The 288,358-nt window shown below is 39.8% G+C and overlaps 1 long non-coding RNA gene, 1 other non-coding gene and 1 pseudogene across 4 annotated transcripts; 1 reads left to right on the top strand and 2 right to left on the bottom strand.

The window, feature by feature from the left end:
- Positions 1-15,745: 15,745 nt before the first annotated feature.
- Gm24123 lies at positions 15,746-15,828 on the bottom strand. The gene has a single exon (XR_003953220.1). It is a non-coding gene; the product is annotated as a small nucleolar SNORD12/SNORD106 (small nucleolar RNA).
- Positions 15,829-23,856: 8,028 nt separating this feature from the next.
- Positions 23,857-24,509, bottom strand: 1700003E24Rik (RIKEN cDNA 1700003E24 gene; annotated as a pseudogene). The gene is made up of 2 exons (NR_103799.1): positions 24,347-24,509; positions 23,857-24,203 (listed from the first exon to the last, which is right to left on the bottom strand). The product of NR_103799.1 is annotated as an RIKEN cDNA 1700003E24 gene (long non-coding RNA).
- A 98,276-nt stretch (positions 24,510-122,785) lies between these two features.
- On the top strand, positions 122,786-245,794 carry Gm38657. 2 transcript variants are annotated; one of them, XR_878137.1, is made up of 8 exons: positions 122,786-122,891; positions 128,660-128,806; positions 131,247-131,382; positions 146,073-146,137; positions 149,628-149,816; positions 151,569-151,633; positions 159,978-160,103; positions 245,625-245,794. It is a non-coding gene; the product is annotated as a predicted gene, 38657 (long non-coding RNA). The 2 variants fall into 2 exon arrangements; XR_878136.1 differs by lacking the exons at positions 122,786-122,891; positions 128,660-128,806; positions 131,247-131,382 and adding exons at positions 141,464-142,837; positions 144,428-144,520.
- The last annotated feature ends 42,564 nt before the right edge of the window (positions 245,795-288,358 follow it).

Here is a 288,358-nt window from a genome sequence, read left to right as displayed (position 1 = left end):
GGGCTGGTGATTCTGAGTTCTATAAGAAAGCAGGCTGAGCAAGCCATGAGAATCAAGCAGCACCCCTCCATGGCCTCTGCATCAGTTCCTGCCTCCATGTTCATTCCCTGCTTGAGTTCCTGTCCTGAGTTCCTTCCAAGACAAATTACAATGTGAAAGTGTAAGCCAAATAAACCCTTTCCATCTCAAGTTGCTTTTGTCATGGTTACAGCAATAGTAACCCTAACTAAGACACATGGTTTTCCATTTATAGAAAGGGATTGGGAGGAACTGGCTTCTCACAGAGACTATACGTTGGCCTTATTTATTCTTAGACTCTGGCTAGACTATTACTAAAACTGACACTATTCTTTCTGTTTTATTTATTTTTCTTTTTTTCTTGATGAGTGCCACAGTTTATTTATTGGGCAAAGATATACATCTCAATACTCTTGATCCAATAACCTCTAGTTAGAGAACATCATTTGAAAAAAAAAATTGAATGTTCTGTTCCAACGGAGTAAAATATATTGTGAATATGATAGAGGTTTGAATTTTGTAGACCCCTCAGTCTGCTGTGTTCATAGTTGATTGATATATGTCCAGACTTAATCTTTTGGGTGTGCTTCTTATTTTATCTACATTTACAATTATTTACTCTATGTCATTTAATGAGTTTCTGTTAGTGAGATGCTTAATTTTGCCTTTGGCCATCTGTTAATCTCTGGAGTTAGTTGTTATAGTTGTCTCTGGCTGGAGCCTGTTCCTCCTGTGATTCTGTTAGCTTCTGTCAGCAGTCCTGGGAGTCCAGCTCTCTTTTGAGTCTCAGTGGTCAGGGTAATCTCTTCTGGCCAAGCTTTCCTCTTGCAGGGAAGGTGCACAGAGGTCTGGCGTTCAGACCTGCCTCCTGACTGAAGATGAAGGCCTGAAATAGGGCCTGTCCCAGAAGATGTGTTGCCTCTGCAGTCTGCAAGCTCACCTGCACAGACTTGTCTCGGAGGGACCCAGGACACAAGATGGCTTCCTCACCTGTTCCAGCAGTCAGAGCCTTCCCAGGTGCCCGGATGTTTGGAGCCCAAAATGGGGGTCTGTCCCAGAAGCTGTGTTGCTTCTGCCTGTCCCAGAAGATGGTTTGCTTCTGCTGTTCTCTAGCTCACCCTCCGCATTCTGCGAGCTGACCTGCACAGACTGGTCTCAGAGGGACCTGGGAGACAAGATGGCTCCATCACTTGCTCTGGCAGTCAGAGCCCTCCCGGGTGGTCACCTCGCCTCTGGTGGGGAAGTTGCCTGGATGTCAGCAGCCCAAAATAGGGCCTGTCCCAGAAGCTGTGTCTTTTCTGCCTGTCCCAGAAACTGTGTTGCTTCTTGGACCCAACTTTTTGCTGTTAACAGGAAACCCACCTCAGGGAAAAAAACAGACACTTCATCAGAGTAAAAGGCTAGTATAAACAATTTTCCAAGCTAATGGTCCGAAGAAACAAGCTGGAGTAGCCATTTCTAATATCAAATAAAATCGATTTCCAACCCAAAGTTATCAAAAAAGAAAAGGAGGGGTACTTCATACTCATCAAAGATAAAATCTTCAAAGATGAAACCTCAATTGTGAATATCTTTGCTCCAAATGCAAGGACATACACATTCTTTAAAGAAAGTTTAGTAAAACTTAAAAGGACACATTGCATCACACAGAATAATAGTGGGAGACTTCAACACCCACTCTTATCATTGGGCAGATTCTGGAAACAGAAACTAAACAAAGACACATGGAAACTAAATGAAGTTATGAACCAAATGGACTTAACAGATATCTACAGAACATTTTATTCTAAAACAAAAGGATATATGTGATGGTTTGTATATCCTTGGACCAGGGAGTGGCACCATCTGAAGGTGTGGCCTTGTTGGAATAGGTGTGACCTGGTTGGAATGGGTGTGTCACTGTGGGTGTGGGTATAAGATCCTCACCCTAGTTGCCTGGAAGTCAGTCTTCCACTAGTAGCCTTTTGATGAAGACATCGAACTCTCAGCTCCTCCTGCGCCATGCCTGCCTGGATACTGCCATGCTCCACCTTGATGATAATGAACTGAACCTCTGAACCTGTAAGCCAGCTCCAATTAAATGTTGTTTTTTGTAAGACTTGCCTTGGTCATGGTTTCTGTTCACAGCAGTAAAACCCTAACTAAGATAGAAGCTGGTACTAGGAGTGGCGTGTTGCTGTGATAGGCCTGACCATGCTTTTATTTGAAAGAATGTGGATTTTTGGACTTTGGATTTGGAACTCAGTGGAATGTTTTAAATGGGGCTTAATGGGTCATTCTAGTAGGAATATGGAAGACTTTGTTGCTGGGAGTAATTTGAACTGTGTTGACCTGGCCCAAGAGATTTCAAAGGAGAAGAATTTCAGTATGTAGCATAAAGACTGTTTTGAGGTATTTTGGTGAAGAATGTGGTTACTTTTTACCCTTGTCTGAAAAGTCTGCCTGAGGCTGAGGTGAAGAGACTTTGATTAATTGCATTAATTGCATTGACAAAGGAAGTTTCAAAAAAGCCCAGCAGAGACTTTATTCACTGGTTAAGTCTCAAAAAGAGAAGTTTGAACAAACATAGCGAGCTTAGAAAGGCAAAATATAAAATATATGGTTCGAGTATTAAAGGCATACCAGGAAGTAAAATGGAGCAAAATCCTGTGTTCTAGGAAATAACAGATTAAGGGAGTGGGACCTTGGGGCAAGACCCTACCCAGCTGAATTTAGAACCAGACATGGTGGTACATACCTTTAATCCCATGAGACAGGCATGCTGATCTCTGCATTCAAGGTCAATCTACAGAGCAAGAACCAGGATAGCCAAGCTTAGGCAGTGAAGAATTTAGAAAACATAAAGCTAGTGATAATGTAATAGTACAAGGGGATCATATTCTAGTCCCTGTAAGCAGCAGAACTCGGCAGCTTCAGCCATGTGGCTCTGGCTCTAGAGTTAAGAATGGAAGGAACTACTGGGAAAATTGATGCTGGTTAGCTGGAGCTAAGGAATTAGTGGTGAATAAGAAGAGACCAGCATCGTTGAGGTGAAATCTTCTGGAAATTGTTTTCTGGGAGCACAAAGAAGCTGTGTTCCAGAGATAACCAAGGTTGTACCTCATGCTATGGCTGGACTTGGTAATGTGTAAGAGTCACTCAGGTGGTACTGCTTGTGAAGGAATGAAGGGATCATGGAAAGAAGCTGAGGCTTAGCACTATGAGAGGCCAGGGAAGGCCATTGAAGAAGGTGAAGCCTCAGCAGTAGCTGATGGCCCAGGACTGAAGGGGTCATGCAAAGGATTTGAGGCTTGGCACCCTGAAGAGAGCCTATGAGAGGCTATTGGTGAAGCCTAGTTGGAGTGGAACACCCCAGTGCATGGGAGATGTCAGTACCATGGGATGATCACCAAGAACAGCAGCCTTAGTGGAGTGGATCAACCTGAGCTTAGAGTGCTACAGAGGGCAGAGCTGGAAAAGTGATGCCAGCCCTTAGGAGGAGTCCAAAAGATCAAATGGAATCACAGACACTGAAACAAGCTGTAACATTGAAATTGCCTTGGAGACTCTAAGATGTTAAAGATGCCAGAGCCATGGGATACATGCTGAGGAAAGCTGCTAACAGGGAGTGGAACCTGCCCAGGAGGAAGCAGTTTGTTGCAGTCAACAAAGATGAAAAAGGAGTGGAGATCTGAAGACCGCTTTGACATCAGCCATGGAGATGCAGAGTTTGGAGTTTGCCCAGCTGGTTTCCTGCCTTGCTTTGGGGATTACAGTTAATTAAGTTGAGTGAATCTTAGAAGAGACCTTGAACTTTGGACTTTTAACATTGTTGCGATTGCTATAGACTATGAGGACTTTGAAAGTTGGATTAATGCATTTTGCATTATGCTATGTTTAAGTATGGCCCCCATAGACTCATGTTTTTGAACAAGTCTATGGGGACCAGGGAGTGGAATGTGATGATTTGTATATCCTTGGACCAGGGAGTGGCACCATCTGAAGGTGTGGCCTTGTTGGAATAGGTGTGACCTGGTTGGAATGGGTGTGTCACTGTGGGTGTGGGTATAAGATCCTCACCCTAGTTGCCTGGAAGTCAGTCTTCCACTCACAGCCTTTGGATGAAAACATAGAACTCTCAGCTCCTCTTGCGCCATGCCTGCCTGGATACTGCCATGCTCCCACCTTGATGATAATGGACTGAACCTCTGAACCTGTAAGCCAGCCCTAATTAAATGTTGTTTTTTATAAAACTTGCCTTGGTCATGGTTTCTGTTCACAGCAGTAAAACCCTAACTAAGACAATATACATTCTTCTCAGCACCTCATGGCACCTTCTCCAAAACTGACACAATTGGTCACAAAACAGTCCTCAACAGAGACAAAAATAATAAAATTTTCCCACTCATCCTATTAGATCACCACGGACTAAGGCTGATCTTCAATAACAGCATAAATAATAGAAAGCCAACATTCATGTGGAAGCTGTAAAACACTCTACTCAATGATGACTTGGTCAAGGAAGAAACACAGAAAGAAATTAAAGACTTTTTAAAATTTACTGAAAATGAAGCCACAACATACCCAAACTTATGGGATGCAATAAAAGCGGTTCTAAGAGGAAAACTCATATATCTGAGTGCCACCAAAAAGAGAGAACATGCACTAGCAGCTTGATAGCATACCTAAAAGCTCTAGACAAAAGGAAGCAAATACACCCACGAGGAGTAGAAGGCAGGGAATAATCAAACTCAGGGCTAAAATCAACCAAGTGGAAACAAAAAAACTATTGAAAGACTCAACCAAACGAGGAGCTTTTTTTTTTTAGAAAATCAAGAAGATAAATAAACCCTTAGCCACACTAACTAGAGGGCACAGCGACAGTATCCTAATTAACAATATCAGAAATGAAAGAGAGACATAACAACAGAATTTGAGGAAATCCAAAGCATCATCAGATCCTACTACAAAAGGCTATACTCAACAAAACTGGAAAACCTTGACGAAATGGACAAATTTCTGGACAGATACCAGGTACCAAAGTTGAATCAGGATCAAGTTGACCATCTAAACAGTCCCATATCACCTAAAGAAATAGAAGCAGTTATTAATAGTCTCCCAACCAAAAAAAGCCCAGGACCAGATGGGTTTAGTGCAGAGTTCTATCAGACCTTCAAAGAAGATCTAATTCCAATTCTGCACAAACTATTTCACAAAATAGAAGTAGAAGGTACTCTACCCAACTCATTTTATGAAGCCACTATTACTCTGATACCTAAACCACAGAAAGATCCAACAAAGATAGAGAACTTCAGACCAATTTCTCTTATGAATATCGATGCAAAAATCCTCAATAAAATTCTCGCTAACCGAATCCAAGAACACATTAAAGCAATCATCCATCCTGACCAAGTAGGTTTTATTCCAGGGATGCAGGGATGGTTTAATATACGAAAATCCATCAATGTAATCCATTATATAAACAAACTCAAAGACAAAAACCACATGATCATCTCGTTAGATGCAGAAAAAGCATTTGACAAGATCCAACACCCATTCATGATAAAAGTTTTGGAAAGATCAGGAATTCAAGGCCCATACCTAAACATGATAAAAGCAATCTACAGCAAACCAGTAGCCAACATCAAAGTAAATGGAGAGAAGCTGGAAGCAATCCCACTAAAATCAGGGACTAGACAAGGCTGCCCACTTTCTCCCTACCTTTTCAACATAGTACTTGAAGTATTAGCCAGAGCAATTCGACAACAAAAGGAGATCAAGGGGATACAAATTGGAAAAGAGGAAGTCAAAATATCACTTTTTGCAGATGATATGATAGTATATATAAGTGACCCTAAAAATTCTACCAGAGAACTCCTAAACCTGATAAACAGCTTCGGTGAAGTAGCTGGATATAAAATAAACTCAAACAAGTCAATGGCCTTTCTCTACACAAAAAATTAACAGGCTGAGAAAGAAATTAGGGAAACAACACCCTTCTCAATAGTCACAAATAATATAAAATATCTTGGCGTGACTCTAACTAAGGAAGTGAAAGATCTGTATGATAAAAACTTCAAATCTCTGAAGAAAGAAATTAAAGATCTCAGAAGATGGAAAGATCTCCCATGCTCATGGATTGGCAGGATTAACATTGTAAAAATGGCTATCTTGCCAAAAGCAATCTACAGATTCAATGCAATCCCCATCAAAATTCCAACTCAATTCTTCAACGAATTAGAAGGAGCAATTTGCAAATTCATCTGGAATAACAAAAAACCTAGGATAGCAAAAACTCTTCTCAAGGATAAAAGAACCTCTGGTGGAATCACCATGCCTGACCTAAAGGTTTACTACAGAGCAATTGTGATAAAAACTGCATGGTACTGGTATAGAGACAGACCAGTAGACCAATGGAATAGAATTGAAGACCCAGAAATGAACCCACACACCTATGGTCACTTGATCTTCGACAAGGGAGCTAAAACCATCCAGTGGAAGAAAGACAGCATTTTCAACAATTGGTGCTGGCACAACTGGTTGTTATCGTGTAGAAGAATGCGAATCGATCCATACTTATCTCCTTGCACTAAGGTCAAATCTAAGTGGATCAAGGAACTTCACATAAAACAGGAGACACTAAAACTTATAGAGGAGAAAGTGGGGAAAAGCCTCGAAGATATGGGCACAGGGGAAAAATTCCTGAACAGAACAGCAATGGCTTGTGCTGTAAGATCGAGAATTGACAAATGGGACCTCATGAAACTCCAAAGTTTCTGCAAGGCAAAAGACACCGTCAATAAGACAAAAAGACCACCAACAGATTGGGAAAGGATCTTTACCTATCCTAAATCAGATAGGGGACTAATATCCAACATATATAAAGAACTCAAGAAGGTGGACTTCAGAAAATCAAATAACCCCATTAAAAAATGGGGCTCAGAACTGAACAAAGAATTCTCACCTGAGGAATACCGAATGGCAGAGAAGCACTTGAAAAAATGTTCAACATCCTTAATCATCAGGGAAATGCAAATCAAAACAACCCTGAGATTCCACCTCACACCAGTCAGAATGGCTAAGATCAAAAATCCAGGTGACAGCAGATGCTGGCGTAAATGTGGAGAAAGAGGAACACTCCTCCATTGTTGGTGGGATTGCAGGCTTGTACAACCACTCTGGAAATCAGTCTGGCGGTTCCTCAGAAAAATGGACATAGTACTACCGGAGGATCCAGCAATACCTCTCCTGGGCATATATCTAGAAGATGCCCCAACTGGTAAGAAGGACACATGCTCCACTATGTTCATAGCAGCCTTATTTATAATAGCCAGAAGCTAGAAAGAACCCAGATGGCCCTCAACAGAGGAATGGATACAGAAAATGTGGTACATCTACACAATGGAGTACTACTCAGCTATTAAAAAGAATGAATTTATGAAATTCCTAGCCAAATGGATGGACCTGGAGGGCATCATACTGAGTGAGGTAACACATTCACAAAGGAACTCACACAATATGTACTCACTGATAAGTGGATATTAGCCCCAAACCAGGATACCCAAGGTATAAGATACAATTTGCTAAACACATGAAACTCAAGAAGAATGAGGACTGAAGTGTGGTCACTATGCCCCTCCTTAGAATTGGGAACAAAACACCCATGGATGGAGTTAAAGAGACAAAGTTTGGAGCTGAGATGAAAGGATGGACCATCTAGAGACTGCCATATCCAGGGATCCACTCCATAATCAGCATCCAAACTCTGACACCATTGCATATACTAGCAAGATTTTATCGAAAGGACCTAGATGTAGCTGTCTCTTGTAAGACTATGCCGGGGCCTAGCAAACACAGAAGTGGATGCTCACAGTCATCTAATGGATGGATCACAGGGCTCCCAATGGAGGAGCTAGAGAAAGTACCCAAGGAGCTAAAGGGATCTGCAACCCTATAGGTGGAACAACATTATGAACTAACCAGTACCCCGGAGCTCTTGACTCTAGCTGCATATGTATCAAAAGATGGCCTAGTCGGCCATCACTGCAAAGAGAGGCCCATTGGACTTGCAAACTTTATATGCCCCAGTACAGGGGAACGCCAGGGCCAAAGAGGGGGAGTGGGTGGGTAGGGGAGTGGGGGTGGGTGGGTATGGGGGACTTTTGGTATAGCATTGGAAATGTAAATGAGCTAAATACCTAATAAAAATGGAAAAAAATTCAGGTGACAGCAGATGCTGGTGAGGATGTGGAGAAAGAGGAACACTCCTCCATTGTTGGTGGGATTGCAAGCTTGTACAACCACTCTGGAAATCAGTCTGACGGTTCCTCAGAAAATTGGACATTTTACTACAGGAGGATCCTGCAATACCTCTCCTGGGCATATATCCAGAAAATGTCCCAACCGGTAAGAAGGACACATGCTCCACTATGTTCATAGCAGCCTTATTTATAATAGCCAGAAGCTGGAAAGAACCCAGATGCCCCTCAACAGAGGAATGGATACAGAAAATGTGGTACATTTACACAATGGAGTACTACTCAGCTATTAAAAAGAATGAATTTATGAAATTCCTAGGCAAATGGATGGACCTGGAGGGGATCATCCTGAGTGAGGTAACACAATCACAAAGGAACTCACACAATATGTACTCACTGATAAGTGGATATTAGCCCAGAAACTTAGGATACAGAAGATATAAGATACAATTTGCTAAACACATGAAACTCAAGAAGAACGAAGACCAAAGTGTGGACACTTTGCCCCTTCTTAGAAATGGGAACATAACACCCATGGAAGGAGTTACAGAGACAAAGTTTGGAGCTGTGACGAAAGGATGGACCATCTAGAGACTACCATATCCACGGATCCATCCCTAAATTGCTTCCAAACACTGACACCATTGCACACACTAGCAAGATTTTGCTGAAAGGACCCAGATATAGCTGTCTCTTGTGAGACTATGCCGGGGCCTACCAAACACAGAAGTGGATGCTCACAGTCAGCTATTGGATGGGTCACACGCCCCCCAATGGAGGAGCTAGAGAAAGTACCCAAGGAGCTAAAGGGAGCTGCAACCCTATAGGTGGAACAACAATATGAACTATCCAGTACCCTGGAGCTCTTGTCTCTAGCTGCATATGTATCAAAAGATGGCCTAGTCGGCCATCACTGGAAACAGAGGCCCATTGGACTTGCAAACTTTATATGCCCCAGTACAGGGGAACGCCAGAGCCAAAAAGGGGAAGTGGGTGGGTAGGGGATTGGGGGTTGGGTATGGGGGACTTTTGGGATAGCTTTGGAAATGTAAACGAGGAAAATACCTAATTTAAAAAAAAGAAAGAAAAAAAAAGAAAATGTTAAAAAAAAAAGAAAATTGGGGTACAAAGCTCAATAAAAAATTCTCAACTGAGGAATACCAATGAGCTCAGAAGCATCTGAAAAAATGTTCAACATTCTTAATCATTAGGGAAATGCAAATCCAAACAACCCTGAGATTTCACCTCAGACCAGTCAGAATGGCTAAGATCAAAAATTCAGGTGATAGCAGCTTTTGGCGAGGATGTGAAGAAAGAGGAACACTCCTCCATTGCTGGTGGGATTGCAAGCTTGTACAACCACTCTGGAAATCAGTTTGGCTGTTCCTCAGAAAATTGGACATAGTACTACTGGAAGATCCAGCTAAACCTCTTCTGGGCATATACCCAGAAGATGTTCCAACCTCTAATAAGGACACATGCTCCACTATGTTCATAGCAGTCTTATTTATAATAGCCAGAAGCTGGAAAGAACCCAGATGCCCCTCAACAGAGGAATGGATACAGAAAATGTGGTACATTTACACAATGGAGTACTACTCAGATATTAACAACAATGACTTCCCTTCCGGTCCACGACAGCATTTGTGTTCTTTTAGGGTCTGAATACCATCTGTGCAGGATCTTCTGGTTTTCATAGTCTCTGGTAAGATGTCTGGAGTAAATCTGATAGGTCTGCCTTTATATATTACTTGATCTTTTTCCCTTACTGCTTTTAATATTCTATCTTTATTTAGTGCATTTGTTGTTCTGAGTATTATGTGTCGGGAGGAATTTCTTCTCTGGTCCAGTCTATTTGGAGGTCTGTAGGCTTCTTGTATGTTCATGGGCATCTTTTTCATTAGGTTTGGGAAGTTTTCTTCTATAATTTTGTTGAAGATATTAGCTGGCCCTTTAAGTTGAAAATCTTCATTCTCATCTAATCCTATTATCCATAGGTTTGGTCTTCTCATTGTGTCCTGGATTTCCTGGGTGTTTTGAGTTAGAATCTTTTTACATTTTGCATTTTCTTTGATTTTTGTGCCCATGTTCTCTATGGAATCTTCTGCACCTGAGATTCTCTCTTCCATCTCTTGTATTCTGTTGCTGATGCTCGCATCTATGGTTCCTGATTTCTTTCCTAGGGTTTCTATCTCTAGAGTTGTCTCACTTTTTGTTTTCTTTATAGTTTCTAATTTCCTTTTTAGGTCCTGGATGGTTTTGTTCAATTCCATCACCTGTTTGCTTGTATTTTCCTGTAATTCTTTAAGGGATTTTTGTCCTTCTTCTTTAATGACTTCTATCTGTTTAACAGTGTTCTCCTGTATTTCTTTAAGTGAGTTATTAATGACCTTCTTAAAGTCCTCTACCAGTATCATGGGATATGATTTTAAATCTGAGTCTTGCTTGTCGGGTGTGTTGAGGTATCCAGGACTGGCTGAGGTGGGAGTGCTGGGTTCTGATGATGGTGAGTGGTCTTGGTTTCTGTTAGCAAGATTCTTATGTTTGCCTTTTGCCATCTGGCAATCTCTGGAGTTAGTTGTTATAGTTGTCTCTGGCTAGAGCTTGTTCCTTCTGTGATTCTGTTAGCCTCTGTCAACAGTCCTGGGAGTCCAGCTCTCTCCTGAGTCTTAGTGGTCAGAGTACTCTCTGAAGGCAAGCTCTCCTCCTGCAGGGAAGGTGCACAGAGGTCTGGCATTCAGACCTGCCTCCTAGCTGAAGATGAAGGCATCAAGTAGGGCATGTCCCAGAAGACGTGTTGCCTCTGTAGTCTGTGTGCTCACCTGCACAGACTGGTTTCCAAGGAACCCAGGACACAAGATGGCTCCCTTACCTGCTCCAGCAGTCAGATTCCTCCCAGATGGACACCTCTTCTCTGCTGGGGAAGGTGCCCGGATGTCTGGACCCTGAAACAGGGTCTGTCCCAGAAGCTGAGTTGCTTCTGCCTGTTCCAAAAGCTGTGTCGCTCTGCAGTCCATACTCTCACCTGCGCAGACTGGTTTTTGAGTGTCCTGGGACACAAGATGGTTCCCTCACCTGCTCCAGCAGTCAGAGCCCTCCCAAGCTGATACCTCTCCTTTGGCATGGAATGTGCCCGGATGTCTGGAGCCTGAAATGGGTTCTGTCCCATAAGCTGTGTCTTCCTGTAATTTTTAAAGTGATCTTTGTGTTTCTTCTTTAAGGAGCTCTACCTGTTTAGCAGTGTTCTTTTGTATTTCTTTAAGTGAGTTATTAATGCCCTTCTTAAAATCCTCTACCAGTATTATGAGATATGATTTTAAATATGAATCTTGCTTTTTAGGTGTGTTGGTATTCAGGTCTTGCTGTGGTGGGCATACTGGATTGTGATGATTTCGAATGGTCTTGGTTTCTGTTAGTAAGATTCTTATGTTTGCCTTTTGCCATCTGGTAATCTCTGGTGTTAGATGTTCTAGCTGTCTCTGGCTGGAGCCTGTTCCTCCTGTGATTCTGTTAGCCTCTGTCAGCACTCCTGTAAGTCCAACTCTCTTCTCAGTGCCATTGGCCAGAACACTCTGTGCAGGCAAGCTCTCCTCTGGCAGGGAAGGTGCACAGAGGTCTGGAGTTCAGCTGGCTGAAGATGAAGGTCCAAAGGGCCCCTTTCCAAAAAGCTGTGTTGCTTCTGCAGCCAGTATGTTCTCCTGTGAGAACTGGTTTCTGAGAGACCAGGTATACAAGATGGAGCTCTCACCTGAGTCCTGGGGTCAGAGCCCTCCCTGGAGGCCTACTCTCTTCTGGCGGGGAAGGTGACCAGAGGTCTGGGTCTCAGCTCTGCCTCCTGGCTGAGGATGAAGGCCTGAAAGTATCCTGTCCAAGAAGCTCTGTTGTTTCTGCTGCCTGCATGCTCTCCTGCTTGGACTAGTCTCTGAGAGATCCAGGATACAAGATCTCTGTTTTATTTTCATTTAGTATATTTTATTTTATATTTACTTTTCTATCACCAGGTTTTATCCAATCAGTAGATCTTCTCATATATTTGAATTATAGCCTTTTTCAAAAAGTATAGAATAGAGTTTATTCAGGCCATGGGGAGGGGAGTTAAGAGGGTAGTAGAGGCATAGAAAGGCAGAGAGATTAGAAAAGTAGAAAAGTAGAGGAGTAGAGGCCAGCCATGAGCATGAGAGTTGGGGAGGGAATGGGAAGAGAGGGGGAAATGGGTGAGGGGACAGAGCAGGAGCAAGAAGACAAGAGAACAAGAGCAAAAGAAGAGCGAATTATAACCTATAAGGAGAAACTCCCTGGTTCTCTCTCTCTCTCTCTCTCTCTCTCTCTCTCTCTCTCTCTCTCTCTCTGTGATGCTTGCCATTATAAATAGTATTACAATGATAAATAATATCAGTATTTATCATTATAAATAGATTTGAATCATATGGGACTTAAGGAATACCTTTTTAAATTTTTGTGTTAAAATGTATGCCTGTGAAAGCTTATGTGCATGTGTGTGTAGGTCACTAAAGGATCTCCTGGAACTTGAGTTACAGGGGATTGTGAGCCACTTATGTGGATGCTGGTAATCAAATCCTGGGTTCCCTGCAAGGACAGTTTGTTGACTATTTGTGACAATTTGTTGGCAGAAGGGCCTTCCCTGCCCTAATCTCACTCTTTGTCAGTCATGTCCCTGGAGACCTCTTGCTGCCAAGTTCCTTTTAGACTACTTTGGTGGCAGGGACCCCTTCAAACCAGGCCTCACATCTTGAGGCACAGGAGCTTCCAGGGCCCTGCATGAGGAGCTTCACTGATCAGGCCCCACTCCCAGACTTTTCAAACTGCCATTACAGCCATTCACAGCCTCCACCCCCAGGCAGGAAAGTAAGCAGGCCCTACCCTACAGAAAACAACAACAACAACAAAAAAAAAAAACCCAAAAAAAAACCCAAAAACCCATCAGTCCCCAAGCTTGTCCCCAGATCAGGCCATCTGGCAAAGCCCTACCCAACTCCCACTCTCCAAGAAACCCTATATGTCTTAGTGTTTTACTGCAGTGAACAGACACCATGACCAAGGCAACTCTTTAATCTGGGCTGGCTTACATGTTCAGAAGTTCAGCCCATTATCATCAAGGCAGGAACATGGCAGCTTCCAGGCAGGCATGGTGCAGGAGGAACTGAGAGTTCTACATCTTCATCTAAAGGCTGCCAGGAGAAGACAGGCTCCCACGAGGTTAGGAGGAGGTTCTTAAGGCCATGCCCACAGTGACACACTTCCTCCAACAAGGCCACACCTCCAAATAGTGCCATTTCCTGTGCCAAGCATATTCAAACTACCACACTAAGCAAATACTTGAGCAACTGAATTACATCCTCATCCCTCTATTATGTATTTTGAATTGTCAATGATTTGCTGCTAACCATGTTTATTTTACTATGCTATGTTTCCTATCTCTAGCCCCTTTCCTTTTTTTATTTTTTATTAGATATTTTCTTTATTTACATTTCAAATGCTGTCCCGAAAGTTCCCTACACCTTCCCCCCGCCATGCTCCCCTACCCACACACTCCCACTTTTTGGCCCCGATGTTCCCCTGTACTGGAGCATATAAAGTTTGAAAGACCAAGGGGCCTCTCTTCCCAATGATGGCCGACTACTAGGCCATCTTCTGCTACATATGCAGCTAGAGACAAGAGCTCTGGGGTACTGGTTAGTTCATATTGTTGTTCCACCTATAGGATTGCAGACCCCTTCAGCTCCTTGGTTACTTTCTCTAGCTTCTCCTATAGATGACTGTGAGCATCCACTTCAATGGCATAGTCTCATATGAGACAGCTATATCAGGGTCCCTTCATCAAAATCTTTCTGGCATATGCAATAGTGTCTGAGTTTGGTGGCTGATTATGGGTTGGATTTCCGGGTTGGGGAGGGGTAGTCTCTGGATGATCCATCCTTTCGTCTTAGCTCCAAACTTTGTCTCTGTAACTCCTTGCATGGGTGTTTTGTTCCCTATTCTGAGGAATGAAGTATCCACATGTTGATCTTCCCTCTTCTTGATTTTCTTGTGTTTTTTTTAAAACTTTTTTTTTAAACTTTTTTTTTTTTTTGTTTGTTTTTGTTTTTCGAGACGGGGTTTCTCTGTATGTGTAGCTCTGGCTGTCCTGGAACTCCTGGAACTCACTCTATAGACCATGCTGGCCTCAAACTCAGAAATCCGCCTGCCTCTGCCTCCCGAATGCTGGGATTAAAGGCATGCACCACCATGCCTGGCTCGATTTTCTTGTGTTTTGCAAATTGTATCTTGGGTATTCGAAGTTTCTGCTAGCCCCTTTCCTATACCCATTATCCACTGTCTCTCCATTTGTCTTTCTCCAATGCTGCCATCTTTTTATTGAAATATACCATTTATATTTCAATGTACACAATCATTGAAATTCTGGTATGTTTTCCTAGCATGAACAAGCCTGTGTACTCAGGGCCCCAGATGTCCTTTGCAGTGCTGAGTTTCTATTTGTCTATTCTTTTCCTCCTAACACAGTAGAGCTGTCTTACTTTCTTTCTTTCTTTCTTTCCTTCTTTCTTTCTTTCTTTCTTTCTTTCTTTCTTTCTTTCTTTCTTTCTTTCTTTTTATTAGGTATTTTCTACGTTTACATTTTCAATGCTATACCAAAGGTCCCCCTTACCCACCCCCCAATCCCCTACCCACCCACTCCCCCTTTTTGGCCCTGGGGTTCCCCTGTACTGGGGCATATAAAGTTTGCAAGTCCAATGGGCCTCTGTTTCCAGTGATGGCCGACTAGGCCATCTTTTGATACATATGCAGCTAAAGACAAGAGCTCCAGGGTACTGGATAGTTCATATTGTTGTTCCACCTATAGGGTTGCAGTTCCCTTTAGCTCCTTGGGTAATTTCTCTAGCTCCTCCATTAGGGGCCGTGTGATCCATCCAATAGCTGACTGTGATCATCCACTTCTGTGTTTGCTAGGCCCCGGCATAGTCTCACAAGAGAGAGCTATAACTGGGTCCTTTCAGCAAAATCTTGCTAGTGTATGCAATGGTGTCAGCATTTGGAAGCTGATTATGGGATGGATCCCTGCATATGGCAATCACTAGATGGTCCATCCTTCCGTCACAGCTCCAAATTTTGTCTCTGTAACTCCTTCTATGGGTGTTTTGTTCCCATTTCTAAGAAAGGGTAAAGTGTCCACACTTTGGTCTTCGTTCTTCTTGAATTTCATGCGTTTGGCAAGTTGTATCTTATATCTTGTGTATCCTAAGTTTCTGGGCTAATATCCACTTATCAGTGAGTACATATTGTGTGAGTTCCTTTGTGATTAGGTTACCTCACTCAGGATGATGCCCTCCAGGTCCATCCATTTGCCTAGGAATTTCATAAATTCATTTTTTTAAATAGCTGAGTAGTACTCCATTGTGTAAATGTACCACATTTTCTGTATTCATTCCTCTGTTGAGGGGCAACTGGGTTCTTTCCAGCTTCTGGCTATTATAAACAAGATACTGGCTTAAAAGAATGTGATCAACATGGTTGATCTGATGGGGAAAAAAGTTGTGTCATCACACATGTGTACATACTTTCAAATTTCATTTACATGCAATTATGCACTAGCTGCTTTTCTTTTCTTTTAATTAAAAATGTTACATTTTTATTTGCTTTGTATGTGTATGTGTATATCTGTATGGATGTGCATGTGCCATGCATGTGTATAAATGTTAGAGGATCAACTTCCAAGAGTCAGTTTCCTCCTACACCATGTAAGCAGAATGTAAGAGTACCAGGAATCAAATTAGGTCTTGAGGCTTGGCAGCAGGCACCACTACTCAGTGGGCCATGTCATTGGTCTCTTAATTAATTTAGTTTTTCATAGATTTTTTTGAGACAAGATCTATATATTCCAGGCTAGTCTTAAACTTCCTGTGTAATGGATATTAGTCTTGAGCTTCTGCCCTTATTGATGCATAAGCTTTGTGATGGTTTGTATATCCTTGGACCAGGGAGTGGCACCATCTGAAGGTGTGGCCTTGTTGGAATAGGTGTGACCTGGTTGGAATGGGTGTGTCACTGTGGGTGTGGGTACAAGATCCTCACCCTAGTTGCCTGGAAGTCAGTCTTCCACTAGTAGCCTTTTGATGAAGACATCGAACTCTCAGCTCCTCCTGCGCCATGCCTGCCTGGATACTGCCATGCTCCACCTTGATGATAATGAACTGAACCTCTGAACCTGTAAGCCAGCTCCAATTAAATGTTGTTTTTTGTAAGACTTGCCTTGGTCATGGTTTCTGTTCACAGCAGTAAAACCCTAACTAAGATAGAAGCTGGTACTAGGAGTGGCGTGTTGCTGTGATAGGCCTGACCATGCTTTTATTTGAAAGAATGTGGATTTTTGGACTTTGGATTTGGAACTCAGTGGAATGTTTTAAATGGGGCTTAATGGGTCATCCTAGTAGAAATATGGAAGACTTTGTTGCTGGGAGTAATTTGAACTGTGTTGACCTGGCCCAAGAGATTTCAAAGGAGAAGAATTTCAGTATGTGGCATAAAGACTGTTTTTTGTGGTATTTTGGTGAACAATGTGGCTACTTTTTACCCTTGTCTGAAAAGTCTGCCTGAGGCTGAGGTGAAGAGACTTGGATTAATTGCATTAATTGCATTGACAAAGGAAGTTTCAAAAAAGCCCAGCAGAGACTGTTCTCTGGTTAAGTCTCACAAAGAGAAGTTTGAACAAGCATAGCAAGCTTAGAAAGGCAAAATATAAAATATATGGTTCGAGTATTAAAAGCATACCAGGAAGTGAAATGGGGCAAAATCCTGTGTTCTAGGAAATAACAGATTAAGGGAGTGGGACCTTGGGGCAAGACCCTACCCAGCTGAATTTAGAACCAGACATGGTGGTACACACCTTTAATCCCATGAGACAGGCATGCTGATCTCTGCATTCAAGGTCAATCTACAGAGCAAGAACCAGGATAGCCAAGCTTAGGCAGTGAAGAATTTAGAAAACATAAAGCTAGTGATAATGTAATAGTACAAGGGGATCATATTCTAGTCCCTGTAAGCAGCAGAACTCGGCAGCTTCAGCCATGTGGCTCTGGCTCTAGAGTTAAGAATGGAAGGAACTACTGGGAAAATTGATGCTGGTTAGCTGGAGCTAAGGAATTAGTGGTGAATAAGAAGAGACCAGCATCGTTGAGGTGAAATCTTCTGGAAATTGTTTTCTGGGAGCACAAAGAAGCTGTGTTCCAGAGATAACCAAGGTTGTACCTCATGCTATGGCTGGACTTGGTAATGTGTAAGAGTCACTCAGGTGATACTGCTTGTGAAGGAAGGAATGAATGGATCATGGAGAGAAGCTAAGGCTTAGCACTGTGAGAGGCCAGGGAAGGCCATTGGAGAAGGTGAAGCCTCAGCAGTAGCTGATGGCCCAGGACTGAAGGGGTCATGCAAAGGATTTGAGGCTTGGCACCCTGAAGAGAGCCTATGAGAGGCTATTGGTGAAGCCTAGTTGGAGTGGAACACCCCAGTGCATGGGAGATGTCAGTACCATGGGATGATCACCAAGAACAGCAGCCTTAGTGGAGTGGATCAACCTGAGCTTAGAGTGCTACAGAGGGCAGAGCTGGAAAAGTGATGCCAGCCCTTAGGAGGAGTCCAAAAGATCAAATGGAATCACAGACACTGAAACAAGCTGTAACATTGAAATTGCCTTGGAGACTCTAAGATGTTAAAGATGCCAGAGCCATGGGATACATGCTGAGGAAAGCTGCTAACAGGGAGTGGAACCTGCCCAGGAGGAAGCAGTTTGTTGCAGTCAACAAAGATGAAAAAGGAGTGGAGATCTGAAGACCGCTTTGACATCAGCCATGGAGATGCAGAGTTTGGAGTTTGCCCAGCTGGTTTCCTGCCTTGCTTTGGGGATTACAGTTAATTAAGTTGAGTGAATCTTAGAAGAGACCTTGAACTTTGGACTTTTAACATTGTTGCGATTGCTATAGACTATGAGGACTTTGAAAGTTGGACTAAATGCATTTTGCATTATGCTATGTTTAAGTATGACCCCCATAGACTCATGTTTTTGAACAAGTCTATGGGGACCAGGGCGTGGAATGTGATGATTTGTATATCCTTGGACCAGGGAGTGGCACCATCTGAAGGTGTGACCTGGTTGGAATGGGTGTGTCACTGTGGGTGTGGGTATAAGATCCTCACCCTAGTTGCCTGGAAGTCAGTCTTCCACTCACAGCCTTTGGATGAAGACATAGAACTCTCAGCTCCTCTTGCGCCATGCCTGCCTGGATACTGTCATGCTCCCACCTTGATGATAATGGACTGAACCTCTGAACCTGTAAGCCAGCCCCAATTAAATGTTGTTTTTTATAAGACTTGCCTTGGCCATGGTTTCTGTTCACAGCAGTAAAACCCTAACTAAGACAAGCTTCCATGCTGGATTTATGCAGTACTGGGGATGAAGCTCAAGGCTTGCTGCATGCTAAGTGAGTATTCTACTAGCTGAGCTACATCCCAAGTACATATTCTTTTGTGACTGAATTCTTTCTCTCAACACTTAGTCCATGAGACTGATTTATTTGTTTTGTGTGTTCAATGTTCATTTATTGTTTCCTAGCTAGTATCTCATTATCTGAGTATACTATAAGATTCTCATCCATTCTGCTGCTCATATACATTAGATTGATTACCTCTGTTTTTGGCTTTTATGAATAATGTTACTGTAAACATTCTGAAACATCCTTCTAGTAGATATTTGTGTACATGTTGATTATTTTTAAAGTAAAGCATGGAATCATGGCCCCAGGAAATGCTTATGTTCAACTTCAGTCGATACTGAGTTTTCAAAATTGTTTTAACCAATTCACCATTCTTCCTTCAATACAGTTCTAGTTGTTCCATATTCTTGTTGGCACTTGGTACTATTTGTAATTTTGATTCTAGCTCTTTTGTGGCTGCACAGTGGCAAGACATTGTAGTTTTAATTTGCATTTCTTTAATATAGAAATAGGCTCCTTCCCCCTTTTTTTTTTTACTCATTTGGATTTTCCCTTTTGTACACTGACTTATCAAGTCTTTTATCCATTTTTCTATTGAACTGTCTGCTTCTTTCACATAAGCTTTTCTCTTATGTACATCGTGGCATCTTGCTTTGAAAGATCTTAGGTGTACTTACATAATCTGATTTAAATTTTGTTTGCATAATTTTCCCAATAAGATTAGGCTGTTTAATTTATGCTGAAAGAATGAAGAGCCTTATTTTTATGCTCACTGTGTGTTGGTTCCAAAATGATGTTGTAAGTAACTTGGCAAGGAAAACAAGTATTTTGAAAAATTTCACCACTTCAACTATGCTGATGGCTTGTGCTCTGTTTTAACATGATAAAGCTTAGCAGCTAGAATGAGTTCAGCCACCATTTCACTCTGCTTTAGCAGGCATTGTGTGAGCATTTTAGGTACATCATTTTCATTTTATGTCCTGCAGATTGCTAGAAAAAGATTCATTTGATCCCAATATGCAATTTTTGTTCTTTCATCTTCAGCCCAATCATTCTTCTTACCCCTAATCGCTGAGTTTTTGTTTATAATGTCCTGCTTTTAATCTGTAATCCATTTCAGGCTTTACAGGTGATAATTTCAAACAATCTGAAAAATATGTAAAGTAAAATAGCTCAACAAGAGATTGCCAAATTCAGGCATGGTTCTACCTTTAGATTTTTAACTAGTTTAACTCATAGGAGGAAGGTCATGATATCAGCATCATTTTATAGATGGTGAAGCTGAAACCCAGAAAAAGTAATTTGGCAAAGTCATGAAGATGGTAAGTGGGGAATATAGAATTTGAGTCCTGGTGCCTATCCCTCAATATCTTTACCTGACATTATCAGATAAACATGGCAGACTTTCATTTCTAAAATGCTCATTGATCTCTCTCTCTCTCTTTCTCTCTCTCTTTCTCTCTCTCTTTCTCTCTCGATGATTATTGAATCTCACTGTGAAGTCCAAATTGCCCTTGATGCTCGGGGTAGCCTTAAAATTGCTATCCTCTTGCTTTGGCTTCCCAATTGCTGAGATTATAGGCATGTGCCACTACTTCAGGTCACACTTTACATATTTTCCCTCCATTGATATCATTATTGGAAACAATGAAACTCTAAATGGTCGACTTATGAAAACTGGCAAGGTTGGTCAGTATGTTTTATGCTTCTCAGTTGCTGGAGATAAGACATATGTACATGGCTCTGTGATCTTCCCTTTTCTCCATAAGCTCAGGCAGGCCATTTGGAGTCTTTTTCCTCTTCTGTGGAGCAGAACCTGGCCTTTGGGTAAATAGTAGCAGAAGCCAGGCCATATCCTTGTCTCTAGTCTCACATTTGGACTTGGGGCTTTATGGATCTTAAACCTCAGTGATGCTTTGTATCCTAGGAATGGATAAGAAGCCTCTATTTTGAATATGAACTCAATTGATGAAAAAGCTGCACTGCAATTCCCCATTTGCTGCTATCCCTAATGTAAATCTCAATGGGATAGCAAGCAATGTTTTGGCCCATACAAATGATGTTGGGGGTTATTAAATATGATTTTCATTTATAAAGAAGATCCCCTGGGTGGCTCTTATCTTTGTTTTGGGAAACAAATTGGCCCTTATCTAACATTCTGAATATTAAAATAGAATTGGATATGGAATTTTGCTTTGGACCTCATCCAAAAGATTCTAATTACCAAGGCATACTAAGAACTAGATATAAAGTAGTCTTGCGTAGAAAGTGGACCAGACCCCAAGCATACTGTTAGTGAAGATTTAGCTGTTCATTTGTGTTTTATACCTGTGAGTTCTTTTCTTAAAACAAATACTTTTTTCTTGTATAATAACATGACAAATGTTTAAAAATATCTCTTCAGATATGGAATGAAAAAAGTAAAACAGAAATGCTTTGGCTTTTTGTTTTTCAGCTGTGGCTCTGATGGTCCCATTTAGAATTCTGCAAATATGAGTATTTCTAGATTATAGTTAGTAGAAATTATTAAGTGGAGACCTTGAGAGTCAGACTTACTGTCTGGAATTTGCTCTCTAACCTTTAGCATTTTTATGAGCTGATTAGTCCTTCAGAATCCACTGGGAGATCACATTTTAAAAATGTGTATTTGGCAGAAGCTACTGTGTTTGGGCAACAAACAGAGGCCAATGTGGGTGGCTAATGTTATGAGACAGGAATCTAAACAATGAGAAGCAAGAGATTTAGCAAGAACTATTGGTTGTCTCTAGGTCTTATTTTTTTTCTCTGTTTTAACTTTTAGTCTTTCCACTTTTGCCAAATGTTTATCATTCTTGCACAGCAAAAATGAGATTAACAATGTGGTAGTCCAATAGCAACCCCCCACCAACTGGAAATATCTTTTCTTCTTGTCTGCTATGTCTTAATTCTGCCCCCTACTTTGCTAATAACTTTATAATTTATTTGGTAAGCAACATGTAAGTTTCTGCTAGGTATTACCATAACAAAACAGTATTTACTTGAGACATACAGTGCAATTTTATCAATTCTGTTAATGAGAGATTGTGTATGGTTTTATCTTTTGACTTTCTTTCATTTATATTTTATGGAGACAGGCTTTCACTACATATACCTGGCTGGCATGGAACTCTTTATGTAGACCAGGCTGATCTTGAAGTTATAGAGATCTGGCTGCCTCTACCTTCTGAGTGCTGAAATTAAAGGCATGTACCACTATATCTGGCCTACATTTTTTTATTGGATATTTTCTTTATTTACATTTTAAATGTTATTCCATTTCCTGGTTCCCCCCCTCCTGGAAACCCCATATACCATCCCCTCCCCCTGCTTCTATGAGGGTGTTTCTCCACTCACCCACCCACTCCCACCTCCCCACTCTCAATTTGCCTACACTGGGGCATCTATCATGCCTTCATAGGACCAAGGACCTCTCCTCCCATTGATGCATGACAAGGCCATCGTCTGCTACATATGCAGCTGGAGCCATGTGTACTCCTTGGTTGGTGGTTTAGTCCCTGGGTGTTCTGGGGGGTCTGGTTGGTTGATATCGTTGTTCTTCCTATGGGGTTGCAAACCCCTTTAACTCCTTCAGCCCCTTCTCTAACTCTTCTATTAGGTACCCTGTGCTCAGTCCAATGGTTGTGTGCTTATATTTGACTCTGTGTTTGTAAGGCTCTGGCAGGGTCTCTCAGGAGACAGCCATATCAGGCTCCTTTCAGCAAGCTCTTCTTGGCATGCACAATAGTGCCTGGGTTTGGTAACTTTATATGGGATGGATCTCCAGGTGAGACAGTCGCTAGGTGGCCTTTCCTTTAGTCTCTGCTCTACACTTTATCTCCATATTGGTTCCTGTGAGTGTTTTTGTACTCCTTCTAAGAAGGACCAAAGTGTCCACACTTTGGTCTTCCTTCTTCTTGAGCTTCATGTGGTCTATGAATTGTATCCAGGTTATTTGGAGCTTTTGGGTTAGTAAACACATATCAGTGACATTTGAAAGGGCAGGTATAATACTTTAAAGTTCCCCATAGAGTGTAGATCATGCTCCTTGATTTATTGAAAGGATTGCAGGCAGACCAATCCATAACCTAACTCCACCTCCAAAGTCCAAAGTTTGGAAGGGATTGGGCTCTCAGTGCCACTTTTTTTTGGCTTTAAACACTATAATTTTCCATGGGGGTGCTATTATGGACTTTATTTATTTTGACAGGTTCTCGTGTATACAGGCTGCCCTGGAACTTGCTTTGGTCCCACTGATTCTACTTTCCAAGTGTGTTTCTAGGATACTAGACATGCAACCAGTTTATACTGTGCTGGGGTTCAGGCCTAGGGTTTCAAGCATGCTAGGCAAGCTACATCACCAGCTTTTACTGATATGTTTTATTAGGGCGTTTGGCCATTCTGAAGGTCTTTTAGTTGCTTAGAATAAGGTAGGGTATAAGAAACACCTAGTCGGTAGGTGTCCTATGAGTGATGTGCTATTTGTTGGGGTGATACTGATGACCCCATTTCGTTATTTCTGTAAGTTCTACAGTCCATTTCCTGAAGCAGTATTCCTGCACCCTGCCAGAACAGGCATAGAAACACTCAACCCTGAGGGCTGGGAAAATGGCTCTACATTTGCTCTACACACATAAGGACCTGAATTTAAATCCCCAACACCCACAAGCAGATCTCAGTAATCTGGCATTGTGTTGTGGAGTCAGGTGAATCCCAGAGATTGCCTGGCTGAATTGGCTCTGACTTATTTATGAATTGACATGGGCATATGCACCTGCATATTCTCATAGATGCGACCTCCCCACCCAAGAAATGTCCCTTTTCATCCTTGGCCTGTGAGATAAAGCATCAGGAGAAAGCCTGTCTTCAGTACTCCATGCTAGCTCAATCATTAATCCCTCACTGTCTCCTGGACATTAGATTTTCTTGTCTGGCTCTCACCCCTGTAAGACCCAATACTTCCTGTTTCTTGTATACCCATGTTTCTTCCTTCTTCCCTCCCACCCCCTCCTTCTTTCCCAGCCCCTTTCCCTCCCATTCCTTCCTTCTTTGCTCCATCAGAGATTCTCAGAGACAGATAGTTTTCATATCAGATTGATTTTATTTTCACCAGAGTCAAAGCAGTGTGTAGTACTGATATTTTCAGACTACACAGTTTGGCATTGCTCAGCTACCAAGCCATTTCACAGATTTCCAGGTCTTTGGTTGGCATGCTGAGTCTACTTGCATTCTTAATCACTTGCTGCTATGTTCGAGCTTCTTCCTAGTACCTGTTGACAGCTCTTTCAACAAAGGGCGGTAGTGACCGAATAGTTCTTTCCCCTCGCCTTTATTGGTCCTTTGTTTTTGGTGGTGTAGTTTTCTTCGAAGTCTTTCTTTTAGGCATGCTTGGCAGTGTTTTCTTGCTCTTCTTCTTAGGCTCCTGCACCTGGAAGTTCAACAGAGTAAGGTGACAAGGGCACATCAGTCTTCGAAAAGCTGGAATACGTGAAGGGGATTGTAGGAGACGGGCTAAGAAAGGGTTAGGAGTGCTGGGGGAGGGTAAATCACCTGAGAAAGGACTATGCTTACCTTGGGGTTTCTTATCTTCTTGTTACATTTGGAACAGGGCTGACCATGGCAAATCTTCACTGTCTTGGGTTTGGATGCCGAAGTTGATGGCACAACATCCTGTGTCAGATAGTGTGTCTTCTTAGTTGCTTTCACCATCCTGATGCCTTGTGGTGGTCTGGTCCAGAGCTCTCAGAGGCACGGTCTTATGAACCCACCCTGAACAATGGGAGGCCACACCCCTGAATCCTGATTGGTCAGCAAGGTCCATCTCAGCTAATAGTGGCTGAGGAGCTGCTCTGACATCACAAAGCACCTTGCTGCCTGGTGGGAGCAGGCATTAGGGTGGAGATCACTCTGGTTGAGGGAGATGCTATGAAGGCAATAGTGGCTGGATACAGACTGGGAGGTTTTTTTTTTGTTTGTTTGTTTGTTTTTTTTTTTTTAACATCTCCAAGAGACTCATGCCACCCTTTTTTATATTCCCATCTTTAGTTGTGATGGAACATGTGACTGTGAGTTTGCCCCCGTGAACTCTTCCTGAAACTCCCCTACCCCATTCAATGGTTCATTCTGTCATGTCTCCTCCTTAGTTATTAACACTTAGCTAGATTTTGGCATATTAAACCTTCCAAATTTAATTCCACATTCTTCCATAATTACTTAAGTATCATTGTATATGTGAATCACCCCATAAATGAAAACAAAAAGAATATATTCATGAATGAATATCTTCCTATCTGGTGAATTTAGCATTCAAAACTGACATTTTTGGTTACATGTGGATGGCTAGTTTTTTAAAATTATTTTACTTATATCCCAAATGTTGTCTCCCCTTCCTGGTCTCCCTGTCGCAGAGTTCCTGACCCAATTCCCCCACCCCTTCTTCTCTGAGTTTGTGCCCCCCTTGGCCATCCCCCTTCTCTGTGGCATCAAGTCTTTACAGGATTAGGCACATCCTCTCCCACTGAGGCCAGACAAGGCAGTCTGTCCTCTGCTACATATGTGCCAGGGTCCTCAGACCAGCCAGTGTATGCCCTTTGGTTGGTGGCTTAGTCTCTGGGAGATACCAGGGTTCTGGGTTAGTGGAGACTGTTGGTTTGATGACAGAAGTCTTTAATCCCATCACTTCGTAGGTAGAAGTAGGCATTTCTCTATGAGTTCCATTCAGTCAAGGCTCCATGATGAGACACACTGTCTTGACCTGAGGCCTTGGTAGGATGCTTGTCTAATATACCCAATGTTGAACGTTTGATCTTTGGTACTACATTAAAAAAATCAAGCAGGGCGTGGTGGCGCATGCCTTTAATCCAAGCACTTGGGAGGTAGAGGCAGGTGGATTTTTGAGTTTGAGGCCAGCCTGGTCTACAGAGTGAGTTCCAGGACAGCCAGGACTACAGAAGAGAAATCCTGTCTCAACAAACAAACAAACAAACAAACAAACAAACAAAAAACCAAAACAAAAAACAAAAACAAAAACAACCTCATCCACATCTTCTAGAATCACCCTGTGAGAGAGAATATATGTCTGAGTAAATGTGCACTATTGCAGTGTTAACTATCTGCACATTGCGGTGCAACTGATTGCTAGACTCTTTTCTGCTTACAAAACAGGAACTCTATACCCATCCTTACAGGGCTTCCTTCCTTCCTTCCTTCCTTCCTTCCTTCCTTCCTTCCTTCCTTCCTTCCTTCCTTCCTCCCTCCCTCCCTCCCTCCCTCCCTCCCTCTCTCTCTCTCTCTCTCTCTCTCTCTCTCTCTCTCTCTTGAAACAGGCTTTGCCATGCTGTCCAGAATGGCCTGGAACTTGTTGTTTAGTCAAACATGGCCTTGGGACTCATGACCCTTTACCTCAATCTCTCTAGGGCTGGAATTACAAGTATGAGCTCTCTCATGCAGCTTGCCTAGCCTCTTCCTCTCCATTCTCTCTTTCCCTCTTTCCCTGTGATAGTGACCTAACCTAGGGCTTTGTATATAGCTAAGCATTCACTGGACCATGTATTTATGTGCACTGTACCACTACACTACACACCCTCAACCTGGTTAAGATTGTTTTGAATCTGTAGATCAATGTGGGGAAATTGTAATCTAATAATATAGAGACTTCCAATGCCTTCTGGGGTTTGCTTCAACCATGCCTAGGATTCTGTCATCTGTCACCAAGGCAGTACTCCCCACATCTCTAGACAACATTAAAGGCAATGTTCTTTTAGGCTGAGTCTAAGCCCAGTGTTCATATACGGGTACCCTGTTTTCTAGTCCAGGACCTAATTCAAAGCTGAGGGAGCCAGAATGACTTACATAAAGTCCATCTCTGCCCTGTAAACAACAAAACATTTTTGTGTTGATCTGTTGAGACAACTATGCGACCACTGATGGTTTGTTTGTTTTCAGTTTTCAAAACAAGGTTTCTCTGTGTAGCTCTGTCTATCCTGGAACTTACTCTATAGGCTGGCCTCAAACTCAGAAATCTGCTGCCCGCTTGTCTCCAGAGTGCTGGAATTACAGGTGTGCATCACCATGGCCTGGTTGGTTTTAAATTTGTTAATCATTTGTTTGTTTATTTGTTTATATTGTGTTTGTGTGTGTATACACATATATATGCCATAGTGTGTATCTGTGTGTGCAGGTCAGAAAATTGGCTCACTCCTACCATGTGGATTCTGGGAATTGAACTTAGGTGGTCAGATTTGGAAAGAGGCATCTTTACCCATTGAGCATCAAAAGGCCTACAGTCACTTCACTTTTTTTTTCATGGAATTTAGTTACAGCCAGGCATGGTAGTGCATACCTTTAATCCTAGCAGTGATAGGAGGATTTCTGTGAGTTCAAAGCCAGCTTGGTCTACATTATAAGTTCTGTGTCAGCCAAAACTATATAGTGAGATCCTGTCTTATAAAAACAAAACAAACAAAAAAAGAATGTCACTTCATCTGGGCATGGTGATACATGGCTGTAATTCCAGCACTTGGAACACTGATAACAAGAAGAGCACAGGTTCCAAGCCTGCACTGGCCACAGAGTGAGATGCTGTCTCAAAACTAAGGAAGAAAACATCTGGTGTGCTGGTTGGTACCCACTTGTATCCCAGCAACTGGGAGGTAGAAGCAAGATGGTCAGCAGTTCAAGACCATTCTTGGCTATATAGAGCAAGTTAAGGCCACCCTGGCCTACAGGATACTGTCTCAAAAAAAATATGGAAGGAGGTGATGATGGCTAAAGAGGTAGTTTAGTTGAGAGAACTTGTTGCAATGGATTGAACTAAAGAATATCATCCTGAGTGAGGTAACCCAAACCCAGAAAGACACTAACGGTATGGTATGTACTCATTGATAACTGGATATTAGCCATAAAGTATAGGATAACCATGCTACAACCCATAGACCCAAAGAAATTGGGTAATAAGGAGGGCCCAAGGGAACATATGAGAATCTTATTCAGAAGGGGAAACTAAATAGACATCAGAGGTGGATGGAGAGAGGGAACTGGATAGGGGAGGAAGTGTTGAGGCTTGGTCTGCCCCCAAGGTCTAGTTGCCTCACAGACTAGGGAACCCTCACATAACCAAGTGATGCTATGTGACCTTGCTCCTTAATTTAAAACTATTTGTTGAATAAAGATTCCTACAGCAGAAGAAAGTTAGGCAGAGTTTTGGTTTCTAGGCTTGGGGTCTGAGGCAGAACCACAGGAGGGAAGAGAGAGAAGGTGGAGAGAGAAGACTCCATGGGGTAGATGAATCATGAAAACATGGCCATGAGGGCTGCCAATTGTAATATGAGCAGCCCAGATGGAACATGGCAAGTCATAACTTGGGGTTATTGGCAGGGAAGTAGACATAATAGCCGAGAGGGTAGATATCTGCCAAACTCTACTGCTGTTAAGGCTTATTATGAAAATAAAAGTTTTGTGTCTTTTATCTGGGAAATAAATAATCAGAGGCAGGGTAGAAACTCCTGACTGAGATGAAATGATTACTACAACATTTGTAGAAGAAGGGACCAGGGACGGGGATCAGATGTGGCGAGAGGTGGGAGAGGGCTGGAAGTGAGAATGGAAATCAGTGAGGAGCATATCTGAGACTAGCTGGAGGCCTGAGATGGACGATGCTCCAGGGAGCCTATGGGGGTGACCCTAGCAGAGATTCCTACCAGTAGGGGATATGGAGACAGAAGTGTCCTCCTCTCACACCCAGGTGGGACTTCCAGTGGAGGGAGGAGGACACCAACCCACCAACAAAACTTTCAAGCCAAAATTTGTCCTGCCTACAAGATGCGCAGGCATAAAGACGGAGAAGAGACTGAAGGAATGGCTGACCAATGACTGCCCCAACTTGAGACCCACCCCATGTGACAGAGCCAACCCTTGACACTGGGCCTATGGGGGTTCACAGACACTAAACCACCAACCAAAGAGATTCCAGGTGCTGGACCTAGGCCCCCTCCACATTTATAGCAGATGTGTAGCTTAATCTTTATATGAGTCTCCTGACACTTGGAAAGGGAGCTGTCTGTGACTCTGATGTCTGTGACTGGATCCCCTTTTCCTACCTGGACTACCGGGTTGGGCCTTAGTGGGTGAGGAGGTGCTTAGTCCTGCTGGGACTAAATGTTCCAGGGTGGCATGGTAACTAAGGGGGCTTCCCTTTCTTTGATGAGAAGAAAAGGGGGTAATAGGGGGAAGGATTTGTAAGGGTGGGATTGGGAGGAGCGAACGGGGAGGTTATGATCAGGATGTAGAATGAATTTTTTAAAATATTGGGGAAAAAAGAGCACTTGCTGTTCTTTCAGATCATCAGAACCCACTTTGGGCAACCCAAAACCACCTGTATTTTCAGCTCTAGGGAATCCAATGCCCTCTTCTGGCCTCTGTGGACACATACACAGACATCACACACACACACACACACACACACACACACACACACAAAAGAGAGAATAAAATAATAATTTATTTTTTAATTTATGTGTGTGTGTACCTGCTTGTCTGTGCACCATATACATGCAATGCCATCAGAGGCCAGAAGAGGACGAAAGATTGCCAGGAACGGTAGTTACAGGAGGTTGTGAGCTGCCCAATGTGAGTGTTTGGAACTAGATTCAAGTCTTCTGCAAGAGCAATAAGTGTTCTTAAGCACTAAGCCATCTTTCCAGCCTCAATGAAAATAAATCTTTAACTTAAAAGGCAGAAGCTGGTCTCTAAATTCAAGGCTAACTTGTTAACATAGTGAATCCAGGCTAGCCAGAACTAGTGAGACCCTTTTTCAAAAGAATAAAAATGATTTTGTTTTAGGACCAATAAACAATGCAAGAACCTGCATTCAATCTCATTTGTGTGTGTGTGTGTGTGTGTGTGTGTGTGTGTGTGTGTGTGTGTATGTGTGTGTGTGTGTGTGTATATATATACATTTTTTTTTGTTTGTTTGTTTTTTGAGACAGGGTTTCTCTGTATATCCCTGGCTGTCCTGGAACTCACTTTGTAGACCAGGCTGGCCTTGAACTCAGAAATCTGCCTGCCTCTGCTGGGATTAAAGGTGTGCGCCATCACTGCCCGGCTCATTTGTATTTTTAACCAGTCCCTAAACTCTTACGTTTCAAAGAAATTACTGGAGCCTTTTTCACTACACTGTGCAACATTACATAGCAACTCTTCATTTCTACTTCTCAGCTCAACTCTGCGATTCTGTGTGTGTGTGAGAGTATGTGTGCGTGTGTGTATGCATGTGTGTGTGTGTGTGTGTTTCCACATCTGAAATGCAGTATTTGTAAGTACACGGCTTGTGTCAGATTTCTACAGTACAGGATGACTTTTCATTACTTCAGAAGCTGCATTAAAGCGGTAGTTAGTTCTTCTCAATATCTCTATTTACAAGGGGCATGTTGTGCATGCTGTCTTTCACAGTGGATACATTCCATTCAAATGGAAACATTTATTTTTTAAACTGATATTGGACTGATATTACAGCAGTTTTCTATCTTCTTGCTCATTGTGTACTCCCCTCCTCCTCGCTCTTATCTCAACTAGGTTCTGTGTCTCCTTGATGTTCCCTGTCTTCTCTAGAGGACTCTCCAAGGGTCCATTGTGTCCCATTTGTACGTAGCCCTCTGTTAATCTCCTAAAAATCTCTGGAATTTGGAGGCCTCCGAAGCACATTGTAATTCTCATTGATTCATAAAGAAACACACACAAAAATAAGAATTTATTTTAGAAGTCCATTCCTTTTGATTTGACTTTAAAATTTTTTATTTTTATTTTATTTATTCTCTCTCTCTCTCTCTCTCTCTCTCTCTCTCTCTCTCTCTGTGTGTGTGTGTGTGTGTGTGTGTGTGTGTGTGTGTGTGTACAACTTGCTGGAGTTTCTTTCTACCAAGTGGGCCCCAGGGAATGAATTCTGGTCATCAGGCTTAGTGGTAAGCACTTTTATCTGCTGAGCCATCTCTGTCGGAGATTTGGCGTTTGAGACCGGGTCACATGTAGCTCAGGCTAGCTTGAACTGGCTGTTTAGCTGAGGGTGACCTTGAATTCCGGATCCTTTTGCTTCTAACTCCCTAGGGCTCATAACTTCTAAATATTTCCATTAGTATAAGGAATTGTCTATGTTAATGTTTCAAAGTAAGAATATTTAGTTAACATAGCAATAGTCATTGCATTTTGTTTGTTTGTTTGTTTCTTCTTAGCAGAGTTTCTCTGTGTAGCCTTGGCTGTCCAAGAACTCATTCTGTAGACCAGGCTGGCCTCAAACTCATAGAGATCCAAGTGCCTCTGCTTCCGGAATGCTGGGATTAAAGGCGTGCACCGCCGACACCACCACCACCTGGCACATCTTTTGATAGTTGATGTTAAAAGATACTTATACTGTCTTTTTCAAAAGTTTGTCTTTTATGATCTTATTAGCATGTATATGTTTTGATGACTGTAAGCTTCTTGTGTGTATGCCTGTGGAGCTCAGAAAAGGTCATCAGATCCCCTGGAGCTGGAGTTACCAGCAGTTCTCAGTCATGTGAGCGCTGGAAATTGAACTAGTCCACGAGAAGATCAGTAAATGCTCTTAATCAATGAGCCATCTCTCAGCCCTAGTATCCCTGCCCCGCCCCTTTGAGACTAGATTTCCTGTAGTACAGACAAGCATTAAACTAACACTATCTACATGATGTGGTCTTTCTGCTTTCATCTCCCAAGTGCTGGCATTACAAGTGTGACTCCACCCTACGCTGTGCTCACCCTACCCAACCCCCCCATGTTCTAATACTGCATCCCAGTCTGGTCTTGAACTCAAGATGATCCTCCTGCCTCAGCATCCACTCAGGCTCTGAACTAACACACTTTTTTTCCCCTTTTTTACCCAGCTTGTAGCACACTGTGCTGTCTCATCTTTTCCATTTTATTTATTTATTATTGTGTGTTTATAATATGTGTGCATGTGTATGTGCACATGTGGAAGTCAGAGGGTAAGTTTATGGAGTTCCCTTCTACCTTTATATGGGTTCTGGAGATTGAATTCAAGTTGTCAGCTTTGCCTGGCAAACACCTTTACTTGTTGCGCCATCTCCTTGGCCCCAGCCTCATGTTTTAGACCAGTTCTTTGCATCTTCTTGGGCAGCTCTGTACCCTTGGCAGGTCCTTTGGCCCAGGCCTTGAATTTAGTCTTCACTCCCATCTAACCTGTTCCTCCAGAACTCTTGCAGATCTTGGAAAATGATAACCACATTCTTTCATTTGCATGGGCCCTCCTCAGGGTCATCCTTGGCTTTTCTTTCCTGTATCCTCCCTTCCTGGAAATGCCCTTGGTTCTCCTAATCACTCCTCCCATTTCTATGCTTGTCCATTTATTCTGTTCTGTATGCGGCGGCCTGAGTGCCACATCATTCCACCCCTCTTCTCAATATCTTCCAATGGTTTTCAGTATCTCAAAGGCCTCTGATCTTACAATGGCTTGCAGAGTTTTTAATATAATATGATCTCTCATCTCCACCATGTCAAGGCTATCTTCCTATCTTGGATCATCCCAGTTAAAATTGCAGTACTCTGATCCCTCCCCTAAGTCTTAGCATATTGTAACTGGCCACAGAAGATACATGCTAATAGCATGTGTCATGTAAACTTTAAGAAAAGGACTTTCGTGCTTTATATACTGAAAGGTCCGCAGTGTATAGGAGCAGTAGGCTTGTAGTAGGCCATCATAATTACTTATGGAATAAGTAAATCACTGTAAATTACGAGTTAAAGTTTGATGGCTGAGTAGGTGAAGATGCCTGCCATCTGGCCTTGACAATTTGTGTTTCATTTTTCAGATCTGCATGGTAAAAGGGTAAAATCAATTCTTGCAAATTGTCTTATTTATTATTTATTTATTTATTTATTTATTTATTTATTTATTTATTTATTTTGTTCTTATTTTTTAAGACAGGGTCTCACTCTGTAGCTCTGGCTGTCCTGGGACTCACTATGTAGACCAAAGTGGCCTTGACCTCACAGAGATCCACCTGTCTCTGCCTCCTGAGTACTGAGATTAAAGGCACAAATTCTCTTCTAATCCCCACGCAGTCACCCTAGCTCATGCACCTCCCACCCACCACATAAGGAAGTTAAAATGCAATCTAAAAAATCTCCCAGCCATAATCAGAGAAGCCTCCCTTTCCAGTTGTGCCAGCTATGCCTCCATAAAATGGGGCTGTGGGCAAGCCTGGAGACCATTTTCTTAATTAATGATTGATGTAGCAAGGCCCAGCCCATTTCTAATGGCGCCACCCTTGAGCTGCTGGTCCTGGATGCTATAAGAAAGCAGACTGAGCCGGGCGTGGTGGCGCACGTTTTTAATCCCAGCACTTGGGAGGCAGAGGCAGGCAGATTTCTCAGATCAAGGTCAGCCTGGTCTACAAAGTGAGTTCCAGGACAGCCAGGGCTACACAGAGAAACCCTGTCTCGAAAAACCCAAAAAAAAAAAAAAAAAAAAAAAAAAAAAAAAAAAAAAAAAAGAAAGCAGACTGAGTAAGGAGCAAGCCAGTAAGAAGTTTTCCTCTGTAGCTTCTGCTTCAGCTCCTGCATCCAGGTACCTGCGCTGTTTGAGTTCCTTCCCTGGCTTCCTTCGCTGATGAACTGTGATGTGGAAGTGTCAGCAAAAAACCTCTTTCTTCCCATGGTGTTTTAGCAATAGAACCCTTAACTAAGACAACAATGAATGGTGGTTGGTGAATGCAGAGATACGTGCATTTGCTCGAGGTGCTGAGAATAAGTGATAGCTGAGTGTGTGGCTCTCATCTAGACATTTAGATTAAGGCTCAGGGGCTAGGGAGAATGTAATGCTCGGAAGCTAAGGGAAGGGCCATGTAAGTAATACGGTCTTTTAGGTTCGACACAACCAGGGCAGTCTGGACCTCACTGCAGCTGTGCACAATGGGCCTAGATAAGATTAGACCAACCAACAGTCAATTATGGATTGGGTAGGGGCTCACAGATCCTTACCTCTTCCTGTTAAACTATTGGCCGTGGATGAACTCTGGGAGAGGGGCAGTCATTGTCTTCAGTTGTGTACCCATAGATAAGCCTATCAGGCTCCAGTGAAGAGTTTCAAGCCCACAGAACTATCCATAGCTGGTCCTGACAAAAATATTTCTCATAAAAAAAACCCGACAAAACAAAACATTAACAACAAAGCAATGAATTAACATGAAGACTTGTGGGGAGAGGGATGATAGAGGTTGGGGACATTGCCTAGTCTCTCCAACTTGGGTCAGTTTTTCTTTACTGAGCACTGAGAGTCCCCCATGTAGGCCCTACCCCTGGAGACCTCCAGCTGCCAGGATTTCCGCCCAGACTACTCTGGTGGCCAGGCCTGATCCCCACAGGGAGCACGAGTGGCCGAGTGGCCGGCCCCTGAGGAGCTTCAATGCCCAGGCCCTGCCCCCTAGATTTTGCTAAGGGTTGTAACCTTCCCAAAATTCCCAGACCCTCTAGGCAGGAGAGTGGCCAGGCCCTGCCCTACAGGAGAAAAAAAGCCCAATAGCAGAGACCCTATAATGACTGTCTTCTGCTCAGATCTCTGCTGCTTCCCTGAGCAGAGCCAAGCACCCTTCCTTCTGTGTTTTTTTTGTGTGAGCTTTGCTCTGTAGTATATAGTTCTTTCTGCCTTACAGTTGTAACACAGGGGAGATTAAAATAATTGGAATGCCTCTTATACATATATTAAATCGTCAAAAAAGTCAAGCTGAATAAATGGAGAGAGAGAGAGTGAGAGAGAGAGAGAGAGCACACAGGTTATGTTTATGGCCTTCTGTTCATTTCCCCTCTCCCATTCTTTTGGCCTACATTTCACTCTATTCAGTTATTAGCAGTTGCTGAAGAGCTCCTGCTTCTCCTGCTCTGGATGAAGCCTTGTGGGTGCCTTATTTACTCTCTCTCTCTCTCTCTCTCTCTCTCTCTCTCTCTCTCTCTCTCTCTCCTTTTGGACTGGTCTTACAGATCACCTGCTTTGAGAAGCCTTGCTCAATCCCGCGAATCCTGGGTTCCATGAGGACACTCCAATGTCACTTAAAACTGTTCTTCTGAGGCAACTCTGAATGTTTTTGAATCCTGATGGCTGTCTACAGGGGCTGTGTAGTTATTCTGAAACGTGCTAGATTATTAGCTTCCTAGAGTTTAAAGGATGGAAACGAGAGGGGTGGTTTATGTGACTCAGTGTTAGAGCCTTTACCTAGCAAGGGCCTGGGTTCATTCTCCAGCCACTTCCTATGCCCACTCCCCACCTCCCCTAAGCTAGGTTGTATTTTTTTAAGATTTATTTATTAGTATATCTAAGTACACTGTAGCTGTCTTAGATGCACCAGAAGAGGGCGTCAGATCTTATTACGGATGGTTTTGAGCCACCATGTGGTTGCTGGGATTTGAACTTAGGACCTTTGGAAGAGCAGTCCGTGCTCTTAACCACTGAGCCATCTCTCCAGGCCCGCTAGGGTGTATTTTAAGAGTAGAATTTAAAAGTGAATCATTCGTTTGATAATAGAATATGTCATGCTGAATTCTCTTTGTGATGTAAATTTATTAATTCATTTTCCTTGGATAGCTCCCTATACTTTTGAAATAATGTAATGTACATAGTTTAGGCACCCTGTTTCTTGGGGTGCACAGAAATCCTGCTAAGTCATTCTGGCCATGTAAAGTTAAGTCAAGTTACTGATTTATTTTCCTTGAGTAGCTCCTAGTGTTTTCGAACTAATACAATATACACACTCTTTGAGGGGTGGATTACATTGATCATGATGAGTCATTCTGGCTTTGCAACTATGAGTTACTAATCTGTTTTGTTGGTGGAAAATCTATATTCCTGAAAAACAGCAAGGTTCATACTCTAAGTGATAGGTTTCTCCAATTACAAAATGAACCAACTGAAGCTGAACCAGAAGTCTTAAAGTCAGTTTATTGAGAGGCATCTTTCTGGATGTGTTCACTGATCTCACAGGTGGAGGTCAGGGATGTCACCGGCCCAGGCTAAAGCAAGGGGATTTTATAGGTTTTAGAGGTGAATACTTTGAGCTAGGGGCTGGGATTATGCCTATATAAAGTAAAGAAGCTCTTGACTCTAGCTGCATATGTATCAAAAGATGGCCTAGTTGGCCATCACTGGAAAAAGAGGCCCATTGGACTTGCAAACTTTATATGCCCCAGTACAGGGGAACGCCAGGGCCAAAAAGTGGGAATGGGTGGGTAGGGGAGTGGGGGGGGGAGGGTATGGGGGACTTTTGGGATAGCATTGGAAATGTAATTGAGGAAAATACGTAATAAAAATATTTAAAAAAATTTAAAAAAAGAAATTAAACACACAAATTATTGTGGAAAAAAAAAAAAGTAAAGAAGCTGAGCCCCTGGGTGGGCACTCGTGGGCAGGTAGCTGGAAATGCAGAGAATGGAGAGAAATGTAGAGAAAACTTGTTAGTGAGTTTTCTTCCTGCATGCTGGGGAGTGGGGAAGAAGAGCAAATGAAGGTGTTTAGCTTGTACAGGGATGAGCAAGGGAATTTGAGTATTATATTGAATAGGTAGAGAGAGTGTGCAGCCTTGTCTAGTCCCTGATTTAGTTTGATGTTGGCTACTGGTTTGTTGTATATTGCTTTTATTATGTTTAGGTATGGGCCTTGAATTCCTGATCTTTCCAAGACTTTTATCATGAATGGGTGTTGGACTTTGTCAAATGCTTTCTCTGCATCTAACGAGATGATCATGTGGTTTTTGTCTTTGAGTTTGTTTATATAGTGGATTACGTTGATGGATTTCAGTATGTTGAGCTAACCTTGCATCCCTTGGATGAAGCCTACTTCATGATCATGATGAATGATCATTTTGATGTGTTCTTGGATTCAGTTAGTGAGAATTTTATTGAGTATTTTTGCACTGATATTCATAAGGGAAATTTGTCTGAAGTTCTCTTTCTTTTTTGGGTCTTTTTGTGGTTTAGGTATCAGAGTAATTGTAGCTTCATAGAATGAATTGGGTAGAGTACCTTCTATTTCTATTTTGTGGAATAGTTTGAGGAGAATTGGAATTAGGGCTTCTTTGAAGGTCTGATAGAACTCTGCACTAAACCCATCTGGTTCTGGACTTTCTTTGGTTGGGAGACTGTTAATGACTGCTTGTATTTCTTTAGGGGATATGGGACTGTTTAGGTCATTAATCTGATCCTGATTTAACTTTGGTACCTGGTATCTGTCTAGAAAATTGTCCATTTCATCCAGGTTTTCCAGTTTTGTTGAGTATAGCCCTTTGTAGTAGTAGGATCTGATGATGTTTTGGATTTTCTCAGGTTCTGTTGTTATGTCTCCCCTTTCATTTCTGATTTTATTAATTAGGGTACTGTCCCTGTGCCCTCTAGTTAGTCTGGCTAAGGGTTTATCTATCTTTTTTATTTTCTCGAAGAACCAGCTCCTGGTTTGGTTGATTCTTTGAATAGTTCTTTTTGTTTTTATTTGGTTGATTTCAGCCCTGAGTTTGATTATTTCCCACCATCTACTCCTCTTGAGTGTATTTGATTCTTTTTTTTTTGTTTTTGTTTTTTGTTTTTTTGTTTTTTGTTTTGTTTTGTTTTAGAGCATTCAGGTGTGCTGTCAAAATTCTAGCATAAACTCTCTCCAGTTTCTTTTTGAAGGCACTCAGAGCTATGAGTTTTCCTCTTACCACTGCTTTGGTTTGTGTCCCAAAGGTTTTGGTATGATGTGTCTTCATTTTCATTAAATTCTTAAAGTCTTTAATGTCTTTCTTTATTTCTTCCTTGACCAATTTATCATTGAGTAGAGTGTTCAGCTTCCACATATATGTGTGTCTTCTGTTGTTTTGTTGGAATTCAAGACTAGCCTTTGTCTGTGGTGATCTGATAGGGTGCATGGAATTATTTCAATCTTCTTGAGTCTGTTGAGGCCTGTTTTGTGACCAATTATATGGTCAGTTTTGAAGAAGGTACCATGAGGTGCTGTGAAGAAGGTATATTCTTTTGCTTTAGGATGAACTGTTCTATAAATATCTGTTGAATCCATTTGGTTCATAACTTCTGTTAGTTTCACTGTGTCTATGTTTAGTTTCTGTTTCCAGGATCTGTCCATTGCTGAGAGTGAGGTGTTGAAGTCTCCCACTATTATTGTGTGGCATGTGATGTGTTCTTTGAACTTTAATAAAGTTTCTTTTATGAATGTGGGTATCCTTGCATTTGGAGCATAGATATTCAGAACTGAGTGTTCATCTTGGTAGATTTTTCCTTTGACCAGTATGAAGTATCCTTCCTTATCCTTTTTTGATAACTTTTGGTTGAAAGTCGATTTTATTCAATATTAGAATGGCTACTCCAGCTTGTTTCTTGGGACCATTTGCTTGCAAAATTGTTTTCCAGTCTTTTACTCTGAGGTAGTCTCTGTCTTTGCCATCATGCCCACTGGCCCTTTAAGTTGGGAATCTTTGTTCTCTTCTATACCTATTATCCTTAGGTTTGGTCTTCACATTGTGTCCTGGCTTTCCTGAATGTTTTGGGTTAGGAGCTTTTTGCATTTTGCATTTTCTTTGATTATTGTGTCAATGTTTTCTATAGTATCTTCTGCTCCCGAGATTCTCTCTGTCTCTTGTATTCTGTTGGTGATGCTTGCATCTCTGACTCCTGATCTCTTTCCAACGTTTTCTAAGTCCAGGACTGGCTCCCTTTGTGATTTCTTTATTGATTCTTTTTCTATTATTAGATCTTGGATGATTTTGTTCATTTCCTTTGCCTGTTTGATTGTGTTTTTCTGTAATTCTTTAAGGGATTTTGTGTTTCCTCTTTAAGGGTTTCCAGTTGTTTACCTGTATTCCCCTGTATTTCTTTAAGAGAGGTAGTTATGTCCTTTTTAAAGTCCTCTATCACCATCATGAGAAGTGATTTTAGATCTGAATCTTGCTTTTCCATTTTGATTGTGTATCCAGGACTTGCTATGGTGGGAGAATTGGGTTGTAATGATGCCAAGTAACCTTGGTTTCTGTTGCTTTTGTTCTTACACTTGCTTCCTGCCATCTGAATATATCTAGTGCTACCTGCCCTGTCTATCTGATTGGAGCCTCCCCTTCCTGTAATCCCGGTTGTGCCAGAACTCTTCATAGTCCAGCTGTCTCTGTGATCCTGTGATTCCAGGATCCTGTGATCCTGAGATTCTGGGTGTGTCAGAGTTCCTTGGAGTCAAGCTGCTTCTGGGACCCTAAGATCCTAGTGTGACCAAGCTCCTGTGATCCTGGGCATGCTAGAATGCCCGGGAGTGGAGCCTCCTCTGGGTGCTGTGGGACTGATTACAGAGTTTGTGCCCAAGGTAAACCCATGCAGACTGGAAGGAATCCAAGCCACTGGTCCCTGGATCCTGCTGGTCCCAGTTACTCTCGGTGGTGTTGGAACAGATGCTGTGTCCTACTTACCCTTGATCCTAAGATCCTGGGCATGCTAGAGCACCTGGGAGTGGAGCCTCCTCTGGGTGCTGTGGGCTCTGACCAGAGTTTAAAAACTCATCAAAATGAGAAATTTTAGGAATATATTTTATATGTTCATATTCCTTTTGGTGTTATACAATTTATTGTATTGTGAATGTCTCTGGTTCCTTTTTACTTGTAAATATTGATGCTACCAACCTTCAGTATCTCTCCATGACCCACCCCTCCAGTACTGGGGATTCTACTGCAACTGAGAGAGGACCTTCACCAATGAACTCTTCTGGATTCCCATAGTACCATTTCCCTCCTAGATTCTCTTCATGATCCCTTCAAATACTGCAACTTCCATGAAACCAAAAAGAGTAACACATGGGAGACTCTGCTACATGCTTGAGATGCAACCTTGAACTCTCTGGACCACAACTTCTGTGTCTGTGAAATACTTCCAGACGATTTCACCTAGTCTCTTGTTAATTACAACTGATTTTTCAGCTCCAACTAACCAGTGCCAATTGATCCAGTAAAGTAATAGTCTCACTTCAGTGGTGCTGGTCTCTTGTTGTCACAGATGGTTCTTCAGCCCCAACTGACCAGAGACCACAGATTCCTTTTTTATGAGACAGGGTCTCACTATGTAGCCCTGGATTTTATGGAGCTCTCTATGTAGACCAGGCTGGCCTTGAATTCACATAGATTTGGCTGCATTTGTTTTCTAAGTCCTAGGATTAAAGGTATGAGACAACATGTCCAGCAAACCACAAATTCTTATAATGTACCACATGAATGGCCCCAATAGTCTTTGAGAAACTCTTAAACATTTTTCTGAAACTTCACAAGCCATGTCTCCATTATCTTCATTTTTCTTACCATTATCTTGCAAGCTCCCACAGAGAGGATCATTGAGCGATGAGCACCCATTAGCTTTTCCAGTCCAAACACCTCTTCACTTCTTCCAAAACCAACATGGTCAGATCTGTCAACTAATCTCATACCAATTTCTGGCTTAATTAGGTCAATTGCTGTCATAAAACATCACAACCAAAAGCAACTTGGAGAAGGAACAGTTTATTTCATATTGTATCTTATAGCCCACCATACAGGAAAGTCGGGCAAAAACTTGACATCAAGAGCTGATGCAGGATTGGCAGGATTAATATAGTAAAAATGGCTATCCTGCCGAAAGCAATCTACAGATTCAATGCAATCCCCATCAAAATTCCAACTCAATTCTTCACTGAGTTAGAAAGGGCAATTTGCAAATTCATCTGGAATAACAAAAAACCTAGGATAGCAAAAACTATTCTCAACAATAAAAGAACCTTTGGTGGAATCACCAAGCCTGACCTCAAGCTGTACTACAGAGCAATTGTGATAAAAACTGTATGTTACTGGTACAATGACAGACAGGTAGATCAATGGAACAGAATTGAAGACCCAGAAATGGACCCACATACCTATGGTCACATGATCTTTGACAAAGGAGCTAAAACCATCTACTAGAACGAATACAGCATCTTCCACAAATGGAGCTTGATCAATTGGTGGTTAGCATGTAGAAGAAAATGAATTGATCCATTCTTATCTCCTTGTACAAAGCTCAAGTCTAAGTGGATCAAGGAACTCCACATAAAACCAGAGACTCTGAAACTTATAGAGGAGAAAGTGGGGAAAAGCTTCGAAGATATGGGCACAGGGTAAATTTTTCTGAACAGAACAGCAATAGCTTGTGCTGCAAGATCAAGAATTGACAAATGGGACCTCATAAATTGCAAAGCTTCTTTAAGGCAAAAGACACTGTCAATAAGACAACAAGGCCACCAACAGATTGGGAAAGGATCTTTACCAATCCTAAATCAGATAGAGGAGTAATGTCCAATTTATATAAGGAACTCAAGAAGCTGGACTCCAGAAATTTAAATAACCCTATTAAAAATGGGGTACAGAGCTAAACAAAGAATTCTCAACTGAGGAATAGGGAAGGGCTGAGAAGCACTTGAAACAATGTTCAACATCCTTAATCATCAGGGAAATGCAAATCAAAACAACCCTGAGATTCCACCTCACACCAGCCACTACCAATGGCTAGGATCAAAAATTCAGGTGACATTAGATGCTGGCAAGGATGTGGAGAAAGAGGAACACTCCTTCATTGCTGGTGGGATTTCAAGCTGGTTCAACCACTCTGGAAATCAGTCTGGTGGTTCCTCAGAAAATTGGACATAGTACTACCGGAAGTTCCAGCAATACATCTCCTGGGCATATACCCAGAAGATGTTCCAACTGGTAATAAGGACACATGCTCCACTATGTTCATAGAAGCCTTATTTATAATAGTCAGAAGCTGTAAAGAACTCAGATGTCCCTCAACAGAGGAATGGATACAGAAAATGTGGTACATTTACACAATGGAGTACTACTCAGCAATTAAGAACAATGAATTTATGAAATTCTTGGACAAATGGATGTATCTGGAGGATATCATCCTGGGTGAGGTAATCAAATCACAAAAGGAGTCACTTGATATGCACTCACTGATAAGTGGATATTAGCCCAGAAACATAGAACACCCAAGATACAATTTGCAAAACACAAGAAAATCAAGAAGAAGGAAGACAAACACATGGATACTTTGTTCCTCCTTAGAATAGGCAACAAAATATCCATGAAAGGAGTTATAGAGACAAAGTTTGGAGCTAAGACGAAAGGGTGGATCATCCAGAGACATCCCCCACAACCCGGGGATCCATCCCATAATCAGCCACCAAACCCAGACACTATTGCATATGCCAGCAAGATTTTGATGAAGGGACCCTGGTATAACTGTCTCGTATGAGGCTATGCCAGTGCCTGGCAAATACAGAAGTGGACGCTCACAGTCATCTATAGGATGGAACACAGGGCCCCCAGTGGAGAAGCTAGAGAAAGTACCCAAGGAGCTATAGGGGTCTGCAACTCTATAGGTGGAACAACAATATGAACTAACCAGTACCCCCAGATCCCAACAATATGAACTAACCAGTACCCCCAGATCCTGTGTCTCTTGCTGCATATGTAGCAGAAGATGGCCTAGTCAGCCATCACTGAGAAGAGAAGCCCCTTGGTATTGCAAACTTTATATGCCTCAGTACAGAGGAATGCCAGGGCCAAGAAGCATGAGTGGATGGGTAGGGGAGCAGGGCAGGGGGAGGCTATAGGGAACTTTCAGAATAGCATTTGAAATTTGAAATGTATATAAAGAAAATATCTAAAAAATAAAACCAGACTTGGTCTGACACACAGTCCTTACTGCGACCAAACTAGTTAAGTGAGAAGCTCAGAATGGGGTGGGGTTCAGCTTTACCAGTTTCTTCAAGCTGTTTAGGAGACTTTTTAAAGATTAAATGTTCTTACAGCACAAGCCATTGCTGTTCTATTCAGGAATTTTTCCCCTGTACCCATATCTTCGAGACTTTTCCCTACTTTCTCCTCTATAAGTTTCAGTGTCTCTGGTTTTATGTGGAGTTCCTTAATCCACTTAGATTTGACCTTAGTACAAGGAGATAGGAATGGATCAATTTGCATTCTTCTACATGATAACCGCCAGTTGTGCCAGCACCATTTGTTGAAAATGCTGTCTTTTTTCCACTGGATGGTTTTAGCTCCCTTGTCAAAGATCAAGTGACCATAGGTGTGTGGGTTCATCTCTGGGTCTTCAATTCTGTTCCATTGGTCTACTTGTCTGTAAAGTTGCAAAGCTTCTGCAAGGCAAAAGACACCGTCAACAAGACAAAAAGACCACCAACAGATTGGGAAAGAATCTTTAGCTATCCTAAATCAGATAGGGGACTAATATCCAATATATATAATCCAATATATATAAAGAACTCAAGAAGGTCGGCTCCAGAAAATCAAATAACACCATTAAAAAATGGGGCTCAGAGCTAAACAAAGAATTCTCACCTGAGGAATACCGAATGGCAGAGAAGCACCTGAAAAAATGTTCAGCATCCTTAATCATCAGGGAAATGCAAATCAAAATAACCCTGAGATTCCACCTCACACCACTCAGAATGGCTAAGATCAAAAATTCAGGTGACAGCAGATGCTGGTGAGGATGTGGAGAAAGAGGAACACTTCTCCACTGTTGGTGGAATTGTAAGCTTGTACAACCACTCTGGAAATCAGTCTGGCGGTTCCTCAGAAAATTGGACATAGTACTACCGGAGGATCCCGCAATACCTCTCCTGGGCATATATCCAGAAGATGTCCCAACCGGTAAGAAGGACACATGCTCCACTATGTTCATAGCAGCCTTATTTATAATAGCCAGAGGCTGGAAAGAACCCAGATGCTCCTCAACAGAGGAATGGATACAGAAAATGTGGTACATCTACACAATGGAATACTACTCAGCTATTAAAAAGAATGAATTTATGAAATTCCTAGGCAAATGGATGGACCTGGAGGGCATCATCCTGAGTGAGGTAACCCAATCACAAAGGAACTCACACAATATGTACTCACTGATAAGTGGATATTAGCCCAGAAACTTAGGATACCCAGGATATAAGATACAATTTGTGATACTCACGAAACTCAAGAAGAACGAAGACCAAAGTGTGGACACTTTGCCCCTTCTTAGAATTGGGAACAAAACACCCATGGAAGGAGTTACAGAGACAAAGTTTGGAGCTGTGACAAAAGGATGGACCATCTAGAGACTGCCATATCTGGGGATCCATCCCATAATCAGCTTCCAAACGCTGACACCAATGTACACACTAGCAAGATTCTGCTGAAAGGACCCAGATAGAGCTGTCTCTTTTGAGACTATGCCGGGGCCTAGCAAACACAGAAGTGGATGCTCACAATCAGCTATTGGATGGGTCACACGGCCCCCAATGGAGGAGCTGAGAAAGTACCCAAGGAGCTAAAGGGATCTGCAACCCTATAGGTGGAACAACATTATGAACTAACCAGTACCCCTGAGCTCTTGACTCTAGCTGCATATGTATCAAAAGATGGCCTAGTCGGCCATCACTGGAAAGAGAGACCCATTGGACTTGCAAACTTTATATGCCCCAGTACAGGGGAATGCCAGGGCCAAAAAGTGGGAGTGGGTTGGTAGGGGAGTTGGGGGGAGGGTATGGGGGTCTTTTGGGATAGCATTGGAAATGTAAATGAGGAAAATACCTAATAAAAATATTAAAAAAAGATTAAATATTCTGTAAAAGTAGAGTTATAGGGAGTTGTGAGCCACCTGACATAAGTACTAAAAACCAAACTCAGATCCTCTTTCTAGCCTGTATGTACAGATACAGATACAGATAGATACAGATACAGATACAGATACAGATACATATACAGATACAGATACAGATGATACAGATACAGATGATACAGATACAGATACAAGTCTCAGTTTGTATCTTAGGCAAACTTCCAACCCACAGCAATCTTCCTGCTTCAATCTCCTCAATGCTGGAATTAGAGGATGTTCTGCTACACCCTGCTTTTTGTCCATGAGATATTTTAGCACACAGCAAGATACAGGGACTGACACAATCTCAACCTCTTTTCACTGTGGTAATAATATGAAGGCAGCATCACCTAAACTGTGATAGTCATGTTGAAAATACTTCCAGTGTGATGTTTGCTTCTTAACGGCACTGATTAAAGGACAGGCAAGTAGCAAAACAGTCACTGAAACAAAACAAAGAACAACTTGAACACTAATGCATTTCACCAAAGTATGCTTCATTCAAAGAAAGGCAGAGATAAAACAAAGGAAGACAATCAGGAGAACAGCAGCAGTGGCAGGCAGGCCAGCCAGGTTGACAGCTCAGAGAAGGAAGAAATTTAGAGCCAGAAACAGTGGCACATCTGGAATCCCCACTACGCAGGACACATAGACAGAAGAATCACTTGAGCACATCAGTTTAAAGCCAGTCTGAGCAGACAACAGAGAGATACCCTATCTAAAAAAAGGGGAGAGAAAGATTTTAAAAAGAGAGATGGAGTGGAGTGGAAGGAGGGAGGCACTGTCCCTGTGCCCTCTAGTTAATCTGGCTAAGGGTTTATGTATCTTGTTGATTTTCTCAAAGAACCAACTCCTGGTTTGGTTGATTCTGTGAATAGTTCATTTTGTTTCCACTTGGTTGATTTCAGCCCTGAGTTTGATTATTTTCTGCTTTCTACTCCTCTTGGGTGAATTTGCTTCCTTTAATTCTAGAGCTTCTAGGTGTGCTGTCAGACTGCTAGTGTATGCTCTCTCTACTTTCTTTTTGGAGGCACTCAGGGCTATGAGTTTTCCTCTTAGGACTGCCTTCATTGTATCCCATAACTTTGGGTATGTTGTGGCTTTTCATTAAACTCTAAAAAGTCTTTAATTTCTTTCTTTATTTCGTCCTTGACCAAAGAATCATTGAGTAGATTGTTGTTCAGTTTCCATGTGAATGTTGGCTTTCTATTATTCATGTTGTTATTGAATTTCAGCTTTAGTCTGTGGTGATCAGATAGAATGCATGGGATAATTTCAATATTTTTTTTTTCCTGTGGAGGCCTGTTTTGTGACCAATCATATGGTCAAATTTGGAGGAAGTACCATGTGGTGCTGAGAAGAAGGTATATCCTTTTGTTTTAGGATAAACTGTTCTCTAGATATCTATTAAATCCATTTGTTTCATCACTTCTGTTAGTTTCACTGTGTCCCTGTTTAGTTTCTGTTTCCACAATCTGTCCACTGATGAAAGTGGTGTGTTGAAGTCTCCCACTATTATTGTGTGAGGTGCAATGTGTGCTTTGAGCTTTACTAAAGTTTCTTTAATGAATGTGGCTGCCCTTGCATTTGGAGCATAGATATTCAGAATTGAGAGTTCATCTTGGTAGATTTTACCTTTGATGAGTATGAAGTGCCCCTCCTTGTCTTTTTTGATAACTTTGGGTTGAAAGTCAATTTTATTCAATATTAGAATGGCTACTACAGCTTGTTTCTTCGGATCATTTGCTTGGAAAATTGTTTTCCAGCCTTTCACTCTGATCTGTCCTTTTCCCTGAGGTGGGTTTCCTGTAAGCAACAAAATGTTGGGTCCTGTTTGTGTAGCCAGTCTGTTGGTCTATGTCTTTTTATTGGGGAATTGAGTCCATTGATGTTAAGAGAAATTAAAGAAAAGTAATTGTTGCTTCCTGTTATTTTTGTTGTTAAAGTTGGGATTCTGTTCTTGTGGCTGCCTTCTTTTAGGTTTGTTGAAGGATTATTTTCTTGCTTTTTCTAGGGTGTAGTTTCTGTCCCTGTGTTGGTGTTTTCCTTTTATTATCCTTTGAAGGGCTGGATTAGAGGAAACATATTTTGTGAATTTGGTTTTATTTTGTAATACTTTGGTTTCTCCATCTATGGTAATTGAGAGTTTTGCTGGGTATAGTAGCCTGGGCTGGCATTTGTGTTCTCTTAGGTTCTGCATAACATCTGTTCAGGATCTTCTAGCTTTCATAGTCTCTGTTGAGGAGTCTGGTGTAATTCTAATAGGTCTGTCTTTATATGTTACTTGACCTTTTCCCCTTACTGCTTTTAATACTCTATCTTTATTTAGTGCGTTTGTTTTTCTTCTTATTACGTGTCTTTTAGGAATTTCTTTTCTGGTCTAGTATATTTGGAGTTCTGTAGGCTTCTTGTATGTTCATGGGCATCTCTTTCTTTAGGTTTGGGAAGTTTTCTTCTATAATTTTGTTGAAGATATTTGCTGGCCCTTTAAGTTGAAATTTTCATTCTCATCTACTCCTACTATACGTAGGTTTGGTATTCTCATTGTTTCCTGGATTTCCTAGATGTTTTGAGTTAGGATCATTTTGTATTTTGCATTTTCTTTGATTGTTGTGCCCATGTTCTCTATGCAATCTTCTGCACCTGAGATTCTCTCTTCCATCTCTTGTATTCTGTTGCTGATGCTCGCATCTATGGTTCCAGATTTCTTTCCTAGGGTTTCTATCTCCAGAGTTGTCTCATTTTGGGTTTTCTTTATTGTTTCTACTTCCCTCTTTAGGTCTTTGATGGTTTTGTTCAATTCCATCACCTGTTTGGTTGTGTTTTCCTGTATTTCTTTAAGGACTCCTACCTCCTTAGCAGTGTTCTCCTGTATTACTTTAAGTGAGCTATTAAATCCCTTCTTGATGTCCTCTACCAGCATCATGAGATATGATTTTAAATCTGAGTCTTGCTTTTTGGGTATTTTGGGGTATCTAGGACTGGCTGAAGTGGGAGTGCTGGGTTCTGATGATGGTGAGTGGTTTTGGTTTCTGTTAGTAAGATTCTTACCTTTGCCTTTCGCCATCTCTTAATCTCTGGAGTTAGTTATTATAATTGTCTCTTGTTGGAGCTTGTTCCTCTTGTGATTCTGTTAGCCTCTGTCAGCAGCAGACCTGGGAATCTAGCTCTCTCCTGAGTCTCAGTGGTCAGAGTACTCTCTGCACGTAAGCTCTCCTCTTGCAGGGGAGGTGCACAGATATCTGGCATTCAGACCTGCCTCCTGGCTGAAGATGAAGGCCTGAAACAAGGCTGTCCCAGAGGATGTGTTTCCTCTGCAGTCTACACACTCACCTGCACAGACTGGTCTCCGAGGGACACTGGACTCTAGATGGATCTCTCACCTGCTCTGGTGGTTAGAGCCCTCCCAGGCAGACACCTCTCTTCTGGCGGGGAAGGTGCCTGGATGTCTGGCGCCTGAAATGTGGTCTCTCCCAGAAGCTATGTCACTTCTGCCTGTGCCAGAAGCTGTGTTGCTTCTGTTATCTGCACTCTCACCTGGGCAGACTAGTCTCTGAGGGATCCAGGACCCCTCCCCCCAGTCTGTTTTTTAATATACATTTTTACTTAGCATATATCAAACACAACAATAATGGATTTCATTATTGCATCTCTGCACATGCATGTAATATCCTTTGGTCATATTCACTTCCTCTGTTACCCTTTCTTATCCCTCGTTCTCCCTTCCCCTTCCCCATCTGAAATAATCAGACTAAGTCTTGATGCTAAAGTGGAACATTGGAGGCTACCCTGACCTTTGATCCCAGGGACCACTTAAACTGTCAGAAATCACCACACACATCCTTGGCTTAGCATTGCTTCCTGATGTGCTTTGTCAAAAAAAAAAAAAAAAGTGGGAACAACAAATAGCTGGTCTAGACTGAATCTGCTGGCATCCAATTTAGCATACTTAAAACCATTTCATAAATACATAAGTTTTCCAGCTTTCATTCTCATTATCTTATCTCGTCAGTTCTCTCTTATTTTCTATGGAGGAGAATATTCTCTGACAGCTCACAAGAATGGAATGAAGATGAGGTTAGCAGCATTCATATGCACAAGAATATGACATTTCCGGAGGATTTTTAGAGTTTAAATTAAGAACACACCTGCACAAATGTTAGTGATAGGCCCAAATACAATATAAATAGGTCACCAATACAGAGATGGTGGCTCTCCTCACATAAGAAATCTGTAGAGGTGGATGGGAGGTGTAGCTCAGTGGTAAAGTGAGTGTTTGCCTACCATGCACAAGGCCCTGGGTTCGATCTCCAGCATTGCATGTGAGTATGCAAACAGACAGAAAAAAAATCCTACTCACATCCTGGAGATTTGGATAGGACAATGTGAGGCTAATGTGATCAACATGCAAGGACAGAGGGAGCCTGAGATGTCCCCTGATGCAGCCGCTCAGTGGGTCTTCCCGATATGTACATGCACATGTTGACATGGCAAGAGAAAGCATCCCAGCATTAACTCAGATTGTGAGATAATTATGACTTATTCATAGCACTGCAGACTGATTACAATAATGACTGAATTTCTCTCACAGTTCCTCCCATCCTCCTTCCTGTCCCTGGGAAGCCTAAAGAACTTCACTCATTTATTTTCACCACACACCCATGGTTGAGTTAAATTTGTTTCTTTAAACCACAAAGGCATGAACCAAAGGAGTGTGCCGGAAGGTGGGGACAGCAAAATGGTAACTCAAATTCATGAAATAAGGCAGACTTAAAATGGACCTAAAATTATTTGCCTTTACCTGCTTAGATTTTTATAAGGTTATTGGAAAACTGTAAATATTCATCATAAGTTTATTTTAAGCTGATCAGAACCAAAGAGAAAGAGAACAAACAACAGAAAAATAGGGGAACATACAAGTTTGAGAAGTGGTCCAGCAGTATTTAGTACAGGTAAATAGGTTTCACATACCCCATGATTCAGGAATTCAACTCCTGAGTAGATGGCTAAGATGGCACATGTCTACTAAAAAATGAGCTGCAACGTTATTTTGACCATCATTATTCATAATATTCTCAAACTGGAGACAATTTAAATGCGTATTAATGTGAGAATGGGCAAGTAATTTGTAATATATGCATATAATGAAATAATCCTCAGTTCAAATTAAGAAAGTGAAGAGACAAAATATTGGTTCTCATAGGTAATTATGGAAGAGGCTAGACATAAACAGAAAATAAAGCAAAAAACAAAACAAAACAAAAACCACCAAAAGCACAAGCTGTATGGTTCATTACTAAGCTCCAGAATAGACAACCATGCTAGCTGTGGTGAACATGTCGGCTGTGGCAAGATAGTGAGGTTGAGATACCCTGGTCTATACAGTTAGACCTTGCCCTAAAAGCTAAGAAAAACAAGTTGCAGTGGTAGTAACAGTAGCAGCGGCAACAACAAAATGTAGCCAAAACCTAATATAGAGAATAATGGTTTTATTTGTTTGAAGTAGGGTCTCATGTAAGTCAATCTGGTCTTTAACGTAGTGCAAACAAGGGTGGCCTTGAGCTTTTGATCCTTTTGCCTATACATTCTAAGTCCTGGGATTGTAGGAAGGCAACATGACTCTTAGTCTATGAGATGTTTGGGGTCAAACCCAGATCTCAGTGAAACACCTTACTAACTGAGCTATGTTCATAGCTCTTGTAATTATTTCTTTTATTTAAATATTGACTCATATAAGACATTCCAGATCATGGAAAAATAGTCTAGATTATGATTTTATGGTGAAGAGTCAGGTGTGTATAAATATGTCAGAAATCATTGAACTGTACATATGAAATTAGGATACATTGTATACTGGACATCAACAAAGACAAAGACAAAGCTAGGAAGACTAGCGGGGAGGAGCATCAGCCAGTAGCAGTTAAGAAGCTGTGTATTATATAAAATAAAAGGGAAAGTTGGTTTTATCATTTGAACAGAACTTTTTTTATGTCAGTGGCTCAGTATTGTTTTCCTGTGCCTTCAAAATGACCACCTGGTAGGCAATTAGCAAAGTAAGGGCATATTTTTTCCTTCTCTCTATGAATAAGATAGCCATTTGATTTTGTATTTATTGTAAAGATAATCGTGGCAGACTTCTGGCTGACTACCTAGCAGCCATTTCAAATCTTTTATCTTTTATAGGTTTATTATTTTAGATGTTGGAAAAACTAGAGAGTCACTTTCTTAGCCCTTTTGGGTTGATTGTATAATGGATGGGAGTGCCCTCAAATAATTTATGAGCATGTTTTAGTATAGGCACATCCACAGGTGATACAAATTAGTATACACTTTTGGCTTTCAGCAACTCAACTAGAAGAAATAGGAAACCAGGCACAATTCTCCTAGGTTCTAACATGCCTCCAGTCTATTTTTGGTTCATTGATAGTTATAGGAGTCTATAAGCAAAAACAGTGGGGGAGGGCTGTGGCCAAGGCAAGTCGACTATGTCTGCCAGAGATTTTACCCTCCTCTTTTGTTGGGCCAGACACTAATGGGACAAACAAGAAATTCTATACAAAAAGGAATAATGGATAGTGCATTGAATTTTGAACAAAGAAAATCACATTTCTCTATGGAGAATTAATGCATTCTTGCAATCAAATAGCCTTAGAATTTACCTAATTTAAAGGGTAGATAAAATATAAATAACTTAGCTCTCTGAAATAATTGGATCATAACCATTGAGCTATTAAAAGAGAAGGGCCCACATTCCTTCTCTTATTTTCTTGGCATAAAACAATCCAGGGTGGCCCCATGGGTCTTATCACTTTGTGCATGAAGAAAGCTTTGAACACAAGCTCTGTTTTAAAGCAGGATGAGAAAAAAGGCATTCATTAGAACATCTAACAAGATTGAAGAATTCTTGGATTGTACATCAGTGGCTCAAAATTGTTTTTATGTGCTAGTAAATTACTAGCCTTCAAAATGGCCATCTGGCAGGCAAGTCACATCTTGAAATGAGAAAAGGAAACTGAAAAGTCTGGAAAGACAAGAACAATAATGAAGTATTTTTAATTACCTTGAAGATATATAGGATAGGGTCTCTCATATTTAACAGGTATACAGAATTTAAATGTTTATGACATTTGAGATTGAAGCAGCAAGTACAGGGCCTACAGCAGTAGGTATCAGGTCCTCTGCTTATATATTATACCTATTAGTATTTTCATGGGACTCTTGTGTATGTGAACAAGTATGTCTCTGACTCTTTTGCCTTTTCTCAGGATGCTCTTCTTCCTGTTGGGTTGTATGTCCAACTTTGATATGATAGTTTTTGCTTCATCCTATTATATCTTATTTTGTTATATTTGCTTGTTATCTCTGAGAAGCTTGTTCTTTTCTAATGAGAGACAGAAAGGTAGTGGATCTAGAGGGAAAGGGAGGGGAGATGGGGAGGAACTGGGAGGAGTATATGAAGGGGAAACTACCATCGAGATGTATTGTACAAGGAAAGTATTTTTGATAAAAGAAAAAAGCTTAAAAATCCTCCAAACTCAACTGGAAAAATATGACATTTGATTTTATGTTTTTATTGTTCTAATATTTTTATTCATGAAAAATTGTCCTGAGAATACCTCCATGCCCTCCCCTAGATTCTACAAGGAACACTTTGATGTGTTCTATCACCTACGTATCTGTTGTTGTATTCCTCAGTGCACCTTATTTTTCAGGTGCATTTTCAGATAGGCTGTGATGAGAGGCACCTTTCGAGTCTTCTGGTCATTTAATTTTTCATTTTTTAAAAAAAGATTTATTTATTTATTTATTTATTTATTTATTTATTTAATGTATGTGAGTACACTGTAGCTGTACAGATGATTGTGAGCCTTCATGTGGTTGTTGGGAACTGAATTTTTAGGACCTCTGCTCACTCCGATCAACTCCCCTCTTTCAGTTACACTGTAGCTGTCTTCAGACGCGCCAGAATAGGGTGTCAGATCTCATTATGGGTGGTTGCTGGGATTTGAACTCAGGACCTTTGGAAGAACAATCAATGCTCTTACCCACTGAGCCATCTCACCAGCCCCCAATTTTTCATTTTTTAATGAAATAGTTAATTTGGGCTGAACTAGGCACTCTCTCTCTCCTCTCTTATACTCACCTATTTGTCACTGAACTTGTGCTAATAATTAGCACATATTGGAAACATCTTAGATTCTAGGAATATACTTTTTTTTGCAATAATTCCCCAAGGCAGGTATTATCATTCTTAACTTGTAGGTGACAGAACTGAGATACAATGAGTTAAATATTTACCTGCCATTGCATCTCATGCAGTAGTGGAGCTGGGACTTTGAATTATGAGCCTAATTCCTGGCCCACCAATAAGAATGACCAGGCAGTAGATCTTATGCTCAGCTGGGAAGAGACACTTTAGGCTTTACCTAATTGGAAGGGTTGGCAGAAAATGTATGTATCTTGCTAATAAATATCATTCTTTCCATTTCTTGTACACAAAGAGAACTGTAATGTTTCAGGAAATATTTTTTCAAACAGAATCTAATTATACTTTCTATTTTTTTCTTTTTGTGTGTGTGTGTACCTGTATGTGTGTGTGTGCATGTGTATGTTTGTTTGGCAGGATGGAATTCTTTTCTTTTTGACCACTGTATAAGTACAGTGTACTTCTATCTACCACTGTAGGAAGCCGCCCTCACATTCGCCGTTGCAAGATGGCGCTGACATCCTGTGTTCTAAGTGGTAAACAAATAATCTGTGCATGTGCCAAGGGTAGTTCTCCACCCCATGTGCTCTGCCTTCCCCGTGACGACAACTCGGCCGATGGGCTGCAGCCAATCAGGGAGTAATACGTCCTAGGCAGAGAATAATTCACCTTAAAAAGGGACGGGGTTTCGCCATTTGCCCCTTTGCACTCTTGCTTTTGCTCTTGCACTCTTGCGCTCTGGCTCCTAAAGATGTAAGCAATAGAGCTCTTGCTCTGGCTCTTGCACTCTTGCTCCTGAAGATGTAAGCAATAAAGTTTTGCCGCAGAAGATTCTGGTTTGCTGCGTCTTTCCTGGCCGGTCGAGAACGCGTGTAAGATACCACCAAACTCTAGGGGTAGACATCAACAGGGATATTAGACTCTTACTTGCCCTGCAGTTTTAATTTGAAGACCCCCTTTCATTGAAATATGACATTCACACAAAAAGGTGCTCTCCTAACAAACCAATCACATTCTTGTATGACAGGAACAGAGAAAACGGGAGAATGTGACACATACACGTGCTCAGTCATGTAATATGGCACTTCTGTAAGCCATAAGAGCTACTTCTTTGCTGTGCTTACATTTTAAGTGGGGACCAAAGTAAACACGGGTTACACAATCACTAGGTCTATTTATTAAGTTTACAAATGGCATGCCAATAATATTTATAGATTAATATTACTCCAGATGAGACACATGCACCAGTCATAAGATATAAAAACCGAAACTCTCTAGGTAGAACTAAACCTGTGTTTTTATTCAGTTCCTATTTTTTCCTTTGTCCTCATTTTTTTTCTGTTCCTGATGTTCTCTGTGTTATGTAAAACTGTTTTTACTTTCTATATCTCGAAGAACGTTAATAAATAAAAGATGTGAAAACCAAATTGCTATTCAAATTCAATTGTTTCCAATTATACCAGCAACTAAACAGAACCCAGCAATTCACAGTTGCTGAGTGTGAAAACAGCTCAATGTCATTCAGTCTTCTGTAAAAAAAAAATATAGAGAGAGGGATAGGGGAGTAGGGGGAAATTCAGGCTGAAAAACAAGATAACAGCTTAATATTGAGGAGACATGGACTTCAGCAGGCTCTGGAATTCATTGTCAAGATTCAGCATTCTCAGCTCCATTCCGTGTCTTCTTTTGCGAGCTGCAGGCATTTCTTGCTTTCTATTCACCTTTTGTCTTTCTGTGATCAACTGGCAATGTGCACTATCCTACAATGCATGTTTATTTGAAGACGGATGACAACAGCTATAAATATTTCTCATGTACAGAGGGAGGTAATAAATGACAGGTGAGCTTCAGTGTGAAGAGATTCTGAGCCACCCCTCAAACTCCAGTTTGTTAAAAGTCTTCTTTCTATGGAGACTTTATTTATTTGATTATTTATTTCTTTTAGTCTGTGTACATGGGGAGGGCAGGTGTGTTATGGCAGAGGTCAGTGGACATCTTTGTGGAACTGGATCTCTCCTCCCACCTTTTCACAGACTCTGGGGATCAAACTCAGATGGTCAGATTTGTATTCCTGGCTAGCAAGAGCCTTTATCCTCTGAACCCTCTGCCAATGTTTTTGTTTTCTGTTTTTTGTTTTTGTTTTTGTTTTGTTTTTTAGAAATTTTCTTCATTTAAATTTCAAATGCTATCCCCTTTCCTAGTTTCCTCTCTGAAAGTCCCCTCTACCCTTCCCCCACCCTGCTCCCCAACCCAACCACTCCTGCTTCCTGGCCCTGGCATTCCCCTGTACTGGGGCATATAATCTTCGCAAGACCAAGGGCCTCCCCTCCCATTGATGGCTAACTAGACCATCCTTTGCTACATATGCAACTTGAGACACAAGATCTGGGGGTACTGGTTAGTTCATATTGTTGTCCCTCCTATAGGGTTGCAGACCCCTTCAGCTCCTTGGGTACTTTCTCTAGCTCCTCCATTGGGGGCCCTGTGTTCCATCCAATAAATGACTGTGAGCATCCACTTCCATGTTTGCCAGGCACTGCTCTGCCAGCGTTTTAAGGAGAAGAATTTAATCTAGTCATTCTGAAATGACTGTGAGACACAGTTTTATGCAGGGGATGAATGGGGTGTCATTTCTTAAAGGCAGTGATGTAGCATCAATATTTTGATAAGAATATTTTGTTTTATCATTCTGACGGGAAACAGATGGACAAGTGTCTTGTACTATTCCAAAGGTTTTGTTGCTTATGGATTGCAATCTGTTGGCCCAGGAGACTAGGAAGAAGTGTTAGCCATCTTTGCCTGCAATAATAAATGCCCTCCCTTCATATTTTAGGAGTTTATGAAAATTCTTCTTTGTCTTACTACTCAAATGTCCACCTATTAGCTTGCTTTTGTTGGGTTCAGGTGGGCTAGCTTAAGGCTCTGAATCTACTCTCTATCTGTGGGACTCAGGCTAAAGTGCAATAGTTTATCTGGGGCCTGTTTTTAATCTAGTAAAATAAGCTTTTCATGCCTCTTAAAAATAGCTGCTTGTATTGCCATCTCCATTAATATGTTCATGGTACATAGTGGAGATCAGAGGGCAGCTTCCAGGGGTTTGTTCGCTCCTTAAATCATGAGGTTCAGGGATTGAACTAAGGTTTTCAGTCTTGTGTGGCAAGCGCTTTTTCCTATTGAGCCATTCAGCTGGCCCTCTAGTCACATACTCTTGGTTGAAACAATTTAGAAGGTGAGGCATCTAGATAGCTAGCTTGTTGGGAAGATTTACTCTGCAAACTTTATTGCAGACAAATGGTGAAGGCTGTGAATTTATGACACGATCACAGGGAGGGAATAATGAGCTAGGAAGGATAACCCAGATGACCACTGGAGACCTGCACTAGGGAAAGGGTTTGTGCACTGTGATTGTTACCCTTTCCCCATTTTCAGGTGATCAAGGTGGGCTGCTCATAAGTTGCATTCAAAGCATACTTATGAAAACTAAGCTGTAGGGTATCTTTTCCATTTGCTTGTGGTCTTCAGATTTGAACTTAGATCCTCACACATGCTCGGCAAGTGCTTTCCCACTGAGTTGTATCTCCAGCCATCTTTTTACTTAAGTTTGAAAAAGGCTTTTGTTCAGTTTGGAAAGTGACTGAGTAGCTCAGGAAGCCCTTGAGCTTTCAGCCCTTCATCTCAGCCTGCCTGAGTATCTGAGATTATGAACCTAAGCTACTACACCTGCTTTGAATGAATAGAGTAAGTCATATAGTGGACGGTGTGAGTGAAACAACAAGATCTAGAGCATCTTTACTACTGGCCACTGTCTAGCTCAGTGTGAAGATACCAGGAGAAATGATGAGGAAGGGGCACAGTGCTTTCTTTTGTGCGCTGTTAGATCTGAGATTTAGGTCCTGATGAGGGCTGTGGAGGCCCTTTCCTCCTACACTGCCATCACACGTCATCTACTTATGTCTGCCATTTAAGATGATGACATAAAGGTGATTGTGAGGTGACTCATCCTTGTGTGGGCAGTGTCTGATCTCCAGCTCACACACACGCGGCAGAGAAGAGCTTAGTTTGGGCCCTCTCTTCCTTGCTTGTGTCAAAATATACAATGGGCTGCTCTCCTTGCTCTTTTGGAGAAAGGACCCTTGTCAAACGTTGTTCTCTGGGTATAACACGGCTCTTGCCTTCTTAAAATCCCAGAAGCTGTGATTATTCCCGTGAGAACTGTACAAGATTGAACAATTAATTTTCCGGCATAGAGGATGGGGCAATCATAACACCCTGACTCTCCCTCAGGATGTATAGGTAGTCAGCATTTGCTAGAGGTGGGGGAAGGCTCACAAGGTCCTGCATCCTTGCTGAGAGAATTTATAGGTGTTAACAGTAGTGGAGGGGGGAGCCCCAAGAGGTTCAAGAGGCTCTACTCCCAATGAAGATTTTTAGGTCATTAACAGTTGCTGGTGGGAAGGGCCTCAAGAGGCAAGAGGGATGCTCCACCCCCACTTAGCATTTTTAAGCTGTTGAAGGTTCCACCCTCCCGAGCATTAGTAAGTCGACAGTTGCTAGAGGGAATGGTCTCAAGAGAGATGTTCTGCCCCCTTAAGCATTTATAAGCTGTTGGCAATTGGGGCTGACATCTCTCCTTCTCTCCCTGAGCATGCACACATGGTTAGTGGGAAACACATGTTCTCTGTCTCTCTGTCTGTCTGTCTGTCTGTCTCTCTCTCTCTGTCTCTCTCCAATTAAAGACATATACAAAGTAGCCAATAAGTGGTCTTTTCATACAAAATATATTGTGGCTAATGAAATCTGTTTAACATTTTTGCTATGTTAATCAGACAAAATCTGTTTTTGTTGTGTCTTTCCTCTATCTCTTCCCCATCCCCTCTTCCTCTCTTGTATCCCCCCACCTTCAGACGCCCTCTTCTATTTTTATGTCTGTATACAACAAAAGGTACTAGCAACACTAGATAGTAACATTCAGAACAATGAATTTAAATTAGCATTTCTCATAATGTATAAAAACATTTCGAAGTGAATTCAAATTTAATTTAAAACCTGAAATGCTGAAATGGCTAGAGGGAGAGACATTTTTTTTCCCAGTGGTGGTAGGCACTCATAAGTTCCCATGATCCTGTAAATAACTTTTCACCCATACTCCTATAGGTAGCATTAATTAAACTCTGGCTCACCAAGGTAGACTTGGGTGGGCTAGTTTCTTTGTTCTATAGTGTCTGCCCTATCTGGGATAATAAATTCACTCATCTCTCCAGGAAATGTTCATATGAGTAACATCTTTTCCCCATTGTTATGAGTTTTCAAGCACAACTTAAGTTCTTCCCCCACGGTGAGTAATGACCATGGGCAGGAAGGAGCAGTGTCTAAGTGACAAGTGGGTCTTTCTGCAGTGAAATTGAAAAGCATGATCAAGCCATGAGCCTGCATAAGACTTGGAAATCTCCCTTGACTTCCTATTTGGAAAACACTCGGTTTGCCTAACGAATGCACTTAAAGAAAGGTATTCCTGCCAGGTTTTCAGAAGTGGATAAATGACCTAATTTCTGCTTGGATCAGAATCAGACTCCAATCTCTGTCAGTAGAAAAATGGGTCTAGAAGAGTCCTACAGCAGCCATCCATTCATACTTCGAGGCTGGTTGCTGGTGTATCAAGACTGTGGCTTCATCCTGCCCTTTCTGCTAGGCAGGCAGGCAGGCAGGCAGGCAGGCAGGCACTGCACAGCTTGGCCTGTAGCTGCTTCAAAATGGGTTTAGTGCCCCTCTCACAAAACTCAACTGTGCTTTGTGCAAAGCTATTATATGGATAAAGAAATAGGCTCTCTCTGGAGGCAGTGAGTTTTAGAGGCAGGAACAATAAACAGTACATAGATGGAGCATTCCCTGCTTTGATCTGTTATTCAGTTTGAACTGGGTTATTATGTTTTGTAGTATAGTGTTACTTTTAATTAGCATTTTAATCTTATTTGCTATCAAGGACTCCATGAAGACCAATAGAAGATATAATGCCCAGCTTCATGGTGCATGCCTTTAATTCTAGTACTAGGGAGGTAGGCGCAGACAGATTTCTGTGAATTTGAAGTCAGCATGGTCTACAGAGCAAGTTCCAGACATCCAAGGTTACACAGAGAAACGGTCTCCCCCCCCCCAAAAAAAAAAAGAAAGAAAAGAAAAAAAAAGATGTAAACGTTCCCCATGCAATACATGCGCACACACACACACGAGCACACACACACACACACACACACACACACACACACTTACACCTGCTTGTGCACTTCTGTCATTTCATTTTATGGGTCCACAAAGTGCCTGAAGCTAAGGTTGCAGATTAAGTGCCTACTTAAGATTCTTCTATTCAGCAGTCCCCCTTTTAGACTATTTAATGGATAGAAAGACATCACTTAGGGATAGGGAAAGGACAATGTGTGGCTGCTAAGATCCTATGGCTGATTCAGTTTTTTTAATTGGACCCAGGATCTTGATGAGCCCGAGTTTCTATGACGGTTTGAATGGGAATGGCCCCTATAATCTCGTGTTTGAATGCTTCACCCATAGGGAATGGCTTTATTAGGAGGTATTGGCCTTGTTGGAGTGGGTGTGGCCTTGGAGGAAGCATGTGATTGTGGAGGTAGGCTTTGAGGTTACCTTATGCTCAAGCTATGCCCAGTGTGCCTTAGAGTCTCCTTTTGCTGTCTGTGGATCAAGATGTAAAACTCTCAGTTCCTTCTCCAGTATCATGTCTGTCTGTATATCACCATGTTTCCTGCCATGAAAATAATGGACTAAACCTCTGAAACTGTAAGCCAGTCCCAATTAAATGTTTTTCTTTATAAGAGTTTGTATGGTCATGGTGTCTGTTCACAACAATAAAACCCAAACAAGACAGCTTCTTAATTTATAACTTGTGGAATATTGTAGCGCCATTTTAGGGCAATTGTTAGAATGAGATGAGGTCATTTCCCTGACTTTTGAGAAAGTAGGTATTGAAGAAATGGCAGGAATTGTTATGGATATTGCTAATATGATAGAAAACTGACAAATGTAAAGGACCCCTGAACATCTCACAGAAGAAGGTGGGATTAAATAATGTTTAATGGTTGTTGTCTTCTATTCAGGTATCTAGCACACATACAGATTTAAAAAAAATAAATTTGGTGTCCATGGCACATGCTAGACCCTCACTTCCAAACACTTATACCTAAGAATTTTGAAGAAAATTCAGGATCCACATTAAGTGCTAGATCAAAATTAACCCTTTTGATTATTAGTATTACTGCTGTTGTTACTATTATTCTTGCAGTTTCATAAGCCATTCTTCAATGAAGCTGTAGTTGCAGGAGAAAGAAATCCTTAACTGACATTTTTCAAGGAGAGGAGAATGTTGCAAAGCCATTGTGATAAAAGGCACAAAAATTAGTTTTTCTCTCACTTTCTTCAACATTTACTTTACTCAACATACATTGGAAGGCAGAGACTTAGCAGTTTCGTAGGGACAAATGAATGGTCTTGTTTCTGCAGTTGGTACTGGAAGCTCATGACAAAGCAAGGAAATATGTTGGCCAGATGTCCCTCACTGCTGGACTAGGCTAGCTCTAGGTTCTCCTAGCCAATATTACTGTGTATTAAAGGTCTTTCCCCCCTTCCCTCAGTGATGTTTGCTCCATGGGCCCTTATTTTTCTTGAAGGCGAAAATGACTAAACACATAAAAATGTGAGAACTCATTTCATTTCTACTTTCATTGGAATTAAAGTCCAGGGTTATACATTCATATGCCTAGCACCTGGAAAAACCTCAACAAAGAGGAATGAGGTAAAGGAGTTGAAGCCAGCTGAATATTTGTTTAAGGGAGAAGGAGTTTTGAGGGATGTAGAAAGCTTTTTTTTCTTTAAAAAAAAACTTTTTAAGCTCCCTTGAAATCTCACTGTTTTCCCTTGTCCTAGATATTCTGTCTGTGGACTTTGAATACAACTCCATTATTATAGAAATTTTGAACTTGGAATTCTATTCCCATGCCCACCCACTGTTTCTAGGGTAGTCCAGAGTCTTAGACTAGTAAACTTTTTTCCCAAGGTGTGAGAGAGTGTGATTGAAGACACCATTCTGGTTAGTTATTACTCCCAAACATGGCACCTTCAGTCAATAGCCATGAATGGTTTTGCTCAGGATTTTGTTATCTAGACGAGGGGCAGTTGGGCTGTCACTCTTCCAGCTTTCCAGTGTTTATATGTCTGGCTACATTCAGTTGGTGAGTTGGCTGAAGACTGGATTTAATTGGGAATATGGGATGCCAAGATTTTTCTTCTCTCTTTCTATATAGCCTCATATTCTCTTTCACTTATGTTGCCTCTGCATGTGGTCTTTGTAGCAGGGTAACTAGACTCTCACACCATGACTTGGGGTGTGTGTGTGTGTGTGTGTCACATGAACACATATGTGGAAGCTGCCAGGACATCTTAAGTCTTAGATTGGAATTGGCACAGCTATCGTTGCTTGTGCCTTTCATCAGTTATAGTAGGATATGAGAGCAGCTGAGATCTCTTTTCAAGATGAGTGGACTATACAAAGCAGCACATATAATGTGGAATGCTACACATGCTCCACTATGTTCACAGCAGCCTTATTTATAATAGCCATAAGCTGGAAAGAACCCAAATGTCCCTCAACAGAGGAATGGATACAGAAAATGTGGTACATTTACACAATGGAGTACTACCCAACTATTAAAAAGAATGAATTTATGAAATTCCTAGGTAAATGGATGGACCTGGAGGGCATCATCCTGAGTGAGGTAACCCAATCACAAAAGAACTCACATGATATGTATTCACTGATAAGTGGATATTAGCCCAGATACTTAGAATACCCAAGATATAAGATACAATTTGTGATACTCATGAAACTAAAGAAGAACGAAGACCGAAGTGTGGACACTTTGCCCCTTCTTAGAATTGGGAACAAAACACCCATGGAAGGAGTTACAGAGACAATGTTTGGAGCTGTGACAAAAGGATGGATCATCTAGAGACTGCCATATCCAGGGATCCATCCCATAATCAGCCTCCAAACGCTGACACCATTGCATACACTAGCAAGATTTTGCTGAAAGGACCCTGATACAGCTGTCTCTTGTGAGACTATGCCGGGGCCTAGCAAACACAGAAGTGGATGCTCACAATCAACTATTGGATGGATCACAGGGCCCCTAATGGAGGAGCTAGAGAAAGTACCCAAGGAGCTAAAGGGATCTGCAACCCTAGAGGTGGAACAACAGTATGAACTAACCAGTACCCCGGAGCTCTTGACTCTAGCTGCATATGTATCAAAAGAGGACCTAGTCGGCCATCACTGGAAAGAGAGGCCCATTGGACTTGCAAACTTTATATGCCCCAGTACAGGGGAACGCCAGGGCCAAAAAGTGGGAGTGGGTGGGTAGGGGAGTGGGGGGGAGGCTATGGGGGACTTTTGGAATAGCATTGGAAATGTAAATGAGGAAAATACCTAATAAAAATTTTTTAAAAAATCTAAAAAAAAGAATATGGTAACAAGATTAAAAAAAAAAGTAGAATCTTTCTCTAGAACTCTGGCTGGCCTGGTACTCATCACATGTTCCTATACATTTGTTTCAGTCTCTCTAGTGTTTGAACTATAGTTGTGAGCAACCATGCATGGTTAGCAAAAATATTAAAGAATTTATGTTATTTATATGCATGTATGCTATAGGTACATGGGTTTCCTCGGATATGAGAAAATTACATTAGATCCCCTGAAGTTAGAATTGTAGGTGGTTGTGAGCCACCTGACGTGGGTGCTTGGACTCTAACTCTGATCTTCTGAAAGAGCAGCAAGTACTCTGACCTGCTGAGGTATCTTTCCTGCCCCCGACTTATAAAAATTTAATGTGCAATATGACTTAACAGTGTGTCACATTCTATAATTAGATTATGGAACAGTTGATACCACATTCTATAATTAGATTATGGAATAGTTCATACATACCTGACTTACATCTCACCATCTGTGCCTTCTCCTCACCCCTACTGACCACTCATGATGGTTTGAATGATAATGGCTATCATACACACATACATTTGGGCTATCATATGCACATACATTTGAATACTTGGTCTGCAGCAGTTGATGGAACTTGTTGGAAGAATTAGGAGTTAAAGCCTCATTGGAAGAGATGTCTCACTGGGGGCCAGCTTTGAGGTTTCAGTAGATGTCTTGTGTTGGCTAGTTTTAGATTAACTGGACAGGATGGAGCCTCAATTGAGAAAATGACTCAATAAGATTAGGCTGTAGGTAAGCTTGTAGAACATTTTCTTAACTAGTGATTGATAGGGGACGTCTTCTACTGTGGGTGGGGCCACCCATATAGGTGGTCCTGGGTTCTTTAAGAAAGCAAGCAGAGCAAAACATGGGGAGCCAGTGTAGGGGAATGCCAGGAACACGAAGCTGGAGTGGGTGGGTTGGTGAGCAGGGGGAGGAGGGAGGAGATAGGGGTTTTTCAGAGTGGAAACCAGGAAAGGGGATGATAACATTTGAAATGTAAATAAAGAAGTATCTAATTTAAAAAAAAGAAGAAAAAAAGATGATGTGTTTGCAAGAAAAAAAAAAACATGGGGAGGCAAGCCACTAATCAGCACCCCTCCATGGCCTCTGCCATCAGCTCCTGCTTCCAGGTTCCTGCCCTGTTTGACTTCCTGTCCTGGCTTCCTTCAGTGATGGACTTCGATGTAGAAGTATAAGCCAAACTCTTTCCTCCACACTTGCATTTTGGCCATGGAGTTTCATCAAAGCTATTAGAACTCTATTTAAGACACTCCTGTCATTTAAATTATGGCCTCTTGCTTGCAGTTAAAATTGTGAGCTGCCATGTCTTCACTTCTTCATCATGGATTCTAGCCCTCTGGAAGCGTAAGCCCAATTAAATGCTTTCTTTTTATGAGTTGCCCTGGTCACGGTGTTTTATTACAGCAGTAGAAAAGTAACCAAGATACCACTGTTTTCTCTGGTTTAATGTGTTCGGCTTTTCAAAGATTCCAGGTAATAGTGAATCAACACACCATTTTCTCTCTTGTGTTTGACTTTTTTTTTCCTTTGTGATGTTTTGGGGACAGAGTCTTGTGAAATAGCCCAGTTTGTGTTAAACTTGCATATTCCTATCTCAGTCAGTGTCCTAAATGCTGGGACTACAAACATTTCCTGCCACACCAAGCCGTGTCTAATTTATTTCATGTATCATAGTTTTTTTTTTTTCAGGTCAATTCATCTTGACAACAAATGATAATATCCTATCATTGTTTGGTACTCAGGGACTGGATACTAGGCAAGTACTTTACCACAAAGCTATATCCCTAGCCCTCTTCTTAAAAAAGTTTATTGTTAAAATTTTATTTACATGTGTCTGTGTGTCTATGTGAATATATGTCATATGTGTAGGCGTGCATGGAAACTGGAAGAGTGTGCTGAGTTCCCTAGAACTGGAGTCACAGGTAGGTATGGGCCCTCTGTGCTGAGAGCCGAACTTGGGTCTTCTGGAAGGCCAGCAAGTGCTCTTCACTACTGAAAGATCTCTTCAGCTCCACCTACCCTTCCTTTTACTTTTTGTTTTGAGACAGGATCTCACTAATATGCTCAAGCGATCCTTGAACTCAGTCTGTAGCCCAGGGAGGCTGTGAAGTTTTGATTCTCCTGCCTTAATCTACAGCATAGCTGGGCTTATAGCCTGAGCCACCAGGCCCAGCTGGAGCTCCATGTTTTTAATGGCTGAGTAATATGTTAGCACATACATTTGTGTATAATGCTCTAATGAGTACAGACATAGAGGCATGTATAAAAAAGACGATGCTTAGTATGATTTCACTCTTCAACTTTTAAGTCTTTTGATATAACATGTGCTATATGCTAGATGTGGTTATGCATCCTAGTGAAGACTATACAATATACCCTTGGGTGAAAAGTTCTAAGGATATTATAAAATCCACTTGGCCTACATATTGTTCACATTTACTTTTTAAAAAAATATTTATAAATTGTGTCACAATCAAAGAATTCATTTTCTTTTGATATATAATATTAGTATATAGTTGTGTATGGAATGATAATTCAATACATGAATATAATTTATAATGACCAAGTTAGTATAGTCATCATTTATATCTCCTCAAACATTTATGATTTGTGTGTTTGGGGAACCCCACACTCTTCTTATTGTTTTGAAATACATTATGGATGGTTATAGACCTAATTCCTCCCATTTCCTCCTATCTGACTGTATTCAGGTGTCTGCTTATTTTCTCCATTACCTTCTCCTCCCCTTTCCAGTCTAGTGACCATTACTCAACTCTCTTCTATAAAAGTGACTTTTAAAGCTGTTGCAAATATGTAAGAACATATACCATTTGTCTTTTTGGGTTTGATTCAGTAGCACATGTCTCCCAGTTCCAGCCACATTGCTGTAAATGGCAGCATGCTACCTTCTTTATTACTAACTAGCATTCCATTGTGCCTACTACTGTAGAGTAAATGAATGACATGCGCTCCTTTTAGGGATGAGGAAGTTAAGAACTAAGCAAGTGGGTTTGAAAAAATGTTATTTTGATGTTCTAAGGCAAAACAAAAGCAATTATTTGAAATATACTCCAGTTCATAAATTTAATTTTCACATGATTATGTATTAACATTGTGGAACTACTTTATGCAAATACTGTGTTTGAACAAGAAGACAACAGATCATAGAGAATGAGAGGTAGCTTTCTCCTTGCCAGCATTGCCACAAGAAGAATAGGAAGTCTAAAATGATCAGTATAAACTAATACTCTCTTTTGGGGTGGGGGTTTGAGACAGGGTTTCTCTGTGTAGCCCTGGTTGTCCTGGAACTCACTCTGTAGACCAGCCTGGTCTCGGGGCTCACAGAGATTCATTTGCTTCTGACTCCTCAGTGCTGGGATTAAAGGCGTGCACCGCCACTGCCCAGCAAAACTAACATTCTTAATATAGATCACGTATATTTTTGGGTTGTGAATGCACAAGACAGTAGCAGACATGGCAATTAAATGAAATGACAATTGTAGATTACATCCTTCATCAGAAATGTGTCCTGAGCTAGGACACTAGTGGAGAAATAGGTGAAAACTGAAATCATGTCTGAAATCCAGTGTTAGAGCAATGTAGAGATGCCCTTTGTCCTTTTATGATGTTATATCTTAAACTCTTTGTAAATTGAAAATATTGTAAGCTCAAGATGAACTTATTATACAAACTGGACATCCAACTGCAAGACAGTATATTGTGGAGAATCTGGTATTCCCAGGCATGACTGCATGGCTCACTGCTGCAACTCAGGATCTGGAGAGAATATTTACTTATCACTAACTGGGCCAAAAGGTCAAATGTCAAAACTAAAGTATAGCTTATAGTGAATGCATACTGCTTTTTCACCATTGTGAAGCTGACAAGTCCCAAGTGAAAAAAAGTCCTAAGTTAGGGTTTCTCTATGTAATCCTTAGCTCTGGTAAATGAAATAAGGTTATGTAAGTACAATTATTACAGAGAAGTCCCTAGTTTCCTCTGGCCTAGATTTCAGCAGCAGTCTGAGCTCTTTGTGTTTCTGAAAGAGAAGAATCTAGATGGAACACAGTGGTAGATCACGAAGACTATTGTTGAATTAGAGCAAGTGAGGAAAGGATAGCCCACTCCATGGAAAAACATCAGACTGAGCTAACAAGCAATGTAGCCTCCACTCTGGCAGGCATGGGACTGGTACATCTCTTCTCCTTGCAGTTCCCATGCCTTGTGCCTCCTTGAAGGAGGGCACTTCTAGAAAACAGGCATGATTTTCACAGAAGCCCATTTGACCCAGAATTCAGCTTGTTATAAGTAAATGTATAGGATGGACAAATATGTATAGGTGCTTAAGTACACCTAAAGTTGAAATGTTTCCCCGGGGAAAGGGAGGCAGCACTTTCTGTATGTTCCCCTGGAGAGGAAGTCTTGAAGTTGCTTTAATGTGACCCAGTTAGTGTTGGTGACTATCAAACATTTCCTCTTCCATCTTTTTTTGGGAGAAGGGAGGGCTCAGTGGTGGTCCATGTGGAGTCGGCCATTGCCACTGCCTGTCTATCTTGATTAACAGTTGGCCACGACACTTATCCTTCATACCCTGTTTCAGAGCCTTCAGTGGGCCTATCCATTGCTCCTTACATCTTGTCTTTAGGGCCCTGTCATTGTCATTCTTTCCTGTAGTTAATTTACTGCCTACTATGAACATTAAGGACAACCAGGTGAAGGGTAGACAGCAATTCTGTGATCTTTTTGCAGTTATCATGTTTGTATAAATTCAAAATAAAATACTAAAATTGAAGGAACATATGGAGCATGAAGTGTATGCTTATGTATAGTGGTTCAAGGTATGAAATGAGACCCATTTGGAGTTTATTTCCAATCATGTCAGTGAAAAAAATGATGTTTGTTGCAGCACAGTATTTATAATTGAGGGATGAGCTACAACAACAAAAGTTGCTCTCTGCATATGGCATCTTTACATCAAATAATAGCAATGAAGGCTTGAGAGATGAGGCACCAGCAAGATGAGGACTGAGAGAATAGTGGCCTCATTGAAAGGCAAATCCCCAGGTACAATCTTTAATTCAGTTTTCATTCTTGATAACTGATTGATTTCCTTGCTCATATTAGACAGAGGACATAATAAATAACAAAGCATGAGCTGAGAAAACAATGCGTAGTCAAATAGAAAGGGGACTTTTCACCAATGATGGTATCACTGGCCTGCAGTTCTGAAATTATTTATTATATGACCTCTTACAGAAACAGTTTTCCAAATCCTAGATGAGGCATTTGAGAGATAAGACAGGTGCTGTGTTGCATATGAGTGTTATGTATACTGTCTAACATGCTATAGGACGACATGCACAATGAGAATGCTGACATAGAAAGCCCATTTGAATCCACCATTCACTTTTGAACAATCCCCATCTGAAATACCAGTCCACTGGCATCACTTTGTAATGTCTACCCTTATTCCCAGGATAATCTCCCTGTGGTAGAAGCAAGACATCTATCCCCACTGTTGAGCCTGTCACACTCTATTTATTTGCTCCTCATGCCTATTTTTGGCCCCCTTCTTATTTCTTTTCTATAAATTCCCCCCTCCTTTGTTCAGTCTTTGTCTTTCTCCCTTAGATACTCACCCGATTCTGACAGCGTGATTACTTAATGCTTACCTGCCAAATTAACTGACTTATTTTACCAACTGGGTGGATATACAATACCTTGACACTTGCTATTTGAGTATTTTAGTGAATTTTTTGTATGTCCATGATGAATAAATAATGATTTAAGTATTCAAATATTGGTAATTGGCCTGTTTTGTATTAAAATATGCACCACGGTATATTTTATCTTTCTCACTGTTTGACTTCAGTTCAGCGAAGATTAATAGGTTAATATTAAAATCAGCAATGCCTTCCATCCCTCTTTGCTTTCTCGCCCCCCTTTCTATTTCTTTAAGTTGGAGTGTTTACAGCAAAAGAGGAGAAGGCATTTGGTCAAATGAGCGATGTGTAGAACAGAATAGTTTTAGAAATTTATTTGAAAAGAGAATGTACTTTAGTGGTTTATAATCATTGAAGTTTTTTAATTTAATTTTTGGGTTTTTTTTTTTTTGGTAAGTATTTTGCCTGCATGGATGTCTGTGTACCACATGTGTAGCTGGTGCCTATGGAGGCCAGAAGATGGTGTCAGATCCCCTTCAACTAGAGTTACAAACAGTTGTGAGCCACCATGTAGATGCTGGAAATCTGAACCTGGGTCCTCTGCAAGAACAGCAAGAGATCCAACCCATCTCTCTAGCACAACACAGTGGTTTTGAAATGGCTCCGGCATGTATTGCACCAAGCAAATGTTAAAGCAGTCATTTGTTGGTATTCCTCGTTATCTAACAACAAGATTGGATTCTGTTTCCTGACATAAAACATACTGTCATCATTAAAATGCATACGATTCTACATTCTCTCTTTACTTTCCTCTTTCCTTATCTTTTACTTCTCTTTTATCACCACATACTCCTTACCCTTCCCTTTCCTTTACTGATAATGATTTTAATGTATGTAATGCATATCTTCAGATTTATATGTTGTCCTGTAGAAATCATAGTTGAGTGGCAGAGCCTTTCCCTAACACCACCGAGGCCTTGAGCTTAATTTCTGCCCAAATAATGTTTATATTAATGGCTTATTTCAAAGAACACACTCTCTGTTTAATTATTTTCACTTGGGGCAATGTCACTAATATGAATCCAAGTTGATGTATGTCCAGCTATGTCGTTGTTTAAACTTCTCTGTTGTGCATGTTAGATTTCACTTCCAGAGTCCTCCAGGGCAGATGGTTAGGTTGTTGCATGTTTTCTTAGTAAAAATAGTGCTCCTTTTCAGTGTCTCATTTGAGGCTGTATGACTGTATGCAGGATATATTCTGGGATATAGGCACACGTTAAGCTTCATAATGGCTGTGTGTGTGTGTGTGTGTGCATATGCATGTGTGTTTGAGTGTGTGTATGTGTACCTAACATAAAATATTATGTATTAGTTATTATTCGTGAAAGTCCACAGTCAAATTGACAATTGTTTGGGACAAATAAAAATATGGGAACACATTAGCTTTTCTTCTGGAATTTAATCTGTACTTTTGCGACTAACAAAAATAGCTACAATAGTGAGGGTGAGGTAGCTAAGCAGGTAAAGGCACCTGTCACAAAATTTGGCCGTCTGAGTTTGCTCCTCAGGATCTGTGTACTAGGAGAGGCCTGACACCTGCTTGCTGCCCTCTGATCTCCACACACGTGTGCATACAGTAAACATGCAAGTGTAATTTCAAAGATAGGTACAATAAAGTGACAGAGACTCTATTTCTCCCTCTCTCTCTCTCTCTCTCTCTCTTTCTCTCTCCCTCTCCCCCCACATACACCTCCTTGTGTGTGTGTGTGTCTCATTTGATTTGTTTCTTCTTCATAAAAATGCTTTAAAGAGGTTGTTAGCATAATAAATTCTGTTTCATGAGTGTGAAAACCTAGGTTGAGGTTTAGGGACTAGTACATTTAAAATGGGATGAGACTTGGGTCTGTCTTATGCAATCCCAACGCCATGACGCCTTCCCTGTTGTCCCTTTAGCTCAAAGGACCTTTTGAAATATTTGACACCCTCTTGCCATTTCTCTGTATACTGTAGGTGCTAGAGCATCAACTTAATGGTTTGAGGGTAAGGAGTACCCAGAGAAGACTGAGAGATGCTATAGGGTAGAAAAGGTCTCTGCTGCAGCCCCATGCTTCTGTGCACAATACATCATGAGTGACCATCTTTTCATTCTGTTTTAGCTCATTTACTTTAGGTGGCAATAGGACTAGATTAAATAATAATTAGAAACCTGGCAAATCACTGTTATGGGGCGTGCCTGAGAGGGTGTAGGAATTTGAATGTTGCTCTCAATATGAATTGATGACACACAAATGGAGGGAACAAAAACAGAAAAAATGTGAGTATGTCTATCTATCTTACTGTTTCTGACTACTGATATCTTAGAGAAACTACCTTTTTAAAAAATATTTTTATTAGGTATTTCCTCATTTACATTTCCAATGCTATCCCAAAAGTCCCCCATACCCCCCCCCACTCCCCTACCCACCCACTCCCACTTTTGGCCCTGGCGTTCCCCTGTACTGGGGCATATAAAGTTTGTGTGTCCAATGGGCCTCTCTTTCCAGTGATGGCCGACTAGGCCATCTTTTGATACATGTGCAGCTAGAGTCAAGAGCTCCGGGGTACTGGTTAGTTCATAATGTTGTTCCACATATAGGTTGCAGATCCCTTTAGCTCCTTGGGTACTTTCTCTAGCTCCTCCATTGGGAGCCCTGTGATCCATCCATTAGCTGACTGTGAGCATCCACTTCTGTGTTTGCTAGGCCCTGGCATAGTCTCACAAGAGACAGCTATATCTGGGTCCTTTCAGCAAAATCTTGCTAGTGTATGCAATGGTGTCAGAGGAGAAACTACTTCTTAATTTAAAATTTTCATTTCATTTTTATTTATGTGAATGTGTGTCTCTGTGTGGGCAGGTATGCTTGAGACCAGGTGCCCGTGGAGGTTAGAGACAGTTTCCAGTCACTCAAAGCTGGAGTTACAGGTGGTGTGAGCCATTCAGTGTGGATGCCAAAAACTGAACTCAGGTCCTCTACAGAAGAAGTGCAAGCTCTTAACCACTCTCCAGTCCTGGAACTATTTGTTAAATTTTTTTGATATGTGTGTGTGTGTGTGTGTGTGTGTGTGTGTGTGTGTGTGAAGTTGATTCTCTCCTTCCATCATTACATGGGTTTGGAGCTCAAACTCAGGCCATCAGGTTGGCAGCTTGCATATTTACCATCTGAGTTCTCTCTCTGATTTTTAGAGGAACTGCTCATCAAACTCTGATCTTAGCCCTTCATAGCATAGAGCAGCAACACTCAGTGGTAAATACTCCCTAATGCTACCTTTGGGGACTGTGATTTTTTTTCCATTTTTTATTAGGTATTTAGCTCATTTACATTTCCAATGCTATCCCAAAAGTCCCCCATACCCACCCCAATCCCCACTCCCCTACCCACCCACTCCCCCATTTTGGCCCTGGCGTTCCCCTGTACTGGGGCATATAAAGTTTGCAAGTCCAATGGGCCTCTCTTTGCAGTGATGGCCGACTAGGCCATCTTTTGATACATATGCAGCTAGAGACAAGAGCTCCAGGGTACTGCTTAGTTCATATTGTTGTTAGTTTCAGAGGTTACATATCTTCTGGAAATCAAGGGACAGGGCTGTGGATGTGACTCAGTGGCAGAGCATATGTCTCATAGGTGGAGACCTAGCATTCAATCTATATAACACTGAAGAAAAAAAGATCAAGCAATGACTTTGAACTGTTTCTCCAAAACATCCAATGTGCATAGATTTTTACATACATATTTTTACATACATATGTGGTTTTGGAGTTTAAAAAACCCATGTATAGATCTAGACCAATTCCAGTTCTACTTGATGGGACATAGGAATGTAAGAGATCTAAGTTATTCTAAGCCAGTGGTTCTCAATCTGTGGGTTGTGACCCCTTTGGGGTCTCATGTCAGATATTCTGCATACCAGATATTTACATTATAATTCTAACAGTAGCAAATTATAGTTATGAAGTAGCAATGAAAACAATTTTATGGTTGGGGGTCAGCACAACCTGAGGAACTGTGTTAATGCTCCCAGCATTAGGAAGGCTGAGAGCCACTGCTATAAACTCCACCACCAGCAGTTAGTTAGGTTACCTTAGCCAAACTAGTGAACTTCTGTATGCCTTTGTTTCCTTATCAGTCAGACAAGGGCTTGCAAGATATTACTCTTGGCAGTCCATTTCTGTATATTACTCTGACTCCTCTGTATATTTTTATGAAAAGGACTCTGAGTTTAATTTTAGAAGTAGCTTGAAAAAAATTTTTTTTATCTGAAAAGGGAAGCAACTGCAAGTGGATAGGTCTAAAGACATTATTTTCTCTTTTGTTAGCACAAACATGCTTTGGAGGGCCTATTATGTGCCCAGGCCTGTGCAAATCACTGGTGTTCAAAGACAAATAAGGCCCCATCCTTGTCTCCCAGACTGGGGGAGGTTTCAGTGCATTTACACATACATATTCTGTTTTGAGAAGTGAGGAAAAGGCCAAGTTATGTGAATTTCCCTGGCCCTGAATAAAAACCTGCTTAAATGGTCTCTATTCAGACTTTTCCTGGCAGCTATGCTTCTAATTCAGCTCCCTCCTTCAGGGGGAAAAGCTAATGTATGGAGAACCAGGCTTCTTTGCTATTCTGTAACTCTGTGCTTGCCAGAGACCAGATTTTAATTCTTAAAGGGACCGGGCCTTTCTTCTCAGAAACCTTCGAAAACACCTCTCAACAGCACAGTTCACAAGCAGTCGGGCTGTGGTTTCCTCACCCCACTTTGCTGTCCAGACTCCCAAGAGGGAGAAAAAAGTCCTGCGGGGTTGCATTGGTTTATGAAGGATACAATAGAGCATTGAGAAGCTCACATTTTTATTTACTTGTTTGATAATCTGCTACTTATTTTATTTTTCCTCCTTTGTTCAGTCTTTGTCTTTCTCCCTTAGATACTCACCCGATTCTGACAGCGTGATTACTTAATGCTTACCTGCCAAATTAACTGACTTATTTTACCAACTGGGTGGATATACAATACCTTGACACTTGCTATTTGAGTTATTTTACCGACTGTAAAAAAAAATGTCCCTGGTGATATCTTATCCAAAGGCAAAACCCCAGGGCTCCCCTTATTTAAAAAAAAAAAAAAAAACCTTCACATTTTTTGCTTTTGTATTTATAAGCCACATTTGGTTATAATACATATTCTGCTATAAGATGGAGTGAACTAGTATTCTCCTTCCAGTTACAAAGAGTAAAAGATACACACACACACACACACACACACACACACACTCACACACTCCAATTGAATTTTGTGGAAATTGCTCTGCCATCCCCCAAGATGAATATGGCTTTGTTCACAGACCTGGATTGGGCCAATTAAGCTATTTTTTGTTTGACATTTTTATTATATACAGTCAGCAATGAATAAATAAAATATTTCCCAAATACTAAATAACTGTCTTCTTTTGTGAGATGTAAGATTAGTGACATTTCTTCTTTTCTTGTCTTTCTAGAAATTAATACATTGCCCACCTCTAGCTCACAAATTTCTTCTAATAGATTAGTATAAAAGAGTAAAAAGAAAAGAATAAAATAAGAAATGAAAAGGGAAAAAGGTAAAATAAAAATGTTTATTTTGTTCAAAGAAACATTGAGTGTTGAAACAGTCTTTTATTCTGGCCTGTAGGAGAGTGGCATGCTTTCTATTATTTTTTCCTAGGATAGAATTACATATTCTAATTAACATTTGTAGCCTCCTCTGAGAAGATAGGGTTTGGGTCTCAGAAAAGACCAAATTATATGAATTTCCCTGGAACTATATGACATCTCTAAATGGCCTGATAAAACCTTCCTTGCCATATATGATACTGTCTTAGTTACTGTCCTATTGCTGTGAAGAGACACTGTGACCAAGGTAGCTTATAACAGAAAGTTTAATTGGGGGCTTGCTTAGAGTTTTAGAGGGTTAATTCATGATCATCATGGCAGGGAGCATGGCGGCAGACAGGCACGTGCTAAAGCAGTAACTGAGAGCTCACATCTTATCTACAAAATGGAGGTGGGTAGGGGGAAACAGACAGACAGACAGACAGACACAGAGAGACAGAGAAAGATGTAGCTTGTTGTAAGCTTTTAAAACCTCCAAGACCACCCACAATGATACATTTCCCATAGCAAGACCACACCTCTTAGTTCTTTCCAAATAGTCCACCAACTGAGAATCAAAAATTCAAAGATACTAGCCTCTCTCTTGGGAGGAGGCATTCACATTCAAACCACCACAAGATACCTTGTTGCCATTTGTGTTGGTGCTTCTACAAACAAAGAAGAGGAAAGAGATAAAAAGCACAAGCATAGAGTAATCTGACCAGAGTCTACAAGCCAGATTGGATGCTTTCTGTTTACTTAATAAGCACTGACTCTTGAGGTGCAATGAAGATGATGTTTGAATGGCGTTTGGTGAACCTGGGGCTGTCTTGCTTAGCTCCTTTGCCCTTGGATAGTATACGATTAACATGGGTTAAAACACATTACTTTCCATTTGATTCAAGCTTTGTATTGATTTTGATTATTATTATTTTTTTAAGAAACAATTTCGGTCTCTAAATTCATCTAACAGTGGTTCTCAAAGTGTGGTTCAGGGAACCCAGAGCTCACCAGATCATTTTAGGGGATATAAAACAATAAAGCTATTTTCATGCTAATACTATAGAATTATTTGCTTTGTAAAGTCTCTCTTAATTTCATCCTTCCCACACTGTATGTTTTTTTTTGTTGTTGTTGTTTCCTTTAAATGTACAAGATTGGGCTCATTAGTACTTCATCGTGGGGTATGGAAAGGTGTCCATGAACCCCCTTCCCTCTTGAGGCTTTCTATAGAAGGAGGTGAGTTGCTGGTGGAAGAGCTGACAAGCCCCACCCCTCCTAGAGGAGCTATTCGCAGCTGCTGGGAAAAGGAAAGACATTTTCTTCAGCGGTGTAGCCACTGGCAACTTGCCCATGTTCCCATAAATAACCTCTAATCCATGCTAAGCAACTACTGAAATTCACTGGGTCACCTCATCCCCATAAAAGACTTGAAAGTAGAAAAAAAAAGTATTTTGGAGGAGGAAGGAGATCAGCAAAAAGGGGAGTGGGACATAAAATGGCAATAAGGAATGAATATGATCAACTAACTGTGACATAATGGAAACCCTTATTATGCATAATAAACATACACTAATAAACCCTTGGAAGAAAACATAGTTGGTAAAGTATTTGTATCACAAGCATGATGAACCTAATCCTAAGAGCCCACATAAAACAATCCAGACATGATAGGTGTGTGCTTATAATGCCAGATCTGGGGAGGAAAAGAAAGGTGTATCCCTGAGACTTGCTGGTCACTCACTGTGGGTTTTGTGAGTTTGAGGACAGTGAGTTTTGAATCTGTGTCAAAAATGTGGTGGGACTGAGGAGATGCCTCAGTTGTTAAAGTGTTGTGCCTGCCTTGCAAACAAGAGGACTCACAGAAGAAGCTGGGGGTAAGAGGGCCTCCTGGAACTCAGCACTGAGGGAGGGAGATGTGGAGACAGGGAGAAGACTGAAGTCCACTGGCTAGGCAGCTTAGTTGAAGCGATGAACTTCGATTGAGAGACTCAAATATACATGTGAGGATTGACAGGAGACAGCCATATGCACATATACCCACAAACACACATGTATATGCCCACACTAATAAGCAAACATACCACATATATCTCATGTACACACAAAAATGCAATATGGTACCTGGAAATGAATAACCGTGTTGTCTGCTGACCTCCACACACACATACACATACATGGATCTGCATTTGCGGGCGCACGCACGCACACATAGACACACACACACACACACACACACACACACACACACAGAGAGAGAGAGAGAGAGAGAGAGAGAGAGAGAGAGAGGTATTAATAAAACAGTTTAAGCAGTTTGTGTCCTCTGGGCATCATGGTTGCTGTACACATGAACTCACAGTAGCAGTGGTGACTTATGCAACACCTGCACAAAATCAAACCAGTTAGAATTTCTAGGCTCTGAGGAGTCCTCCGATGCTTGAGGGTGGGGCATGCACTCACTCACAACAGGGCAGATTACCTACCACCTCTCCTGGGTGGCACAACAGTGGCCCTCGTCCAGCCAAACACATTGATGCAAGTGGGTCTCGGGTTGACTGTTTCAGGCTCCAAAAGTTAAAATATGGCAGGACACTATGAAAACAGGAGAGTCACTCTCTAAGAGGGAAGCCCAAGTGAAGGTATGTGAATGACAAATTGGTTAGAGGCAGATATAGGGGCAAGGGACAATTAGGGGCAGTTCCATGACAGGTCTCCTTTTTTGCTGTTGCTGTTGTGCCATTTGTTGCTGCGGTCATGCTCATACCTTCACCCCTCATTCTCAAATGAAATTCAGAGTTGGCACAAATTACAACAGCAGTGGAATAGTTAAAATTCTCATTCATATATTATTCCCAGGAGTACTTTCTCGTAGTCATTTGTTTTAAATGTTTGCACTTTGGTCAGAAAAAAAAATCTAGCATAGGAGGGGGAGGCCAAGGCCCCACCCCCATCTGAGGATCTATTGGCAGTTGATTGCTGGTGGGAGGGGGCAGTCAGAATAATTTTTCTTTTCCTTTTCAAAAAAAGTTTTTAAATGTGTATGGGTGGTTTGCTTATGTGTATGTCTGTATACAACACGAGATGCCTAGTACCCAGGGAGACTAGGAAAAGAAATCAGATCCTGTGGGATTGGATTACAAACAGTTGTGAGCTGTTGTATGGGTGCTAGACATTGCACCTGGTTCATCAGGACCTGTATCTAGTGCTCTTAATTATTGAGCCATCTCGCCAATCCTGAAAGTCACTTTTCTTTAGGGGTATGGCCACTGCTAACTTCCCTATGCCTCAGTAAATGACTCCGTGTTCATATCCATATGGGCAGCACTGACTGAACTCCAGGGATTAAAAAGATCAACAAATATTTAAAAATTACAAAAGGAGGACATTCAGTTGGGAGGAAGATGAGATGAGGGGTGAGGCCTGAGGGGGGAGAGATTACATAATGAGAGGAATGATCCAGACACAGTGAACACATGCATGAAGTATTCAAAGAAGAAAAAAGTAAAAATATAGCTGTTTTATGCTCAACATATTATTTATAGTATAATTATGCAAATGAATAGAAAAATTAAAAAAATTAAGCCCTGAGTTTGCATTTATAACAAGGTAAGTATCAATTATAACTATGTGAGTCAAAGGTTTTTCTAGTCCTTGGTAATATTTAAGAGAGCAAGAGGCTCAGAGAGCAAAAGGCTTGTAAACTGCTGTGCTGTTGCCATATCCACACTGACAAGGTGTAAAAAAAGGAGGAGACACAGAGTGCCAGTAGCTTAGAAAACTAGCTAATATTAAGCCTAAGGATTGCTTTCTTCCTAAGAATGGCAATCCCACAGCTAAATGTTAACACTGTTAAACTGCTGGTATGACATTAACTATTCTATGTCAAATGACTCTCTGCTTACATTTAGAACCTCGGGGGTAATTGTCATTGCTCTTTGTAATTTGACCATTGTTCTACAGATGACGCTTTCTTCATTTGTTGCTGAATTGGAATATTGAGCCATTGTTACCCAGCTGAAGTCAGTGGCATTTGCCATGTGTTCTGGGGTTTTTCTTTTTCTTTTGTATATTTTGTTGATTCTGAAAGATAAACAGTATTTGGTCAATTGTTTGGTGCAATTATCTGTGATCATCTGGATTCATAACTACTGTGTATTTGTTAATTAACTTAAAAAGGTGGTAGCTTCAGAAAATAACTGTTAATGGTGTTGATGGAACTGTAAAATTTTGACATTTGAGCTATCTCTCCCTAATTCTTTCTAATTATGTTTCTTTTATTCTAATCTTATATATTTTTGTTCTTCCTATTCTTCAGTGAGAACTGTGTCTGGTTCTGAATGATTTAAATAAGAGTAAGGAGCATTTAGAAGGAGATTTTTACAGAAGAAAAGTGTCAATTAATTGAGACTGTTTAGCTTGAAGAAGAGGACTTAACAGAAATCTCCAAGTATAGAGTGCCTTATTTTGCAAAGGACAGAAACCAGCTGTCCTTCAACTCAAGGGGACTAGGATAAGAGGACACAGACTTAAAGTGGAATCAGAGAAAATTAGTTAAGATGCACCAAATGTATTTCCACACAGCCAAGTCTAGTAGATCCTGGAGTGGTCTTCTAAAGGCAGCTGTGATGTTCTCTGGAGCCTTAGGAATTTGATATTGTTTTCATGTTGATCAGTTATAGGCAGAAATTAGGTGACAGCTTCGGACTGATTTAGATGTTGACACTTAAATATTTTCCAGTTTTCAATGCAACATATGAAAAGGGCAGATAGTCTTTTGTAGGAATATATCTGAATATGATCATGAAGAATGAAAGAAAGGAACAGACCCAAATGCATAGAATTCAGTCCTAGGAATGTTTTCTTCCCCCCTGCCACCCCCAGGAAAGTTTTCGACCTGTCTGTTTAATTTCTTTCTTTTCCCTACAGTTTATAGTGTACCCAGCAGGCTTATGGCACAGTCTATATATCTATGTATCTGTCTGCCTGCCTCTATCTATCTATCTATCTATCTATCTATCTATCTATCTATGAGAATTTCATATATGAATATGTTTTAACTGAATCCAATAATTTTTCCCTCTCCTCCAACTCCTCCTATACCCTTCCCCACCACTTTTCTCTTCCAAGTTTATGTACTCTGTTAAAGCCACCAAGTCCACTTAGAGCTGCAAGTGTGTGAGTGGATGTAGATAGAGTCATTTACTGGATAATGGACAGCCTATCTGGGGCTAGATTCTTGAAGAAAACTCCTTGTCCAGCATCCGAGTTGAGGAGCTAATTTATATAAAATCTATTACATCAAGTATATATTTTAGTTGTGGATATGTGTGTGAGTGTGTGTGGGTGTGCCAGTTTAATTAGGGCTGTTTGCAGGAACATGGATGAGGAGTTATTTGTAGGGTACCTTACCAGTAGTTACACCACTGAACAAAATGAATTTCTCTCCCTCCCAGCTACCATTAACTGCTTATAAATGTTTGAGAAGGGGTAAGGCCTCCTGCTTCCTTCCCCTAGCAACTGATAACTGCCAATAAAGTCCAGGGAGGGGTGGGACCTTATGAGCCCTTCCCCAATTCCATAAAATAATATTGACAGGCTCAGTCTTTGGTAGGTCTTGCACAGGGTAACCACAGCTGCTCTGTTTAAGAGTGCAAGGTCTAGGCTGAGGAGATGACTCAGTTGGTAAAAGTGCTTGTCCTTCAAACTTGATGACCCTAGTCTGACCCCTAGGACCCTAGAAGGAGAAAAATCACTCTATAAAGTTGTCTTCTGACCTCCACATGTGCACGATGGCACATAATAAAAAGAATGCAACTATCATACCATGCCCTGGACCACTATCCTTTCTTCTGGCTCTTACACTCTTTTATCTGCTTCTTCTGCTGGTTCCCTTCTCTGAGCCTTGGAAGGGGTGACATAGAAGTCCAATTTCATGTTGAGCACCCCATGGTCACTCATTCCCTGCACTTTCTCTTCAGTAACCCCCACCCACTGCACAAACGAGCTTCTCCGACTAAATCTGACAGCAGCACTAATCTATGACAATAAAATAAACACTTAGAAGGCACCTTGACAGGCATGGCATGCCCAGTTATGAAAATGACAACAGTAAGCTTGGCTCCCAGGACCCATGTCCTCCCCAGCCATAGGCTTTGCACCAGGCTTATGGTACCGGATGTGAATTCTTGCTTGTAGAGCAGGCCTCCAATCAGAGTGGAGCTGGTTGCTCCCTCAACAGCTGTGCTACTGTTTAACAGTGGACACATGTTCCCTGGAAGGTGGGCACTGCAGCATGTAGGGTGTACAGCTGGGTGAGATTGTTGTTGTTGACTCCCCCACCCCAACCCTGCTACCAACAGCCTACATAGCAACTCTTGGAACTGTTAAAACTTGTCAGCAAGGAGAAAGCTTGCAGATCAGTTCCAGTTTAATTTGTCCATGTCCTTCCATCAAAGTAAGTGGTGGATTAATAGTAACATAGCATCTGGTTCTGAGAGGGGGTCAACAGAAATGGCAATAAACTGTATTGCTTTGGGGTCTCAGGGGCTTTCTTGACTAATAACTCACAGGGAGGTAACCCGTGCTGGCACTTTTTCAGTGACTAATCTTATGGCTTCTAAGATCAGCTTTATCTACAGACTTAAGGCACCTCCTTTTAAACGTTTATTGTTTGATTAGCTTACCAAGTAGCATATTTCCTTATATTTTTTTTTAAATATAGTTTTAGTTTTGGTTGATCCTTTCCCCACCCCTTTGTCTTTAAGATAGAATCTTGCAAAGGACCTGGGGTCAGTTCCTAGCTCTTACATAGCAGTTCATACCCACGTGTAACTCCAATCCCAGGGGATCTGACACCTTCTTCTGGCCACCACAGGCACCAAGCATGTTCATGGTGCAGAGATATACATGCAAGCAGAACACATAGTAAGTCTTTTTTTTTTTAAGGAACCCACTTTAATTCCAAACTCCTCTGTATGCTTAATCACTGTACTGCATTACTTTGCCTTCATTTTTGTATCATCCAAAAGATTCCAAGTTCATTCTCATACCTGGCTTTTTCCTTTGCTGGACTGGTTCTCCCCAGAGTTTTCACAGCTTCTTTCTTTTCAGTGCTTTGTCAGCTCTGAAATGACCTATTAAGAGAGGCCTTCAGGCCTCTAAACAACTAAAGGTAAAGAGGCCTCCTCACAGTCTTCTTTCCCACGTGCTATTTCCTGTTTCTTTGTACCACGTAACAACCTCTTGGGATTATTTCTTCTTCCTTCAATATATATGTAGATTCCATACATGTGGCTCCAATTGTAGCTCTTTAGAGTCAGGGGCAGAAAGTATGAGGCCAGACTGAGCTATAGAGTGAGTTTGAGGATAGTCAGGCTGCACAGTGTCTAAAATGACATAGAGCATTTGCGCTTTTCACCCCTCCACTTTCATCTTCCTGCTTAAGTGATTGGCACTATGGCTGCAATGACTGTCTCTGAACTCGCTCTGCCCTACATGGTATTTTCATCATGCAGACGAATCTTAAAAACAGCAGTCAGGTCATATTAGTCTCCGTTTTTCTCCGGATATGTCCCATGGTGACCTTTTTAACTGTAGCTGAAGCTGTTCCTTCTTTTCAACCATTCTGTCTTTATAACGCTGGCCTTTTGACTACTTCTTAATTAAGTTGAACCCACTCTTGGTCCATTACTTTTGAACATTCTATAGCATTCATTTGCTCAGCTTTCTTCTTTACTGCTTCCTGATTATCTGTAGAACATTTGGCTATATTACTTACTATAAGGTATGATTTTCTATCTGTTTTATTCCCCGTAACACACACAACCCCAAGAACAATGTCTGCCATAGGGTAGATACATAAGAATTGAGTTGTATCTCCCCAAACTATATATTGAAGTCCTAATCTGTGAATACGGTCTTAGCTGTAAATAAGGGGCTTGTGTAATCAGATTAAGATGAGGTTATTACAGTAACCCTTAGTCTAATAGGGACCAGTGTCCTGATAAAGAACAATAGCATGTAATGACAGAGCAACACAGGCAATTTTATGCTGAAAACTATATTCATGTGATTTGCTTTGTATTTTATTGATATGGACCCAATTTAACAAAGAGCATCATTATCTCAGAACAATTCACGGTACTGCTTTTTCCTTGCCAGCACGCCTGGCCTATCATCATCATTATTATTATTATTACACTTGCAAGACAGGTGCCGTAAATAGGTGCCAATGAGATTATGGATCACACAAAAGTCTTGTCAACAGTAAAACAAAAGGAGAACGCAGCACCTGTCACTTCAGGCTGAAAGTACTTTCAGATCCAGCTGAAATATTAACTGAGCTGGTTAGTAATTGGTTAGTTACCGCTCGACTCATTCAGTCAAATCTCTTTTGTGTGTAGACACCATCTAGGAATCCCAGATTTCAATTTACCCTCCCACTGGCACTATTGTTATCCAAGGTTTTATGAGGAACACTTGTGAACGAGCAATAGGTTCTCATGTCACCAAGTCTAGGAGAGAGGAAAGGAACAATTAAATCAGATCCTATTAGGTCCAATTGCTTAGCCTACAACCGCCCCATGGTGTTGAGAATTATCAATAGCAAGAGGAGCTCTAAAGCCACTAATGATATGATCTTGGCCAAATAACCTGCATTCACTGTTGTTCAGAAAGGGTAGTGGAAGAAAGAGCTTTCCCCACTTTATATGGTTGTTCTTATCACAGAGGAAACAACATTTGTTCGAGTAATTTATAAGATGTAACATAATATGAAAAGCTAGTTATAATTATGACTTATGGTTATCATATGGACATAGTGCAGGAAAAGCATTTATAGTGGACTTCATGGTAGTTTAGGATAATCGAGTAATTTGAAATGAATATGCATCAGCAACCTTGTGACTTCATGGTGATTAGAACTCCAGGGTAATCTTGGATTTAATGGGGTGTTTAGAAAATTTATGGCACTTTTCATGGAGCAAATGTTCCCTCACTTCCTGATGAAGAAATACATACTGTGTCTTTTGCCATGACCAAACAGCTTGGGAATTTACCTAACTAGGGCAACAGGGAGTGAAGAAACATCAGACACACTCAGAGAAATGCTAGGCTTTGATGGGCTGTGCACTCTGATGGAGATGTGCTGACACTAACCCAGAGACTTGTCTCAGTTGTTTTGTACATCTGAACAGAGGAAGTAGACTTATTGTATACAGGTGAACAAAGAGATGGGTTTGCATAGTCTCTGTCTCCTATTTGTAGGAGATACATTGCAGGCTGTAAACATCTGGGAGGAGCAACTTCTATGGACATTTTCTTCACGAACTGCCCACATCCACACATAGATCAGAGAAGGCTTTGTCATTCTCATGGGTCTGGGGCATTAGCATGCCCACGTCAATACACATTCACTCAGGACTCCACCCACACACCATTCACTAAGGGCTTTCTCCAGTCCTTAAGTCTTTTGTCCTTTGTCTTTGCAGTTTCTCTCAGTGGACTAGATGGTGCACATTTCTCCTACTCATTGGTGTTGATTTGGCTATCTAACCTGTAAGACCCCATTACCCTTGAGATGCCTTGGATAATTTAGCTTGTTTTGCGCTTTTGTCTACAGAAATGCACATGTCCTTTAGTCGTGATCCAAAGAGAATAAGAAATGTGACATAGACTTGGATTCTGTCTATAGCTCAAGTAAAGCCCAGCCAGTTTTGCAGCTTTGGGGACACCCCAAAATATTTGGGGGTTACAAGGCCGTTGAAATAAGTTGAGTTGCTGATTACATATTATTAGTGCAGTAGAAACATGATTAATATATAGTGAAATTACTAATTTTTTTTACATAGACAAATCTATAAGAAATTGCCTCTTTGGCTTTATTTTTCAGCCAGTTGCTCTGAAATTTTCGCTTCTTTCTTTCCTTTCTTCCTTTCTTCCCTCCATAGTTATGAGAAAATGCCACCACCAGGATTAGTTTACTGATGACATATTCCTCAGTACTCAGTACATGGTCTTCTTTCCTTCTTGTTGCCTTGGGAGGGCTCATGCTCTTTCCAACTTCAGCTGGCTGTGTAGTCATCATGGCTAGATCCTATATAAGCATACTATCCTTACTTTACCATTTCTCAAAATAAATTTCTTCTGAATAGCCTCAGACACTGGTAATAATGAAACAGCAAAAGCTTTTGTTCTTATTTTATGTCCTATATGATTTTTTTAAAAAAATATATTTTCTTTATGTGTGTGGGTGTTTTTCTGCATGTAAATATGTATACCACATGCATTTCTGGTACCTGCAAATCCCAGAACAGCATGCCAGATCCACTGAAACTGGGGTTACAGATAATTTTGAGACTCCATGTGGCTGCTAGGAATTGAACCTGGGTTCTCTGGAAGAGCAATCAGTGTTCGTGACCCCTGAGCCATCTCTCCAACCTTATAGATAGTTTGAGCTACATAGGACAATACCCCTTGTCAAGTGTGGTTTTGGGATAAAGAGGAAAGAAACTCAAGGTAGAATTAAAATTACAACTCCATTAACTCAGTGCCAGAAAAACAGCATTATAATACAATTACATTGTATTGATATTTATTCTTGAGCAACACATGGCTTCAAAACTTAGTGGCTCAGAAGTTAAGGAAGGGGTCTTCTGAGCAGTTTCTTCCTGATCCCTGTGGCATTAGCAATAGTGGCTGTGGGGTGATGATTTCCCTCCATGGTGGTTGCTTCACTCCCATGTTCAGCACACTGGCAAGGACAGCTGTCGGCTGGAAGCTGAGCTGCTACTGTCAGCTGAAGTGCCTACAGATCATCCCTCCTAGTGACTTGATTTTCTAATACCATGGTGGTCGGATTCCCAGAGAAAGCATCCGAGGAGAGTATTCTTTTTTTTTCAATTTTTTATTAGATATTTTCTTCATTTACATTCCAAATGCTATCCCGAAAGTTCCCTATACCCTCCCCCCACCCCGCTCCCCTACCCACCCACTCCCACTTCTTGGCCCTGGTGTTACCCTGTACAGGGGCATATAAAGTTTGCTCTTCCCATTGATGGCCAACTAGGCCATCTTCTGCTACATATGCAGCTAGAGACACGAGCTCTTGGGGGTACTGGTTAGTTCATATTGTTGTTCCACCTATAGGGTTGCAGACCCCTTCAGCTCCTTGGGTAATTTCTCTAACTCCTCCATTGGGGGCCCTGTGTTCCATCCAATAGATGACTAGAGAGTATTCTAAGAGACAGAAAAAGCTGCCAGAGTCTCAGTGTGTGGACAGGAAATGGGTAACATGTTACCTCTGCTCTATTCTCTTGGTCAAAATAGTCCTCAAGCTTCTCCAAGTCAAGAGGAATAGATGCAGAAACTCCCACCATGAGGATAAGTAGCAAAGCATTTGAGGCATCTATTTTGAAAGAAAATGATTTTGTTCCCTTTTATGGAAAGTGGATTTTTATTTTTATATTTTACTTCTTTTTTGGGATGTCTCAAGGGGGCAGGCATGGAAGAACTAGGAAGGGACTGTGATTGGGGTGAATGATGTGAAACTCCCAGAAAATGTTATGTGAAATAAAAAGGATCCCCTTTTAAAGGCTGGATAGTATTCCATGGTACACACATACCATATTTTCTTTGTAAGTCTACTTCCTTTAAGATTATAATATTTTGTGTTCTTTTTCATTTTTTATTGGATATGTTCTTTATTTATATTTCAAATGTTATCCCCTTTCCTGGTTTCCCCTCTGAAAACCCTCTATTCCATACCCCTTCCCCCTGCTCACCAACCCACCCACTCCCACTTCCCTGTCCTGGCATTTTCCTACACTTCTTGTATTTCCTTAAAAATATTTTTAAGTTTTTAGGTTAAGTTTTAAAGATTTTTTTGGGATCATTATAATATAGTTATATTTTTCCCTTCCCTTTTCTCCCTCTAAACCCTCCAATATGCCCCTCCTGGATCTTCTTCAGCTTAAAGCGCCTCTTCTTTCATTGTTACTGCATGTATATATGTGTATCTATGTGATAGTTTGATTAAGGACCATCCTTATGGACCCATATTTGAATGCTTGGTCACCTGGGAGTGGCACTATTTTAAAAGATTAGGAGGTGTGGCCTTGGTAGAGGAAGTATGTTACTGGAGATAGGCTTTGAGTTTTCAATAACACCCATTTCAAGCCATGAGTCTCTCTCTTCCTGTTGTCTGCAGATCTAGATGCAGAGCTCTCAGCTATTTTCTTCAGACCCTTGTCAGCCTCCATGCCACCATGCTCCCTGCCATGATGACAATGGACTCAGAAACTGTAAGCCAGCCCCAATTAAATACTTCCTAAGAGTTGCAATGGTCACAGTGCCTCCTCATAGCAATAGAACATGGACTAAGACAATGTGTGTGTGTACACCAGCCTGTATAGTGATAATCGTTCCTATTTTTTCAGGGCTATTTTGTATTGGATAACCAATTGATGTGCTTTTCCCCAGAGAAGACTATTTCTCCCACTCTCAGCATCCCTTAACTTAGTTGCCTGTGGATTTTTGTGTAGTGTGGGCTTTCTCCATGTATTAGTCAGGGTTCTCTAGAGTCACAGAACTTATGGACAGTCTCTAGATAGTAAAGGAATTTATCAATGACTTACAGTCGGCAGCCCAATTCAGTCGCAGCTGTGAATGGAAGTCCAAGGATCTAGCAGTTACTCAGTCTCACGCAGCAAGCAGGTGAAGGAGCAAAAGCAAGAGCTAGACTCCCTTCTTCCAATGTCCTTATATTGTCTCCAGCAGAAGGTGTAGCCCAGATTAAAGGTGTGTTCCTTAAACTCGGAGATTCAATCTTCTGGAATCCATAGCCACTATGGCTCAAGATCTCCAAACCAAGATCCAGATAAGGATCTCCAAGCCTCAAGATAAGGGTCACTGGTGAGCCTTCCAATTCCGGATTGTAGTTCATTCCAAATATGGTCAAGTTGACAACCAGGAATAGCCACTACACTCCACTTTGGCATGCCTATTGCTTTTGTTCTTGCTGAGCTCATGTTTAGCTGTCAATAATCTAATTTTTGTGAATGATATGAAATAAAGATTGAGGTTCTTTTAAAACATATTTTTATTTATTGTTTGGGAGTACAAAAACAGTAAAATGGATGTTTTTCTCTCACATAATAAATCCTGACTATGGTTTCCCCCCTCTCTATTCTTCCCAGTTCCTTCCCACCTCTCCTCCCATCCAGATCCACTCCCTTTCAACCTTTCATTAGAAAACAAACAGGCTTCTAAGAGATAATAATAAAATAAAATATAAAAAAATTATAAGATAAAACAAAAACTAGCACATTGGACTTGGATAAGACAAAGAGAAGGAAAAGAGCCCAAGGAAAGGCACTCATTTACATACTCAGAAATCTCATAAAAACATTGAACTGGAAGCCTATATACATATACATATACATATACATATACATATACATATACATATACACATACATATACATATACGTCATATACATACACATACACATACACATACACATATACACACAATACATACATACATATACATACACATACACATACACATATACACACAATACATACATACATACATATATACATACATACATAACACATACATGCATACATACATAGGATCTGGTGCACACCAATGCAGGTGGACCTTTCAGTCTCTGTGAGTTCTTATATGCTTTGCTGATGTTGATTTAGATGGCCTTGTTTTCTTGGTTGTAGCCCCAGAACTGCTAAAGGAGGAAGAAGAGAAGGAAGAGAAAGAGGAAGAGGAAGAAGGCAGAAAAAAAGAAAAGATCTGTGTTGAGGGAGTCATTCCTCCTTTTTCTTTCTTTTTCTTTTTTCTTTTCTTTTTTTTTTTTTTTGTAATTCTGTCAAACAAAAGCTTGGTGTATTGATAGTGTATTCTAACCTTGTAAGATAAATTAAAGTTACATTCTACTAATTTCAATATTTACCAGTATTTTAAGGCATGAATAATAGCATGATGATAACAAGATAATATCTTCCTATGTACCCATATTCAGTCTAAGTATGTTTTGTGCATGCATTCATATGATCCTTAGAAAAATTCATGAGGGACACTCTTTTTCTAAACATGTTATTTGTTCATTTAAATTTAAAGGGCTAGCCATGATTTATAAGTGAGCATCAGTATAGCTCAGTATTATCACCTGCTAGTAACTAGTGCATAGAGTCGAACATTTTTTTCCATTTTTATTAGGTATTTAGCTCATTTACATTTCCAGTGCTATACCAAAAGTCCCCCATACCCACCCACCCCCACTCCCCTACCCACCCACTCCCCCTTTTTGGCCCTGGCGTTCCCCTGTACTGGGGCATATAAAGTTTGCGTGTCCAATGGGCCTCTCTTTCCAGTGATGGCCGACTAGGTCCTCTTTTGATACATATGCAGCTAGAGTCAAGAGCTCCGGGGTACTGGTTAGTTCATAATGTTGTCCCACCTATAGGGTTGCAGATCTCTTTAGCTCCTTGGGTACTTTCTCTAGCTCCTCCATTGGGAGCCCTGTGATCCATCCATTAGCTGACTGTGAGCATCCACTTCTGTGTTTGCTAGGCCCCGGCATAGTCTCACAAGAGACAGCTACATCTGGGCCCTTTCGATAAAATCTTGCTAGTGTATGCAATGGTGTCAGCGTTTGAATGCTGATTATGGGGTGGATCCCTGGATATGGCAGTCTCTACATGGTCCATCCTTTCATCTCAGCTCCAAACTTTGTCTCTGTAACTCCTTCCATGGGTGTTTTGTTCCCACTTCTAAGGAGGGGCATAGTGTCCACACTTCAGTCGAACATTTTTTTATTTTTCACTTTTTATTGTATATTGCCTTTTTTATTACTTTTATTTTTTCAGTCCAATTGTTAACCCCCTCCTGTCTGCCCCCCACCCCCACAGTTCCTCATCCCATTCCTCCTTCTCACTGCCTGTCTCCAAGAGGATGCCCCCTCCCCTTAACAGGCCTCTCCACTCCCTGGGGAGTCTCCTGAGGATTAGGAGGGATAGGCAAGTCTTCTCCCACTGAGGCCAGACCAGGAGGTCCTCTGCTGTACATGCATTGGGGGGCCTCATATCAGTTGGTGTATGCTGCCTGGTTGGTGGCTCAGTCTCTGAGAGATCTCAGGGGTCCAGGTTAGTTGAGACTTCTGGTCTTCCTATGAGGTCACCCTTCTCCTCAGCTTCTTCCAGACTTTTCCTAATTTAACCACAGGGCTCCCTGACTTCTGTCCTTTAGTTGGTATAAATATCTGCCCCTGACTCTTTAAGCTGCTTTTTAGGCCTCTCAGAGGGCAGCCATGCTAGGCCCCTGTTTGTAAGCACACCACAGCATCAGTAATAGTGTCAGGCCTTGGAGCCTTCCCTGGAGATGGATTCCAAGTTGGGCCGGTCACTAGACCTCCTTTCCCTCAGTCTCTTCTCCATTTTCGTCCTGGCAGTTCTTTTAGACAGGAACAATTATGGGTCAGAGATTTTGACTGTGGAATGGCAACCCCATCCCTCCACTTGATGTTCTGTCCTTCTACTGGAGATGGGCTCTACAAGTTCCCCCTCCTCACTATAGGGCATTTCATCTAAGGTCCCTCCCTTTGAGTTCTGAGAGTGTCTCACCTCCCAGGTCTCTGATACATTCTAGAGGGTCCCCCCATTTCCTACCTCCCAAGGTTGCATATATACATTCATTCTGCTGGCCCTCAGGGCTTTTCTCCTGTTCCCCCCATACCTTATCATGTTCCTATTTCCCCTTCCCCTACCTTTCCCACCCAGATCCTTCCCTCTCTCTGCCTCCCATGATTGCTTTCATCTCTCTCCTAAGTGGAATTGAAGCATCCTCACTTAGGCCTTATGCTTGTTAGGAGATTGTATCGTAGGTATTCTGTACTTTTTTTTTTGTGGCTAATATCCACTTATTAGTGAGTACATACCATGCATGTCCTTCTGGGTCTAAGTTACCTCACTCAGGATGATATTTTCTAGTTCCATTCATTTTCCTGCAAAACTTATAATGTCCTCGTTCTTTTCCTGTTAGATATTTTCTTCATTTACATTTCAAATGCTATCCCCAAAGTCCCCTATACCCTTCCCCCTTCCCTGCTCCACAACCCACCCACTCCCACTTCCTGGCCTTGGCATTCCCCTGTACTGGAGCATATGATCTTTGCAATACCAAGGGCCTCTCCTCCCATTGATGGCCGACTAGGCCATCCTCTGCTACATATGCAACTAGAGACACAGCTGTGGGGGGTACTGGTTAGTTCATATTGTTGTTCCTCCCATAGGGTTGCAGACCCCTTTAGCTCCTTGGGTACATTCTCTAGCTCCTTCATTAGGGGCCCTATGTTCCATCCAATAGATGACTGTAAGCATCCACTTCTGTATTTGCCAGGCATTGGCATAGCCTCACAAGAGAGAGCTATGTCAGGGTCCTGTCAGCAAAATCTTTCTGGCATATGCAATAGTGTCTGGGTTTAGTGGTAGTGTATGGGATGGATCCCTGGGTGGGGCAGTCTCTGGATGGTCTTTCCTTCTATCTAAGGAAATGTCTTCATTCTTAATAGCTGAGTAGTATTCCATTGTGTAAATGAGCCACATTTTCTGTGTCTATTCTTCTATTGTGGGACATCTGGATTGTTTCCAGCTTCTGACTGTCACAAATAATGCCATTATTAACATAGTGGAACATGAGCCCCTGTGGCATGGTGGAGCATCTTTTGGGTATATACCAAAGAGTGGTATAGCTGTGTCTTCAGGCAGATCTATTTCCAACTTTCTGAGGAATGTCCACATTGATTTCCTGAGTGGTTGTATTAGCTTGCAATCCCACCAGCAATGGAGGAGTGTTCCTCTTTCTCCACATCCTCGCCAGCATCTACTGTCACCTGAGTTTTTGATCTTAGCCTTTCTGATTAGTGTGAGGTGGAATCTCAGAGTTGTTTCGATTTGCATTTCTCTGATCACTAAGGACTTTGAGCATTTCTTTAGGTGCTTCTTGGTCCTTTGAGATTCCTTAGTTGAGAATTCTTTGTTTAATTCTATATAATTCTATATAATTGATTGGGTTGTTTAGTTTTTTTGGAGGTTAGCTTCTTTGAAGTCTTTCTATATTTTGGATATTAGCTTGAGAGACACTATTTAACTAAGTTTTTTTTTTGTATGAGAAAACTAAGGCATAGGGATGTCAACTTACTTGTCAAGGCCACACAACTAATACAGGACACTTACTAGGGCTTACATTGAAGCTGTCTGTTTCCTAAAAGGAAATTATCTGCTTGACATTCCCATTCCTCCTTTAACAGCAAGGAAAATGGACAAGGACAGGCATTGTGAATTTGCTGCTAATAAATACTAGATGTGCATAAATTATCTAAATATATTCTTATTAGAACCAGGACCTAGAAGTGGAAGCATAGAAACAAGCTCTTTTCTCCACAGGTGACTTTTAAAGATGCTGTTTCAGGAAAACACTTTGTTTTTGTCCCTCACCCCTGGCCAATTTGAGTAGTTTGGTCTAAATTAATAATAGATTTATTAACACCAATTCATTTTTATCTTTATCAATGCCATCTTTTGGTCAAGTGTAATTGTTAAGTATAAAAGATCGATGTGTATTTGTGTGTGTGTGTAAATTTGATTCTTAATGTGAAGAGTGTTTCAATAGGCAAATATAATACAACCCTTGTAAAACCACATTTCTGAATTGTTTTTGACTGATCTTTAATTTATGCACTGGCACAATTTGTGCAGTTCATATTTGTAACAATTCACACCGCAGTTTTCCTTCCCCTTGCTGTTAGGAAATTTTAGGATTTCAGGACAGCTGGCCACCTTTGCTGAGGCCCCAAAGTGCTTTTTTTTTGTGATTACAAAGAAAACTGGTGTGTGGCCAGAACGGCAACGACAGGTGGAAGGCTCAAAGGTCACTCTTTGTGCAGGTTCCCACCAGGAGTCCACACTCTCTACTTTTGTTATGTTAACCTCTTAATTACCCATAGTCAGCCCTGGGTAGTGAAGAAGGAAATTAACTAAATTGACTTAGAAGGTCCTAGTACAGCCATTTGGGACCTGTGGGCTGGATCTGTATAAATTTTTGGTTTGGGTATAAACCTGAAATAGACTTCAGAGGATTTTAGAAATTCTGAAATAACCCAAAGGTTTGGAAATCATTTCTTAGGGCACAGCTGTGTGAAACAATCATTAAATAGACAGGTTTGTGCAACTTTCCTAAATGATTAAAAATAATATTTGGATTTTTCTTGTTCTTAGGTAATGTATTGTTGACTAAAGAGTAGGAGAGTGCTACCAGGCATTGTGTGTGTGTGTGTGTGTGTGTGTGTGTGTGTGTGTGTGTGTAATGAGATTTTTTATTTAGCAAAGGATTAACCTAGCTAACCTTCAAGTATTAGCCTTAAGCCAATGTTCTGGTTATTAATGGCAATTTTTCTGGTTGTCTTAAAACTTTTGTTTTACATTTAAAACTTTTATCTATTTGTGTGTGTGTGTTTGTCTGTGAGTCTGTGTGTTTGTGTCTGTGCATACCATAGTATAACTGTAGAGTCCAGAAGACACCTTTGGGGTAATTTCTTTCCTTCCAGTCGAGGACCTGGGCACTTAAATAAGTCACCCAGGTTGACCACTGGTGTTTTTTGCTCACTGTTCTGTCTCAATACTCCTTATTTTTCTGGTACTCTGATATTCAATCCCATAATGATTATTCTTTGATAAGGTATTTGAGATTAATGACTTCTATGAAAGCAGAACGAATACATATACTACTACCTCATGTAGACATTTTCAGATGGCCAATTTTCTTAAATTAACAAGGATTTGTATTATTAGTTAGTATTGTGTTTAACTACATACAAAACTTTAAATATTATACAGTATTTATATGTAAGTCTAAGTTTCAGAAAAATCTTATTTGTGTTTATCTCTTAAATTTCAGCTATAATCAATATTTTATAATGTTTGGATAAGCTATAATCTATAGACAGTTTATATATGAATTTTTATACTCTAAAATTTCTTCAGCTGCATGTATTTCACACATCTCAATTGTAATTTTCAATTACATATAATATCTATATAGATTTCTCAAATTTGCTAGGTGTAGTAGCACATGCCTTTAATTCCAGTACTTAGGCGACAGAGGCAGGAGGATCTCTGTAAGTTCAAGGCCAGCCTGGTTTACATATCAAGTTGTTGGACAACCAGAGCTACACAGTGAGATCCTGTTACAAACAAACAAACAAACCTCTCAAATTAAAAAATTTGGGTGAGGTAGGTATTTGTTTTTGTTTTTATTTTTTCTCAACTGGATGTCTCTGTAAGAAGTATTAATACTTATAAGTTAGGAAAAATATAGTCAACAAGAAACTTTCAAATTTTGAAAATATTTACAATGTCAGATTTGTCTTCACAAATGAAGAAATTGAGGTACAGACAGATTTAGTAATATGTTCTGAGATTAGGGCTCCAGGAGATGGGCAGGAAACTTAACCTGTAAAAGAAGGCAGTTGGCAGAAAGACTTGAAACCTCTCGCTACCAGGGCTCTAAGTGAAGGACAGAATATATGGGTGAAAAGCCAAGGTCTCCACATGTGGGGAAAGGTAGGTGCATGCTATGTGTTATAAAAGTTGACCAGCAATGATAGATAAAGAAAGGAATTCGGTCAACTCACCTTCTAATAATTCCTTCTAGAAGAATCAAATTTATTAGGATAAAGGGTCTTTGAGGCCATTATGCTTCAAGGTAAGAGGGAAAGCGCTAGACACGAACAGTACAATATATGGAGTTCTAAACCTGATGGATCCTTAAAGGGAAGAAGTGGTTTGCCTTTAAAGTTTGGAGAGGAGCTTCATTGTGAAAAATGACAAGCCCCAAGTCAGGGGCAGACAGACCTGTGGACTGTCATACCACCCACAGACCTGCTTTCCAGTGCAAGACATGGGCAGGCCATGGTATGGCTTGCTGCCATACCTTGCAGTGCATGGAGGATGGTCCCCACCAGCCTTATGGCCAGCTTGCAGTGGGAGTCACCACACTGTGCAAGTATGTGGTGGAGAGAGGAGAGAGAAAGAGAAATGGAACAGCGTGAGGATTATGAAGAGAGATGAAACTGGAGACTCAAGGGTGGAGTGGAATAGCCTGTTGTGATTGGCCAGCCCTAACACCTGGGTGAGGTCCCAGCCTGAGCTGACTGAAGGCCATGTCTGTGTCTGTAGCTATGCAGTTATACAGTGGCAGGGGTCATTATTGATGGCCCTGGCTCATGTTACCAGTAGAGAACATGGGGATGTCCCTGGTTGGGGCAGCCACTGGGGACCACATGGATGTCCAGGGGCTGTGCAGAACTATCCCTACCCCTCACTGGCTGTGACACTCTAGAGAACTGGTCCCATCTCTCACCAGAGACAGCACTCAAGAGAGTGCACTCCATGCCTTTCCCAGGCAGTACACTGGCCCTGGCCCTGGTGGTGGGGGTATGGGTGAGCTGCTACAAAGTCACAAAAGCAGGAGAACTGTCTCTACCTCTTACAGGCTGCAGCATTGGGAAGACTGGGCCCAGCACTTTACCTGAGCAAGCACAGTAGAGCTGGCCTAGTGGGTGTCAGTGAGCCTGCTGGAAACAGACAGCTTAAGAGAACTGGCCCCACCACTCTGCCCTGAGGTGGCCTAGGGAGGGGATAGATGTCATCCATTCCCTTGCCCCTTGCCACCTGAGGCAGTCAGGAGAGCCAACTCCTTGGTCATGAGAACACATGAGCTGGCCCTGCCTCTCACAGGTTGCAGCATTCAGTAGAGCAGGCCCTTCACCTTGACTGGGAAGCAAGAAGAGCTGGCTTTGGAGGCATGGGTGAGGGCAAGCTGGCCCTGAGGGCATGAGAGCAGGAGAGATGACCCTGCCTCCTGCCAATGGCAGCATTGGATAGCCTTACCAGAAGCAGTATGGGAGAGCTTGCCTTGGTGAAGTGAATAAAGGAGAGCCAGTAGGCTGACTGGCTAAGCTTCCACCCAGGACCAGATCCAGGACTCTGAGCTGGCCCACCCCAAAATATATATCGTCTGCAAATGGCTGGGGCATGTGAAAGGGCCAGTCCTGCTGATACAAAGCTGCAGGATCTCCATGACACAGGGCAACAACAGGATAACTGGGAGGAGGTCTAATGAGGATCCAATATTATGGTGTCACAGAAGCCAGAGCAAAGAACATTTGCAAGTGAAGATGTGTGGCAGAAGGATATACTGTGACACACTACAGCTTCCACAATGAGAGATTTTTTATTCTTTGGGGGTTTTGTTGTTTGTGTGTTTTTTATTTTGGGAAGGTTGCAAGGGCAAAGGGCAGATATGAGGGAATGGAGAGATGTGGGGGACGGGTGCATAATTTGAAACTCACAAAAAATCGATAGAAAGTTTTCACAGAAAGAATAAAAATGAGAGGGAGAGACACACACACACACACGCACACACACACACATACATACACATGCACAGAGACAGAGATAGAGAGCTAGAGAGACCGGGCCTGGCATGGGGTTTTGAAACTTCAAAGCATACCCTCAGTGACTTATCTCCTATAACAAGGTCATACCTCCCAAATAGTCCCAATAACTGTGACCAAGCATTCAAACATGTGAGAGAGATGACAGGAGGTTAGTGGGGAGGCCACAAGAGTTTCAAGAAGGCAGCGTTCAAAGAAATCTTGGACCTTAATCCCTCAAAGGAAAGGTTCTAACTTTTTGTGACATTTGGGGGTTGGTGGGAAGTTTCATATCATGTAGTTGAGTCTAACAAAGCATACTTGACAAAAACCATGGAGGAGCCAGTTACCAACTAGGACCATAAATCAAGGTCTGCTGTTTGTTAGGTCACAGCGCAAACAACTTCTTAATTCTTCATTCCAGAGAGAACTGCAGAGAAGTATGGCTTGATTCTGACTATGGGATCTGCCCTAAAGGTTCAGGCTTATGTTCTCAGCTCTGAGAGTCTTGTGCTTACATGGGCTGAGCGCCACTTTGACCTTCTATCTTTCCCCAGCTCTATGGGCTGCTACGTTTCTCAGGAATATTAAGTGTTTTCATTACTAGCCATATGTCTCTGACCTGACACACCAACCTAGAAATCTCTCTTTTAAAATTTGATTTAATTTTTTACTTACTCATTTTACATCCCACTCACTGCCCCTTCCCAGTCACTCCCTCCCACAGTTCTTTCCCCCTCCCTCCCCTTCTTCTCTGAGTGAGTGGGTTATGCACCCCTCCCAGCACATAAATGGTGCTAAGCACATCCTCTCCTACTGAGGACAGACAAGGCAGCCCAGCTAGAAGAACATATCCCACAGACAGGCAACAGCCTTTGGGATAGCCCCCGCTCCAGTTGTTCAGGACCCACATGAAGGTCAAGTTGCACATCTGCTACATATGTGCAGGCTGGAGGGGGTGGGGCTAGGTCCAGACTGTGTATGCTCTTTGGTAAGTAGCAGGATTTATAACAGAGATTTTTGTTTTTTGTTTTTCTTTCATAGTAGTAGTTCTCAAACCTGCTGTCAGGACACATTTATAGTTGAAAAATTTGTTGAGAAGTCTTAGGAGCCTTTGTCTGTACAAATAACATTAATATTTGGCAATTTGTATACAGAATTTAAAAAAATGATTAATCTAAAAATAGCATACTCATTACTTCACAATAGCTAAGACAACTGTTGCTTAATGTAAAATATTAGTGAAAAGAATAGCATTTTCATTTCTACAAATCACTTTTAATGTGTGTCTTAACAAAAGACAACTGGATTATTTTATCTACTTTTATGTACAATCACTTGCAATGCACTATCTCTGCTGAGATAAATAAGAATAATCTCATCTGATAAATATGTGGAATTGGTAAAGAAAGAAAAGATCTTGTAGATCCTTGAAAGTGCTTTGGAGACCCCTATCCCTGGTAGGAATTCTTGCACTGTGCTTTGAGACCCTCTAGTTTACAGTTGGGGGCAGATTTGAATTTGTTTACTAATTGAACATAAAAATTACAGTGAGACAGAGAATTAAAATTCAGAGAAGTATAACTGTATTACTGTTAAAATATATAAATGTAGATAGAGGGGGTCCACCTTCTTCATAATAGAGGTGGGTTGGATAGAATTATAAATGTGGGTACTTATAGAGTGATGTAAATGATTTTCCCCTCCCTTGCTGTGTTTGTTTGGTTTTTGAGGCAGGGTATCATGTATTCAAGGCTGGCCTCAAATTTTCTATGCAGCCAAGGAGAGCCTTGAACTTCTGATGCTCTTGCTTTTACCTCCTGAGAGTTTAGATAGCAGGCATGTACTACTTTATGTAGAATTGAGAATTATACTCAGGGCTTTGTGTATGCTAGGCAGGTCCTCTACCAACCATGCAACATCTACAACCCTTATAGATTTTGTAACCTGTAGGCACACTGCAAGATGAGATGCACTGTGGAAATGTGTAAATGTTCCTGCATCTCTCATGGAATGTAAGGCTGCATGTTGACCTAGGAGCCTTCTCTGGCACACTTCTGTCAAAATGAGTCAAGTTAAAATAAATATCAAGACTACTCTTGGTTGGAGAATTGTAAGAATGTCCTGATCCTGAGATCATAGGTATAATACTCTCTCTCTCTCTCTCTCTCTCTCTCTCTCTCTCTCTCTCTCTCTCTCTCTCTCTGTGTGTGTGTGTGTGTGTGTATTATATACATGTGCACATGCTATGGTATGCATGTGGAAGCCAGAGAAGAACAACTTGGTGGAGTTAGTTTTCTCTTTCCATTATGTAGGGCTGATCAAATTTAGGTCATCAGGTTTGGTGACAGGCAACTTTACCTGCTCAGCCATTTTACCAGCCCTTATTTTAATAGTGAACAAGTTAACTAGTTATGTGTACATATGAACCATGTGCTTGAACCTTTAGTATCTGTTGCACTAATTTATGATACCATTAAAGGAGATGTCCTCCAATCCAATGTGTGTATATGGTGGACTCTTTCTGTCTATGTCGATACTGTAGTAGATTTTACACATTTAGATTAGGGGATCTTAAAGATACATTCATATGTATTGGTTCATGAAACGTAGACTCCCTATTTGTTTAGCAACACTTTATTTTAAGTGTCTCTGGTGTTCACATATTTCTAAAAAATACTCCTAAGAAATATAGAAGCAGAAAGGAAAAGTGAGCCTGTAGTATCATAGCTGCAGAAGAAAATATAGCATGAGAATTTGAGTATAAATAATAGTTTATACAGATATTTTTGACTATGTGGTTACAACAAATTTAGCTTATTTAATCAAAGCTATTTTTGATGTGTGATATAAAAATGTGCTTAGTTTCAAGACAGGTTCTCTCTGTATAGCTCTATCTGTCCTTGGAAATCACTGTGTAGACCAGGATGGCCTCTAATTTAGCAATCTGCCTACCTCTGCCTCCTAAGTGTTGAGATCAAAGGCATGCACCACCACTGCCTAGCCCCTTTATATATTTGATCTTGTTGACTTGGGTACTTTGAAGGAACTGATTCATCTTTTCCAAGGTTTTGAATTTATGAACTGAAGCATTTCTAGTACTGTCAGAATCTCTTTCATGGCTCAGACTCTCTCTTGGTGCCCTGTTTCATTCCCGATACTGGAGTTTTGTCTTCTCTCTTTCTGAGTGTCATGCTAATGTTTAATAAGAGCTAGCCTTTTTCTTTCATAGTTTTCTTTATGCTTTAAAAAAATCCCACTACTTTCTTCCCCAAACTTCTATTTGGTTTGTGTTTGTCTTCTTTTTCTGCTTTCTTGGGTAGAATTATTGACTTAAAATGTCTCATCTAATATAAATTATTAATTGGTATTATACATTTACCTTGTAGCATTACTTGAGCTGTAACACACATACAGAAACACACACACACACACACACACACACACACACACAGAGTCCTGGGAATAAAGACTATGGTCTCCAATGTACTAGACAAGAGTTCTACCACAAAATTAAACCCTTAGCCCCTATTTTTGTTTTTTGTTTGTATTATTTTTTGTTTTCATTTATTCTTTCTTTTGAATGTCTCTCTGGACCATTTATTTAGAAGTATTTTTGCTGGTTTCTAACTTTTCAAAGATTTCCTTTCTGTCTTTTTATTCATTTCAAGTTTTGACTCCATTATGTTCAGAGAGCATACCCTTCATTCCAGTGTTTCAGATTTGGTGATGTTTGTTTTCAGGTTTAAGATACAGTCTATCTTGATTAATGTCCCATGGGAACTTGGAAAATTATATGTATTCTGTTGCTGTTTGGTGAAATGTTCTAACTATGGACATGGTATGCATATGGAGGACAGAGAATAACAACTTGGAGGAGTTAAATTTTCTCTTTCCATTATGCAGAGATGATCAAATTTAGGCCACCAGGCTTGGTGACAGGCAACTTTACCTTCTCAGCCATTTTGCCAGCCTGTGTTATAGATTGTGTTAGGTGTTCTATATCCTTAAGGATTTTACATCTTGAAATTGTTTATCAGGTGCTGACAGAAGGGGTGGTATTGAAATCTTACAACTGTAACCTTGTGTAATCATTTAAGCTCTATTACTTTTTGCTTCAAGTATTGTGAGTTGGTGTTCTTTAATATGTACACACTTGTAACTATTATTTATTATTGGTGGATTAATCTTCAAAAATTTATATGTTGAAGGCAGGGTCCAAAATGAAGCACTATTGGACATAATTGGATCATGAAGGATCTGACCATTTGTGGATTTGTAACTCCATGAGCAGCGGGGGGAAGTTTCAGGAGATGGGTGGGGTCTAGTGTGTAATACTATGCTTAGGGAGACATGTACAAGTATCTACTCACCCTAGAGAACCAACAGTATATCAAAGTACAACTTGGTGAATCAATGAGTTTATTGGTATTACTTGTTAGACTATGGGTGAAGAGTAACTTACAGGAGCAAAAATGATACCAAGGTAGCAGTATCTCTAAATATCCACCCCAGCATGGAGGATAGATCATAAAAGCTGAAAACCTGGAACTCACAGCACAATTTTCAGGCAGCTCAACATGTTGGAGAAGGTCTCTTCCAGATATCTCAGTTGATCTGAGCTGATCTCCAGGCAGCTTATCTGGTCTGATCCTTCTCGGGAAGCTGTGGTTGTCTGGATGTGTCTTTCAGCAGTCTTTACTACTTGGGGGAAGAGGTTTAGTGAATCTTATTAGTTTCAGGGACTTCCTGAAGTTGTGGAGTTGTGTATGTCTCAAGTTTAAGAGCTTCCTGAGATGTTTCATCATTTTAGAACGTCCTATGTCTTCATGAGCTTTCTTTCAATGGAGAATGTTTTATCTTAAAAGAAATTGCTACACAACACCAATTAAAAAAAAAAGTTATAGGAAGCATGTCCCTGAAAAATATATTTTATCCCTAGCCTTTTGAAGACCTCTCTTTCTTCAATTCCTGGCTACAGGAGATGAACAATTTTGTTCTATCATGTATTCCTTTGTCCAATGTTGTGCTTCATTGCAGGCCCAGAAAAAAAATGGAATTAAGTAACAATGGACAGAAAATCTGAAAACTATGAGCCAAAATAAAAATTTCCTCCTTGTAAGTTGTTTTTCTCAGATATTTTACCACAATGATAGTTAACGCATTTCCTTTAGTTTTGCTTTACTTATTTGTGATTTTGTATATGGTTTTTTATATGACTGTATACAAAGTTTTTCACTCTGGCACTTCCATCCTATAAATTTTAATAGTTTTAGACCAATTTATTTTTAATGTATATCTCAGGCTACATGTCTTCCATTTATTCCTGTAGTCTTTCTGTTCATATTCTTCTATTTTTCTTTTTTTTTCCTTTTGTGGGATTATATGAAAAAAACTTGGGATGACAAGAATATTTTGTTGTATTTTCCCATATTTTTGCCCCTTTTCACAATTTTTTTTCTTTTCTTTGTGTAATTTTACTTTCATATGTTCCTCTGGCCATTCATTTTTATTTTATTTTTTTTATTACGTATTTTCCTCAATTACATTTCCAATGCTATCCCAAAAGTCCCCCACACCCTCCCCCCCCACTCCCCTAACCACCCATTCCCATTTTTTGGCCCTGGCATTCCCCTGTACTGAGGCATATAAAGTTTGCATGTCCAATGGGCCTCTCTTTCCAGTGATGGCCGACTAGGCCATCTTTTGATACATATGCAGCTAGAGTCAAGAGCTCCGGGGTACTGGTTAGTTCATAATGTTGTTCTACCTATAGGGTTGCAGATCCCTTTAGCTCCTTGGATACTTTCTCTAGCTCCTACATTGTCCTCTGGCCATTTTTAAGTGTAGTTTTGCTACTGACAAATTGTTTTTTTGAGAATACCTTTATTTCACCATCATTCTTCATAGTTCATATTAGCTTGGAATTCATAGTGAACATTGATTTTTTTCTTTTGGTCAAAAATTTTAAAAATAATGCACCATGTTAGTTTGTCCTCCCTGGATTCAGATGAGAAATTTCTACCTTTTGAATTGATTTTTCACAACATGACAGTTCTCTTGAGTAGCATTTGCCATCAGATATTAGAAAGTGAATTATTATGTTCCTTAGCATAAATCCATTTGGGATTAAGTTTTTCCCAAGTCTTGAAAATGTAGTTTTTTTTCTCCAAATTTGGTAAGTTTTCATGTTATATCTTTAATACTCTTTCAGTTCTATGGTTTAGAGTCTTCTCTCCCCCTCCTCCTTTTCTTCCCTCTATGTCTTTTTTTTCTCTATATAACGCAAATTGAGTGAGCTACATTGTTATGTCTTTAGGTCCACTGATTATTTCCTCTCTCTTCTCCATTCTGCTGTCAAGCTCATTATCTATATTTAAAGACTTTGATACTATTATTACATTGCATTGCTGGGTCTCAAACCCAGAACTCCCACATAATAGGCTGTAATTTTTGGCTCTGCACTTTCATTTGGTTCCATTTTATACCTTCAATTTATTTACTGCTATTTTCTACCTTTTTAATTTTCCCAGAATTTTTAGCAGCTTGTTGAGCAATTCTTATTAAAACTGCTTTAAAATTGTCATGAGATGACTCTAACCTTTGATTCATTCTGCTATTGGCATCAGTTGATTGTCTTGCTTGACCCAAACTGTGAGTTCTTGGTTTTCCATATGATGAGTAATTTTGAATGTATCATGGGCATTTTGGCTATTGTGTTAGGAGACTGTTTGTCTTATTAACAATTTATATACACAGTCTCCCCTTTTACATATATTGTGAATATTCTTCACTGTTGTAGGATTTAAAAATGCCAGCACTTGGGAGGCAGAGGCAAGCAGATTTCTGAGTTCGAGGCCAGCCTGGTCTACAGAGTGAGTTCCAGGACAGCCAGGGCTACACAGAGAAACCCTGTCTCGAAAAAACAAAAATAAAAATAAAAATGCTACATATATAACTGGAATAAATCAATTCAAAATGTAGATAAAAATTGATAAATTAAAAATCCAAATTACCAAAACAATTTTAAAAAAAAATTACTTCAGCTCTCAAGTGGTGCACGCCTTTAATCCCAGCACTTGGGAGGCAGAGGCAGGTGGATTTCTGAGTTCGAGGCCAGCCTGGTCTACAAAGTGAGTTCCAGTACAGCCAGGGCTATACAGAGAAACCCTGTCTTGAAAAAACAAACAAACAAACAAACAAACAAACAAACAAAAATTACTTATTTTATTTTCTTACACTCTAGATTTTATTCCCCTCTCCGTCCATCCTCTGACTGTTCCATATCCCATACCTCCTTCCCAGCCCCCTGTCTCCACATGGATGTCCCCACCTCTATCCCACCTGACCTCTAAATTCCCTGGGGCCTCCAGTCTTTTGAGGGTTAGGTACATCATCTCTGAATGGACACAAACCTGGAAGTCCTCTACTGTATGTATGTTGGGGGCCTCATATCAGCTGGTGTATGCTGTCTATTTGGTGGCCCAGTGTCTGAGAGATCTCAGTGGTCCAGATTAATTGAGACTGCTGGTTCTCCTGCAGGGTCACCCTTCTCCTCAACTTCTTTCAGCCTTTCCCTAATTCAGCAACAGGGGTCAGCTGCTTCTTTCTGTCCATTGGTTGGGTGCAAATATCTGCATCTGACTCTTTCAGCTGCTTGTTGGATCTTCTGGAGTGCAGTCATGCAGGTCTCTTTTTGTGAGCACTCCATAGACTCAGTAATAGTGTCAGGTCTTTAGGCCTCCCCTTGAGCTAGATTCCACTTTGGGCCTGTCACTGGACCTTCTTTTCCTCAGGCTCCTGTCCATTTCCATCCCTGTAATTCTTTCAGACAGGAACAATTATGGATCAGAGTTGTGACTATGGAATGGCCCCCTCCCTCATTTGATGTCCTGTCTTCCTGCTGGAGGTGGGCTCTATAAGTTCCCTCTCCCTATTGTTGGGCATTTCATCTAAGGTCCCTCCCTTTGAGTCCTAAGAGTCTCTTACCTCCCAGGTCTCTGGTACATTCTTGAGGGTCCCCACAACCTCCTTCCAAGCCAGAGGGGCATGTGTTCCACTATGTACATAGGGGCCTTATTTGTGATAGCCAGAAGCTTGAAACAAACTAGATGTCCCACAACAGAAGAATGGATACAGAAAATGTGGTTCATTTACACAATAGAATGCTACTCAGCTATTAAGAATGAAGACATGGGGCTCAGAGCTAAACAAAGAATTCTCACCTGAGGAATACCTAATGGCTGAGAAGCACCTGAAAAAATGTTCAGCATCCTTAATCATCAGAGAAATGCAAATCAAAACAACCCTGAGATTCCATCTCACACCAGTCAGAATGGCTAAGATCAAAAATTCAGGTGACAGCAGATGCTGGAGAGGATGTGGAGAAAGAGGAACACTCCTCCATTGTTGGTGGGATTGCAAGCTTGTACAACCACTCTGGAAATCAGTCTGGCGGTTCCTCAGAAAATTGGACATAGTACTACTGGAGGATCCTGCAATACCTCTCCTGGGCTTATATCCAGAAGATGTTCCAACTGGTAAGAAAGAAACATGCTCCACTATGTTCATAGCAGGCTGGTTTATAATAGCCAGAAGCTGGAAAGAACCCAGATGCCCCTCAACAGAGGAATGGATACAAAAAATGTGGTACATTTACACAATGGAGTACTACTCAGCTATTAAAAAAGAATGAATTTATGAAATTCCTAGGCAAATGGATGGACCTGGAGGGCATCATCCTGAGTGAGGTAACACAATCACAAAAGAACTCAAATGATATGTATTCACTAATAGGTGGATATTAGCCCAGAAACTTAGTATACCCAAGATATACAATACAATTTGCAAAACACATGAAACTGAAGAAGAACGAAGACCAAAGTGTGGATACTTTGCCCCTTCTTAGAATTGGGAACAAAACACCCATGGAAGGAGTTACAGAGACAAAGTTTGGAGTTGAGACAAAAGGATGGACCATCTAGAGACTGCCATATCCAGGGATCCATCCCATAATCAGCCTCCAAATGAGGACACCATTGCATATACTAGCAAGAGTTTGCTGAAAGGACCCTGATATAGCTGTCTCTTGTGAGACTATGCCAGGACCTAGCAAACACTTAAGTGGATGCTCACAGTCAGCTATTGGATGGATCTCAGGGCCCCCAATGGAGGAGCTAGAGAAAGTACCCAAGGAGCTAAAGGGATCTGCAACCCTAGAGGTGGAACAACAATATGAACTAACCAGTACCCCGGAGCTCTGGACTCTAGCTGCATATGTAGCAGAAGATGGCCTAGTCGGCCATCACTGGAAAAGAGAGGCCCATTGGACTTGCAAACTTTATATGCTCCAGTACAGGGGAATGCCAGGGCCAAAAAATGGGAATGGGTGGGTAGGGGAGTGTGTGGGGGGAGGGTATGGGGGACTTTTGGGATAGCATTGGAAATGTAACTGAGGAAAATACCTAATAAAAAAATATATATTTCTTGGAAGAAGAGGGGGAGAGAGACCTGGATGGGAAATGGGAGGAGGAGAGAAAACTGGAAGCAGCATCAGGTATAGGGGGAGACAGGAGAGAAGCCCAGAAGTCCAGGAGGATGAGTAGAAATATGCAGTAGTGTCAGGTGGGAGACCAGGGGAAACCACTCTAAAGTACCAGACACCAGGGATGTGAAAGGCTCCCAGGTCCCAATTGGGATGACATTAGGCAAAGTATTCAATGGTAGGGAGATGGAAATTAAAGAGAATCACCTCCATTTGAGCTATGGGGCCACCCTCTCAAAATTTTTGATCCATAATTGTTTCTGTCTAAAGGAAATGCAGGTCCATAAAAGAGCAGAGAGCAGAGGAAAGGCCATCCAGAGACTTCCCCAACTTAGGATCCAACCCATGTGCAGACACCAAACCACTATACTATTGCTGATATATGCTTGCAAACAGGAGCCTCTGACAGACTCCGCCATCATCTTACTGAGACAGATGCAGACACTTACAGATAACTATTGCACTGATCCCAGGAACTCCTATGGAAGAGCTAAGGGAAGGATTGAAGGAGCTGAAGAGGATTGCATCCTTATAGGAATAAAATCAGTAGCAACTAACAGGAACTCTCAGAGCTCCCAGGGACCAAACTACCCACAAAAGAGCATACATGGGCTGCTCTGTGGCTCCTGCTACATACACAGCAGCAGACTGCCTTGTCTGGCCTCAGTGGCAGTGGATGCTCTTGGTCTTGTGAAGGTTTGATGACTCAGAGAAAAGGGATGCTTCCGGGGTGAGGTGGCAGTGGGTGGGTTGGTGGAAGCACCCCCTTAGACACAAAAGGTAGAGACAATGGGGTGGGGTTTTCATGGAAAGAGAAACACAAATGGGGACAACATTTGAAATGTGAATAAATAAAATAATAAGATAAATAAATAAATAAAATATTTCTCACTCAAAAAAAAAGACATCCTGAGTTTTGCAGGCAAATGGATGGAACTAGAAAATATCATCATGAGTGAGGTAACTCAGACCCAAAAGGACATGCATGGTATGTACTCACTAATAAGTGGATATTTGCCAAAAAAAGTACAGAATACCCAAGATACAGTCTACAGAACTCAAAAAGTTCAACAAGCTGAAGTGCCCAAGTGAGAACGCCTCAGTCCCACTTGGGAGGGAGAAGAAAGCAATCACAAGTAGGGAGGGAGGGAGGGACCTGGGAGGGAAAGTGAACAGGGTTGAGGGGGGAGAGGAGAGAGGAGAGAGGAACCTGATCTGGTATTGGGTAAGGGAAAAGGACTGGAGCCCTGAGGGCCAGCAGAAAAGAATGGAGACAGACAACCTCAGGAAATAGGAGGTTGGGGGAATCCTCCAAAACCGATTCTTAAGGAACTTCCAAACATGAAAGCTCATATTTAAAGAAATTGACTTGGTTCAGTTCCCAAATCTAGACCATTACTCTGGTTGATCAGTCCTGGGATGTATGCTCAATAAACTATCCTGATCTGATGGAGATTGGTGTTTGTGTGGTTTGTATGGTGATTCCTGGGTCCCCAAAATGTATAAAGATTTTCTTTCTCCTGTTGAGTTCTCTTAATTTTACTTGACAGTTAAAGAACAAAAGTATGTAAAATCTTTTATGTGATTCTTAATGTATTAAAGGAAACATTTCAGGTAATTATATCATGAATAAGGCATAATAAAGGGACTTAAAGGGGGTAAAGTTTCTATATTTTGTTTCAACTGATAAAATTTCAAATGTAATCAACTAATAAGTTATGAATGTAGTATTTAGAGCATGTAGCACCTAGAGAACTGCCAAAAATTTCTTCATTCTATAGCTTCATAGAGTATTATTGTAAGTAAAAGTCATGTGTTGTATGATTCCATATATATAACCTTGTTAGAGATTTTATTATTATTATGCACACACACAGACACACACAATGTGTGTGTGTGTCTGTGTGTGTGTGTGTATGTGTGTGTGTGTGTGTGTGTGTGTGTGTGAGAGAGAGAGAGAGAGAGAGAGAGAGAGAGAGAGAGAGAGAGAGGTGTCTATACCTGTGGAGATGTGGAGAAAGAGGAAAATATTGGAGTTCTGGAGGTGAAGTTACAGGTGGGAAAGTTATAGATGCTGGGGACTGAGCCTGTGTCCTTTGAAAGAGTAGGAAATACTCTCAACCAGCACTCTTATACAACATTCTTAAAATGACACTGAATAATAGCAATGAAAAAAAAGGCCTTGAATTTGAGAGGGACTGGGGGGAGCTTGAAAAGAATTGGAGGGGGGGGAAAGAGAGGTGGGGGATAGTTTCTGTGATATAATTATATTTTAATTAAAAATAAGGTGACACACTGAAGTTAATGGAGAAAAAAGTAGTGATGCCAAGGGTTGGGAGTAGTGAATGGATAGGATTCTAAAAGGGAACACTGTGGAGATCATTCTAGTGATGAACAGATTTGAGTCTTGATTTCAGTATGTTTACATGAATTGATAGATGTAATACCATTGCACAAAGCTCTAGAGCAGTGGTTCTCAACCTTCCTAATGCTATTACCCTTGAATACAGTTCATCATGTTGTGGTGGCCCCAACCATAAAATTATTTCTGTTTCTACTTCACAACTGTAATTTTGCTACTGTTATGAATCATAATGTAAATATCTGTGCTTTCCAATAGTCATAGGCAACTCCTGTGAAAGGGTCATTGGACTCCCAAAGGGGTCGCAACTACAGGTTGAGAAAAACTGCTATAGATGTGTGTTCAGCCATTTTTTTCTCCCTTTCATATTATTATAGTTATGTAGGAAGTAACCATTTAGAAAAATTGAATGTGCCTGTCTTTGAACCTCTTGGCAACTTCCTAGAAATCTTTTATTATTTTAAAATTAAAGGAACACTAATTCAAAGATTAAAAAAACTTTAATAGTGTTTTACAAAATGGAACATACCACTTTGTTTCACCCCATTGCAGAATTTGAGTGTCACATAGAGATATTGGTTGATGGGAGCAAATTCAAAGAAGATGATTTTTTTTCTTTCTTCAATGTGATTTTGCCATTTGACTCACCATGGTTGAGATGGTAAACCAGTATTTGACAGCACAGAAGGATCTAACTGTCCCCTCCCTAATTTGCTGCAGCTGGACTACTTGTGCTCTGTGATTTTAGTTTTCAGTAAGAATACTAGAAGCAGTCAACCTCTTTGCTGTGCCTGTCTTACCCAGTGTCCTAAGTTTATGAGATTAGTGGCTGTAGTGAGAGGTGTATCAGCAGTTGTAGAATGGAATTCTCCCTGCATGAAGCTGTAACCTTGACTAACAGAACTTGGATTAACTACAAGGTTTTTTTTTTTTTTTCTTTTTTTCTGGTGACTATCATGTTTTCTTGTAATTAATCAAAATTTCCGGAAGCTCTAGCTGTACAACTAACTAGACTAGATCTCTTTGCAGATGTGGAAATTGAAATTGCTCTGGGAATCTTGATTGTGTTAGTGATTTGCATAGTGCTAATGATTTTTATGTTAATGGGACTGGGAGGCCAAAGGACTGTATGTCAGTGGAATTTGTCTCCTGTTTCCAGTTCTGCAAACGTTGATGGTCAACTTCAGCTTCTGTTTGGGGGACTTTTCTTTCATTCTTTAGGTTTGTATTTTGGTTATGGCCAGAATTTAATTTTAGCTATTGTTTATTTGAAGAGTTATTTTGACCTCTTTGCTGCTATTGAGGTATTCCTATTACCCCAAATGACAATTCTTTAACTAAATAGTATTTCAGTATTCTATTATGATAGAACTACATTAAATGCCAAAGTAGAATAACAAAATGGAAGAAGGCTGTCAAATGTATTGTGTAGGGCACACTGGACACTTACTTTGACACAATAGAATTACTAAATATATTTTATGTGACTTGATGTCATCTTAATGCATATAATGGAGGAAATTTGGGGATCATCATCAAACTGACATTTAAAAAGAACATTGTGCTATTTGCTTTCTTTATATCCTCAATGCTCATCTCGAGGAAATTTCTAGGTATTGCTGATGTAAGAATATAAGTGGAATGAGTTTTAGTATATCTCTATGTACCCCCTAGGCTAAGTGACAACAAAGCCACTACTGGTCATCATGATAAAGCAAACACACTGAGAAATGATTTCTACTTTATGCTATCCATGGCATTGGATAATCTCCTACCCTTGAAATATAGTCTAGGCTTGTTCACTTGGTTACAGAACAGGGCAGAAGCAATGAGATCCTAATGTCCAGTGCTAAGCTATAGAAAGATTATGGCTTTCTGTCTCAGGCACACCCTCATGTGCTGTTCATCTTGAGGTATATTCAGCAGCTTAGGTTGCTTTAAGAAAATACTACAGACGAGGCAGGTTAATCCACAGAAATCCATTTTCTCATAATTTTGGAGACTGGAAATTCCAGGTCAAGGAAACAGCCAGTTTGTTTTCTGGTGGTTGTGGGTGACTGCCATCCTGTATGTGCTCATAGGACCATTTTTGGTATGTTCTCTAAGGGGGAAGAAGGAAGGGAGCAGATAGGAAGGGAGAGAGAGAAGAGAAGGGGAAGGAGAGGTAAAGGGGGGAGAGAGAGAGAAGGAGAGAGAAAGAGACAGAGAGAGACAGAGAGGTTGAGAATCAGTATGTTTTCTTATCTGGGTTCCACCATGTAACCCCACTTAGAAGCCTTCACACCAAATACAGTCATACTGGGGGTTAGGGACTTAACATAGGAGGTGTGGACACAAAGATTCAATCCACAGCATATGAGGTAACCATGCAGAGAAGCTCCAGCTAGTGAGCTTAGAAACAGATCTTTTGTGGCTTAACCATCGGCTATGTGAATAATCTTTGAAGTACATTTGCCAGTCATTGGGGCCTTGAAACCTCTGGCCAACCCTTTGATTGCAGCCTTACAAGCGACTGAAACACTGCCACCAGCTTAGCTGCTCCTGGATTGAACCTGGTTGATTATAGAAACCGGAAGGTAATAACTGTTGTTTTCAGCTGCTACACTCAGCAGAATGTATTATCTAACAACAGATAATGCATATACATAGTATCATTTAATATTTGACTCTTCAATTCCTGTTTCACAAGCTTTAGAAGTAGTACATGTTATTAGGAGATTAATTATTAGCAAGGAGAAGAATAGGACATGTGAGAAAGCAGTAACAACTTTCCTTTTGTATACAATCTTTATTTCAGAAATAATTCTTGTGTTCTGTTCCTATCCTGATATGTATAATGCTTTTCTTTGACTCAGGAAATTGGGTGCTCTATGGAAGCTACCTATAAGCCTTACGATTCAGTATATGCATTCTGAATAGACACTATGTAAATATTTGTTTCTACAAGATTTTGCATATGAAAATTCCTTGTTAGTACAGGATTTTGAGGATTCAACTGTCACTGATTGTATGTATATGAATGTGCATTAAAAAAAAAAACAAAAACATCACCCCATGATCTATCGGGATGGGCATTTGATAGTCAGCAAGAGGTAGAGGTTGGCAAAGGAACCATCTACATTTACTGTGCCATCAACCAGCCTCAAATGTATGTCTATCATAAGGATCTTTTGCCTCTAGCCTCTTCAGGCCCAGCTCCATTGGCATTCGGGAGTAGTTACATTCGTAGCCAATTAGCAGGGTGGCACACACTCCGCCAAGAAGCTCTAGTCTCTATAGAGCCGGTATAGAGAGTGAAATTAGCTGAGACAAATACCTGTTAATCCCCGGTTCTTGGCTGGCATGGAATGCCTACTGTGCAGTGCTAATAGTTCTGGGAAATCCCAATTCCCAGTGTCAAGAGTTGAACAGACTAAGTCTGTTAAATGAAGAAATTTACAGCACATTAGCTTTGATCAAGAAATTCTAGGTGCAAGTCTCTTAAACAAATGAAGGCTGCTTGGGAATACAGGTCACTCTTTCTGGGAAGCTGTCCTTTGAGGGAGTGTATCTCCACTTTTTTTCCCATGCCAGAGCAGGGGGCAGAAGAGTGGCAGTTTGAGTGACCGAAGGGGCTGTAGACATAGTCTTATTTAATCATGAGGCGAGAACTATGTGACAATACTAGAGTTTTGTTAAAGGGAGCTTGGACGTGGTTTACTCGAAAAACGCAAAATCTGTAACAAAAACCGCAGGAGCTCCTTACAGCTTCGAGGGACGGTTTGTTTATACTTACATGTGTAAGCCGCGCCCTCTGCTGGCTATATTAAGCCATGTCTCTGTGCTCTTCCTCTCTTTCTGTGAAAATCATGTTGTATTTTCCCATCTGAATTATGTTTTTAGTTGCATTCTATCAGCCCGTTGCTGTCTATGCAAAGAATGAGGCAAGCAGAATTTAAATCGTGGCTTGTGCCATACTGCCTGTCACTCAAAGCTCCACAGAGCGGTCCTGAGAGAAAGGCAAAGAATTTGGCAGTTCCTGGAGACACAACATGAATGTTCAGATTCTGCTCCTTTGGCTGAGTCCAGGTTCCTTTTTCTTTTTCTTTTTTTTTTCTTTTTGGTATATCTTTTAATATTTGTTCCACTGTGGAATGCATAAAAATATCCTTTTAGTACCAAGTGATTCTTTGAACTCAGACAAGCTTTCAATTCTTACTTTCAAAATATAAAAGAGTTTGGCTGTTGCCTTCAAGCTCCAGGGCTCTGGGGGTGGTGGAGAGAGAGAGAGAGAGAGAGAGAGAGAGAGAGAGAGAGAGAGAGAGAGAGAGAGAGAGAGAGAGAGAGAGAGAGAAGAGAGAGAGAGAGAGAGAGAGAGAGAGAGAACGAATCACAGTGAAAGAGGAGGGAGAGTGGGCTGGTGAGGCCCGTGAAGGGGAGGGCAGTTGATTGTATGCTCCAGGGTCACGCTGCCTTGCCTGTAGAAGGAAAGATGATTTACATTTTCATGTGTCTCAGAAAAGAAACCAGAAGTCCCACAATCTGTTAAGAGCCTCTCGGTAGAAGGCACTTCCAATTTCTTTCTTCCAAACAATGAAGAAAGAAGCATCCATTTCAGGCAAGGCAGAGGAACAAAATGTAGCCCTGTGTGCTGGGCTGAGTTAAGCGAGCTGTGAGGAGCGGAGGTGGTAGATGGTGCTGTAGAATTCCATTTCCGGAAAGGAATATTCAAAATGACCAGAGTGAAAATGAAACTATATCATTCTAATCCCTGTAGATACTGACATACAAAGTTTTACCTTCTCCTGCTGCCTCACGGCACAGAGGTCCTTATTGTCTGGTATAGTTGGCAGGAACAAGACGAATGACAAGTAACACAGGTGCTTTTATAAATTGGGATTAAGTCACAATTAGCAGAGTCATACAGCTGGTCTGTTTTGAGAACTCTTTTTCTCCTTCAGTCAGCTTTAGTTGATTAAAGCATTCCCTAATAAGGATGGTCACTGTATGCTCATTCTGTTAATCCCAATTCATAAAAGTCTAATCTACAGCAGAGAAGTTTCTATTGATGTTAGGCTATAGAAAACTCGCTTTCAGGTCGAGGCCATGCCATGCGTGGGGGATGTTAAGCTTTTGCAACAATGGATTCCAGCTACTCATGTTTACCAAGGGCTAGGGATCAGGACCTGTGCTGTTATTCTACAATAAAATATTATGGTGATTGCATGGGGACGCTCCTCAACCAAGTTAAATCTGCAATTTGTATGCCATATAATATTGCTGAAACCTTTTAGCTGCTGTGAGCCCTGAGTAATAAAAACTTAAGTGTTTTTCTTGCCATTTTGATTTTAAAGACTGTATTTTGGAATCCCCCCCCCTCAGATATGTGCAATATATTCAGGTTAGTGATTGTATGGTAATCTAAACCTCATAATCTAAGAATTGTTCCTTTTATACCAAAGTGTTTACCAATAAGTTACTATGGCAACAGTCAAAAGCATGAGTTGTGGAGTCAAACAGTTCTGAATTTGACATTAATAGAAGTGTGGTGATCTTAGTTAAGTTACTTATGTCTCTGGATTTTAGTTACTTTAATTATAAAATGAGTATGATGACAGAATGTATTATAGGGTTGTAAAAATATACTTATGTATAAAAAATTTAGCCCAATTCTTGACCCATGTAATTTCCACAAATGTGTACATCGAATAGACCATTGAATAGACTAGAATCTTGGGATGAAATCAGAAGGCATCACTGGTTTTGTTTTTTTTTTTTTTTGCCTCCCATTGTTTCTTTGAATTTTTAACTGGAAAACATCTTTTTCAAGTATGCAAAAAACTTCAGTTAAGTCCCTCAAATTCTTGGCTTCCCATAGGGGGAAAAAACCAAAACCAAACAAGTTTTAAGGTGACTGTAATTCACAAACCAATTGATAATATTGTTAGGTCATAGATATTTCAAACCTGAGTTAGAGTTAAATTTCTTTCCCCTACTTATAGTTCTTTGCCAGCCCTTTGCTTAGGATTCTGATCCCCTTGGATTTGAAACATAGAAAGAGAGAAAGGGAAAGAGGGTCTGTTTTAGGATGATTTTGTTACTACTGGTCAAACGCTAAACATGATGATCACAGAGCGCTTTTGTGGATTCTGTGCCCCATTCTTTGGTTTGAGCAGCATCTCTATCCCTTTTCCTTCTCTGTCTGGGTGACACACACAGTCTCTCAGTCCTGGAAGGCTCTGCAGGCGGCAGGCTGCCCTTGCGGGCAGTGTCGACATATGGTCGCTGGGATTTACACACATTTGAACTGTCACTGGAGGGGAGTGTATTTACTTCCTAGACACAGCCTTTTAATCTGATGTGTCCAGCTACATTGACTTTCTAAAGTGTGTCAACTCCAGTTCAGTGTGTACCATCTGCCACTGAGCACACATTAAGCTCTTCAAGTGGTGCCTGTGAGGCCATGTCACCTGGGTGAGGAGAGGAGTCAAATCTCCCTATCACCTGTCCCCTTAGAGATCACAAGTGTGAGATTAGGAGCTTAGCCTTCTTTAGAAGGTAAAAAATGTATCTTTTTGCCTATTCTTATATTTTCTAACGCCTACTCTCTCTTTATGTGTGTTCATGCATGTGATATATATTATGTGAGTGCATATACATATTTGCATGTGTTGGGGGGAAGTGCATGCAGAGTTCAGGGGTTGATATTGGGTGTCTGCCTTACATTATTCTCTACTTTATACACTGAGATAAAGTTTCTTACTTAAACCCAGAGCTTGCTGACTGAGGCTAGTCTAGCTAGCCAGCTTGCTATATACTGGGATTACAGTCAGGACAGGCCTCTGTTTGAATGCTGGGAATCTAAACTCCGGGCCTTCCACTTGTACAGCTGAGCCATCTCTGGAGTCCCCTAAACTCTTCTTTTATAAACTTGACACGGTTGAAATATTGAACTGAATTTATTCTCTTACTACAAACTCTTTCTATAGCAGTCTATCTCACATGTTCCTTTGAATTTGAAGACCTGGGTTCTCAGGTTAAACACCTTGGTTAATCATCTTCTAGTAGTTGTGATGTTTGAATTGCTTATGCTGACCATGTAGAATCAGAATCACTTCCATTCTGAGAAACTTAAGTTCTAATTAGTGAATCTAAAAATTTCTCCTAGCACTATTGATTGTAAAGTTTAATGTTAGTCTCAGGGAAAATTATGTCTAGGATATCATTAATATATTCTATTTTCTAGGAGTTTTATAAAACTTGAGGGTCTTAAAAATATAGAAGCATAAGAATGTCTTAAAAGGTGTTCCTTATAGTGTTACTGATAATAATGAAGCATGAAGACAATATCAATGTCTAAATGTAGTACTTCTGAATTGAATAATGAAGTATTAAGCCATTCTTAAAATGATAGTGTAGAAGAATATTTAATGGTTTGAAAAGACTCTCATTGTTTATAACACATTATTACTAAAAATGAAAATATGGGAAATAAGAAATATTTATGTATGACCTTGTTTTGGTAAAAATGCATAGCTATATTTACAAGAGACCATATGTATATTCACCAAAATGTTAGTGGTGCTTTTTTGTGGTAAACTATTCCGTGTGATCACTATATTTCAATAAGAAGTTTAAAATGTAGCCATGTATCTCATATATTAGTAAAGAGATGATAGGTAATTGTTTGTTTTCTTTATTCCTGTGCATGTTACTATATAAAAACACTACTTAGGTCCTTTCATGATGACCTGTACATAGTTTCCAGGCAAAAAGTGCAAAGAGGTAGCATTATAAAGGTGTTGATTTTGCTGGGGTTTCCTCTGGGTATGTACATAGTCTTCAACATCAAGATGTTAGATCTGGTTCTATGTTCCACCACCTTTGTTTTTTGAGACAGGGTCTACCTATGTAATTATGGCTGTCCTAGAACCCACTTTGGAGACCAGGCTGGCCTCCAACTCAGAGATCTATCTGCCTCTACCTCCAGAGTTTTGGTATTAAAGGTATATATCACTGCCTGGTTTAGGATAGAACTGTCTAAATGCTAGTGTGTGATCTTGATTATAGTTGTTTGTTGGGTTTTCCTAGATGTATATAGGAAACAGAAGCTCCTCTCAGCATGTGTGTACTTCATGAGTCAATTCCTGATCCTTGATTTTTTAGCCCAAATGAAGCAGAGCTTGAGAATTTAGTCAATTCTTTTATCATTTGCCCAAGCTTAGTTCTGTAGCTTATGGAAATTTAACCTACCATAATTCTCTGCCAGCTGTCTCCAGCATCTAAGCTCTAGAGTATCTAAGGGAGATGAGAGGTTTGTGGTAAAAAGATGCTAACATGTAACAAGTCTTTCTGTCTATATTAATGTTACATGGATCATTTGAGTTCCAAAGCTCTTTGAGTTCATTCAGGGAAGAGCTCAATACTAGTGACTACAGGGTATCTGGGACTGGGGATTTGTAGACTTACAGAACGTCAGGGATTTTAACTGGGGAACAGCACAACCATGTTTGTTTTTTCTGTTGGTCATTTGGGGTTGAAGACAAAGATGAAGTCATGAAGATCTGCTAGGAGGTTGTGGTAAGTCCACGGCCTGGATTTAAGTGGTGGGAGGGAGTGTATATCGGAGGCAGAGGGATAGAGGGAAGGAATTTGGGGCATAGGATTGATGAGACCTGGCTGTGGCCTGTGGATTCTGAACATAGGTTATGGATATAGGAAGACTTCACGGTGAATTATGTGAAAAGAAACATGTTAACTTGGGTAAATGTAAATTATAGTGTGGGTTTCATTCAATCTTTTGAAAATATGGAGTGACTGCCACTTAGCTGGCATTGGGTAAATATTGGTTGACTCTCTGAATGAATTTTAGCCTAATAAAGGAATGTAGCTGAGCTGTTCATATAAATAAGTTGCACAGCATAATTGTAACTTAGCTATAAAACCAAAAGGGCTATTTTTAAAAAAACCAATCTCCTTTTCATCACAGTGGGTTTATATACTGCCTTAGCTGGTCCACGTAGGAGGGTCCCTTGAAGTTGAGGTAGTGATAACCGTGGGTGGATGACAGGGAAACACAGTAAAACGGGCTTGTTGAAGTGACCACATTCTTGGCTCACATTTAGTCTCATCCTTTTGTAGTCCTATTTTGCTAGCAGGTCTCTGGGAAAATATAATCAACTTTCTGAAACTGGCTTTGTGTGTGTGTGTGTGTGTGTGTGTGTGTGTCTTGGAGGGGCTGTGGAATAGGGAAATAGAAAAATTTGTGGGATGCCATTTCAACCAAGTAAACCAACACTTCTGCCCACTGACCTAGAATTTAAAGAAGGTTCTTTCCTTCTTTCTATAGAGTTTCATGGGAATTAGAGTTTGCAAGAGTATGGGTTAATATGTCATATCTCCAAGTGGGAATTCATGGTCATTGTCACTGGGTATCTAAGTTGAAGCCAAAATGTTGTATCTTGCCTATATACATTTATCAGACTAACCAGGTAACTCTCAAATGGACAGGAATGTTGACCTTTTCTATGTACACACAGTGTCTGTGTGTCAGCCTGAAGGAATATGTCTACTTTTAAGCATTTGACAGAGGATTTATTTACAGCAGCTGGAGAACAGTAATGAGTTCAGCATTTGGATGACTACTGACTTTTTACAAGGAGATACAAATACAAATGGTGCTCAATTAAAACATTAATCCAGCTGTAAGCTCTTTTATTGAATATAAAAAGAAACAAATTGACAAGGTGGCTTGTTTTTGAACAAAGCAACTGGCCCATGATGATATTATTTTGATGTATCTGGAATTATCATAATAGCAAAGTCCAACAATAAATAGAAAAGTGAATGGCAGAGAGAATCCAACAGAGACCGTTTCTCTAAGAATAGGAGTCAGAACATGCACCATTGTATTCATGATATCATTAAAATATGAATAAACAGCAGCAACTTTTTATTATACACTGAAAGAGCCTCCTACAGGGCACTGAAAATTGAGTGGTGTGTGTTTAATAAATTAAAACCAACACGAAATGGCCATTTACCAGGATGCAGGAGGACTCAGACAATAATGGAAGTTTAGCCAGGGATGTAAATGGAACTCATTTATTATTAGGTGGGATTTTAAAGGTTTAAATTTTTTAATTATATGGCAAAAGTTGGGAGGGGAGGAGAGGGAACAGCTAGAGAGGAGATTGCAGAGTTTAGCTGGCATTAATTATGAAGAGCTGCTTTATAGTATGTTAAGATATTTGGGCTTTATCTTGAGGAAATTTACTATGGGATTCTAAACAAGAGAGAAAATGATTTTTTTGTTTTACTATACAACATAACAGCTGAAATCAATAGCCTTTTACTATTTATCATGAGTATGTGAAGAATTTAGGCTATTCTTTGGTCTAGTCCAGTTCAACTGGGACTGGCTGGTCTAGGAGGGCTTCGTATACTCAGAATATCAGGTGACATAGCTGGCATCTCTCTCCACATTTGCCTTGGCTTCCCTTATAGAAAATCAGGCTTGTTCCCATGATGACTGAAGGATCACAGGCAATAACAGAGGATAAGTCTCTCGTAGAATCTTTGCCTGTGTGGGCCCTGATTATTAATTTTCCATTAGTCAAAGCAAGTCACAATTAGCTAAGCTCACATTCAAAGACTAGAGAAATGAACTCTACCACACAATGAAAGGAATTAAAAATAATGTGGTCATTGGTTGTTTTTTTTTTTTTTTGACCCTTACAATTAGTTTACCATTGTGGAAAATGGACTACAATACAGCAGATCCTTAGGAAGAAGAGGCAGTTGTAGTAAGAATGCATAAAAGCAGTAGAGATAGGGAGGTATTGAAGGCTCAATAACTATTTCACTGATAGAATTAAAAGACCCCATTGTGGATGGGAGGGCCTGGGTGCAGATTATACTTGGAATCAAGTTTGATATTCATGCTTTGGGCTTTGGGTTCTGAGTATTAGAATTTCAGTAGTCATGTAGAGATTTTTTTATTGATGCATTTATCCATTTGTAGCTGAGTTAAGAGTAGACTAGTTAATCTTTGCTTGATTCAGATTAGAGATCCAGAACATACTAAAGAAGATGCACCCCACTCTCACTTATTCAAACACAATGATCTCCCTAGTAATTATTAAAAGTTCTCTGGATATTGGGTGGGTATTTTCTGTGGATGGAGGGGATATCTATAGATAACTGGCGCAGGTAGTCAACTTTTAATTGAATTCCCTTTATACTTAGGTTATAGACTAAGTAATTGGGATAATTTGAAGAGACATAAACCTTTGCATCGGTCCCATTCATGGTTGAGAGTTAGCACGATTTACAGCACCTAGAAGATTTGTCACCGTGAATCTATGGGAGTGACAGTAAAGTCTTCAGAAGGCTTTGGGGAAGAAACAGGATCCAGACTACTACTTATTTCATTAGAACTGGAGATGTCGAATGCATACTCTGAAAAGTGAACTTGCTTTAAGTTTGTTTGCTTTTTCTTAGAAAAAGCTGATATGCTTGGGTTGATGTTCACAAGTGAGTCATGAAAGAAGAGCTTCATATAAGTTTCTTTTCATATAAAGATGGTTTACTATGACCTTTTCTGCATCTACTGAAATCCTATATAAAAACATACTTAACTATCTTAAAATGTCTTTTCCTTATAGTACTTGTTTGTTTTAGTGAAAATAAAGCTGCTCCCTCTTTTAATATAAATTATACAAAATGATGTGGAGGACTATAGTACCTTTATGGATAATTCAGCTTTTCACAACTCAGGTTTTCAAACATAGCTAAAATTTTATAACTAAGGCACACATATATGTATGTGTACATGTTTATATATAATATGTAAATATAAATAAATACATTTCTCATTTGCCTTTTCTAGATAGTTTTTAAGGTCTGCATTGGGTTCAAGCTTTTTTTTTTTAATTACGTGTTTTCCTCAATTACATTTCCAATGCTATCCCAAAAGTCCCCCATACCCCCCCCCCAATCCCCTACCCACCCACTACCACTTTTTGGCCCTGGCGTTCCCCTGTACTGGGGCATATAAAGTTTGTGTGTCCAATGGGCCTCTCTTTCCAGTGATGGCCTACTAGGCCATCTTTTGATACATATGCAGCTAAAGGTTCAAGCTTTCATTTTGGGACTATAGAGTTGGCTTAGTGGTTCAGAGCACTTGTTCTTTCAGAAGTCTTAGGTTCGATTCCCAGAAGCTACATGATGGCTTACAATGTAACTTTAGTATCAGAGAAGCTGATGCCCACTTCTGACTTCCTCAGGCACAAGGCAGACACATGGTTCACAGAAACACATGCAGGCAAACACACACACACACACACACACACACACACACACACACACACACACACAAAACCCTTTCAATGTGACTTTGGTTTTCTCTCCTAAATTTTGCTTTGCATTTATATAGATACTTTCCATAGTGAAAAGAAGTGAAAGAGCAAAAGTGAAATTGCCTTGATACTTATATTTAATGATCAAGGTGCCTTTGTTTCACTTCCTAGAGAGAAACATTAATTTGACCATTCCTGCAACTGCTGATGGTGATGATGGAAAATAAAATAATAGCAAATGCTTTTCATGTATTTCTCAGTTCTCTTTTCATACAACTGTATCATGCTGTCACTAGCTTAATCACCATTTTGTAGAAAATGTAACTAAGTTGGAGAGATGATCTAGCTGTAAAGAATGGGTATTACTCTTACAGAGGAGTAAAGTTCTGGTCACAGAACCCACACTGAATGGCTCAAAACTGCTAGAAAGTCCAGTTCCAGGGTTATTCAGTGATGTGTTTGTGTGTAACAAGGAGTAGGTTTGTGATAGCTAATCGTGGTTGTCAGGTTGATATAGCTAGGAAGAGAGAAACCTCAACTGCAGAATAGCCTTGATCAAGCTGGCCTATAACCATGTTTGTGAGGCATTTTTTTCATTTTGTTTTATTCTTATCTCATGTATTATATTCTCACCGAAGTTTCCCACTCCTTCTTTTCTCCCAGACCCTCCTCTAATCCCCTCTCCCAAAGATCTACTCCTATGAGACATTTTAAAAAAATTATTGATTGATGTAGGAGGACCCAGTCCACTGTTGGTAATGCCATCTGTGGGCAGGTAGGCCTGGGCCAAATAAGAATTGTGGCTCACCACGATCCTGGGAGTAAGCCAGTAACCAGTGTTCCTCCATGGTCTCTGTTCAGTTTTTGCCTCTAGGTTCCTCCTTTGCATTCCTACTTTGGCTTCCCCAATGGTGGACTGTAACCTCGAAGCCAAATAAAACCTTTCCTTCCCAAGTGGCTATTAGTTAAGGTGTTTATCATAGCATCAGAAGCCAAACTAGGACAGACACCCTCTTGTGGCTATCACAGGCAGCTGTGCTCATTCTCTTCTACCCCCATATGTGTGTGTGTGTGTGTGTGTGTGTGTGTGTGTGTGTGTGTTTTGTTTAATCCTCTGGGAAGAAAGTGTAACAAAGGAACAGTATTTGAAACACTTGACCAAAGCTACATAAACAGTAAATTTAAGAATGGGGTCCATGGAAGGCTAGATTATTGTTTAAAATGTTTACCTTCATTGGGTGGTGGTGATACATACCTTTAATTCCAGCACCTGGGAGGCAGAGGCAGGGGAATTTCTGAGTTGCAGGCCAGCCTTGTCTACAGAGTGAGTTCCAGGACAGCCAGGGCTATTCAGAGAAACCTTGTCTTGAAACAACAACAAACACAAGACAACAGCAACAACAACAACAACAAAACTTCTCTATTAATACTTTCAGCGAAGTATATTTGGTCACCCCATTGGTGCTAGTCTTGGCTATGTGATTCAATTTAATCTCATAGTGGGTGGCTTAAACGTGATTTTTCATTCTTGTTCAGCTTGATCATATACTTGAGTTGACAAGTGTGATATTAGCAGAAATGATTTAAGCCCAGATGTGAAATCTGCTCGTATGATTCACCATAAACTCATACATTTCTACCATTGTCATAAGGACATGTTATAGTTAACCTACTGACTCAAAGAAGATTTGGGCCTAATCAGTAACTTGATGACTAGCTGACTCACAGATGACTATGAAAAAGGGTTGCTGTTTTAAATTACTAAATTTGATACACTCGGTTATATAGTAAGAACTAACTGATATTCAAAGCAGTAAAATCCACGAACTTACTAGATTTAATGGGTTCTATTAGTTATTATCAGTACTTCTATCACATTTAGAATTAATCCCGAGCTTACATATCTAAAACAATGAAATCAAGAAGTGCTAGTTCAAGGTCTGCACATGGGTGCAATAGTAGCAGAAATATATGGCAACCAACCACTTTCTGATTGGATTTAAGGCATTCGCTATAGGAGAAAATACATGATTCATACTGTAAATCTGGCCAAGAACAAATAGCTGGGTAGTTCACATGTCCCAGGAGTAAATCTACTACATTTATGCTGCTAAATGGACATAGCATCAAACATCCCTCTAAATTCACACTGCTATACACATAGGTTAATGCAGCTCTCAGACATTATCAGAAAAGTTCCTTTGTGCAGTGCACCGGGGTTGTTAATGCAGAAACTCACCACTGGTCAAAGTGCAGAGAGTAATTGTTAGTGGAGTGCTCAGCTACAAGTAGAATATCTTTATCACACCTTTTCTCCAAGGCTCAGGGTGAGACCAGAAGAGAAGAGAAGCAGGGGAGAGACCAGAAATTTTGCTAAAGCAAGGTCATAGAGACAGCATTTAATAGTGTCTTTTGGATACACTAGGGCAGTTGCCCTCATGAACACACAAGGGCTGTGGTTACTTGCACAAGGGCTACATAAGATCAACCTGGTCAATGTCTTAGCATAGAGTTGGAGGGGGTTTATGAGCCCCCACCCCCAAGTTGAGGAGCTATTGACAGTTGCTCAGCTCCATTCCAGTGGATGATGCCATACCAGGAAAATATGGGCAATGAAATTGCAGTCAATAGATTAACTTTTAAAAAGAGGATATGAAGTTAGGGAGCTAGAGAGGTGGGGTAGATCTGGAAGGAGTTGGAGTAGGAACAGAAATGATCACAATGTATTACATGGAATTCTCAAAGAATTAATAAAAAAGTGCTTGCCATCTGAAAAGATTAGCTCTGTAGCAGTATTTGTTAAAATTCTAGAACTATTCTCCTTAGAAGTTATACTGAAAGACTCCGAGAGGAGCCCCTCGCTCAGGCCTCAGGACAATAGCAGACACCCAAGAACTCACGACAGACTGAGCTTGTTGCAAACCACATGAGGCTTTATTCGGGGAAAGCCAGAGCTCTGGGGATGACTCATATCCCACGCAGGGGTAGAGGAGTCGTCCTCAAGGGGAAAGAGTTCCCAGTTTTTATAGGCCCTCAGGGGGGAAAGGAGAAGGGGGAGATTAGGGGATTTCCAGATCTAAACAATGTCTATTCTCAAGAAATGGGTATGGGAGGGGTACAAGCAAAGAGTCTAATGAAGGTGCAGCAATGGGCACACACCTGGTCAGAACATTGGCAGACACACAGGTTCAAGGAGTGGCCAGAGCATTGTGCACCTCTATTTTTCTAAATCAGTGAAGCTAGTTCTGCTAACACTGACGTCTATCTTGCCAATTTCAGGGCTTCTGTGTCCTTTTACATTCTGCCAGGATCTTTCAATACATTTTTGTATTATTTCTCTCACATATTTAAAAAATCAGAACTATAGGTAGTTTTGTTCAATGTCAAGTTCACATAGCTTACATGTTCATTTCTTGCCCCTCAACTTCCAGATGTAATCCACTTAAGAGTTTGGGAACAAGTCTGCCACTCTGAAGCAATATCTGAGATGGAGAGGTGAACATATTTTGAATGACACAAATGGTTCCCATCCACGGAAAGCAATGACAGGTAAGGAAATGGAAAACTGGATATTTGCAATAAAAATAACTAACAACACGAAGAGGTTTGTTCCGCACCGATGGTCCAGAGATGTAAAATTTAGATAGAGATGTGGACAACAGCTACCTGAGTAATGACAGACTTTGTTTTCCCCCTTTTAAGGCGTGTTGATCTTCTGCATTTACAATAAGACTGGGAAATGTGGAAAGCAGGTCAAGGTCTTGGTTTGAACTTGCCTGTGTTTCTGTCTTGAAGCTCCAGGGCATAAAGTGCATGGGAGATTGCATAGCTTAGACACCTCGAGTGATTGTCTAGCTTCCTTCTGTGTACCCTACATTTATTTCACATGGCATTTTCTAAAATATATATTCTATGGTTTTATGATTTTATGAGTATATATATAGGTTTTGCAAATGCATGGTCACTCATAAATTTATTTGATTGCAAGAATTCTCACGGTCATTTATGCAGGAAGCTGCCTTATAAAGTCTTCCAGAGAGTGGTGGAACAAACAGCATTTCTTAGAATATCTGTCTACATATACTATCCAAGGGGTAACTCCCAGTGCCAAAGTGATACAGAACATATGTTGAACATTTTTTTTCCTCTAACATGTTTCTCTAATGAGGTCTTGTTGCTTTCAGGGGGCCCTATTTTTACAACATTCAGTGAGATAAGTAGGAAATATGCTTTATTGACCAGATTCCTCTTGACAGAGAAGGGGAAACTGCCTGCATAAATCTCCACATTAGTGAGCAAGATATAAGCTCTGCTATCTAAGTTGTTGAAATAAAATTCTAGCTTTATTACTTGTAAATGGTATGAGTTTGGGTGTCTGTGCTACACAACCCAACCTTACAAGTTTGTTGTGAGAATTTAATGATATAATAATTAGAAGACACAGTACAATTCCTGACACCTGATAGATTCTCAATACTTATTATCTTAAGTTATAATTATTATATATTTTAATAAGGAGCTTGAATTCTGGATATATAAATAAAATGGAACTCAATTTTAAAAGAGAACCTAGCCCATTTCTTTTAAAAAGAACAAAAGTTCTGAATAACAAAAAGAGATATATAAATGACTTAAAAACACATGAAAAAATGTTCAACATTGTTAGTCACCAGAGAAATAAAGGACCACAATGAGGTAATATTTTATTCCCACTAGGAGCTTTACAGGAAAAGGGGGGGTGATGAAGAGATGGATTAGTGGTTAAAAGCACTGGCTGCTCTTCCAGAGGTGGCAGGTTTGATTCCTAGAACCCACATAGCAGCTTAACAGTTCTACTTCTAGCTTCTGCAGGTACCAGGCACACAGCACACATATGGTGTATATACATCTATGCAGGGAAAGCACACAGATATATAAGATTAAAAAGCTTCCAAACGCTGACACCATTGCATACAAGCAAGATTTTGCTGAAAGGACCCTGATATAGCTGTCTCTTGTGAGACTATGCCGGGGCCTAGCAAACACAGAAGTGGATGCTCACAATCAGCTATTGGATGGGTCACACGGCCCCCAATGGATGAGCTAGAGAAAGTATCCAAGGAGCTTAAGGGATCTGCAACCCTATAGGTGGAAGAACATTATGAACTAACCAGTACCCTGGAGCTCTTGATTCTAGTCGGCCATCACTGGAAAGAGAGGCCCATTGGACTTGCAAACTTTATATGCCCCAGTACAGGGGAACGCCAGGGCCAAAAAGTGGGAGTGGGTGGGTAGGGGATTGGGGGGGTATGGGGGACTTTTGGGATAGCATTGGAAATGTAAACGAGGAAATACCTAATTAAAAAAAAAAGAAAAGAAAGAAAGCAGGCTGAGCAAGCCAGGGGAAGCAAACCAGTAAGCAGCACCCTCCATGGCTTCTGCATCAGCTCCTGCCTCTAAGTTCCTGCTCTGTGGGAGTTCCTGTCTTGACTTCCTTTGGAGATGAACAGCAGTGTAGAACTATAAGCTGAATAAACCCTTTCCTCCTCAAAAAAAAAAAAAGATTAAAAAGCAAAACACACACACACACACACACACACACACACACACACACACCTTGTAATAAGTATTGAAAAGGGTGTAGAGACTTCAGGAGCTTTATATACTGATATAAGAATGAACTCATGAATGAATAAAGAAATAATGGTATAGCCATACAATGAACATTTCAGCAATCAAAAAGACATGAGACACTGGTATATGCTATAACGAATGAATTTGGAAAATAGTATCACAACTGAAAGAAGCTAGTCATAGCAGTCCCCATTGGTATATAGTTCCATATGTATTGAATCTCCAGAATATGCAAATTGTTATGTAAAACTGGCAGAAGAAAGACCCTCTGAGAAGGATTGGGGAATGCCTTCTAAAATATACAAGAGAGGTAAAAATGTCCTTAAGTTGTGGCAACATCTGTACAATCCTGTAAATGTACTAAAAAGCTTTGAGTTCTATTCTGTTTTTGTGGTGTGCTGGGATCAAACCTAGTGTCTCATGAATACTATGCAGGACTATACAGCTTAAATGAGTAAATTGTGAGATATGTGAATTATATTTCTGTAAGCCTGTTAAAACTGTATTCAGCGTTATTAAGCAGGATTGCTAGTACTAGGTCTTGGGAATTCTTTCCAATTTATGGAATTCTTGGTAACAGTTGGATGCTTCTCATAGCTGCTAATTATGTTGTGGATTAAGACATTTCCAGGGGAGCCTCACAAATGAGTTAGAACTGGAAAATTGCTTTCTCCCTCTATAACTATGGTAGAGCTCTGTGTTGAGGCTTGTTTCATTACAGTCTTGGCTTCTGATTGCAAAATGGGCTACAGTAAGATGTAGACAATGCCAAAGTCAAAGTCCATTGAGATGATCCTGACCGGTTGTCTTTTCTTCCTACTGGCTAGAGAATTCCTTCTTATTTGCAGATTGGCTTTGGGGAATTTATCTTCTAGAGTCATATTTTAGCTGGAAAGTGATGATTTCATTCAGTTTGTCTGATAAGGTCCTCTGTTTATCATTGGAAGTGAGCTCATTATTTTTGCTCCAGAAAACAGAATGTAAAATCACTTCCTTTCAACAAGCTCACAACATACCTTGCAATGTGTAGTCTTAGAGTCCACATTCAGGCTTATAATCAATCTCTCTCCTGCCTCTTTCCCTACCTTTCCCCCTTTCCCCTTATGTCATTATGTATAGTTTGTATAGTTTTGCATAGTTTGAGGGATTATTGCAGATGACATGAAATTTCACCCCTCATTCTATCACCCTAGGAACAAAGACATTCTACTACACAACCACAATATAACCACTCCTTCCAGGAAACAGCATTTGTTAAAATCTGTTATTTAATATGTATAGACTATCTGTAGATATACTTAGTTTTCTTCCATTTTTGTTTTGCTAACCTTTCTGGAAACTCCATGTCTTATTTAGGTGGGCTTATGTCTCGAGGCTAATCTAATCTAGACATTCTAGCTCCCGTGAAGTTAACAACCAAGCTTAGTCATCACACATACCTTTTTGTTTATCATGAAGTCCCATTCTTTCCACCACTCTACTGGGCTCAGTTTACATCTTTGCTTAGTTGAGTCGTTAGTACAATTTTTCCTGCAGTTCATATTGTTCCATAGTATGATGTTGATAGCAGATGTTCAATAAATGTTTGAGGAGTTAGATTGGGCTGCATATGACAGTGTGAGGTCTGTGTAGTGATGCCCAGGAAGGAGGAGGAGGGTCATCAAAGACTGAAAGGTTGAAGAGATTCTTAGGGCCATAGGCAGTAAGACATACTTTATTCAGTCCAGATGAGAAGTGCTAGGCTGCTAGCAGGTACCCAGGCACATGCCAATACATATAGACCACACATAAGCAGGCACAGGCACACATGTAGAGCAGCACACAGGCTTACAGGAAGGCTGGCTGGTGAAAATAATGGTTCAGGCCTCTGACCTAAAGGGTGCATTCATACATAATCACACAAAAGTGGCACTCTGCCAAAACCAGTTAAAAAAAGATTGTATCACTGTTTACTTTGGGGTCCCTAGATATCCAGCCATGTTTTAGGTTACCTATAATCAGTGCCACACTGTCTAAACATAAACTGGTTCTTATGGCCTTCTGTCCCCAACAGCCAGTCATGGTCCATGTTGCAGACATAAATATTGATTTTCCTGGTTGTCTACTTTCAAATCTCAGTGTGAGTTTCCAAAGAACATCTTTTTTTTTTTCCCTTTACATTTTTTGGCACTGCTATTTGTATTACTCTCTCTCTCTCTCTCTCTCTCTCTCTCTGTGTGTGTGTGTGTGTGTGTGTGTCTTTTACTATACTTACATTAGCACAGGTCTATTTATTGTCAATAAAAAGAAAAGGCAAGTCTGTAAGAACTAGCAAACTAGCTCTGTTCCTTAAATTTGTTAGAGCTCTGAAATTTTTATTTTTGCCAATGCTGTAGACGTATTCTCCTGAGCTAGGTTCCAAACGTTGCTGCAGTGCAATGATGCTAATTGTTACTGACTCTTTATATGTATATGTTTCTTGTATTATGTAAGTCTTCTAAAATTCAAAGCTACACAGAACACTTTATCAAGCTTGTTTGTATTCACCAAACCAAAATTGTTAATGATGTCTTTCTGCATGAATTTTATAATTAGTTTGTAAAGTTTCAGAAAAAATCCTGGTGATATTTTAAAGAATATAATTAGTGTGTGTGTGTGTGTGTGTGTGTGTGTGTGTGTGTGTGTGTGTGTGTATGCCTGCTAGCATCTTTACTATTGAATCATCTCACTGGCCTCTGGTGATGGTTTTAATGGAATGATATTCAATTTATAAATTGAAGTAGAGGAAACGAATGTATTTATCATTTCTAACTGGAACCATGCATCATCACTCTATTAATTTTTCACATTTTTCTTTTAACTGCTCTTATTTGTATATAAGATTATTGATTTTTAGGTTAATTTATAGTGCTCTACATCATTAAACTATTCCATTTCTTTGTAGTAGTTTTCCCACTGAGCATTTGGATTTTGCAAATATACTGTAATACCATCTCCAAATGAAAAGAGTGTTACTTTTTTTCTTTTAAATATTTTTATGTCTTCAATTGATTTTTCTTGTATTGCATTAATTAGTGGCTACAACCTGATTTCAATAGTAATAGAAAGAGTGGGTGTCCATGTCTTGTACCTCACTTCTGCAGGAAAGCCTCTAGCATGTATGTTTTCTGTAAACTCTACATTGGTTTTTGTATGTATACTTACAAAACTGAGAAAGCATTAAATTCCCATTTTATCTCTTTTGCTTGTCTTTTACTTGCACAGCTAACTAAGATTTGTTGAATACTTTCAATATTCAGTAAATAAATGTATGACCATCTTTTTTTTGGCATTTTACAAAACTCTAAATTAGTCCACTTTTGTGTTCCTGGCAAAATTTCTGATTGTGATAGACTATTTTAAAAGCATGTACTATTTGATTCTTTATGTTAATAATTAATTTGTAATTTTTGAGACAGAATCATACCATATGGCCCAGGCTGACCTTGAACTCATGATCCTCTTCCATGGCATATGCTACATGCTTGGCTGTCTGCTCTTATTCTTTTAAATATTATTTTTAGCTACTTGGTTGTTTAACTTGTTTTCCTTTTCTTTTCTTTTTTTTTTCTCTTTTTTGTTTTGTTTTCCAAGACAGAGTTTCTCCGTTTTTTCTTTTTTTCACACAGATGTTTAATGTTATCAAGTTTTCATTTTACTTATTTATTTATTATTTTTTGAGACAGGGTCTTATTATATATCTCTGGCTGTCTCGGATTCACTGATGTAGAGCCTGAACTCACAGAGATCCACCTGCATTTGCCTTCCAAGTTGTGGGATTAAGGGCATATTCCACTACTGATTGGATAATATGCTTTTTACATTTCCATTTGGTAAGGTCTTTCATTTTTGTGATTAATTTCTATTTTTATTACAGCATTGCTTCAGAATATTGCATGTATTAATTATATTATTTTGAAGTTAAAATTGTTATAACTTAGGTATACTAAATGTTTATGAATACCCAGATATGTTTTGCTTTTTGTTTGTTTTTGAGATAGAACTTCACTAAGTAGTCCTGCATATCCTGGAACTTATTCTGTAGACCAGGCTGGCTCTGAATTCACAGGTCTTGACTCTTACCTCCCAAATGTTGGGATTAAAGCCATATGTCACCACACCCAAGCAAAATATGGTTTAGAAAGAGCATTTACTCTCTGTTACTATGGTTTAGCATTAAGTATAAACATATGTAACATACACAAACTATGATATATAATATATATAACATATTACCACACTGATTTTGCTTTTTAGGTTTTTATCTTTATTAACTTGCTCATTATTCTTTTCTAAAATGCAGTCCTAGAAATAAGAGAGAATATGACTATTCTATGAGAGAAGTTTGTACATGATGTTTCTTTCATTTAGGATGTACAGATTCCATTTTATAAACATATTCCTTATTGCTCAGGGTAAACCTATATGCACTATGGGGCCAGAAGCTTGTTAGAACATTTAAAATGCAGTTATAGAAATGAGGAGGAGTGTGGTGTGTTCTTCCATTCCATGTGAGATGCTCACACACAACTTTTACCTCTAGCCTAATTAGCTTCTCCTTTTTAAAAAGTGCACATTTTCTGTGGCTCAGAATGGGCCTGTCTGTACTGTGGACTAAGAAACCTTGAACTTGGCCATTTGATTGATTTTTGTATTGACAAAAGTGTAATATAATTATCTGATAGAAATGTCAAAGAAGATGGAATTTGTCTAAAAGTCAGGCTTAAATTGAAAAAAGAATATCTATAAATGTTAAAAGGGAGCATAGAATACTAGAGGAATGAGTAAATTTATAAGTTGGGATTAGGGTATATACTTGAAATCACTATTCAATAAGTGCTTAGTGCTTACACTATAGGCAAAAGACTAAGAGTATAAATGTACAAAGTGCCAACTCTTCATCATGAGCTAGGATATAATCCTTATAGATAGATCATGCTTCTTTATCTTTTCAATTTTGCTCTTGATGACTTTTAACCCCAGCTGTGTTCAGCTCAGGTTTTGGGACCAAAGCTAACCCAAAGTAAGGACGTTTAAAAAATGAATTGAAGCTTACTAGCTATGGCCAAACCTTAGTATTTTGAATGGACTCTCCTGAATTTCTGCTTAAAGGGTCCAAATTGCCATATTGTAGAATTCTAGATTGTATGTTTGGCAGCCCTTAGAATTCTGGATTATACAACCTTTGTCGTTCAATATGACAGCTATCTACCCTCTTTTTTTCTTCAAAGAAGTCTACACTATAGTGTTTTTATTTCAAGAAATAAAATTTTAAAAGGACCAACACTTTGCAGTATTTCTGATAATTCATCATTCTTGGAGGGATTCTTTGTGATCTACAGGGCACAGACTATATCTGAATTTCTTAAAAATGCCTTAATGTTTGATGAAATGAACCTAGAATAAGAAATGAATCATTTCACATCTGTTTGTATTGTTTCAACTCAAGTCTGAAGTTCAGTTTTACCTTTTGGCCCCAAATTCAACAGTGGCAAGAGTACATGTCAGGTTATGTACCAAAAGATTCTAGAAATTTCTACTTTGGTTTGTTTGGATCTATAGCCTAAGCTTAGTCCACATTGATGATCATTGCAAACTCAGCCATGTTCAGAAAGTTAAAGTGTAAAAAATAGATATATTATTCTATACAAGTTTTTCATAGTGGTAGGATAGTGAGACTTAATTTGAGCTGTAATGATTCTGCCAGTGTTTTGGCCCAGTGATCAACTGTATGTTTGGCTAGGCCCTGTGTGTTATTTCCAACTGTAATAAAAATGCCACATAAAAGTCATCTAGTCCATGGAAACTTCCTGCAAGTGAGAAGAGCTTAATCTTAATGCTCAACCCAGGTCGTATAGCGTTGTTAGGCATTACTGTGTATTTCCCCAGTAACCCAGGCCTTTTAATGTGTATGTACAGGCCAGTATGTTTTCTGTGTAAACCCACCTGTTTGTCCTATCTTCCTGTTTAGGCATTAATTTTTGGAACTTAGGAACTTCGTCTTTATGTTTGGCTATATGGGAGAAATATTAAATCCATACTAGGCATACAAGAAATATTAGAGACATTTTGAATGTTTAAAACAGCATCTTCATTTGCCTTCTGGTCATAAAATAAAGATGCTGAGCTAGTGAATTTGCTTGGACTTGATGTGTATCTGATGGTCAGAGCAGTAGCAAATCTGCTGACAGGCCTGGACTGGGGTGGGGGTGGGGGTGAGTTGGGGGTAGTGGTGGAGCGAACCACATTGAAATGTTTGTAATGCTGTTTCAGGGAAATGATATTTTTAAAGAAGTGAAGCACATTATTTAGAGACTATGGATGTAATCCAGGCCTTTGAAGTAGGAAGAAGATCTTAATTGGTAAAAAAGGGAAGATTGAATGTGTCCTGGAGAACCAACTTGAAGAGGTATGCTTATCATAGATGCAGATGATATATATTGCATACTGGCTGCAGTGCTGCTTTGACAGTACAGAAGCCTTTAAAGTTGTGGAGCACATCTGTCCACAAGTTTGCTCAGCATCTAATGAGCAGGCATTAATCACATCCAACTTGGAGGCAGTTCATAAAGGGACAATGAAGATGATTTAAAGCTTGGAAAATAAAGCCTCTAAGGAGAGGTTCAAACAAATCACATTATTAGCTTGGCAACAAGGGTTTGAGGAGTGAGGACTTGCAGTCAGTCCATGCAAGGTTGTTTTTGTTGGGTTGGCATGCTTAATGAGAAACTTTTTGCAGGAATTCTAAAATTTTGTTTTCTTGGTCTTATTATAAAGACATACTCATATAAAAACTCAGGAAATATGGATGAAGAAGGAGAATATCTCTTTTTAATTTAATTTTTATTGAGTCTTTATGACTTTCATGTCTCCCCATTGTCCCCCCATACCCACCTTCTGCCCTTGCAGCCTCCTCCACCCAAAAAGAGAAGGAAAACAAATCTTATTATGAAAGCTATAGTGTGTCATGTTGTGTCCCACAATATACCCTTTTGTCCACATATCTTTATTTGCAAATATTCATTACAATGAGTCATTGGTCTGATTTAAGGCTTATGGCTTCTGCTACACTATCAGTACTGAATCCTCATAGGGACTCCTCTCAGATAGCCTGTTATGATTACCCTGTGTCATGGAGATCCTGTAGCTTTGGATTAAAAGGACCAGCACCTTTATGTACTCCCAGCAGTTCATAGATGGAGTTAATTCAAAGCCCTGGATTTGGGTCTGGGTAGTAGCTGAGTTAGTCGGCCCACCAGCTCTTTCAAGGAGAACATCTTTTAACTTTCTCATCCAGAAAGGCTGTTCAAAGCTGGTGTGGAAGGCAGAGTACAAAGGCTGGGGCCAGTCTTTGGTTAGATGGGAATGGCTTTTTAGCATTTTTTTTTCTGCTAAAAACAAGTATCTTCTGGAGTTTATTTGTGCAAAAAGATTTTTTTGTACTGCTAAGCACTGTGTTTTTTTATTTTTATATTTTTATTAGGTATTTTCCTCATTTACATTTCCAATGCTATCCCAAAAGTCCCCCAAACCCTCCCCCCAACTCCCCTACCCACCCACTCCCACTTTTTGGCCCTGGTGTTCCCCTGTACTGGGGCATATAAAGTTTGCAAGTCCAATGGGCCTCTCTTTCCAGTGATGGCCGAATAGGCCATCTTTTGGTACATATGCAGCTAGACACAAGAGCTCCGGGGTACTGGTTAGTTCATAATGTTGTTCTACCTATAGGGTTGCAGATCCCTTTAGCTCCTTGGGTACTTTCTCTAGCTCCTCCATTGGGGGCCCTGTGATCCATCCATTAGCTGACTGTGAGCATCCACTTCTGTGTTTGCTAGGCCCCGGCATAGTCTCACAAGAGACAGCTCTATCTGGGTCCTTTCAGCAAAATCTTGCTAGTGTATGCAATAGTGTCAGCGTTTGGAAGCTGATTATGGGATGGATCTCCGGATATGGCAGTCTCTAGATGGTCCATCCTTTCGTCACAGCTCCAAACTTTGTCTCTGTAACTCCTTCCATGGGTGTTTTGTTCCCAATTCTAAGAAGGGGCAAAGTGTCCACACTTTGGTCTTCGTTCTTCTTGACAGATGGCATGCACACACTTACTTCTCTGCTGTATCTTCCTGACTAGACAAGTTTCATAGGGCTGGGAATTATGTTTCTCATCTCACTACTGTGCTCTCAAAAACCTAACATAATGCTTAGGACATTAGACATACTTAATACATACAATATCATATAATGCCTCACACTTGTAATCCCACTACCAGGGAAGCTGAAGCAGGAACATTATTGTGACCATGAAGCTAGTCTGAGCTACATAGTAAGTTTGAGGTCAGCCTGAGCTAAAACTTCAGACCTTGTATCAGAAAAACGAAAGACGGCACAAAGTTTCACTATGCATTTGAAGTCTAGACACATATACTATCCATATGAGAAAGACCACTGTGTATATGCTATTTTTATACTTTTTGCAAAGTGTGACAATATTTTAATGTTATTAACATTCAAAATTATTACTTGAATAGTAGCAAGTTGCCCTGCTATGTGGTTGTAGCCTAAGATATTTAACTAAGATGTTTCTAGTTTTTTGTTTCTACTAATACAGAAATAATTGTGATTATAACTAAATCCCACTTCATTGGAATTTTTCAAAGGGGGATTTTTTTTCTTTCCATTTTTATTAGGTATTTAGCTCATTTACATTTCCAATGCTATACCAAAAGTCCCCCATACCCACCCACCCCCACTCCCCTACCCGCCCACTCCCCCTTTTTGGCCCTGGCGTTCCCCTGTTCTGGGGCATATAAAGTTTGCGTGTCCAATGGGCCTCTCTTTCCAGTGATGGCTGACTAGGCCATCTTTTGATACATATGCAGCTAGAGTCAAGAGCTCCGGGGTACTGGTTAGTTCATAATGTTGATCCACCTATAGGGTTGCAGATCCCTTTAGCTCCTTGGGTACTTTCTCTAGCTCCTCCATTGGGAGCCCTGTGATCCATCCATTAGCTGACTGTGAGCATCCATTTCTGTGTTTGCTAGGCCCCGGCATAGTCTCACAAGAGACAGCTACATCTGGGTCCTTTCGATAAAATCTTGCTAGTGTATGCAATGGTGTCAGCGTTTGGATGCTGATTATGGGGTGGATCCCTGGATATGGCAGTCTCTACATGGTCCATCCTTTCATCTCAGCTCCAAACTTTGTCTCTGTAACTCCTTCCAAGGGTGTTTTGTTCTCAAAGGGGGATTTTTACAAGAGACAGTGAGGTATTACTCACTGAAAGTCTTGATTTAGCCAGTGTTGCATGGAGTTGGTGACCTCAGGATCAAATTGCATTTGAACCTTTAATCTGTACATATGTCAAAATCCAAGCTACTCATATCTGCATCTGACATAGCAGAATAGAGACTTTGTAAAAATTATGGAAGAAGGAAATAAGTTCTCTGGAGATAGGAGAGGAAATATAATATTTTAAAGCAGGAATCATGGTGTTAATCTTCCTTTGTCATGTATTATTTATCAGCATCAGAATGGCTGGTAAACTGAATGACAGTATAGAGGAAAATGGCTTAGGCTGAGCATTATTTTAATACTAGAAAACTAAAATCATTGTCTTATTCATGGTTACTATTGCTAGGATCAAAGGCCATGGCCAAAAGCAACTTGAGAAGGAGATAATTTATTTTATTGTAGAATTTCTAGGTTATACTCCATCACTGAAGGAAGTCAGGGCAGCAACCCGAAGGCAGAATCTGTAACAGGTCACAGAGGAGTGCTGCTTACTCCCTTGCTCCTCATGGCTTGCTCAGCCTGCTTTCTTATACAGCCCAGGTGCCCAGAATTGGTACTACCCATAGTGGGCTGGTCCTCTCCTCCTTCCCTCCCTCTTTTCTTTCCTTCTTTGCTTTTTCCTTCCTTTCTGTGGTATTTGTGATTGAACCTAAAACCTTGTGTGTACGTAATAGGTAGGTTTTCTACTACTGAGTTACATTCTCAACCTTTTATAAACTTTCTATTTTGCACAAGGGTCTTATTAAGTGTCCCAGATTAGCCTTGAACTTGTTATTCTCCTGTTTTAGCATTCCAAATAGCTAGGATTACAGGCTTGCATAACCTAACCTAGCTGATCTAGGTTTCATGAAATTAATTACTTCTAACAGATGATCCATAAGAGAGATGTCTGTCTATCAAATTCTAACAATTTATTCATCAAATTGGGAGATGTGTTCTGGAAAACTGTTTTGGAAATTCACTCATACATGGCTTTTAGAATGCCAGAGAACATTTTCCTTGTTGTACATGTTCTTTTACTAACAAGGTTGTCCCATTATTTTGCCATTGTGAGCATGTCTACCTTTCATGTGGTTTGTTGTGGACTTATTGCAAAAGCTCTGAGGCTGAACATTCCAATTTGAAAATTATGACTGTATTCTCTAAATTTTCTTTTTCTATTTTCTCTTATCAGATTTACTATTTGGGCTGTTGCTTTTGAATACTGTTTATTTTTTATCCTTATTCTTTACAATGTTTCTTCTGGGCACTGTGTATGATTCTTGGACTGTTTGCCTCAAATTATGAATTAAATAGATTTCATGTCTCCTTTAAATTTCCATGATAGCCTCTGGGGGCAGGAGATGCTCTCCTTGGCCCCTATACACTCTGAGATCTTGCTGCATGAGGTGGTACTATTGTAAAAGTTAGGCTTTGGCAGAACAAGTGGAGCAAAGTAAGTCAACTCACATTACTACGATGAAAGGAGACTCAGAGCCTTGCCTGGACACACACTTGCAATTTCTTCTGCCTGCTATAAATGTCTCTCATTTATTCCCATGGTCTTTCAAAACCTTCAGGGGATTCTTACCTTATCTTGCCTGGGGTTAATCTGCCACAAATCATGGCTTCTTGAAGGTCTGAGATATTTGGGTAGGAGACAATGGACTTTATTATTCATGATAACAACATTGTTTGGAGCATCACAATTTTCTTTGACTGATTCTTTGAGTCTCATTTCCCACAAGGAGATACAGAGAGGGCCATGTGACACCAGTATATCTAGTGGGTTATCTAACTGGAGAGGAGACCTGAAGTTAGGAAACATGGGTTGCTCAGAACGACAAATGTCTATGGCTTCCCTTTCTTACAGAAGGGTGCATTAATCTTTATTATTTATTCATTGAATAGTCTGCTCTTCACTTTGGAGGGAGATATTATCTCTACTGTGTGTGGACATTTGCTTTATACAGGTCCTTGGGAAGCTATCCAGAACAAAGGTAGTCAGGGCCTCTACTTCCAAATTGTGCAAAATTGCAGGGCACCTATGGAGAATCATTTCTGACCTTGGACTTGCTTCCTCACTCCCTTTGGGTCTTTGTTTAAATGTTACCTTATTACTGGAGTAGATATGAGCACCTTATAGCAAATAACTACATATGGACACATGTGTCAAAGAATGCCTTGTCATCACTGAAATGCTAAACTGTGCGTATTGTAGTCTTTGTCATTGTCATCTTCTGTATTTGTTCTTCTGTGTACTTGTTATCTGACTATTCTTGCTTTGTTGGTTGTTTAAGCTCTTGGTTGGCTGTGACTTTGTTTTTGTCAGTGTTGTACCAACAGGGCCTAGTACAGTTTCTGGCACATAGCCCCTATTCAGTAAATATTTGATGACCAAATGAATGAATCATTGCATCTCCACTAGATGAGGAGATTATACAAAAACCTATCTTTACTTTCCAAATATAAAATTGTATGCATTAAATGCTTTGTCTCATAAAAAGTCTGTCAGTACCATTTCTGGCTGTAAGCACTATTTTAAGTATCCAGTTCTGTCTTGACTACCTAATTTCCAGCCTTTTCCTCAGACTGGGCTTCCTTTCTGGATACATTGCTTCCTGTACTCTTCTTCACATTCAGATTCGAGCTCCTTGTCTGACACTGCTTATGCCCTAATGCAGATATGGTAACCAACCAACCAACCAACAAACAAACAAACAAACAAACAAACAAATAAACACAGAAAGCTAGGACTGTCAAATTTATTTGCAGAGTGAGAGTGACATATAGTAATTGTTCATTTTCATTGTAAAACTACTTTCATCATTGTTGTCTTTAAGATATCAAGTGCATAGATGGCTCAGTGATTGAGAGTGCTTGCTGCTGTCAGAGTAGACTAGAGCTCTCTTCCCAACTTCCACATTGAGTACTTTATAACTGCCCTCCAGCACCAGAGGACCAGGCTCCCTCTTCTGGCCTCCTTGGATACCAGCACATCTATTCTCTCTCTCTCTCTCTCTCTCTCTCTCTCTCTCTCTCTCTCTCTCTCTCTCTCTCTCTCTCCCCCTCTCTCTCTCACACACACACACATATACATACACACAATAATAAAAAGAATTATTTAATAAAGATATTGAGTGGTTTGAAAATTCCTGGATATTTAATAATGGGGTCTCATGAGCTGGTAAGGATTGGTTCCAGCACCTCATCCTTTTAATAATATGCAGATATCATAATAAAATGACATATTGTCACAAGAAAAACGGGAAGAAATAACTTAAATAATAGCAAGTTTATATTTTTACCTAGTAGAATAGCATATTTGTTTTCCCTTGGTCTAGTAACATAAAGGCTTAAAGAAAACATATTTGTTAGTCAAGAGAACCCTGTACTGTGAACTTGTGTTTTTGCAATTTATTCGTTATTCTCACATCATCTGGTAGGATGCTGCTCACATTGTAGCACACATCAGAATCCCCAGGAGGACTTCCTAAAACAGATGGCTAGTGCATTTCCCCTCCCTGAGCTTCTGAGACAGTATCTGGGTGGGGCCTATGAATCTGCATGTCTAACAAGTCCACCCAGTGATGTCGCTGCTGTGAGTGCAGAGACCACCCCTGAGAGCTGGTACCCTTTGCCAAAAGTTCTGCTCCCACATGCTGTTCAGAAGAGGTAATTTTTAAAAATAAACAGTGTACATGGACCAACAGGAGGAAGGAAAAGCCACAAAATCAAAGAAACAGGAAGCCGTGCTATAAAGGAAGGAACAGCAACTAAAGCTGATCACTACAAGTCTCAAAGAGAAGGTGAATTTAGATATTCGAGGGGGGGGGGCACATAATCTCTTGGTTTATAACCCTGTTGTATGCTGGCTTCCTAAAGCAGGAGACCTGGCTGGAAATAGTTTTGATGAGGGCACGAATCTTGAAGCTTTCTGGGTAACCTCTCCTTTAGATGAAATGGAGCAAAGATCACTTATTTAAGGGCCTGCATTTCAAACAACCTTGAAAAAAATGATTTACCCATTACCATGTGGTACTCATGCAAATAAGAGGGCTTGGGCAAAGAGGGAACACTTACCCTTGATTAGATGGGACATATTAGCTTCCTGAAATTTTCTCACCTGTTTAAGCAGCTCTCAATCACAAAGCCTGACAGGATAGACACTCATGGTGGGAAGGTTTAACAGGGCTCAGTTAAACCCAAGGGGTGTCACATTTATCCTAGATCTCCAAGGCAATCTATGATTTTCTCTGTCCTTCCAAAATCCTATTTGTGTAGGTGCTGGACAGTAGCCTTTCCCTTTGCAAGTTCTCCAGGGGGCTGGTGGTGTAGGCATACTACTCAGCCTGGAAATTTTTGCAATTGATTTAACACCAGGGATGGTTAATTCACAGAAGGCAGGGCAAAATAAGATAGGAATGTGATTTGACACAGGGAATACTAGTGGAATAGGGTGGCAGTAAAACTCTGAATTTCCTAAGTTGAGCTATTTTGTCATTTGTTGGGGACCTAAACCTGACCTCAGCACTTATGCACAGCTTGTTTTGATAAGCTCTCTTTGAAATCAGCAGAGAAGAAAGATAGTTGCAAGTTCATTATCAGAAATCTTCTAGACATAGTAGCTTGGAGGGATAAAGAGGTTGAACCTCTCTATCTTACTGGGCTTTCTGTGCTCTGCTTAGAAAACATGTGTGCATTGCTCTAGGCCTAGGGGTTTCTGTGTGATAACTGGGATGCAAACAAGCTTGTTTTCCTCCTTGCTGTTTTGCTGGCTTTTGCATAGTTCCCTGGGTATCTTTATCCTTCCTGGAGGGAATGAATATCAGGGTGTTGGAGGATGGTGGGTCCCTAGGAGAAAGCTTGTGTCTATGGATCTGTAGTCTTCATTATGGCTAGACAGATGACTCTTTAGATTGAAGGATCTTGAAGGATCTCTTGACCAATCCAATTGCAATCCCCTTTTAGAGAACTGTTAGCAATGATAGTAGGGTGGAGCTAGCAATGTTTGCTCTGGTGCTCTGCAAAGTATATCCTGGGATCAGTAACATCAGTACTAGCATCAGTATCCCTGAGACATGAAATGCCTGCTGTTGGCCCCATCCATTGGCTGGCACAGGGCTTCCTCCAGGGGATCCTGGTACATGCCAAAGTTTGAGGTCTACAGGGCTACATGGACATTATCTTCTGCAGGCCTTCTGTGGAAGCAGACAGAGAGCAGCAGTTTGAGGCATGTGGGATGAGCTGTTTCTTGGCAGCCATCCCTGTCGCTCTGTTCAAAATTTCAAAAGTGCACATTTCTTCCCTGGTGTCACTGCTTAATGATAAAGTGGCATTTTGGCTGTTTAAAAGGTAAGTAAAGCTGCTTTTTAGGTAAGTAGATTTATAAAGGAAGGTGCATAAAGGGTGCTCTTTACTTTTGGATCCATCTTTTACCTACTGTGAACATTCATTCTAACTTATCTCTCTTCTCTGGACCAGATCATTTCAGGTCTATCATCATACACATTGTAAATTGTTTTGGCATCTCAGTCTCTGCTTCACAGAATGCTTTATGATCGTAGCTGGGTAGCCGGATCTTGTTCCTGATACATTCCTTGGACTTAGGTGGACTTATTGACCATATGGTAGGAATATAGGCTATTAGAGTGAGGGGCTCACCACCATCCATGTGGCAGTATTTTATTAAAGGTCATACCATTGTTCACCTCGTGAACTGTAATGCACTCTGATGAAATGAAGGTCTTCACTTCAGGTTAAGCCAGCCTGGCATTTAGGATTCATACATACCACTTTTCTTCCCCATCAAGGACACATAACAGACCAGTTCTGTAATTAATGAAAAGACTGAAGTAAAATTTTCATGAGCTGGAAAATGGACAAGATTACTAAGCCAAATGTAGGTTTTGAGCAGCTTGCTTTAAACTTTAATTTACTTATGTGAGAAGTGGGTATAATATAGGGCTCTATACCTTTAAGTTATTGTGAAAGCTAACTGACTTGTACGTGCAAAGTCCTCAGCAGGGTATGCAGCTCTGTATGTGATCAGAGCTCAAGACCATTTAAGATGTTATGTATGTGGATGTGGCTATGCAGATATGCATGCAAGGATGCACTCATAATTCATAATATATACTCTTGTGTGCATACAAACACACAATGCATGGCTGAATAATAGGCTACTACATGAGTTGGAATGACCAGAACAAGGTATACCTAGAATTGTTCCATTCTTGTCCTGATATCATATATTCTTCCCTAGCATTGCCGTATTTTCAGTAAGTCAGTTATCTCCAGAAAAACACTCATGTGGCTAAGATCCATCACTGGCTGCCCTTCTAAGCTTTACTGTGATTTGGGATGGGCTAGTAGAATGGGCTATTCAGAAGGCCCAGAAGCTATAGGAAAAAAATTGAGAATGGGAATGGGCTATAGATGTAGGCTCTTGCTTCCCTCACAGTGTGCTCAGGATATCACAGAGTGAAGCAGAAGCCACTTTCTTTTTTTGTGGTATGTGCAGACTCTTAGTGCTGTTTTTTCTCTGAGTTTTAGAATCAAAGTCGTCTTTGGACACTTGCTATCAGTCATCCCAGGGGTGTGTCCGTGACGAGTGCATGTGGATGACCACACAGGGCCTCTGACTGACTGCAGTCTTGGCAAGCTCCACTCTCCCCTTTGGTTTCTGTGCTTCTGCATCATAGATCTATTGCAAATTCTCTAACCCTAGGGTCCTTGACTCTCTCTCTCTCTCTCTCTCTCTCTCTCTCTCTCTCTCTCTGTCTCTCTCTGCCTGTGTGTGTGTGTGTGTGTGTGTGTGTGTGTGTGTGTGTGTGTGTGTGGTATGTAGCCCTGGCTTGCCCAGAACTCTTTATGCAAACCAAGCTTGTCTTAGACCAACAGAGATCCTCCTGTTTCTTCCTCCTAAGTGCTGGGATCAAAGGTGTGTGCCACTCTGTGTAGCCATGCTTTTTCCTTTTGGAATGTTCTTTCTTCACTCTTGGCTTAGTGAGTATATCACTTTTGACTTAGGCATTATTTTAAATACTACTTCTTTACGGAGATCTCCCAGACTTGTGTTTCAACTTTGTGACCCATTTTCCAAACTCTTATGGTCTGAGAACATAACACAGTGCTTACTACATGGAACATATATTACTAGTCACTGATAGTCAAGCATGTGAATTTTATGTGCATTCTGAGAGGAGAGAGAGAGAGAGGGGGAGAGAGAGAGAGAGAGGGAGAGAGAGGACTAATATGGGTTCCTTTACCTCTTTTCTGTCTTGACTGAAGTTTACTCTTGAACCTTGAAGATAGAAGCTGTTTAAGCACAGGAAAGTGCTACAGTTAGAACAATGAAAAAATGTATTTCACAGTTCATATGAATTTCTTTACCTTCTGTCAAATCTATGGCATGACAAGAAATTTATTCTATCATCTGGTGGCTCAATTGTTAGCTTGTGACTCTGACTCTGAGATGCACCTTCCCTATGAGCTCAGTTGCAAAATGTCTACTTTATAATCGTAGAAATAAACACGTGCTTTACCTTTTCTCTCTTTGTAGGTGGGAACATCAAGAATTTCTGGGAATTTGAACATTTCTTTCACAACACTGTGCAGAAAGTGGCTTATCATTTTACTTTGAGTTGATGTTCATGGCAACAACATTCACATACCTAGGATAGAGAGAGGCAATTGTTTAGCTGTCACCCCCAAACTTAGTCATACCATTGATCTGACATCAGAAAGTGCTCATCCTATTGATCTAATGTCAGATGGGTGGTATAAAAGTAATAATGGGCTATGATTGACAGCTTGAGTTGACAGATTATCAAATCACTGTTTCCTACAGCCAAGCTGCTGGCAGATTCAGAACATTACCTTGCTGACACAGATCCACTTGACCTTTAACTTTGTATTACATGTGCTAAATCTAGTCCTTATATGATGGCATTGTAAATGCTTCCAATTCAGTTTATTTAAAACACATAGCTGGAGAACCAAGAATTATCTAAACTTAGAGGGGAGCACTAAGAGTGAGGTAAATAAGAAATATTATTGATTTTCAGGCATGGTGATGCATGCCTGAAATTCCAAGTCTGCAGAGTCAGAGGCAGAAAGATGGAGAGTTTGAGGCTTGCCTGGGTTACAGGGTAAAACATTATCCTAATAACAAACAAATAAAAAACCCAAACAGCAACAAATAAAGAAATGTTGAGTGCTTGAATATGTGAATTTATATCTAAGGCTAGTACTTAGGAAGGTGGTTACAGATGATGAGAGATGCTTTCTCAGGCATCTAGAGATAGATTGTCACAACAGTCCCCATCTATATCACTGGTGGCAGATGCTTCTGTTTCTGGGACACTGAACAGAAAAAGGATGGTAGACAAGCTGTTATGTAGCTTGAAAATAGAGGTACCTGCAAGAATCCACACCATTAGCTGTTTAGCTTTGTAGTTCTAGGACTTCCCCCAGGTGGTATGCTTCTGGACCAGTATCAGCAGCATCCCCAGGGGGCTGTGAGAGATGACAACAACTTTCTGCTTCTACTGAGACCTAAGGAATGAAGATCTGCAGTTTAACAAGATCCCCAGGTGATTCTCATTAAACTGTGAGCAGCATTTGTTTAAGAGTTTCATCCTCTTCAGATGCAAATGTCTTAAATCAAAATCTTTCCTAGGACTGCAGGAGGTTAAACTCTAGGTTTTAGGTTCTTAACCTCTACAATTTAATCTTTGGAAGGTCAGAGCTCTGAGCTTTAAGCAATAGAAGAAGTATGTTTGGGTTGAGCTAAAGGACTTACTAGAAAGTATTGCATGGTTCTCAGAATGACCCAGAAGAATCAGGAATAAAGCTGATAAACAGGGGTGCTAGTTTGCTGGGACTTAGCTAAAAGTGCACCAGATAATAATTTTGATGAGTTCATTGCTACTACTATCACCAAGGCCACTGCTGCTACAACAAGGCAGCTTGTACCAGCTTGTGAGGGCCAATTGCCTGCCTCTCTTCTCAGCATTCACTGAGGGTTTGTCCATTTGAATGCTTGAAATCAGCTCTATAGAGAGCTTTCCTACTGTAAAACTCAGCAAGTGCTACAAATCAGGGCTCTTTTTGAGAGTCGATTTACCAGAATACTACTGCATTAAGTCCATTAATGGGACCACTAGGCCTGCTTCCCTTGGAGATCAGATGCTATAGACATAGCAGATGTCAACATGAATATTTACTTGCACTTTATTTGTTTTTTTCTTTTTATTATTAGCCTGAAAGAAGTGTCATCAGAACCTTAAGTAAGCAGTTCCTACTTTTGGCTATACACTGGAATTACCTGGAAAACTTAAAAAAGAAAACTAATGCTGAAATTTGAAAAAGAGCAAGGAAGGCAAATGGGAGGGACTGGCAGGAAAAAAGAGAAGGGGAAATGGTGTAATTATAGTACAATTTCAAAAACAAAAGAAATAATTTAAAAAATGTAAGAAAGAGCCTGATGGTAGACATTGGAAAAAGTGGTATTGTGAAGACCTCATGATTATTTTAAAATTAACAACGTAAGGGCTGCAGAGATTACTCAGTGGTTTGGAGCACAAACCTCTCTTGCAAAGGACTCAAGTTCAATGCCCAGCATTAGCATTAGGCCGCTCACAACTGCTTGAAACTCCCATTCCAGAGGGTCTCATGGCCCATTCTGGACTCGTTGGGCACTGCATTTACATGCCCATATCCCCTCCTCTGCTGCATATACGTATAGTCTAAAACTCTTAAAATGAACAGCATAGCTCTAATTTCAAAAGCTTTGTGTGTGGGAACCCTGGATGGTTTTTGTTGGGTGTCATTCATTTAGTTTTTTGAGACAAGGGGAAGTCAAGCTGTTGAGGAAACTGTTTATGCTCTTAAATAGTAAGTAGCCTTGAGAAATAGATGTAGAATTTGTTTGTTTCAGATAAGTTTTAGGGCTGGGGAGGAAGTTTGGTGGTAGAGCAAATTGCCCAGCATGTATGAGACCCAGCACATGTTTCAAGTTCCAACTCCAGCAAACAAAACAAAGCAAAGCAAAGCAAAGCAAAGCAAAGCAAAGCAAAGCAAAACAAAAGGCAAATCTTAACTCTGTAGTTTGCTGTCTGTGATTTTTTTTCTGATTGAAAGAAAACTTCAGAAGTTTTTTGTTGTTGTCATTTTGTTTTTAGTAGCAACCATGTTGGTGGAATCACACTACAGGGAAGAAGAGAGGCAAAAGAAAGACTCCAAAGATGAGCCAGTCGATCTTGCAACAAAAAGAGGTGCCCCCCCCAAAGTAGTTTTAGCAGTGGTTGGGAAAGAAACATGCTGACAGCTGAGGAAAGACTTCTGGGTATAGTTTAAATTGCTAATTGGCTCCTGGTTCCCGGTGGTACAAAGTTCAGTGTGACTTAGATTTACTGTGGCTGGGGGAAGGAATTATGCCTAATTTAAGCAGTGACTGGTCACAACTTACAGGCCTGGGAACAGGGAGAGATGTGGAAAACTTGAACAGTTTTGTGTGACAAACAGCTTTCTCTGTGAGTAAAGACAAGTATGATTTTTATTTTATCAAGAGAAATCTGAGACATAAGAATGTTCTGGAATCAGAGTTGACATTTCCTGATGCTCATACCATGTACCTAAATCTAGGTGGGCATTTGTAAACAGTTGTATCTTCTCAGTTATAAGGTATACATTTCTTTAGTATTCATTGATACTAGAGCAGCTTTGTTTTTATGCTTATTGATTTAAATAAGCATCTATTGATGCCTGCGTAGCAGCTCAGAGAGTTTGACTTAGTTACTGTGTGGTATGGCTGGTGATTTGGGATTTTTTTTTTAAAATAAAAGGTGATCTTGATGTGCAATAAGATGAGAACTGTACTAGAAAATTCTGTCTCTTGCTGTGCTATCTTGCCCTTGCCCACTTTGGGGACATTTTTGAGAACATGGTGCTATAAACAAGTCAACTCATTAATCTGTCAGGTTAACAGTGGGCCTGGGAATAACCTGGCCAACACATGCTTATAAATGGGAAACATACATCTTACATTCAGTCAGATTTGGAGAATAGCTTCATCTTTCGAGTATTCAGAGACCTTCCCAAGTCTCTTACGACCAAGGAGTAAATGCTGTGACACTTGATATGCAGGCCTGATAAATACAGTAGGAAAATTGTTCTTGAATTTCTGAGTATATGTTTGTGTTTCAGGTCTAATATTTATAAACTTGAGGATGACAGAGCCAACCTTCTAGTGTTAGGGCTAGATCTTATATGTTTGTGCACAGCACCTAGAACCATCCTTGGTTCTTATGCTGCAGGTATTGTAGTCTCCTAGGTTTGTCTACCTTGTTGGATTTAGAAGCTCAACTAAAGTATTTAGGAGCTAAAATACTAGATAAATTAGAAGCTCCAGCACTCCAGAGTCTGATGCTAGAGGATTATAAATTCAAGGCCATCCTAGGCTATGCACTGAGACTTTGTTTCAAAATGTAAAACCCAAATCTAAATCTAAGCAAAACAACAAGAAGCAAATACACATACCATAAGTGTGTACTTTTCAAAAATGGCAAAATCAGTGCTCCAATTTAACATATATGCAAAATTTCTTCAGCCCAGTAGAGATAACAAATAATTTTGTTGGACTGAAATGACTTTACCCAGAGTTAAGTTCACCATAACATCAATACAAATTCTACTAAAAGTTTATATATTGTTTTATTATAAGAGTTTAATTATTTCAGGATAGAATTAGTAGTGTAATTGAGCCACACGGACATAAAATGAGACGCCTAGAGTGTTTGCATTAACCTTTATCTCTTTCCTTCACAGGATTTTGTCCTTTTCCTTGAATCTCTGTTTATCACAGTCACATGATAGTAGTCACTCTCCTTTAGGTACGTTGTTATTATTATTTTTAAAGTGTGCCTTTATCTTGGTAAAATCTGCTTTGGATGTGCAAGGAAAATAGAGTTTCCATCCCTTAAATAAGGAAGAGCAAAGAGAAATCTAGAAACATTTCATTTCGACTTGTTGGCTTTAATTTTGAGACCTTGTGGCAGTAAATAAAGAATATTGGAAGAAGAGGAAACAACAACAACAACAACAACAACAACAACCAAAATCCCCCTGCACCACAGCAACATGTTTTGTCCCGTGCTGCTTGCCCCTACACCTGATTTCAAATGTAAATTGCACAGCATTTAGCACTAATGAAAATACTCTAGTGAAGGAAATTGTTAAGATTTTCTGGTGCTCCCCTAGGGGTAATATTAAACACCCCGGTTACTAACATCTCACTCCAAGGAGACAAAAATGTGCACTGAGAATACAAAAGCCCTGTTGGCATCTAAATGTGGGCCAATTAATTTGCTGTTATCGACATGTGGCTTTGCAAGGAGACATGAAAGTAGGGCCCAGGAAAGCTATTGAGATTGCTATATTGCAGGGCTCCTTGACCCTGGAGTTTTCAATGCTTGCTTAATCATGACATTCTGCTTTCTATTTATTTATACAGTTGCTTCAATGAACAAATTAATAATTATACAGCACATTGACAAACATGCCGGGTAATATTTGCCAGATTTTAAATTAATTTAATTCAAGGGCCACTTCATTTCCAGGATTCATCCGCACATCAGGCATCCGCCTTACCTCGTTGCTATTCACGCCACACCAAGATTTGTCATCATTTCCCCCTTCTTTTCTTCTTTTCAGACAAAGACAGCACAACTTGCCATGCCAAATAAAGAGACACTAACAGGCAGGTGGAAGACAGATAGATGACAGACAAATAGGAATATAGATAAATGCACAGACAACATAAATTTAGAAAGAAGGATAATAGCTGTTCCAATGATATGTGAAAAACAATTAGAATCCACTAAGATCTCTTTATTTTCTCTTTAGCTCCAATTTGCAATTTATCTTCTCTTGTTTCATATCCCCAAGCCTTCTTTACAATTTACAGACTGGAAATTCAAACAAATAGCACATAGTTTGAGAAATGATTACTTTTCTTGGAAACAATGACAGAAAAAAAATCGTATAAAAATGTAGTTTCTTGGGTTTGGGAAGAAGCCAGGCGAGATTTCAGGTTGCTTTGCATATCAGTAAGGCTTGAGCCAAAGTTAATGAGGTTGGATTGTATAGAAGAAGGGTCAGTTGATTTTAGAGACATTACAATTGAATTACCAACCATAATTGCATTTGTATTACTAAAAAGGAAAAAAAGGTTTTAGTTGAATTGCAGTGTATTATTATATATGTAGTTACAGGTACAGATGAAACCTTGACCCTTAAGAAAAACTAATACCAAAACCAACCAACCAACCAAACCTAATGAGCAAGATTTCAAGACTATGCCTTTATTACTGATGCCAATATGAAAAAATATTGACTGAGCTAGGGTTTCTGCCATTAAAAGTAGGTCTGGACATCAAATACATTATCCTATGCTCATGGACAATAATGAAATAAATTTAATGAAATATTAAGTAGTTACCTCGAACAAGAGAACCATAAAATAGATTCGAAGCAGTGACCTAGTAAGTTGTTTCTTATGTGGCTAGCATTCTAGGATTTGGGACATTAATAGAGCCTTCTTTGTCCACAGCCTTTCTGATAACATGTAAATCAGTTGTCAGTTCACGTTTAGGGAGAACTAAGCTATTTCTATAAATCTTGCTCTTATATGTTTGTTTATCCTGTGTGTGGATCAATAGCTATCTGAAGATTATGCTAAGATTGGCAACAATTTTGAGCAAAATCATCACAGGATATTGTGACTGTGGTGATATAATATTTACTACTGAAAATACAGATGCAGATTAGTGTGTGCATGTATGTGTTTGTATGTGTGTGTTTGTGTGTGTTGTAATAGTAAGAGATATTGAACTTTTCTCTGGAATGTGTTTCTTCATTATACTTGGTTTAGGTTTTCCATGTTGGGATGGGAGTGGGGAAACCACAGGATAGTGTTGCTAAAGATAAATCTTTTCTCTTGGGGGAGAGAAATACAATTTATAAACTATTTTGCCAATGTGCATAGTTGTTTGTCTGTCCAGGAGAAAATATTCTTATAATGCTATATTTTCATTTCCTAAGCCCAGAAAGCTATTTAGCTACTATGCTACAAGGTGGCTCTTTTTTATATATATAAAAAAAATTGGAGCAGCAACCATTTAGAGAAAATCAGGCAAAGTCTAGGCTGATAATTTTAGTGCAAGCAGGCTTTTGCTTCAGTACCCGAGATAATTGTCTCAATCTCCTTTTTACTCTGCAGGGTCACAGATGTCAAAAGGCATTCCCACATGCAAGTGGAAATTGTACAATACATAGCCCAGAAATTATGTGTCTTTTACTTAAAAAAAATCAGGTAGACCTATATGCCACAATAATTATAAAAATTATACTAGCATTTATTTGGTTATATTAATATGCTATTTGTATTAACTAGTTTTACTAATTACCTAATTACTGCCCGCTAGGGTAATTACTCATCTTGATTAAATGAATGTTGAAAGGTGAACTCACAGGCATGAATTTGGTAATCATTTTCCTATCTAGAATAAAAATGCTGAGGGCAGATGCTCAATCCATTTAGTATTCTCATTGATTGTGGAGCTCGAAGGAGTTTGTAAGGTGTAGTTCATAAAACAAGTGTGACTAAATAGAAGATTGAAGAAAATAGGTGTAAATTAGAAGCACTTAGTGATGTTTCCTTTGATAAGAATGGAACATTAAAATGAGTGATTTTAAAGTCACTTAAAAAATGCATAGTGAGCAAGGCAAAGACACTTGACCAGATGGACTTGGGATTGAACCTTAGCCTTATATGGGTTGGGAAAGCAACATTGTTGCAGTTAGTCTCATTTTCTTATTCTGTCCAATTTGAATATTGTATTCCATATTAGCTTCTAGTGCTGTCGGGATGAGTGAGTCAAACAATGATTTTAAAATGGTCTCCAACTAAGGAAGGAAGCATCTTTAAAATCTGTGTGCGCTTCTCTAAGATTCAGATTTTATAAGCTTGACATACTATTAATAATAAGTCATCTTTGAGGTGGAAGTTATTACAGTAACAGTGTGAGGAAGAGACATTTCCAGAACAAGTGTGTCACAACAACTGAACTCCAGTGTCATCAGTCTTAGGATGTCCTGGTTATGTGAGACAGGTATGCATTTCAACATACAAGCCGCCCATATAAATATATGCATCCTGAAGGCAGAGACTTGGTCCCTTTTGTTTAATTCTGTGTTTTAGGGATTTATAAAAAGCTTGATAAAGTCTGCTTACAAAGTACGGTTAAAAAATTAAGGTATTAATGAATGATTATGTAATATTTGTATAATAGATTATTTCTTTTGTGTTCCCCATGATTCTAGGTTCTGAAGGTCACTTTGGGGAGCACATTGGTGTTTCAAAAACTGTAAGATGTTATCACTGTGCTGAGCTTTTGCATGTGTTAGCTAGCAGCTGCTGTGGACTGTTATGGATTATACTGCCCAGCTATTATCACACAATATCCAAAGTGACAAGGAACAATATATCCTGCTTCCCTCCTCTTACCACAGGTATGTGGTTTATTTCATTTTGAAGCTTCCTCTGCTCCCAGAGTGCTTCTCTGGGCCATCATGACTAATGTTGAAAGTAGGCCAGAAATAGGGACACACCCATTCCATAAAGGAGTTCACAAGGGTCTTTCCTAGTTGTTGGAAGGGCAGTCTCAGATCATATTAAAATGCTACCATTGGTGATTCAGAAAAAAAAAACAACAAATTCATTTCCTAAAGGAGTCCAGTGGACAGGACAACTGGCCACCTAACTGACTTCAACAGTGCAATAAATGCTCCCGAGTAGAATGTTCAAATGCAGAAGACCTGCTCAGTACTTCCTGAGGTCATCTGTTAGGAGGCATGCCAGCTACCCTTGAATGTCCCGTAACATGGATGTAGTAGAGGGAAGGGTTTATCTAGCATGCATACTTGAAAGAGTCAGCACCATGTAAAACCCTCCCTGCTAGTTTTCCTCAGGATATTCCATAAATGTTAGCCTTAGTGCTTGTCTTAGTCAGGGTTTCTATACCTGCACAAACATCATGACCAGGAAGCAAGTTGGGGAGGAAAGGGTTTATTCAGCTTACACTTCCATACTGCTGTTCATCACCAAAGAAGTCAGAACTGGAACTCAAGCAGGTCAGGAAGCAGGAGCTGATGCAGAGGCCTTACTGGCTTGCTTCCCCTGGCCTGCTCAGCTTGCTCTCTTATAGAACCAAGACTACCAGCCCAGAGATAGCACCACCCACAAGGGGACCTCCCCCCTTGATTACTAATTAATAAAATGCCTTGCAGCTGGATCTCATGGAGGCATTTCCTCAACTGAGGCTCCTTTCTCTGTGATAACTCTAGCCTGTGTTAAGTTGACACAAAACTAGCCAGTACAGTGCTCTTAATAAGATTAAAGGTGATGATGTAAGTTAACTATGACCACCACCATCAAAAGGATTAGTATATTAGTGGTTGCAAATAAACCATTTACCCTGATGAACAAAACTTTAGAATAAAATCAAGTTGGAGTATGATTTGGATAATACTTCATGAATGATCTTCCTTTTATAAAGCAACTATTTTTAATAAGATCTTCTTTAGTGCATTTGGTGGGGACAGGATTGCATGAGATATTTTAATTACATGCTGGGACTCTAAAAGAGGTGCAACTATACATTTCCTTTTTTGCCATGGGGCATTGACATGTTAATTTTCACTTAATTTCTGGATATTAATTTATGACTTAGTCTACTGAACTCTATTTGGTCTTTGGATCCATCTTTCACACAAGCAGACAAAACATGATCTTATATTTTTGTGTAACTTAAGCAGAAGATGAAGAGTTATTTTATTATTTTTAAGAATGTTGAAGTAGGCTTTCAGTTGTTCTAAATACCATTTAAAAGACCTTTTAAAATGATCTGCTTTTACTAATGTTTATCAGTCTATGTTTGAGTACCATATGTGTGCAAGTGCATACAGAGGCCAGAAGAGGCCACTAGAGCTAGAGCTACAGTTTAGAGGAAAAACAGACAATAGAGAAACCAAAAGGAGTTTAACAAGGTTTATTTGAGACCATATGAGAGGGAGGGAGAGAGAGAGAAAGAGAGAGGAAGGGAGGGAGGGAGAGGGAGAGGGAGAGGGAGAGGGAGAGGGAGAGGGAGAGGGAGAGGGAGAGGGAGAGGGAGAGGGAGAGAGAGAACAACATGTTGGTGCTAGGAATTGAACTTGGGGCCTCTGGAAGAGAAGTATGCTCCCTTAACCAATAAATCCCTAAAGGCCTTTAAAGGACACCCTTCTCTCCAGATAATTGACAACCAAGATAGCACCATGGAGAAAAGGAGGTGAGTATGTGTTTCTCTTTGCCCATTTTTATTAAGTCTATCCCCTCAGTACTTGGTCTCTTCTATTCTCACTAGAATTGACTATTTTTCTCTGTCTATATCTCATCTATTATCTATATATACATCTAATTATCTAGCAATCATCTATTTATCAACTATCTATCTTTCTATCATCTATCTATCTATCTATCTATCTATCTATCTATCTATCTATCTATCTATCCATCCATCCATCTATTGCTGTTCCTTATTCCAGTATGCTTTAATTTTAAAAGAATTGGGAAAAAAAGTCCACAGCTGCCATCTCTACATTCCAGCCTCCTAGTGTCCTCTGGTACTGTATCATTAGAAGTGTTTCTGTTGCGATCAGAGTAGGTTGTTTATTTGTTTGCCCTCAAATCCATTTTGTACATTCTTCTTTTCAACTTTATTTTGTAGTGAACAACTGCCACTGATTTCTGATTTCTAGGCAGGGGTGCACTAGCAGATGATTGCAGAGTGGAAGAGAGAGCCAAGAAACAGTTTCTCTTGCTCCCTCTCTCTCTCCCTCTCTCCCTCTCTCTTTCTCTCCCCCTCTGTCTCTCCCTCTCTCTGTCTCTTCTCTACCCCACTTCCCTTTCACTGCTGCAAACTGTTTCCAATAGTTGAACTCTCCCATAACCCCTGTTAAATATTAAACTCTCTTTGCATGTGACTTTTATTTGGCCCTCTCTCTTGTATTCACTACCTGCCAGCTCATTCTTTCATAGTTTTCCTCAGGCTACTCTCCATCTGCCCTGTCTTAAATGTTCTCCAGGTTTTAACCTTTTCATTTCATTTCATCCAATATTTCATTCAGTATTCTTCTTGGGCAACCTCATCAGATTGCATGATGCTAACCAAGTGATTCTCAAATCTCACTTTCAGTTTGGGTCTTTTCTTTCTTTTTTTTTTTTGAGTGGTAATTATTTATTTCCTTCTCTTCCTCCTCCTCCTTTTCTTCCTCCTCCTCCTCCTTTCCTCCTCCTCCTTTTCTTCCTCCTCCTTTTCTTCTTCTTCCTTCTCCTTTTCCCCCTCTTCTTTCTCCTCCTCTTCTTTCTTCTCCTCCTCCTTCATCTCCTTCTTCTCCTTCAGCACCACCACCACCAACTACCGTTATTATTATCTTTTAGCAAAACCTCGGAAATCCAAAGCAACAGAGGCTGTACAGTTTGGGTCTTTTTTTCTCTTACTGTTAGACCTATATGTGTTCTATGGTACTCTGGGAATCAACCTGTGTGACATATTAAAGATTTTCAAAATGATCACTAATCTGTCATACAGATCTTCACTATTTGTGCTTCATTTCCTACAAATGAAATTTTACCAAGCTCGGAATTAAAATATTGCATGTTGCTCTCAAATCCCCTGTGCACCTACTCATGTTCTGGTGGGTCTTCTTTTTCTCTCTCTTTTTTATTAGGTATTTTCCTCGTTTACATTTCCAATGCTATCCCAAAAGTCCCCTATACCCTCCCCTCCAATCCCCTACCCACCCACTCCCCCTTTTTGGCCCTGGCGTTCCCCTGTACTGGGGCATATAAAGTTTGCAAGTCCAAAGGGCCTCTCTTTCCACTGATGGCCAACTAGGCCATCTTCTGATACATACGCAGCTAGAGACAAGAGCTCCGGGGTACTGGTTAGTTCATAATGTTGTTCCACCTATAGGGTTGCAGTTCCCTTTAGCTCCTTGGGTACTTTCTCTAGCTCCTCCATTGGGGGCCCTGTGATCCATCCAATAGCTGACTATGAGCATCCACTTCTGTGTTTGCTAGGCCCTGGCATAGTCTCACAAGAGACAGCTATATCTGGGTCCTTTCAGCAAAATCTTGCTAGTGTATGCAATGGTGTCAGCGTTTGGAAGCTGATTATGGGATGGATCCCTGGATATGGCAATCACTAGATGGTCCATCCTTTCGTCACACTTCCAAATTTTGTCTCTGTAACTCCTTCCATGGGTGTTTTGTTCCCATTTCTAAGAAGGGGCAAAGTGTCCACACTTTGGTCTTCATTCTTCTTGAGTTTCATGCGTTTAGCAAATTGTATCTTATATCTTGGGTATCCTAAGTTTCTGGGCTAATATCCACTTATCAGTGAGTACATATTGTGTGAGTTCTTTGTGATTGGGTTACCTCACTCAGGATGATGCCCTCCAGGTCCATCCATTTGCCTAGGAATTTCATAAATTCATTCTTTTTAAAGGCTGAGTAGTACTCCATTGTGTAAATGTACCCCATTTTCTGTATCCATTCCTCTGTTGAGGGGCATCTGGGTTCTTTCCAGCTTCTGGCTATTATAAATAAGACTGCTATGAACATAGTGGAGCAAGTGTCCTTCTTACCGGTTGGGACATCTTCTGGATATATGCCCAGGAGAGGTATTGCTGGATCCTCCGGTAGAACTATGTCCAATTTTCTGAGGAACTGCCAGACTGATTTCCAGAGTGGTTGTACAAGCTTGCAATCCCACCAAAAATGGAGGAGTGTTCCTCTTTCTCCACATCCACGCCAGCATCTGCTGTCACCTGAATTTTTGATCTTAGCCATTCTGACTGGTGTGAGGTGGATCTCAGGGTTGTTTTGATTTGCATTTCCCGATGATTAAGGATGTTGAACATTTTTTTCAGGTGCTTCTCTGCCATTTGGTATTCCTTAGGTGAGAATTCTTTGTTCAGCTCTGAGCCCCATTTTTTAATGGGGTTATTCGATTTTCTGGAGCCCACCTTCTTGAGTTCTTTATATATATTGGATATTAGTCCCCTATCCTATTTGGGATACGTAAATATCCTTTCCCAATCTGTTGGTGGTCTTTTTGTCTTATTGATGGTGTCTTTTGCCTTGCAGAAGCTTTGCAATTTTATGAGGTCCCATTTATCGATTCTCGATCTTACAACACACGCCATTGCTGTTCTATTCAGGAATTTTTCCCCTGTACCCATATCTTCGAGGCTTTTCCCTACTTTCTCCTCTATAAGTTTCAGTGTCTCTGGTTTTATGTGGAGTTCCTTAATCAACTTAGATTTGACCTTAGTACAAGGAGATAGGAATGGATCAATTCGCATTCTTCTACATGATAACAACCAGTTGTGCCAGCACCATTTGTTGAAAATGCTGTCTTTTTTCCACTGGATGGTTTTAGCTCCCTTGTCAAAGATCAAGTGACCATAGGTGTGTGGGTTCATCTCTGGGTCTTCAATTCTGTTCCATTGGTCTACTTGTCTGTCACTATACCAGTACCATGCAGTTTTTATCACAATTGCTCTGTAGTAAAGCTTTAGGTCAGGCATGGTGATTCCACCAGAGGTTCTTTTATCCTTGAGAAGAGTTTTTGCTATCCTCGGTTTTTTGTTATTCCAGATGAATCTGACGATTGCCCTTTCTAATTAGTTGAAGAATTGTGTTGGAATTTTGATGGGGATTGAATTGAATCTGTAGATTGCTTTTGGCAAGATAGCCATTTTCACTATATTGATCCTGCCAATCCATGATCATGGGAGATCTTTCCATCTTCTGAGATCTTCTTTAATTTCTTTCTTCAGAGACATGAAGTTTTTATCATACAGATCTTTCACTTCCTTAGTTAAAGTCACGCCAAGGTATTTTATATTATTTGTGACTATTGAGAAGGGTGTTGTTTTCCTAATTTCTTTCTCAGCCTGTTTATCGTTGGTGTAGAGAAAGGCCATTGACTTGTTTGAGTTAATTTTATATCCAGCTCTTGATTGAAGCTGTTTATCAGGCTTAGGAGTTCTCTGGTGGAATTTTTAGGGTCACTTATATATACTATCACATCATCTGCAAAAGTGATATTTTGATTTCTTCCTTTCCAATTTGTATCCCCTTGATCTCCTTTTGTTGTCGAATTGCTCTGGCTAGGACTTCAAGTACAATGTTGAATAGGTAGGGAGAGAGTGGACAGCCTTGTCTAGTCCCTGATTTTAGTGGGATTGCTTCCAGTTTCTCACCATTTACTTTGATGTTTGCTACTGGTTTGCTGTAGATTGCTTTTATCATGTTTAGGTATGGGCCTTGAATTCCTGATCTTTCCAAGACTTTTATCATGAATGGGTGTTGGATTTTGTCAAATGCTTTTTCAGCATCTAACGAGATGATCATGTGGTTTTTGTCTTTGAGTTTATTTATATACTGGATTACATTGATGGATTTCTGTATATTGAACCATCCCTGCATCCCTGGGATGAAACCTCCTTGGTCAGGATGGATGATTGTTTTGATGTGTTCTTGGATTCGGTTAGCAAGAACTTTATTGAGGAATTTTGCATCGATATTCATAAGGGAAATTGGTCTGAAGTTCTCTATCTTTGTTGGGTCTTTTTGTGGTTTAGGCATAAGAGTAATTGTGGCTTCATAGAATGAGTTGGGTAGAGGACCTTCTGTTTCTATTTTGTGGAATAGTTTGTGAAGAACTGGGATTAGATCTTCTTTGAAGGTCTGATAGAACCCTGCACTAAACCCATCTGGTCCTGGGCTTTTTTTGGTTGGGAGACTATTAATGAATGCTTCTATTTCTATAGGGGATATGGGTCTGTTTAGATTATTAACCTGATCTTGATTTAACTTTGGTACCTGGTATTTGTCTAGAAACTTGTCCATTTCATCCTGGTTTTCCAGTTTTGTTGAGTATAGCCTTTTGTAGAAGGATCTGATGGTGTTATGGATTTCTTCAGGATCTGTTGTTATGTTTCCCTTTTCATTTCTGATTTTGTTAATTAGGATGCTTTCCCTGTGTCCTCTAGTGAGTCTGGCTAAGGGTTTATCTATCTTGTTGATTTTTTCAAAGAACCAGCTCCTCGATTGGTTGATTCTTTGAATATTCTTCTTGTTTCCACTTGGTTGATTTCACCCCTGAGTTTGATTATTTCCTGCCTTCTACTCCTCTTGGGTGAATTTGCTTCCTTTTGTTCTAGAGCTTTTAGGTGTGTTGTCAGGCTGCTAATGTGTGCTCTCTCTAGTTTCTTTTTTGAGGCACTCAGAGCTATGAGTTTTCCTCTTAGAAATGCTTTCATTGTGTCCCATAAGTTTGGGTATGTTGTGGCTTCATTTTCATTAAATTCCAAAAAGTCCTTAATTTCTTTCTTTATTCCTTCCTTGACCAAGGTATCATTGAGAAGAGTGTTGTTCAGTTTCCATGTGAATGTTGGCTTTCTATTATTTATTTTGTTATTGAAGTTCAGCCTTAGTCCATGGTGATCTGATAGGATGCATGGGACAATTTCAACATTTTTGTATATGTTGAGGCTTGTTTTGTGACCAATTATGTGGTCAATTTTTGAGAAGGTACCATGAGGTGCTGAGAAGAAGGTATATCCTTTTGTTTTAGGATAAAATGTTTTGTAGATATCTGTTAAGTCCATTTGTTTCATCACTTCTGTTAGTTTCACTGTGTCCCTGTTTAGTTTCTGTTTCCATGATCTGTCCATTGGTGAAAGTGGTGTGTTGAAGTCTCCCACTATTATTGTGTGAGGTGCAATGTATGCTTTGAGCTTTACTGAAGTTTCTTTAATGAATGTGGCTGCCCTTGTATTTGGAGCATAGATATTCAGAATTGACAGTTCCTCTTGGGAGATTTTACCTTTGATGAGTATGAAGTGCCCCTCCTTGTCTTTTTTGATTACTTTGGGTTGGAAGTCGATTTTGTTAGATATTAGAATGGCTACTCCCTCTTGTTTCTTCAGACCATTTGCTTGGAAAATTGTTTTCCAGCCTTTTACTCTGAGGTAGTGTCTGTCTTTTTCCCTGAGATGAGTTTCCTGTAGGCAGCAAAATGTTGGGTCTTGTTTGTGTAGCCAGTTTGTTAGTCTATATCTTTTTATTGGGGAGTTGAGTCCATTGATATTCAGAGATATTAACGAAAAGTAATTGTTGCTTCCTATTATTTTTGTTGTTAGAGTTGGCATTCTGTTCTTGTGGCTGTCTTCTTTTAGGTTTGTTGAAGGATTATCTTCTTGCTTTTTTTAGGGCGTGGTTCCCGTCCTTGTACTGTTTTTTTTTTTTTCTGTCATTATCCTTTGAAGGGCTGGATTCATGGAAAGATCATGTGTGTATTTGGTTTTGTCGTGGAATACTTTGGTTTCTCCATCTATGGTAATTGAGAGTTTGGCTGGGTATAGTAGCCTGGGCTGGAATTTGTGTTCTCTTAGTGTCTGTATAACATCTGTCCAGGCTCTTCTGGCCTTCATAGTCTCTGGTGAAAAATCTGGTGTAATTCTGATAGGCTTGCCTTTATATGTACTTGACATTTTTCCCTTACTGCTTTTAGTATTCTATCTTTATTTTGTGCATTTGTTGTTCTGATTATTAGGTGTTGGGAGGAATTTCTTTTCTGGTCCAGTCTATTTCGGGTTCTGTAGGCTTCTTGTATGTTCATGGGCATCTCTTTCTTTAGATTTGGGAAGTTTTCTTCAATAATTTTGTTGAAGATATTTGCTGGTCGTTTGAGTTGAAAATCTTCATTCTCATCCACTCCTATTATTTGTAGGTTTGGTCTTCTCATTGTGTTCTGGATTTCCTGGATGTTTTGAGTTCGGATCTTTTTGCATTTTCCATTTTCTTTGATTGTTGTGCCGATGTTCTCTATGGAATCTTCTGCACCTGAGATTCTCTCTTCCATCTCTTGTATTCTGTTGCTGATGCTCGCGTTTATGGTTCCAGATTTCTTTCCTAGCTTTTCTATCTCCAGCGTTGCCTCACTTTGGGTTTTCTTTATTGTGTCTACTTCCCTTTTTAGGTCTAGTATGGTTTTGTTCATTTCCATCACCTGTTTGGATTTGTTTTCCTGTTTTTCTATAAGGACTTCTACCTGTTTGGTTGTTTTTCCTGTTTTTCCTTAAGGACTTGTAACTCTTTAGCAGTGTTCTCCTGTATTTCTTTAAGTGAGTTATTAAATTCCTTCTTGATGTCCTCTACCATCATCATTAGATATGCTTTTAAATCCGGGTCTAGCTTTTCAGGTGTGTTGAGGTTCCCTGGACTGGGTGAAGTGGGAGTGCTGGGTTCTGATGATGGTGAGTGGTCCTGGTTTCTGTTAGTAAGATTCTTACATTTACCTTTCACCATCTGGTAATCTCTGGCGTTAGTTGTTATAGTTGTCTCTGTTTAGAGATTGTTCCTCTGGTGATTTTGTTACCCTCTATCAGCAGACCTGTGAGACTAGTTCTCTCCTCTGAGTTTCAGTGGTCAGAGCAGTCTCTGCAGGCATGCTCTCCTCTTTCAGGGAAGGTGCACAGTTATCTGGTGTTTGGACCTCCTCATGGCCGAAGATGAAGGCCCAAAACAGGATCTTTCCGAGAAGCTGTGTAGCTTTGGCCTGTCACAGAAGCCATTGTTTCAGTAGTCCACACTCTCACCTGTGTAGACTACTTTCCTCGGAGTCCTGAAACCAAGATGGCTCCCCCGGATCCTGAGGCAAAAGCCTCCCAGGCTGGGTGGACACCTGTCCTCTGGCCAGGAAGGTGGCCGGTTGTCTGGAGCCGAAAATGGCGTGTCCTCAGGAGCTCTGTGGCTCTCGTCTGTCCCTCCCGCGGAACCTGAGGCAGGAGCCTCCCAGGCCGGGCGGACACCTGTCCTCTGGCCCTGAAGGTGGCCGGTTGTCTGGAGCCAAAAATGGCGCAGCCTCAGAAGCTCTGTGGCTCTTGCCTCTGGTGGGACTTTTAATAGTGCCACCTGAACCCTGATATAGCTGTCTCTTGTGAGCCTATGCCAGTGCCTGGCAAACACAGAAGTCAGCTATTGGATGGAACACAGGGTCACCAATGGAGGGGTTAGAGAAAGTACCCCAGTCGGCCATCATTGGGAAGAGAGTCCCCTTGGTCTTGCAAACTTTATATGCCTCAGTAAAGGGGAACACCAGGGCCAAGAAGTGGGAGTGGGTGGGTAGGGGAGCAGGCTGGTGGGATTGTATAGGGGACTTTCGGGATAGCATTTGAAATGTAAATGCAGTAAATACCTAAATAAAAAATTGGAAAAAAAGAAATTAAAAAAATAGTGCCATCTGAGTATTTTTCTTGTTCTGTGTTCCCATTGCTAATGATCAAATTCAAACACGAATCCTTCTTGCCTTTACTTGCAGGTCTAACTTTTGTTTTGTTATCTCTGCTTCTGTTCTTATCCCATCCCTCAATCAATATTTCAAATCACCACCCAAGTCCAATTGCTTAAGTAAACAAATGGTTATTTATTTCTTTGAACAAAACCATTCAAAGGTTACTCATTATCTACTAATTAAATGGTGAGCAACAAAGTTTTGCACTGTCACTATTGTTTGATTATTGGAATTATAACTATCTTCCAACATCTCCAACAACTAGGACTGGAGGATGCTCTGTCTACAGATCCAGGGACCTTGGCTTCTACATTTTTCTGGTTCTACTAGTTCCTTGGAGTCTTTTTCATTTGGACAGATGATGGATGGTGAAAGAGAATAAATATTGGAGGTGAGAATTTTTTCTTTTCTAGACTTGGAAGTGGTGCACATCACTGATGCTTACATGCAGAACTAACATGTGGCAACATTTTACTGTAATCTGTAGGAGAGACTTAAAAACTTCATGGGGCCATATTCCTTCAAAGAATAGGGGTGATAGTGGTCTTGGCCACAATGACCAAAAGGAAAACATTATTCACTTTATCATTCTTTACAAACTAGTTTAGGAGTCCTGCATCCTAACTTTTCCAGGTCCAACTGGTTATACTATCCTTTGCCACCCCACTGGGCATTATTTCTCTTAATTGTTGTACTTACTGCTGTATTTCATTTATTTCATGAGTGTAGTAAGGGATTTGGGTAAGTGACTTGTAGACTACAAAAATGCCCTACTGACAATAGTGCCCAAATCATAGTTTATATTTGTAAAAAATTGCTTGAGTTGACTATCAAATGCACTGTAGCTTTTCAAAAAAATAGTTTTAGTATTCTTCAACAGTAGGTATCTGCCTAAATCAATATATTTTGCCAATTCCATCAAGATAAAAATGTTGATTTTGTTTTCATATTAAGTTCTCCTTTGGGGCCTCAGAGCCCATCGAGATAAAATGATGTCTCCTGCTTTAGATTGCTTAATAATTAGGTTTCAGGGATAAAGGGCAAATACAAACACATTTTATCACTCATGCAAGAAAAAGGGCAGTAATAAAGGCAGCTGTTGTCACTTGAGCAATGCATGAGCTGGGTTTAAAGGAGGCTTAAGCTCTGTTCTGAATGGAGATCATTGGATGGATTAGGTCTTATCTGTGTACTTTGCATGGCCTGCAGCAGGCCATCATATAGTCAGTGGGAACAGAAGCTGGGGAAACAATCAGTGAGGTTGTTCAGGCCAGAACACTCCAGGTACTTTGTAAGAGCAATTCATCTAGTGCTCTTCAAAGCACCCTCTTTGGTATTCTGCACCAGAGGCACATGGCTTAATGTAAAGAATTGAATTGTTCTCTAATTACTTAGTGAGATTAAGCTTCTCTACGCCAAGAGGTTGGAAGTATGTCTATAAAGCATCTTTGCAAAAATATTTTCATTTTAAAAACTTGGTCTGTTTAGACACTCAGGATACAAAGGATACTGGAAATCAGTTTTTCCCATCAACTGCTGGCCCAGATGCAGTGGAGATGGCTTAGGAGACTTGGATGGTGGGGAACTGAGTGTTAGGATGGTAGTGATAGATGTGTCTGGCCTTTCTACCTTTAGATTGGGTTGGTACATTTAGGTTTTTGGAACTTTCTGAAATTAAAAATCTATCCATGTTAAAAATAAATATGTGAAAACCCAACAGATTTTGTTGCCTCTTGCTTTAGTCATAAGAAAACAAAGTGAGCCAAGCAGTGGTGGCACATACCTTTAGTCCTAGCACTTGGAAGGCAGAGGCAGTAATCTCTGATTTCAAGGCCAGCCTGGTCTACAGAGTGAGTTCCAGGAGAGCCAAGGGTACATAGAGAATCCCTGACTAGGAAAATAAAAAGCAAGCAAGCAAGCAGCAAGAAAGAGTTAAAATCATACATTTAGTTGGTGATGACTGTGGTAGGTAGAAAGCCATATTTTTTACTTCCCCAGACTAGTGCCTTTTTACAGAAGCATAATCATTCCGTTTCAGAAGCTAATGAATTTATTTTAGGATGACCATATTACACATTCGTACACAATATAATCTTAATTCAGACCATGAGCAAATAACTCATGGCTATTCTAGAATTTGCGTCACTAGGAGCTACAAGACGGAAATTGAATTTGCTTCTAAACACCCCTGGGAGCTTGCATTGAACATCCTAAGCTGTTGCAACTCGAAAAAGGTGGTGGCTGTGGAACTTTCCAAAGCTGAGCTGGTTGCCTACCTAGAATTATGGAGAGTGGAGCTCTGCTCAGTCAATGCTCAATCACTGTGCTCAGAAATAAATTTAGAATAAGAAGCAAGTTTGCAGATGCCAGGGGCTGGAGGTCATTTTGCCTTTGTCCCTATAGCAATTAGCCACAAGGTGGCCACAGTTCACCCCTCCACCTGCATAGACTGTCTCCACTGTGTGCCCCTCGACCCCCTATGAAAAGAATTTTAAGTACATTAGGCAGTGTTTTTAGGAGACAAGAATATGTATGATTTCATCTTTAATCAGTGAATTTATGTTTTTTTTATGAAAGCGCTGAATGAAAGGCAACATAATACTTTCAGCTGAAAACGGATATAGCAAGATTTTTTTTTTTTGGTTAAAAAAAAAAAACAACCCAGTGCATAGGCAGTTTTATTGGCCATTTTTTTAAATCCTGAAATGAGGAAAGATGATGCTGATATCTTGATTATATACATTATAACTTTTTTGGTAAGTAGATGTTTCACTATGGTGAAAGAAGTCAAATTCACTTCTAATCATGTAATGTGTTTCTCTAGTGGCCACTTTGGCATTGTGTGTCTCTATAGAAATATTTATGAGTCCTGGAGGAGAGTAGCTCTCTTCTTCTCTGATGCTTGGTGGAAACCAAAGAGGAGAGTCCAGGTCTTCACAGAAACAAAGCTCATAGGGTTTTCCTTCTCCACTGTTCATGGGGGATGCATTTCATAAAAGTAGAATTTCACTATCCTGCCACTAATACCATGGTGCTGAATGGTCCTTTGTTGTGGGGACATCCTGTGCACTGTCCCACTAGATACTATTAGCACCCTTCTCCACCAAAATGCCTCTAAACGTTCTCAAATGTCCCATGGTCAGCAAAAATCACAACCCCAAACCACTGTCACCGTGAGAACTGGTTTAATTAGTTTTGGGAAAAAAACAAAAACAAACCAAAACCAAAAAACAATAAACAAGACATAACTTGAGGCTCTACCTGCAGTAGCATGTCTTTTACCAGCCCAACATCCATTCCTTGGCTGCCCTTGGGCACTTTCACTGAAGTAACATGCTTATAGTTTTTGAAATGTTTGTTTCAGCTTTTTTACATATTCATTTATTTTTGAGAAAAAGTCTGTGTGGCCCTCAATAGCCTAGAACATGCCACATTGCCCTCAAACTCAGAGATCTGCTTGCCTCTACCACTAGAGTGCTGGTATTAAAGGTGTGGGCCACCGTGCCAGGCTTTAAAAGTGTAGCCCAGGCTGACCTTGAACTCATGATCTTCCTGCCTCTGCTTTTTTTTTTTTTTTGGCAAATCCTACCAGTGTGTGCCATCATAACAATCTCCAGTCTTTTCTTGTTGTTGCTTTTTGTTTTTGTTTTTGTTTTTCAGACAGAGTCTCTCTGTGTAGTCCTGGCTGTCTTGGAACTTGCTTTATAGACTAGGTTGTCCTTGAACTCAGAGATCCACTTCCTTCTGCCTCCCAAGTGCTGAGATCCAAGGTGTTTACCACCACCACCAGGCTCATCGTGAGCTTTTTAAAATCTGAAATTTCCAGTGGAAAGTCTTGTTGCCATCAACCTTGTCATCCATGACATACTACATTTTGAGCCTCTGGGATAAAACGTTATTGTTTGTTCCTAGTTGTTGTTCATGTTTTGTGAACCTATCCAATGATGTCACCATTGTTATCAGATAGTGGTGGAGCTATTGCTATCAGGTATGCTTTTGAAAGCCTTATGTGTATATGTGTATATACAGAACTTGTAAGTTACACAGAGCACTGCAATCTGAGCTATATGGACTTGAGCTTTCCCATTACTCTTTACCCACTAATCCAAGCAAACAAGTTAAAAGATTATCTGTGAGCTCTGGAAGGAAACAGTGGTGATTTCCCAAACAGTCGAAAGCTGCCTTTATTTAAAGTCTCCCCCAGCTGGACTTGGTGCAGTGTTTCCTTTCTAAGATCTCAGATAGCAATGGAGTATCTCAAAGCTGTTGGAGGGATGCGTAGACAGCTTAGATCATCTGCCTGTGTGTGCTAGGCCCTAAGGGAGGTTTGGAGGTCAAACATGACAAGGACCCTGAGGTTACTGGTGCCACTGTAAGTACAAGAAACTGCAGCTTTTCTTTCTCAAAGTCTCTCAGGAGCACCGCACAGCCTGAGGTCAGGGAAGGAGAGCTTTGCTGCTGTGTACAGCCAGCTCCCATGGTGAGCAGGGACTGTGAAAGGGGCCAGCTGTTGCTGCTGCTGCTGCTGTTGTTGTTGTTGCTGCTGCTTTTTTTCTGTACTGCTGAAATAAAAGCAATTTCCTTGCCTTGTGCAAAATCGTAACAGTGTTGACAGCTGAGAATATATGTGTGAATACTTTGGAGGCAGCAGAACACCATTGCAGGAGGAGTCAAGTGTTTTTATTTTTTGTTTTGTTTTTGTTGTTGTTTAGAGGTCATTTATATAGCAATCTTGAGTGATGTCCTCTAAAAGAACAAAAAACACTCCCCCCCCAAATGCCAACTCACTTTTTATATCATGGGCCCCATGCTCTGGAGAACTAGTAAATAATTTGGCTGTCCAGTGCCTATTTCCTGTGAACTAGATTGGAATGTCTGAGGATAGGCCCACCTGAGCGGTAAAAGGGTTAAAGTGAAGGATTTTAATGTGTAGCATTCAAACCATTCGCTGTCCTTTTTTTCATCCACTCCCATAAGACTGCTTCATTTGTCTACCAATGTCTATGAACTTGGTTCTTGATATCTATTGCTAGGCTTCTCCCCAGAATTTCTGATTCACTCTGGGGTAGTGAATTTGCATCTCCAACAAATATTCTAGGTGCTGCTGCTGTCATTGCAGGTCCCAGAGCCACAGAACCACTGTTCTGTGGCTGCATTAACTCTTCTGGATTCTCTTTTTTGTTTGTTTGTTTGTTTTGAGACAGGGTTTCTCTGTATAGCCTTGGCTGTCCCGGAACTCAAACTGTAGACCAGGCTGGTCTCGAACTCAGAAATCTGCCTGCCTCTGCCTCCCAAGTGCTGGGATTAAAGGCGTGTACCACCACCTCCTGGCTATCTCTTCTGGATTCTTGCATTAAGATTTTGTGTCATTGTCTCTCATTTTTCCTTTGCATACCAAGTACACAGACCTCACACTTATCACTCCTTTTGCAATGATAAGCTCTTTCCTTTTGATTCCATGTATTCACCCATGCAAAATACACAGGCAAATCCCAGCTACTGGATGTTGGGAACAGACATCTTATTTTTGTTTTCTTTCATTAAACTTTCATATAGCTGTGGGCACTGCGGTGGTTTGAATGGGAATGACCCCGTGGCTCATAGATTTCAATGCATTGTTTCAGATTGGTGGACTGTTGGGAAGAACCAGGAGGTGTGGTCTTGTTGAAGGAAGTGTGTCATTGGCTTTGAGGTTTCAAAAGCCCACACTAGGTCTAGTCTCTCCCTCTCCCCCACCCTCCCTTCTTTCCTCTTTCCCCCTCTCACATAGTTGTCTACTGAGATTATGATTTTACCTGTTTGGGAGCAGTTGCTTCCTTCCAATCTTTGCACCTAAGGATTAGACTGTACATGTGCCTGTTTTTCTTTTTGCAAAGGCAAAAGGGGGAGCTTGGATATGGGGCTCATTTGTTAGAGTGCTTGCTCAGTATACACAAAGCTCTGACTTGGATCCCTGGCACCGAGTGCCTGTCATCTATTACAGGGACATCCCAGGACAGGGAAGGGGTAGACAACATGATCAGAAAATGAAAGTCATCTCAGCTACATAGTGAGTTTACACGAGATAGTATAGTATCTTTAAACTGTTATAGAATGGTGGTTTATTGTCAGTGAGCAATTCTGGGTGGGGAAAACCATTCTGAAATAAATGTTAGGGTTCCATTCTAGAGCTTTTGCTTTTAGACCTGGAAAAGAACACTTGCTTTAACTTGTGTTAACTTTTGGTTTTGTCACCTCCATTGATCTCATGGGTTAGGATTCCCCATTGTTAATTCTTCATAGCTATCTTTGTTTTCTGTTGCTGCATAATACTCTTAAAACAAAAGCCACGCATTGTAGTGCAGTTTCTGTTAATCAGTTTTCATACAGGTTAGTTGAGGTTTTTGTTCTGGGTCCTGTAAGTCTGAAATTAAAGTGTTATCTCAGCTGATTTCTCATCTTAAGAACTCAATAGAGAAAGATATATTCATCCTAAGATCACATGTTTATTAGCAGAATCTATTTAAAAGAGAATGGAAGCTTACTTCTTCAAAGTCAGCAAAAGACAGATGTTGACATTTCTGCTTGGGTAGAAAGGTATCCTGGGACTCAGAAGCTCAGGAACCACACAGTTCTGAGGTGAGACAGTGTCCTAAGGGAAGGGCACCCTGAGACATGGGAGCCCAGGAACCACATAGCTCTGAGAGGAAGCCTCCTCAGTAGAGGCATTGCAGCTCCTGGGGGCCTTAGCCCCACTCCTTCTCTTCACTTCTTCCCTTCTTCTCTTCATTGCTTCCTGTCTTCTTCCAATGAATCATACCAGCTAGCAAATCTCATAAAAGAGATTGGAGAGTCCAGGGAGATGAAGGACGAATCTAGGAGTGGCTGGCTATGCTCCTGGAAGGAGCAGACAACAGGGAGTTGGACAAAGCACAGTGTTTATATAGGAGTTCTTGGGGGTGGAGCTTTCTAGGGTGAAGTTTTCTAAGGTGAGGAGTGGTGGGATTTCAAGTCCTGAGCTTGGGGAAGCTCAGGGATTGGTGGGTTTTCCTGTTCAGGGATTGGTGGGTTTTCCTATTCAGGGATTGGTGGCTTTTCTTCAGACTTTTTCACCTAAAGTTAGCATAAACTGGGAAGGGTCCTGTTGAGGGGCTGGAAATGACCTCTGTGACAGTTATGGCAGTTAGGGCAGTCTGGGGGATGGACCTGGCTGCTGGAGCTCTTCAGGCGGGGGCCTGGCCACTTTCCTGCCTTGAGCAGGTACAGAGTTTATAAAGTATATACAGTTTACAAAGTTGACAAAGTTTACAAAGGGGACCCACTGCAGGGAAAGACTTTCCTGCCATTTGAGGGGCATGAATATCCAACAAGAGTCTCCATTTCTTTGATTCTCCATCTAGATAAACATCTAACTAGGTCAGGCACACTTAGGGTACCCTCCCCACGTTTTCAGATAGGAGCTTGCCTATGCAGCCCTGGTGGGCTTCTAAATCATTATCTTCCTGCATTATCAGGAATTAGTGTGACACCACACCAAGATGTAATCTTCCTTTGCAACAATGAATTCAGCTGATTAGGAACCTTTGTTACATCTGGAAAATACCTCCACCTTATTGTATTCCATTGGTTAGATGGAATTTATAGGACCTACTTCTCAGTCAAGAAGCAGGGTTTATAAAAGAATGTGAGTTATTTTGTCTACCACTGTGGCTAGGATGGAGATTCTTGATTACAGTGTGGGAGACAGTGTTTGTTCCCTGAGAAACAGCACTATCATCCATGGAAAGTAATTTATTTGGCAAGAGCATCCTTTTTGTGCCTTCCACAACAAAATTCATTCTTGATTTATTCTTCTATGGTGTAGTCCAGTTTTTATTTCCAGTATTTTTTTTATAAATAAACCAATTATAAGTTATATTCATGTCACTGAAGACAAAACAGTGAACTAACCTTTATCCATTTAACCCAAAACAAATGGAGGTCCTTAATCAGAAATAACTAAGCTAGCCAGACTAAAACCCTTCATAAATCATACCCCTTTGGGTATGTGTAACCTACAGAATGAGCTCAAAACTTGTCTATAGTTTGCGGTCAAGGTGAAGTGCAAAGGCAACCTTTCTTAACCCAGCCACAGAAGCATCAGTAGTCTTGGAGATCTGCTATCTTATGGTAGTTTAGGAATCCTCTTCCCTGTTCTAGACCTAATGATATGAAGTATAATGGGCTTTCATGCTGCTGACATTGAGCTTTCCTTAGCTTATTGGGGGAATATCCTTGGGAAGTTAGAGTGAGCATCAAATGTGGATGTAGAGAATAGATGAGAAGGAGACAAGCCACATAGTGTAAAGGATGTGGTGGGAGAGTTGTGGTGACACTCCTGGAATAGGTAGGGCTAATATGTTCCATCCTTTGCTCTAGCTCTTAAGTAACATTCTTGAAATTTCCAGGCAGTCTGCTTTTCAAAAGACACTGCTAAAATGAGCAGCCTGAGCATCTTCTGTCGCAAGGAGACCAAGCAATGGGCTAGTCCTTTTCAAATCACCTCTCTTCTGTATTTAATGGCATCACATTTTTATTTCATAATTGCTGATACAGGCATTAGAGCTATGTTTAGTAGTGCTTCCTGTAAGTGTCTGTACAAAACGACCTTCTGAATGCTATTTAAAAAGGGGAATATCAGTAAAGCAGGATGGCCTAAAACACACATAAAATAGGGTTAGACATTTAATTACAGTAAAGTTATACCGGTCTGCTTTATTCCAAAGCACCTTGGTGAGCTTCTGATCTAATGATTATTTATAAATTTTGCCGAAGTATCCTTTGTTGTTCAAAAGGATTCACTCAAGGGTTGCTTTAGATAGTGCCTTTAAATGTTTGTTTATAAACTATTAACTACTTGACAGAGAAGCAGGGAAACTTAAACTGTTGGGAGCCACTGCCAGTTGAAGATTAATCCGAAATGTAGATAAAGCCACTCTCTGATTATAATGTAAGTCAATGAGAAAATATAATTAAATTTATAAAAATTTAATCACCACAGAACTCTTCAGGAGCAGATCTTTTGCAAGGAAGGAGGTACACCTGTGGTCGGTTGGTCTCTTTGACTCCCTCTCCCTGTCTATGTCTTTGCCTCTCTATCCCCCCTCCCCTATCCTGCAAAAGTCTTCCAAAAGTCATTGTCTCACAAATCTCTACTCAGCCCACACAGTTCTCACGAGCCTTGTGCACATGTGCCAAGATTTCCCTGCTTTGCATGTTGCTTCCTTCATTGTGCCTGGCAGACAGCCTGGATCACAACAAGACTCCCTGGTAGGTATTTGTTGATTTGACATGAGACATTCCTTCAAAAGTAGGCCAAGAAATGGACATCTCACATATGGCTTGTATTGGGTTGTAGTGAGTCCTGCTATGACTTCCAAAGTCACTTTTGAAGCAGTGATGAGGATTTACACCTCTGGGCTGAAGGGACATAAACATCGACCTGAACTCTATAAATCCATACTCCTCTTCTCAAGGACAGTTCTCCTGGAACTCAAACCTCAGAGAAGTAGAAAGGAAGACAAATTCTTCTGTTTATTTATTATGTTTTCATTTACTGATGTGTTTTCACTGAAAAAACATAGACATTGAGCAGGAGATAAGGCAATCAGAAAGCATAATTAATGATTATGAGCATTCTTTTAAATGCCACCCAAGTCTAGAAGTAGAATCTTGTCAGTCACCCAAGAAGCCCCAAGGCCAGCCAAGTGTCCCATATCAACTTCAACCATGGTCTCCTCCCTATTTGACTTTTACAGTAATTACTCTTTCCTATATGTTTATAGTTTTATTACATAGTGGTACATCTTTAAATCCTATAACTTAGGGTTTCTTTTTTGTTAAAATATGTTCTCTAAGCATATCTTCATCCAAGGCATCCTTTTCATTTCTTCATTTTATCCCAGAAATTTATTCATCAAAGTATATTCGTCAAATGCTGTGTATCATTTGATCCACGCAGATTCTCACAGTGCATTTTGGTGATTGGATCCATGTGGCTTAATTTATCACACCCGTCTGTCCTGTTTCTCTTATGGAATGATAGTTGCATATGGGCCAGTGGTTAAGTAGGACTGATTTGCACAATTTTATGTTCCATGAGAGACATTAGGAGTGTTTGGGAGGAATATTTAATTTTTACAATGGAGTTAAGTAGTATTATTAATATCTCATTTAATATGTAGAGGCTAGTGATAGTGGTATCCACCCTATGATATGCAGAATAACTCCAGTAATCCACCTTAAAGAATTTTATCCAGCTTCAAATCTCATTAGTGCTAAGCTTGAGAATTCCTAGTTTAGCAGTTTGTTCAGATTCAGGTATACTATGTATACATGTACATATGTATGTATATGCATATGTATTTATGTATTTGGTCAAACTGTTGGTAGTATGATATTTATCAACAGTCACAAAGTATAAATATAATTTAGAAGTCTATGATATTCAAGTGCTTGTATTAATAATTGTGAACGAGTTTTCTAAATGACTAATTTCTATTTTATTTATAAGTTGAAAAACTGCAGAAAAGAACTTTCCCTTCAAACTTCATTTGGCTTTTCACTGGTACAGTTCACATAAAGTTACATAAACTTGGTTCTTCTAGATTCTCAGATAAAAGAAAGACTTTGAAAGTGTGTGTATCAGTCATCTATAAGATGGAACATAGGGCCCCCAATGGAGAAGCTAGAGAAAGCACCCAAGGAGCTGAAGGGGTCTGCAACTCTATAGGTGGAACAACAATATGAACTAACCAGTACCCCCAGAGCTCATATCTCTAGCTGCATATGTAGCAGAAGATGGCCTAGTCGGCCATCATGGGGAAGAGTGGCCCCTTGGTATTGCAAACTTTATATGCCCCAATACAGGGGAATGCCAGGGCCAAGAAGTGGGAGTGGGTGGGTAGGGGAGCAGGGCAGAGGGAGGGTATAGGGAACTTTCGGGATAGCATTTTAAATGTATATAAAGAAAATATCTAATAATAAATAAATAAATAAATAAATAAATTTAAAAAAAGAAAGTGTGTGTATGTTTAAATCTTGGTTTCCATATTCCCTAGATGTGATTGTGAGCAAATTATTTAAACCATTTAAATATTACTTTCTGAATCAATAAAACAAATATAATACTTGAAGTAGAATAGTTGAAGACAAAGTGAGATTATTTGATTATTACTTTAAAAAGAATTAAAATAACCTATTTAGGGAAGATTTTATTGGGAAGATGACATTTGAGTCAAGGTCTTGGAAGAAAGAATGGACAGAGTATATCTGGGTAAAGAGAATTCCAGGAAGAGGGGATAGCAAATGAAAAGGCTTTGAGGTAGAAGTATAAAGGTTGTATTTAAAGAAAAGGAGACTGGGCATGGTAGTGGCTCATATCTTTTAATCCCAGCACCCAGAGGCAGTGGAAAGCAGATCACTGTAAGAGGCCAACCTGGTTTATATCCAGGTTTATATCCTGGTTTAAGCTCCAGGCCAGCAAAGGCTACATTGTGAGACTTTGTCTCAAGAAAAAAAAGGAAGATTAAAGGAAGGAAGAAGGAAAGAAATAAAGGAAGAAAGAAAGAAAAGAAAGCTAATGTGATTCAACTGGAGGTACAAGAGGAATATAAAAAGAGCTGAAGTTAGTATTAAAGAGACATGGGAAGACTTTAATTTTTACTTTAAATGAGATAGGAAGCCACTAGAGGAGTGGTTCTCAACCTCCCTAATACTGTGACCCTTTAATATAGCTCCTCATGTTGTGGTGGCCCACAATCATAAAATTATGTTCATTTCTCCTTCATAACTGTAATTTTGCTACTGTCATGAATTCTAATGTAAATATCTGTGTATTCCAATGGTCTTAGGCGACCCTGTGAAAGGGTCATCTACCTCAAAGGTGTTGCAACCCATAGGTTGAGAACCATTGCAGTAGAGGTTCTCAAGCAGAGGAATGACATTTTCAAAAGGATATCCCTGGCCTCTGTGTCAAAAGAATAGTATGATGGAGCTAAGGTTAGATTAAAAAAATCTGATAAGAGGTAAGGGCATCTGGGACTGTGGATTGATAATGAGTAGTCATTTTTGTAGTGGCTGGATTTAGATGTAAAGTGAAGAGGATTTATTGGTGGATTGGGAGTGAAAGGATAGAGAGTAAAAGATTCAAAGAATCTTTATTTTTATTTTTAATGAGGAATTATATTTATAGAGGCTGCTACTTACTGAGATAGAGAATAGTATGGGGTACTTGGGATTTGGAGCAACATGAGGAATTTAGTTTTGGACCTGAAAAGTTTGAGATACATGTTTGAAAACATTGCAAGTGGACTTACAATTGAATATAGTTGTCTGAATACTAGTGGGGATGATTTAGTAGAAAGAGACAATTGGAGATAAGAGAGAGAACATGATTTCTAGGGCATTGTCTTTGATTAATGAAGAAAGAACTTGACTTTTGACAACAGAGTGAACAAACTATCCCTTGTATCATAAACAAAGGTAGAACATACAGAAAGTGATGAAAGTGGTGGGCCAGGTGGCAGGGTGGCATAAAAGTAGATGGAGGGACATAAACTGGAATGAATTCCTTTCTGGTTGTTTCTGTATATCTTATTAATCAGGACCATCAGTGGAGAGGAAGTAAGGGAGAAGAAATATGGAGACTTGAAGACAGAAGAAGGAATGAGAGAAATGCCTATTGGAAGACTAAGTAGATAAAGGAAATATAGAAGGGTTGCCAACCTTTCTAAATACTTGATTGAGATAATCACTTGTGAATATGAGTCATCAGTTTTAAGGTCATGTTTATATTGCATGGATACATGCCTGGGGTGAACAGAGAACTGGATTTATAATTGCTAGGCAATTGTGATGAATAAAGAAAGGAACAATGGAACTGACAGTGGACATAAGGAAGTGATTGACAGGTCAGTGGCAAGACAGTAGGAGAGATGCCATGGTATAGAGATGACAGACAGTGGAAAGACTCAATGGCTTGGGTATATTAATGAAGAGATAGGTTACTGGAAGAATGGACATTTGGTGGAGTAAGCAAAAGTGTATGATATGGTATGGTGGCTAGAGAGTTAAACGAGTGAAATTAAGATAACAGAGGGACAGTATTATAATAATGTTAAAAGTCTTTGATAGGGCCATGGAAGCATATGGGTAAGGTAATGCTAATATATTTAGTGCTTGTCATATAGTAAGCTAATAAAAACATTCAGCTTCTTTTCTATTCCTTTACTCATATTCAACTGTAGCTCCACACATCTAGCTTACTTCCTACCAATGAATTTTCTACTGAAATGAGGCAGTCAATCAAGTGACACCTTTGAAGTTCATGACTCATATTTAGATTGCAGCCTTGAATTCCACCTTTAAGAAATTATAGCTGTTGATGTAAATTTTTGGTACTAATAGTTCCTCTTTCACACACATTGTTGATCTTGCTGATTGGTCTGAACATATTTTCTCTTGGATATGGCCTTAGAATCTTTCCCAATACAGCATCTCTATTACCAACCAGCTGGAGTTGGGGTATATGATTAAACCTATTTGTCATCCTTGAGCTACTGATAAGGTCACTTGGAAATTGTATGAGTTTATTGATTTTGTGAAACTCAATTATTTTTAAGTAAAGGTCTTGAACCATATTTAATTTTTCAGCATGAGAATAAATGCTTTTGTAGGTGAGAAAGGAAAGTGGCTTTCAATTTTGAGTAATGATTTTTCAGGTCCATGTTTTCTACAGTGTTGTGCATTTTTCAGGACAGCTCCATGGATGCTCTTTTTTTTTTCAGATTAGCTTAATAAAAAGAAAATGGTAGCAAATTAGTTTCTCCAGGATACTTTTATACCAGATCATTATTATTAGTTAGAGTTTGTCCCAAAGAGTGGCACTAATTTGAAATGTTAGGTTTTGAGCATGCATTTTAAATCTTTAAATTATAACCATTCAGATAATTGTATTGGATTATTTTAGTTTTATCAGAGAAAGCAAAATGAGTAATGCTTTAAAAAATATTCATGTTTCAGAGTAACTTTGGATTCAAAGTGACTAAAAACATGAGCTGTTTCTGAGTCACTTGGCTTTAACTATATTTTGGGGGTTGCTTGATTTATTTGATTGCTTTCAGCAGAACACATTTGTGCGCTAGTGATGGCTCACTCTCCCCCTGCTTTCACGGGGGTGGAACACTTTGGAGATGCAAAGTGATTATTTTGGGTTTCATCAGTCAAAAGGAATAGAATGAGATAAAAAGCATTAACATCTCTTTTCTTAACTTAAATTTCCAGCAATCTCAAAAGATGACTACTGCTTAGCAAAGGATGTTTGGTAGAGTTCATTTGATTGCAAAATTATTGGAATAGTTGTTTTGAAAGTTATCTCTTTGTTGAAGTTCCAATTAAATCTTATATAATGAGTAGGGAATAGTGGTAAGTATTGTGGGGATTACAGAGAATTATTATTTACAGTACTGTATACAATGTTTTGTAGTCTAGTTGGGAAGACATGTTGTGTACCAAAATGCAACAAACATGAAAAATTGTAAGAGTTCAATATTAAAGATGCATAGATGATGGAATTGTAGGACTTCAGAGGACAGAATAAGTGTAGCTGTATGTATAGTGATAAAGGCCTGAGACTAGCTCACAGGAGCATATCATTGGTCTTCTTCCTTAGAACTCCAAGAGCTACTCAGCCTCACTTTCTCTGTTCTGTTCAAATGGCCCAGTAGAAGTACTTATCCTATAAGGCAAATGTAAGGGTTTAGAGTCAAGTCAAATAGCTTAGATTGTGCGTTTACTCATTTATTAGTAACGGACATATGGAAAACAGTAAATCTTAATTGTTGGGGAACGCAATTTTATAGAATCATTCTTTGACATATTAACTTCATTTAAAAATAGAAAACTTAGCAGTTTATACTTCAGTAAATTTGAGGAAACCATGGCTAACTATTCTCCATTTCTTTTCTTTCTTTTTTATTACTATATTTTATGGATATTTCTTCTTCAAAAATTTGCCTTTTTCATTGGATTTGGTCTCTGGTTCTATATGACCTTTTCTGATATTCTTCCTGCACTTTTATTTTTAATATTTTGTAAGAATTCAGCTGTGATGGTTTGAATGAGAATGAATCTCACAGTCTCATATATATGAATACTCAGTCTCCAACTGATGGAACTGCTTGGGAAGGATTAGGAGGGTTAGCTTTTTTGGAGAAGGTATGTTATTGGGAGTGGGCTTGAGGCTTCAAAAGCTGTGGCCATTTCTTGGTTATCTCTCTTTCTCTCTGCCTCATGCCTATGGATGCTTCAATACCATGTCGTCCTGCTTATTGCTATGCTTCCTGCCATGGTTGTCTTGGACTCCAATTCTATAGAAACATGAGCCCTCAAACTAAATGCATTTTTTATAAGTTGCCTTGGTCATGGTGTCGCATGATAGTAATAGGAAAAAGTAACTAAAATAGTTGGTACCAGGGAGTGGGCTATGGCTGTGACATGCATGAACATGTTGTTTTGTAGAAGAATGTCGATGACTTTGGGACTTTGGATTAGGAAAGTGGGTGAACATTGTAAGGCTTGATGGGACATTCTAGGAGGAGCTTGGAAGACTGTAGCACTGAGACCCATGTGGGTTATGAAGGCCCAGCTGAAGAAGTTTCAGAGGTAAATAATATTAGCAGCTGGGCTAGAGACCATTCTTACAATATTTTCACAAAGAATGTGGCTTTTTGCTCTTCTAAGAATCTGCCTGAAGCTTAATTGAAGAGTTTTGTGCTAATTTCATTGACAGAGGAGATTTTAAGACAGCCTACTGTGCCATGTGGTAATTAGTGGTCACTCGTAATGCAGAGAGCTACAATGAAAAGGGGCAAGTCAGACACCCCCCCTGCTTCCCCCTAAAAATTTACAAAATGTACTGTTTGAGGAGAAGAGCAACAGGAAATTTAATGTCAGAGCCTTGGTTTGCACTGTAAGCAAAAAGGAAAAATGGAATAAAAGGAGTGGTACCCTCAGAGCAATGCCCCACCCACCTAATCCTTCCAGAAGCAAAGGTCTAACTCATTATCTGCTCCTAAAAAGTTCAAAAACATTGAACTTATACAAATTTAATTTAAGGGGAGGGTAAAGTGTCCACTCAAGTGAGCAACAGAACTTGGCAGCCTTGGTCATGTGATTTTAGAGCCATGAAGGATACAGGGATGAAGGAATTGTGGAATCATCCTCTAAGATTGAGGAGAACCACTGATACCAAGCATGTGTCAGGGGAGTCCATGCACAGAGGCCCGAGAAGTCATTGGGTGAAGCTGTAAATGTGAAGCCTGGATTGCATTGTAGATTCCAGGATGTTGGAGATGGACAGAGCTATGGAATATCTGCCAAGGAAAGCTTGAAAGAGCGAGTGGAACCAACCCAAGATAGAGAAGTATGTTGCCGTTAACAAAACTAGATTAACAGCCATCTAAGCCCTTTGGCATCAGATGTAGAGCTATAGGATTTGGGGTTTGTCCTGCTGACTTTCAGTCTTGATTTAGTCTGGTATTTGTTTACTATGCCCCCTTTCTTCTCTTTTGGAATACTAATGTATATATTCTGTACCATTGTATGTAATGAAGTTCTTAACAATACTGAAGTCCAATAAACATATTCTTTTAAAATTTCTAAAAATTAACTTTCAAAATGCATATGAATATTTTGCCTGCATTTATATCTGTGTACTACATGAAGGCCTTGTGCCCACTGAGGCCAGAAGAGTGTGTTAGATAGCCTGGAATTGATATTACAGGAGGTTGTGAGACCCCACATGATGCCGGGAACCGAAACTGGGTCTCCTACAAGAGCAGCAAGTATTCTTAACTGCTCAGCCAACTCTTTAGCTCCTGTATAACATAGTTTCAGAGGCGTAGACAATTAACAGAATTCAAGTACATCTTTTCCCTGTAATCTGATGTTTTGGATTCTTACATGTTGAGCTGTTTATTTTACTCTGACACTTACAAGTAGATTCTTTATGGAACAGGCTTTAATGGAAGGTGTAGGATGGAGAGCCTTCTTATCATGTTAAGATAGATGAGAGCTCTTAGTCAGCTCCCCGTTTCCATGTAAAATCTTCTAGTCATGTGTGAAGGACCTGAAAAGAGATGATTTCCCGCATCCTCATGGGATGATTCACCTCTTTTAGGCTCATCCCACATTTCCTCAACCTTTGTATCCTTAGGCTGAAAACTGCAGTTTAAACATGGCATCCCAATGAGTCAGGAAATGACTTCATTTCTTACTGAACTGCTTTCGCACTAATGGGAAGCCCTGAAATAGATGTGCCTCACATCCCTGCTGCAAGCCTTTGCTGTCATTTAGAGGAGCTATTGCTCTATCAGAATTCACACTGAAGCCTATTATTCCAGGGAGACAATTTTGTTATAAAGAAGTGATTTGTTATTTTAAGACTTGGCAAACAAGCATACGGGGTGGGGTGGGGGGACTTTATTTGGAGAGATGGCAATAACTCTCAGCGAGGTGTGCTTTTCCCATACTTTGTTCTGTTTTATAGAAAGGGCCAGAATTTGGCACAAGCTAAAATTCTATAAAAGTAATTTATCAGGCTCTGCCAGTGCCTGCTCATTGCCCTTGAAAATAAACTGCCTTTACTTTTATACACCTACGTGTGGTACTCCTTCTGTTGCCTAAGTCGGACACAGTTAGGAGATATATTCAACAAAGCAGTGCAAATGCCTAGTGATCATAATCAGGAATTGGTGAAATTGACACATGACAAAATAATTTGTACTAAGTTTTCCAAAGCCTTGCTATGTGTCCACCAGTGATTGCCCGTGCTGACTTATCATTTATTCAAAGTCTCATTGGAAGCAATTACAGACATTTTAGAATAGGCAGTCAAAATAACAAGTCATTTAGACCAGCAATTATGCATTATATGCAGTTGTCCTTTCTATTAGAAGATGACACTATTGATGCCACAACCTCCTCATGTTTAAAAAAATGTCGCTGAAAGATTGAAGTGTGACTGTCAGATTCTTCCCCTTGGATCACACATGCTGCTTTTCATTTTGCTGTGAACTCAAGTGGCAGCCTGCAGGCATCCTGGCTTTTCTTTCCCACCTCTTAGCCTCATGGTCAGGGCCTAATTAGGCGTTACGAGCAGGCAAAGAACATACTTACAGTGTCAGCTCATGTGGGAGATGGTTTAGAGGCCTCTGTGAGGGTTAGGGCTCCTGGGTGATTCTTGTGCTTTGACCCACTGGAGAAGCAGTCTGTAGCAGCCTGCTTGGCAGGCATTTCCCTTATGCTGTTAAAACAGAGATGCTTTTTTTCCGCCAAGCCGGGTGTCCTTCAGACCTTCACATTGTTCGTTGTTTTAGTGGAGGCTGGGAAGAAAGAGGATTTATTTGTCAAATTTGTATTTATGGAATGTTGCAATCTCACCGTGTTTAATGTTTTTGGTTGATTTGCAAAATGGGCTGTATCCTTAAAAAAAAAAAGTCAAGTTGTAAAAGACCGTATCTTTTACAGAGAAGCTGAGTTAATAAGGAACAGCTGGGGCCGAGTGATGTCATGTGCCACCTGCTTGAAAGGCCGCCCAGAGGCTCACACCAAAAGAGAGTGCTTCAGACAAGTGGGTTTCAAACCCATTATTATTTTTTGTATTTTTTTTTGCAGAACAACATTTTCCTTATTGAGATCATATCTAATCCACCCCCCTGCCACCTCAAATACATCAGAAAGATGCAGTCTGACTTGCTATGAATGATGTTACAGTGGAAAGTCTGGGATGCATTCAACTTTCCTAGCCCAAGCAACAGTCCTTAAAAGTTCCTCTTTGGAGTTCCAGGGAGCAGAAATATAGAAAGCAAGAGCATTTTCAGTAGTGGGATGTGCATACCCCAGCGGTGACTCATTTGGGTGTTGGAAGAGTTACTGATGCTATTTATATTTATTTTCCTCTTATCTTTAAAAATATTGTTTCTTGTTTTCATTTTTTTCTTGAGAGAGATAGAAAGAGCATGAAGTTGGCTGGGTACCGAGGTAGGGAAGATCTCAGAGAAGTTCTGGGAGAGGAAAGAGTATGACCAAAATATTTTGTATGAAACATTTAATTAAGAAAAAACTTCTTATTTTTGAATACACAACACTGTAACAATGCAGTGACACATTGCAGGATGAACATACTGCATTTGAGAATGAAGGACATTAACACTGAGGATATGTGGAGCCTGCTGCTCTGCTGCTGGTGTAGAAATCCAAAACAATGGTTTATGGGTGTATTGTAGGTGATTCATAGATACACTGCAAGGATATGGCTATTGTTGGCATGGTATGCAACAGGACAGTGCCACTGGGCATGGGTGGATATATATTTGGATACTGTGGTGGTACTGAATAGTAGCCCTAAAGATACCAGCCTCTAACTCCCTGGTCATATTAGGAAAAAGTTTTAAATGTGAGGTAACGCAGGCTCTAAAAGACAAATACTATATGGTCTCTCTCATATGTGGATCATACCTTTAATTCTTAATATATTTGTACTTAATGTAGGTATATGTATTGTGGCAGGAAACTAGGAATGGACCAGTGATATAAAGAAGAGGCCTTAAAGACAGAGGAATGGTAATACAGGGAGGGTAATAGAACACATATGATTTGACAGTGGAAGGACTAGTACTGGGGGTAGAAGGGTTTAAACAGCAATGGCCAGTAGAGAGAGAGGAGAGAAGATGCAGTGAGGGTCAGTTTTGGCGAGGGTCAGCTAAAACTAAGTGTGCATAGAAATGTCTGTGGAGTTTCATGTGTTTAGCAAATTGTATCTTATATCTTGGGTATCCTAGGTTTTGGGCTAATATCCACTTATCAGTGAGTACATATCGTGTGAGTTCCTTTGTGAATGTGTTACCTCACTCTGGATGATGCCCTCCAGGTCCATCCATTTGGCTAGGAATTTCATAAATTCATTCTTTTTAATAGCTGAGTAGTACTCCATTGTGTAGATGTACCACATTTTCTGTATCCATTCCTCTGTTGAGGGGCATCTGGGTTCTTTCCAGCTTCTGGCTATTATAAATAAGGCTGCTATGAACATAGTGGAGCATGTGTCCTTCTTACCAGTTGGGGCATCTTCTCGATATATGCCCACCAGGGATCCACCCCATAATCAGCATCCAAACGCTGACACCATTGCATACACTAGCAAGATTTTCTCGAAAGGACCCAGATGTAGCTGTCTCTTGTGAGACTATGCCGGGGCCTAGCAAACACAGAAGTGGATGCTCACAGTCAGCTATTGGATGGATCACAGGGCTCCCAATGGAGGAGCTAGAGAAAGTACCCAAGGAGCTAAAGGGATCTGCAACCCTATAGGTGGAACAACATTATGAACTAACCAGTACCCCGGAGCTCTTGACTCTAGCTGCATATGTATCAAAAGATGGCCTAGTCAGCCATCACTGGAAAGAGAAGCCCATTGGACACGCAAACTTTATATGCCCCAGTACAGGGGAACGCCAGGGCCAAAAAGGGGGGAGTGGGTGGGTAGGGGAGTGGGGGGTGGGTGGGTATGGGGGACTTTTGGTATAGCATTGGAAATGTAAATGAGCTAAATACCTAATAAAAAATGGAAAAAAAAAAGAAATGCCTGTGGAAGCCTGCTACTTTGTAAAATAATGGGAAAAAAGTAAGTCAAAAGAAAAAGGAGTCACCCAAAACTACCTGGATAATCACTGAATGCCACTGTAAGTTTCATTGGAGGGGACATAGGGAGATTTGACACACACAGAGGAGATAATAAAATGAAGATATAGACAGTTATTGTGCAGTACATCCATAAACGAGAGAATGATGGTGTACTGGCTAGTTTTGTGTCAACTTGACACAGCTGGGGTTATCACAGAGAAAGGAGCTTCAGTTGAGGAAATGCCTCCATGAGATCCAACTCTAAGGCATTTTCTCAATTAGTGATCAAGGGGGAAAGGCCCCTTGTGGGTGGGACCATCTCTGGGCTGTAGTCTTGGGTTCTATAAGAGAGTAGGCTGAGCAAGCCAGGGGAGGAAAGCCAGTTAAGAACATCCCTCCATGGCCTCTGCATTGGCTCCTGCTTTCTGACCTGCTTGAGTTCCAGTCCTGACTTCCTTGGTGATGAACAGCAGTATGGAAGTGTAAGCCTAATAAACCCTTTCCTCCCCAACTTGCTTCTTGGTCATGATGTTTGTGCAGGAATAGAAACCCTGACTAAGACAGATGGTGACTACCAAAGCCTGAAAGAGGCAATGAATAGATTGTTCCTTAGAACAGAAACCCTGTTCTGTAGGTTTTTTTTAATTAGATATTTTCTTTATTTACATTTCAAATGCTATCCCGAAAGTTCCCTATACCACCCCCCCCCCGCTCCCCTACCCACCCACTCCCACTTCTAGGCCCTGGCATTCTCCTGTATTGAGGCATATAAAGTTTGCAATACCACGGGGCCTCTCTTCCCAGTGACAGCCAACTAGGCCATCTTCTCCTACATATGCAGCTAGTGATACGAGCTCTGGGGTACTGGTTAGTTCATATTGTTATTCCACTTATAGGGTTGCAGACCCCTTCAGCTCCTTGGATACTTTCTCTAACTTCTCCATTGGGTGCCCTGTGTTCCATTCTATAGATCACTGTGATTATATATTGCTGGCATATGCAATAGTGTCTGGGTTTGGTGGCTGATTATGAGATGGATCTCCGGGTGGGGTAGTCTCTGGATAGTCCACCCCTTCATCTTAGCTTCAAACTTTGTCTCTGTAACTCCTCCCATGGGTGTTTTGTTCCCTATTCTAAGGAGGAATAAAGTATCCACACTTTGGTCTTCGTTCTTCTTGATTTTCTTGTGTTTTGCCAATTGTATCTTGGGTATTCTAAGTTTCTGGGCTAATATCCACTTATCAGTGAGTGCATATCCAGTGACTTCTTTTGTGATTGAGTTACCTCACTCAGGATGATATCCTCCAGATACATCCATTTGCCCAAGAATTTCATAAATTCCTTGTTTTTAATACCTGAGTAGTACTCCATTGTGTAAATGTACCACATTTTCTGTATCCATTCTTCTGTTGTGGGACATCTGTGTTCTTTCCAGGTTCTGGCTATTATAAATAGGACTGGTATGAACGTAGTGGAGCATATGTCCTTATTACCAGTTGGAACATCTTCTGGGTATATGCCCAGGAGAGGTATTGCTGGATCTTCCGGTAGTACTATGTCCAATTTTCTGAGGAACCTCCAGACTGACTTCCAGAGTGGTTGTATAAGCTTGCAATCCCACTAGCAATGGAGGAGTGTTCCTCTTTTTCCACATCCTCGCCACAAGCTGCTGTCACCTTAATTTTTGATCTTAGGCATTCTGACTGGAGTGAGGTGGAATCTCAAGGTTGTTTTGATTTGCATTTCCCTGATGATTAAGGATGTTGAACATTTTTTCAGGTGCTTCCCAGCCCTCACTTGAGAATTCTTTGTTTAGCTCTGTACCCCATTTTTAATGCGGTTATTTGAATTTCTCGAGTCCAGCCTCTTGAGCTCTTTGTATATATTGGATATTAGTCCCCTATCAGATTTAGGATTGGTAAAAATCCTTTTCCAATCTGTTGGTGGCCTTTTTGTCTTATTGACATTGTCTTTTGCCTTACAGAAGCTTTGCAATTTCATGAGGTCTTATTTGTCAATTCTTGATCTTACAGCACAAGCCATTGCTGTTCTGTTTAGGAATTTTTCCCCAGTGCCCATATCTTCGAGGTTTTTCTCCACTTTCTTCTCTATAAATTTAGATGTCTATGTTTTATGTGGTATTCTTTGATCCACTTAGACTTGAGCTTTGTACAAGGAGATAAGAATGGATCAATTCACATTCTTCTACATGATAACCGACAGTTGTGCCAGCACCATTTGTTGAAAATGCTGTCTTTTTTTCCACTGGATGGTTTTAGCTCCCTTGTCAAAGATCAAGTGACCATAGGTGTGTGGATTCATTTTTGGGTCTTCAATTCTATTCCATTGATCTACCTGTCTGTTGCTGTACCAGTACCATGCAGGTTGGGTTTTTTTTTTGTTTGTTTGTTTTTGTTTTTGTTTTTGTTTTTAATCACAATTGCCCTGTAGTACAGCTTGAGGTCAGGCACGGTGATTCCACCAGAGGTTCTTTTATTGTTGAGAATAGTTTTTGCTATCCTAGGTTTTTTGTTATTCCAGATGAATTTGCAAATTGCCCTTTCTAACTCAGTGTAGCATTGAGTTGGAATTTTGATGGGGATTGCATTGAATCTGTAGATTGCTTTCTGCAAGATAACCATTTTTACTATATTAATCCTGCCGAATGGGGGTCTGTCCCAGAAGCTGTGTTGCTTTTGCCTGTTCCAGAAGTGGTGTCACTTCTGCAGCCCGCTTGCTCACCCTCTGCAGTCTTGGAGCTGATCTGTGCAGACTGGTCTCTGAGGGACCCGGGAGACAAGATGGCTCCCTCGCCTGCTCTGGGGGTCAGAGCCCTCCTGGGTGGCCACCTCTCCTCTGGTGGGGAAGGTGCCGGATGTCAGCAGTCCAAAATAGGGCCTGTCCCAGAAGCTGTGTCACTTCTGCAGTCCACTCGCCCACCCTCCGTTCTGTATGTTTTTATAATTAAATTTCCTAACCTAGTCTTCCAATCACAAGGACAACCCACAAATTTAAAAACAAAGTGGATCTCATTATGCGTTATGCCTTTTTTATATTCCAAATAGGTTATAGGCAGATTTTCAGACATCCTAGATCAGAAATGTCAAACTCTGGAAAATATTTTGTATTAGGTTATGTGTACCTATTGGTACTTAAAGGAGTTGATGCCCAGTCCTTAGCCAACTTGTTTTAAAGCAAGAAGTTAACAATTGTAAGAACAACAAATGGCAAGGGCTTCTTGTTGGAGATAAAGATAAAAGAGCAGTAATAAGGAGAAGTACCAAGCATGAAGTTTCTAGCCCACCAGGGGTCACATCCATTCTGTTTAGAAGCATTCTTTTAGACTTCATACTAATATTCTTAATTTTAAATGATTAAGTTTTGCCAGCAAGTGGGAACTTTGTAATGTTGAAGAGCATCTTAGAGAAATCATGTACAGTTTATACATTTCCAGTTATATTTTTATGTCTATATTTTATAAAGCATATACCTATGTTAATTGCCATCCCTACAAAGAAAAGCATTAATTGTATTTCAGAAGCTCCCCAAATGTCCTTTCCCATTAATAACTGCATCCCCCTAACAGATATACATACTATCCTGCTTTTTCATAGTTATCATATTCTTTATTATTGATTATTTTAGTGTTTTTCATATTAATTTTTTTTTGCAGTCACGGAAAATGAACATAGCTTTGATGCATCCTAAGCCAATGGTATATCATTGAGTATACCTCCATCCCTCTTTGTAGTTCTATTAACTGTGTTTGAATCTCTAAAGAGTGGTAGTTTTGACTGCTCAGAACTTTATTTTAATAATAAAATTATACTGTCTGTATTGGTTGTACTTTCTCTGTTCCACAATATATTTCTATGACTCATTTATAGTCTGTTTAGCTCTAATTCAGAAGTTTTTATTGGCATATAACATTTCATTGGCTGATAATATCACAGTTTATTTTTCCTATTCTTGAGATTATTTCTAGTTTTGGGCAATTATAATCAATGAACTTTTTTTATGTCTGCACATGTATATCTATTAGTGTGTATGTGTGTGTGTCTATGTGTGTATTTCTGATTAAAGAAATATATTTCTGCATGTTAGCAGATTATGCTGCACTGTTTCCCCAAATGGTGGTTAAGTCAGTTTACTTCATCATCAGTGTTTGAAAGTTCAATAATAATAAAAAAGACACTGAAGTCCATAATCAGTTCACAATTTTTCCTTTAAAAGTTGTTACTTAAGCCCAGTTTATATTGTTTTGTTTATCTTCTCCTTATTGATCTGTGAGAGTTCCTTTTCTGTATGGCACAATAATATTTGCAGATTGCCCCCCCCCCCTTTTACTGTTGAAATTGTATCTCAGATGATCAGAAGGTCTTCATTTTAATGCAGTCAAGTAATCTTATATTATTTTTTCCTGGTTACCAAAGTATTACAGGAATTTTAGAAACACAGAATAAATAGCACAAGATTCAACTACCCCCAGGATTACCATGGTTACCATATCATATGAACGTTCTTTAATGCTATTTATCACCTGATCTTTCCTTTATATTTACTGATGCAGAGTTGCACACATGTGCCATTAGGAGGCATATAGAGCTGGGTGAGTCAGAAACAGACAAAATTATAAGTATGTCTGGTACTCTGCTATATGGATTCTGATAAATGAATGTGCAGATTACCATAGAAGCCAAGGAGGAGTGCTTGCTTCTAACGGGATGGGCTAGGAAGGATACTATCCAGGAGATTCTATAAGTCAAGCAGTTGCGAAGAAGTAAGAGTATACAACCAATGGCTCTTATGACATGATAAAATCTCACATGGTATGATGTGGTTAGCATATGACTACTGGAAGCTTGGAGGTGAGAACAAAAAGAGAAGAGATGATACTGAGATACTACACAACAGTTGGAGACTATTCTATCTTCCTTAACTGTTTTCTCTGCTTTCCTCCAGTCACTTTTGGTTTGATGGCATCCTCTCATAACAATGCCAACAGTCAGGGCATTGGAAAGAACAAACAAAACCTAACACTTTGAAAGCATTCCTTCCTTAGAAGACAATGAGTTATTTTGTTTCCTTAACACTTGGCTGAAATTGTCTCCTGATTGCCTTTAAGGTTTGATCAAGAAGAAATTACAGGACCTAGCAAGAGAAATAGATTGTGATGAGCTGTTGGGTGAAGCTTTGGAGTATGTAAGGTAGGGCTATGTCTCTGATATCTAGAATAGCATGGATGGCAAAAGCTAGACTTCAGAGGCAAACCAATGTACAAATCTGTATTGAATCTTACCTCTGTCATTCCCTAGTCATGTCATCTTTCTGAGTCTTAGTTTCCTTCTTTGTAGCAGAGAATGACAAATTAACTTAAGTTATTGTCATGCTTCTGTGTAATACTTACATATACAACTTGGAAGAATATCCAGTATTTATATCATACATCTTTTCTGCTACTATTGCCTACCTAAAACACAGGACAGAAGGCAAAAAAAAAAGTGGAATGCTCTCCAATCCTAGAATTCACCATTTTCTGAATATATTTTATGTAATGTTCTCCATTCTTTTTTAAACAAAATTTTTATTAGATATTTTCTTCATTTACATTTCAAATGCTATCCTGAAAGTCCCCTATACCCTCCCCCCGCCCTGCTCCCCAACCCACCCACTCCCACTTCCTGGCCCTGGCATTCCCCTGTACTGGGGCATATAAGAAACTAAGTTGAAATGGAGTTTGGCTAGTTTTTTTCTTCCAAATTATTTTCAAAATATATTTTAAAAAATTGTTTGTATTATATGTGTGATTATGTTGCTTGTCTGTATTTCTGTGCACAGCTGGCATTCCTGGTGCCCACTAAGGCCAGAAGAGGACATTGTATCCTCTAGAACTGGAATTATAGATGATTGTGGGCCACCATGTGGGTGCTGGGAAGCAAACCAAGGATCTTTGCAAAAACAGGCATTGCTCTTAACTGTTGAACCATCTCTCCAGCCCCTCAGATAAAATTTTTGTTTTCAACATAATACACTCACATAGTTTATAAAAAATATTAAAAGTTTATAGTGGAAAACATAACATACTCTATCTAGGTCTGTTGTCCATAGACAATCATGTTCAACAATCACAGCTATTTCTGATGGCCTGTATTTATAACATACTTAAAAAGATTTTCCTGGGAAAATGAGTCAGTTTTCTTTAAGACTATGACCCCTTGTACGTTGACCACACTTCAGAGGGTAGCCCCATATCCAAAAGTATTTGGGCAACACAAATTATACTCCATATAATAATAAAAAAAAATCAAAAGACCTGAATTCAGGTGGTTAAGGAGGGTGAGGATTGGACTAGGAGGCATTTGGAGATGGAGGTAAATATGATCAAAAATTCACTCTGAAATTCTCAAAGAATTATTAAATACTATTAAAAACAATTAATTAATTGTAATTAAAATGCAATTTCTGAAACAAAGAGATTTTTAAAAAAATGTTGCTTTTTATGTGTCTGTTGATTTCTTGCTATGGTAAATGAGAATTTTGCCTTATCATTCACATCAACTTAGACATGCATATACTCTATATACTTGACCTTACTTCATTTGCATATATTTTGCAACTAGTAAGTTTTATAACCCAGGAGTGTTTATATTATTATGATTATTTCAATATTGTTTACAACTAGCCAAAGTGTGTCTGTCATTGTCTTTCCTTATACGGCTGGTTGTTTCTCTTGAAGTTACAATTGATCTGTTTTGTCACCTTTAAACTACTTTTGTATGCTCTATTAGATCTGTTATATACCTGTTAAGATTATATTTTAAACAGAAACATTGGCTATTGATATCCCTGCTGTGGATATTCCTTCTGAAGACCATCATCTTGTTCTATTGGTGAAGTTTTATGCCCCTTGCATATATGTATATATATGAATGAAATTTGGGCAGCACAAATTGTACTCCATAGGATAAAAAAGAAACACCTAAATTCAAGTGGTTAGGGAGTATGAGGATGGATTAGGAGGAGTTTAGAGAGATGGAGGTGAACTAGAGTGTAAAGTGTGCGTGTGTGTGTGTTTGTGTGTGTGTGTGTGTGTGTGTGTGTGTGTGTGTGTGTGTGTGTGTATTTTTCCCCCTGTAACTTTCCAAGAAAAAGAACATAAGAAATAAGTGACTGAAATGACTTAATTCTAAATACACAGTTGACTTTTAATTTGGCTGTATTTATGCTCTTTTGTGCTGTTAATTGAAAAATAATTCCCCCCTTGCTTTTTGAAGTCACTGCTTCATCATCTTCCAGAATCCCTTGTTTTAAAAGGTTATGCTATTCTAATCCCAATCCTTTTAGAATCTTGTCTTTTCCTGTTGTTCTGAATTTTCATATAATGCTGCCTACACTTGACTGACCCTAGGTCTACATATCTGTCTCTTCTGAACCAAAGTCTAAGTGTATAGAGTGATTTGAGCAAATGTACTTTGGGCAGAAATAGCTTCACACTACATTTCCATTTTACTCTCTGGATAGTCTCTCATTCACACTTTAGTCTTTGAGTTTAGCTATTTGATGCTTTTAAGGTGATTAAAACAATTTTATTTAGTTGTAAAAATTCTTTTTCTAAATGGTGCCGTGATCTGCATCACTGGAAATGAATATTTGTATTATCTTTGAGCATAGCATATTGGTTATTATACTCAGTAAATATATATTTAATTTTCAAGACAATACTATATATCATTCTTTAAACCTTGGTAAGTTTTATTAATTTAATTTCTTCTCAGTTCCCTTTTCCACATGTTCAAAGAAACTCTTGTCTATTAGGCACATTAACTTTACTGAATTTTGTCAACATCCTCTTCTACTACTATCTTCCAGCCATTATTCCAGCTTGCAATTCTACCAGCAATGGAGGAGTGTTCCCCTCTTTACACATCCTTCCCAGCATGTGCTGTCAACTTAACACAAATTAATTTATTTGATGGATAACTTTATGTGGATAATTTTTTGAGAGAGGTAAGGGATGTCCAGATAGCTGGCAAAACACTATAGGTTAGTGTGTCTACGAAGGTGCATCCACGACAGACTAGCACTTGAATCAGTAGATCCAGTAAAGAATGGGATTGCAAGCTTGTACAACCACTCTGGAAATCAGTCTGGCGGTTCCTCAGAAAATTGGACATAGTACTACTGGAGGATCCTGCAATACCTCTCCGGGCATATATCCAGAAGATGTTCCAACCGGTAAGAAGGACACATGCTCTACTATGTTCATAGCAGCCTTATTTATAATAGCCAGAAGCTGGAAAGGACCAAGATGCCCCTCAACAGAGGAATGGATACAGAAAATGTGGTACATTTACACAATGGAGTACTACTCAGCTATTGAAAAGAATGAATTTGTGAAATTTCCAGGCAAATAAATGGACCTGGAGGGCATTATCCTGAGTGAGGTAATCCAATCACAAAAGAACTCACATGATATGTACTCACTGATAAGTGGATATTAGCCCAGAAACTTAGAATACCCAAGATATAAGATACAATTTGCAAAACACATGAAACTCAAGAAGAACAAAGACCAAAGTGTGGACACTTTGCCCCTTAGAATTGGGAACAAAACATCCATGGAAGGAGTTACAGAGACAAAGTTTGGAGCTGAGACAAAAGGATGGACCATCTAGAGACTGCCATACCTGGGGTCCATCCCATAATCAGCCTCCAAACGCTGACACCATTGCATACACTAGCAAGATTTTGCTGAAAGGACCCTGATATAGCTGTCTCTTGTGAGACTATGCCGGGGCCTAGCAAACACGTAAGTGGATGCTCACAGTCATCTATTGGATGGATCACAGGGCCCCCAATGGAGGAGCTAGAGAAAGTACCCAAGTTGCTAAAGGAGTCTGCAACCCTATAGGTGGAACAACAATATGAACTAACCAGCACCCGCCCAGCTCGTGTCTCTAGCAGCATATGTATCAGAAGATGGCCTAGTTGGCCATCATTGGGAAGAGATGCCCCTTCGTCTTGCAATCTTTATATGATGACTCAGTACAGGGGAATGCCAGGGCCAAGAAGTGGGAGTAAGTGGGTAGGGGGAGGGTATGGAGGACTTTTGGGATAGCATTGGAAATGTAAATGAAATGTAATTAGGTATTTACCTAATTAACATAAAAAAGATCTAGTGTGTATTGGCAGTATCCAATTTGAGGGTCCAAATAGAAGAACAAGACAGTGGGATGAAAAATTGTCTTTTTCTTCTTATAGTGGAACATTTGTGTTGCTCTACTTTTGGATATTAAAGTCTGTGGTCCTCATTGTTTCAGACTGTAGTACTTCCACCACCATTCCTCCTCTCTCTCTTATTTCTAAGACAGGATGGGATTCTATCACCAGTGCTTCTTGTTATTCAGCATACAGATGGTATAGCATGGGACTGCTTGAACTCCAAAAACACAAAGCAATTCCTATGTTTTACCTTAGATATTTACATGCATACTATTGGTGCTATTTCTCTGTGGATGCCCAATACAATTATTTGATTGCTTGGTGGTGTGACAGGCAATAGTGAGCCTGTTCTTAAGGAGAAGAAATAACATATAAACCAGGTTGTATTTATTTTGTATTTATTTTAATTAATTAAAATCCCAAATGTTGACCCCCTCCTGCTTGCCCCTCACAGATTCCCTTCTCCTATCCCCCTCCCATTTTCCTCTGAGAGGGTGGGGTTTCTCCAGGGTATCCCTCCACACTGATGCATCAAGTCTCTGCCAGATTAGACACATCCTCCTCCATTGAGGTTAGACAATGCAGCCCTGTTGGGGAATCGATACCATAGTCAGGCTACAACTTTAGGGAGAACCTCTTCTCTAGTTGCTGGGGGACCCAGATAGAAACTGAGCTGTACTTCTGCTGCATATGTGTCAGGGGCCTTGGTCTAGCCACTGTATACTCTTTGGTTGGTGGATCAGCCTCTGAGAGCTCCCAGGGATCCAGGTTAGTTGAATCTCTTGGTCTTCCTGTGATGTTCCCATCCCTTTCAGTTCTTACAATTTTTCCCCCAACTCTTCCATAAGAGTCCCCAACCTCTATCCAATGTTTGGCTGTGGGTATCTGCATCTGTTTCAGTCAGCTGCTGGGTAGAGTCTCTCAGAGGACAGTTATGCTAAGGTTCCTGTTTGCAAACATAACAGAGTATCATTAATATTGATAGAGATTAATGCTTGTCCATTGGATGACTTTCAAATTGGGCTGGTTATTGGTTGGCTATTCCTTTAGTCTCTGCTCTGACTGTTAGGCATCTTGGCTAAGATCACATGCATTAGCTCCTGGGAGCCTCTTCCATTCCAGGTTTCTGGGACTTCCTAGAGATTCCTCCCACATCCCAGCTCCATCAATTATAGACTTCCATTCATTCTCCTGGCAATCTGGATTTCTCCTCTGAATCTCTCTACACCTGACTCTGCCCTCCCATTCCCTTACACTTCCCATCCCTTACTCAGTTCCCTCCCTTCCTCTGTATCCTATAACTATTTTGTTCCCTCTTCTAAGTGTGATTCAAGTATCCTTGCTTTGAAACTTAGTTCTTGTTTAACTTCTTTGGGTCTATGGAGTAAATTATGGGTATCCTAGTATTTTATGGCTAATATCCATTTATCAGTGAGTACATACAATGCATGCCCTTTTGTGTCTCTGTACCTCACCCAGGATGATATTCTCAAGATCCATCCATTTGCAGGCAAATTTTATGATGTCCTTGTTTTTAATAGCTGACTAGTATTCCATTGTGTAAATGAACCACATTTTCTGCATCCATTCTTCAGTTGAGGGACATCTGTGTTGTTTTACAGTTTCTGGCTGTTATGAACAAGGCTGCTATGAACATAGTGGAACATGTGTCTTTGTTGTATGGTGGAGAATCTTTTGGGTATGTTCTCAGGAGCAGTATAGCTGGGTCTTCAGGTAGAACTATTTCCAGTTTTCTGAGGATCTACTAGATTGATTTCCAGAGTGGCTGTACCAGCTTGCAATCCTACCAGCAATGGAGGAGTGTTCCCCTCTGTACTGGCTAGTTTTGTGTCAACTTGACACAGCTGGAGTTATCACAGAGAAAGGAGCTTCAGTTGAGGAAATGCCTCCATGAGATCCAACTGTAAGGCATTTTCTCAATTAGTGATCAAGGGGAAAAGGCCCCTTGTGGGTGGGACCATCTCTGGGCTGGTAGTCTTGGGTTTTATAAGAGAGCAGGCTGAGCAAGCCAGGTGAGGCAAGCCAGTAAAGAACATCCCTCCATGGCCTCTGCATCAGCTCCTGCTTCCTGACCTGCTTGAGTTCCAGTCCTGACTTCCTTGGTGATGAACAGCAGTATGGAAGTGTAAGCCGAATAAACCCTTTCCTCCCCAACTTGCTTCTTGGTCATGATGCTTGTGCAGGAATAGAAACCCTGAGTAAGACACCCTCTTTACACATCCTACCCAGCATGTGCTATCACTTGAGTTTTTGATCTTAGTTATTCTGGTTGGTGTAAGGTGGAATCTCAGGGTCATTTTGATTTGCATTTCCATGATGACTAAAATGTTGAACATTTTTCAAAGTGCTTCTTGGCCATTCTAGATTCCTCAATTGAGAATTCTCTGTTTTGCTTTGTGCCCCATTTTTAATTGGGTTATTTTGTTTGTTGGAGTCTAACTTCTTTTTTAAAATATGTTTTTAAAGACTTATTTATTTTATGTATATGAGTACACTGTAGCTGTACAGATGGTTATAAGACAGGACCTCTACTCACTCTGGCCCTGCTCACTCTGGCCCAAAGATTTATTTATTATTATACATAAGTACACTGTAGCTGTCTTCAGACACACCAGAAGAGGGCGTCAGATCTCATTACAGATGGTTGTGAGCCACCATGTGGTTGCTGGGCTTTGGACTCAGGACCTTTGGAAGGGCAGTCAGTGTTCTTATCCATGTTACTAGCCAGAAGTCTAACTTAAGTTCTTTATATTTTTGTGGTATTAGCCCTCTGTCAGATGTAGGGTTAGTGAAGATCTTTTCTCAACCTGTAGGCTGCCATTTTTGTCCTATTGACAGTGTCCTTTGCCTTTTAGGTTTTCAGTTTCTTGAGTTTCTAATATCAATTGTTGGCCTAAGAGCCTGTGAGCCACTGTTTTTTTTTGTTTTTTGTTTTGTTTTTTTTTTTTTTTACATTGTCTCTTGTGCCAGTGCCTTCAAAGGTATTTCCCACTTTCTCTTCTATGAGATTTAGTGTATCCAGTTTTATGTTGAGGTCCTTGATCCACCTGGACTTGAGTTTTCTATACTGTGATTAATATGGATCTATTTGAATTCTTCTATACACGCAGACATCAAGTTAGATCAGCATTTGTTGAAGATGCTTTCCTTCTTCCCTTGTATAGTTTTGGCTTCTTTGTCAAAAATCAAGTGTCCATAGATGTGTGGGTTTATTTCTGGGTCTTCAGTTCTGTTCCATTGATCTACCTGCCTGTCTCTGTACCAATATCATGTTTTTTTGTCTGTTTGTTTGTTTTGGTTTTTTTGTTTTGTTTTGTTTTTATCACTATTGCTCTGTAGTACAGCTTGAGGTCAGGGATGGTGATTCCTTACAGAGGATCTTTTATTGTTTAGGATTGTTTTGGCTATCCCATTTTTTGTTGCCATTGTTGTTTGGTTTTTTTGTTTTTGTGTTCTTGCCATATGAAGTTGAGAATTGTTCTTTTGAGGTCTCTAAAAATTGTGTTGTAATTTTGCTGGGGGATTGGATTGAATTGGTAGATTGTTTTTGCTAAGATGGCCATTTTTACTGTGTAAATCCTACTTACCCATGACCTGGGAGATCTTTCTGTCTTCTGATATCTTCTTTAATTTCTTTCTTCAGGGACCTGAAGTTCTTGTCATACAGGTTTTTCACTTGCTTGCTTAGCATTACACCAAGATATTTTATATTATATATTATTTTATATATATCTATTGTGAAGGGTGCTATTTCCCTAATTTCTTTCTCAGCACATTTGTCATTTGTATAAGGAGGGCTACTGATTTCATTGAGTAAATTTTATATCCAGCCACTTTGCTCAAAGTATTTATCAGCTGCAGGAATTCTCTAGTAGAACTTTGGGGATTACTTATGCATACTACCATATCATATACAAAGAGTGATACCTTGACTTCTTCCTTTCTAATTTGTACCACTTATCTCCTTTTATTGTCTAATTGTTCTAGCTAGAATTTCAAGTACTATATTGAATATATAGGGAGAGAGTTGGCAGCCTTGTCTTGTCCCTTGCCCATTTGACCCTTGGGTTTTTTGGTTGGGAGACTTTTAATGACTGATTCTATTTCCTTAAGGGTTATAGGACTGTTTAGATAGTTTACCTAATCTTGATTTAACTTTGGTAAGTGGTATCTGTCTAGAAAATTGTTCATTTTGTTTAGATTTTTCAGTTTTGTTGAGTATAGGCTTTTGAAGTAAGGCCTAATGGTATTTTGAATTTTTTTCAGTTTCTGTTGTTATGTCTCCTTTTTAATTTCTGATTTTGGTAATTTGGATACTGACTCTGTGCCTTTTATTTAGTTTAGCTAACACTTAGTCTATCTTGTTGACTTTTTCAAAGAACCTGCTTATTTATTTATTTATTTATTATAATGCATTTTTTACTCTCCATATTCCATTTTCTGCCCCTCCCCATCCACCCTCCAACTGCTCCACATCCCACACCTCCTCCCCATGCCCCTGTCTCCACGTGGATGTCCCCACCCCATCCCCTACCCCACCTGACTTCTAAGCTCCCTGGGGCCTCCAGTCTCTTGAGGATTAGGTGCATCATCTCTGAATGAGCACAGACCCGGCAGTCCTCTACTGTATGGTGTTGGGGGCCTTATATCAGCTGGTGTATGCTGTCTGTTTGGTGGTAGAGTGTTTGAGAGATCTTGGGGGAGGGTCCATATTAATTGAGACTGCTGGTCCTCCTGCAGGGTCGCCCTTCTCCTCAGATGCATTCAGCCTTCCCTAATTCAACAACAGGGGTCAGCTGCTTCTGTCCATTGATTGGGTGTAAATAACTGCATCTGACTCTTTCAGCTGCTTATTGAGTCTTTTGAAGGGCAGACATCACTTTTTGTGAGTGTTCCATAGCCTCAATAATAGTGTCAGGCCTTGGGACCTCCCTTTGAGCTGGATCCCACTTTGGGCCTGTCGCTGGACCTTCTTTTCCTCAGGCTCCTCTCCATTTCTCTCCCTGCAGTTCTTTCAGACAGGAACAATTATGGGTCAGAGATGTGACTGTGAGATGACCCTCCCTCTCTCATTTGATGTCCTGTCTTCCTGCTGGAGACGGGCTCTATAAGTTCTCTCTCCTTATTTTTGGGCGTTTCATCTAAGGTACCTCCCTGTGAGTCCTGGGAGTTTCTCACCTCCCAGGTCTCTGGTGCATTCTAGGGGGTCCCCCCAACCTCCTATTTCCCCGAGGTTGTCTTTTTCCATTATTTCTGCTGGCCCTCAGGGCTTCATTCCTTTTACCTCAACCAATACCAGATCAGGTTCCCCTCTTCCCCCAGTCCCCCTTACCCTGTCCACTTTCCCTCCCAGGTCCCTCCCTCCCTCCCTCCCTCCCTCCCTCCCTCCCTCCCTCCCTCCCTCCCTACTTGTGATTTCTTCTTCTCTCTCCCAAGTGGGACTAAGGCATTCTCACTTGGGCACTTCAGCTTGTTGAACTTTTTGAGTTATGTGAACTGTATCTTGTGTATTCTGTATGTTTTTTTTTTTGTTTTTTTTTTTTTTTGTTTTTTTTTTTTTGTTTTTTTTTTGGCTAGTATCCACTTATTAGTGAGTACATACCATGCATCCATGCATGTCCAGCTCTTAGCTTTGTTGATTCTTTGTATAGTTACCATTGTTTCTAATTGATTGATTCCACCCCTAAATTTGATTATGTCCTGATGTCTACTCCTCTTGGGTGTGTTTGCTTCTTTTTGTTCTAGAGCTTTCAGATGTGCTGTTAAGTTTCTAGTATAGGATCTCTCCAATTTCTTTATGAGGACACTTAGTGCTATGAACTTTCTTCTTAACACTGTTTTCATTGTGTTCAGTATGTTTGGGTATGCTGTTCCTTCATTTTCATTGAATTGTAGAAACTCTTTAATTTCTTTATTTCTTCCATGGTCAAGTTATTGAGTAGAGAGTTGTTCAATTTCCATGAATGTGTGGGCTTTCTGTTCTGCTTTTGTTCGAGTCCAGCTTTAATCCAAGGTAATATGATGGAATGCATGAGGTTATTTCAAGTTTCTTGTATATGTTGAGGCTTGCTTTGTGCTGATTGTATGATCAGTTTTGGAGAGGGCTCCTTGCGGGGTACACACACACACACACAGACACAGTTTGGGGATGAAAGGTTCTATAGATATCTATTCAATCCATTTGGTTCATACCATCTGTTGGCTTCATTGTTTAGTTTCTGTCTAATTTCTGTTTCAATAATTTTTCACTAGTGAGAATGGGTATTGAAATCTCCGACTATTATTGTGTGGGGTTCAATGTGTGTTTTGAACTTTAGTAAAGTTTCTTTTATGAGTGTGAGTGCTGTTGCATTTGTGGCACAGATATTCATAAGTGAGATGTCATCTTGGTGGATTTTTCCTTTGATGAGTATGAAGTATTCTTCCCCATCTCTATTGGTAACTTTTGGTTGCAAGTCTATTTTATTGGATATTAGAATGGCTACTCCAGCTTGTTTCTTGGGCCTATTTGCTTTGAAAACCCTTTTCTAATCCTTTACTCTGAGGTAGTGTCTATGTTTGTTTTTGAGGCATGTTTCTTATATGTAGCAGAATGATGGGTCCTGTTTATATATTCAGTCTGTTAGCTTGTGTCTTTGTAATTGATGAATCAAGTCCATTGTTGTTGAGAGATATTAATGACCCATGATTGTTAGTTCCTGTTATTTTGATGGTGGAGGTGTTTGGGTGTAGTTACCCTCCTTGTGTTGGAGTTTCCCTTCTAGAAACCTCTGTAGGGCTGTATTAGTAGAAAGATATTGTATAAATTTGGTTTTGTTATAGAATATCTTGGTTTCTCCATCTATGGTGATTGAGAGTTTTGCTGGGTATAGTAGTTTGGGCTGGCATCTGTGGTATCTTAGGGTTTGCCAGACTACTGTCCAGGATCTTCTGGCTTAATTTAGAGTTTCTGTTGAGATGTCAGGTGTAGTTCTGATAGGTCTGTCTTTATATGTCACTTGGGCATTTTTCCTTGCAGCTTTTAATATTCTTTGCTCTGTATATTTAGTGTTTTTATTACTATGTGGTGGGAAGATTTTATCTGGTCCAATTTGTTTGGTGTTCTGTAAGCTTCTTGTAAATTTATAGACATCCATTTCTTTTAAAAAATTATTTATTTGCTTCCTAAATGTTGCTCCCTCTCTCACAGAGTTCTCCTATCCCTCTCCTCTTTGCATCTGAGAGGGCTGTGTCTCCCCATCCTCCCACCCTGGTGCACCAGTTTTCTTCAGGATTACGTTCATCCTCTCCCACCTAGGTCAGATGTAGCAGCCCTCTGCTACACACACACACACACACACACACACACAGAGCCTAGGCCCAGCCAGCGTATGCCTTTTGGTTAGTGGCTCAGTCTCTGGAAGGTCCCAGGGGTTCACGATAGTTGACACTGTTGGCACTCTCTTTCTTTAGGTTAGGGAAATTTTCTTGTATGGTTTTGTTGAAGATGTTTTTTGGTCCTTTGTATTGGGAATCTTCACCCTATTCTATTCCTATTATTCTTAGGTTTGGTTCTTTCACAGTGTCTCAAATTTCCTGGATGTTTTGGGTTAGGAACTTTTATATTTGGCATTTTCTTTGACTGCTGTATCAATTTCTTCTGCTATATCTTCTATGCCTGAGATTCTCTCTTTCATCTCTTGTATTCTGTTGGTGATATAGTTCCTGTTCTCTTTCCTAGGTTTTCAAACTCCAGGATTGTCTCCATTTGTGTTTTCTTTATTGCTTCTATTTCCATTTTAAGGTCTTGGGCCATTTTATTCATTTCCTTCACCTGTTTGATTGTGTTTTCCTGTATTTCTTTAAGGGAATTATTTATATCCTCTTTAAAGGCTTTTATCATCTTCATGAAATAGGATTTAAGGTCACAGTCTTGCTCTTCAGGTGTGTTAAGGTATCCAGGGATTGCTGTAGTAGGAGAGACGGGTTCTGATGGGTCCATATTGTATGGGCTTCCGATGATTATGTTCTTGTGCTTGCCTTTCACCATATGGTTGTCTCTGGCATTGGCTGGCCTGAGTTTTCTGGATTGGAACATGCTACAGCAGGCCTCTTGGGAGGCAGGCTAAGCTGTGGCATTGGGGGCAGAGTGCAGCACACTAATCTCCCACTGCAGTTGTAGGTGCATACACGAAGGAAGATGAAGCTCAGATAGGGAAGGGCAGAGCCCACTGCTACAGGGCTCAATGAGGTCAAAGCAGGCAGGGGGGATGGGAGGGTTGGGACTAGGGTTTCACCTGTGTGTCTTTGGGTAGAGTTGCCTTTCTGGGAGGCAGACAAAGCCGTGGAGTGGGATGCAGTAGGCTAATCTGAGATTCACCAGGTTGGATTTAAATGACACATGAAAGCAAGATTGTGAGAAAAACCACCACACTGAGAAAGTGGTGGTTTTGACAGTAGGCCCTTGTAGGTAGCGTAGCAAAAAAGGGCTAGATGTTCACAGCTCGATTAGATGTTAGGCTTAGGAAGAAGACAACAAAAGGTACCCATGAATATAATTAGTGTTAATATGGTATTTGGTAGGTGGCACCCCAATGCTATAGTTACTACATAGACTATTATTTTTAAAAATGAGGCTCTAGAGGGATAGAAAACTGAAGACATTAATGGAATTTTTAAAATTAATTTATTCTCTCATATCCTGACCATAGTTTCCCTTCTCTCCCTCTGCTTTCCCTTCTCCATCTCCCCTCCTCCTGCCCCATCTACTCCTTATCCATTTCTTTTCGGAAAAGGGCAGGCCTCCTAAGGATATCAACCAAACATGGAATATGAAGTTGCAATAAGATTAGGCATCTCCCCTTATTTTAAGGCTGGACAAGGCAAATCAGTAGAAAGACAAGGGTTCCCAAAGCAGGCAAAAGCATCATCCCTGATCCTACCATTAGGAGTTGCACAAGAAGACCAAGCTACAAAAGTATAACATATATACAGAGGGCCTAGATCAGACCTATACAGGCTTCTTGATTGTCTGTTCAGTCTCTCTGGGCCCCTATGAGCCCAGGTTAGTTGATTCTGTGGGTTTTCTTGTGATATAAAGATACCAATATTAAACTATTTATTAATTTTATATTTCTGGCGATAGCTAAGCTTCTTTAACGGTTAAGCCTAAAAGTATTTTCAATGGCTAGGGTCAAGGGGAAGTCATATGCAAAATTGCTACATCTGACATTTGGTGATAACAGTCACATCTCAATTCATAAATGGAGCAAAGAAGAATTCAAGAAATAACCTCTATTAAATATGTCTTGGAGCTTATTAAATACCAGAATGTATTCATAGTTTTGGCCACTGAATAACCTCTACAAAGCCTTATAAAATTGTTGAAATGCCAAATGTGAGCAGTGGGGAGACTTGGATCATCATCTGATTGGATAATTATCACCCATACCATTTTCAGTTTGTAGGATTCATTTTCAGTGTGACAAAAGGAGAAGTTTAGGGTCTACAGGCCATTTTCTCTTGGAATCACTGTGGCAGTCAGTACCTGTAAATGTAACTTAATGTTCTGGCACCATACAGGATTTGCACCACAGAGTCTGAGAGAAAGAAATGACAAATGCAGAACTAAGTATTTGTTAGTTCAATCTGCCTTTTTAGCAAATTCTTGGCTCTCAAAGGCTAAAGACTTCAGCTGTTACAGCACTGGTTGGAGGTAAAAAGCTGGCTCTCAGGAGAATACTTGCTGGAAACAACAGGACTGTCTGGCTTTGCCTCTTTAAAAAACACTACAGATAAACCTTGGGCTGCACTGCCTCCTTGCTATTTTTGTTCATTGGCAATTTCCCCTTGAAATGCTATCATCTAATTCTCCCCCATGCTTTGCTTAACCATGTGTTGAACTGCTAAATACTGCTTCAGCTAATGCCATCATTCAACACAGAATGATCTCTATGCAGTCTCTAGAGATGAGAAAAACTCAACTTCACTCTAACTTGTGAAGCAAACAGCCTCAATGATTTTGCTTATGACAGTTTTAGGTAAAACCAGAAATCACATGGCGAACTTTCAGAAACCCATTGTTGGCACATATTTTGTCTTGCCAGAACTCTTTTCCCTTCCATGGGACATTACTTAGATTTGTGCTCCAATTTTTAGCATCAGGACACATAATTCTTGGAGCCTCATATACATCCATTTTAAAGTATAGCACCCTGTGAAGGAAGCAATAAGCCCTTCATTTTATGGGAAGAACTTATGACATAGACATTTTTAATTGCTATCAGTTATCATACCACTAACCAAATTCAATTTGGCTTCAGGCTCCATGCATTCCCAACTTTGCCTTGAAACTTTGGTGTTCATTTGAAACAATTTCCCTCCCAAGAATATTGCAGGCTGAGATCATTATTGAAATAATTGACTCTCTTGGGAGTTTTCTTATGGGGGAACTAATTGTTCTTGCAGTTCATGATTGGGGAACTGGCAAAGGAGTGTATTTTCCTGTTACAATGTTTCCTTTGAGGAAGACAAAAATAAATCCATGTTTATCAGTTGTGGTTCAAAGGAGGAATTGAATACATAACAAAAATGTAGTCAAATTAAGAGCATTCTTAACTATTTGACTCTTGCTTGGAGATTGATTTCATTATTTGGAAAAATAATGACTTAATGCCTGTTATATGTGAGGTATACTATACCCTTAGTGATATAGTGGTGAGCAAAACAGATAACATTCTCACCTGCATAATGCTTCCATTCTAACAGGAACAAAGGAGAAATATACGATACACAAAAAGAAGTGAAAATATGTGGCATATTACATGGGTCTAAATAAGGCTGTGGTAGCATTTAGCTTCTGCTTTAATGCTTGCTTCAAGTTGACATTGTCTTTGCCCTTTGGTACTCGTAAATAGCCAAATACTCATTACAGTGTCATTTCTGGAACTTTCACCTATATGATTAATTGTGTTACCATTAAATATAATGAAGTAAAATCCAAGAGGCACACTATTTGGACTTACTATTTGGGCTTACTATTTGGACTATTTTGGACTACTTACAGAAAAGCTAAAAAATTATTTAGCTTTTCTGGTAACTTATAAAATAAAATTTGTTCCTTAAATTAAATGAAGTATCAGTGTCCTGGTGTTTCTTTAGCAACAGCCCAAATACTGGATGGCCCAAATCAGCAGAAATATATTGTCTCACAGTGGTGTAAGTTAGAAGTCCAAATTTAAGTTATCAGAGCTGACTTTTTTCTAAGTGCTATGAGGAAGAACTGGTCTTATGCTCTTTTCTATCAACATCTACTATAGATCAATTTTAACACCTCCCCTCCAAAAAGATGTCAAAATCATAAATCACATTATATATCATTAATTATATATCATCATTTGAAAATTAAATATGTATTTAATATCTGGAGTAAAATGGCCAGAGATTCTTCCTTCTGCAGCAAATGGGAAGACCCATAGCCAGACACCTTATGCAGAGTGAGAGACCTTAGAATACACAGCTCTAAATGAGATGTCTCCATAAAATCCCTCCCTTCAGAGCTCAGGGAACCCCTCGAACCCCTCAGAAGAGGAGAAAGAAAGAGTGTAATAGTCAGAGGGCATGGAGGACACCAGGAGAACAAGGCCCCCTGAATCAACTGAGCAAAGGTCATATGAACCCACAGAGACTGAAGGAGCAATCACAGGGCAGGCATTGGTCTGCAGCAGTCCTCTGTGTATATATTATAGTTTAGTTTAGTTTTTATGAGACTCCTGAGTGTGTGAACAAGTGGGTCTCTGATTCTTATGACTTCTCGGGGGTTTTCCCTCTAATGGTTTGCCTTGTCCAACGTCAAGGTGATGGTTTTGTTTTTATTTTGTCATGTTTTATTTTTTCCTGTTTGGTTGTTATCTCTTAGAAGCCTGTTCTTTTCCACTGAGAGACAGAAAGGGAGTGGATCTGGATGGGAGGGATGGTGGTGAAGAACTGGGAGGAGTAGAGGGAGAGGAAACTGTAATCTGTGTATATTGTATGAGAAAAGAATCTATTTTTAATAAAGGGGGAAAAGAAAAATAAAGCAAAACAAAAAGAGTAAGAGGCTACAGTAATTACTGATAAATTTAAGTGTCGCTATTTTGTAAAGCCAGTTATTAAAATCCTTCAGCCATACTACTTCTGATTACAAACCCAAAGGATCCTAATTTCTACTACAGAGATCTATGTTCTTAGCTTCTCTATTCATGATAGCTAGTGGAACAAGAGCTTAGGAGTCATCAAATGACAAGTACATAATCAAAATATGATATCTATACATGCTGGAGTTTTATTCAACTGTAAAGAAACATTAAATTATGAAACTTGTAGATAAATAGACGGAACTGGACAACATTATTCTGAGTGAAGTAACTCAGACCAAAAAAACCCAAAACAAAACAAAAACAACAACAACAACAACAACAACAACAACAAACCCAAGTCTTATGTAGCCACTCATATGCATATCCCTGTGTCAAACACTGAAATTTGTGAGTAACTGTTGATGCCAGGCAACTAGAAAGGGGCCATTGTTAGGGAAGAGGAAGAAAGATCTGGAGAGGTGATATGAAGGTAAAAGGGGGAATATTGGGGAGAAGAATTGAAGTAGAGAGAGTGATGGGAGGGTAGGGTGAAGAACAGGATCTTGATAACTTACACTAAAGATGTTTTGAAAAGCTATATAGAAACCTACTATTCTATGCTCACGTGTACAATGGTGGCACGAATGCTATAGGGGAAGTTTACCACTTTGCTGAATAGATTTATGGCCCACTCATTGGGAGGAAACACATGCCTGGTACCACACATCTGACCATGAACCCACAATGGGGGACCTGACAGGTCCCAGGAATGAGCCTACTAAATGGACAAACTGCCCTTTACATTCACCAAATCTATATTCATAGGTTAGCGCTATTCTCAGCCCTTATCAGTTTTTTCTAAGATCCATGACTTTATTAGCCCCAGCTGGTTAGCTAGGTTTCTCTTACTAGGCATAATTTCCCCCTGTTGAGTGGCGCCTTAAATCCAATTAGACAACTGTTGGTTACTACTATTAACATGTGAGTGTCTCTATTGCACCATTAGGGATATCTTGCCATGCTGGTCATGGTTGTGGCTCACAGGCATCACAACTAGATAGAACTACTGAGTGATTCCCCCACATAGCAACTTGCATATTACTTTCTGGTACTATGGAAACTAGACCACAGGAAGAAGGCTTTCAGGATACACCTGGCTCTAATCATTGAGTTCTGTGTCCTAAGTGTGTGGTTCGTATCTTCAGTAATAGGAATTTACCTTCAACCTTTGAAAGGTAACCAAGTGAAAAAGCAGTTTAGGAGTCACTTGGACTACTCTGTTCAACAATTCAAATGGAGATTTCTCACATCTGGTACTGGGTAAAGAACCTTCTCTTTATAGCTTCTCTTTTCATTATAGAAAACCACAACTGGACATATTGTAGAAATCAATGGATTATAGGCAGCTGGCCTGTAAGCTACAACTCAACTCCTATACCCAAGCTTGAGGAACTTCAAGAAAGGCTGGAAGGATTGTGAGAGTCAGAGTACTACTGATGTGAGACTGTGTTTCCTAGAAATGGCCACCTAAAGAAGGCTTGAAAATGACAGTATCAATATACATACTAATGTGGAAGGGGGACACTTCTCATGGGATCTCACCCCCTAGACAAAAAAAAAAAAAACCAAACAAACAATAACAAAAAACACAAACAGACAAACAAACTACTGGCAACTACTGACAGCTAAGAGAGGGAAAATTAGCCTTTCCCAGAGATTAGCTTCCTTATTGGCTATTAAATATAAAATGTCCAGCACTGAAATTATATATACACAAGTGACAAAAATGGACTTGGTGGGTCGCATTTATTTATTTGTGTATACACACACACACACACACACACACACATATATATATATATGAATACTAATCAATCAAAAAGAGGGTATAAATTTGAGAGTTGGGGGCATTGGAGGGTTCAAAATGAGTAGACATAGGAAGAACTGGAGGGGGATAGAAGGGAGAAGTGATTCATTATATTTTCATTAAAAATAGAAAAAATTCTCAAAAATAAAGCATATTATAAAGATTTCAAATAGGAAGGGATATTGATAGATAATTGGAAACTAAAAGTATATTGATAATTTTAGGAAGATCATTAAATATTCTTGGATTAGCAATTTTAAAACACGTAAATAAAAATATAAAACAATGTTGATTACATTAAAATAGCATCATGATATTTATCAAATTGTTGGGCTTACTAATTTCATATTAGTAAATAAAATAGTCTTAAGAAGGGCATAGATTTTTTTTAGCTCTTTACAAAATACCTTTTAAAGGATGGGGCTTTATTTAATTCAGATATTCCAAAGAGATTATGACACTTTTAGGACTATAAAATTCCTGGTGTGACTCAGTTGATTGAATCAGCAGTCTTAGTTCTTGTTTTATACCTCTGAGGCGAGGGTTCCCCAAAGTGTTACAGCTCTGAGAGGAAAAGAATCTTTACAGTTGAGAGCCAAGGAACACCAGAAACACACCACACAGAAAGCTCCACACACAGGATTTATTGGGTGGGAAAAATCTAGGAGGGTGGTGGTCTCTGTTCAGTTCAGAAGTATTGGAGAACTAGGCAGAAGACAGGGTTTATATATGTATGTTTCTTGGGGGCAGAGCTTTCTAGGGTGGAGATCTCCAGAGTAGGATTGGTAGGATTTCAAGTTCTGAGTCTGAGCTTTTTACTCTGTAGGGTGGGGCCTGGGCCCTGCCCATAGGGCAGTGAGAGCATTCTGTGGGTAGAGCCTGAGAGTTGGAGGTCCTCAGGGGGAAGGCCTGACCACTCACATGCCTTGAGGGTTTACAGTTCTTCAGTGTGTAATTTTTGAATTGGCTGAGAATTTTCTTAGGTGAACAGGAAGTAAAGGAATTTAGAATATTTCATCTCAGAATATTCTACAATGGCACTAAATTATTTTGACTAGAAGGCAAATAAGAATCAACAGTGTGGGGCAGGAGAACCTGTGATCAGAATATATTGTATGAAAATTTTTATTTTCAATAAAAAAAGGAAAGAAAAAGAATTAATAGTTGCAGGAAAAGTTCTCTGCCCTCCCCTTAGCTGTAAAAAATTTGGGGTAAAAATGTCCCCTGTGAGGGTGATGTAAAATTCAGCCCCCTTCCTATATCATACTTCTTCAGTGGAGCAGAAGGAGGCTATGGCAGAGAACCTGAGCTAGTCAAGGTACAGAGACTAAGATTCTATGGGATATCTATATGATTCTTGCCACTGGAGATAGAGAGCCAGTGCTGAGATGAGTCTGTTCAAACTTTACCTTAACCCTTCTTTTCTATTTGTTTCCCTCATATATTTCCTAGTCATTCTTTGACAATTTACCGGAGCCTGATTCCTCTTTCCCTTGCCTTATCTCTTCTGTATAATTCATTGCCTTCTTATTAAACTGCTATATGAGCCTCTACATCCAATCACTTTTTTTGGTTTTCACTTACATTCTATGATGCCCCTGTGTACTTAAAAATTAACAAAGTTTGCCTCCTCTTTTCCCCTTGATTATCTGTCTACTGTCTGTTTAATTTGTAGTCTCCAACACTGAATAAAATAGGGTAGAGGTCGCTTCCCACTCTAGGTGTGTATATTTGTTTTGCCCGCTTTAAATTCTACTTCTCACCTTGAGAAGAATGTGTTTCAGGCAGGAAGGGCAGAGACATGTGGAAACAGAGTTGAACTCAGTTTAAAGTCATGAATAGGGACTTGAAACTAAGAGCTTCTATTAGTAAAATGTGGCTGCCCTTTAGATACCAGAGTTAGAAATAATATGGTTGCGTGTCTTTGAATTCACATAGGTGATTCTTTTGCAGCAGTGCCATGGCAATGGCTACCTGGTAGTATTAGTTCTGAAGAGCATGCTGAAAGGACCCAGATAGAGCTGTCTCTTGTGAGACTATGCCGGGCCCTAGCAAACATAGAAGTGGATGCTCACAGTCAGCTATTGGGTGGATCACAGGGCCCCAATGGAGGAGCTAGAGAAAGTACCCAAGTGGAACAACAATATGAACTAACCAGTACCCCCAGAGCTCGTGTCTCTAGCTGCATATGTATCAGAAGATGGCCTAGTCGGCCATCAGTGGAAAGAGAGGCCCATTGGTTGTGCAGACTTTATATGCCTCAGTACAGGGGAATGCCAGGGACAAGAAGTGGGAGTGGGTGGGTGGGGGAGTGGGTGGGGACTTTTAGGTTGATAGCATTGGAAATGTAAATGAAATAAATACCTAATTAAAAAAAAAGTCTTGTGATAAAGAGATGGCTAAGCAGACAAAGTGCTTGCTGAGCAACTGTGACGACCCGAGTTAAGGTCCTGAGAAACCCACATAAAAGTGAGGTGTGGTAGATATGTCTGTAACGTCAGAGTTAGAGAGGTGGAAACATGAAGATCTTGGGGGATCACTGGCCAGCCAATTTAGCCAAAATAGTGAGAATTACAGTTTTGGAAAGAACCGTCATTAAAAAAAATAATGCAAAGAACAATATAGAAAAATATCTAATGTCAATCACTGGACCCAATCCACTGCACAATTATGTGTACAAACAAACTCATACCGCACACACAAGAACACACACACACACCATATAAGAACATTTAATTACTAGTGGATTTAAGAATCTCTGCAACAATACAACAAATTGAAGTCTTACCAGATGAACTGCTATAGTTGAACTTTTTGACTCCATCATTTCCAGGCCTCCAAAGTGGTCAGGAGAAAACTTTTTATCTTTTAGAAAAAGAGAATGGTAACTATTTTTAAAGCAACAATGATTTTTTTTTTGCTGATTTTTCATACTTTTTCAAATGGCACATCTTTATTAGGGGTTTTACTTTTTCAGGGAGTGATCATCATCAGCTACACATTGGCAGCTCCTTTTTCAAAGGATTGATCAAATACACTTAGGAGTTGTTCACAGTGTGCTGGATTCACTGCTTTTTAGACTCCAGGAACCTTTTGCTCCTCAAGAGCTCATCTTGATTACTTAAGAGTTGTGGTTCTCCACTTTTTCTTAGAAAGAAACTGTTTCTGAGTAGAGTACAAAATAAAAGAAGAAAATGTATCTTATTTCCTTTTACTCTTTAGGATGGGTATGAAAAACAAATTCTAGTCTTGATAAAAGAAGGAAAGATATTTAGTTAATCTGTTTCAAATTCATGAGAAGTTGCAGTAAGAAATGTTCAGTCTTCTAAACGAAGGAAGAGCTGCATCTGCTAAGAGTAGGGCAATGAATGGGGCAGAACTATGGGGCTTTAGTCTGCCAAGTCACTCTGGATAGTTGATAATTTACTAATGTATTATGTGGAGATGATGAATTTCACTGTTGTATAAACACTTCTATAATGGTGTTCTAAGGCATTTAGAGTCTTTCAAGCAATTACACCTAACAGATCAATTTTGAAAAACTTCAAGGAAACCTACTATTTTATAAGGTTTCTTTAAAAATATACTTGGATTGGAGTCATCCCACATGGAAGGGAATAATGCTACCCATCATAAGTCATAGTCTATCAAACAAAAAGTCCAGTACCAGGAAAATGACATCTTCTTTTAAGTCATTGGTTGAGGATGGCCAATAGACTTTCTCAAACAACAATACACTGTTGTTATTGCTCTTGGTTACCTGACAGTACTTGAGAATAAGATGCTATTGCTGAAGCTACCGCACATGTTGCTTATAGGTGTTGGAGAAATCAATCTGGGAGTGACCTTAAAGTTTCTCTGATAATGGCTAGCTCTCATAATGTTGGAGAGTGCTATGGAAGCTGTCCATCAATATAGCTGCACTAATATCTTGAGGTTAATCAATAGCAGTCTGATTATACTCAGCTCGACTCAATAGGAGGGAGCTCATGCCTGGTACTGTAAATCTAGCCAAGAACTCATGAATGGACAAAAATGGACAAAAAATGCTAGAGGAAACCTAGTACTACAGTTTTCCTAAATTGATATGATATCCAACTGTCTTCTAAGTATTTATCCCTATACCCAGAGATGAATGACGATCTCTCCCCAATCAAAGTTTTATTTTGCAACATATAAAGGCTTTTACTGAGAACCAAAACTAGTCAAAATGCAAAGAACAAAAAACTGTGGTGTGGCCAACCCCATATAGGCTATCTGTAACACAATTCCTATACCCTAGACTGATAGAACATTATGGAAGGGGAGGAGGTAGAAACGTTTTAAGAGCCATAAGACTGGAAGCACTGCAAGGACTGCCAACAAAACAGCATCTTTTGGAAATGACAAGGCTTTTGTGCCCATGAACTCTCAAAAATATTGTTTTCATAAGATTTTCAAGACCACACCAATCAGCATTCTAGTGTGGATGGATGAAGACTTCACAAGGACTCCCCCTAGGTTGAACAGCTACAAGCAGTCAACAGCTGACAAGGTATAGTTTTCTTTTTTTTCTTTTATATTTTTTATTAGGTATTTTCCTCATTTACATTTCCAATGCTATCCCAAAAGTGCTATCCCAAAAGTCCCCCATACCCTCCCCCCCACTTCCCTACCCACCTACTCCCACTTTTTGGCCCTGGTGTTCCCCTGTACTGAGGCATATAAACTTTGCATGACCAATGGGCCTCTCTTTCCACTGATGGCCGACTAGGCCATCTTCTGATACATACACAGCTAGAGGCAAGAGCTCCGGGGTACTGGTTAGTTCATATTGTTGTTCCACCTATAGGGTTGCAGATCCCTTCAGCTCCTTGGGTACTTTCTCTAGCTCCTCCATTGGGGGCCGTGTGATCCATCCAATAGCTGACTGTGAGCATCCACTTATGTGTTAGGCCCCGGCATAGTCTCACAAGAGACAGCTATATCAGGGTCCTTTCAGCAAAATCTTGCTAGTGTATGCAATGGTGTCAGCGTTTGGAGGCTGATTATGGGATGGATCCCCGGGTATGGCAGTCTCTAGATGGTCCATCCTTTCGTCTCAGCTCCAAACTTTGTCTCTGTAACTCCTTCCATTGGTATTAATTTTCTTCACCGGTATCAATTTCTTCTACTGTGTCTTCTATACCTGACATCTCTTGTATTCTGTTGGTGATGCTTGTGTCTGTAGTTCTTGTTCTCTTTCCTAGGTTTTCAAACTCCAGGATTGCCTCCATTTGTGTTTTCTTTATTGCTTCTATTTCCATTTTAAGGTCTTGGGCCATTTTATTCATTTCCTTCACCTGTTTGATTGCATTTTCCTGTATTTCTTTAAGGGAATTATTTAAAGGCTTTTATCATCTTCATGAAATAGGATTCAAGGTCATAGTCTTGCTCTTCAGATGTGTTAAGATATCCAGGGCTTGCTGTAGTAGGAGAGATGGATTCTGATGGTGCCATATTATATTGGCTTCTGGTGATTATGTCCTGGTTCTTGCCTTTCACCATATGATTGTCTCTGGAGTTGACTGGCCTGAGTTTTCTGGGCTGGAGAAGGCCTCCTGGAAGGCAGGCTGAGCTATGGCATGAGTGTTGGTATTCTGATCCTGGACTAAAGATGTAGGTGCCAACCCAAATGATGATGGGACTCTGACAGGAAGGGCAGAGCCCTGGATTACTGGACTTTCGAGGGTCCCAGCAGGTAGGGATATTGGGGTGGGGGTTGGGAGTGAGTGGTCTCACCTGTGTGTCTGAGGTTAGAGCAGATCTCCTGGGAGACAGGCAGACTTGTGGGGTCTTTTGATTATTTTATATGTGTGGTTATTTTGTCTGAATGCTTATGTGTGTGGGTATCTTGCCAGGAGAGGGAATTAGATCCCTTGGAACTGGGCATACAGTTGTGGGTTGTCATAGTAGTGCTGGGAGTTGAACCTGGATTCTCTGGAAGAGCAGCTCATGTTCTTAATTGTTAGGCTATCTCTCCAGCTTCTAGTTATTAGCTTTTTTATGACCTTATTTTAGAAAACAAAATGTGCATGTGTGTGTGTGTGTGTTTGTGTGTGTGTGTGTGTGTGTGTGTGTGTGTGTGTGAGAGAGAGAGAGAGAGAGAGAGAAAGAGAATCTATATGAAAACGTCAATAATGACCACATTTGTGCTTTTGAACTACATTTGGTTTTTCGAAACAGGTATAAACACATTGGAGACAGTTGCAAATTCTTAAAGACTTGAAGATCATTGAGTTAGTTTCTTGATGCTTACATGCATCACTCTTTGCCTCATAACTATGTGGTTGATAGGTGTCTTAGTTTCTTCTCCTTCGATAAAGTATCCCCACAAAAGCAACTACTCAAGAGAGAGTTTATTTCAGCTCACAATTTATATCTATATACATATATATATGTACACACACACGTACACACACACACACACACACACACACACACACACACATACATATATATATATATATATATATATATATATATGAAATCATTGTGAGTTCATATGTGCACCAGTCTTTTATGTTTGTATGTGCATTTCTCATGCCTTTTGTTTTGTTTTTGGTTTATTTTATTTTGGCTTGTTTTCTGTGTGCCTGTTTGAGAGGGGTCAGGGAGAAATTGTGGAGTGGAGTGAGTGGGGAGGATCTAGGAGGAGATGAGGGATGGAAAACAGTGATCAAAATATATTGTATAAAAATAACTTTATTTTCAATAAAAATTAAAAAAAGAATACAGTCTATTATGGTGGGCAAATTAAGGTAGCAGGAATTCCAAGGAACTGTTCATATCACACCCACAATTAAGAAGCAGAGAGTGAAAAATGCATGCTGCTCCATAGTTCCCTTGCTCCACTTACAAAGACCAGAATCTCAGCTAGAGAATGATGTTACTCACATTTGGTGAGTCTCCAGAACAATTTAAGTCCCACAAGCATGCCCATAGGTTATCCTGACCTAGATAGTACTTCATAGCAATGTGTGCTGAGGGAGCTTGTCTTCTAGGTGATTGACTCTAGAGTCTTTCAAGTTGAGAATTAACACTAAATTATCACAATAGGTTTGTGAGCTTGAGTATAGCTTATGCCTTATAAATAAGTTTTTGTTTTCTATTCCATGTAATAATGAAGGGCAAAAATTGAATCTTGGGAGGCCAAAGTGGTAGAGAATGTGAAAGAAAGATGGGATCAAAATGACCAAAAATTATTACTTATATTTATTTGTTCAACCAGCAGTTATAGCCTCATTACAAGCTTAGAAGTGTGATTGATGCTTAAGTGGTTATTAATGGCATGAAGGACATACTTAGTAGTTTGAATCAAAACACAAGCAGTTGACTAAGTGAATTCCCTAGTTCCCTGGGTTATAGCTCATGACACTCATTTTTATGATGACATTTTTTCAAAAAATTATTTTACTGAAAATAGATTTTTCTGTACAATATATTATAATTATGTTTTCTCCTCCCCTGACTCCCAGTTTCTCTCCATCTCCCCTCTCATTCAGATCCACTCCATCCCTTTTCTGTCTTTAATTAGAAAACAAATAAGCATCTAAAAGATAATAATAAAATAAAATTAGATTAAAAAATTAAATGATTCTGAATAGGGCAAAACAAAGAAGCAGAAAGAAAATAGCAGAAGGAAAACACAGAGACATTCACATTTGCACACACAGGAATCCTATAAAAACACAACACTGGAAGCTGTAATATGCAAAGGACCTGTAAAGTTAAAAACAAAAGCCCTGATACAACATTAAAAGAGGAAGAACTTCCAAAGATGCCATTGAGTTAATTTTCTGTTGGTCATGTACTTCTGGGCATGGGACCTACTCTTAAGAGTAGCTTGTTTTCCCAATGAGACTTCCTTGGAGAAAACTAATTTTTCATTTGCAAGTGGTTATCAACTGAAGATAGCTTCTGGGTTAAGGATGGGGGTCATATATCCACTTTCCCTTTTGCTTTACAACCCCATCTGATGCAAATCCATACAGGACCTTTGCATGATGTCACACACTCTGTGAAATCATATGTGCATTAGAAGTCTTTGTTCCCTTGTTTCTATTCCTTCTGGCTTTTATACTCTTTTTTTTAAAACTTATTTGTTTATTTTTATATATATGGGTGTTTTTCCTGCGTTTACATCTGTGTACCACCTGCATGCAGTACGCACAGAGGCCATCAGATCCTCTTGAACTGAAATTATAGATGGTTGTAAACCATGATGTAGGTGCCAGAGATCAAACCTGGATCCTCTAGAAGATCATCCAGGGCTCTTAACCATGGAGCCATCTATCCAGCCCCATCTTATATTCAGCCACTTCTTCCACGGGGTTCCATTGGGTATGGATTCCATCTTGTGGAGTGGGCTGTATATCACACCAGATAATAATTGTTGGTTATTTCCACAAGATTTGTGCCATCACTGCACTATCGGATATTTCAGGCAGGACATAATTTTTGATCGAAGGATTTATAAATAGTTTGGTGTTTACTGTTCTTCTTTGGTAGTGTGCAGAGTACCTCCCAGTGTCATGAAGAGTACCTCCCAGTCCATAGGTATGAAGGCTCTAGATAGGCACCAGCTAGACTTCTCCTTGTTTATTGAGTTGTGTAGGTGTTATCTTCAGCAAAAGAACCTTGGTGACAATTTGTGGAAAGCTACCTATAGCTTTGGCAACACCCTGGGTTTTTCAGAGGTTCCCATGAGACCCTTTTGACCAAAGTAGTCCTCAACTAGTTGTAGCCAATTTCCAGCTCTGGAAGCTTCATTTGGTGAAGAGAGATGTCAAGTTAAGGTTCTGTCTCGTTATTTGGTAACTAAATTTAGAATACATTCATATACTTATTCTAGGAAGTTTCTACTATATTAGGCTTCTATATTACCCTTCAAATATCCCTTGATTTTAGCTGTCCCTCCCCTTATTACCTCCACCATCATCCTCTTCTTATATTCCCTGTTTGATTCCCCGATCCAGTCTCCCCTCTTTGTCCATCCATAACTAACTGTTCTATTTTCCATTCCTAGGCAGATTAACCCCTCCCATCCCCCACCTAATACATTATTCTATACCCACTACCTTTGGTTCTTCAGATTGTAGCTTGCTTATCATTGACAACAGCTAATATCCACATATAAGTGAATACATACCATATTACCTTCCTGGATTTGGGGTAGCTTAATCAGGTAGATTTTTTCTAGTTTATTCATTTAGCTGAAAATTTTGTGATTTCCTTTTTTTAAACAATTTATCCATTATTTAGTTGAGGGGCAGCTAGATTATTTTCAGTTTCTGGCTGTTATGAATAGATCAGCAATAAATATGATTAGAAAGTATCTACGTAGTAGGATGAAGTGTTCTTTGGATATATACCTGAAAATTGTAGGTGGATCTTGAGGCAGATGAAGTGGAAATTTCTGGTTTCTTTGGAGACTTGGTGTTTTTCTGGAAACTGTCTTTTTTTTTTTTTAATTAGGTATTTTCTCATTTACATTTTCAATGCTATCCCAAAGGTCCCCCATACCCACCCCCCCAATCCCCTACCCACCCACTCCCCCTTTTTGGCCCTGGCGTTCCCCTGTACTGGGGCATATAAAGTTCGCAAGTCCAAAGGGCCTCTCTTTGCAGTGATGGCCAACTAGGCCATCTTTTGATACATATGCAGCTAAAGACAAGAGCTCCCAGGTACTGGTTAGTTCATATTGTTGTTCCACCTATAGGGTTGCAGTTCCCTATAGCTCCTTGGGTAATTTCTCTAGCTCCTCCATTAGGGGCCGTGTGACCCATCCAATAGCTGACTGTGATCATCCACTTCTGTGTTTGCTAGGCCCCGGCATAGTCTCACAAGAGAGAACTATATCTGGGTCCTTTCAGCAAAATCTTGCTAGTGTATGCAATGGTGTCAGCATTTGGAAGCTAATTATGGGATGGATCCCTGCATATGGCAGTCACTAGATAGTCCATCCTTTCGTCACAGCTCCAAATTTTGTCTCTGTAACTCCTTCTATGGGTGTTTTGTTCCCATTTCTAAGAAAGGGTAAAGTGTCCACACTTTGGTCTTCGTTCTTCTTGAATTTCATGCTTTTGGCAAGTTGTATCTTATATCTTGGGTATCCTAAGTTTCTGGGCTATTATCCACTTATCAGTGAGTACATATTGTGTGAGTTCCTTTGTGATTGGGTTACTTCACTCAGGATGATACCCTCCAGGTCCATCCATTTGCCTAGGAATTTCATAAATTCATTTTTTAAATAGCTGAGTAGTATTCCATTGTGTAAATGTACCACATTTTCTGTATCCATTCCTCTGTTGAGGGGCATCTGGGTTCTTTCCAGCTTCTGGCTATTATAAACAAGGCTGCTATGAACATAGTGGAGCATGTGTTCTTCTTACCGGTTGGGACATCTTCTGGATATATGCCCAGGAGAGGTATTGTGGGATCCTCCGGTAGTACTATGTCCAATTTTCTGAGGAACCGCCAGACTGATTTCCAGAGTGGTTGTACAAGCTTGCAATCCCACCAACAATGGAGGAGTGTTCCCCTTTCTCCACATCCTCGCCAACATCTGCTGTCACCTGAGTTTTTGATCTTAGCCATTCTGACTGGAGTGAAGTGGAATCTCAGTGTTGTTTTGATTTGCATTTCCCTGATGATTAAGGATGTTGAACATTTTTTCAGGTGTTTCTCTGCCATTCGGTATTCCTCAGGTGAGAATTCTTTGTTCAGCTCTGAGCCCCATTTTTTAATGGGGTTATTTGATTTTCTGGAGTCCACCTTCTTGAGTTCTTTATATATATTGGATATTAGTCCCCTATCCAATTTGGGATAGGTAAAGATCCTTTCCCAATCTGTTGGTGGCCTTTTTGTCTTATTGACGGTGTCTTTTGCTTTGCAGAAGCTTTGCAATTTTATGAGGTCCCATTTATCGATTCTTGATCTTACAGCACAAGCCATTGCTGTTCTATTCAGGAATTTTTCCCCTGTACCCATATCTTCGAGGCTTTCCCCTACTTTCTCCTCTATAAGTTTCAGTGTCTCTGTTTTATGTGGAGTTCCTTAATCCACTTAGATTTGACCTTAGTAAAAGGAGATAGAAATGGATCAATTCGCATTCTTCTACATGATAACCGCCAGTTGTGCCAGCACCATTTGTTGAAAATGCTGTCTTTTTTTCCACTGGATGGTTTTAGCTCCCTTGTCAAAGATCAAGTGACCATAGGTGTGTGGGTTCATTTCTGGGTCTTCAATTCTCTTCCATTGGTCTACTTGTCTGTCACTATACCAGTACCATGCAGTTTTGATCACAATTGTTCTGTAGTACAGTTTTAGGTCCGGCATGGTGATTCCACCAGAGGTTCTTTTATCCTTGAGAAGAGTTTTTGCTATCCTCGGTTTTTTGTTATTCCAGATGAATCTGCCGATTGCCCTTTCTAATTCATTGAAGAATTGAGTTGGAATTTTGATGGGGATTGCATTGAACCTGTAGATTGCTTTTGGCAAGATAGCCATTTTTACAATGTTGATCCTGCCAATCCATGAGCATGGGAGATCTTTCCATCTTCTGAGATCTTCTTTAATATCTTTCTTTAGAGACTTGAAGTTCTTATCATACAGATCTTTCACTTACTTAGTTAGAGTCACGCCAAGGTATTTTATATTATTTGTGACTATTGAGAAGGGTGTTGTTTCCCTAATTTCTTTCTCAGCCTGTTTATCCTTTGTATACAGAAAGGCCATTGACTTGTGTGAGTTAATTTTATATCCAGCTACTTCATTGAAGCTATTTATCAGGCTTAGGAGTTCTCTGGTGGAATTTTTAGGGTCACTTATATATACTATCATATCATCTGCAAAAAGTGATATTTTGACTTCTTCCTTTCCAATTTGTATCCCCTTGATCTCCTTTTGTTGTTTAATTTCTCTGGCTAGGACTTCAAGTACAATGTTGAATAGGTAGGGAGAGAGTGGACAGCCTTGTCTAGTCCCTGATTTTAGTGTGATTGCTTCCAGCTTCTCACCATTTTCTTTGATGTTGGCTATTGGTTTGCTGTAGATTGCTTTTATCATGATTAGGTATGGGCCTTGAATTCCTGATCTTTCCACGGCTTTTATCATGAATGGGTGTTGGATTTTGTCAAATGCTTTCTCAGCATCTAACGAGATGATCATGTGGTTTTTGTCTTTGAGTTTGTTTATATACTGGATTACATTGATGGATTTCCGTATATTAAACCATCCCTGCATCCCTGGGATGAAACCTACTTGGTCAGGATGGATGATTGTTATGATGTGTTCTTGGATTCGGTTAGCAAGAACTTTATTGAGGAATTTTGCATCGATATTCATAAGGGAAATTGGTCTGAAGTTCTCTATCTTTGTTGGGTCTTTTTGTGGTTTAGGTATCAGAGTAATTGTGGCTTCATAGAATGAGTTGGGTAGAGTACCTTCCGTTTCTATTTTGTGGAATAATTTGTGAAGAACTGGGATTAGGTCTTCTTTGAAAGTCTGATAGAACTCTGCACTAAACCCATCTGGTCCTGGGCTTTTTTTGGCTGGGAGACTATTAATAACTGCTTCTATTTCTTTAGGCGATATGGGGCTGTTTAGATGGTCAACTTGATCCTGATTCAACTTTGGTACCTGGTATCTGTCCAGAAATTTGTCCATTTTGTCCAGGTTTTCCAGTTTTGTTGAGTATAGCCTTTTGTAGAAGGATCTGATGGTGTTTTGGATTTCTTCAGGATCTGTTGTTATGTCTCCCTTTTCATTTCTGATTTTGTTAATTAGGATTTTGTCCCTGTGCCCTCTAGTGAGTTTAGCCAAGGGTTTATCTATCTTGTTGATTTTCTCAAAGAACCAACTCCTCGTTTGGTTAATTCTTTGAATAGTTCTTCTTGTTTCCACTTGGTTGATTTCACCCCTGAGTTTGATTATTTCCTGCCGTCTACTCCTCTTGGGTGAATTTGCTTCCTTTTCTTCTAGACCTTTTAGGTGTGTTGTCAAGCTGCTAATGTGTGCTCTCTCTAGTTTCTTTTTGGAGGCACTCAGAGGTATGAGTTTTCCTCTTAGGAATGCTTTCATTGTGTCCCATAAGTTTGGGTATGTTGTGGCTTCATTTTCATTAAACTCCAAAAAGTCCTTAATTTCTTTCTTTATTCCTTCCTTGACCAAGGTATCATTGAGAAGAGTGTTGTTCAGTTTCCACGTGAATGTTGGCTTTCTATTATTTATTTTGTTATTGAAGATCAGCCTTAGTCCATGGTGATCTGATGGGATGCATGGGACAATTTCAATATTTTTGTATATGTTGAGGCTTGTTTTGTGACTAATTATGTGGTCAATTTTAGAGAAGGTACGATGAGGTGCTGAGAAGAAGGTATATCCTTTTGTTTTAGGATAAAATGTTCTGTAGATATCTGTTAAGTCCATTTGTTTCATCACTTCTGTTAGTTTCACTGTGTCCCTGTTTAGTTTCTGTTTCCATGATCTGTCCATTGGTGAAAGTGGTGTGTTGAAGTCTCCCACTATTATTGTTTGAGGCGCAATGTGTGCTTTGAGCTTTACTAAAGTGTCTTTAATGAATGTGGCTGCCCTTGCATTTGGAGCATAGATATTCAGAATTGAGAGTTCCTCTTGGAGGATTTTACCTTTGATGAGTATGAAGTGCCCCTCCTTGTCTTTCTTGATGACTTTGGGTTGGAAGTCAATCTTATCAGATATTAGGATGGCTACTCCAGCTTGTTTCTTCATACCATTTGCTTGGAAAATTGTTTTCCAGCCTTTCATTCTGAGGTAGTGTCTATCTTTTTCTCTGAGATGAGTTTCCTGTAAGCAGCAAAATGTTGGGTCTTGTTTGTGTAGCTAGTTTGTTAGTCTATGTCTTTTTATTGGGGAGTTGAGACCATTGATATTAAGAGATATTAAGGAAAAGTAATTGTTGCTTCCTGTTATTTTTGTTGTTACAGTTGGCATTCTGTTCTTGTGGCTGTCTCCTTTTAGGTTTGTTGAGGGATTATCTTCTTGTTTTTTCTAGGGCGTGGTTCCCGTCCTTGTATTGGTTTTTTTCTGTTATTATCCTTTGAAGGGTTGGATTCGTGGAGAGATAATGGGTGAATTTAGTTTTGTCGTGGAATACTTTGGTTTCTTCATCTATGGTAATTGAGAGTTTGGCTGGGTATAGTAGCCTGGGCTGGAATTTGTGTTCTCTTAGTGTCTGTATAACATCTGTCCAGGCTCTTCTGGCTTTCATAGTCTCTGGTATAAAATATGGTGTAATTCTGATAGGCTTGCCTTTATATGTTACTTGACCTTTTTCCCTTACTGCTTTTAGTATTCTATCTTTATTCAGTGCATTTGATGTTCTGATTATTATGTGTCGGGAGGAATTTCTTTTCTGGTCCAGTCTATTTGGAGTTCTGTAGGCTTCTTGTAGGTACATGGGCATCTCTTTCTTTAGATTTGGGAAGTTTTCTTCAATAATTTTGTTGAAGATGTTTGCTGGTCCTTTGAGTTGAAAATCTTCATTCTCATCCACTCCTATTATCCATAGGTTTGGTCTTCTCATTGTGTCCTGGATTTCCTGGATGTTTTTAGTTAGGATCTTTTTGCATTTTCCATTTTCTTTGATTGTTGTGCCGATGTTCTCTATGGAATCTTCTGCACCTGAGATTCTCTCTTCCATCTCTTGTATTCTGTTGCTGATGCTCAAATCTATGGTTCCAGATTTCTTTCCTAGGGTTTCTATCTCCAGCGTTGCCTCACTTTGGGTTTTCTTTATTGTGTCTACTTCCCTTTTTAGGTCTAGTATGGTTTTGTTCATTTCCATCACCTGTTTGGATGTTTTTTCCTGTTTTTCTATAAGGACTTCTACCTGTTTGTTTGTGTTTTCCTGTTTTTCTTTAAGGACTTGTAACTCTTTAACAGTGTTCTCCTGTATTTCTTTAAGTGAGTTATTAAATTCCTTCTTTATGTCCTCTACCATCATCATGAGATATGTTTTTAAATCCAGGTCTACCTTTTCAGGTGTGTTAGGGTGCCCTGGACTGGGCGAAGTGGGCGTTCTGGGTTCTGATGATGGTGAGTGGTCCTGGTTTCTGTTAGTAGGATTCTTACATTTACCTTTCACCATCTGGCAATATCTGGAGTTAGTTGTTATAGTTGTCTTTGTTTAGAGGTTGTTCCTCTGTTGATTTTGTTACCCTCTATCAGCAGACGTGGGAGACTAGCTCTCTCCTCTGAGTTTCAGTGGTCAGAGCAGTCTCTGCAGGCAAGCTCTCCTCTTTCAGGGAAGGTGCACAGTTATCTGGTGTTTGGACCTCCTCCTGGCTGAAGATGAAGGCCCAAAACAGGATCTTTCCCAGAAGCTGTGTTGCTTTGGCCAGGAAGGTGGCCGGTTGTCTGGAGCCGAAAATGGCCCCGCCTCAGAAGCTCTGTGGCTCTTGCCTGCCCCAGAAACGGCTGGCCTCTGTATTCCACACCGTCACCCGTGCAGTCTGCCCTCCGCGGAGTCCTGGAGCCAAGGAGGCTCCCGCCAGGGCCTGAGGCACAAGCCTCTCAGGCTGGGCCGACCCCTGTGCTCTCACCAGGAATGTGGCCGGTTGTCTGGAGCCGAAGATGGCGCCGCCTCAGAAGCTCTCTGTCTCTTGCCTGTCCCAGAAACAGCTGGCCTCTGTATTCCACACCGTCACCCGTGAAGCCTGCCCTCTGTGGAGTCCCAGAGCCAAGTAGGCTCCCGCTGCCGGGGCCTGAGGCACAAACCTCTCGGGCCGGGCAGACCCCTGTGTTCTCACCAGGAATGTGGCCGGTTGTCTGGAGCCGAAGATGGCGCCGCCTCAGAAGCTCTGTGGCTCTCGCCTGCCTCAGAAACGGCTGGCCTCTGTATTCCACACCCTCACCCGTGCAGCCTGCCTTCTGCTGAGTCCCGGAGCCAACTCTGGAAACTGTCTTATGAAAGGATGTTTTTGCTGAAGAAGATACATGGGAGCATTGTTTGCTGAGAACAGACATATGATGTTTTTCTAGAAGCTAACTGGATAAAGGATATATGATGTTTTGCTAGAGCAGATGCTTGAGAGAACATGTGATGTTTGGAAAGGGTATAAATACAACCCCACAGATAGTAAACCCCACAGATGGTAGACAATGCTGTATGGCATTGGTTCATCTTGCCACTCTTTGCTGATCATCATTTGTCATGACTTTTTTTTTTTTTTTTTTTTTGAGACAGGGTTTCTCTGTATATTCCTGGCTGTCCTGGAACTCACTTTGTAGACCAGGCTGGCCTAGAACTCAGAAATCCACCTTCCTCTGCCTCCCAAGTTCTGGGATTAAAGGCATGTGCTACCACGCCTGGCTTTGTCATGACTTTTTAGAGAAATGCACCAAAGAACTTCTGGTGGTGTTTCAGCAGCTTTTTGCCACTTCTGAGGATTCAAGCTGATTGGCAAAAGCCTGTAGTTTCTTCTGGATGGAACTACCATTGCTGTTTCATGAATAGTGTTTACCAGTGGATTGAACTACTGCTGCCAATTTGTGAACTGAACCACTGATATCCTGACAATGCCGATTGGATTCACTCCAAAGAACTATTTCTAAGCATGCCAATATCCTCCTCTGTCCTATTCACCTTTCTTTTCCACTACATCTGGTGAGTGGAGGGCTAGAAGGGAGGGTAAAACACTTAAGTACACTTATTAAAGTATGTTTTGAAAAATATGAGCCTACAGGTAAATCAATTCCCATCTTCCTAAGAAACAACCACACTAATTTTTCACAATTCTGTACAAGTTTGCACTCCCACCTGCAATTGAGTGCTCCCCTTATTCTACATCCTCACCAGCATGAGCTGTCATTTGTCAAGTTAATCTTAACCATTCTGATGGGTATAAGATGAAGTCTCATAATTTCGATTTGCATTTTCCTGATGACTAAAGATGTTGAACATTTCAGTCCCTTGAGTTTTCTCTTTTGAAAATTCTGTTTAGATTTATACCAATTTTTAATGGATCTTTTTCTTGATATAGAGTTTTTTATTTTTAAATATATTTTGGATATTAGCACTTTATAGAATGTATACTTGATAAACATCTTTTCCCACTCTGCAGGTTGCTGCTTTGTCTGAATGATAGTTTCCTTAGCCATACAGAAGCTTCCCAGTTTCATGAGATCCCATTTATCAATTGTTGATTTTAGTGTCTGTGCTACAATGTTCTGTTCAGAAAGTCTTTTCCTATGTCAACAAGTTCAAGGCTATTCCCAACTTTCTCTCCTATAATTTCTGTAAAATCAGTATATCTTATCTTTGAGGTTTTTGATCTATTTGGAGTTGAGTTTTGTGGAGGGCAACAAGTATGGTATACTTGTATTCTTCTATATGTAGACAATAATTTTGACCAGTGTCATTTGTTGAAGATTCTGTCTTCTTTCCAGTGTGTATTTCTAGCTTTTTGATAAAAAGTTAGGTGACTTAACATCTGGGTCTTCAATTTTATTCCATTGATTAACATGTCTGTTTCTGCCTCAATAGCATGCAGTTTTTATTACAATGAATCTGTAGTAAAATTTCAGGTCACGGATAGTACTGCCTTCAGCAGTTCAATTATTATTGAAGTTTGGGCTCTCTCTCTCTCTCTCTCTCTCTCTCTGTGTGTGTGTGTGTGTGTGTGCCCATGCACGCACTCACACATACACGTGTGCATTCCTATGTATGTGTTTCCATATGAAGCTGAAAATTGTCCTTTCAATTTTTGTGAAGAATCATGTTGGAATTTTGATGAGGATTGCATTGAATATGTAGATTGCTTTTGGCAGAATGTCCATTTTTACTATATTAATCCTACTGATCCTATTTTAATTAGCATGGGAGATCTTTCCATCTTCTGATGATCATCTTGTCTCATTTTTTCTGGGTATTTCATATCTTGATTCTAATGTAAGCAGGCAATAAAATTAATTGAATGAATGAAAACTATGAGGATTTGGGGAGGTGAACAAGGCAGGCTGAAGTGGATGGAGAAATTTGTGAAAGACAGAACTGAAAATGGGTATATGTGATTAGGAAGGAGTAATGTTTGTGATTAGAAGGGAAATAGGTAGAAAGTGCTTTCTAGAGCCATATATAAGAGTGAAATGTTCAACTGGATGAGCTTTAAAGTATGAGGAGTGAGAAGGGAAAAAAACATGGGTGTTTAAGAGAGCAGTAAAGGAAAAGATGATTTCATAGAAAAAAAAAATCAAAGAATACATTATGGATTTAACCAACATTGCAAGTAATTTATTTCCCCAGGAAAGCATATTACATAAATTATGTAATTTTAAGAGTGCAATAAAAATTTAAAGGTATGTATATATTCAATGTGTCTTAAAGTTCCTAGAATATTTGGAGGTATCACATGTTCATTGTCTTTAAGCTGTCAATAAAGAATAAACCAGATGTATATTGAATAATAGTGCTTTGTAATTGACAGCCTTTGTCATGAGTGACTTAATATAAGTAGTAATCCTCAATGCACTCACTTATTCAATTGTTATTTCCATTTTTTATTTGAGGAAACAGACACAAAAGGCTTGAATAACTTCCTTGCCATTGCGCAACTAGTAAAAGTGAGGCCTTGAATATGATATTGGTTACTTTTGCTTCAAGATCTATAAATCTAACCATTTAACTATGCCTCTCTATTTTTTACCTATACAGCCAATGGATATTTTTTGAAACTGTATTCACTAATTTCAATTTTAAGTATACTTAAATAATACATGCAAATTTCCAAAGCAAGGAGCATTCCCAGAGCAAGTGAGGAGTAGATAAATATATTAGATGATAATGGTATATTAATTATCTGTGAAGATTTTTATATGAGCTAATATGTATTCATCCTTGCATATTACTTTGAGCAATGCTGTCTAATAGAGGTATAATACATAGAAAGCACAATTTCACTTAAACCATTTTAGTAACCACATTTAAATGAGAATAAATATGTAACATAATTTTCTTCCATGCTGGATAGTGAACATGCTGGTCTTGAATGTGCTGAGAAAGTGCTCTACCACTGAGATGCACCCCCAGCCTCTGAAATCATGGTTATAATGTATTTTATTTAACCAAGCACATCTGAAATGCTGTCATTGTATGATATAATCGGTACATTAATTGTTTTTGCATCTCTGTTTCATTTTTATATTGACATAAAGTTGTATCTATTTACTGTGTACAACATCATCTTTGGAAGTATGTATGCACACTTAAATGACTAACTCCAGGTAATTAGCATCTGCATTTTCTCACATAGTTGTTATTTTTGTGGTTAAATACACTTTATAACTAATTTTCTTATCATTTTCAAATATGCAATATATTATTAACTGTAACTACCATATTGTACAGCATATATCCTGAACTTATTCCTTCTATTTAACTGGAAAAATTTATCCTGTGACTGACATCTCTCTACTACCCATTTCACCCATGCCTTTGGGTAACCATCATTTTACAGTATGTTTATAAGATATTTTTTTAGCTCCTACATGTGAGTGAGTTCATATGATATTTGGGTTCTTTGTACCTTGTTTATTCCATCCAATTTGTCTTAAATGTGTTCAAGTATCTTGTCTTTCCTCAATGGTCCTGTGGACAATGGGCTATAATTCCTTTGCCAATTCTTCCCTGAAAGCAGTTACTGTGTGAATTTGAGTATGAAGTCATGATTTTTGGGTACAATCTTTTCTTACCATGCTTTCTCTTTCTTTTAGATGTTTAATCTTAATAGAAATCACACTAAATCTATAGATTGCCTTAGGTAGTACAGACATTTAAATAACATTCGTTTAGTCCATGAGTGTGGGATATATTCCCACATACTTTTCTTTTCTCACCTTTTCTTCAGTGGTTTATAGTTTAAAGTGTATAGATCTTTTACAATATATATATATATATATATATATATATATATATATATATATATACACTACACATACACACATGTCTAAAGAGAAATTGTGAGAGTCATTTCTCTTCTTTTGCCATGTGTACCTTGGATAGCAAACTCAGGTCATCAGAGTTGGTGGCACATGCCTTTATGCATTGAGCTATCTTACAAACCCTCATTTTGTGATTATTCCAAAGTTGTTTTTCTTTTTTTTTAGAATTATACGCATTGTTTCTTATGATTTATTTACTTATTCATTTATCTATTTAAAATTTTGCCTTTTCCATTTATTTATTTATTTATTTATTTTAAAATCTTGATCATAGCCCCCACCCCACCCCCAGGTCCTCCTTCATATAGCCCTTCCCCTCCCTTCGCACGTTCTCTTCTGAGAAGGGTGACTGTGCCCCCCCCCCCCACTCCCTTGGTTATCAACTCACCCTGGTACATTAAGTCACTGCAAGTGCATCCTTTCCCATGGAGGCCAGACAAGGCAGCCCAGTTAGGGGAATAGGATCCTCAGGCATGCAACAGAGTCAGGGACAGCCACTGTTCCAGTTGTTGGGGTACCTTCATGAAGACGAAGCTGCACATATGCTACATATGTGTGGAGAGCCTAGATCTAGCCCATGTATGGTCTTTGGTTGGTGGTTCAGCCTCTCGTAGCTCCCAAGGGTCCAGGTTAGTTGACTCTGTTGGTCTTCTTGTGGAGTTCCTATCCCCTCTAGGGTTCTCAATAATTCTACCAACTCTTTCTCAAGACTTTCGGAGCTCCATCTGTTTGGCTGTGGGTCTGTTTCTATCAGCTGCTAGATGAAGCTTCTCAGAGCCTCCTGTCTGCAAGCAGAACAGAGTATTATTAATAGTGTTAGGGATAGGTGCCTGCCCATGGGATGAGTTTCAAGTTAGGCCAGTTATTGGTTGGCCATTCCCTCAGATTCTGCTCCATCTTTGTCCCTGCACTGTTTGTAGGCACATTTTGAGTCAAAGGTTTTGTGGATGGGTTGCTGTCCTTATCCCTTCACTTGGAGTCCTGGTGGCTACATAATGTGGCCACTTAAGGCTACATATCTCCCACTGATAGGAGTCTCAACTGGAATCATCCCCATAGACTTCCTGGAGCGTCCCTCATCCATGCCTGGGTCTCTGACATGCCCTAGAGATGCCACCTCCTGCCAGATATCTATCTATTTATCAATTTATCAATCAATCAATCAATCTATCAATCTATCAATCTATCTATCTATCTATCTATCTATCTATCTACTATCCATCCATCTACCTATTTATATTTTTTTGTATTTTGAGATGAGCTTTCTCTTTGTAGCTTTGGCTCTTACAGAACTCATTCTATAGACTACTTTAGCCTAGAACTCAGAGATCAGCTACTTCTGTCCCCTAAGTGCTGGGACTAAAGGCATGTACCATTCTACCTGGCAAAAGAGTTTTGTGTGTTTGTATGTGTGGTGTTTATTTTTTCAATGTGGCTAACTGTTAGTATATAGATTGAGTACTGACTGTTTTTAGTACTCTGCTACCTTATTGGATTCATTAGTTTTGGCTTTTTTTTGTTTGTTTAGTGAAGACATTAGGTGTTTTCTCCATATAAAAATCATGTCATCTGTATGCAGGAATAGTTTTGCTTCTTCCTTCCTTCTTTTTTTTTTGTGTGTAATTGCCCCCCTGTTGACCTCTCATACTATATTGAACAGAAGTGATGAACAGGACATCTTTGCCTAGTTTTGGCTCAAGCTTTCATCATTTCCCTAGTGAATGTAACATTAGCTGAAGGCTTGTTATATATGGCTTTTATTTTGCTGTATCTTTTAGTAATGAGTTATTTTAAATTCTTTAATGTTGCCTTAATTCTGCTATATAGTTTATACTTAAAGACATTAGTCCAGAATGACCATATTTCCCATGCTACATAGCTGGTAGCTATCATACTGGGAAGGGTGAGCTCAGAAGAGTAAATATCTTAGGGGTGACTCTCATTTTGTTTAATGTTTGTATGAAGTTTTTAGTTTATTTACCTTTCATTACATGTGTATCTTACACTGCCATTTAGTTTCTCTAGGAAAAAAACAACCCTTAATGGACCTATCCTAATGCTTTTTAATGACTGTTGCACTAGTAGCAGAGCCCAGAAATTTGGACCTTTCTACTAATTTTGAAATCACATATAGTTCAATTTTCTTTTTTTTTCTATATGGGAAATCTGATCTTATATTTGATGGATCACCTTTTTTTGAAGTATGTCTAAATAAATTACTGAGTGTTTTTTTTTTTTTTTTTTTATTTTGTGTCAGAGTCTTAGGTCCCCAACAAAATGGGAGCTCATTTGGGCTAATGAAGTGAACCTTCTGAAAAAAGAAACTCTGATATTTGACATTTGGCATTTTGGGTACAGCAACAGTGTTTCTTCCACAAACCACCTTAAGATAGAATTCTACCCTCCAAAGCATTTCAGTGGTATCCATGGCTCTTCTGATAGCTTCCCAGGGTCTATGCAGCCTCTTCGCAATAAGCCTGAGAAAGTCATATATGGGAAACAATTATTTTCTCCAAAGCAATTAAACTTCTATTTTCCTAGAAATTATATTGAAATATATTTAGAGGCTTAATACTGAAATGGGAGCAATAGCTTGAAGTAGTAATAGAAACAGATGACTAAAAGAAAGTTTGAAAATCCATGAACATTGTATTTGCTTTACATAACTTTATTAACTACTAACCCAATGCAAAGTGGAAACTTATTCTATATGTATTTATTCTTATTTCTCTATATATTTAAGGCATATTCAATATACATGCAAATATATACTTATACATACATTTGTACATATATGCATAATAAAAATATACAATGAAAGACCTAACATTGGACATTGGAGGTTCTTTCCTTAAACTTTAGAAAGCTTTTAATAATTGGAAATACTTCAGATGATCAAATGGTACAAAGTCAATAACTCACTGAGAAACAAAGCAAATATTTAAAGAATATTACCTATAAAATAAAAACTTTCTGAATTTATTATTTATTTGTTAGAATAAGCAACATTGACTCCGAAAGAAACTATAGCAACATCTTGGACAATTTGATGAGATGCAAGTTTTGTTTGGTCTATTAACTTCTGTAATAACAAAATAGATTGTTATCTCAAGGAAGTTAAGAATGTATGATTCTCTTATGGCATGGCTATGGTAGCCAGCAACAGTTGTGGAAATAGCCTAACTTTCTACTGAGTTTACAAAGAATTTCGGGGTAATCTTGGTACCCACTGGATGTCACTGTTGCTGCACCAAAAATGTCAAGTATTCAGGCTTTTTTTTTTTCAGTTCCCCAAAAGGCATCAAGAAAGTTTCAGTTGGAATATCAGTGTTAATGTTGTAGGATAGGATGTAAAAGACCAATAGCTATGTTTTCAGGTTGATAATTAAAATGTTGGGCTTTATCATTCTTGATATTTTCACCATAGCAGCTACCTTTAAAACACTTTTCTGTTGAGGCTAAAGCCCCAATAGAGTGAGTTCATAGCTCTGCCTTTGCTACCACAGTGATATTTATTATTATTATTATTAATTATTATTATTATTATTATTATTATTTTGAAGTAGGACAGATGTGTTTAACATCTGTTCATTTTTGTCCCAATGAAAGTTAAAAGGAGTCTTGCTTGATTGAGTCCCCTTAGATAAGGAATATGGAAATTATATTTTTTAACCTTGTGTAACTGGACTGCTAAGTAACAAGTAAAAGAAAATGTCTTTCTAGATAGATAGTTTATGGAAGTTTTCCAATCCAGTAGTAGAGTGGTAGAGTGCTGTCAAATGTTCTCAAGAATTGAGTACAGTTTTTGTTATTTTCATTTTCCTTATTTGTTTCTATGTGATCATTTGATTTGCTGTCGTTTATTTCTCTATAATAGACAGATGGAAGCATTGGATTCACAAAATAGTTGTTGTCCTTGAAGTCTTTTCTGTTTCAAAAGAATTTAAAAACATGTATGGGCATAGGAAATGATTTTAATTTAAAGGGCTGAAATTGAAAATTATTCTTTAAATTGTAAAATGATCATGCCTGCCCAGTGTTGGATTTATTTAGCTTTCTAAAATATGCTGTGTTTAAGTGATTGAGGGAGAACATTACCCTTTCTATTAAATTCCTTGATAATATGTTAGTTTTTTCTTATTTTTAAAAGCATCTCGGAGTCTCAACACAGCATCAGTCATATAGTAGGTATTCAGAAATGTTGATGGGATTATTTTTTGACAGCTTGTTAGGGACTAGTAAATGATTCTTGTTGCTTAGGGATCTTATCAACTAGGTGAAAAGATCGCATTCTGAAAATGAACACTAGAAGAACCCTTTTATAGCATTATCACTAATGAGAGCCCTTCAGTATTTATTAGTTTGTGCTACTTCCCCAACCATGGGCAGGGGGTGTCACTGGCTATTGTAATATAAGAAAAAAAGAAATACAGAGAGGCACGATCCAGTTCATCTATGTAAAATATTTTTAAAAGTTATCTTGTTTATATAGGTGTCTTTATCTATTTTTTTTTTTTTGCATGATGAGTTGAAATTGCCAGGGTAGGGAGATGGCTTCCTGAAGATGTTCCTTCTCAGAAGGAAGCCTATAGATGCTAGCTAGCATTGGCATTGCTTGGGGCTTGCTAGGAATGGCAAATTGCAGGCCTCATCTCAGATCAGCTGAATCAGAATCAGAAATACTGATCTGGGCATGTGTTACACTAAGGATTGGTCAAGGAAGTGTGGAGACCTTTGAGTAAAAGATAACAGTGGACCTGACAGTACTGTTTACCTAGGAATGATTAATAGAGGGAGATAGTAGAAATGCTGTGACCAGGCAGGACTTCCAGGGGAAGGAGGAAGACATCAATCCACCCACAAAAGACCTTCAACCCAGAATTTGTCTTGCCTGTAAGATGTGCAGGGATTAAGATGAAGGGACTTGGGGAACTTCCAATCAATGTCTATCCCAACTTGAGAGAGCCAACCCCTGACACTATTAATGACACTTTGCTGTGCTTGCAGATAGGGGCCTACCATGGTTGCATCGGTGGGAAGACTCATGGCCAGGCATCGGGAAAAGGCTTGGGAGTCTTGTGGAAGAGTTGGGAATAGAGGTGAGCAAGTTGATATTTGTAGGGGTCAAAGACACCATGGGAGCCCCCACAAATCAACTGGCCTGGGAGCATGAGGGCTCACAAAGCCTGGGACGTCAACCAAGGAGCATACAGGAGCTGGATATAGACCCCCTACACATTTGAAGCAAATGTACAGCTTGGTGTTCATGTGGGTCCCCTGGCCAGTGCAGCAGGGATTGCCTCTGTCTTTGTTCCCTGCCATTGGATCCCCTTCCCCCATACTTGGACTGCTCGGATGGGCCTCAGTGGGAGAGAATGTGCTTAGACCTGCTAAGACTGGATGCTCCAGGGTTGGGTGGTACCCGGGTCCTCGCCTTCTCTAAGGAGAGATAGTAGGGGCAACGAGGGAGAGATTTGTGGGGTTGGAACTGGGAAGAGAGGAGGGAGGGTGGCTGTGATTGGAATGTAAAGTGAAAAAAATAATAAAAAAAGAGAAATGCTGCAACTGAAATCTTTTACAGAGGGGTACTTGGAAAAGACTTGCTAGCACGCTGAGAAAGTCATTCTAACTTAATGAAGCAATGGAAAAGTGAACAAGTGCAGAATGATTTGCACTCTTCCTCAGCGGCTTAATTTATACGGGAGACTCTTCTGTTTTGATTCACCAAGATCAATTGAGCCTTGTGGATTTTTCTATTCTTGTCCCCTCCCCCTTAAACCTGAAGCAACAAAAGCTAGAATTTTATTTCACCGCCAGCCGCTTCTTTGGGAAAAGAGGTTACTCACTTTGTATAATAATGTTTTATGACTTACCTCGCCTCATCCCACAAATTACTTACATAATGAGGGGATGGAGGACCTGTGGATTGTGCAGAACCTTCACTTGACAAGATGCCTGTGAATGGTGATGCACAGATGGGCTGGGATGAGCTTAATTCATTATTGCACACACACTACAGCTTTGTTTATTATTAATGACATGGCATACATTTTCCTTAGCTCTGGAGCTGAATAAAGCAATAACCCCACCATAAGGGAGAAAGGAATTGGAAGATAAAAAATATTTATCATCAAATCTCTCACTTTCCTAGCAACCACAAATGGAGGAGGAAATGAGCATCTCATTTTTTTTTTTTTTTTTTTTTGAGAGCCAGTGCCAGGAAAACAAAAAGCTTAAAAAAAATCTCATTAATCAAGCAGATTGATTGCTGTGGGTTCTAGAAATCTCAATATGCCTTTTTAATCGTGGGAGATGCAATGATTGAAGACAGTTGAGATACTCTTTGAGACCTGAAATCTTGGCCAGATGCCACTCGTAAACAATGACTATCGTCTACCAGGAGTATTAAATAATACAATCTGCTAGCTCTGTTCTTTGAAGACCATTGTTTTGTTTTTCAGGGCTCAATACATAGTGCAGCAAAGAAGGGATGGAATGAGTTTAGGCATAGCAGGTTGAGTTCATTTTAGGAAATTTACTAATACATTATAATTGCATTTTTAAAATTACAAGTAAATACGGATATGTTAAAGTAACAAAAATTTGACTTTGCCTGGTATAAGATGGCACCTTTGAAGGAGTCAAAGCATTTTAAACTATCAGAAAAATAGCTTAGCTTCTTCATGGGTAAGGATAATATCTTCACTTTATGCTTTTTCTTGTCATTATTTAATACTAAATAGAAGAAGTACCAATATGAACTTCTAGTCTACTCATTGTAACTGATCGAGTGTGACTTTTTTTTTTACAAGTTTTTCTGATCCTTTGGATCTCAGTGTCCTCATTTGATAAGTGATAGGAATTCAAAACTAGGTTCTAAAGCCTTTTCTTCCATTAGAGTTTGATCTGCAAGCTCTATTGCTAGCTTTGGTCTCCTTATTTGGATGGCTTTTCTCAGACTACCATATCACCTTTGCCATCAAAATTACCACAAACTTGCTTTTTTTTTTTTTTTCCATTTTTTATTAGGTATTTAGCTCATTTACATTTCCAATGCTATACCAAAAGTCCCCCTTACCCACCCACCCCCACTCCCCTACCCACCCACTCCCCCCCTTTGGCCCTGGCGTTCCCCTGTACCGGGGCACACAAAGTCTGCGTGTCCAATGGGCCTCTCTTTCCAGTGATGGCCGACTAGGCCATCTTTTGATACATATGCAGCTAGAGTCAAGAGCTCAGGGGTACTGGTTAGTTCATAATGTTGTTCCACCTATAGGGTTGAAGATCCCTTTAGCTCCTTGGGTACTTTCTCTAGCTCCTCCATTGGGAGCCCTGTGATCCATCCATTAGCTGACTGTGAGCATCCACTTCTGTGTTTGCTAGGCCCCGGCATAGTCTCATAAGAGACAGCTACATCTGGGTCCTTTCAGTAAAATCTTGCTAGTGTATGCAATGGTGTCAGCATTTGGAAGCTGATTATGGGGTGGATCCCTGGATATGGCAGTCTCTACATGGTCCATCCTTTCATCTCAGCTCCATACTTTGTTTCTGTAACTCCTTCCATGGGTGTTTTGTTCCCACTTCTAAGGAGGGGCATAGTGTCCACACTTCAGTCTTCATTTTTCTTGAGTTTCATGTGTTTGGGAAATTGTATCTTATATCGTGGGTATCCTAGGTTTTGGGCTAGTATCCACTTATCAGTGAGTACATATTGTGTGAGTTCCTTTGTGATTGTGTTACCTCACTCAGGATGATGCTCTCCAGGTCCATCCATTTGGCTAGGAATTTCATAAATTCATTCTTTTTAATAGCTGAGTAGTACTCCATTGTGTAGATGTACCACATTTTCTGTATCCATTCCTCTGTTGAGGGGCATCTGGGTTCTTTCCAGTTTCTGGCTATTATAAATAAGGCTGCTATGAACATAGTGGAGCATGTGTCCTTCTTACCAGTTGGGGCTTCTTCTGGATATATGCCCAGGAGAGGTATTGCTGGATCCTCCGGTAGTACTATGTCCAATTTTCTGAGGAACCGCCAGACTGATTTCCAGAGTGGTTGTACAAGCCTGCAATCCCACCAACAATGGAGGAGTGTTCCTCTTTCTCCACATCCTCGCCAGCATCTGCTGTCACCTGAATTTTTGATCTTAGCCATTCTCACTGGTGTGAGGTGGAATCTCAGGGTTGTTTTGATTTGCATTTCCCTGATGATTAAGGATGTTGAACATTTTTTCAGGTGCTTCTCTGCCATTCGGTATTCCTCAGGTGAGAATTCTTTGTTCAGTTCTGAGCCCCATTTTTTAAGGGGGTTATTTGATTTTCTGAGGTCCACCTTCTTGAGTTCTTTATATATGTTGGATATTAGTCCCCTATCTGATTTAGGATAGGTAAAGATCCTTTCCCAGTCTGTTGGTGGTCTTTTTGTCTTATAGACAGTGTCTTTTGCCTTGCAGAAACTTTGGAGTTTCATTAGGTCCCATTTGTCAATTCTCGATCTTACAGCACAAGCCATTGCTGTTCTGTTCAGGAATTTTTCCCCTGTGCCCATATCTTCAAGGCTTTTCCCCACTTTCTCCTCTATAAGTTTCAGTGTCTCTGGTTTTATGTGAAGTTCCTTGATCCACTTAGATTTGACCTTAGTACAAGGAGATAAGTATGGATCGATTCGCATTCTTCTACATGATAACAACCAGTTGTGCCAGCACCAATTGTTGAAAATGCTGTCTTTCTTCCACTGGATGGTTTTGGCTCCCTTGTCGAAGATCAAGTGACCATAGGTGTGTGGGTTCATTTCTGGGTCTTCAATTCTATTCCATTGGTCCACTTGTCTGTCTCTATACCAGTACCATGCAGTTTTTATCACAATTGCTCTGTAGTAAAGCTTTAGGTCAGGCATGGTGATTCCACCAGAGGTTCTTTTATCCTTGAGAAGAGTTTTTGCTATCCTAGGTTTTTTGTTATTCCAAACAAATTTGCAAATTGCTCCTTCCAATTCGTTGAAGAATTGAGTTGGAATTTTGATGGGGATTGCATTGAATCTGTAGATTGCTTTTGGCAAGATAGCCATTTTTACAATGTTGGTCCTGCCAATCCATGAGCATGGGAGATCTTTCCATCTTCTGAGATCTTCTTTAATTTCTTTCTTCAGGGACTTGAAGTTTTTATCATACAGATCTTTCACTTCCTTCGTTAGAGTCACGCCGAGATATTTTATATTATTTGTGGCTATTGAGAAGGGTGTTGTTTCCCTAATTTCTTTCTCAGCCTGTTTATTCTTTGTGTAGAGAAAGGCCAGTGACTTGTTTGAGTTAATTTTATATCCAGCTACTTCACCGAAGCTGTTTATCAGGTTTAGGAGTTCTCTGTTGGAATTTTTAGGGTCACTTATATATACTAACATATCATCTGCAAAAAGTGATATTTTGACTTCCTCTTTTCCAATTTGTATCCCCTTGATCTCCTTTTGTTGTCGAATTGCTCTGGCTAATACTTCAAGTACTATGTTGAAAAGGTAGGGAGAAAGTGGGCAGCCTTGTCTAGTCCCTGATTTTAGTGGGATTGCTTCCAGCTTCTCTCCATTTACTTTGATGTTGGCTACTGGTTTGCTGTAGATTGCTTTTATCATGTTTAGGTATGGGCCTTGAATTCCTGATCTTTCCAGAACTTTTATCATGAATGGGTGTTGGATCTTGTCAAATGCTTTTTCTGCATCTAACGAGATGATCATGTGGTTTTTGTCTTTGAGTTTGTTTATATAATGGATTACATTGATGGATTTTCGTATATTAAACCATCCCTGCATCCCTGGAATAAAACCTACTTGGTCAGGATGGATGATTGCTTTAATGTGTTCTTGGATTCGGTTAGCGAGAATTTTATTAAGGATTTTTGCATCGATGTTCATAAGAGAAATTGGTCTGAAGTTCTCTATCTTTGTTGGATCTTTCTGTGGTTTAGGTATCAGAGTAATAGTGGCTTCATAAAATGAGTTGGGTAGAATACCTTCTACTTCTATCTTGTGAAAAAGTTTGTGCAGAACTGGAGTTAGATCTTCTTTGAAGGTCTGATAGAACTCTGCACTAAACCCGTCTGGTCCTGGGCTTTTTTTGGCTGGGAGACTATTAATAACTGCTTCTATTTCTTTAGGGGATATGGGACTGTTTAGAAGGTCAACTTGATCCTGATTCAACTTTGGTACCTGGTATCTGTCCAGAAATTTGTCCATTTCGTCCAGGTTTTCCAGTTTTGTTGAGTATAGCCTTTTGTAGAAGGATCTGATGGTGTTTTGGATTTCTTCAGGATCTGTTGTTATGTCTCCCTTTTCATTTCTGATTTTGTTAATTAGGATTTTGTCCCTGTGCCCTTTAGTGAGTCTAGCTAAGGGTTTATCTATCTTGTTGATTTTCTCAAAGAACCAACTCCTCGTTTGGTTAATTCTTTGAATAGTTCTTCTTGTTTCCACTTGGTTGATTTCACCCCTGAGTTTGATTATTTCCTGCCGTCTACTCCTCTTGGGTGAATTTGCTTCCTTTTTTTCTAGAGCTTTTAGATGTGTTGTCAAGCTGCTAGTATGTGCTCTCTCCCGTTTTTTCTTGAAGGCACTCATAGCTATGAGTTTCCCTCTTAGAAATGCTTTCATTGTGTCCCAAAGGTTTGGGTATGTTGTGGCTTCATTTTCATTAAACTCTAAAAAGTCTTTAATTTCTTTCTTTATTCCTTCCTTGACCAAGGTATCATTGAGAAGAGTGTTGTTCAGTTTCCATGTGAATGTTGGCTTTCTGTTATTTATTTTGTTATTGAAGATCAGCCTTAGTGCATGGTGATCTGATAGGATACATGGGACAATTTCAATATTTTTGAATCTGTTGAGGCCTGATTTGTGACCTATTATGTGGTCAATTTTGGAGAAGGTACCATGAGGTGCTGAGAAGAAGGTATATCCTTTTGTTTTAGGATAAAATGTTCTGTAGATATCTGTCAGATCCATTTGTTTCATCACTTCTGTTAGTTTCAGTGTGTCCCTGTTTAGTTTCTGTTTCCATGATCTGTCCATTGGTGAAAGTGGTGTGTTGAAGTCTCCCACTATTATTGTGTGAGGCGCAATGTGTGCTTTGAGCTTTACTAAAGTTTCTTTAGTGAATGTGGCTGCTCTTGTATTTGGAGCATAGATATTCAGAATTGAGAGTTCCTCTTGGAGGATTTTACCTTTGATGAGAATGAAGTGTCCCTCCTTGTCTTTTTTGATGACTTTGGGTTGGAAGTCAATCTTATCAGATATTAGGATGGCTACTCCTGCTTGTTTCTTCATACCATTTGCTTGGAAAGTTGTTTTCCAGCCTTTCATTCTGAGGTAGTGTCTATCTTTTTCTCTGAGATGAGTTTCCTGTAAGCAGCAAAATGTTGGGTCTTGTTTGTGTAGCCAGTTTGTTAGTCTATGTCTTTTTATTGGCGAGTTGAGACCATTGATGTTAAGAGATATTAAGGAAAAGTAATTGTTGCTTCCTGTTATTTTAGTTGTTAAAGGTGGCATTCTGTTCTTGTGGCTGTCTTCTTTTAGGTTTGTTGAGGGATTACCTTCTTGTTTTTTCTAGGGCGTTGTTCCCGTTCTTGTATTGGTTTTTTTCTGTTATTATCCTTTGAAGGGCTGGATTCGTGGAGAGATAATGCGTGAATTTGGTTTTGTCGTGGAATACTTTGGTTTCTCCCTCTATGATAATTGAGAGTTTGGCTGGGTATAGTAGCCTGGGCTGCAGTTTGTGTTCTCTTAGTGTCTGTATAACATCTGTCCAGGCTCTTCTGGCTTTCATAGTCTCTGGTGAAAAATCTGGTGTAATTCTGATAGGCTTGCCTTTATATGTTACTTGACCTTTTTCCCTTACTGCTTTTAGTATTCTATCTTTATTTAGTGCATTTGATGTTCTGATTATTATGTGTCGGGAGGAATTTCTTTTCTGGTCCAGTCTATTTGGAGTTCTGTAGGCTTCTTGTATGTTCATATGCATCTCATTCTTTAGATTTGGGAAGTTTTCTTCAATAATTTTGTTGAAGATGTTTGCTGGACCTTTGAGTTGAAAATCTTCATTCTCATCCACTCCTATTATCCGTACGTTTGGTCTTCTTATTGTGTCCTGGATTTCCTGGATATTTTGAGTTAGGATCTTTTTGCATTTTCCATTTTCTTTGATTGTTGTGCCGATGTTCTCTATGGAATCTTCTGCACCTGAGATTCTCTCTTCCATCTCTTGTATTCTGTTGCTGATGCTCAAATCTATGGTTCCAGATTTCTTTCCTAGGGTTTCTATCTCTAGTGTTGCCTCGCTTTGAGTTTTCTTTATTGTGTCTACTTCCCTTTTTAGGTCTAGGATGGTTTTGTTCATTTCCATCACCTGTTTGTATGTTTTTTCCTCTTTTTCTGTAAGGACTTCTACCTGTTTGATTGTGTTTTCCTGTTTTTCTTTAAGGACTTGTAACTCTTTAGCAGTGTTCTCCTGTATTTCTTTAAGTGATTTATTAAAGTCCTTCTTGATGTCCTCTACCATCATCATGAGATATGCTTTTAAATCTAGGTCTAGGTTCTCAGGTGTGTTGGGGTTCCCTGGACTGGGCGAAGTGGGTGTGCTGGGTTCTGGTGATGGTGAGTGGTCTTGGTTCCTGTTAGTAAGATTCCTCCGTTTACCTTTCGCCATCTGGTAATCTCTGGAGTTAGTAGTTATAGTTGACTCTGTTTAGAGATTCTTCTTCTGGTGATTCTGTTACCGTCTATCAGCAGACCTGGGAGACAGATTCTCTCCTCTGAGTTTCAGTGCTCAGAGCACTCTCTGCTGGCAAGCTCTCTTACAGGGAAGGTGCGCAGATATCTTGTATTTGGACCTCCTCCTGGCCGAAGAAGAAGGCCCAAAACAGGACCTTTCTCAGACACTGTGTTGCTTTGGCAGTTCCCAGGTGGTACAGACTCTCACCTAAGCAGACTAAATTCCTAGGTTCCTTGGAGTCTCGGGACCAAGATGGCGACCGCTGCTGCTGTGGCTTAGGCCGCCTCCCCAGCCGGGTGGGCACCTGTCCTCCGGTCCGGAAGGTGGCCGGCTGTCCCCGGCCCACACAGGGTGCTGCCTCAGCGCCTCTGTGCTTCTGCCTGTTCCAGAAGCTGTCAGGTTCTCTGGCGCACCCTCTCACCTGTTCAGACTAATTTCCTAAGTTCGGCGGGTCTCGGACCAAGATGGCGACCGCTGCTGCTGTGGCTTAGGCCGCCTCCCCAGCCGGGCGGGCACCTGTCCTCCGGTCCGGACGGTGGCTGGCTGTCCCCGGCCCACAAAGGGTGCTGCCTCAGCGCCTCTGTGCTTCCGCCTGTTCCAGAAGCTGTCAGGTTCTCTGGCGCACCCTCTCACCTGTTCAGACTAATTTCCTAAGTTCGGCGGGTCCCGGACCAAGATGGCGACCGCTGCTGCTGTGGCTTAGGTTGCCTCCCCAGCCGGGCGGGCACCTGTCCTCCGGTCCGGAAGGTGGCCGGCTGTCCCCGGCCCACACAGGGTGCTGCCTCAGCCCCTCTGTGCTTCTGCCTGTTCCAGAGGCTGTCAGGTTCTCTGGCGCACCCTCTCACCTGTTCAGACTAATTTCCTAAGTTCGGCGGGTCCTGGACCAAGATGGCGACCGCTGCTGCTGTGGCTTAGGCCGCCTCCCCAGCCGTGCGGGCACCTCCACAAACTTGCTTTTATTGATAAGTTTATTTCCTTGTATCTTCCCAATTCAGTTTATTTCTTTTTTACCTTTATTTTATATTACTTGATGCTCATTGGTAAGCCACAAGATAAATATGATTTGGCATGTGTTTTAATTTCATCATGGGCTGTGTTTGTCAAGAGATGTTTGTATCTGATTTGGTTTTGTTTTGGGGGGGTATCATTGAATGAAGAGATCTTGATGAATGAATGGATCATGCATCTTTCTTCCCAAAAGATACAGTTGATAAGGATGAGATAGAAGCAAAACCTATTACTTTTGACCATTTCTTGTTGAATATTTTTGGTTTAATTATTTGCCTCATTATGCACACACACACACACACACACACACACACACCTGTGTGCATCACACTTTTATGTTTCAAATTAATAATCCTCAGTATTTTGTATTATGTAATCATTGGCCAGATTTCATGGGGCAATGTAGCTACTTTGAACATAGCAGATAATGCATTTTTCACTTTCTAACTTTGTTCCTGACCATTATAGTGCTATTTATTGACCTGGGGATACAATTTGCTAAATGCTGCACTAAGTGGTTGAAGATGTTAATGTACCTCTCAAAATGTCTACCTTATACTCAGGGAGCAACTAATTTTCCATATTATTATGTCCAATATATTATAAAAATGAAAGTATAGTCATCACTATCACTATTTCAATTTTATGACTTCTCTTAATCTTTCTTATCCAACTGAGATACAAACTTTCTCAACCCCAAAGGAATCTATATTTCAATAATAAAGGCTCGTATTCCTATTAATCAGCATGAATAGAGATAAATTTATAATTTTCAAAAACATACATGAATATCAAAATGATTCCGTATTATGAAAATGTTCCAACCATATTACTAATGGTAATCATTGCACCAAAATATACATCTATAATAGTGTATTGGTAATTTTAAATAAATTTATTTTCCAGCATTCATTCAAATACCTGTACAATTCTGGGGCAGTATTCTGTGCGGCTCTTGAATTTTCAAGATTCATTTTCTAATCAGTGAGATCATTTACTGCTCTCAGATGCTAGGCCAGGAGTAATGGAGCAGAGAGAGTTGTTAGCTATGGCATGCTGCCTTTTTCTCTCATTTATCTGGGAAAAGCAAGAAAAAGAATACCTTAACATCCTCTTTCTTCTCCCCAAAAGGAAACAGACACTAATCAACATTCATTTCTGCCTCCAAATCCAGCAACTCAATTGTCCACAGTGTCACAGTGCTGTCTGTTACCTCGGCTCCTAATCATGAAATCTTCTTAGAAGAATGGCAAGTAGCCTTGGTGTATCCCAGGTGTGATCTGACGTGCTGCCCAGAACCATCAAAAGAGAAAAATGATAATGATCAGCAAAGTGGTGGCATTTCTTTTTTAAAATTCCAATCATACCGGGTGACTTAGAGCATTATATAATGGCAGACAGTATGTTATGTTTTCACAATGTTAAGAACCAGAATGGTTAGAAAGATCTGCATTTTCTATAGAGAAAGGAATGTGATAGATTTAAGCTTCCATGAAGTTATTATAAGTAACAGTGCTGGCAGAAATGTTATAAGGATGTAAAAAAAATCGCCATTTCTCTAAAATGTCTTAGGAGAGCAATTTTCATGTGATGATAATCTGTATTAATATCTGGTTGTCTAGCTTTTTGGGTGGAAGCCAAAATTCTAGGCATTTTGCTTTTAAGTTTATTTGAACATTGATGAAACTGGTAGATTGGGAAAGAAATTGACAACAGATGCCTGACTGTATCTGAGATAAATTCAGTCTTGTCTTGTCACACTTTCCCGTTAAACCTGGCTGTTCCTAAACGCTAGTATTTGGTGGTAACCAGGACAAAACAGTAAATGGGGCTCATCTTGCTAGGGACTGATAGGCTCACTAGAAGTTTTAATCCTGATAGATTATCTGCTCATTATTTTTCACATTAGAGTCCGAGTTTATTTTTCATTTTTATTGTCCAGAAAGACCATGAGAGAGGCCTTAGAGATGGTTGTGATTTTACTGATGTGGTCTTTCCAAAGGATGATCACTATCTGATGCCATGGAACATTCAGACAAGTCTTTATTGTTGATTTTAATAGACAAGAGTAGAGACACAAACTACAGAAAACTGCACATAACCCACAGATTAATACAATTTATTTAGGATTGTTTGCATTTGTTTAGTGTGTGTCTGTTCATGCATGTACAACTTACAGGAGTCTGTTCTCTTTTCCCACCGCATGGATTCTGGTGATTGATTTCAGATTCGCAGGCTTGGTAGCAGGTACTTTTACCTATTGACCCATTTCACCTATCTGAAAATATTTTCTTCAGTTTTTTTTCTTTCTGTTTTCTATATTTTTCACTTGGAAGAGCCCATTACTCTTTTACATTTCCCCTAAATTTAGTGTTAGGGTTAGTGCAAGGCTTCGGGTTAAGAATAAGATTAGTGTCCATGTTAGGGTTAGGGTTAGTGTTAGGGTAGGGTTAGAGTTAGATTTAGGGTTGCAGTAGGAATAGGGAAGGGGGTATGTGTAAGGGTAAGGAGTAAGTGTATGGATTAAGGTTAATATTTATAGAAAATGGGAGGGAAGACATATTGTTATCAAATAATAATTAAAACTATAGTACTGCTTTTGGAGGTTTTGCAACCTGCTTTTGCTGCAGTTCTATACCTGATATTAGAGATGGATGTGAGAAGAGAATAATGTGAAAAGCTACTATCACAATGGTTGCTTCCTTTATCTTTAACTTCTTTTCCAAATTGTCCTTCTATTATAGTCCTTGCAGAGTCCCTGAGAAGTTGTCTTTTGTATCTACAGTATTATTTTGTTTGTAATTGGTAGGATATATTTTAGTAGGCTTATTCCATTTTGACTTGCACTGGAAGTCCTGATTTATGTTTTGAAAGGATCATTCTATTGTGCCAAACAAGATGAGAGACACTGACAATAATGTTTAGATCACTGTACTAGTTTAGGTAGGAGGTGGTGCTAGCTTTGACAAGAAAGATGGCAGGAGTGCAAAGAAGAGTATGAGTTCAAGAGGCATGCTCAAGGTAGAATTCAAGGGAGTCTGGAATAAATTAGAAGCAAGATGTAGGAAAAATGTAAAAGATGCTGGCTTGAGAAAATCGATAACTGATAGTACCATCTGACAAAATAGGAACTACTTGAACATTTTAAAGTGTGTAGTTATGTATGTAAGGAAGGTTGCAGATAGATATGAGTTCATCTTTGAACAAATGGAGTTTGAACTGCATTTGAAACACTTAGGTCTAATTCAAAGCTGGGAAATTTGTATGTACATGGCAATAAGACCCATAGGAGATCTCTTTGGATTGAACATATAAATTTATACATTATTTACCTAAAATAGTAATTGAAGTCAGTGATATGGTTTTAGATAGCGAGTAATGATTTTACACTGAGAAAAAAGAATCCAAAACTCACCACTGAAGAACTTAGACATTGAATGACTTACTATAAAAAGGGGAGATAGAAAGAATGAAGATAAAGGTCAGAAGAAAGCTAAAAGTGGATTAAAAAGCCAAGGAAAGAATGTTAGAAGTTGGTTGGCTCACCATGTCCATTGTTTTGACTCATTAAAGACGATGAAGAGGGAAAACTGCCTTCTTGGGGTACAGGAACCTGACTTTAGAATAGACCACCAGTGGAGGTTGAATGTGGTTAATGAGTTAGAATTGGAGAATGATAGGTGTGCAGGTGGGGTCACAAATATTCGTGACTCTCAAGAAATGTTTTGTAGTGAAGAAGATGGATGGAAATAATTGTTTACTTGGAGGATATGGGACAGGATTTTTTTTAATGCAAGAAAGTTGAGCACGTTTGAAGTTTATGGGGCTGATTTGTTTGGTGAGGGGAGACTGAATGAATATATATATATAATATAAGTCTGCTGTAAAATGTTGGGCTAGAGAAAGCACTCAGGATGGTCAGGACTGGGTGGTGGTTTCTACATTTGATAGTGTAAAGGTGAGACATTTTGGCTGGCAGCTTCTATTTTGTCTGTAAATATTAGCCAAGGTTGTTCTCAGAAAGATAAGGATACCTGATGGATTTAGATAAGGAGACACTGAAGCTTGATGATGCAAATGCTCTAGAAAGTGGAACAAGCTGTTTGAGGAAGTCTAAACACATGGCTCCTTTTAACCCCATGGTCCAGACATACTGCACATTTATAAATTACAGAAACCTATTGTTTGCCCCATATCCCCAAACTGTGACCTAAGACTTTATCTCTGCTTATAGTATACTCTGGTGGTTTCCATTCAAGTTTCAGATCTTACTTTAGATGATATATCCTCTAAAAAGCCCTTTTCTGTGTTTGGAAAAACACTGTATGTTTCTATTGCCACACTTACCTTTTGTATAGTCACTGAATGTTGTTGTAGTTGCTTGTTTAAATCACCAGTCACCCACTAAAGGTAAGCTGTAAGAGGTCAGGGAGCAAATCAATAGGGATGTAACCTATATCATAGGGCCCACTACATAATAGTTGCTTAAGGTACAGCTGATGATGGGATTTAGTGAACTCCCTGTTATAAGATCACTGGTAAAATGCTTACAAAGATGATAAAACTCCCAATAGTGAATATCTAAATGAAACATATAGTCTCTAAGAAGCCCTATGCAATTCAAAACATTGGCCACTGTGTAGGGGTGATATTAAGAAAAGAAATGAGGGAGCTGGGAGTCTCTGATTCATTTCTACTGTCAGGGCTTGCTAGGGGAGAGCACTGACCTGTGTTTTTCCCAGCTGCTTTAATAACCTACTGATGCTGAAAGGGAAGTGCATTGTGGGTACAGGAGGGTGGAGAGAGCGATAGAAAGGGACACCAACCTTCTGAATGAGGCCTTAATTTGCACTGAATCAAATGTGGTCATGAGCCACAGTGGTTCATTTCAATGCTGTTATTTAACGGTGCTCATTATTTCAGTAACCTGCGAAAAACAGTGAGGCATGAAAGCGACTTTTCAGTGTAGACAAGCAGATCATGGTAGTTTTCTTGGAGAAATACCAATTGTTAATTAAAAACAAATCCCTATTTTTGGGGGGTTCTAATTCTTTAAAAAGATCAAGATGTACAGGTGTACCTGTGTGTAAGATGACGGAAGAGCAGATTTAAACTGGAAGAATACTTTACAGTTAGGCTGTCTCCTTCTCTCTGAGAGGCTAATAAAACTACAAATGCCAGTTAGGCACTAGATTTACAGTTACTTTTGCATATGCTTTGAAAACTCACTAATCTTTGGGGAATTTTAGCTTATAGAGAAAACAAGTTAGTACTGAGAAGTTCAATTACTCTCCTAAAATATCAATAGCTTTGCAGTAAGAAAGGCAAACAGCAGGCCTCTTTCTATATCAAGTGTATTCTCAAGATATCTATAAAGGCTTTCTACAAACAGCAAGAAAGGAATCAGCTATAAATGTTACTCAGCGGGAAGGCTTAGGAATGGTGGGTTCTCCTCTGTGTCTCTAGTTTGGGACTGGGACTGGTGTTCTGTCACTTCACAGCAGGAGAGGCCCCAGCTGTGTTTTCCTTTCCTATGCTTTAATTAAGACTCCCATTTCCCGGTAGCTGGACCACTTTTCAGGTCTTAGGTATGGTGTTGTTTGGTTTGATTTCTGGAGTGATTACTTTACTCTGGCAGGATCCAGTTTTGGCTCCCTGAGGAACACCTGCTAAGTCAGGGTCTTCGGGGTTTCCTGACTGTCCCAGGCTGTCACAGTAGTGCCATAATAACCAGCCTTGCCTCCTCCAGGGGCTCTACATTTTCGGGGTTTCTAGTTCAGTCCATGTCATTTAATACATGTTGTGGATAGCCCAGGGTCTAATTGTATTTGATGTTAATTCCGTTTTCCTGTGAGGGGCTGTGAACAAGGAATGGGTCAGCAGTCAGGTCAGCACTCCTGTAAACCTGCTTCCCACCTTAATTTGTAAAATAAAGGAGAGCTGATGCTTTGGCAGATAAAGGGAAGGTGGAGCAGAAGGTGAGAGAGAGAGAGAGAGGAAGGAGAAAATGGAAGAGGGAGAGGATGTAGAGGAGGAGGAAGAAGAAGAAAAGCAGAGCAGAAGCACATGGCCTGGGGAAACCGCAAGTTCTAAGGGGTCTCATAGATGTGGAAGAGGGTAGTGTAGCGGTAGATCTGCCCAATCTAGGCGCACAGCATGTATTCATATTAATTAAGTTGTGTTTTCATTGTCAGGGCATATTTGGTAAGTTTAAGATTTACCACAACAAATACATTCATTTTTAGGGGCATAGATTTGATTACTTAAATGCTTTTTTTTTTAAAGGTAGTCTGTCTTTCCCATACAGCTCAGTGTATGAGGAGAACCTAGATTCAAACAAGTCTTTGGACCATTGGTTTATAGAAGGGCAAAACATTGGAAAAGGAACTAGCTTTGGAGAAAGTCATACATTGAGAAATCAAGGATTGTTAGGTCATTCTCCATAACTAAAACAAATAGATTCAAAATGTTATATGCTGGGTGTTTCCATTGACCCTTTTCATATCTAAAACCAAGGAAATCCTTGGCAAATAATATATGTATTATGTATGTAGATTATGTGCATGTGTGAGATGCCTGCTACATATACATGTACATACAAACATACATTTATCTGATCTTCACTTATACAAAACTCTTATATTTGAAGACATTTTGACCCTCCCCCAGAATATTTCAACACAGCAAGTCTTCATTTATAACCTATACCAAAGTGAAACATAATGTGTATCATAGTGGCTGAGGAATATATTTAGAGTTTGGAGGGTATAGGCTCTACTTATTTGAATTTAGGTAAGCCACTTTGTCCTCATAAGTCTATTGTATGTAAAATGAATAAAAATAAAAATATTAGTTATATAGTTGTATTAGGGATCAAGCGATGTCATATAATTAAAGTTTAGATCATTGTCTGGCAGTGAGTGTTTAATAATTCTTCATATTTGTTGTTGTTGTTCTTGGATGGGATATCTTGAGGCATATATGGGCTTCACACTTATGATTCTCCTGCTTCAGCCTCTCTAACGCTGGCATTATAGGTATATACCACAACACATGGCATCTTTATGCAATTAAACAAAACATTCTACTACACAGACATGTGCTCAGCCATGTCTTTGATGCTTTTGTCACAATATCAAGGAGGTGAAAATAATCTAAATATCCACCTGACAATTAATAATGAAAATACTACACACACACACACACACACACACACACACACACACACACACACACACACATATTTCAGGTATAAGGAAAAAGAAAATATTTTTTACTATCTTTTCATCAGAAAAGCATATCTACCTCTACTCATAGGTTCTATGGCATAACTCTGATAATTTTGTGTAAGAAATTTTTGTAATTAGAGATAGAAACTTCAATTCTTCTGCCCATCATTCTTACTATCCTCCTGCTTTGTTTTATGGGTTTTCTTGACACGAAATCACTAATGTGGGTTGAATTATGGCCCTTCTAAAGTTTATTGTGATGGGCATTAGTTTTCCAAGGCTGCTATAGCAAATACCACAGACTGAGTGGCTTAAACTTCAATTCATTTTCTTATACTTCTAGAAATCAGGAGGCCCTAGGTCAAGGTACCAACAAGGTTCATTGTTTGAACTTCTCTTTATAATTTATAGATTTCTGTGTTCTCTCTGTGTCCTAATCTCTTCTTCATAGAACTATATTATTTGTACTATATTAGGGCTTCCTAAAATGGCTTCCCTTAACCTCAATTACCTCCTGAAAGACTCTGTATCCAAATACAGTCATTTTCTGGGGAATCAATAGTAAGAGCATGACTTTTGGGGAGAAGGAGGAGCACATGTCAGCCTATGACAAACTCTTTACTTCTTGAATTCACACCTATGTGACTGTGACTCCATTTAGAAATTTAATTACAGAAGTAATCAAATTAAGATGAGGTCACACTGGATTAAGATAAGATGGGTTTTAAATGTAATGGTTTCTTGTCTTTACAAGAAAAAACATGATATAGGGGAGGTATACAGAGAATAAGGAGGGGGTGGTCCTGCTAACATAATTCAAGAAGTGCCAAGGATTGCAAGATATCAAAAGCTAGGAGCAAGGATGAATGTATTTTTAGTGCCATCAGGGGAAAAATGAACCTGAGAATATCTTTATTTTACATTTTTAGCTTCTGGACAGCCCCCTACCCAGTTTGTGATAGTGTGTCATGGAATCTTGGAGGAATAATATGCTTCCTGACATTATATATTTGTCTTCTAGGCCCTCCACTAGAAGGACAGCTTTCTTAAGTCAAGGAGTTGGCTATCTGCATCACTGTTTTATGGCCAGGATAATGGATATTTACCAACTGAATAACTGACTAAATGAATGGGCAATGCTGAAGGGTTAGGAGCACAGGCAGGAAAAGAAAAACAAAGAGGAATGCATTGAAAAGGTAAGAGTTAGCTAACCTCAACTATACTAACCTGCTAATAAGTGAACTTTCAAATGGGAGCTGGGGAAGGAATTGAGTTCTGTGTAAAGACAAAGTATTGAAATTAGAGTGGAGGAGATGTTCTGAAAGCATAAATACCCAATAGGAAGAACTAGAACATAGTGCATTGAATTTCCACAGGTCATGGAAGTAGCATAATGTAAACTACCAATTATACCTCAATGCAAGGAGCAAGGTGATATTTGGGTAATATTCATACTTGGTGTTTCCTACATTTTTCTCCTCTGAGTAATAGAAAAAATGTTCTCCAGCTTATAATTCTGTAGTTTGCTGTAGGAGCGCACCTAATGTTAGTATAGTTTTCATCTGAACTCAGTCTTTTCTGACTTTAGGTACCTTTGTTTTAGGAAAAAAATAATTTCACATTTTTAAAGAATCCAAATGACATATTTTATATTGTTTCTTATTTTATGATTTTTTTCTTTTTCTAAATTTTATTTTATTTTTAATTTAGTTTTTACACTCCATATTCCATTCCCTGCCCCCATCCACCCTCTGACTGCTCCACATCCCACACCTCCTCCCTACCCCACCCCGTCTCCATATGGATGCCCCTAACCCCACCCCACCTGACCTCTAAACTTCCTGGGACCTCCAGTCTCTTGAGGGTTAGGTGCATCTTCTCTGACTGAACACAGACCTGGAAGTCCTCTACTGTATATGTGTTGGGGGGGGGCCTCATATCAGCTGGTGTGTGCTGCCTGGTTGGTGGTCCAGTGTTTGAGAGATCCTGGGGGTCCAGATTAATTGAGACTGCTGGTCCTCCTACAGGGTCACTCTTCTCCTCAGCTTCTTTCAGCCTTCCCTAATTCAACAACAGGGGTCCTCTGCTCTGTCCATTGGTTGGGTGCAAATATCTGCATCTGACTCTTTCAGCTGCTTGCTGGGTCTTTCAGAGGGCAATCATGATAGATCCCTTTATGTGAGCCTCAGTAATAGTGTCAGGCATGGGACCTCCCTTGAGCTGGATCCCACTTTGGGCCTGTCACTGGACCTTCTTTTCCTCAGGCTCCTCTCCATTTCCATCTCTGTAATTCTTTCAGACAGGAACAATTATGAGTAAGAGGTGTGACTGTGGCATGGCAACCCCATCCCTCACTTGATGTCCTGTCTTCCTGCTGTAGGTGGGCTCTATAAGTTCCCTCTACCTACTGTGGGACATTTCATCTAATGTCCTTCCCTTTTAAGTCCTGTGAGTCTTTGACCTCCCAGGTCTCTGGTGCACTCTGGGGAGTCTCCCCAACCTCCTATCTCCTGAGATTGCCTATTTCCATTCTTTCTGATGTCCCTCAGGGCTTCAGTCCTTTCCCCTCACCCAATACCAGATCAGGTTCCCCTCTCCCTCCAGTCTCCCCCCACCCCATCCATTTTTCCTCCCAGGTCCCTCCCTCCCTCCCCACTAGTGATTGCTTTCTTCTCTCTCCCAAGTGGGACTGAGGCATCCTCACTTGGGGCCTTCAGCCTGTTAAGCTTTTTGAGTTCTGTGGACTGTATCTTTGGGTATTCTGTATGGTTTTTTTTTGGGGGGGGGGAGGGGCTAATATCCACTGATTAGTGAGTACGTACCATGTATGTCCTTTGTCGTCTGAGTTATCTCACTCAGGATGATATTTTCTAGTTCCATTCATTTGCCTGCAAAACTCAGGATGCCCTCGTTCTTAATAGCAGAGTAGTACTCCACCGTGTAAATGAACCATATTTTCTGTGTCCACTCTTCTGTTGTGGGACATCTAGGTTGTTTTCAGCCTTTGGATATCACAATAAGGCCACTATGAACATAGTGGAACATGTGGCCCTGTGGCATGGCTGGGTCTTCAGGTAGATCTATTTCTATTTTTATGATTAAATAATTATTATTAATTTGGTATGTGTATATGTGTGTGTGTATCTGTGTGAATATATGTCATTTGCATGCATATGCCTGTGGAGGCCAAAAGAAGGTGGCTGGGTCTCCTGGATCTGGGCTTATAGGCTGTTTTGAGCTGCCCAATATGGGTTCTGGGAACCAAACTCAACTTTTCTAAAAGAAACACATATACTCTTAATTATTGAGCCATCTCTCGAGCTCCTTGTTCTTTACCTTTTAAAAAGAGGTGTCTTAAATGTACTTTTGTTCTGAATCCTCAGCAAGTTTCCATACTTTAACCTGTTGGTTCTCTCTATTTCTCTCTTTATGTTTTTATTTCTAACCAGTAAATTCTCTGTTATTTCTGGTATCTATGCTTAACCATTTCTGGAACTATAGTCTAGAGAAAAATATTTTTATTGTTTTATTTTGATAATTAGGTGTTTCACTTGCATGGAAGGAATAGAAGGAGTGTTTTATAAATAAGGTAGACAGGGACAAAAAAATGAACCACCTGACAAAGTATTTTCTCTGTCATGTTTATTGTAGTAAGTGGTGACTCTTGCCTTACCCATAAGATTATCCCTGTTAACATTCTGATAAAACAATTCTTGTTCCCCTTAGCCTGTCTGTCTTACCTAGCTAAGGCTTGTGCTTGTATCACTCTGCCTCATATATGAATACTGACATATATCCTGGAATGTTTTAACTTTCTTCTTCCTGTACCCTGCCCAGTTTTATCTAGAAGTGCTCTGATCTTAAGATATTATGTGTGCTCTCACCTGTTATTTGCTATTCCTTAGTCTATTGTCATTTGTCCAACATGTCACCCTCCACATTTCCCAGGCATGAGAATTATTTTCTGGATAATTTTTCTTTCTTTGGTCATCATAATGGGAAGTCGGGAGAGAAACAAGTGACTGGACAGGCCATGCCTGATAGAAAACCAGGTAGGCTGCCTGTGGGACTTTTCCATTCTGTCACCCCTCAGGGTTTCTCCTAGGGCTGCAACAGAACACTAGATGCAGCCTTCCCTCCACACTCTCCATGCCTCCTGTGGATCCCATAGACCATCCTCTTGTGATGTCACCTCCCCATCCCTTGTTGTTGTGTTCCAGCCCCCAACTCAGGCAGATGTCCTCAATAGCAGGGTACACCTGGAAGATGACCAGACAGTATTTTAGTAGACATTCTCTACTCTGTTTCCCCAAACTCAATCCAGAGGGTCACCCCTAGCACTGAAGCAGACCATCTCCCCCTGTCATCTTCGTACCCTAACCTCCAACACCAGCAAGCATTCCCTGGAAACATACCAGCCAAACAGGCCAGAAAAAAAACAGGCATTACATAAGTCAGCACACACTCTGACAATCCAGAGTGGAAACAGAAACTAAGGAACAAAATACCCATCCGATCGAGAGAAACCCAGAAATCAGTACCTAGACCTATAATCATTCCAAACCCAGATGCATAGATGCCAGTGTAGGAACACAATCCATAATAGCCAGGGTAACATGTCACCACCAGAGCCCAGCTGTCCTACCATTGCAGGCCCTGAATATTCCAATATTGCCGAAGCACAAGATGATCTATATGAAGATGATAGAGATCCATTAAAAGGAAATGAATAAATCCTTTAAAGAAATACAGGAAAACACAAACCATCAATAGGAGGATACGAATAAATCCATCAAAGAAAGGTAGGAAAATACAAACAGGTGAAGAAAATAAATAAATCTGTTCAATACAGTTTTCTTGTTTTTTTTTTTTTTTGTTTGTTTTTGCTCATTTATTGAAAATGGGAACAGAAGCAATAAAGGAGACACAAAGTGAATAAATTATGGAAAGGAAACATTTAGGAACATGAACAAATCTACAGATGCAAGCATCAGCAATAGAATACAAGAGATGGAAGACAGAACCTCATTCATTGAAGATACTATCGAAGAAATGGATACCTTTCAGAAACATTTTCAAAGAAAATGTTAAGTCTAAAAAAATTCCTTACACAAACCATCCAGGAAATCTTGGACACTATGAAGAGACCCAACCTAAGAATTAGGAATAAAGAAAAGAGAATAAAGCCAGAAAATATTTTCAACAAAATCATAGAAGAAAGTTTTCCTATCTTAAAGAAGGAGATGCCTATAAAGGTATAGAAAGTTTATAGAAAATCAATAGATTGAACCAGAAGAGTAATTATCCCCTTCCACATAATAATTAAAACAGTAAATGAACAGAACAAAAAATATTTAAATCTTCAAGGGAAATAGACCAAGTAACATGTAAAATCAGACCTATTAGAATTCCACCTGAGACTCTAAAGGCCAGAAGATGTGCTGCAGACTCCAAAAGACCACAGATGCCAGCCCAGACTACTATACCAAGCAAAATTTTCATTCATGATAGATGGAGAAAATAAGATATTCAATGATAAAACTAAATTTAAACAATATCCAGAAACCCAGTCCTATAGAAAGTACTAGAAGAAACACTCAAACTAACAAGGTTAACTATACCCATGAAAACAGGAAATAATCTCACATCAGGAAAAGAAGGAACACACACACACACAAACACACACACACACACACACACAAACACACACACACATTCACACACCACCACCACAAAATAACAGTAAATAATAATCACTGGTAACTGATATTTCTCAATAACAATGGTTTCAATTCCTCAATAAAAAGACACAAATTAAGAGAATATATATGGGATCCATCCTTCTGCATCCAAGAAACATACTTCAACATCAAGTATAGATTTCATCTAAGGGTAAAGTGTTGGAAAAGATATTCTAAGCAAATGGACCTAAAAAAGAAGCTGGTATAGCTATTTAAATATGTAACAAAATAGAGTTCAAACCAAAAGTAATCCAACGATATGCAGAAGGACACTGCCTATTCATCAAAGGAAAGCTCTACCAAGATGATATTTCCATTGCTAACATCTATTCCCCAAACACAAGGGCACCCAATTTACAGCTTAAATCACATATTGATCTTACACACTGATAGTGGGAAACTTCAGTACCCTGTTCTCACTAGCGATCATCCAGAGAAAAAATAAACAGAGATATAATGAAGCTAACAGATGTTATAAATTAAAGTAACCTAACATATTTACAGAACATCCCATCAAAAACCAAAAGAATATAGGTTCTTCCAAGCCTCCCATGGAAATTTCTCCAAAATTGACCACATAGCCTGATACAAAGCAAGTCTCAACAGGTACAGGAGAATTGAAATAACCCCTTGTATCCTACCATGGATTAAAGCTGGACTTCAACAACAACAGAAACAACAGAAAGCCTACAAACTCATGGAAACTGAACAACTCTCTACTCAATGAAAAGTGGGTCACAACAGAAATAAAGACTTTCTGGAATTCAATGAAAATAAAGGCACAACATACTTAAACTTACAGAACACAATTAAAGCATTGCTAAGAGGAAATTTCATAGCACTATGTGCCTTCATAAAGAAATTAGATCTTACACTAGCATCTTAACAGCACACCTGAAAGGTCTAAAGTAAATACACCCAAGAGGAGTAGATGGCAGGAAATAATAAAATTGAGGACTGAAATCAATAAATTAGAAACAAAGAGAACAATACAAAGAATCAATTACTTATTTTTTTGAGAAAAATTAAGAAGATGAATAAACCCTTATCCAAACTAACTAAATGATGGTGAGAGAATATCCAAATTAATGAAATCAGAAACAAAAAGGGGACATAACAGGAGTCACTGAGGAAATCCAGAAAATACTATATATATATATATATATATATATATATATATATATATATATATATTTAAAACCTATATTCTACCAAATTGGAAAAAATTTAAAAGAAATATTTTATCTCAATAGGTAGCACTTATCAAACTTAAATCAAGATTAGACAAAGAATTTAAATATACCTCTAACCCCCAGTGAAATAGAAGCAGTCATAAAAGTTTCCCTACTAAAAACAAAACAAAATGAAATAAAATAAAACAAAACAAACCCAGGGACAGATAGTTTTAGCACAGAATTTTGCTAGACTTTCAAAGAAGAGTTAAAGTCAGTACTTCCTAAATTACTCAACAAAATAGAAAGAGAAGGAACATAAGCTATTTTATTTTATGAGGCCACAGTTATCCATCTGATACCCAAACCACATAAAGATGGAATAAATAAGAGAGTTAGCTATCTCTTGTGAGGCTATGCCAGTGTAGATGTTCACAGTCATCTATTGGATGGAAGAGAGGGCCCCTAATGAAGGAGCTAGAGAAAGCACCCAAGGAGCTAAAGGGGTCTGCAACCCTATAGGTGGAACAACAATATGAACTAACTAGGAACCCTGGAGCTCATGTCTCTAGTTGCATATGTAGCAGAAGATGGCCTAGTCGGCCATCAATGGGAGGAGAGGCCCTTGGTCTTGCGAAGATCATATGCCCCAGTACAGGGGAATGCCAGGGCCAGGAAACAGGAGTGGGTGTGTTGGGGAGCAGGCTGGGGGGAGAGTATAGGGGACTTTAGGGATAGCATTTAAAATGTAAATTAAAAAAACTAGTAAAAAAAGAGAGTTAGAAACCAGTTTCCTTTATGAACATAGATGCAAAAGTACTCAATAAAATACGTGCAAACTAAATCCAAGAACACATCAGAAAGATCATTCACCGTGATCAAGTAAGCTTCATCCCGGAGATGAAGGAATGGTCCAACATACAAAAACCACCACAATATAAATAAACTGAAAGAAAAACAAAATATGGTCATCACATTAGAAGCTGAAAAAGCCTTTGACAAAATTCAGACACCCCAAGAGGTATACCTAAACATAATAAAGTCAATTCACAGTAAGCCTATAGCCAACACAAAAGTAAATGGAGAGAAATTCAAAGTAATTCCACTAAAATAAGGGACAAGGAAAGGCTGTCCACTTTCTCTGTATTTATTCAATATAGTATTTGAAGTTTTTGCTAGAGCATTAAGACAACTAAAGGAGATCATGGGGACACAAATTGGAAAGGGAGAAGTCAAAGTATTATATGCAGAACATATGTGGCTCCAATAGGAGTGGAACCTCCTATAGCTGAATAAATACTTTAAGCAAAATTGAAGATCCTGACACAAATTCACACACCTATGGACACTTGATTTTCGATAAAGAAGCCAAAACCATGCAATGGAAAAGAAAGAGAATCTTCAACAAATGGTGCTGGTCAAACTGGCAGTCTGCATATAGATGAATGAAAAGAGATCCATATTTATCACCCTGCACAAAACTCAAGTCTAAGTGGATCAAAGACCTCAATGTAAAGCCAGGTATGCTAAATCTCATAGAAGAGAAAGTGGGGAATAGCCTTGAACTCATCGGGACAGGAAACAACTTCCTGAACAGAGCACCAATGGCTCAGGCACTAAGTTCAACACCTGATAAATGGGACCTTATGAAACTGGAAAGATTCTGCAAGGCAAAGGACACCATCAAAAGGATGAAACAGCAGCCTACAGAGTGGAAAAATAGTTTTACCAACTTCATATCTGATAGAGAGGCTAATATCCAAAATACATAAAGAACTCAAGAAACTACATATCAAAAAAACCATATAATTCAATTAAAATGGGATACAGATCTAGATAGTATTCAATAGAGGAATCTCAAATGGCCTCCAAAGCAGCATTCTTATTTGCTCTAGCATTAGCAGTTCTGTTGACTGGACTTTGAGATGGAAGTTGGTGGTATTTAGATGTGTGATAACTAGTTAGCTTGAGAAGCCTTTCAAATGGGGAAATCTTTCCTGCCATAAACTTTGAAAGTCCTATCATTCATATATATATATATATATATATATATATATATATATATATATATATATATATATAAAATCTCCAACCTATCTGTATAAACTGTCTGTGTGATAGTATTTTAGAAAGAAACCTTATTTTACTTAATTCTTAGCTGATCATGAAAATCTGTAAGATCAAGCCTTAAACTATTCTGATAATTTGAGAACTTGGACTTTATATAAATGGAATATTTTTCTATTTTTATGCAATTGTTCTCCAACAATTTTGTTTGGACAAGTTTGTTTTAAGTGTTAACTTTCTGGTGAACATTAAAATACAATTAAGTTTCAACAGACTTTTCCATCAGTACAATTATTTTGAAAAGTAAACTCCAACTGAAAAGAAAGTTATTTTCATGCTTGGTAAGAATACATTGTTCTAAATCATGATTATGATGGAGAAATTAGAAGAAACATAGCTTTTGCCCAGCAGGGATTGTATCCTGAGAACTCAATAAATTTAGGCTAATTTGATTATTTTAAAAGCACAATTTCTTCTATATACACAATTGCATCAGCTGGATATTCCATTTGGCAGGAAATTTCAGAAAAATCTAGAAACAGTGAGGAAATTAATGGATTACTTAAATGTTGAAGCATTAAACAAAGAAATAAAATTTATTCTCTCCTTGCTATATGCCACCATAACCAATGACTACTTCACTTTGGGCAACATGTAACAGCTAGGCAAGATGAAGAAGAACACCAGTTCATTTTTATCTCTGTTCCATAGAGTTAAAACAACCACACCACCACTACCATCTCCACCACCACTACCACCTCCACCACCACCAGCACTACCATAACAACAACCAAAACCTCAAAACCAAAAACAACTACAGATTTTTGTATGTTCGTTTTGTATCCTATAACTTTCCTGAAAAAGAAAATGTATTAGTTCTAGAGATTTTTTAGTGGCATCTTTGGGATTATTTTCATTTATAAGACTGCTTATTAGGAAGAAGAAGGAGCAGTCTTGGGGCAGATGGGAATGGAAATGGGAATGGGGTAATCAGGTTGGTGGGAGGACTGAGGGAGAGAGCACTGCATGGCACAATTTGAATGGGAGGGGGCATTTCGGGGATGAGCAAACATCAAAGTATCAACTAACCTGGGCTCATAAGGGCTCACAGAGACTGAAACAACAATTAGGGAACTTGCATGTGTCTGATATGCAAGTCTGATATGCCCTTTGCATATATGTTATGGTTGTATTGCTTACTCTTCTTGTGGGATTTCTCTAACAGGGAGAACAGAACCTGTCTCTGACTCTGTCTACTTTTGGGATCTTTTGCCTCCTACTGGGTAGCCTGGTCCAGTAGTAATACAGGAGGAGGTGCTTACTCTTATTGTAACTTGATATGTCATGATTAGTTGGGAAGCTTACCTTTTTCTGAAGGGATGGAGGAAGAGTGGATGGTGGTAGTAGTGGTGGGGACTGGGGGAGGAGAAGGGAGGGAAAATTGTAGTTGGGATGTAATATATGAGAGAAAATTAATTAATAAACACATGCTAATGTAGAAGTATGCAAATTGATCCATTCTTATCTCCTTGTACAAAGCTCAAATTCAAGTAGATCAAGGAACTACAAATAAACCCAGATACACTGAAACTTATAGAGGAGAAAGTGGGGAAGAGCCTTGAACATATGGGCATAAGGGAAAAATTCCTGAACAGACTACCAATGGCCTGTGATATAAGATCAAGAATCGACAAATGGGACCTCATAAAAATTGCAAAGCTTCTGTCAAAGGACACTGTCAATAAGACAAAAAGGCAACTAACAGATTGAGAAAAGATCTGTACCAATCCTATATCAGATAGAGGGCTAATATCCAAAATATACAAAGAACTCAAGAAGTTAGACGCCAGAAAAACAAATAACTCTATTAAAAATGGGGTACAGAGCTAAACAAAGAAATCTCAACTGAGGAATAGCAAATGGCTGAGAAGCACCTAAAGAAATGTTCAACAACCTTAATCATCATGGAAATGCAAATCAAAACAACCCTGAGATTGCACCTCAAATCAGCCAAAAGAGCTAAGATCAAAAACTCAGGTGACAGCAGATGCTGGTGAGGATATGGAGAAAGAGGAAAAGTCCTCCATTGCTGGTGGGATTACAAGCTGTTACAACCACTCTGGAATCAGTTTGGGAGTTTCTCAGAAAAATGGACATAGTACTACCTGAAGATCCAGCAGTACCTCTCCTAGGAATATACCCAGAAGATGTTCCAACTGGTAATAAGAACACATGCTCCACTATGTTCATAGAAGCCTTATTTATAAGAGCCAGAAGCTGGAAAGAACCCAGATGTCCCTCAACAGAGGAATGGATACAGAAAAGGTGGTATATCTTCACAATAGAGTCCTACTCAGCTACTAAAAACAATGAATTTATGAAATTCTTAGGCAAATGGATGGATCTGGAGGATATCATCCTGAGTGAGGTAACCCAATCACAAAAGAACACACATGACATGTACTCACTGATAAGTGGATATTAGTCCAGAAACTCAGAATATCCAAGATACAATTTGCAAAACACATGAAACTCAAGAAGAAGGAAAACCAAAGTGTAGATACTTTGATCCTTCTTAGAAGGGGAACAAAATATCCATGAATGGAATTACAGGGACAAAATGTGGATCAGAGACTGCAGGAATGACCATCCAGAGACTGCCCCACTTGGGGATCCATCCCATAAACAACCACCAAACCCAGACACTATTGCAGATGCCAACAAGAGCTTGCTGACAGGAGTTTTATATAGCTGTCTCCTGGGAGGCTCTGCAAATGCCTGGCAAATAAAAAGGCAGGTGCTTTCAGTCATCCATTGGAAGGAGCACAGGGCCCCCAATGAAGGATCTAGAGAAAGTACCCAAGGAGCTAAAGGGGTTTTTAGCCCTATAGGAGGAGCAAGAATATGTACTAAACAGTAGCTCCCAGAGCTCCCAGGGACTAAATCACCAACCAAAGAAAATACATGGTAGGACTTGTGGCTCTAGCTGTATATGTAGCAGAGGATGGTCTAGTCAGTCATTAATGAGAGGAGAGGCCCTTGATCCTGTGAAGGTTCTATGACGCAGTATAGGGGAATACCAAGACTAGGAAGCAGCAATGGGTGGTTTGGGGAGCAGGGGTGGGGTGGGGAGGGGATAGGGGATTTTCTTGAGTAAACTAAGAAAGGGGATAACATTTGAAATGTAAATAAAGAAAATATATAATAAAAAATAGATACAGTTACTCAACATAATAGAATTGTTTAGAGATTTTTTTCCTAATGGGAAATTAAATTTACACATTAAACCTTACAGTTTTCTATTCATTAAAAAAAGAAGAAGAAGAAATTAAACTCCAGAGAAACAAATAACCCTATTTAAAAAATGGGATACAGAGCTAAACAAAGAATTTTCAACTGATGAATACAGAATGCCTGAGAAGCACCTAAAAATTTGTTCAACATCCTTAATTATCAGGAAAATGTAGATCAAAATAACTCTGAGATTCCACCTCACACCAATCAGAATGGCTAAGATCAAAAACCCAGGTGACAGCAGATGCTGGTAAGGATGTGGAGAAAGAGGAACACTCCTCCATTGCTAGTGGGATTGCAAGCTGGTACAACCACTCTGGAATCAGTTTGGTGGGTTCTCAGAATACTGGACATAGTACTACTGGAAGATCTAGCAATACCACTCCTGGGCATATACCCAGAATATGCTCCAACTTGTAATAAGAACACATGCTCCACTATTTTCTTTTTCTTTTTTTCCTTTTTTTTCCATTTTTATTAGGTATTTAGCTCATTTACATTTCCAATGCTATACCAAAAGTCCCCCATAGCCACCCACCCCCACTCCCCTACCCACCCACTCCCCTACCCTTTTTTGGCCCTGGCGTTCCCCTGTACTGGGGCATATAAAGTTTGCCTGTCCAATGGGCCTCTCTTTCCAGTGATGGCCACCTAGGCCATCTTTTGATACATATGCAGCTAGAGTCAAGAGCTCCGGGGTACTGGTTAGTTCATAATGTTGTTCCACCTATAGGGTTGCAGATCCCTTTAGCTTCTTGGGTACTTTCTCTAGCTCCTTCATTGGGGGCCATGTGATCCATCCAATAGCCGCCTGTGAGCATCCACTTCTATGTTTGCTAGGCCCAGGCATACTCTGACAAGAGACAGCTATATCAGGGTCCTTTCAGCATAATCTTGCTAGTGTATGCAATGGTGTCAGCATTTGGAAGCTGATTATGGGATGGATCCCTGCATATGGCAGTCTCTACATGGTCCATCTTTTTATCTCAGCTCCAAACTTTGTCTCTGTACCTCCTTCCAAGGGTGTTTTGTTCCCACTTCTAAGGAGGGGCATAGTGTCCACACTTCAGTCTTCATTTTTCTTGAGTTTCATGTGTTTAGGAAATTGTATCTTATATCTTGGATATCCTAGGTTTTGGGCTAATATCCACTTATCAGTGAGTACATATTGTGTGAGTTTCTTTGTGAATGTGTTACCTCACTCAAGATGATGCCCTCCAGGTCCATCCATTTGTCTAGGAATTTCATAAATTCATTCTTTTTAATAGCTGAGTAGTACTCCATTGTGTAGATGTACCACATTTTCTGTATCCATTCCTCTGTTGAGGGGCATCTGGGTTCCTTCCAGCTTCTGGCTATTATAAATAAGGCTGCTATGAACATAGTGGAGCATGTGTCCTTCTTACCAGTTGGGGCATCTTCTGGATATATGCCCAGGAGAGGTATTGCTGGATCCTCCGGTAGTACTATATCCAGTTTTCTGAGGAACCGCCAGACTGATTTCCAGAGTGGTTGTACAAGCCTGCAATCCCACCAACAATGGAGGAGTGTTCCTCTTTCTCCACATCCTCGCCAGCATCTGCTGTCACCTGAATTTTTGATCTTAGCCATTCTGACTGGTGTGAGGTGGAATCTCAGGGTTGTTTTGACTTGCATTTCCCTGATGATTAAGGATGTTGAACATTTTTTCAGGTGTTTCTCTGCCATTCGGTATTCCTCAGGTGAGAATTCTTTGTGCAGTTCTGAGCCCCATTTTTTAATGGGGTTATTTGATTTTCTGAAGTCCACCTTCTTGAGTTCTTTATATATGTTGGATATTAGTCCCCTATCTGATTTAGGATAGGTAAAGATCCTTTCCCAATCTGTTGGTGGTCTTTTTGTCTTATTGACGGTGTCTTTTGCCTTGCAGAAACTTTGGAGTTTAATTAGGTCCCATTTGTCAATTCTCGATCTTACAGCACAAGCCATTGCTGTTCTGTTCAGGAATTTTTCCCCTGTGCCCATATCTTCAAGGCTTTTCCCCACTTTCTCCTCTATAAGTTTCAGTGTCTCTGGTTTTATGTGAAGTTCCTTGATCCACTTAGATTTGACCTTAGTACAAGGAGATAAATATGGATCGATTTGCATTCTTCTACATGATAAAAACCAGTTGTGCCAGCACCAATTGTTGAAAATGCTGTCTTTCTTCCACTGGATGGTTTTAGCTCCCTTGTCGAAGATCAAGTGACCATAGGTGTGTGGGTTCATTTCTGGGTCTTCAATTCTATTCCATTGGTCTACTTGTCTGTCTCTATACCAGTACCATGCAGTTTTTATCACAATTGCTCTGTAGTAAAGCTTTAGGTCAGGCATGGTGATTCAACCAGAGGTTCTTTTATCCTTGATAAGAGTTTTTGCTATCCTAGGTTTTTTGTTATTCCAGATGAATTTGCAAATTGCTCCTTCTAATTCGTTGAAGAATTGTGTTGGAATTTTGATGGGGATTGCATTGAATCTGTAGATTGCTTTTGGCAAGATAGCCATTTTTACAATGTTGATCCTGCCACTCCATGAGCATGGGAGATCTTTCCATCTTCTGAGATCTTCTTTAATTTCTTTCTTCAGAGACTTGAAGTTTTTATCATACAGATCTTTCACTTCCTTAGTTAGAGTCACGCCGAGATATTTTATATCATTTGTGACTATTGAAAAGGGTGTTGTTTCCCTAATTTCTTTCTCAGCCTGTTTATTCTTTGTGTAGAGAAAGGCCATTGACTTGTTTGAGTTAATTTTATATCCAGCTACTTCACCGAAGCTGTTTATCAGGTTTAGGAGTTCTCTGGTGGAATTTTTAGGGTCACTTATATATACTAACATATCATCTGCAAAAAGTGATATTTTGACTTCCTCTTTTCCAATTTGTATCCCCTTGATCTCCTTTTGTTGTCGAATTGCTCTGGCTAATACTTCAAGTACTATGTTGAAAAGGTAGGGTGAAAGTTGGCAGCCTTGTCTAGTCCCTGATTTTAGTGGGATTGCTTCCAGCTTCTCTCCATTTACTTTGATGTTGGCTACTGGTTTGCTGTAGATTGCTTTTATTATGTTTAGGTATGGGCCTTGAATTCCTGATCTTTCCAAAACTTTTATCATGAATGGGTGTTGGATCTTGTCAAATGCGTTTTCTGCATCTAACGAGATGATCATGTGGTTTTTGTCTTTGAGTTTGTTTATATAATGGATTACATTGATGGATTTTCATATATTAAACCATCCCTGCATCCCTGGAATAAAACCTACTTGGTCAGGATGGATGATTGCTTTAATGTGTTCTTGGATTCGGTTAGCGAGAATTTTATTGAGGATTTTTGCATCGATATTCATAAGAGAAATTGGTCTGAAGTTCTCTATCTTTGTTGGATCTTTCTGTGGTTTAGGTATCAGAGTAATAGTGGCTTCATAAAATGAGTTGGGTAGAGTACCTTCTACTTCTATCTTGTGAAATAGTTTGTGCAGAACTGGAATTAGATCTTCTTTGAAGGTCTGATAGAACTCTGCACTAAACCCGTCTGGTCCTGGGCTTTTTTTTTGGCTTGGAGACTATTAATAACTGCTTCTATTTCTTTAGGTGATATGGGACTGTTTAGATGGTCAACTTGATCCTGATTCAACTTTGGTACCTGGTATCTGTCCAGAAGTTTGTCCATTTCGTCCAGGTTTTCCAGTTTTGTTGAGTATAGCCTTTTGTAGAAGGATCTGATGGTGTTTTGGATTTCTTCAGGATCTGTTGTTATGTCTCCCTTTTCATTTCTGATTTTGTTGATTAGGATTTTTTCCCTTTGCCTTTTAGTGAGTCTAGCTAAGGGTTTATCTATCTTGTTGATTTTCTCAAAGAACCAACTCCTCGTTTGGTTAATTCTTTGCATAGTTCTTCTTGTTTCCACTTGGTTAATTTCACCCCTGAGTTTGATTATTTCCTGCCGTCTACTCCTCTTGGGTGAATTTGCTTCCTTTTTTTCTAGAGCTTTTAGATGTGTTGTCAAGCTGCTAGTATGTGCTCTCTCCCGTTTCTTTTTGGAGGTACTCAGAGCTATGAGTTTCCCTCTTAGAAATGCTTTCATTGTGTCCCAAAGGTTTGGGTACGTTGTGGCTTCATTTTCATTAAACTCTAAAAAGTCTTTAGTTTCTTTCTTTATTCCTTCCTTGACCAAGGTATCATTGAGAAGAGTGTTGTTCAGTTTCCACGTGAATGTTGGCTTTCCATTATTTATGTTGTTATTGAAGATCAGTCTTAGGCCATGGTGGTCTGATAGGATACATGGGACAATTTCAATATTTTTGTATCTGTTGAGGCCTATTTTGTGACCAATTATATGGTCAATTTTGGAGAAGGTCCCGTGAGGTGCTGAGAAGAAGGTATATCCTTTTGTTTTAGGATAAAATATTCTGTAGATATCTGTCAGGTCCATTTGTTTCATAACTTCTGTTCGTTTCACTGTGTCCCTGTTTAGCTTCTGTTTCCACGATCTGTCCATTGATGAAAGTGGTGTGTTGAAGTCTCCCACTATTATTGTGTGAGGTGCAATGTGTGCTTTGAGCTTTACTAAAGTGTCTTTAATGAATGTGGCTGCCCTTGCATTTGGAGCGTAGATATTCAGAATTGAGAGTTCCTCTTGGAGGATTTTACCTTTGATGAGTATGAAGTGTCCCTCCTTGTCTTTTTTGATAACTTTGGGTTGGACGTCGATTTTATCCGATATTAGAATGGCTACTCCAGCCTGTTTCTTCAGACCATTTGCTTGGAAAATTGTTTTCCAGCCTTTCACTCTGAGGTAGTGTCTGTCTTTTTCCCTGAGATGGGTATCCTGTAAGCAGCAGAATGTTGGGTCCTGCTTGTGTAGCCAGTCTGTTAGTCTATGTCTTTTTATTGGGGGAATTGAGTCCATTGATATTAAGAGATATTAAGGAAAGGTAATTGTTGCTTCCTGTTATTTTTGTTGTTAAAGTTGGCATTCTGTTCTTATGGCTGTCTCCTTTTAGGTTTGTTGAGGGATTATCTTCTTGTTTTTTCTAGGGCGTGGTTCCCGTCCTTGTATTGGTTTTTTCTGTTATTATCCTTTGAAGGGCTGGATTCATGGAGAGATAATGGGTGAATTTAGTTTTGTCGTGGAATACTTTGGTTTCTTCATCTATGGTAATTGAGAGTTTGGCTGGGTATAGTAGCCTGGGCTGGCATTTGTGTTCTGTTAGTGTCTGTATAACATCTGTCCAGGCTCTTCTGGCTTTCATAGTCTCTGGTGAAAAATCTGGTGTAATTCTGATAGGCTTGCCTTTATATGTTACTTGACCTTTTTCCCTTACTGCTTTTAGTATTCTATCTTTATTTAGTGCATTTGATGTTCTGATTATTATGTGTCATGAGGAATTTCTTTTCTGGTCCAGTCTATTTGGAGTTCTGTAGGCTTCTTGTATGTTCATGGGCATCTCTTTCTTTAGATTTGGGAAGTTTTCTTCAATAATTTTGTTGAAGATGTTTGCTGGTCCTTTGAGTTGAAAATCTTCATTCTCATCCACTCCTATTATCCGTAGGTTTGGTCTTCTCATTTTGTCCTGGATTTCCTGGATGTTTTTAGTTAGGATCTTTTTGCATTTTCCATTTTCTTTGATTGTTGTGCCGATGTTCTCTATGGAGTCTTCTGCACCTGAGATTCTCTCTTCCATCTCTTGTATTCTGTTGCTGATGCTGGCATCTATGGTTCCAGATTTCTTTCCTAGCTTTTCTATCTCCAGCGTTGCCTCACTTTGGGTTTTCTTTATTGTGTCTACTTCCCTTTTTAGGTCTAGTATGGTTTTGTTCATTTCCATCACCTGTTTGGATGTGTTTTCCTGTTTTTCTATAAGGACTTCTACCTGTTTGGTTGTGTTTTCCTGTTTTTCTTTAAGGACTTGTAACTCTTTAGCAGTGTTTTCCTGTTTTTCTTTAAGGACTTGTAACTCTTTAGCAGTGTTCTCCTGTATCTCTTTAAGTGAGTTATTGAATTCCTTCTTTATGTCCTCTACCATCATCATGAGATATGCTTTTAAATCCAGGTCTACCTTTTCAGGTGTGTTAGGGTGTCCTGGACTGGGCGAAGTGGGCGTTCTGGGTTCTGATGATGGTGAGTGGTCCTGGTTTCTGTTAGTAGGATTCTTACGTTTACCTTTCGCCATCTGGCAATCTCTGGAGTTAGTTGTTATAGTTGTCTTTGTTAAGAGATTGTTCCTCTGTTGATTTTGTTACCCTCAATCAGCAGGCGTGGGAGACAAGCTCTCTCCTCTGAGTTTCAGTGGTCAGAGCAGTCTCTGCAGGCAAGCTCTCCTCTTTCGGGGAAGGTGTACAGTTATCTGGTGTTTGGACCTCCTCCTGGCTGAAGGTGAAGGCCCAAAACAGGATCTTTCCCAGAAGCTGTGTTGCTTTGGCCAGGAAGGTGGCCGGTTGTCTGGAGTCGAAGATGTCACCGCCTCAGAAGCTCTGTGTCTCTCGCCAGGAAGGTGGCCGGTTGTCTGGAGACGAAGATGGCGCCGCCCCAGAAGCTCTGCGACTCTCGCCCGTCCCAGAAACGGCTGGCCTCTGTATTCCACACGGTCACCCGTGCAGCCTGCCCTCTGCGGAGTCCCGGAGCCAAGAAGGCTCCCGCCGGCGCCTGTGACACAAACCTCTCAGGCCGGGCAGACCCCCGTGCTCTCACCAGGAAGGTGGCCGGCTGTCTGGACGCTCCACTATTTTCATAGCAGCCTTATTTATAAGAGCCAGAAGCTGGAAAGAACCCAGATGTCCCTCAACAGAGGAATGGATACAGAAAATGTGGTACATTTACACAATGGAGTACTGCTCAGCTATTAAAAACAATGAATGTATGAAATTCTTAGGCAAATGGATGGATCTGGAGGATATAATCCTGACTGAAGTAACTCAGTCACAAAAGAAAACACATAGTGTGCACTCATTGATAAGTGGCTATTAGCCCAGAATCTCAGATGACCCAAGAACAATTTGCAAAACACATGAAACTCAAGAAGAAGGAAGAACAAAGTCTGGATACTTCATTCCTTCTTAGAAGGGGGAACAAAATACCCATGGAAGGAGTTACAGAGACAAAGTGTGGAGCAGAGACTGAAGGAATGACCATCCAGAGACTGCCCCACCTGGGGATCCATCTCATATGCAATCATCAAACCCAGCCACTTGTAGATGCCAAAAAAGTGCTTGCTGACAGGAGCCTGATATAGCTGTCTCCTGAGAGGCTCTGCCAGTGCTTGGTAAATACAGAAGTGGATGCTCACATTCATCCATTGGGTGGAGCACAGGGTCCCTAATGAAGGAGCCAGAGAAAGGACCCAAAGAGCTGAAGGTGTTTGCAGTCCCATAGGAGGAACAAGAATATGAACTACCTAGTACCCCCAGAGCTCCCAGGGACTAAACCACCAACCAAAGAAAACACATGGTGGGACTCCTAGCTCCAGCTGCATATGTAGCAGAGGATGGCCTAGTCAGTCATCAATGGGAAGAGAGGCCCTTGCTCCAGTGTAGGGGAATGCCAGGGCCAGGAATTGGGAGTGAGTGGGTTGATGAGCAAAGGAAGTGGGAGGGGATAGGAGATTTTCAGAGGGGAAACCAGGAAAGGGGATAACATATGAAATGTAAATAAAGAAAAATAAGAAAAATAAATACATGCTAAATAAATGAATGAGAATTCTAAGAAAAAGGGATTTGGTGGTCAAGATAATAGATGAAAATGTAGGAGAGAGAAAAATATGATCAAAGTTTTATCTATCTATCTATCTATCTATCTATTTATCTATACATTCATAAGCTGTATTATACTGACATTCTTTCTTTATATAATTAATACAGCACTTTTATTCAAATAGGATTTTTTATTTTATCAAATAGTTTTAATGTTTTTATTGAGATATTTATATGGTTTTTGTACTCAATTCTGTTAATATAGGATATTTTAGTTACAAATTGCGTATGAACCATCCTTATATCTTTTGAACAAATACCACTTGATCATGGTAGATAGTACTTTTTATATTCTATTGCATTTGGTGTGCTAAGATTTGAATGTTTTGTTGAAGATTCTTTGCATCCATGTTCACCAAGGATTTAGTTTCATATGAGTTCAGCAGAATGCCTTTACTGATCTTTTGTGGTAATTGGAAAAATATTGGTATTAGTTCTTCACAAGTTTGGTAGGATTCAACATGAAACTATCTGGTCATAAGATTTTTTTTTTTTTCAATTTCCCTCAAAGTGTATTCTTTTTTTTTTTTTTTCCATTTTTTATTAGGTATTTAACTCATTTACATTTCCAATGCTATACCAAAAGTCCCCCATATCCACCCACCCCCACTCCCCTGCCCACCCACTCCCCCTTTTTGGCCCTGGTATTCCCCTGTACTGGGGCATATAAAGTTTGCAAGTCCAATGGGCCTCTCTTTCCAGTGATGGCCGACTAGGCCATCTTTTGATATATATGCAGCTAGAGTCAAGAGCTCCGGGGTACTGGTTAGCTCATAATGTTGTTCCACCTATAGGGTTGCAGATCCCTTTAGCTCCTTGGCTACTTTCTCTAGCTCCTCCATTGGGAGCCCTATGATCCATCCATTAGCTGACTGTGAGCATCCACTTCTGTGTTTGCTGGGCCCCGGCATAGTCTCACAAGAGACAGCTACATCTGTGTCCTTTCAATAAAATCTTGCTAGTGTATGCAATGGTGTCAGCGTTTGGATGCTGATTATGGGGTGGATCCCTGGCTATGGCAGTCTCTACATGGTCCATCCTTTCATCTCAGCTCCAAACTCCGTCTCTGTAACTCCTTCCATGGGTGTTTTGTTCCCAAATCTAAGGAGGGGCATAGTGTCCACACTTCAGTCTTCATTCTCCTTGAGTTTCATGTGTTTAGCAAATTATATCTTATACCTTGGGTATCCTAGGTTTGGGGCTAATATCCACTTATCAGTGAATACATATTGTGTGAGTTTCTTTGTGAATGTGTTACCTCACTCAGGATGATGCCCTCCAGGTCCATCCATTTGTCTAGGAATTTCATAAATTCATTCTTTTTAATAGCTGAGTAGTACTCCATTGTGTAGATGTACCACATTTTCTGTATCCATTCCTCTGTTGAGGGGCATCTGGGTTCTTTCCAGCTTCTGGCTATTATAAATAAGGCTGCTATGAACATAGTGGAGCATGTGTCCTTCTTACCTGTTGGGGCATCTTCTGGATATATGCCCAGGAGAGGTATTGCTGGATCCTCCGGTAGTACTATGTCCAGTTTTCTGAGGAACCGCCAGACTGATTTCCAGAGTGGTTGTACAAGCCTGCACTCCCACCAACAATGGAGGAGTGTTCCTCTTTCTCCACATCCTCGCCAGCATCTGCTGTCACCTGAATTTTTGATCTTAGCCATTCTGACTGGTGTGAGGTGGAATCTCAGGGTTGTTTTGATTTGCATTTCCCTGATGATTAAGGATGTTGAACATTTTTTCAAGTGCTTCTCTGCCATTCGGTATTCCTCAGGTGAGAATTCTTTGTTCAGTTCTGAGCCCCATTTTTTAATGGGGTTATTTGATTTTCTGGAGTCCACCTTCTTGAGTTCTTTATATATGTTGGATATTAGTCCCCTATCTGATTTAGGATAGGTAAAGATCCTTTCCCAATCTGTTGGTGGTCTTTTTGTCTTATTGACGGTGTCTTTTGCCTTGCAGAAACTTTGGAGTTTCATTAGGTCCCATTTGTCGATTCTCGATCTTACAGCACAAGCCATTGCTGTTCTGTTCAGGAATTTTTCCCCTGTGCCCATATCTTCAAGGCTTTTCCCCACTTTCTCCTCTATAAGTTTCAGTGTCTCTGGTTTTATGTGAAGTTCCTTGATCCACTTAGATTTGACCTTAGTACAAGGAGATAAGTATGGATCGATTCGCATTCTTCTACACGATAACAACCAGTTGTGCCAGCACCAATTGTTGAAAATGCTGTCTTTCTTCCACTGGATGGTTTTAGCTCCCTTGTCGAAGATCAAGTGACCATAGGTGTGTGGGTTCATTTCTGGATCTTCAATTCTATTCCATTGGTCTACTTGTCTGTCTCTATACCAGTACCATGCAGTTTTTATCACAATTGCTCTGTAGTAAAGCTTTAGGTCTGGCATGGTGATTCCGCCAGAAGTTCTTTTATCCTTGAGAAGACTTTTTGCTATCCTAGGTTTTTTGTTATTCCAGACAAATTTGCAAATTGCTCCTTCCAATTCGTTGAAGAATTGAGTTGGAATTTTGATGGGGATTGCATTGAATCTGTAGATTGCTTTTGGCAAGATAGCCATTTTTACAATGTTGATCCTGCCAATCCATGAGCATGGGAGATCTTTCCATCTTCTGAGATCTTCTTTAATTTCTTTCTTCAGAGATTTGAAGTTTTTATCATACAGATCTTTCACCTCCTTAGTTAGAGTCACGCCAAGATATTTTATATTATTTGTGACTATTGAGAAGGGTGTTGTTTCCCTAATTTCTTTCTCAGCCTGTTTATTCTTTGTATAGAGAAAGGCCATTGACTTGTTTGAGTTTATTTTATATCCAGCTACTTCACCGAAGCTGTTTATCAGGTTTAGGAGTTCTCTGGTAGAATTTTTAGGGTCACTTATATATACTATCATATCATCTGCAAAAAGTGATATTTTGACTTCCTCTTTTCCAATTTGTATCCCCTTGATCTCCTTTTGTTGTCGAATTGCTCTGGCTAATACTTCAAGTACTATGTTGAAAAGGTAGGGAGAAAGTGGGCAGCCTTGTCTAGTCCCTGATTTTAGTGGGATTGCTTCCAGCTTCTCTCCATTTACTTTGATGTTGGCTACTGGTTTGCTGTAGATTGCTTTTATCATGTTTAGGTATGGGCCTTGAATTCCTGATCTTTCCAAAACTTTTATCATGAATGGGTGTTGGATCTTGTCAAATGCTTTTTCTGCATCTAACGAGATGATCATGTGGTTTTTGTCTTTGAGTTTGTTTATATAATGGATTACATTGATGGATTTTCGTATATTAAACCATCCCTGCATCCCTGGAATAAAACCTACTTGGTCAGGATGGATGATTGCTTTAATGTGTTCTTGGATTCGGTTAGCGAGAATTTTATTGAGGATTTTTGCATCGATATTCATAAGAGAAATTGGTCTGAAGTTCTCTATCTTTGTTGGATCTTTCTGTGGTTTAGGTATCAGAGTAATAGTGGCTTCATAAAATGAGTTGGGTAGAGTACCTTCTACTTCTATTTTGTGAAATAGTTTGTGCAGAATTGGAATTAGATCTTCTTTGAAGGTCTGATAGAACTCTGCACTAAACCCATCTGGTCCTGGGCTTTTTTTGGTTGGGAGACTATTAATAACTGCTTCTATTTCTTTAGGTGATATGGGACTGTTTAGATGGTCAACTTGATCCTGATTCAACTTTGGTACCTGGTATCTGTCCAGAAATTTGTCCATTTCGTCCAGGTTTTCCAGTTTTGTTGAGTATAGCCTTTTGTAGAAGGATCTGATGGTGTTTTGGATTTCTTCAGGATCTGTTGTTATGTCTCCCTTTTCATTTCTGATTTTGTTAATTAGGATTTTGTCCCTGTGCCCTTTAGTGAGTCTAGCTAAGGGTTTATCTATCTTGTTGATTTTCTCAAAGAACCAACTCCTCGTTTGGTTAATTCTTTGAATAGTTCTTCTTGTTTCCACTTGGTTGATTTCACCCCTGAGTTTGATTATTTCCTGCCGTCTACTCCTCTTGGGTGAATTTGCTTCCTTTTTTTCTAGGGCTTTTAGATGTGTTGTCAAGCTGCTAGTATGTGCTGTCTCCCGTTTCTTCTTGGAGGCACTCAGCGCTATGAGTGTCCCTCTTAGAAATGCTTTCATTGTGTCCCATAGGTTTGGGTACGTTGTGGCTTCATTTTCATTAAACTCTAAAAAGTCTTTAATTTCTTTCTTTATTCCTTCCTTGACCAAGGTATCATTGAGAAGAGTGTTGTTCAGTTTCCACGTGAATGTTGGCTTTCCATTATTTATGTTGTTATTGAAGATCAGTCTTAGGCCATGGTGGTCTGATAGGATACATGGGACAATTTCAATATTTTTGTATCTATTGAGGCCTGTTTTGTGACCAATTATATGGTCAATTTTGGAGAAGGTCCCGTGAGGTGCTGAGAAGAAGGTATATCCTTTTGTTTTAGGATAAAATGTTCTGTAGATATCTGTCAGGTCCATTTGTTTCATAACTTCTGTTAGTTTCACTGTGTCCCTGTTTAGTTTCTGTTTCCACGATCTGTCCTTTGAAGAAAGTGGTGTGTTGAAGTCTCCCACTATTATTGTGTGAGGTGCAATGTGTGCTTTGAGCTTTACTAAAGTGTCTTTAATGAATGTGGCTGCCCTTGCATTTGGAGCGTAGATATTCAGAATTGAGAGTTCCTCTTGGAGGATTTTACCTTTGATGAGTATGAAGTGTCCCTCCTTGTCTTTTTTGATAACTTTGGGTTGGAAGTCGATTTTATCCGATATTAAAATGGCTACTCCAGCTTGTTTCTTCAGTCCATTTGCTTGGAAAATTGTTTTCCAGCCTTTCACTCTGAGGTAGTGTCTGTCTTTTTCCCTGAGATGGGTTTCCTGTAAGCAGCAGAATGTTGGGTCCTGTTTGTGTAGCCAGTCTGTTAGTCTATGTCTTTTTATTGGGGAATTGAGTCCATTGATATTAAGAGATATTAAGGAAAAGTAATTGTTGCTCCCTTTTATTTTTGTTGTTAGAGTTGGCATTCTGTTCTTGTGGCTGTCTTCTTTTTGGTTTGTTGAATGATTACTTTCTTGGTTGTTCTAGGGCGTGATTTCTGTCCTTGTATTGCTTCTTTTCTGTTATTATCCTTTGAAGGGCTGGATTCGTGGAAAGATATTGTGTGAACTTGGTTTTGTCGTGGAATACTTTGGTTTCTCCATCTATGGTAATTGAGAGTTTGGCCGGGTATAGTAGCCTGGGCTGGCATTTGTGTTCTCTTAGTGTCTGTAGAACATCTGTCCAGGCTCTTCTGGCTTTCATAGTCTCTGGTGAAAAGTCTGGTGTAATTCTGATAGGCCTTCCTTTATATGTTACTTGACCTTTCTCCCTTACTGCTTTTAATATTCTATCTTTATTTAGTGCATTTGTTGTTCTGATTATTATGTGTCGGGAGGAATTTCTTTTCTGGTCCAGTCTATTTGGAGTTCTGTATGCTTCTTGTATGATCATGGGCATCTCTTTTTTTATGTTTGGGAAGTTTTCTTCTATTATTTTGTTGAAGATATTAGCTGGCCCTTTAAGTTGAAAATCTTCATTCTCATCAATTCCTATTATCCGTAGGTTTGGTCTTCTCATTGTGTCCTGGATTACCTGGATGTTTTGAGTTAGGATCCTTTTGCATTTTGTATTTTCTTTGACTGTTGTGTCGATGTTCTCTATGGAATCTTCTGCACCTGAGATTCTCTCTTCCATTTCTTGTATTCTGTTGCTGATGCTCGCATCTATGGTTCCAGATCTCTTTCCTAGGGTTTCTATCTCCAGCGTTGCCTCTCTTTGGGTTTTCTTTATTGTGTCTACTTCCCCTTTTAGTTCTAGTATGGTTTTGTTCATTTCCATCACCTTTTTGGCTGTGTTTTCCTGCTTTTCTTTAAGAGCCTGTAACTCTTTAGCAGTGCTCTCCTGTAAATCTTTAAGTGACTTATGAAAGTCCTTCTTGATGTCCTCTATCATCATCATGAGAAATGTTTTTAAATCTGGGTCTAGATTTTCGGTTGTGTTGGGGTGCCCAGGACTAGGTGGGGTGGGAGTGCTGCGTTCTGATGATGGTGAGTGGTCTTGATTTCTGTTAGTAGGATTCTTACGTTTGCCTTTCGCCAACTGGTAATCTCTGAAGCTATCTGTTTTAGTTGTCACTGTTAAGAGCTTGTTCTTCAGGTGACTCTGTTAGCCTCTATGAGCAGACCTGGAGGGTAGCACTCTCCTTAGTTTCAGTGGGCAGAGTATTCTCTGCAGGCAAGCTCTCTTCTTGCAAGGCAGGTACCCAGATATCTGGTGTTCGAACCAGACTCCTGGCAGAAGTTGTGTTCCACTCACTAGAGGTCTTAGGATCACGTGTGGAATCCTGTGTGGGCCCTTGCGGGTGTCAGGCGACTCAGCTGGCAAGGTAGCCGGGGCTCGAGTGGAGTGGAAGGGGTTTGTGCCCCAGATCAAGCCCGGGTAGCCTGCTTCCCTATGTACCGCAGTCTCAAGTTCCACGCGATTGGATTGGGGTAGGCGCTGTGTTCCACTCACCAGAGGTCTTAGGGTCCCGTGGGGAGTCCCGTGTGGGCCCTTGCGGGTGTTGGGCAAGACTCTGCTGTCAAGGTAGCCCGGGGCTCGAGTCTCGAGTCGAGCGGAAGGGACTTGTGCCCCAGATCAGGCCCGGGTAGCCTGCTTCCCTATGTACCGCAGTCTCAAATTCCGCGCGATTGGATTGGGGCAGGCACTGTGATCCACTCACCAGAGGTCTTAGGGTCCCGTGGGGAGTCCCGTGTGGACCCTTGCGGGTGTTGGGCAAGACTCTGCTGGCAAGGTAGCCCGGGGCTCGAGTCTCGAGTCGAGCAGAAGGGACTTGTGCCCCAGATCAGGCCCGGGTAGCCTGCTTCCCTATGTACCGCAGTCTCAAGTTCCGCGCGATTGGATTGGGGCAGGCACTGTGATCCACTCACCAGAGGTCTTAGGGTCCCGTGGGGAGTCCCGTGTGGACCCTTGCGGGTGTTGGGCAAGACTCTGTTGGCAAGGTAGCCCGGGGCTCGAGTCTCCAAGATTTTTTTGATAGAAGACATTGTATTGATTCAGTATTGTTACATTTTATTGTTTCTATTTCTTCATGGTTCTGTCTTGTTAAGGAAAACCTGTCCAGCAACTTACTCATTTCTATAGAATCAAATTTGTTGGCATATGTGTGTCCCTAAGGTATTCTAAGTAACTTTTGCCTTTGGTAGTATTATTTGTCTTCCTTTTCATCCCTGATTTTGCAAATCTGAGTATTCAATATCTTTTTTCTAGTATAGTTTAGGCTCTGGTAGTTTTGCAGATTTTGTTAAGAATTATTTCTTTTCATTGAATTTTATATTACTTTGGAAGTCTTTTGAATCTCTATTGATATATTTTAACCTGTTCCATTTACAACCTGGGCCAATTCGCACCCACCCACTAAGCAATCTGATGGTTCTCTTTTCCTATAAAGGTACCACATTGATGCCAAATATAATGTATACACTGGTTGAAAAAACCCAGAAGTCCTAGCTCTAGATGATCTTTTTGTGTCAGCTTCTCAAGTAGGTGGGATTATAGGCATGATTGTCTTATTTTAATTGTATAAAAGAATGGGGTTCATTGGTATTTTTCCATACATGGATGTATTTTGATCACATTTACCCCATGTTACCATATACTGTACCTCCTACATTATTACCACGCTCTGGTATACAATTTTTCTTCTGCTTTCCTGTCTTAGTTTTTTTTTTTTTCTTTTTTCTTTTTTAACAATTTTTTTATTAGATATTTTTTTCATTTAAATTTCAAATGCTATCCAGAAAGTTCCCTATACCCTTCCCCCACATTGCTCTCCAACACACCCACTCCCACTTCCTGGCCCTGGCATTCCTCTGTACTGGGGCATATAATCTTTGAAATACCAATGGCCTCTCCTCCTAGTGATGAACAACTAGGCCATCTTCTGATACAAATGCAGCTAGAGACACGAGATCAGGGGGTATTGGTTAGTCCATATTGCAGTTCTTCCTATAGGGTTATAGACCCCTACAGCTCCTTGGGTACTTTCTTTAGCTCCTCCATTGGGGGCCCTGTGTTCCATCCAATAGATGATTGTGAGCATCCACTTCTGTGTTTGCTAGGCACTGACAGAGCCTCACAAGAGACAGCTATATCAGGGTCATGTCAGCAAAATCTTGCTGGCATATGCAATAGTGTCTGTGTTTGGTGGCTGATTATGGGATGGAACCCCGGGTGGGGCAGACTCTGGATGGTCCATTTTTTTGTCTTAGCTCCAAACTTTGTCTCTGTAACTCCTTCCATGGGTGTTTTGTTCCCCATTCTAAGAAGGAATGAAGTATCCAGACTTTCGTCTTCCTTCTTCTTGAATTTCATGTGTTTTACAAACTGTATCTTGGGTATTCTAAGTTTCTGGGCTACTATCCACTTATCAGTGACTGCATATCATGTGTGTTCTTTTGTGATTGGGTTACCTCACTCAGGATGATATCCCCCAGATCCATACATTTGCCTAAGAATTTCATAAATTCATTGTTTTTAAAGCTGAGCAGTACTCCATTGTGTAAATGTAGCACATTTTCTGTATCCATTCCTCTATTGATGGACATCTGGGTTCTTTTCAGTTTCTGGCTCTTATAAATAAGGCTGCTGTGAACATAGTGGAGCATGTGTTCTTATTACCAGTTGGAACATCTTCTGGGTTATGCCCAGGAGAAGTATTGCTGGATCCTCCAGTAGTACTATGTCCAGTATTCCGAGGAACCGCCAGACTGATTTCTAGATTGGTTGTACAAGCTTGCAATACTACCAGCAATGGAGGAGTGTTCCTATTTCTCCACATCCTTGCTAGCATCTGCTGTCACCTGAACTTTTGATCTTAGCCATTCTGACTGGTGTGAGGTGGAATCTCAGGGTTGTTTTGATATGCATTTCCATGATGATTAAGGATGTTGACATTTTTTCAGGTTCTCAGCCATTCGGTATTCTTCAGTTTAGAATCCTTTGTTTAGCTCTGTGCCCCATTTTTTAATGGGGTTATTTGATTTTCTGGAGTCCAGCTTCTTGAGTTCTGTGTACATATTGGATATTAGTCCCCTATCAGATGTAGGATTAAAAAGATCCTTTCCCAATCTGTTGGGGGCCTTTTTGTCTTATTGGCAGTGTCTTTTGCCTTACAGTAATTATGCAATTTTATGAGGTCCCATTTGTCGACTCTCGATCTTACAGCACAAGCCATTGCTGTTCTGTTCAGAAAATTTTCCCCTTGTGCCCATATCTTCCAGGCTTTTCCCTAATTTCTCCTCTATAAGTTTCAGAGTCTCTGGTTTTATGTGGATCAAGCACTTAGACTTGAGCTTTGTACAAAGAAATAAGAATGGATCAATTTGCATTCTTCTACATGATAACGCCCAGTTTAGCCAGCACCATTTGTTGAAAAGGCTGTCTTTTTTTTTCCCACTGGATGGTTTTAGCTCCTGTGTCAAAGATCAAGTGACCATAGGTGTGTGGGTTTATTTCTGGGTCTTCAATTCTATTCCATTGATCTACCTGTTTGTCGCTATGCCAGTACCATGTAGTTTTTATAACAATTACTCTGCAGTACAACTTGAGGTCAGGCATGGTGAGTCCCCCAGAGGTTCTTTTATTGTTGAGAAGAGTTTTTGCTATCCTAGGTTTTTTTGTTATTCCATATGAATTTGAAAATTGCCCTTTCTAATTCGGTGAAGCATTGAGTTGGAATTTTGATGGGCATTGCATTTAATCGGTAGATTGCTTTTGGCAAGATAGCCATTTTTACTATACTAATCCTGCCAGTCCATGAGCATGGGAGATCTTTCCATCTTCTGAGATCCTCTTTGATTTCTTTATTCAGAGACTTGATGTTCTTATCATACAGATCTTTGACTTCCTTAGTTAGAGTCACAACAAATTATTTTATGTTTTGTGACTATTGTGAAGTGAGTTGTTTCCCTAATTTCTTTCTCAGCCTGTTTATCCTTTGTGTAGAGAAAGGCCATTGACTTGTTTGAGTTTATTTTATATCCAGCTATTGCACTGAAGCTGTTCATCAGGTTTAGGAGTTCTCTGGTGGAATTTTTAGGGTCACTTATATATACTATCATATCATCTGCAAAAAGTGATATTTTGACTTCTTCCTTTCCAATTTGTATCCCCTTGATCTTCTTTTGTTGTCTAATTGCTCTGGCTAGGACTTCAAGTACAATGTTGAATAGGTATGGAGAGAGTGGACAGCCTTGTCTAGTCCCTGATTTTAGTGGGATTGCTTCCAGCTTCTCACCATTTACTTTGATGTTGGCTACTGGTTTGCTGTAGATTGCTTTTATTATGTTTAGGTATGGGCCTTGAATTCCTGATCTTTCCAGAACTTTTATCATGAATGGGTGATGGATTTTGTCAAATGTTTTCTCAGCATCTAATAAGATGATCATGTGGTTTTTGTCTTTGAGTTTGTTTATATAGTGGATTACTTTGATTGATTTTCATATATTAAACCATCCCTGCATCCCTGGGATGAAGCTTACTTGATCATGATGGATGATCTTTTTGATGTCTCCTTGGATTCAGTTAACGAGAATTTTATTGAGTATTTTTGCATCAATATTCATAAGGGAAATTGATCTGAAGTTCTCTTTCTTTTTTGGGTCTTTCTGTGGTTTAAGTATCAGAGTAATTGCGGCTCCATAGAATGAATTGAGTAGTGTACCTTCTGTTTCTAATTTTTGGGATAGTTTGAGGAGAATTGGAACTAGGTCTTCTTTGAAGGTCTGATAGAACTCTGCACTAAACCCATCTGGCCCTGGGCTTTTTTTGGTTGGGAGACTATTAATTACTGCTTCTATTTCTTTAGGGGAAATGGGACTGTTTAGTTCGTTAATCTGATTCTGATTTTACTTTGTTACCTGATATCTGTCTAGGAAAATTTCCATTTCATCCAGGATTTCCACTTTTGTTGAGTATAGGCTTTGTAGTAGGACCTGATGATGGTTTGAATTTCCTCAGGTTCTGTTGTTATGCCTCCTTTTTCATTTTTGATTTTGTTAATTAGGATACTGTCCCTGTGCCCTCTAGTTTGTCTGGCTAAGCCTTTATCTATCTTGTTGATTTTCTCAAAGGACCAGCTCCTGGTTTGGTTGATTCTTTGTATAGTTCTTTTTGTTTCCACTTGGTTGATTTCAGCCCTGAGTTTGATTATTTTCTGCTGTCTACTCCTCATTGGGTGAATTTGCTTCCTTTTGTTCTAGAGCTTCTAGGTGTGCTGTTAGACTGCTAGTGTATGCTCTCTCTACTTTCTTTTTGGAGGCACTCAGGGCTATGAGTTGTCCTCTTAGGACTGCTTTCATTTTCTCCCATATGTTTCGGTATGTTATGTCTTCATTTTCATTAAACTCTAAAAGTCTTTAATCTCTTTCTATATTTATTCCTTGATCAACTTATCATTGAGTACAGTGTTGTTCAGCTTCCACGTGAATGTTGGCTTTCTATTATTTATGTTGTTATTGAAGATCACCCTTAGTCCATGCTGATATGGTAGGATGCATGAGATAATTTCAGTATTTTTGTGTCTGTTGAGGCCTGTTATATGACCAATTATATGATCAGTTTTGGAGAACGTACCATGAGGTGCTGAGTAGTGGGTATATCCTTTTGTTTTAGGATAAAATGTTCTGTATATATCTGTTAAATCCATCTGTTTCATAACTTTTGTTAGTTTCAATATGTCTCTGTTTATTTTCTATTTCCAGGATCTGTCCAATGATGAGAGTGGGATGTTGAAGTGTCCCACTATTATTTTGTGAGGTGCAATGTGTGCTTTGAGCTTTACTAAAGTTTCCTTGATGAATGTGGATTCGTTTGCATTTGGAGCATAAATATTCAGAATTAAGAGTTCATCTTGGTAGATTTTACCTTTGATGAGTATGCAGTGCCCCTCCTTGTCTTTTTTGATAACATTGGGTTGTAAGTTGATTTTATTCGATATTAGAATGGCTACTCCAGCTTGTTTCTTCAGATCATTTGCTTGGAAAATTGTTTTCCAGCCTTTAACTCTGAGGCAGTGTCTGTCTTTGTTCCTGAGGTGGGTTTCCTGTATGCAGCAAAATGTTGGGTCCTCTTTGTGTAGCCAGTCTGTTAGTCTATGTCTTTTTATTGGGGAATTGAGTCCAATGATATTAAGAGATATTAAGGAAAAGTAATTATTGCTTTCTGTTATTTTTGTTGTTAGAGTTCGGGTTCTGTTCTTGTGGCTGTCTTCTTTTAGGTTTGTTGAAGGATTACTTTCTTGCTTTTTCTAGGGTGTAGTTTCCATCCTTGTGTTGGAGTTTTCCCTTCATTATCCTTTGAAGGGCTGGATTAGAGGAAACATATTGTGCGAATTTGGTTTTGTCATGGAATACCTTGGTTTCTCCATCTTTGGTAATTGAGAGTTTTGCTGGGTATAGTATCCTGGGCTGGCATTTGTGTTTTCTTAGGGTCTGTATAACATTTGTGCAGGCTCTTCTGGCTTCTCTGGTGAGAAGGCTGGTGTAATTCTAATAGGTCTGCCTTTATATGTTACTTGACCTTTTCCCCTTACTTCTTTTAATATTCTGTCTTTATTTAGTGCATTTGTTGTTCTGATCATTATGTGTTGGGAAGCATTTCTCTTCTGGGCCAGTCTATTTGGAGTTCTGTAGGCTTCTTGTATGATCAAGGTCATCCCTTTCTTTAGGTTAGGGAAGTTTTCTTCTATATTTTTGTTGAAGATATTTACTGTCCCTTTAAGTTGAAAATTTTCATTCTCATCTACACCTATTATCCTTAGGTTTGGCCTCCTCATTTTGTCCTGGATTTCCTGGAAGTTTTGAGTTAGTATCTTTCTGCATTTTCCATTTTCTTTGATTGTTGTGCCCATGTTTTCAATGGAATATTCTGCACCTGAGATTTTCTCTTCCATCTCTTTTATTCTGTTGCTGATGCTCACATCTATGTTTCCTGATTTCTTTCCTAGAATTTCTATCTCCAGAATTCTTCCCCTTTGGGTTTTCTTTACTGTTTCTACTTCCATTTTTAGATTTTTGGATGGTTTTATTCAATTCCATCTCCTGTTTGGTTGTGTTTTCCTGTAATCCTTTAAGGGATTTTTGTGTTTCCTCTTTAAGGACTTCTACCTGTTTAGCAGTGGTTCCTGTACTTCTTTAAGGAGTTCTACTTGTTTAGCAGTGTTCTCCTGTATTTCTTTAAGTGACTTATTAATGCCTTTCTTAAAATCCTCTACCAGCATCATGAGATATGATTTTGAATCTGAGTCTTGCTTTTCGGGTGTGTTGGTTTATCCAGGACTCGCTGTGGTGGGTGTACTGGGTTCTGATGATGCCCAGTGGTCTTGGTTTCTGTTAGTAAGATTCATGTTTGCCTTTTGCCATCTGGTAATCTCTGGTGTTAGATGTTCTAGCTGTCTCTGGCTGGAGCCTGTTCCTCCTGTGATTCTGTTAGCCTCTGTCAGCCCTCCTATGAGTCCAACTCTCTTCTGAGTCCCAGTGGTCAGAGCACTCTCTGTAGACAAGCTCCCCTCTTGCAAGGAAGGTGCCCAGAAGTCTGGAGATTAGATCCACCTCCTGAGTTCTGGTGTCAGAGCCCTCCACAGAGGCCAACTCTCCTATGGCAAGGAAATTGCCCAGGGGTCTGTGTCTGAGCTCCTCCTCCTGGAGGAGAATGAAGGCCTGAAGGGACCCTGTCCAAGAAACTCTGTTGCTTCTGCCGCCCATGTGCTCTCCTGCATAGACTGGTTTCAGTGATCCCAAGATCTTGGGTGTGCTAGGGCCTGCCCAGTTCATGCCCAAGGTGGCAAGGGGCTGGAGACAACAGAAAGAATCCCAGCCTCTGGTCAGACAGGGTTCCTTTGTCCCTGTTCCTGCTGGCACAAGACCCTCTGTGATTCTTTGGAACAGATGTTGCGTTCTACTCACCAGTGATCACAAGATCCTGGGTGAGCTAGGGTGCCTGCAGCGTGGAGAGTCCTCTGGGGGACCGTGGGACCCTCCCCCGTCTTAGTTTTTAAAAAGCTAGATTCATCCTAATATGGAAAATATGTGAAATGTGTATGAATATGGCTAATCTCACTTAGCATGATGATCTCAACAGCATATCTTGTTATTATTTTCTGAGCTACTGGTGTCCTATTTAGAAGGCCATTTCCCATCCCATATCTTTCTGTAAGTATGTAATTTCATTCTTGGTAGCTGGACATTTTTAATGTATTTATGGTCTATTTTTGGACATTTTTGGAAAGTCTGTTCTGTTAATTTGCCCTTTTATTGATTGCAGTTTGCTTATTTAGCACTTAATTTTTGAATTATTTATATATTCTGTGTAATAACCCTTGACTGGATAGATATCTGCAAAGATTTTCTCAAATTCTGTTCACTATCCTTTTACTCTAATTGTTCCTTTTATTATGTGGAAGCTTTGTAATTTGATGCAATACAGTTTGCCATTTCTTGGTATTATTTTTCTGAACTATTGGTGTTCTCTGTAGAAGGTTATTCTCCATCCTATATTTAAATATGTTTTCTATAATAGTTTCAAAGTTTTCGGCCTTAAATTAATGTCGTTGATTCATGTTTAAAGGTTTTGTAATGTGTGTGAGTGTTTTGTCCATGTGTATGTGTATATGCTCATTGACTGCAGCATCTAGAGGAGGACTTCGGATTCTTTGGAAGTGGTGTTATGCACAGTTTTGGGTTGACATGAAGGTGCTGGAAACTAAAAGTAGATCCTCTGCAAGAGATCCAGGAACTATTTCTCACTGAACAGCTTTGTAGTCCCTATATCTTTGATTCATTTTTACTTAGTTTTTGTACCTAAGAGATGAGAATCTAGTATCGGGTTTTTTATGTAAACATTTATTTTTCCTAGAACTACCTGTAAAAGAGGCAATATATTTTCCAATGTATAATTTTGGTACTTAGCTTAGTGAGTTTCTTCCCATTTTATTCCATTTCACTCTACCACTCTACACTATGCTATGCCATGCTGCTCACTCCATTCCATCCATCCATCCATCCATCCATCCATCCATCCATCCATCCATTCAACTCATTCTCCCTCTCTCTTTCTTTTCCTCCCTGTCTCTGTCTGTCTGTGTGTGCCAGTGCTATGTGGCTTTCTTAAATTACAACTGCTATATAGTATAATTTGTGATATATCTAACATTGCTTTGAATATTTAGGGTCTTCAGGAAAAGTTGGATGATTCTTGTTCTAAAGTGAAGTAGCTTTTGGTGAACATTTTCAAAGAAGTTACACTTAAGTATCACTGGACTACTTGAACTTCCATCCAGATGTCTTTGCTATGCTTTTTATGTTTCCTCTAACTCTCTCCAGTGTCTTTTAGTCTCTCCAGGTAGAAATAAAAACAGATTAGGATATACCAGCACCAATACTCTGTGTTAAAGGAAAATAGATAGAACTCTCTGCAGTGGGTGTTTGAGAGAAGAAATGTAGTACTATGCTACTTGTCAAAACCCTAAGCAATGACCTTGACTTGATTTTCAGAAAAGAAACTATTTTAAAAATTGTAGCAAGTACAAATTTCAAGAAGCTTGAAGAGCAGCCCTCCATATCTTTGATTTATTAACATTTAAGTAGTTTGTGTCCCAAGATTCACTTATAGAAGCATATAGTATTTGATTATTATTGATCTTAGTGAAGGTAAGATGAGATCTTAAAAGATTTTTTTCTTCGAACATCAAGGTTATATAAAAGAAGGTAAATTTATCACATGAAGAATTCTTTATAACTTTATATAAGCATTCATTGCCGTCATCATCTTACTATCTGTATCTGAGGCAGGCAATGTAGATTCCATTCCTGACTCACTGATGAAATTGATAAAATGATAGATTAAAACCTAGCTAATTACATATTAGTGAAGCTGGAGCAAAATCCCAGGCCTGTTGCCTTTTAATGCAATGCTCTTTCCACTAAACCACTTGACTATTTACTGTGTGCAGAGCATTGTATGAAACAGTAGGAACTTGCAGTGAAATAATACTTACAGTAGTACTTATATTTAAATGACACTTTAAATTCCCCCCTCCCACAAACATTTATTTCTGTACTGAAATTAGTATATATTAGATTACTCTTGTTCATGCTGTCTTGTTTAGTAGCTGTCAAGTGAATTTTCATACACTCAAGCTTTACATTGTAATTGATGTAACACAATTGATATCTAGAGGAAAAGGCTTTTATCTATTAACACCTCTTTTATTAGTTCCATGTTCCATAAGAAATAGAGCTAACCCAGAAAACCTTTTTGCATTTCAGTCTTTGCCTTATAATTCTATATGTAGAGGATGCCTTGGACACTTCAAAATCAAAACAAGGAAATAACTTATTCTTTTGAATAACTTATTCTTTCAATATGGGGTATTATTTATTTATTCATTTATTTATAGACAGGGTTTCTCCGGGGAGCCTTGGCTATCTCGGAGTTCATGCAAAGACTAACAAAAGGAAGTTTTAGTGATACTAGGAAAAGTGTGTTTCCTTTGATGAGAAAGCTGTATAGTAGAAGCTGCTCTAATTTACCTAATTGTAAACTGTGGAGACCAACGAAAAGAATTTATCTCTATAATATATCTTACCATTTAGAAACATAGAACGTAGTTTTTCCAATTATGAAGTTATATGGATATTATGAAGATATGGGAACTTCAGAATGTTGATAACAATCCATGTCTCATACTTGTATATTTGCTTCTAAGGAAAAATCTCATGACTAATAATGTACATAGTTTATTATTGTTCAAATATGATCAGGCACACTGGTATAATACACAACCTTCAAATTGATGGGGGTTTAAGCAGTACACCCATTCTTCAAGTCTGTCACAGACATGTTAAATGCTTTGCTCCCAAGTGCCATTTTCTCAACATTGTACTTAGGCTGAGGTGGAGTTATTATTTGGAAGTTGCTTTTGTTTTTTGTTTGTTTGTTTTTGTTTGTTTGTTTTTTCTTTTTTCTTTCTTTCTTTCTTTTTTTTTGTTTTTTTTTTTTTGTTTTTTGTTTTTTTTTTTTTGTTTTTTTGTTGAGACAGGGTTTCTCTGTTTAGCCCTGGCTGTACTGGAACTCACTCTGTAGACCAGGCTGACCTCGAACTCAGAAATCCACCTGCCTCTGCCTCCCAAGTGCTGGGATTAAAGGAAGTTGCTGTGGCCTAGAGGGAAAAACCCTGGAGGCTCTTTTTAAAAAGATTTATTTATTTATTTTATGTATGTGAGTACACTGTAGCTGTACAGATGATTGTGAGCCTTCATGTGGTTGTTGGGAACTGAATTTTTAGGACCTCTGCTCACTCCGATCAACTCCCCTCTCTCAGTTACACTGTAGCTGTCTTCAGATGCGCCAGAATAGGGTGTCAGATCTCATTATGGGTGGTTGTGGCCACCATGTGGTTGCTGGGATTTGAACTCAGGACCTTTGGAAGAGCAGTCAATGCTCTTACCCACTGACCCATCTCACCAGCCCAGCCTGGAGGCTCTTATAAGAGAAATTAAATGTTCTGCTCTGAAGTGACAGATCCCACTTCTACTTACAACTTATTGTCCAGAATTACTGCCCATGTGGTTAGGAAGCACAGTCCTACTGTCTGGTGAGACAATCAGAAAACTTCAGAAATTTGGCAAACTGTACCAATGACTAATACACACAAGTACTGAGATAATCTCTATTTTTTTCTTTTTCATTCCACTAAGATTCATCACAAATATTATTAAGGGGATGTGCCAAAGCATACATAAATACTGTCTATTGTTGAATATTTAGGTTATTTGAAAAATCTCAGTGTTATATGTATTTTATTTTAAAGTGCCTTAGAGCATAAAATGAGTTTAAATAATTAAGTGTGGTGGAACACGTCTGTAATTCTACTAATCAAGAAGCTGGGATCCGAGGAATACAAACTCAAGGTTAGCCTGCCTGACTTCCACACTGAAAGCCTGTTTCAAAGACTATAAACAAACAAAAATACTGTAGTTAGCTCCCCCACACACATACAAAAAAAGAGAAAGAAAAAGAAAAAATATGAATAATTTTCTTCTTTTCTTTTCTCTCTTCCTTCTTTCTTTCTTTCTTTTTTCTCCCTTCCTTTCTTTCTTTTCCATTGCCTTTAGTTCAGTGAAAGACAAAATAGATTCTTTACCACGTCTAAACAAAACTATTTAAAATTATTTTGAATTTTAATTTAATTGTAATTTCGTTTAGTTTTGTAAAAGATGAAATTCAGGTATATATATGAAGCACTTCTATGTTTATTGGAAAGTCAATCATCTTATAGTCACCTGATGAGTTTTTCAGATTTGGTCCCAGATTATATTGTACAAACACAACTTGGATATTGGTTGGAAGCTTTTAAGTGGTCTAGTTCTTTTTGTTTGTTTTTGTTTTTGTTTTTTTGAGACAGGTTTTCTCTGTATAGCCCTGGCTGTCCTGGAACTCACTTTGTAGACCAGGCTGGCTTGGAACTCAGAAATCTGCCTGCCTCTGACTCCTGAGTGCTGGGATTAAAGGTGTGCGCCACTACGTCCAGCTAAGTGGTCTAGTTCTTATTTAAATAGAAATACTAATTCACTGAAGATAGCTTCATATGATGTGCCAATATGATATGCTTACGTATCACCATGGTTCTTTTCATTAAGGCCATGAATTCTACATGTTAGCTAGAAAGGTATAGAGATACTTTTGACTGACAGCTCCCAAAAGATACTAAAATCAACCTTTATGGTTTGCCTTTAATGCTGCTCACATATTGTATTGATGCATTTTAAATATATTATATTTTCATAGTGAGTTACTTCAAAATGAGTTTAGCATGGACTTTTCCAGAGTGAACAGCAAATCTTTGCTTTAATAGTAACTTTCCCTTTAAACTCTGAATTATACTTTATGATATCTTATAAACATTTAATGTAGTGAGCATTACTTGTGTGTGAATTTTGAAGTCTGCATAAATCTTTTGAGATATACACATACATCCTCACTATTTTCTTTGCATAGTTTAGTGGCCAGATTTCTAAATGTTGAAATCTTGGAAGGATGTGGTTTTTTATTAATATGACTGTATTACTTATTTTTATGAACAAGATCAAGAAGTTTTCTTTCCACTACACATATTTCTCTGTGAACTTTCATGTAGCCTAAAATGTGTTTTTCCTGTTTGTGAGTACATTTACCCCTGAAGATTAATTCCCCAATACCATGACAAAGATTCCACTTCAGTACAAGGAGAATATGGTGGCAAAGTTTGAAAAACTTGGGAGGATAATTATGGGTAATTACACATGAGGAAATAACTCAAATATGCCCTTAGGTCTTTGAGGTATAGATGGAAGGTCTCCAATAGTTTCTATTATAGCACCATAAAGCTTAGTGTCAGCATCACTCACAAGTGCCCATTTCTTTGGTTAACATTTCCTCCTCCTCTTGCTAGTAGTCCTTACTCATCCAGTTCCTATCACTGGGAAAGAAATGTAGAAAGACAAATGTTTGAATTCACATACTAATTTGGTGAAGCTTGATGAAGTCTTAAATGAATGTTTGTTTTGATATTAGTCTTTTAGGGTTGCCAAGCCATCTGTCTCATTCAGCAATGGCTTTATTATTTTTCATGCTTATTCTGCATTTTGTTGATAGATTTATTTAATAGATTTTTAGGAGCCATTTGCCAATCTTACTATCTCTATCTCTTTCAAAAAGCACTCAATATGACAAGAAATGATCTATGATGATCTTCTTGCATTTTGCAAATGTTAGTAGGAACAGGATGGAGTTGGTTGGAAAGTTGAGACACCATTTAAGATTGAGACATCTTTAAGGAAGATAGTTGATAGTTTAGTTTGGGACAGAGTTTTCTAAAGCTTGTGTGAGCTTCAATTACTGGTGTTTCTATTAGTAAGCTGCTAACAGTTTATTGGTGTAGTGGCTTGTTTTAAGCCCTGGGTTCTTTCATAGTTTCCTCAGTATGTGCATCTAATTCAATGTTGGATCCTAGACTTAGAATAATTATCTTTATTCTATTTATGTCTTCAAAATATATTTTACAACATTTACCTACAGATTATCTACTTCCAAAGTTATTTAAGGTAGATTACATGGAAGAAAATAAAAACCTAGAATAATTATGTGAGAGAAACTATCCCTATAGTTAAGAATCAGTAGTTTGAAATTATGTAAGTAGTAGCATAAATTTAGAGGTAAGGGATCTGTGATAAACATTTGATAAACATCTATAGAATAGTATTTCAATATCATTATTGAGATCAGTTCAACGAATTAACCAGAACTTAATTCATAGGTAGAACTGGAATAACATAAAGTAGAAAGGGGAACTTGCTGGAAGATATCAGGCAGAACGTTAGTTATCCCACTGAAAAAGTTTGGAGTGATGGAGTATTCCTCTCCTCTTCACTATCTTTGCTTTGGGAAGCATTTTTTTTTTGTCAAGTGTGATATTATTGTGGTTTGAAATTTGCCTCAAATCCAAAAATTTCATATCCATCTGCATTTTATGGGGGTGTTAGGGAGAAATGTTTTAGGCTTACAACCAAAAAGACAAAGAAAAAGTATTTTAAACTAAGGGACTATTTGTGGGAAGGCTGGCCACTCATGAGTATGTTACCAAGATAATTTTTTCAGTGCATTTTTATTAGATATTTCTTCATTTACATTTCAAATGCTATCCCAAAAGTCCGCTATACCCTCCCCTGCTCTGCTCCCCAACCCACCCACTTCCCACTTCCTGGCCCTGGCAGTCCCTTGTACTGGGGCATATGATCTTCGAAAGACCAAGGACCTCTCCTTCCATTGATGGCCATCTAGGCCATCCTCTGCTACATATGCAGCTAGAGACACAGTTCTGGGGAGTACTGGTTAGTTCATATTGTTGATCCTTCCATAGGGTTGCCAAACCCTTTAGCTCCTTGTATATTTTCTCTAGCTCCTTCTTTAGGGGCCTTGTGTTCCATCCAATAGATGACTGTGAGTATCCACTTCTGTATTTGCCAGGTACTGGCATAGCCTCACAAGAGATAGCTATATCAGTCAGGGTCATGTGAGCAAAATCTTGCTGGCATATGCAATAGTGTCTGGGTTTGGTCGTTGTATATGGGATGGATCTCCAGGTAGGGCAGTCTCTGGATGGTCCTTTCTTCTGTCTCAGCTCTGAACTTTGTCTTTGTAACTCTTTTCATGGGTATTTTGTTCCCATTCTCGGAAGGAAAGAAGTAGCCACCCTTTGGACTTCCTTCTTGAGTTTCATGTGATTTCCAAATTGTATCTTGGGTAGTCTAAGTTTCTGGGTTAATATCCACTTATCAGTGAGTGCATATCATGTGTGATCTTTTGTGATTGGGTTACCTCACTCAGGATGATATCCTCTGGATCCATCCATTTGCCTAAGAATTTCATACATTCATTGTTTTTAAAGCTGAGCAGTACTCCATTGTGTAAATGTACCACATTTTCTGTATCCATTCCTCTGTTGAGGGACATCTGGGTTCTTTTCAGTTTCTGGCTCTTATAAATAAGGCTGATGTGAACATAGTGGAGCATGTGTTCTTATTACAAGTTGGAACATCTTCTGGGTATATGCCTAGGAGTGGTATTGCTAGGTCTTCCAATAATACTATGTCCAATTTTCTGAGGAACCACCAAACTGATTCCAGAGTGGTTGTACCAGCTTGCAATCCTACTAGCAATGGAGGAGTGTTCCTCTTTCTCTATATCCTTACCAGCATCTTCTGTCACCTGAGATTTTGATCTTAGCCATTGTGACAGTTGTGAGGTAGAGTATCAGGGTTGTTTTGATTTGCATTTGCCTGATGATTAAGAATGTTGAACATTTTTTGAAGTGCTTCTCAGCTATTCGGTATTCCTCAGTTGTGAATTCTTTGTTTAGCTCTGTACCCCATTTTTAATAGGGTTATTTGTTTCTCTTGCATCTACCTTCTTGAGTTCTCTCTCTCTCTATATATATATTTGGATATTAGCCCCCTATCGGATTTAGAATTGGTAAAAATCTTTACCTAATCTTTTGGTTGCCATTTTGTCTTATTGACAGTGTCCTTTGCCTTACAGAAGCTTTGCAATTTTATGAGGTCCCAGTTTCAAGACAGGATTTTTCTGTGTAGTCCTAACTGTCTGAGAATTCCCTCTGAACACCAGGATGGCCTCAAATTCACAGAGATTCTTCTATATCTGCTTCCTAAATGCTAGAATTAAAGGCATAGGACACCACCATCTGGCTCCCCAATGCTTTTATATCCCAGGTATTTTAATATCCACACCACCATAATGCCTCCCCTGATGGCTTATTTCAAGCTTTCTGGACCCTTCAAATGCTGTCTTTAACTGACTGTCAAAATTTAATACCTTGAAATAAGAACATTCATATAAGAAAGAACATCTGCCTTCCTGCCTGGATTGCCTTACTCAGTTTAATACTATCTATACATTTTGCTAAAACTTCTATAATTTCATTTTTTCCTTAATGGTGATTAGAATTCCACTTGCTATGCGCTATGTTTCCACTTTCTACTTATCATTTGATGGCCATCTGGGATGATTCCAATTTCAGCTATTGTGAATAGAGCAGCAATAAAAATGGATGTGCAACCATCTATATAGTAAGGTACAAAATTCCTTAGGTATATTTAGTCAGATTGTTAACACCACAAAAATAAGCACATTTCTGTTCCTATAGACCTTACCCTTTTGTATGTGGATAAGTGTCTGGTATATATGTGTGTGCTTGTGATTACATCTGTGTGTGCACTCATGTACACATGGATGGAGATGGCAGAGGACATTAGGTGTCTTCTAGGACTCTACACTTTATCTCCTTAAGACAGAACGTAGAGTTGGCTTTTCTTAGCTATACGATGGTTTTAAGTCCAAGTTACCATCCTGTCTCTTCCCTGGTGCTGAAGTTACAGGTGTGGGTAGTCATACCTAGCATATTTAGGCTTTTTAAAATGTGAGTCCTAGGGATCCAAACTCATTGCTCAAGACGTTGTGCTAATCATTCTTGCCCAGTAAGCCACATCCCCAGCCTCTATTTCCTTCTATTTACATTGCTTTTCTTTGCATCTCTAGCCACTCCTTTTTTCCTATCTTCCCTATCTGTCCTTACAATGATCTAAGCTCTCAAAATTATCTTGGTAACATTCTTATCTCCTTGTACAAAGCTCAAGTCTAAGTGGATCAAGGAACTCCACATAAAACCAGAGACACTGAAACTTATAGAGGAGAAAGTGAAGAAAAGCCTCAAAGATATGGGCACAGGGGAAAAATTTCTGTGCACAATGGTTTGTGCTGTAAGATTGAGAATTGACAAATGAGACCTCATCAAACTGCGAAGCTTCTGTAAGGCAAAAGACACTGTCAATAAGACAAAAAGGCCACCAACAGATTGGGAGAGAATCTTTACCAATCCTAAATCTGATAGGGGACTAATGTCAAATATATATAAAGAACTCAAGAAGATGGACTTCAGAAAATCAAATAACCCTATTAAAAATGGGGTACAGAACTAAACAAAGAATTCTCACCTGAGGAATACTAAATGGCTTAGAAACTCCTGAAAAAATGTTCAACACCTT

Source organism: Mus musculus, chromosome X (genome assembly GCF_000001635.26).
Source record: "Mus musculus strain C57BL/6J chromosome X, GRCm38.p6 C57BL/6J".
NCBI lineage: Eukaryota > Metazoa > Chordata > Mammalia > Rodentia > Muridae > Mus > Mus musculus.
This window is presented reverse-complemented; position numbering and strand designations above follow the sequence as displayed.